General features: G+C 39.5%; 8 protein-coding genes across 25 annotated transcripts; 5 read left to right on the top strand and 3 right to left on the bottom strand.

The window, feature by feature from the left end:
- The first annotated feature begins 677 nt into the window (after positions 1-677).
- Positions 678-40,638, top strand: nup210 (nucleoporin 210). Of its 2 annotated transcripts, none has more exons than XM_088082010.1 (40): positions 678-1,295; positions 3,175-3,314; positions 6,959-7,090; positions 7,754-7,850; positions 8,095-8,245; positions 8,752-8,884; positions 9,089-9,247; positions 9,501-9,569; positions 9,657-9,763; positions 10,576-10,716; positions 10,854-10,991; positions 12,249-12,404; positions 14,131-14,329; positions 15,980-16,125; positions 17,557-17,775; positions 18,006-18,179; positions 18,621-18,813; positions 19,133-19,239; positions 19,648-19,752; positions 21,265-21,366; positions 21,570-21,698; positions 22,525-22,652; positions 22,736-22,871; positions 22,968-23,030; positions 23,514-23,693; positions 23,784-23,864; positions 24,404-24,535; positions 24,822-24,980; positions 25,374-25,465; positions 25,614-25,788; positions 27,094-27,269; positions 28,570-28,790; positions 30,089-30,225; positions 31,004-31,118; positions 32,463-32,609; positions 33,472-33,722; positions 34,415-34,619; positions 35,413-35,532; positions 37,169-37,246; positions 39,341-40,638. In XM_088082010.1, the coding sequence occupies exons 1-40, from the start codon at positions 1,135-1,137 to the stop codon at positions 39,442-39,444; spliced, it is 5,658 nt and encodes a 1,885-aa protein (XP_087938136.1). In that variant the 5' UTR covers positions 678-1,134; the 3' UTR covers positions 39,445-40,638. The 2 variants fall into 2 exon arrangements, with proteins under 2 accessions (XP_087938136.1, XP_042347564.2); XM_042491630.2 differs by having other exon boundaries at positions 35,410-35,532.
- Positions 40,639-46,977: 6,339 nt separating this feature from the next.
- On the top strand, positions 46,978-163,812 carry iqsec1a (IQ motif and Sec7 domain ArfGEF 1a). 8 transcript variants are annotated; one of them, XM_042492362.2, is made up of 16 exons: positions 46,979-47,669; positions 68,870-68,899; positions 80,015-80,122; positions 145,197-145,476; positions 146,377-147,656; positions 148,414-148,575; positions 148,868-148,990; positions 149,376-149,542; positions 150,656-150,795; positions 151,852-151,881; positions 153,961-154,086; positions 155,034-155,133; positions 155,373-155,534; positions 155,897-156,073; positions 158,933-158,982; positions 160,235-163,812. In XM_042492362.2, the coding sequence occupies exons 1-16, from the start codon at positions 47,410-47,412 to the stop codon at positions 160,763-160,765; spliced, it is 3,726 nt and encodes a 1,241-aa protein (XP_042348296.1). In that variant the 5' UTR covers positions 46,979-47,409; the 3' UTR covers positions 160,766-163,812. The 8 variants fall into 8 exon arrangements, with proteins under 8 accessions (XP_042348301.1, XP_042348296.1, XP_087938133.1 ...); XM_042492367.2 differs by lacking the exon at positions 158,933-158,982 and having other exon boundaries at positions 46,978-47,669; positions 160,235-160,393; XM_088082007.1 differs by lacking the exon at positions 80,015-80,122.
- Positions 163,813-164,698: 886 nt separating this feature from the next.
- On the top strand, positions 164,699-169,240 carry gp9 (glycoprotein IX platelet). 4 transcript variants are annotated; one of them, XM_088082009.1, is made up of 4 exons: positions 164,710-164,856; positions 165,294-165,358; positions 167,483-167,585; positions 168,390-169,240. In XM_088082009.1, the coding sequence occupies exons 3-4, from the start codon at positions 167,563-167,565 to the stop codon at positions 169,117-169,119; spliced, it is 753 nt and encodes a 250-aa protein (XP_087938135.1). In that variant the 5' UTR covers positions 164,710-164,856; positions 165,294-165,358; positions 167,483-167,562; the 3' UTR covers positions 169,120-169,240. The 4 variants fall into 4 exon arrangements, with proteins under 4 accessions (XP_042348601.2, XP_087938135.1, XP_042348603.2 ...); XM_042492669.2 differs by having other exon boundaries at positions 165,294-167,296; XM_042492667.2 differs by lacking the exon at positions 167,483-167,585 and having other exon boundaries at positions 164,699-164,856.
- A 25,402-nt stretch (positions 169,241-194,642) lies between these two features.
- LOC121947101 (haloacid dehalogenase-like hydrolase domain-containing 5) lies at positions 194,643-203,016 on the bottom strand. The gene is made up of 8 exons (XM_042492003.2): positions 202,730-203,016; positions 200,970-201,173; positions 200,707-200,819; positions 200,510-200,603; positions 199,563-199,596; positions 199,279-199,453; positions 198,476-198,664; positions 194,643-195,883 (listed from the first exon to the last, which is right to left on the bottom strand). The coding sequence occupies exons 1-8, from the start codon at positions 202,847-202,849 to the stop codon at positions 195,487-195,489; spliced, it is 1,326 nt and encodes a 441-aa protein (XP_042347937.1). The 5' UTR covers positions 202,850-203,016; the 3' UTR covers positions 194,643-195,486.
- A 916-nt stretch (positions 203,017-203,932) lies between these two features.
- Positions 203,933-208,360, bottom strand: cnbpa (CCHC-type zinc finger, nucleic acid binding protein a). 4 transcript variants are annotated; one of them, XM_042492325.2, is made up of 5 exons: positions 208,206-208,360; positions 206,099-206,216; positions 205,808-205,873; positions 205,057-205,255; positions 203,933-204,928 (listed from the first exon to the last, which is right to left on the bottom strand). In XM_042492325.2, exons 2-5 carry the CDS (start codon positions 206,211-206,213, stop codon positions 204,811-204,813), a joined length of 498 nt encoding a protein of 165 aa, XP_042348259.1. In that variant the 5' UTR covers positions 206,214-206,216; positions 208,206-208,360; the 3' UTR covers positions 203,933-204,810. The 4 variants fall into 4 exon arrangements, with proteins under 4 accessions (XP_042348259.1, XP_042348260.1, XP_087938132.1 ...); XM_042492326.2 differs by having other exon boundaries at positions 206,105-206,216; XM_088082006.1 differs by lacking the exon at positions 208,206-208,360 and adding an exon at positions 207,104-207,164 and having other exon boundaries at positions 206,105-206,216.
- raf1a (Raf-1 proto-oncogene, serine/threonine kinase a) lies at positions 207,864-227,513 on the top strand. Of its 3 annotated transcripts, XM_088082004.1 has the most exons (19): positions 207,864-207,881; positions 210,945-211,045; positions 214,595-214,821; positions 214,973-215,085; positions 215,208-215,310; positions 215,401-215,558; positions 216,745-216,834; positions 219,399-219,552; positions 220,004-220,123; positions 220,283-220,307; positions 221,757-221,872; positions 222,168-222,285; positions 222,483-222,567; positions 222,687-222,863; positions 222,952-222,998; positions 223,129-223,247; positions 223,390-223,521; positions 226,120-226,254; positions 226,341-227,513. In XM_088082004.1, the coding sequence occupies exons 3-19, from the start codon at positions 214,621-214,623 to the stop codon at positions 226,479-226,481; spliced, it is 2,034 nt and encodes a 677-aa protein (XP_087938130.1). In that variant the 5' UTR covers positions 207,864-207,881; positions 210,945-211,045; positions 214,595-214,620; the 3' UTR covers positions 226,482-227,513. The 3 variants fall into 3 exon arrangements, with proteins under 3 accessions (XP_087938130.1, XP_042347249.1, XP_042347250.1); XM_042491315.2 differs by lacking the exons at positions 207,864-207,881; positions 210,945-211,045 and adding an exon at positions 211,719-212,192; XM_042491316.2 differs by lacking the exons at positions 207,864-207,881; positions 210,945-211,045; positions 220,004-220,123 and adding an exon at positions 211,720-212,192.
- Positions 227,514-233,476: 5,963 nt separating this feature from the next.
- syn2a (synapsin IIa) lies at positions 233,477-249,329 on the bottom strand. The gene is made up of 12 exons (XM_042491252.2): positions 248,710-249,329; positions 240,489-240,546; positions 240,295-240,386; positions 239,995-240,151; positions 239,766-239,855; positions 239,560-239,622; positions 239,208-239,350; positions 238,797-238,871; positions 238,154-238,256; positions 237,833-237,979; positions 237,046-237,112; positions 233,477-234,000 (listed from the first exon to the last, which is right to left on the bottom strand). Exons 1-12 carry the CDS (start codon positions 249,048-249,050, stop codon positions 233,867-233,869), a joined length of 1,470 nt encoding a protein of 489 aa, XP_042347186.2. The 5' UTR covers positions 249,051-249,329; the 3' UTR covers positions 233,477-233,866.
- Positions 249,330-252,603: 3,274 nt separating this feature from the next.
- On the top strand, positions 252,604-261,411 carry vgll4a (vestigial-like family member 4a). 2 transcript variants are annotated; one of them, XM_042491253.2, is made up of 6 exons: positions 252,604-252,739; positions 253,302-253,454; positions 254,920-255,082; positions 255,858-256,083; positions 257,637-257,751; positions 257,876-261,411. In XM_042491253.2, exons 2-6 carry the CDS (start codon positions 253,373-253,375, stop codon positions 258,073-258,075), a joined length of 786 nt encoding a protein of 261 aa, XP_042347187.1. In that variant the 5' UTR covers positions 252,604-252,739; positions 253,302-253,372; the 3' UTR covers positions 258,076-261,411. The 2 variants fall into 2 exon arrangements, with proteins under 2 accessions (XP_042347187.1, XP_087938129.1); XM_088082003.1 differs by lacking the exon at positions 252,604-252,739 and adding an exon at positions 252,802-252,823.
- The last annotated feature ends 4,312 nt before the right edge of the window (positions 261,412-265,723 follow it).

Raw genomic sequence — 265,723 nt, 5'->3', positions numbered from 1 at the left:
GAAGGTTGGAGAAAGAGAACGAGAGGCAGACAGACAGAGATAAATGTTGTTCTTATATATTTATATATCTATTGTTATTCAATGCATTGTGTTGTTGATTTTAATACATCATTACTGAATTGTACTATACCTGATGCTTTAATAGTAATAGTAATAATAATAGGCAATATTGTTCAAATAACATTAATGCAAAAACAGCAATTTGAAATTGAACTGGGAGAGAGAGAGAGAGAGAGACAGACAGACAGACAGACGACGTGCAGTCCCATTTTGTGCACATACTGTCATCTTTATATAAACAAAAGCAACTTTAACTTAAAGACATAAAAATATTACTTGACCCTATTGCTCAATTAGACGGATTCAAGATTAAAAAAAGTGCAGGAGCCGAGTGATTTTACACTTCAATGGTGCATAAACCTATTTATTAAACATATTTGCAGTTAATTAAATTAAAACAAACCAAACACACGATGACCAAAGGGCTCTCTGCTATTGATCTGGGGTCTGCATTTTTTTTCTATTTAGTTATCCAGGCTCGCAGCCTGGGCTTATGTAATTAAATTAAAACCAATTTAATTAAATCTGAGCCTAATTCAATTAAAATCGACAGTTGGACAAAAACAAACGGTACCTTTAAGAAACAGCGTCATCCTCGCCGTTGCCCACCCCCGTCTATGACGTAGACCCACTCCCGGCATGCACACTAGGGAAGTCCAATTATTGCTAATGGCGGGTATTTGTAGCAAAAATACATTAAGGTTTTGTTGGATCACTGTATACATTAATATAATACTCGGGATTCTGAATTAGCAGTCGCTGTGTGTTTCGTAACATCTTCGAGGACAACCGAAGCGGAGGACGTGAAGTAGAGCACTCGGGGACATTGTAACTGTTGTCATCATGTGTCTGCTGTCTGTTAACTACTGACACAAACTGAAACTGAGTGGGAAGACAGCGTGTGTTTGAAAATAGCTTTCACAAGTGATGCTAGCTTACCTAAACGATCCACGATTCCCAAACTACTGCACAAATAGCTAACCTAATGGGACGAAGGAAGTTTAGTTAGTCCACAAAGTTAGCGTTCATTCATTCAACCGTTAGGATCTCTGCCATAAATCTCATGAAACGGAAATGGTTTCCCTCAAATCGTCAGTATTTGTTTTGCTAATGTCAATCACCGTTATTCATGTGAACGGTTCGTCCAAACTAAATATACCCAAAGTGTTGCTACCGCTTGCCAGAAGCACAAGAATTAACTTCACGTTGGAAACCACTGAAGGTTGCTACAGATGGTGAGTAGTGTGTGTGATCAAACTTGAGGGGAGCTGAGGGCACGAGTGTCGGATTGCATGGGTCAGGCCACATGGCCAAGTACACTGTGTGTGGGCCCAACAACAGCTAAACCGTTTGAAATTAAAATGGATATCTGAATATCCTTTAGTTTTTCTTGAATATCACTTACCTTTAAAGCTATTCAAGTTTACAGCAAAGGCATAACAATTATGAGCATGTTACTCCACCCTAAAGGTCCAGTATGCAGGATTTAGTGGCATATATTAGCACAAAATGTATAAAATATACATAATTATGTTTACTAGGGATGCACAATATTGGGTTTTTAATTTTTAAAAAAAATGTTTTTCCAATATAATAACGGATCAATATATATCTATTTTTTCCCCACCTACTTTTTAAAAAAAAAAAAAAAAAATTTATAATGCACTAAGTGGATTTTAGAGCAGTTTCTGAAGAAACATTTTTTTCATTAATATTTTATTGAGCTTTTTTCATTTTAACAATGTCCCCTATGGTCATCAAATCAAATGATACACACACATAAGGATAAATAATTAAACAAAGTAATAATTCATTTACATAAATGAAAATACATAAGTAATTCTAAGAAGAAATTTTATTTTTATTTTATGAAAAACCACATGCTACACTGAGTGGAACTGTGATAATAGTCACATAAAAATATTAGTAGTTTGTTTACTTTGTTATTTTTGTAAAATTAAAACAAAAATTCTTCAGAAACTGTATTATTTGGGTAAACACAAGTATCAGATGGGTATTAGACTTGGTATTAGCATTTAATATTACATGACCTGGATCAGGATCAGAGGCAAAAAAAGGCTTGATTGGGACATCTCTACATTTCACTTAGTGTAATATTCATTCATTTTGCAAAATCAGACAAATACTTCAACTTAGGGTTGATTGTGCCTTGTCACTTTGTCATTAAAAAAAAATATCACTTTGTCATATCAGCAGAAATCAGCATGTTGGCCAATTCCAATATTTTATTTTACAGCCAATATCTACTATACCGATGATGTGCTGATATTATCGTATATCCCTAATGTCTTCATCGGTGTATAATTCCCTGAAAATAACAATAGTTTTTTTGTTACCATAGAATTTGCTGTTCATAGCTACATACGCAGTGAGTCAGCCAAGTTGTTATACATTAATTCATTTTCACATTGGCCACCATAGTTCTCCTACATGCTTACAGGCCCCCAAGGACGTTCAGAAAAGGAGAGGTCACATTTTCAAATTATTTCACATTATTGAAGTACAACACATATACAGTGAAATCTGGACGCCAGGGTTTGAAGCCAAGTTTTGGCCAAACAGTGGAAGACTTTTTCCTATTGACTTACGTGTGTATAAATCAAATTTTTTGAGCATCACAACCCCCATGAAATGAGTCGTTTCACTATCAGGCTTTAAACTACTCGTTCCAATAACTCCTTAAAAGTCTAGAAGAGATGCATGATTGAATTATTTTATCCCAACTAAGCTAATGGGCTGGCAAAGTCTCAAGTGTGCCTGCTCTATAGGCTGCACAGTGTGGAAGCAGTGCCTTATCATTGGGGTAACTTTATGCACGGCATGTGAACCGTTTTGCTTCATGCACCACTGAGCAGCTTTCATAGGAATGAACAGAGCCCAGTGCTGTATCCACTTCTCTATACATTCATACACGCTTCACACACAGGGGAATCTTTAGTTCCACTAGATGCTGCTAAATCCTGCACACTGGACCTTTAGTTCTCTCTATGGTGTACATTAGGTCAACATTGTTATTGTGACAAGTGAAAAACTACTGTATATGGCTACTCAGTTGATGAACATGACCTGTTTTTTTTGTTCATTTTCTTCCAGGTCTTCCACCAGACCAGAGGTAGCAAGTATCCAGGGTTTGGATGAGGAGAGCAGCAGAGGCTGCTCCCGCAGAGCTGTTCTCCAGGCTCTCTCCACCCAGCCCTCCAGACTGACCAGCATCATTCTGGCTGAAGATGTTGGTAAATACATGGTTATTATAATGATTAATAAATCAGTTAATACAAGTATCTCATTCAATATTTTTTTCCAATGCTTGCGTTAAAATATATGTCAGATAAATTTATGCATAGTTGGTTAAGTTGTATATTTTCTGAATAACTTCAAAAGTGTAGATATGTGTCAGTGGAGAAACAGACTAGAATATAGACATTTTACAGGTATAATAATGCTTAAGATCATAATGTCTGTGGCCTTAGCAAATGTGCCACCATATTGAGGTGCTATGTTACTTGGAGATAGTAACTGAAAAACACCCGGGAATTTATTTTATTTTGTTTTGCAACTCAAAGGGCTGCTTTCAAAAGCAGATGTTGGCCAAGTGATGGTTACTAATAAACTTTTAATAAACTTTACAGGGTTAAAGGGGAACTAAGCTCATACACACATGTTATTTCTATGGTGGAATACCATGCAAAAATAATAGCAAACATAAAAAACTCTCCGAAATCCAGAAACTGGAGTGCTAAAACTCAAAATTGTGATGGCATCACACCATGCCCACTTAACCTAGCTGACTGATATGTTCAGCACCACGACACGAAACAGCGATTTCTCAGTTGAAGTAAAATCAATCCAAGGAGCACCACAAAGGGGACTAATGATTAGCCAATTAGTGCCACGGGTGGGACTAATGCTGTCACCAAGCTGTTGTCAAGTGATGTACAGGAACCAATGAGGAGTAACAACAATAACAATGGCGACCGCTATAGACAAGATAGATGATGTCATCCAGGCTGTTCTAAATAAGCATGTCTTCTCAAAATTGCCTGACATTATAGTTTTCTTTTTACTTCGTCACACTCCACTCCTGATCCATGGCACAACAAGTATGTTGGCATGTGAACTCATCGATGTGGACTTAAAATGACTTTAGGCTTAGGTGGATATGTTGGTCTGTGGTGACTGGTTAGGGAAAATTGATTTCCCCTTCCCCACGGACATTGGTTAGAGTGGCAGCAGTGTCACTGAAGAAACGAAGTGTAATGACTTGACAGCTCTGTCTTGTTTCAGGAAACCATAATGAATCAGGGAAGATGTTTAAGATGAAACTGAGAGCACCCAGGGGAATGTTCTGAGTATATGGTCACATTTCCTGTTTCAGAAATGAGAACACTACGATTGAATAAAGCTCATTTGGGTATTAGAATAAAAAGAAAGCAAACCGTGGCTCCACAAAATCAGTCTTCAGTTCATTGCCTGTGGAGCAGCTCCAGAATTAAGACTTGACTTTCTTGGGTTTCTGGCATCAACAGAGAGTAGCTCATCTTCAGATATCCAAATTTATATCATTAGCACCACGCCAATAAGCTTAGCAGAATTTTGACCATCCAACGGAGAACCGGTTCCTAATTACACAGCAGTTAAACACCTGAGTCACATTAATGCCTTTTGTGCTTCTCCGCGTCTACGCTGTGTTCAGACTTATAAAGAATGAAAACTGTTGTGGTGATGCTGAAAACCTGTCAAGACTCACTGTTTTCACAGAGAAAATTGTTAACTCAATAAGGGAATTTAAAAAAAAAAAAATCGCACTGATAAGCAAAACCAATAATGGCTTTGATATCAATAAACCTTATCACTTCCTAACAGTACAGGTCACATAGATTAGATAAGAGAACATTCTCAAGCAGCTCAGCAGCTCTTGATGGGTAGATGCTGCTAGCTTGGTTTTCAAATCAGCTTTTGTGCAGCACTCACTTGATTTGCTCTGTAAAAAGTGCACATTTTCCGCCATAATCTAGATGGTGCCAAAGCAGAGCATCAAAAGCACATGCTCTTCAGTATCAATAAAGGGTTCTTTATCATATTTTTACAGGCTGAGTGAATGGTCACTGTCACAACTTGTTATGGTTAATAGTGTGCAGAGTACATGTTCATCTTCCAGCTGCCAGCACTTCCTTTTTTTTTTTCATTTTTTCTGCAGTGTTAGATTCACTGAACTGTTTTAAGGTCACAGTTTTTATATTCCATAACCTAAAGAATTCAGAATAGATATCTAATATAATATATATAAAACAAACTTTTCTTGTGGTTTTGTAGTTACATAAGCCAAAAAAGCATGCCTAGCAGCATCACATAACCTGAGTCTGCAAAGTGTTCAAATTCATTCATCATCTTTTTGGTTTTAAATAGATTTATTGCTATGTAGTGATACTGTCATGAAAAAGTATGCCCTGCATATAGTATGTATGGTATAACATGTGAGTATAATAGTATGCATGTTTATCTGAGTTCTGTTTCCTGCAGAGTTGCAAATCTGATAGTCATTCATTCTGTTGCACAACACTTTATTCATCCTTCCGTTTCTGCTGTTGTGTAATGGTGTATGTCATCTGTTGCCTGTGGCACTGTTGGCCAGTCATAGATGACTGGCAGTTGTCAGCATTTGCTTTGGAATCGGGGAAAATCAGACACATTGTCCTTTCCACGTGCATCTCAAATGTCTCTTTTAAATAATACAAAAAAATAAAGTAGGGCTATACGTGCTACCCACAATCACCTTGAATGTGGCTTAACTCGCTGCACCTGTTGTAGTTAACTAAAACATAATCAGATATAATCTATCGCTCGTGCAACAGCCCACTAAGCAGACCAGAAAAGCCACAACATTTGACTTGACTGATAACCGAACAGCATTGCGCATGAAGCAGAGGATGTTTTAGAACTATAGCTCTCCGATGCTGTTTCCATACATGTGATAAAGTATGTGGTTCAGTCAGGAGGTAGATTTCTGTGCTTTGTGCCTTAACAAGATTTATTGCTCTGCCTTAAAAAAACACCCCCCACACATACACACACACACACACACAAAGCCAGTTGTTTTGGGGCTTTTCCTGGTTTGGTTAAGTGCAGTATTGTGGTACTGTACCATATATATTGTGTATATTCAGAGGATTCAGGGGATCCTTATAAAGTCTTAAAAGGCATTGAATTCATTAATCTTAAACTAAGGCCTTGAGTGTTTAGTCTCTCAAAAGACTTAAAAATGCTAATATGTGGAAAATAGGATTTATTTATTTTTATTTTTTAAAAAATTTTTTCTGACATTGCATTGTAAAATCTTAATAATCGGTAACATGTACTTTTTAAAAAATATTTTACTGAATGTGTCTTGCATTAACATCAGGCATATGAGATAGCGTAACCAGCAACACTCATATTTTGTTTCTGACCAGGATGCTCAGGGCAGAGGATCCACTCTTTGCTAGTTGTACCTTGAGCAACATGGAAAGTGCAAATTAATCCAAAACTGCCTGTTTAAGCAAGATTTCGGCAGAGTGAGAAACACAACCTTGCCCTGAAAAATCTCAGCAACAAGAGTCTGGTATTTCCCAGTTCTGTTCTACCCTCAACTCCATCACACCTGGATAGATAAGAAAAAGTCATGTTTTTTGTTTCAAGAAACATTTGGGCAAAATTGTCTCAAAACCTAAGTCATTGCTTTCAGTTCATATTTTTCTCCTTTAGTTTGGCCATTGTAAAAATTGTTTTAAACTTCATTACGACTGGCATCAGAAAAGTCCTAAAAATTCCTCAATCTAACCTGCCTCTATCTGTAAAAACTCTGGTATATGATGATTTGTCCCTTTCCTTCTGTTTGCAGTCACAGGACAGGTGCTGCGTTGTGACGCCATTGTCGATATTATCAGTGAGATCCAGATCGTGTCGACCACCAGAGAGCTTCATCTTGAGGACTCACCACTGGCACTCAAAATTCATGCACTGGACTCTGAAGGTACCATATGCTGCCTCATCACAGGATGAAGTGATTCTCATTGTGTGCTGCTGGTGTTATTATTCAAGACTATTATATTATTATATTAATAATATTTTCTATTGATACTTGTAATATTACTCAATTTTCCTATTGTAACAAGTCCATGCTGCATTGTTTATTCGCTGCTCTAAAGAATTCTCAGAGTAATGACTGAGCTGAGCTCTAGGCAGCATTTTCTTTGCTCTGCGGCTGCTACTGCGAGGTGGCTGTGTTTGTTCTGTTCGACTGGTTCCATTTAAGGCAGACACACTTAGTTTAATGAGCTGTAGCTACAGCCTGATTCTTTCTGATGATGGCTCCAGGGCCTGCTGTTTTGTTTTTGTTTGCTTTGGCCTAGAAGTGCATTTTAGATTCCTCAGATGAAGCAGATTGCAAAAGGACGGCAAGTATCCTGTAATGAAATGCCTATCGGTTTTGTTTTAGCTAATTCGACTGCCAGGAGCTTTCAGACAATCGTGCTCAGCATCCATTATCCATTCAAGTATAGTGTCCTCAGCATTATAAGACAAGTTGAGAGGTTTATGCAAATATGCTCCGTTCCTCACCAAATCTCTCATGTGTTTAGATTTGAAGTTTGGGACTTCACAGCACGTCTGACTCTTTGTTTTTTTTATATTGCAGGAAACACCTTCAGCACTCTAGCAGGTCTGGTGTTTGACTGGACCTTAGTGAAAGATGTAGATGTGAACGGATTCTCTGACTCTTACAATTCATTACGGTAGGCTTCCCTTTGTTAATACTGCACCTGCACTTCACCGAGCAGTCAAACCAAAGTTACCAACCTGGTAACCAAACCATAAATTCTTTGCTACAGTTGTGCTGCTGTTTTATGAAAGGAGTGCGATGTTCCTTTTTTTTTTACTTAGTTGTTCCTCTTCTTCTGAAATTGAATAATGTTTTAGGTCTGATGTAAGGGGCCATGCTGAGTTGAGTCTCTAATATTTGTCTTTTCTCTCCTCAAGGGTACTTAAATTCTCTGAGTCCACATACACACCCCCTGGATATATATCTGACATGGAGCGTGTTGGGAAACAGGGCGATATTATTTTGGTATCGGGGCTGAAAACAGGACATGCTAAATTGAAGGCCAAAATACAAGAGTCATTGTACAAGGTGAGCCGTTAAAGTGGTCCAATAGAAACATTTCTTGGCTGTTGACACCAGCACAAGTTTGAAATAATCCACCTTATTGTTACAGTCATAGAGAGTCTCAGAAGAGTTTGTTCTAGTTAAGTAGTCCCTTCTGTGCGATAGCTTATCTCCTGAGACGCAGACAACTAAAAAGGGCAAAAGAGTGCATGCTAGTAATAAATCCTTTCTGCCTTATGTATGAAGTCACAACAGAAGTGACTTTTCAGCTGAATTTCTGTCTTTTCAAAGATTTCGTAATCTGCATTTGTTGTCATCAAGCTAAACTTTTACCTGATAGATGAGTTATCCATACAAGACATTGTTCATTAGAGAAGAAAGAAAAAGAAATTGTTGAAGAAAAAAAAGAATTAAATGCATTTGTTTGATTTCTATTGTTATTTTCCGAACACTGCAACCAGTTTGTTCTGGTTTGTTAAGGCGGGAAACTGTAGCTGTGTTTTTCTGTAACTATGGTATCTGCGCCACAGGATGTGGGTGCTGCTGAGGTGAGACTGCTGATTTTAGAGAACATCCTGCTGAGTCCTGCACATGACGTCTACTTGCTGGCGGGAACTTCCGTCCGATACAGGGTCCTGAAGATAAGACAAGGCACGATCACAGGTCTGACTCTGCTTTAGTGACTCACAGCTCATAATGCACAAGCATCAATTTCGTTCTAAAAATCTGAATTCAAAAAACGTGGTTTAGTCATTGATGCAGCTTGCTGTGACCAGATGAGTGGAGCAGCTGTGCCTTTTTCCCTAAATCTGTCTAGTAGAGAAATGCCAGCTCTTCAGCTAATTTGTATTTGTGTTGTTTGTCCAGAGCTCTCGATGCCTTGTGATCAGTATGAGCTGCACCTTCAGAACAGTGTGATCAGCACTAATGGAAACCCAGATGTTGCCGTGGCCAGTCTGGATCAAAGCACCTCCACAGTTACAGCAATTCAACTGGGGCACATCAACGTGGTGCTGGATCATAAAAGTATCCTTCTGTCAAGTCGTGCTCTTGCTCTGTAGCAGTTATAATGGTTTAATGTCATGTACTTTGACATCTTCAGCTGATAATTTATAGTCTGGGGATTTGTGTAAACTGCAGCTATTGATGAGTTTTTACGCCAAACCTTGTTTTTTTCTGTGAGCAGAGGGGTAGTATTGGCAAAAATGTTATGTTAAGTTTAGAACTGTGATTTTCAGTGCATGTGCCTGGTTAACTTTCCTTAACAGCATCTTCTCAGGCCTTCGAATGCAAGGAGTGTCTCGCCTACCCAACAGCACTCTGTATGTCGTTGAACCAGGCTACCTAGGTCTGTCAAACATGATAAGAAGTATTTCATAGTCTAATTTTTTTAAAAAGATTTAGCTAACCTCAGTTTTCTCTTTAATTCTTTTAGGTTTTAAAATTCACCCAGGAGACAGCTGGGTGCTCGAAACAGACAGAATATATGATATCGTTATTGAGGTCTTTGATAAATCCGGCAATAAGATTTTCCTGTCTGATGTAAGTATGTTTTGGTAAATTTACTATTAATTTTGTTTGTTTTTTTTAAAGGAATGTATTGTGTATTTGTCTAACTTCTGTATGTATCATAAGTGATGTGATTTTACCAGACTGTTTTAGCTGTTTTGTTATTTGAATTTAATATAATATATATTTGTATTATATATATATACATTTGTGTGTGGGTGTATATATATAGATAGATGGATAGACAGATATATAGATATATAGATAGATAGATAGATAGATAGACAAAGATATATATATAGACAGTAATTTTAAACGTCAGGTAAGAATTAGTAGTTTTGTGGACACAATATTTCACATTTCGTCATTAGCAAATGGCATGAAACAGAACACATTTTCTGCTCTGTTCTCTGTTATTAAGGCAAAACTGTTTTTCTGGGGTTTTTTTTTTTTTTTTTTTTCATTTTTATCAGTGACATAGTTGAAATAACGGACATACATTCCAAAAACTTGAATACGATTTTTCCAGTTCCTGTAAAATGGCAAACTAAAAAAAGATTTGGTCATTTTTAATCAGATGCAGCCTGCAACACATCTGAGAGACATTAGAGAAGAGTGATTTAATGCTCTTTTAGCCTTCCTTAGCTGGCCTTTGAGTTTTATTAGCCAATATTTCAAGCAGTGATGAGAAAACTGTCACTGTTGAAGAATGAACAAATCAAAATCTTGACACAATTTAAAAAAATAACCACAGAGTCTGTAAAAGTTTGAATCCAGGCTTCCATCTTGAGTTATACAGAGACAGTAATTCAAATATCTGCGTGTGGTTGATTTTGATTTTGCAGAATGTCCGTATTGATACTGGTTTCCCTGCGGAGTACTTTGAACTCCTGGAGTCGTCTGTGAATGGATCATATCATCGTGTCAAAGCGCTCAAAGAAGGCCTAACTCTCATTGATGCGACCCTGAGAGCTGTTGTGGATGAAGTGAGTTTAATTGCAACTCTGACCCTTTTCAATCTGTATTTCAGCTGCAGGATCATTATTGCATTTACCTCCTGCGCCTTTCTTCCACTTCAGTAGAGCGAGCTTGATCACTTCCTGTTGCCTCTGTTGTGTTTCAGACTGGAAGGATCCATGCACTCGCCAACCCGGTCCACAATGAGCAGGATGTAGAAATCTATAACCCCATAGTTCTTAGTCCCAGTATCCTGACATTTCCATGGCAGCCAAAGGTTGGAGCTTATCAGTACACAATAAAGGTAATTATTCCTTTCCAGAATACATGGAAAACTTGAATGGGTTTTAATCCGTTGTTGGGCAGAAGTGTCGAGCATGTGACAGCTTATGACCAGAGGTGGAGCGGATTGGTGGCTTCTGGCGCTCCATCCAGCCCTGAATGTTTTCTCAAAAGCCCCAATTCTTAAAAGTTTTTTTTTTAAAGGGCTTTAAATTTGTGTGGTTCAGATAATAATGTATGCCCATGTTTTTGATCCTACCATGCTATTCCTGTTGTCCTAATATTCAATTCAGAGTATTCAAGACCCCGTATACTTGTCATTTTTGGGGATCTGTGATCTGCAATAAGCACCGAGATTTCTGTGGCATGAATTCAAATGAAGCAGATTTTGCAGCAAAACATTTATTCTGTATTTTTTTTTCTTTTTTTTTTGTTTATTTTGTTGTTTGTTTGTTTCTTCAATGATGTACAGATTTTTAGGAATGTAGTGCTGCAGGGATGGCTTTTTGGTTGGTGGATGCAGAAGTTAGTGTTGCTCATGTTCCCCTTATCAAAAGGCCAATGCAATTTTTCCACTATGGTGGAAAAAAAGCTCTGTGGCTAACAAACATTTACAATACTTACAAGTTTTGTTCAGCAAGATAATCTTTCCAAATGGACATCAATATTATGTTTTGAATTGTAAATGAAAGATGAATGAAATTCCTTTTTTTACCACAAAAAAAAGATAACGTTAGGCTATAAACAAACTACACTGTGGTCGCATGATTTCAACATTGTCACCACAACGAGACTGTAAAGCGATGTTCAGCCTGACGACGTAATGTAGTCTCATTTTGTCACTTGTTAACAACTGCTTTTACATTAATAGCTTCAAAATTCATGAGGGGACTATTTACTGACTTATTTTATGCCCTAGAGCATAACTTGAAAGTCTCTAAAGCTTGTGTTAACCACAGACCTCATTTCAGGCATCTAACAAAAAAACCCCATCAAACTCAAGATGGGGAACCGGGAGTGCTTATATGCTCAACTCATTGCTGGGATTTAGAACTTGTTCCTTCACCACTTTATTCCATTATCTCAAATGGCTTGAAAAGTAGTGCACATAGCTGTCGTTAACAGGAAAAAATCTCCCTGATGGAGCGTACCCTCTGTAGATTTGGGCTGAGCCCTGAATGTTTTAACGTCTTGCTCCGCCTGTGCTTATGACATTTTTGTATGTGTTTTGCTATAATTCTAATTTATGCTTTGCTTTGTTTTCTGGTTCTTGTGACAGGCAACAGGTGGGAGTGGAAATTTCAGCTGGTCTTCCTCCAACACAGCTGTGGCAACAGTGACTGTTAAAGGAGTGATGACAACAGTCAGTGACGTCGGCGTCAGTGTAGTTTATGCTCATGACCTACGTAACCCACTGCACTTTGGCCAGATGAGGGTAAGTGCCCTTGGAAAACTGTCACTGTGAAACCACACCTGTTAAATATTAACATGTTATAGCACAAATAATAATCAAATTACTTTGATTACTCACTTTTATCAGTTTTATACTGCATAATGGTTGTATAATTTTCAGGAAATACAATTATTTAATTGCACTTCAGCACCTTAACATACAGTATTTTTCTGTGTCTTTGAGTGAAGTATTTATGTTAAAAAAGCAGCAGGTAATGTCATTCATTCTTTCCTGTTTACACAATTCACTAATAATTCATTAAGATTACACTTGAAGCGTAGACATTCAAACCCTCAAAGTGATTACTACGGAAATAGGTCTGAGGGATTAAAAGAGATTAAGACTTCATTAATTTTTGCGAAAACTATATGCTATTAACTTGCATATTTTGGCAACTTAAGCTTTTATCAGGTGTTATGGATTGTCATTTTAAAACCTATTTTTTACATCAGCTTCTTACTGTAAGCAGTGAGGTGTCACATGAACACACAATTTCCTGCCAAGACACTTTTGGCTATTTCACATGAAATATTTGTCTCTTGTCACTGGGTTGATGCAGACGAGGCTCAGTTGGAAAAAAGATTGTGTCACGTTCTCCTGCACCAATCAGCAACCAGCAACAAAAATTCAATTGAAAATGTGAAAACATTTGTGTGAGACTCATGTTGCATCAAACCAACATTTTTTTCTTCATAACGTTCAACTTCAGTTTTTGCAGAAAATTTGAAACCAAATTTTGAGTTTTTGAAAAGGGTTCGAATGAGGTGCTTGAAGGTGCTTAAATTTGGCATTTATGTACTGGAGTAAACTGAAAATCAGACACTTTTTGACTTGGCTTTGACTTGGTCAAAGTACTTGAATATAAGATTTTTTTTTTATGAAACGCGCAATAAAAATGTTTTAAACTAAAAAGCAAAGAACGGCATGCTTGCAATTATTTTCTAATTCCATATAAGCTCAGAGTGCCAATGGGTTGGTAAAAGCCAGAAAACGGTCGTCGCCAGAATGTTTTCAAGCCTGCAAAACACTTAAACTAGAGCAGCATCAGCGATTAACGCAATTTTTGAGCTGTAATTCGACAATAAATAAGCAGCCGTGTGTGTCTGACTGCGGATGATGACAGAAGTGTTGAATGAATTTGTGGAGTCTTAGTCATAGTTGGGGAGAGGGCCTCCAAAGAGCACTGGGGTAAATATGGACACTCAAAGTGCTCCTCATTATTTTTGCACTCAAAGTAGCTACTTCTGAAGTACTTCAAAGTAAGACTTTGCTCCTGATGCAGATTTTGCACAAAATGTACTGGGTTGGCATCATTGGATTTTAAAGCAAACAATGTTTATATACTTTCTGGGGCTAAAATGATGTAAAAGTTTCAGGAGAGTGTGAACAACTCTCCAGCTTTGCACGTCCATTATATTTCAATTTCTATTGCTCTGCTACTCCCATCGTTAATTTTTATTGAAGACTGTGATTTGTCATATCTAATGGAATTAATCTATAGAAGTCATTCAAGCAAATTGAAAACACAACAGATGACAAATTATTTTCTGACGTACATTATTATTAATCATGAAGACATAAAATTGTGACGTGTAATTATCTAACTTAATTGTTCGGCCATAAAGTACATTCAGTCTTACAGCTTGAATCATCATTCCCGGCCCTCAGTCGAACACTTTCATCCTTCTTTGATCCTGTTGTCCCTCAGGTGTATGTTGTGGAGCCTGTGGCCATGGACTTCGCTCCTTGCCCAGTAGAGGCCAGGGTGGGCTTGGTTCTGGATCTGCCCCTGCGGATTTTCGGCCTCCTAGAGGAGGTGGAAAAGGAGCGGGTCATGTTGAGTGACTGCTCCCACTTTGACCTGCAGGTTGAGGAGGAGAACCATGGCGTCTTCGAACTACTAGATGGTGAGTCCAGGTGATCTGACCGGGTCATACTGTTATTCAACAAATTTAAAAAAGGTCCTTTGTCATCACATATTGTGGGTGAATCCACTCGTGTACTCTCATGGTAGGATAATATTCAGTTCAGGTCACTAACTAAGGCATGCTCATTCATGGGACGCTTTCATTGATCACTCTGTTTAGTGTTAATCAATGTGAGTGATGACTGATCACGACTCTCCAGTGAGTTGCAGATGGAACTAAAGGCAGGCATGAAAGTGTATTGTGGGTATGGTTTATTTAGCAATGCTGGAGTGAAAATGCATTTGTTTTGGACTTATATGAGGAGCTTGACTTAGTTCTTCATTTTGTTTTAATGAAACATCTATTCTACTTACTAAATGCACAGCTGTTTAAGAGCTTTGACTGAACCCAAAAAATCAGGCCCCACCCTACATTAACCTGCAGAGTTTCTGTCCAAGCCCGACCTGAACCTGATCCTCCGCAGCAGTTTGGGGCCCACGTATGATTAAAAAACATGAATCTCTACTGTAAAGAGAAAAAATGTAATAAGGCTGGCCTGCTTCCTCACACCACTTCTCAGTCTTCTCTTCCTTCTGTTATTTAAAAAAATCTGTCATCTTGTGCACGACCGGTTTGTCAGAGCTGGCTGCTCCCGTCGGTGTGTGTCCGTCTTCGAGTTTGAGCGGTGGTCCATGGCGTTGCAGCACGCAGAATATGATCACCGCTCTTCACTGCATGTTACCCACATCTCTCCCCCTGCTTGGGTGGCAGAGGTGAATATGGCAAACCAAGTCGCCTTGCAGCCCCTCTCCCCTTTTGTTTCTCTCATTTTCCGTTCCTCTCTTGTGCGCGCTTTATCTCTCACCTGCAGTTCTCCACTATATTGCTCCGTTGCTCCCTCACTTTCCCTCTTTCTCAGTCGTTGCCCCCTCTTTTTCTTCGTCTCCGACCATATATGCACGAGCACTGCTAGTCTCATTAAAAAAAAGCACTCGGGTAAATGGGTGAGAACCTAACCCTATTCAGGCCCAAGGGAATGTTGGGAAATTACAGCCGGAACCCATCGGGTCAGACCCAGTCGTGCTCGGGCAGAGAGTCAAAGCTGTAAGCTGTGTTCAGTCCAGTGTGTCATGTAGGAGGGCCACCTTTATATTCACTGTGGTTATTGCAGTAATAACTGTAATAAAAAACAGTCTGTACAATTTCCCATGAAAGCAGTGGGGAAGGACACTTTTTAATCAATTCACAACTTCAACTGCAGTTTACAATCATGGAAGGAAGAATTACAGAAATGATGAATACAAACATATGTTCATATTAGTCACCCAAACAAACCCAGACAAACAGTACGGGCACAGTCCTCTCTGAAGCATTTTAAATTTTTTATGGCTTTAAGATTGTCATAGCAACGTTTATCTCTTCGAAAGTTCCTCTGTTAGTAAGATTTACAGTTTTTCATTTTGAAATCTTGTATTATTAATCAGATGACTGGGCTGGGACAAATAACAGGACCTCTCTGTGCTTCAGTGTGGTGTAAGACAGAAAGATAAATGAGTACACCTGAATGAACAATTGTGCTTATTTGTATATTGTCATATTGCATTCTCTCTTACTCTTTGGCTTCCTCCAACCCCCATTGTCCTGATCCAGGGAGACTGGCTCCAGGCCAGCACCACTGCAGTGGGGTTAGAGCCAAGGCCCTGGCTCCTGGATACACCATACTTACTGTGAGCTACACTCATGGCAACGTCCACCTCAGTGCCAAGATCACCATCGCTGCCTATCTTCCTCTCAGAGTGAGTCCAAAGTTTTGTCATCATGAACAGTGAGACGTATCGTTTCGCCCCCCCCCCCAATTTCTCAAGGGCTCCAGAATTCATTTCCTCGTGGGTAGTTTTTAGTTGATTATTTAATAGTTTTCACTTTCTCTTTTTGAATGCTACGAGGCATCTGCAGAGTGTAATTATCTTGAACTTTACCTGAAGTCTTTGTTGTGATTTGCTTTTATTCTTTCAACTCACCTCGTAGCACCAATTAGCTTTTGTCTTCGAAGGAAACACACACACACTCATGCACAAACATGCACATTCACACACACAGTTTCTCCATACAATCAAGGAAGAAATGCAATGATCAGCGAGTGTTAAAATTTTCTCCTCCTGGGTTTTTCTCTGTGCATTTTAATTATGCATGATACACTTGCTACACTGATTTGTTTTCTACGCCTGAGTTCCAGCAAAGAACATGACTTCTACTGTTGTGCTACAGTGCTCAATTTGACAGTTTGACATGTGTTATGATGAGGTGACCACATCTCCCGTCATGAAGTATCTCCTCACTTCTGAACCACAGAAAGCTGTGGTTTTCTTGCATAATACATTCAGGTTATCAGTGCAATAACAGGCTGTTTGATGCACCACTTTTGAGGTCATGTATTTTTCATCGCGGGATTGAGTAGTAATCTTAAAAATATTGCAGGCATTTTTTGTGATGTTTCTTCACTTGTTTTGCCCTGGCAGCTAAAGGTTGACCCAATTTTGTATCTTGGCTGTGAAATACTGTATTTCAGCTGAAAGTTTCCCAAGCTAACCTCCTCTTAACATTAGAATGGCCAAGCTGATATAAATAAATACCTGGTTTTCTTTTTTTAGCTGGGAAAATCATCTCTATAGTTTCCTCTGACGGTGGGTAGGAGGCTGAAATTTGGCATGGAGGTCAGGGGTGTGTGAGTTTGTGTGACCCCTCTCCTTATTGATTGAAAGCAGCCAAGTCCAAAATGGGATGACGGTAATTTGAAACATGCACCTGCAAAGGTAGTGTTGATTAATTTCCCAAACATCTTTCCAAATCGAAAACTTGGCTTCTTAATGGAATTACATAGCATTACCAAACTTTGTAGAAAGACACACATACACACACACATAAAAAAAATGTACACACCCACACACACACACACACACACACACACACACACACTATTTTGCTGCAACCCCTTTCATAACTCATTAAGCAGTTTTCTTAAGGAGGCACCACTGAATTAGTGTAAAGTGTTTGTGAGAATTAGCGCTCATTTAATTGAGATATCTTTGTTTTTCATTATCAAATGTTTCTTGTGGCACTTTACACCCTGAATTTGTTGTTTTTGTGAGAGCATTTCTTTGTGAAAACGTCATAATGTGATGGTTGGAATTTGTCCATTTCATGGTAAAAACAATGTTATTTGGCAGGCGATTGACCCTGTATCTGTGGCCGTGGTGACTCTTGGATCATCTAAAGACATGCTGTTTGAGGGCGGGCCCCGGCCATGGGTTTTAGAGCCCTCAAAGTTCTTCTGCAACTTAACCGCTGAGGATGAGGCCAGTGTGAGCCTAACACTGACCAGTCCCTCATCTCACAGCTACAGCCAGCACTGGGTCAGAGCAACCTGCAGGGCCCTGGGAGAGCAGGTGGGATCCACTGAAGTTATAGTGTTTCTATTTACCATGAAATAGCTATTATATGGTTAGATTTAATAACTTTTTTTTATTGTACCTTGAGAATAATATCTTGGAATCCTAGCTTTATAATCTATCTATAGTTAATCCTTTTTAACCCTCTGTATATGTGAGTGTAGGACAACAATAGTTATAGAAATACAAGCAGCTTCCAACTGAGTGGCCATTATGTTATTCTTCAGGTGCTGGAGGTGACGGTGGGGAACAAGGCCAGTCTGACTAATCCTTATCCTGCTGTGGAGCCGGCAGTGGTCAAGTTTGTATGTGCCCCTCCGTCTCGCCTCACCCTGGTCCCAGTGTACACCAGCCCACAGCTGGACCTGACCTGCCCGCTGCTGCAGCAGAACAAACAAGTGGTGAGTAAGTGGTCGCTTCACAAGAGCCAACAAGGTTTTCCTGGCTGTGTTTAGCAGTGTATATTTACTTTTTTTATACTGGTGCTGGTCCATTGCTGTTAATGCTGAAATCACTGAAGAAATGCCGTTTTGGTGACATGTGCCAGTAGGGCCGTGCATTGTTATTATATTGATATTGTGATATGGGACAAGATATTGCCTTGGACTTTAGATATTAATATACCTCAAGTGTTATCTTTTCCTGTTTTTACAGTAAAGTGATGTAATTTTATGAACTTATCAGACTATTCTAGCTGCTCTATTATTTGCCTTCACCCACTTGCCTTCCTATAAAATTATTAGGAAGCATTTTTATGTCAATGTTGATAAAGACTATTTATATTTTTCCATAATGGGAGCTGAAGTTTAGGAGCTGAATTTATCAACATTATTTTTTTCTAGGTGCCAGTTTCAAATTACCGTAATCCGATTTTGGACTTGGCTGCTTTCGATCAACAAGGGAGGAAGTTTGACAACTTCAGCTCTCTGAGCATGCTGTGGGAGTCGAGCATGGTGTCGCTGGCCAGTATTGAACCCACTATGCCCATGGAGCTGCAGCAGTTTGAGGATGGCAACAAACAGATGAAACTTCACGGTAAGGCACTTTGATTTGCCTCAAACCTTAGCAGCTGGCTTGTGTTTTGTGGTGTTTTTAAGAAAGAGTGGGTTGTCGGCTTAACTTAACTCTTTTGTTTAGACATTTGGAAAGTAATGAGGCAAAAGCAGGAGAGAAAGCTACGGCAGGATTTAATGCTAAGACAGCAGAGGCTGACAGGGAATTATCCATTCACCTATTACTGGGAAGACATTTTTTGTGTGTTTTGCTGTCTGTTTCTATAGATTAGATTTGACAAGTAGTTTGAATTGTTCTTTGTTAAATTGCTGCTGTGTCTTTTGTTTTTTTTCTGTGGCAGGACGACAGACTGTTCTTGTCCATCATCAAACGGGGATCGCTGCCATCACAGTGACAGCTCTGGGTTACCAGGCTTTACATCTCTCAGAAGCCAAAGTTCCCAGTCCAGTAAGTGACGCAACCACCAAGATATGTCAAAAAAAGTTTTCACTTCCTCTAAAAAGCAGAAGCAGGTAACCATTATTCATAACATACCAACCATTATCCATTATATATGAATCAGTTAACGGTTTTTTACTGAATGAAGATCTGACTGTGATGGAAATGTTGTTTATTTTAACACAGATATTAGAGTGTGAAGCTCAGTGTTGTCATTGATGCCGTTTTCCTATAAACCTTCAACCTACATGTGATAATTAAGTTTCTTTTGTTGTTCTTTTGAGCTGTTCCATCTTTAACTTACTTCCTTTTTTCATTTATACACACAGTTTTTCTCTCATAATCAGACATAATCAGCATCTGGATTCTACATGTAAACATTGCATTCATGCTTTTCTCAATTCTTCTCCTGGACAGTATGACCCCTTGACCCCGGTCTCAGCCACTCTGGAGCTCCTGTTGGTTGAAGATGTGAAGGTTTCTCCTGACACAGTTACCATCTACAACCATCCAGATGTGCGGGTAAGAGACAGATTTATCAGTGCTGTGGCGTCACATACATCACAGGGTTATCTCTCTATCTTTGCAAAGGTCAACTGACGGACACATTCCCTTGTCATGGCTTGTATTACTAAAAAGTAACATTGCATTTGATGTCAACTTAAAGTCAGCTTCTTATCTCAAAATCTGCTGAAAATTGTATCTATAGCCCTGTTTTTAAACATGCATATTAACATAAGTCTTGGGTGATTCGATCGCAAGTGAATGCATTTGACCAAATATCTATTGCAAAATAAACGCGAATGCATCCTGATGCATCTTTGACATGTATTGCAACATTAGTGCAGGACATGTTTTTGATGATAGCATGCTAATGCTAACTGTGACTTGCAGATTTTATTAGAAGTTGGAAAAGGTGTGGTCATGCATCATTTTGCCCTATGGAAGGAGACATGTTGAATTCTGCAGACAGCGATATCTCCAGCTGTGCTGACACAACAGCTAATGTGACTACCAGGCAGCTAGTGAGAGTGTCGATGTAATAACTGCATGGGGCTCTTTGACCTCCTGGCATAAATGATGTAGGCAGTAACAGAATGTGAACGCAAGAGACGCATGATAGACACAGGTATGAACAGCAAGTGTCTCAGCTGTCTACTTTCGGAGGTGTTAACACTAGTTATAACCAGGCTTTTTTTGCTCTGATAGATGTTTAGTTTATTAAATTATTTGTGTTTTGGTTTAGTCAAGGGGTTTATTATATTTCTTAATAGAATTTTAGCCTTAACTGGGGCTTCTCTCCTTTTTACCCCATTACCACTCCTATAGGAGGGCAGATTGCCAGAGCTCAGAAAGACCCCAGGGAGGGTGATAACATACAGTTTTTGACTGCACCTAACTGCTGTTTATCATCTTACTGAACTATTTTTTGTTTGTCTGTTTCTAGTTATAGCAAGCTATATCAGGGCAGTTGTGACAAAACACACTTTCCTCTTAAATTCAATGATGTTTATCATTCAAATTATGTCAAATCATTATTACTTTCTTTTGACTCTGCACTGCAAAGCGTGTCTAGCTGCATACATCGTACCTGGAGCCGGAGGCAAGTTTGGTCCATAGGACTGTCCAAACATAGGATGTTATTAAGCCCTCTCAACATGCAGAACAGAAAATAGAAATTAATTGCTTCACACTCGTAACAACTGAATACATTCAAATGTTAATAATCCCTACCGGAGGTTTAGTGGAGTCTTATGTCCCTGCCTCCTCAGTGCGCCTCTCCCTCCTAATCCTATATGATATAGGAGCAGTGTTGGGCAGGTGTTGGGGTTAAATAGCAGCTAGTGACCTGTGTAAGAGGATTTTAGAGAGTAAGTGTGGTCAGAGGTCCTCTTTGGTGTCACGTGCAAACCCAGCTGGCTGTAGGGAAAAAAATGAAAGTGAGCTATTTTTCTGAGTCACCCCACAACATGTAGTCTTTTAGTTGTATAATCACTTTCAACACTGAGACATTAACTGTGTTTTGTTTCGCAGGCGAACTTGGCCCTGCAAGAAGGTTCAGGGCACTTTTTTGTCAACACCAGTGTTAAAGGGATAGCGGATGTGGTATTCCAGGAGGCTCAAGGAACAGCTCAGGTAAGAAGCACTGTGATGGGATTAGTTTAGGGGAATATGCAATTGTGATATTGAACAACATACTGTGGATTTCAGGGGAATCCATAATCCAGGTAATCCATTCTGGATTATGGATTAAAGTACACCAGTGCTCTAAAATTCCCAGTTGAATGCAGATAATTGAGTTTCTGACAGTTAAACTTTTCTTTTCTGTGTGTGTCCAGGTCTCTCCTGTCTACCCAGGCGAGGTGAAGGTGATGGTTCATGACCTTTGTCTGGCATTCCCAGCACCTGCTCAGGCCACAGTGCATGTTTCTGACATCCTGGAGGTTTATGTCAGAGTGGTTGACAAGGTGAGTTTCCAGTCCCATCAGTAAGAGTTGCTAATATTTTGTAGCACTGGCCCCACAGGGTACCAAGTCCCCAAATTTGGTGGCCAAAGTACATTTTTTGTCGGCCTAAATGTAAAATGATTTTAAAAATAATACAGAAAAGGTAATTTAGCACATTTAAGATCAGCCCTCCTTAAGTGTGACACATAAATACATTATTGTTATGTTATTCTGTTTAAATAAAATTGACGGCTTTTTTGAGGACACCGTTTTGTTTATGTTTTCAACTACTACGAACAACCACAGTCGACTGAGTTACCAATTAACACAGTCACTCTTAAAACTGATACATCTGCAATGAATATTGTTTGCTGTTTTTGTAGAATGTTGAATTAAAAGTGAGAATGAGTCTAAGTTTGTAAAGTTGTAAAGATGTGCTGGAGAAGACTTTTGGTATGGAGATTTTTTTTTTTTCAATTTAGACGGGTAATTTCATTTAGAAACATAGTCTCATTCTCGAGAGAAGAGATAAAACTTGGTTTGAGAGGATATTACGTGGCCAGACAGTAGCTTTTTGTGGCTACAGGCCGTCAGGCTCTAGTTAATGTCAAACCCTCTCAAGTCTTCATTTCGGGGGTCAAGACACAGCTTGATAAGATGATCAGCATCACACATTCCTGAAATGCCTCAGTGATGTCCAAGCGCTAAATATGGTCATCTTCTTGCTCTTTCCACCCCAGTTTTCATGAAAGTCAGCCCGTGTTGAATTAGCATCATTAGGTCTGCCCCACCTGGGAATCCCAATGATAATTTCCCCAATAATTGATGTCATTCGTCTGTATTACAGGTGGAGATTGGAAAATCAGTGAGAGCTTATGTCAGAGTCTTGGATGATAATAAGAAGCCCTTCCCAGCCAGCTATTTCCGTTTCATGAATCTAAAACTCAAGGCAGCATCTTCAATCGTCTCTCTGAAGTAAGTAATGTGAATCTTGTTGTTTAGGTTGAGGATGTAGGAACTAAAAAGACTTGTAAAATCCTAATTGTCTTTCTTGTCAGACCATTAGCGGATTCTACAGAATATGATACAGCTGTTTTCCTGGTGAAAGGTGCTTCTATTGGTCAGACCACTCTGTCAGCTGTTGTTGTGGATAAAAATGGGAGAAAAATTGCATCTGCACCTCAGCAAATTGAGGTAAACTTTTGTGTTCATTCCTAAACAAAGTAAGTTCAAATATAGAGTCTTGCATATGTGTTGCACATGTTGTAACCTTTTTTCCCCCACTTTTAGGTATTTCCACCGTTCAAACTCATCCCAAGGAAAATGACTCTGCTAATTGGCGCAATGATGCAGGTATGTGTAATATTGACGCCTGAGCTTTGTCTGGAAACAGCTGGCCTCAGTTTGTCTTGCCAAAAGAGTTCATCTGGTCCTCAGTTTATCTTCCAAAAGATCCCTCTGCCAGGACTCTTCTGGAAGATGACGTTAGCCTAATTGCTCTTGGTTTAAACGTCCAGCTCATCTTTCATTTGCCTCAACTCGTTCTTTAATTAGAAAGAATTTAACATCTATCCCAGAGACCTCCCTAATTGCTGAACATTAAAGTCAGTAATACACATGAACTGCACATTATTTGTGTTGGATATCCTTTTTTTTCTAATCTACTTAATAGACACAGGATAATGTATTTCAGCAAATTATCATCAGGCCTCAGATTGATGAAACTATTGACCAAACTGTCAGTGTTGTCAAGATCACTCATGTTCATTTTTTCTCTCTTTCCTGTGTCGCTCTTCCAAACTCTCCCTCCCTTTTCATTCCTGCTGTCATTCATAGATCACATCTGAGGGAGGCCCTCAGCCGCAGTCCAATATCCTTTTCTCTATTTCCAATGAGGAAATAGCTTCTGTTAATGGCATGGGCCATGTCAGGGGTGCTACCATCGGTAATGTCTCTGTGACAGGACTGGTCCAAGCTGTTGATGCCGAGACTGGGAAGCTAGTTGTTGTGTCTCAGGTAAATTCCAGTGTGGGTATAGATGATGCGGACTAGTAAATCGCTCATTTAGATTTTTACAATGAAAGGCTTCTTCTGTCGTGTCCACAGGATCAAGTTGAAGTTGAAGTTGTGCAGTTAACAGGCATTCGCATCAGAGCACCTATCACAAGAATGAAGACAAAGTCTCAGGTATGATTATGATGATTCTGTTTACTGTAGCAGAATAGCAGAAGCACCAAACGTCAACACCGAGCTGTTAAATTGTCCCAACCTGTGCGTACTGACACCAAAACAATTTGACTCTGTTGTTAAACCTGTAAAGAACTGTTAGGTAATGTTTGTAGTTGGGTGCCCACGGTATCACTGTGTGCGGCAAGGCAGAATCTCACCAACTGTCCCCTGCGCGGAGCTCATATTCACACAGCAGCAGCTACAACCCATGACGTGTGTGGTGTGTCGAAAGCGAGCACAATATATTTGACAGAATTGGCAGTTCAGAATGCCACGGTGCCACCAAGACCTGTAAAAGCATGGCTATATGACACGTCACTCCATTCACATTGCCAGTATTGAATGAAGTTCACCATTGGTATAGGTACCAATACCTAAAGCGTGCAGTGTTGGCACGAGTATCATATTTTCATCATATTTTTTTTATACCAGCCCCCTTTTCCGTGGGCAATGTTGTACTCACTGATCCCCTTTACTCATCTTCTTTCCACTTCTAGATGCCTGTATATGTGATGGGTCTGACAAATACTCAAACTCCCTTCTCCTTTGGCAATGCTATACCCGGCCTCACCTTCACGTGGTCCACCACCAAGAGAGACATTCTGGACGTCCAGCCTAGACACACTGAGGTACCCTGCACTCAGGATTTCTGCTTGTGCATTTGATACCACATGCAGTTTCTGCCACTGAACCATTTCCTATTTTTGGCTCCTGCTGTCCATTCGATCCTTTTATCAGATTGACTTAAGATGTGCTGTCCCTGCATTACAGCGTGATTAAAACTCAAAAGCAGCATCTGTCTTGTCTCTGCTTCCTTGTCAGGCTCTGCCTTGTCCCTGCGTTGCTCATCACTGTTGCCTTTTTATTTAATTTGCTGTTGCTATTTTTTCTCATAATGGTGCCTGTCTCCTTCAGGCTAACATAGAGCTCCAGTCAGAGCACAACTTCGGCATGAGGGTTACGGGGAAAACAAGAGGGCGGACAGGGTTGAAGGTGGTGCTCAGAGTTACTGACCCGCAGGCTGGGCAGCTGGTGGGGAATCTGCAGGAGCTCAAGGATGAGATCCAGATCCAGGTAAAGCACAACTCTCTTTGAGGGGAATACACAATAAAAAAAAAAAACACTGTAAACATTGCATCTGTGTGCACCAGTATTACAAATACTGTATATGCAAATATTTTATAAAGACCCCTTTTATAGACTACTTTGCTTATCATGTCCATGTCCCCCTGCTGCTTCTTCATAATAGAGAAATCTGGCATTAAAGGCAGCAGAGCAGTGAAGTTGCTGAGCTTTGGAATATCTGAAGTTGTTAACTTTGCGAAGTGATAAGACTGCAGATTAGTTTGAGCTGAATGCATCCAGCTTCAAACTGCATTAAACTATGACATGTCACTTGTCCCAAAACATCAAAGAATGATTAAAGCCCTCTAATAATTGGAGTTTCAACGTTTTGCTTTGATCAAGGTCTATGACAAGCTTCACATGCTTAATCCTGAAGTAGAGGCTGGGGAGTTACTGATGGCTCCCAACTCAGCCCTCAAACTCCAAACTAGCAGGTGAGTTACGAGTGCCTGCGGAGGAGTTTCTGTCTTTTCCAAAAGCTTGTGCATAGACAAATGGATTTCTTCAACAACTTTCATTACAAAATTACATAAATGTATATAGAACAGGGACAAAACTGATATGGTTGTGTTTCTCTAATAGGGACGGTGTAGGTGCACTGTCTTACCGGATGCTGGATTGTCCTGACCAGGTTGTTATCGCTCAAGTGGATGATAAGGGCTTTCTCTTCTCTGGCTCTCTTACTGGCATCTCCTCTCTGCTGATCACCTCCCAAGAGACCGTTGGTGTCAATCAAACTCTCATCCTGGCTTTGAAGGTCAGTCTGCCACTGCATGAAAAGTGTTTCACATTTTTGGTTTTAAAAACAGTATCTTCTGGATATTAAAAGAAATCATTTCAGTAACCTCTTCCCTGCAGTCATTATGTAAGATGTGTGTGTCAGCCTGCTGAAATTTTTATATGTTAAATTAGTATGGGTAAAGACACTAAATTATGATACAGCAGTTTGTTATTTTTAAAAAATGGCAATTTGCAAAGATGAGCTAAAAATGTTGCCTCACAAAGAATAGATGTTGGAGAATGTTAGTTCAAGCAACTTGTCTTATTATAGGAAACATTCACATCCAATGTATGTGCAGAATTTTTTAATTTTATTTTGGCTTTATGTAGAAAAAGTATGGCTAACAAGGCTGTACATTTTCTGTTTACGTTTTGCCAAATCGATTAGTGATGGTCCAACCAATTCTTTTCACAGTATCAGTGTAGTATAACCCTAACCATAACCTTTACAATTTAATCCCTTTTGCAAAATATGGTGTCAGTATCTCTGTTACAGTACATACAGCTTTGACGGTTAATGCTGCCCACCCAACAAAACCTCTCTTTAATAAATTGCTCATCATCATGAATTTCATTAAAAAGGATAAAATATTGATTTTAATCCATTGATTAGGAATCCTACTTATATGTAAGCTGTGTAAGTGCATTACGGTGTTACAGAATTGTCACTGTTCAACTATCTTTTGCACTTTGAGTGACAAGTAGCAGATGTCCAAGTTGCCTCGCAGCCTTGTGTTGCATTCATGTGGTTTTGGAATAATCTAAAATGAATTCCAGATCATATTTCAAGGCTCACCTCAGTTTGAAAAGTCTGGCAAAAAGTCAAGGATTCGTGAGCATTCATGAGTCAGGCATTTAATAGACTGACCCAATACATACCAGACACTAAAAAGAGGATATGTTTCTATATTTTTGCAGAAATCACTAAAATATCAATAAAACCAATGGTGCAATGTGATTTTTTTTAACTGAAGAAATGGTTAAATGTGATAGCCCTGTTTTTCCGACTTGTTTGGCCCAAACAGGAAAATAATGAGGGGTATTCTGATGATTCTGATACTCCGATGCTGGTTTTTATGGAGCATCTTCATTAAAAAATGTTGTCATCTGTCTTTGTGAGCCTTGAGCTCCCTGTATTGATACATCTGCTGAGGGCTAATTGTCATTGGGCTGAGTTATATGGCTACTCTGTGATCATTAACAGTACTGACCCTTGAAATGACAGTTGACATTGTCCCTGCAGTTACTGAGTGTGACGCTGGTTCCTACCTTCATTTCTCAGGTGGTGCCTGTGTCCTATGTGCGCTTCAGTACCAGTCCAGTGCTCTACACACACACCAAAGAGGGCCTGAAAGCCTTCCCTCTGGGCATAGTACTCACCTTCACTGTTCATTTTCATGCCAGCACTGGAGAGGCTCTACACAGCTCCAGCTCCCACCTCACGTTTTCCACAAACAGGTCTGTCAACACACAGTCTACGTGTTCTTTAACACCTCTCACTTTGCTGCAATCATTTATTTACATAAACAGTGTGACTCAATGAGTGAAACATGACTTCTAGACAAGCAGAGGAGGATATGTTTTGCAGTTTGCTTAGTGCCTCAAACGCATTGAACAGCTATTATCCTTATGTTCTGGGTTGTGTGTGTGTGTGTGTGTGTGTGTGTGTGTGTGTGTGTGTGTGTGTGTGTGTGTGTGTGTGTGTGTGTGTGTGTGTGTGTGTGTGTATAGAGGGAAAGAGGGAGAGAGAATCAAGGCCTCTCTTTGAGTGTACCATTCGTTCAACATCGCATAGCCTCGTGTGACCTAATATCTCCTTGTACTTCCAATTTTGCTAGACAAGTCACACTACTCACCCTCTACCAGCTGAACAGGAAATGTATTTTTTCTGTAATGTGTTTATCCATCATTCCTCTCTACATTGTTTCAGTGTAAAAATGGAAAACATGGATTCTTGACACAATATTGATTTTTTTTTAATTAGATTTATTTGACACGGTATGTTGTTATGATACTGATACACAAGATATATCCATAACACTAACAATATTTTCGACACTTAGTCAGTGCTGTGATACACCATACCGCGGGTCTTTGTTTCAGACTCAGCTCATTAATATCTATAGACTACAACAAGCAGAGCAGTTGAGGTCATGTCAGGGTGTAGTGGCAGGCTGCGCTACAAGTTCACAACATTAATTTACTGTGCTGTCCCTTCAACCTCATTTCTGATGGAGTTGTTTCCACCTCAGTGAGTGAGCTAAATTAATGGGAGGAGTGTTGGGCTGGGAGGAGCATTGCTACCCTCCCGATGAGGGACTCCCTCATCTGTCTGCACAATAAATTGATTCTATTACCTCGTTCTCCAGGTGCTGACGGACAATTTTAGGGGCAAAGTATAAAAATCAGAGAAGTAAAGGGCGGAAACTCATGGGACTAATGGGGCTGGCCTCTGATAAGATCCTACTCAGTCTCGGAGGAGCCAGTTGGATTTTAGTGGTGTGTGAGGTGGAAGCAGTTTGGCGCCAAGTTTGTTCAGAACAGATCATTTTGAGATGGAGGCAAAAAGCAGAACATTTATTAAGGGGGAAGATATGGATATATTAGGAGGTACAACTACTGTAGCAGTGAGAAGAAAAAAACACACCACTAAACTTTAAAATGGAGTTCTTTCTGGTAGCAGCACTTAGCACATGATTATGATTAGTCATCAGTAGTTAATCCATATTTTAACCCATACCTCTGTTCTGTCCTGCAGAGACGACCTGGTGCAGGTAGGGATCGGGCCTGGTAACCACACTCTGACAGTCAGGACGATCAACGTAGGCCTCACTCTTCTTGCTGTGGTGGACAGTGAAAACGTGGGCGTGGCTGACTACGTTCCTCTGCCTGTTGGACACGCCATCCACCCAGACGAGGCCCACAGACTGGTGGTTGGGGATGTGGTCTGCTTCGCCGCTCAGTTAACCAGCCCTGATGGTAAGACATAAATATGTTGTCTTCTGCAGCAAATGTACTGTGTTGCATCACGTCTAAGTGGTCAGAAGATAATGATTTTAAACAGACGAAACAAAGGAAAAACCTGTTTGTGAAAATCTGAGAATTAGTAAAGCACAAACAGCTGTCTGCTATGTAAAGATATCGTGGGAAAATGCCATTCTGACTAGAGAATAAAACAAAGCTCCCTCTGTGTGTTGCAATGAGAGCTTCTCCGTAGGTTGTTGTAGTATCCGTGACGGCTGCGTGTGCACGTTAGAGCACGTGACTCCCTGTGACAATGTATCCCACTGGCTGACCCATTGCCGCCACTTTGCAGTGCATTCATACGGTTCACAGGATCTGTCATTCCTACACTTGTCTGCAGCTTTGCAGTGCATTCTGGTAGTATGTTGCATTTCAAAAGACATTTGCTCCTATTTTACATAAAGTTGGTTCTAGGCTACTTTATGCAAATGAGGGGCATCCAGCACGATTCGCTGCCTCTGAAAAACTTCCGAAAAACGTTTAAAATAACCGTTGGCAATTTAAAAGGAAGACGTATTAAGCAACTGCATGGCTTTTTTCTCATCTAAAATGTGTTGGGAAATACATTTTGTAATATAAGAGAAAATTTCCACGAGTCACCATGCCAGTCTGGTTTGAAAACTGTGAGCAGACAGCCTACATGCCAAGTGGCACGCACATCAAGTGTCATATGCTGGGAAGTGTCTAAAAAAACGCCCCTGTGGACATGTACTAATACGTGGTTACCACTGTTATTAGGACAGCATCGTCATGGGAGCTTAGCCCCCACCCTTCGGTTTCCCCCCAGGTAACAATGTTAGTTTTGTCAGCTCTGTTGTTGTTGTTAGCGCTGTTATTGTTGTGTATTAAGTTAGCACTGCCAGCTCAGCCACCTTCATGTTAGAAACTGTGTCCAGAATATCCCGCCCCAAATTCTCAGTCATAGATGTGCTCTAAACTTTGCATACAGCCAATGGTTAAGATTTGGCACTCCAGAAATGACAGCCTAGTTATGTGTTATCTGCTTTGTGTTCTTCCACTGGTGTACTGTCTCAAAATTTTATTTCATTTGGTTCTCTGTGACCAAATGGAATAAGAATATTTCTGACACTGCATTTTACTAAATTTCCTTTCAAGATAACGTAGCTATTCATCTTATGACCACTTTCATTTTACTTTTGGCTGAGGAGATCCTCCTTTTTTAACATTATGTAATCTAAGCTGTTTTGTTCTACATGTTTTTAAAAAGCTGGACATTATCCGCTTCTCTGCAGGTGTTCATGGTACTTGGAGCTCCTCAGCTGATGGTGTTCTTCAGGTGGACCCTAAAACCGGTGCAGCAGTGGCCAGAGACTCTGGGACAGTTACTGTGTACTACGAGATACCTGGTGTTTTAAAAACATACAGAGAGGTATGTTATCCGTCTGTATCAACAACCATCTTAGCTGCAATGCTTCACTGACAGACTGTGTTTCACTTTTTGTCGTGACTGTGAGGAACGAGCTTTAAAATGATGCTGTAATTATGCAAACAGCACACCTCTCTGGTTTCTTTATTTTCTCTCAACATCTTCATTCCCCAGAGACTCTTTTCATGTCCACCAGTGCATCATACTGTATCAATCCTTCAGCAATACATCACAAGGAGAATAAAAGTACAACGGATGTATAGTATATCCATCATCACCTTTCAGTAACACATTGTTTCTGCCCAATGTGCGTGCCTGACATTGCCGCTGTTGGTTCTCATACATGATGGAGTGTGGACAGGATTAATTGGCTCTGTCTCAGCGTGTCACCGTACTCCATCCAGTCATGCTCCTCCCTGCTCGTGAGCTGAATGTAACCACACTATTTTATATGAACATTTCCTATCAGCAGAATGAGAATTGATGTGATTTGGCCCCAGGTATTTTATCTTAAACAGAAAGGTGCTCACAAGCATTCTAACACAGTGACTGGAATGAAGTGATGATGAGTTTTTATCAGTGTGAGAGGAGACATTGATAGAGGAAGTGGGAATGTTATATTAAACACTCAGCTGTGTTTTAATTAGTTTTGTTTCACTGTCTGGTCTTATTGATGTAAACAATTAGTCGTGGATGTAAATTATAATGTGATTATTCCAAGCACACACCTGAATCTTCATACGATTTATTGGCCGTTTTCTTTCCCTGTGCGGTTCTGTAGGTTGTAGTGGAAGCTACTACAAGGACAGCTGCTATGACACAGGGCACACCCGTCAGGATCGGCAAGGAAACCAAGGTCCACCTCACTACCAGACAGAGAGGAAGCAACCTGATTGGTATTGAATTGACTTTGTTTTAGTTAAAAAATATTCCAGCACTTTGAAAAATAGACTTAATTGGCTTTCTGGTCAAGAGTTAAATGAGAAGATTGATACCAGTCTTACGTCTTCATGGTAAATATGTAACTCAGCACAAAGACCGGAAAAACATAACCAGCTACCTAGCTCCATCCAACAGTAACAAAATCCTCCCACAAGCCCCTCTAACGTTCAGTATTTATCATATTTTATCTAATTTGTCTGATCTGTTCAAAAAACCAAAATGGAAAATCAACAATTTGCTGATTCAAGTGTTTTAAGTGTCCTCCTGTTGCCTGGCAACTGTATAGAGCCGAGTAATATTCCAGCACATAACTGCCAATAAAACAGCAAGTTTGTTTTTTTTTTCGGTTTGTTGTTGTACAAATTAAGCAAACCAGATAAAAAGTGTTTATTAGTCTGCTGTAGTTGGAGGATTTTGTTACTTTTGGACAGAGCCAGGCATCTGTTTCTACTTGTTACCAGTCTTTGTGCTAAGTCAATCGAACCTTCATGTGTGATGGACAGATATGAGAGGGATGCCAGTATTTTCATCTAACGCTCATACTGTTGAATTTCTTTTGCTTTACAGTGAAAGTTCATCCCCCAATCAAAAATATATATTTTTATCCTTAACCCTGTAGTGCTATTTATCAGTGAGCTGCAGAGTGTTGGAGATATGGCCTGTAGAGATGTTCTCCTGAATGTAATGGAACTAGATGGCACTCAACTTTTGGTGCTCAAAGCACCAAAAAACACATCTGAAAGCCTCAACAGCAACGTCTCTCTCCAGAAATCATGACCAGGTTACTAAAGATATTCCACAGTCCTTGCTGTGGGCAGTTTTATTTAGGAACATTTTTCTTTCCATCAAACTACACCCACCAACCGTATCACGGCACAGAAGGAAACGTGCATCTATTCATGGATGAGAGTCTTGTGCTTTTAACAGTGCGAGATGTAAACATTAATGGCATCCTTCTCAGCTGAGCTGTAGCATCAGCAAAGCTCAGTGTAGTGCTCAGTAAGCTAGCAGTAGATGCTGGCAAGCAGTTGATGCAGACATCTCTACGGCCGGTATCTCCGGCACTCACATCAAAACAATCTCTTGATAAATAGCACTGCAGGTAAGAGGAAAAATACACTGTTTTGATTGTAGGATGAACTCTTTCTTTAAGTCCCTGTTCTTATTCTCCCTGCTGATAAACTAAAAGCTCATAAATAAATCAGTCATTAACATTAATATACATTTTTACATTTGATAACAAGCTATGTTATGATGCACAGGTTTTGTATCTTATGCCAGCGTGCTCTCCCCTGCAGGAACCTGTTCCTCTGCCCAGACTGAAGCAATTTCTCAGCTGCAGCCAGAAACCTCTGTCAGCTGCCATCTGAGCTTTACCAGTGATGCTATTGACTTCCCCACTAATGATGTCTTTAAAACGCACACCAGCTTTGACTCCAGCATTGGTAAGCCTAATCTGAATCCAGACTAAAGATCACATTCATGGTCAAAGAAGCATATATTTGTATATAGACAATTACACAGATTTCCACAGTATTGAATCATTATATTGAGATACAGTACATCAGGCCTCATTAAATCCTGCAGTACTGATATAAGCTTGGTTTAGATGACTAATGTTAGTAGTTTAATTTGGAAGTCATAACAGGATCGGATATTTTTAATTGATTTATAGGGGCTATTCTTCCATTAACACGCAGATCACAAATTGTTTAAAAACCACCTCTTAGCATCTAATTGTCCATACTGAGAGAAATCGTTGAGACATTCACATCTTTTTCTACCTCTTTAGAAGCATTCAGTTTTCCAAAATAAAATTACTTTTAAAGCTAACCTAGACACACTCTTTATGCGTATGCTCTGCACGACTGTCGGGAAAACACTTTTTACAAGGGCATAATCAATATCCATGGAATGAGTTTAGCAGGGACTATAAAAGGTGTCCAGGTGATGTATTGAACTCAGGGGACTCCCTGTTGCTTGGAAGGACTGGTCTAATTGTGTTTGGGGTTTGGGACCTAACCCCAGTTGTTGGCTTATGTCTGAGGGGATCCACAGAGTGTGTACAAGGTTGTAACCACTCAGCTGAATTCCACTGAGGTCCGTACAGAAGCGTGTGATTGCAAAATGACCCTGACAAATCTAGACATTAGAACTGAGTGGATATATATATATATATTGTTTTTATGTATCTTGCACTTTTTGAGACCAGATTGACTCCGCGAGATCCATTTTTTTGTCCCAAATGCACACATCAATAATTTATCTTGAGCCATCATTTTTCCCTCTTGTGAATTCTTGCCCCAGGCCTCTACACATGTTCCATAACCTTGCAGCCAGCAACGGACCAGCAGACCCGTGTGCTCAGCATGTCCATGACCAACCTGCTGGTGAGGGCAGGCCTGGAGGGCAGTGCTTTCTCCGGGGAACAAGTCAGCGCCAGGCTGCCAATAGAGCCAGGCCTCTACTCTGACCAGACTGAGCTGCTGCTCTCAAACCTGCACACATCAGCTGAACTCACCATCTACGGTCCATCCGCTGCCCTGTCCAACATGGAGGTCAGACTAAACTTCTGCAGCACCTTGAATAACATGTGCAACTGTTCATTTTTTGCTTTTATTATGACCTTTTATGGTATAAACTTCCCTTTAAAGCAGGGGTAGGCAGTTTTATTTTTGGCATCATTGGGCTAAAATCCGTTAATAAACTTTGAGCATTTTATAATTCAAGTGATGTCAGAGAAAACTAGACATCTGCACTTCGTCACGGCTCGGTTTTCAGGCTTTGAAAAAATATAGCCCATGACTTTCGCCAATCACAGGTCATTCCCGAGACAGGGCGTTCATATTGGCTGGTTCTACAAATGCAGATGTGCGTGCACATCACTTCAGCGAAAGGCGCAGAATCTTGCAGAGAGGTCTGGCTCTTGGCAACAACTGCTTTCACTGCAAAGCTACCTAAAAAAGGAAAACAGACTAGTCTAAGGATAGTCTGACAAACAAAATAAAGCATCTGTCAATATTGGCAAAGCATTTCAGAGATGGAAAGGAAATGTTGCTAATGTTTTAGCATTCTGCTAACTGGAGCTAAAGGCTCACAGCTGCAGCGTCAAGTTCATGTTTATGTAGCTGTAGTAGGAGGGTTTGATTTCATTTTCTGCCCTTTTTATTCCCTTTTCAGATTTTTGCCTACACCGGCTTTAAGAACAAAGTATATACTGTATGTGTATAACATTTTATTTCACCTGTAGGTGGTGTCAACTTCTCCTAACTTTGCTGTCCAAGAGAGTGATGTACACCATGGCTTCCCCAGTTTTTCAAAGTACACCATCAGCGCTGTGGACCCTCAGGCAGCCGGCTCTGCTTCCATCTCCATAAGCAGCCCCTCCTGCAGCCAGAGTATCGTCATCCCAGTCACTTTGATTCATGTGGCTGATCCCAACGCTGCCAAGCTAGGTCAGATATCCTTTCAGTGCAAAAGACAAAGCGTTGTATCTCAGGCTGCAAGGTCATGTTGTTTTAAATGTATTTTGTTTAAGGTCACAGGAAAGCTAGTAGAGCTGGCACCTTTTTTAAAAAAAACAAAACAAAACAAAGTTTTAATATATTTGATCAAACACGTAATCCCTTCTAATTAATTTCAATGGAATCCATGTAGCCTAATCCTAAAATACTTCGTTGAATTAACAATGGTCCGTTAATTCCCGGTGCCTCTGCCTTGCTGAGTGACAAGTTAACTTTACTGTAAGGCTGCTGCATTTCACAACATCAGCAAAACAGCCTTATAAGACCGTTTAAGCATTCTAGCTTTTTCTCCTATCTCACATTAGCAGAGATAACAACAGTTCATTTCACTGAGGACAATAGGGCATGCACTGGGCCTGTTGGAGTACAACAGCCTGTTGTGTCTATACACAGAACTATAGTGTCAAAAGTAGTCATGGAATATGAAAAAGGGAACCTGTGTATTGTCATTGCTTTAAAACGTAACTGTTTTTCTGTTTTGTTTATTTAACAAATAAAGCTTTGTATTTTTTTATTAATATTCTGTCTGTCATCGACACGAGCACACTGACAAGGCAGATTTTCAGAGACCATAATTTCATTCAGCTTTGAAATTTCACTGCCACTGTTTCGAGGATCATTATCCCTTAGTGCCATAGCTGATATTTGTTAGTGTCGTCATATGTTCTCAGCACTTTGAAGAGGTTTTGACAGCCTGTTATCTCATCCACCGCTCTCTCAGCAGCTGCTCCACCAGTTGTTAACATCGAGGGGGGCCACTCCCTGCACAGCTTCATAAACTGCTACCAGATGATGTTCTTCACCCTGTTCGCTCTACTGGCCGGTACAGCTATCATCATCATCGGTGGGTCACCTCTTGTCTTTAATGAAAGCAGGTTTCCTGTGCAATTTGGAAAAGTATGGAATTTTTATTTTATTTCCAGATCGGGATCAGTATGGAAAAAAGAGTTTAAAAATACGTGTTTCCAGATTATTTCCCCTAATTGATTATACAAGCAGAATATTTTTCAGGGTCTTTGGAGCAGGCAGCCAGTACAGCCAAAATGTTAATACCACTATGGGAGAGTGTGTCGGCCAGATATTGATATTGTAATGTTTTCGAATGCAAAGCAATAAATATAGTGTGTGACTGAGCACCCATTCCTGCACAGAGCTGCCTCTATGCCTGTACTTCACTGCTCTGCCCAAGTGCCTTCAAACTAAACCAAATTCAGACATCAACAACCAAATTAGTGTGAAAGGAAATAGTGTCAACATCTTTGACTTGCTTGTATGTAGAACATCACAAATAATCAAATATTAAGCTTTTTAGAACATTTATAAGTTATACACTGACGCAGTTATCAGAAAAGAAAACAGAATGGGTTTTTTTGCATATAGAAACATTTGTACTCAGTAAATAAACAAGGTGACGCATTTTCAGTTCTGGTTTATAAAAGAGTAAAAAATATGTAGAGAACAATCATTGATTATTTATGCAATATATTGAGAGAATATATATATATTGAGAGAAAATAATCTAAGTGCAGGGAGCACTGGCTAGTTAACTTCATTCTTCAGCATTGAGGAACTTCTCTGGGTTTGTTGGTGATTGATTTGTTTGTGCTACAATCTTCTGGCAGTTATTTGGCAACGCTGGAGAGGATATGATATATTAACGATGAGCGGGGGGAATTATGTGATGCCATCTGGCAATCTTTTATTCAATATTTGGAGAAAACAACAGTGTTATGCCATTTGATGATTTTTGCGATCGACTGAATGTAAGATCCAATGATTTTTTATTGGATGTCTGAGTTGGGTGGGTTGTGGTTTGTTTTTTTTTTTGGTTGCTTTTTTATTAGTTTGTTTGTTTCCCTTTCTTTCTTTTGTCTTATTTTTTTTTATTATTCAAACAATCCTGGAGAAAAGCGGTGTCTGTACTAGTTATGTAAATGCACTAATTATATTTATGCTGTATGTGGATATTTATCAATAATTTCTATGTTGATATATATTTGCTAACAGTTTATGAAAATGTTTGATGCTTCAAACACGGTTATGGCAACATAATAGCATACATAGTTAGACTGCAACATACATGTCAATAATTGGACTTTAAACCATTTATTTAGGTGACAAACATGGAGCTATCTACACTCTAAGACTCTAAGAAGTCTTTCAGAGTTTAATTTTTTCATGAATTTCAGTCTTTTTGTAATAATGGTAACTGAAACAAATGCAGTATTTGAAAACGAACGCCTCCAACATTGTAAGGCACTGCTGGATCAGCTTATCTTTCATACTGTAATAAAAGAAAAGTAACCTTCAAAAACTGAAGTATTATCACAACATGACAAACGTGTGTTCATCAACAGCGGTCACGATTTGAAGCACCTAAAGTTGTGAAGAAATTGTGTGATTCCCAAGAGGTTTTTTTTAAACTGATCTCTTCAAACACCGTGGTGATGTGTTTTAAAATGTGTTTTTATCCCCCGCAGTCCTCCACACCGTGTTCAGCCCAAGGGAACAAGCTTATCACCCTGCTTTCTTCCAGAGGACACCGCCACCCATCTCAGGTAGGACACCGTCACTGTAACACTTCTCCCTGCAGCTATTAAGCAAATAAAGACAAAAGCATGCATTCAAAGGGGTATCCCACTAAATGTCAGTACTTGAGCTCCGTCTCACTTTGCTCTCAAAGCAAAAAAGAGAAGTTTGTTCAACCCCTCACACAGTGTGACACCATGAGGCTGTAAAGCTCCACTGAGAATTAATTAGAAAAGATAGAAGAGGTGTTTGACAGCATCCAGGACAATTTTCTGGCAGTCAGAATAGATTTTTTGATGAAATGCCAACTCACCCATTGTAAATTAAAGCTCATTTGGATGTAAAACCAAGTAAAAAAAGCATTGTGTCGGTCCCCAAGTCTTCAATTTATTGTGAATGACTCTGCCGCAGGCGCTGTTTGATATCACAATTTATAGCCTGTGCTCTGGCTGCTACAGTGTGTTTGAGAGAGATCTATACATGCTACCACTACAGATTAGGCTGTTTATTTATGATTTTTGTACCAAGAGGTATTTCCTTGTAGATTCTGCCATATTTGTCAAACCTTAAAGGTGTACTATGCAGAAATTGTCGGCTTCTATTTGTGAACAGCATCCCCAGCGAAAGTCAGCGCCAACTTCAGATTTTCATTTCGGAATGAGTTTTGTCAGTTAGGCGTTCTCTCTTGCTTTATTTACATTTTGTTTGTTTTTTTTGCGGGTTTTTTTGGCACCATGTGCATAATTTTCGTAGCTTCCTCTTTGACCTATGCTGCTTACAGTCTATATGGTTTACCTGCATGTTGTGCCAAGGAACGTCCAACCATGGCCCTGCTATGATATCTACTATTGTTAGACAATAAATTGTTCCATAAGTAATTGTGATAAAGAAAATGGTCATTTTGAGACCATTTTATGCCATTGATATAATTTTAATATAATAGAATAATGATGCAAGTACTCCCTTTTAAATAGCAAGTGATTTTTAGATTTTTTTAATTTTCAGACATTAGAATATAAAAAAAAATCTAAAAAAGTAATTAACACCCATTGATATATACAAGAATGTATATACAAAATTATAGTACCTTTTATAGGAATAGTCCAAAAAAACTCAGTGTGAGACTTAATACAAAATTTGGCCAACAAAACCAAACCAAGTGATGCCTGTTGCAACTTATAGACAAGCTTAGTGTAGCTTCAGGAGCATCGCAGTAACCGCCATAATTCATCCAGTGCACTGCCGCATTCCTAGATGGATGGACTGGGAGCTGGGCGGTTTGCTGGTGGACTTAAGAATGGAAGATGAATTTTTTGGAGTGTAAAACCACACATGATGGACTTTTAGCTCATTAATAGGGGCTGGCAAGCTAACAATTATCAGCACTGTGTGTCTTCCACTACAAAAGTGCAGCTGCAGGCTACCAGTAAGCTCCACTGTGTCGTCTTTAAAGCATTGTTTTATTTTTATTTAGATTTGTGCAAGTACTCAGGACAGAGAAAAAGGGAGAACTGCTGTGCCACAATCTTATTATGGTTTGGAAAAACCCTGCAGTTTCTCTGGAGTCCTGTTGGCTAAAATGTTGATGACACTTTTACACAAGCAAACACACATCTCAGGGCCACCTATAGCTCACCTTGAGGGTTTGAGCCCCACATAGGCTGAGTCTGTCTCTGCAGCAGTCGGGGTTGTATTCTTACCTGCAGCCCTTTGCTTCACTTCAGCTGTACTTTCATTAAAAGCAAAAACGGCCAAAAATTACTTAAACATACAAACACTCGTATAGCCTAAACACAAAAATGCAAAAACAAGGTCAGCAAACTGATTTAGTTCACTCCCATATATCAGTCGATAACATTGATGGCTTACCAGCGTGTAGCAAAATAAAAAGGAAATAACAAAATACAGGCAAAAATGGATAAAAGGCCACAACTGATTTGCTCCAATAAACTTCTTGTTTTATTATATTTTCTCTCCACAAAGTGACTGGTCTGTTCTGCAATGATTTGATTTGACTCTTTATCTTTGTGTCACAAAGTTGCCCAAACCTCACGGGTTTACAAGGCACCAAAACACAGTTGTTGATTTATTTTACTTAGTGCTCTGTTTGGCTCTATTTTCAGGTTTAGACTCTCCAGTAGTGAATTCTTTCAACCGCACAATACCGAGGACGGACCCAAACAGCAGCCCCAGGTCGCGTCTCTATTCTCCAGACTACAAGTCCTGATAACGCTCTCTGTCTGGTCTCTATTCTTCAGAAGAAGAACACCACAGGCTATGAATGCATATTGAATGGGCCTCTGTCCCTCAGTGCGAATGATGTGGGATGTGACTGCAAAATTTCAGTTTCACTCAGTTTTATTCACACGTTGGTAGAGATGCTTAAAAAAAACGTAATTTTCCGAATAGTAGATCAGTTAAAAGCTGCAGGATGATAACAGGGCTATTTTTCTTTGTGTGTGGAAACAGATTTATATGTGTGTGACTTTTTTTTGTGGTTTGCCATGGAAATAGCTTCTATACAAAATTCACCCTGTTACTAACTGACATCTTTTGAAAAGTGCATAAAAAAACAAACCACTAGTTTGTGCTTAGATAAGGTTTTTGTTTGTTTGTTTGTTTGTTTGTTTGTTTGTTTGTTTGTTTGTTTGTTTGTTTGTTTGCCCATAACTTGTGTGCTACTTAAGATATTTGACATGTGACAATTTAGCAACTCAGGATAACCATCATTCTTGTATGACAGAAAGCAAACATTAACTTGAATTTTATTTTATTTTTTTTCCTTTTGAACAGCAAACGTCCTTTGTTTTGTTGTAGCAAATACATTATGTGAAAATGCTGTCCACTGAAACCGTGATGAACCCTTCAAATGTGCATAATCCCAACCGGGAAAAGGTTCGTTTATTTCTGTTCTGGGCATTTAACTTTCTCGTATTTCAACACCACTGAGTTTTTTTGAGCCACAGTGCATGCAGCTCCTGTAATTCATTAATGTGAAACAGTTTAGGAATATGAATCATCATTCAGTTTTTATCCCGGTGTTGCTTCAGTGCAGAAGCAATCAAATGTGACCTGGTATCATTTCTGAATATGTAATGTTTCTGTTACACTTTGTTTTTACCTGAACACATTTGCGGGAGGAGAGTAATGTAGCACTGTTTGATTGCAAACATAAGAGAGTGACTTTGTTTTAAATGAGGTATTTTTGTATTTGAAACTATAAAAACAAGGAATCGTATTTATGTTAGCTAGTAATTGAGTTTTACTGTAACGGGATGTGTGTGATGATCAAATGGCTTCAGTGCTATTTTTGTGTTAGTCATGCCTTAAAATTATATCTGAACAGCTTTCAGACACAAGTTTGTTTGCGTGAATATGCTCTTACCTTTTTTCTAATTAAAGTTTGTACTTTTCATGTTCAGCATCTGCCTTGTTAGTATTCATCAAATACATTTATAAGTCTATTTTGCTCTGAAAAGTTTGCAAAGTAATATTTAGCGGATGAAATATAAGCATCTTGCCACAGAGAATCCTGATAGATGAAAACAGACAGCAGCATCTTTTTTTTTTTTAATAACTAGAACTACAGACGTAGATCCAGTCTGAACTAAATACTGTAGCGATTCCTCCACTTGCAACACTGATTCTATCACTCAACCCTCAATTTTCTACTCTAACTTTCCAATGAATTAATTTTCTGCATCAGCGGTGCTTCATTTATCTGGTCTTTTATACACTTTGTTTTCCTCCTTGTTGCCTTTTGTTGACGTTTAATCCATCTTATCCTATTGGTGTTTTCACAGTTTAATTGTTTCATTGTTATTCACTATTTCTTTTTCTGGTTTATTGAGTATATGTGGGGAAAAAACAAGCGGCAACCTGCCGGGCTAAAAAATTTTAGCCAACACCAAAATGCCTAAAACTACAGTTCCACAAATTGCCTCTTAAGGCTGACTCAAGAGGCCAGTTTTCACCTTAAACCCTGTGTTAAAATGCCCCACTTGACAACAGAAATGAACTTGTTTACAACCTGGTACCAAAAAAACAGTTTTGGTATCTAAAGCTAATTTCTTCTTTAATGACACTTTTTTAAAAGATTTTATAAAAGTCAGCCATTTAAATTTCATCAAGGCTTAAAGTTGAGCTTAAAGTGAACTAGAGGCGGCCCCCTCCCACAGTTTACATCCTTGCTGGACAAGATATACAATTAGCCATGCAAGCGAAGTGCTGTCTGATAGTTCCTCTTTAAAACTTGTGATTTCGTTTTTTTCAGCCATGGCTGAATTTCCTTTCATCCCAGAACTTGTGCTCTCACCACAGTCTGACGTGGTCCACACAAACAGAGGGGATTAGGAGGGTGTCTGTCTCTCTCGCTCCCTGAGGACGTGTAAAGGTCTGCGACATCTGATCAAATATCTCCCATCTGTCTGACGCTGCTCTGGACTGCTGTGGTGGCTCCCAGTCACCCGGTTCATTTGTATGCCCTCTGCAGCCGCCGGCATGTCAGCAAACGCTACACAACCTCAGGTGAGCGGACTGGGATGTACACCAGAGTTATTTGTCAAGCAACAGAATGTGGCTGTGGCCCATTTCTAACCATCTAGCTGGCTTTTATGGATTTTGTGTGCACTTTTCTAGTAATTAAAGGGCCTCTTTTATTCTTTTTTTTAAATTATCATTAATGTGAGGCATGTTTTTAAAAAATCAATCAGTTTCAGGGGCCAAAGGTGTAAGCGGACCCCCTAGCCCTCACCTGCAAAATGTCACATAAATTAACAAGTACTGACCAGGAGGGGATTCAAAATGACCACAAAGGGATGCAAAGGAACTGCGAGACACAAAATAATTATGGAAAGAGGCAAAAACAGTAACAGAGACACATAATGACCAGAAAAAGACACAAAATTACCTCAAAAATACACAAAACAACTACAAAGAAACACAAAACAATAAATAGATGCATTAGGACAATGACGAGATGCAAAACGACACAAAAAGAAGCTCAACAACTATAAAGTCTGTGTGCTTCTTTAAAGGAGAGGTGGGGGTTGCATATTTGTGCCCAGGGGCCTGTTGTCTGATCAGGGCCTAAGCTGATGGATTCAAAGTGTTTGTTTTGTCTGACTTAAAAGTTTAAATCTGAAATCATTCAATTCACAACGAAATGTAGCAAGCAAAGGCAGAAAAAAATGCAGATTTAAGAAGCTAAAACTAGACAATATTCAGTATTTTTTGCTTGAAAAATTACAGAGATGCTGCATTAATGATCAAAATAGGTGTTGTAACTCAAGGCTAATCACAGGGATCTGTGGATATTATGGTCACAGACGAATAAAACCCACTAACATGCGCTGCTGCATATGAAAAAGTAATCCTGAGTGAGGCATTGAGCACCAGCTACGGTCTTTGCATTATTTCCCACACGCTCCTTATTTCTCTGCGGGTGGTTTAGACAGACAGAGCCTCAGCTCATGCCTGAGAGGTGTTTATGAGGAAGCTCAGGAAGCCCAGCTGTGTAGCTCAGGCTACGGCCTCAACAGGGGCTCCAGGGTATTCTTAAGATGCTGGTTGGCTCAGGGAGGAGAAAGTATGTTAACTGCTGCGTTGTGTTGTGTGAGGAAACACATCAACTGATTGGCTATCTGCCGCAGCAGCTGCTTTTCGGAGACAGCAGCATCACACTAGTTTTGATTCACTGCCCGCTTCAGTTAAAATGTGATGGAATTCAAAACTAGAAATGACCGTTTTGGAATTACTCCCATCAAATGATGGTGGCATGTGGGTTTTAAACGTGACCGTATAGTATATCTATAGCTCATTAAGGCAGTCATCCATGTTAAGCTAAAATGACACTCAATTTATTCTCTCCATTAAGGCACGCGGGTTGCATAAACCCCACCTGTCAGCCTGTCGGGCCCAGAGCCATCTTGCTGCGTCCTGGGTGAAGTGAAGCCGCCACAGTTCCAGATGGCTTACTGTGCTGTCAGTGGAGGGGATCAATAGGGTGGGCATTGAATGAGACCTGATGAGAATGGCAAGGTTGTTCCCTCAGGATGATCAGGACTGTGTGAGAAGGTCTGCCAGGAAAGCAATTTCTTTGTGAGTGAAGTCAGAGGTTTTTGTTTGGGGCCTAATGAAAGCATTAGTATCAACATTTGGTCATTTGTAACTTAACTGGACTTTGTAGTGATGGTTTTATTTTCTTGTCTGGTGATTTACATGATTAATCTCTATGGGGATTACTCAGACACATTAACAACAAACCAAACATTCGCGCATTTTAACTTTCAATACTTAAACGCCAGCCAAACATAAGCATAAGCCTCCCACAAATAGAGTGCCAGGAGATACCCCACAATGGAAAAACAACCAATATACAAACACAGGCCCCTAAGCACAGGACTCAATACACAAATCCAAACAAGACAAAGTATGAATCCATGAGTGCCAAATTTTTTTTTTCCAGTATTATATCCAGTTTATAGACCAATAGTTTGCATTTCTTATAAAACAGTCTGAGGAAATTGTCTATTTTTCTTTTCCTGTCTCAGTTTTCAGAAAGATATTCAGTAACATGCAAAACGTTGATGATATAAAAAAGGTGTTCAAGCTGGATAAGTAAGACTTGGATCAGCCTGCACGAGTTGTGTGAAAGTTTGTAAACTGATGTTTTGATATAGTTTTGCTGTTGTTAAACCAGATCTCCAATCAATAAATTGGTATTTTTTGTCATTTTCTGTGGAGCCATGCAAGAAAAACAAAGTGTTTTTTCACAAATGCAAGGTAACACAGAATGACTAGTTGATTTACAAAAGATAATTTTGAGGGTATTCCTCTGAGAATTTTTCCTCGGATTGTATGTTTCCTCTTGAAAAACAAAAAAGCCAGTACGATGAGAGAAGGTCTGAAGTTTATTTTTCAGAATTCCTAAAAAAAATGACCCAATTTTCAATGCAAACCCAACCTAAATCTCTATTGTTGCTTGTTGCTGTCCATTTGTTGCAGGAGCACCACTGAGGAAATTCCCCATTTGGTTTTGGTATTAATGACTCTAATTATTATCATATGAATATCAGAAAACTCAGTAAACGACTTTTTGGCCTACAGTACAATGTTCCCACTTGTGTCCCAGTTCAGATCCATCACACAAATGCATGTCTATATGAGGTGATTGTCGGTTGCAGTGGAGAGTATTCGGCATTCTCTGAAAAATAAAAAGTTTCCACTCTGCTGGTTAAATGATTGGGCCCCTTCTTCCATCACAGCTGGCAAATGTTTTTTAAGGCTGAAGTAAGAGAGCTTCCGAGTGGGTTTGCCTCAGTGCAAATATATGAGCCATTTCACAAAATAAATCTCTCTGGTTGGCACCCGCACTGGCACCAGCGTATGACTGGTCAGCCAAAGGAAGAAAGGAAAAAGCCCAAGAGCATAATAATGACAAGCACTTTTTTTTTTGTTGAAGTGGTTAATATCCTGTGGTTGCTGGCATTTCTCATCCACAAGTCATGACTTCCAAAAGAGCTATTGTGGTATGTATGACTGATGGAACTGCATGGTTTGATAGTGTAATTGTGGGCTAGGAAATATGAAAATGGCAGATTTAGGTTTAAAGAATGTGATTTTATCATGTGATTTTTTTTTTTTTTTTTTTTGCGTTACTGTTTTTATCCTCTTCTACTGTTTATATTGTCTTTCAAACACAAGGTCAGTTGGAGCACAGCAGCATCAGAGCTGGAGGGAATTCAATAGCTCACTGAAGGACATTTTAATCGCTCCAATAGGTGCTTAGATGCGTGGATGAGGATGTAGGCCTTCCGGTTGACAAATGAGCTTCTTCCCCTCTAACAATGCTTGTAGAATGTGGTAGTTTTGTTGTGTCAAGGGCAAACAACAAAGACATTTATGTAATAATGGTGTGTGTGGTTTTTGAGGCTTATATACAGCTGAAAACGGTATTTGGCAGTGTTGACGTGCACCCCGTGAGTATTGGCTGTTAATGGCTGTGTACTGTATATCTTTCTGGGTGGCATGTCGAGGCTCTTGCCTCCATCCCTGGCCTCCTGCCATGTGGATTAGGGAGCCACAGAGAAAAAACCCTAATGTACTCCATCTGTACTTCATGTCCTTAAACTGCTTTTCCCACTGCCAGTGTTTGTTGCAACTCTGCGTCTACATTAAAACAAGTTATCTCAGATCGTCCGAGTGCAGCCTTCTGTTAGTAAGCCTGCCATAAAGGTAAAGCCCTCAATTTCATGGACAAAGCACCCACCCTCTGTTTTTGCACTGTAACTGCATCCAGGAATACAAAATATCAACTCAGCTTTGAAAAAAAGATCATCAGAGAAAAAGAGGTCTTATGAGATAAGTGAAAATGAAAATGCTGCGAGTTTTTGACTACTCTAAAGTGTGAGTGTGTGTGTTGCTTTGAAAACAAATCCAGTGATGGGGGAGCGATCACAAGACACTGGGAGCAGAGCGAAAAATACAAACTGCCATAGCTCAGTCTCAGTCACTGATTCACCTCTCAGTTCCTATACAGATGTCTGTGTTATCCTCCAGAGGATACTTTTTCACTGGCAAACAGATATTCTTTCTTCTACACAGCAGTAGTACAGTAGAGGGTATACTCAAGTAGACAGGGTATACCCACCTTTTTTTCTGGCCATTCACACTGTACCCACCTATCCGCCAAAAAGCCATCAGAATATATTAGAGTATATGACTTCCTCCTCAGTAATCCAGTGCACCCACCTCGTCTTCACCAGTGTTACACAGGCTTAAAGGGGACCACCACCTAAATTAAGAATTCCAATATCAAGACAAACTAAAATGGATTAATTAAAACTCTGAAAAAAATTAAAACTGATAACACTGATTTTTTTAGGTGACTCCTTTTCAGTAGCCTAAAAACAAAACAATTCAGGTAGCATTTGCTCTGTCGTTTCATTTAATGTATGTGACGTGGGGTGTTTCTATCCGCAAGTTAATGTTGAATGTTGTGTTATTTTTTATGTTTTTTACCCAAATGAGTTACATCTATAACATCTTTAAATCATTGCCTATAGAGCAGCTCCAGACACTTGATGACATCCCAAATGTGAGTTTTGGCACTCTACTCTGGATTCAATTGAGAGTTGTACATTTTTACTAAGATCTTTTAGACCATAGGAGTAACATTTAGGGAATTCGGCCTGATGGCAACATTTTAGGGGCTCAATTTCAGGGCAGATGGGACTGTGATAGCCACCCATGAAACTTAAGCATCAGCCTCAGAGAGCAGTGCAGCAGTTTGCTCTCTTACACCCATGAGACCACTGCTTGTGCAAATCTGCACACTCCTGTCTCACATACACGTGCTTAAAGTCATTATTTGATTCAAACACTAACACACACTGCTCCTATCTATTGTGATCATTTCACTGGAGGGGATACAGCCTGCTGGTTTAAAATGGCAACACGCAGACAGCATAGTAAACAACTCTGCAGGCAAGACGCAGCACCACCACAGCGTTACACACAGGCGGACTACAACGCCACAAAGTTGTTGTGTAATGTTTTGTTTGCACTGTGAGAGAGGAGCAGCTTGTGTGCACATCTCTGGAGCACGCGCACTAAGTATTATTTTATTTTTTTGTTTTTTTTGAATATATGGAGAAAAAAAGTTACTGATGAACAAATTCACCTCCCCTTCTAGTGCAGCTGCAAAGCCATCGTTGCGCTCAATGCGACCTGCAGATTCATAAAACTTGAAAACCCCGCCTACTTGACAACCAGCGTCTGTTTACGAAAAGTCACGGGAACAGCATGGAGCGCGAGGCACCTCACAGAAAATGTCATACCGCGCTGCCAACAGAGGGAACGAGCACACTTCTCAGAGCCACAACTACGATCCACATGATGTAGTCTGTCACATTTGGTTGATATTTTGACGCTTGCTGACAGACGCAGATTGATACGTGATTGGGAGCTTCTAGTTTTGCGAGCAGCGGGACTTCAAATCGCGCATGCCGCCAAACCGGGAGTATATCTGCCTCTGAATTATCACCCACACCGACTTAAAACAATGGCGAGGCGCAAAAGGCGCAACCTACTGAATTGTTGCGCTTAAAAGCCAGCCTGGACTACACAGGAAACCATCTCCCCCCACCCGGCTTCTTTTCTGCGATACAACAGGGAAGCACAGCGGAGCGACATGGAAAGCCCGACCGAGAACCCAACCAGGGCTGTGGAATATTTGAAGGAGCTTAACAAGATCATCGAGACCCAACAGGAGTTGCTGGAGAGGCAGAGGGGAAGGATAGAGGAGCTGGAGCAGCAAGTGTCCGACTTGTGCACGGAGAACGCCTGTCTGAAGGATCAGTACCAGCGGCACCTGGCAACCTGCAGGCTGCTGCAGGGCAGCAACAGCCTGGTCACACTGGGAGCCATCAAGGAGCATATCACACAGGAAAAGTAAGACATAACACCATCTGATAGTGTTTTCATCAAAGTCAGTAATCTCTGTTTCGCTATATTCCATTCACAAGTGTTTAAAGTTAAAAATGTGCTTGATTTAAGTAATTATTGCTAAATCAGCCCCCAACTAGTTCAGGTCCAACACTGCCACACAGTGATCCGCAGTTGCAACTAGGCTACTTTTGCATCAGATGCTCTCTTTTTACTGATGTTTGCTGATGGAAAATGGGTCCGTGTATTACGCACAACACAATTACAGCTTCTCTGACCAAATGTGGAAATATGCAAGGGAGAATTTGATCATAGCAGCCTGCATCTATGTGAGAGATGATGTGCAAACCCACATGATTTCCAGTTCAGTTATTATTTTGCCTTTTAGCGTGTATAACTGTCAGTGTGCATGAGATACTGAGCAGATCAAGCCTGAGATATGCTGCAAATAACACACAGATACAAGCCTTGTTATGGTACAAAACACTTCTGCAAATACCAAACCATTTTTAAATGACTTTTAAATTGTCTCCTATTAATCTGCTTTGTCATCTTTGTATCAATTCCATACCAGCTTCTGTAACTTCAGCTGACGCTTGTGCCATAGCTCTCTGTGGTCTGAACAGAGGGTTTTCTGTACGTGGACAGGCACATTAATTTGTGAAATATGGAATGCAATTGCTACTGTACAACCCCTGGGAAAAAGGGTACATACTTGCGATGGATCCATTATACAATTGTGTTTTAGGGCTGGCCCTATCTGCAGGCGGTGGGTGAAGCCCCAGGCAGAGCAAAGGAGAGTAGGTAGGGCAAATGTAGAGGAGCATCACATCAGGAGTGCTGGTAAAGACCTTGGTAGTCTGTTAGGATTACCCTCCCTGCACCAGCCTCTGGCTGAAGTTCACACCCTCCAAAACGCCTCAGCATGCAGACATTTAACTCAGCTTGGGGGATCATGTGATCATGCTTGACCTTTGTGTCCAGGGGCATGTTGGTGTCATGAAGATCAGTGGCAGCAAATCAATACTGATGACTCGTGGACTGTATGTCTTTGCTGGCTGATAAAACCAGACTCGGTTTGATGAGGACATACTGTAACACTGACCTTTAGTGCGCCCCCTTTGTAAATCTCTGTCGGGCACTAACAGGGTATTCTGTGTGATTTCCCTGGAAATCCAGTCTGTCACTATCTCTTATTTCGCTCGGTCACAGTGTCTGAACACTATTTCAGTTCGGCTCTGCGAGTCTGGCACAGAGGTTAGTGAGGAGCCTGTGATTACCCTGGTGAACCCGATGAAATATGACAGCTGTTAATAATGTAAAGTGTGGTTTATGAACGATACGGGATTTAAAATGTCATTTAAGTGCGGTGAGCAATTTAAAGAACGTGGTGGGCTTAAGCAAGACTGATTCTAAGATCTGTAAAGGTCATTTTAGCATGGAGAAAATGGGATTTAAATAATGTGTGCTTGGAAATTAAACTGTTTAGCCTTTTATTTTCCCTTCGAGGTCAGGGACACAGTAGCAACAGCCAACCAAAGCAACTCAGATGTCTGTTTGGTAGTTTTTAGCTTGACTTCTCTAGATTCCCAGGAATTCCCAGAATGGGGGTCTTCTCCTAATCTGTCTGTGACTGCATACTTCCAGAGAGTGGTCTGAGCAGCTGCTGCAAGGCTAAAGGCCATTTGTAGTCATCATCTTGATCTCTGGTGACTTGTGGTGGACATTTATTAGCAGAATGGCTCTAGGGATAACGATTATCTATCTGTTGGTTGGCTGGTTGATCCGCCACTTTGGTGCACACATATATATTTCAACAAATGACTCGCTGAACTAATGACATTCCGATCAGCCTCATTTATACTGCGTGTTGCTAATCAGCAAATGTTAGCACACTTACCCGCTAAACAAAGATGGCTGAACATGGTAAACATTACCTGCTCAACAGCAGCATTGCCATTTTGAAAATGTTAGCATGCTGACATTTAGCTCAAAGCACCACTGTGACTAAATACAGCCTCACAGGCACGGATGGATTACTGAACAGGCCTACTGGGCACAGGCCTAGGGGTCCAAAGTGTTAAGAGCCCCCCCCCAGCCTTCATTTGCAAAATGTCACCTAAATTGCAAACTAGGAAGAGACTCAAAATGACCATGAAGAGACACAAAAATACCACAAAGCAGTTTTTTCCCCACAGAATTAGAGTTTATTCGTGGTGGTAAATGATGATAGTGGATGCAGGTTTGAGGGACAATAGCAAACTTTAGTTTTTTGTGTGTCCCCATGTGGGAGCTCCCCATGTGTTCTTTTTTTCCTCAGCAGCAGTTTGTGACTCACAGGGTGGATAATTGATCAGATTGGATTGATGGATGAGAGGACGTTTAGACCCAGCACAATCAACGGTTAAATTTCACTTTTAGTGGACTCCATCAGTGCCTATAGTACACGCTGGAGTGTGGTGCAATGAATAACTGAATGGTAAATATATTTTAATGGTCCAAGTGAATGGCCCTGCTCCAAAAATAGAATATGTTGCAGCAGAAATTTTAATTGGGCAGGCCACCACAAAAAAAAGAATGTGTAGGAAACTCTGCAAAGAGATGTAAATGGACAAAAAATGTTTTTACAAATGGGCCAAATGATCAAAAAGAGACTAAAAAATGACCAAAAAAGACACAAAATTACCCCACAAAAAACCCACAGAAAATGCATAGCCTCAGATGCAAAACAACAACAAAAAAAGAGGCAAAACCACCATAAAGTCAATGTGTCTTGCTCCTGTGTAGGAGAGGTGGTGGGGCCTTGTGCATATCTGTGCCCAAAGGCCCAATTTTTCATAATCCACCCATGCTCACAGGGCCACTACAGTGACACAGCACGTGGCTTTTATGATGTTTGATTAAATTATTCATTAAAAAACAAATTTGTAATGCAGTTGGGAATGAAAATATTACCAATATTTGGCAATTTAATGACCTAAAACCAATCCACAATACAGCAAGTTCGGCAAGCAGCAGTTCATGGACAGTGCAAGGTCCAACTGGATTGCTGATTAAGGGAAGATTCACTGTGACAAAAACAGTGACCAACAAAAACCCAATCACAACAAATATTGGCTGATAAATGGAGACTCATTACCCTCCGTCATCCACAATACTTTTGAAAATAATTCTTCACATCCCTTTATCCACTTCCTCTGTCTTTACCTGATTAGGGCTGTGGCCTTAGACATGTAAATGTTGATGCTCACTTCATAACAAAGCTGCAGAAAAATGCAAATCATTCGACCACAAGCCTGAATATCAACATCATCTGCAAACAGCACATGCTAATGTTGTTTAAACAGACACACTTCAGACGTGGGGTTTGTCTAGATATTCTCTGTAAGGAAGACATTGACGGTGGTGGAGACAAGACACATCCTGTTTCCAGTGACATGAGCTTTTTGACAGAAGGCCAAGAATGTAGACACAACTCTCTTTGTGCTGTCAAGCATGTCCTTTTTTGCTTTTTCCATGGTGGTTGTCATTCTTGCGATGTAATCAGGACCTGACTTGTACTTTCTGTAAGGAAGCAGAAACAAGCAATCGCACAAAAAAATGGCCATTAACTGATTATTGGGATGGAACAGCAATAGCAGCCCATTGCTGGTCTTAAACCATCAATAGTGATATTCTGCTGTAACTTTCTTTTCACCATGAAAAACAAGGAGATAGGTTTAACAAAATCCCTGCAGGCCTCAGTTATCTGTAGGATAAAGTTAAACTTGTACTTCAAAGGAACAGTTCAACATTTGGGAAATATGCTAATTGGTTTATTATTCTGTTCACATACATTAACTGTCCTATTGTGTTCAGGTCACATTTGACTCCACTCGAGTTAAAATATTTCATGTACCCATGTATCCATTACCCTGACCCCTTTCCTTATTTTAATCTGTGTGGCGATTGCAATAGTCAACCACTGATTTCCTAACCGCTAAATTAATAATTATTTTCCTTGTTTTCTCATATTTTGTTTTTCCCTCTTTCTTTGGAGTGGTTAAGTAGTTGACTAATTCTTATTATTTAAAAAAAAGAGAGAAATGACTGATTGCTCTGTATAATCACATGTAGGTCCAAAACTTGTTTTGGGTGCTCATGGACAAAAGGATAAACAGGAAGAAAATCCAGGGACTCCAAAAATGTGAAAAACAAGGAGGAAATACATAAAAAAGCCTTTATTATAGACCTTGTGGCTAAATCAAAGCCAGCATGATTCAGCCACCGCAGGTCTTCATCAGGGCTTTAAAACATTGTTTTTAATGATTAAGCCACTATAATAAACACTTTTGAATGTAATTCCTTCTTGTTTTTCACATGTTTGGAGTGCCTGGATTTCTTATTATTTTAAGGTAGAGCCTGTACCATTAAGTCCGAGTCCAGTGCAATTTCCTGACTCTCAGAGTCATGACTGTTGTCCCCTAACCATAGCCAGTGTCAAATTAAACAACTACAGAGCTGCAGAACACGGGAGCATTGGACCCTGGAAACAAAGGACCTGGGAACAGAGGAATGATGCCCAAAGTCCTTATGCTAAGCTAAGCTAACTGTCCTCAGGCTCCAGACTCATATTTACCGTAGAGAGACATGAGACTGGTATCGATCCTCTCATTTAACTTGAGGCAAGAAAGCGAATAAGCAAATTTCACAAAATGTCAAACTATTCCGTCACACCTTGAGGGAGGATTTGACAGCATGGGTGTTAGGAAAAATAAACACGGCGGGGGTGATGGGGAGAGGATGCAGTGAGGCCAAATTCTGTATGTTTTTTTTCTTGGCATATTATTCACAGCCTCAAGTGACCCTGCTTTATGCAAAGTTCTTCGGCTGTCTTTTGCTTATTTTTTTTCACTAGTTTGTGCACTGTAGTTGAATGCATGCTTGTTCTGTGTGATATGTAGGGAATTTGTAGCCCAAATATATCATTTTACTCTTACTATGGACCTTATACAATCCAGACATCTGTGTCAGTTTAAAGCTTTTATTCCTCTTTGTTTGCCTTTTAGCTTTGTTTGTCAGCTGTATGATGTATATGTGTCTGAGGCATCTTCAACGCAGACTGTATCGTTTGTTTAGACATAATGTATGCAAATAGTTACGAGCTGTGCTGTCAGTTCTCAGTTGCCTTAAGTCATTAAGTGATTTCATAATGGAAAGAAAGAAGGGAAGAAGAAGGAAAGAAAATCTTATATCATATAACAGTCATATTCTGTTCCAAAACACGTGGCAGATAAAGACCGTCTGCTACTGAATGATACATAAGACTGTTTGCTTCTATCTTGGGTTGCCTGTAAATGGAAGGCTTTTCCCTGTATGTTGTTTGTACGTTTTTTACCCTCTGCCCTCTTTTAGAAACAAAATGCACAGAGCAGGGAATATGATGCACCACTTATAGTGGAACCTGTGGTGCCAAGTCAACAGATTTCTCTGTGAATTCTGCAGAACAGGCTTCTGGGTAACATTGTTGATCAGGTTCTCAGGACGGCTGCACACAGGTATCGGAAATCATCTCGCCGTGTGCTGACCCAGATGTGGATCTGTAAAGTCGTCCACTTGGTTAATTGTAAGCCCTCAGGAGCTGGTTGAGACGAGCGGCAGAAGAGTTGTCGCCCACGGTGGATCTTTTTCTGCAAATCCAAAGCTAAATCTCTTTTTGAATAGTTAAGTCACAGCTTCTCGAGTTCAAGTTAAAGGTGGTTGGTGTGGCACTGGGGCAAGAATTAGCAGGAACACACACATATCAGTTTACTTGTGTTTGTGACTCCTGAGTTGCCTGCCTTGTCAGCCTTTTAGTCCACCAGTATTTATGCTGACCCTATGCAGTTTCCCTCCTAATGGTGTTTGTTTGTAACTGTGCTCTACAGTTACTTGTATCCCTTGTGCTCACTCAGGAATTAAATGACAAGTAATATGGGATTGGGTTGCAAGTTTTTGCTGCACACCTTAGTGATAAATGACTTTTTAGGAGCAGTAAAGTCTGACTGACTTAAAGACTTTAGCAGATTCCAAGCACACACACACACAGACACACACATACCTGTCTGTCTGGTAAGTGAATATGATATGTTGTTAAGGGAAACAAAGAGTGGAGCGTGTGGCTGTGATAAATGTTTTTCTCGTGCACGATGCAGGAGAGGCTGGTGGTTTAATCAGAGTGAATCCACTGTGATCTGAAGCTGTCCTCTGGGGTTTGGGGTGGAATAGTGTCTGCGAGTGCCTTCACTTCTTATCTCGGTGCTGGTGGATGCATCTGCCAGCCCACATTTAGCATTCAAACTTTGTCCCAGGCCCGGCTAGTCAACCAAGTGTAAACAATATTTGGGACGCTGACGTGATCGCTGGAGAGATAACTTCTTCAGCTGCAGATGACAAAGAGCTGATGTGTCATTTTCTGCACAGCTTTGTTGACAAAGGTCTAGTGTGTAGAATTTAGGGGTATATATTGGCAGAAATGAAATATAATGTGATAAGAATATTTTCTGCAGTGTACAATCACCAGAAAATAAGAATCTTGTGTTTTCATTACCTTAGAGTGACATGTTTATATTAACATAGGATGCAGGTCCTCGTCCTCGGAGTCTGCTGTGTGTTGCACCGCCACGTTTCTACAGTATCTCAGAACAGATAAACCAAACATTAGAGTTAGAATAGGCATTTCGTGTTTTTGCATCGGCCGTTGAAGTTAGTAGCCCTTCCATAACTAGCTGATCAATGTCTAAAAAAGTCAGATTTTTAGAGCGAAACTGCTTTCAGTCAGTGCTTTAACTGGTTTAAATCCCCAAATCGGTTCGTTGTGGAGAAAAGGAGACCTTTGTGGATAATTTGGCTCCCAGGAAAAGGACCTCTAAATGTCTGGAACTTAACTTAATGAGGAAAAAAAGGTGAGCACACATTTGCAGGTGCTGGACTAGTGGCCCGTCTGCAACAAAATCGCACTGGAAAAACATTGATTTGTAACACGAAAAGACCTCTGTGGATAATTCGGCTCCCAGTTAAAAACCTCCTGACATGAACACTGAAGGTCAGGGGAGAAGTTTCAGCTGGTTGCACTCTGCAATCCTCACCACTAGATGGCACTTAATCCTAAACTCCGCTCCTTAAAGTTTTTCTAAATTGTCTAAAATGGCATTCAAACTCCATATATTGTTTGCTGAAACAATGCAGCTATTACCACTGGAAAATGTTTTCAGGGGAAGTGTTAGGCTGTATCTCAAACAAGTACTGTTGTTAGATTTGAGTATAATGGCAGCGGCACCAGTGTTTGTGGAGGTAGATTTTTTTTTCTCAGGCAGTCATTTAAATTCAGTACGAATCACAGCCAGAGAAGAAGCATAAGTCATTTTCAGTGATCAAATATTGATGAATAACGTGACAAATCATGCTAACTACAACTCCCTCTTAATTCCCTAATATGAATGTTTCTATGCTGATGAATGAGCAGCAAAGCTCTCGATTTGTTGATTCGGTGCCAGATCTCAAGCAGGGTGTGTGCCAGAAGGTGAGACAAACAAACAAGAGAAATAAACAAATAAACATGTAAAGATAACCTGGAGGCAATGCATACAGTGTATCCATATTCTGTGAAGTGAAGTTTACATTCATTGCACATATTCAGCTGCGACTGGAGTATAATTGCTTTGATGCTCAACCTGCTCAACCCACAGTTAAATGTGTTTGACAGGTTAAAGCAGCTGCAGGATTATGCAGAAAGGAGTTTTTGATGGAAGATGATTGTTCAAAAACATGTGTTTGGTATTCAGAGCAGTCATTCGATTAAGTATATTAGTGTAATATATGCCTGTTTCACAGCTGTTTCTGGGGTTTGTTTTTACTTATAAATTGGATGGATACTTATTTTGTTTTAAAGTCAGTTAAGTCTCATGGGTTTAATGCATCCTGAATAAATGTTGAATATCACTCAGTATGTTTACATGATGTTAGAAAAAGTTGAGTTATTGTGTTAGTCAGACTAAAACTATACTTAAAATAAATGTAAACCTGTTAGTCTGACTGAAATCATAATAATAATAATAATAATAATAATAATAATACATTTTATTTATTGGCACCTTGTAAAACAACATACAGTTAAAAGCCAAAAAAAAAGTTCAAGTTTAATAACAATGGTCACGTGGAATAAGCAAGTCTACAAAGGTTTGTCTCTGGCAGGATTAAATTAAATTGGACTAGGTGTTCGGCAAGTTCTCCTTGTCGGCCTCCCTTGATGGTAAGGGATGAGGACTGTTTGTTACTTGTTATGTTACAAGAAATTTAGGGATGTCATCTTTGTCTAGGGAAAATTAATGGACTTTTTTTGATATTTAGTAGACCAAAAAAATCTTCAGATTAATCAATAATTGTTAATTGCACTTAACAGTTTTGAAATACTGATGAAATTTGATGTAATCATATGGAGAAACTCCAAAAACAAACAAACGTGAGTTTGAAATCTAAAAAAAAATATATATATATACAGACCTACAATATTTAAATTGGTGACAGCATGTAGACACCTGCAGAATTACAAATTAATATTACGTGGTGTTTTTTGGAATGATTTCAATTTTCTGTACTTGTGTCAAAATGGTATTTCAGTAGATTTAATTTGTTTCGTTACAACATGGATGTGGTCTGTTGCACAGTGCACATATGATGAGTTTGGAATCACGCCAGAGGAGTTAATAGTCATAGGAGCTGATCAATAGATATTGAAGTTTTTGATAAAGGTTCTTTAAGGTTGGTGGTTTTATATCGCCTTCTGTTGTGGTTGCAGTGACGGTGTTTTGGCTTCTTTACTGTAATATGCTGCCAAAGAAAACCTCATCTGCCCTCACTAAGTCCCCTGAATGGAGCCTGTACACTGGAGATTGGCAAGTTCATAAATAGTTCATCCCTAGCCAGCGTAATGCCTTAAGCATGTGTTTTGGGACCCCTCAGCAGAATATAATAGCATGGTGGAGAAAGCTGTTTCTTGTGGCTGCCGGCGTCTACTCATTTACCCTGCGATCTGCTGAACAATCAGTGTGCCAAACCAAATTTACGAGCACATGAGCTCCCTCTCTCCAGCAAAGCCCCCTCTAATGAAATACCCTGCTAGATTAATGTCCACGCAGGGATGATTTGCATTCAGGCCCACCTATAAATCTCAAGCAATGGCCAAAGACAACTTGCAACTTGCACTCAAAATCAAAAGCAGGCTGCCTTCATCTGTAATGGACTGTCCCTCCTTGTATCTCAGTGTGGCAGCAGTCGTGCTGGAGGAAAGCCAGGCACCGCTGACCTCTGGCTCCCTTAATCAGGCCCATTAAGACAGAGTTTAGTTTGGTTTGTGTCCTTTTGATGTAGCTGGTTGTCCCACGAGGAAAGATAATGATGACTTTAACGAGCTCTGTTACCTCCTGATGGTAGAGGCCACACGGGCGGTCGGATGGGACAGCTTCGTGAGAGTCAGGCCACCATGTTATTTTAAATCACCAAACTCAACTCTGCACCACTGCCTCAGTTTGATTTAACTTTTAACAAGCAAGGAAGTTAGACAAAAAAGTCCTGCTAATAATCCCTGCGACACATCATGTTGACAAACTCTACTGTGGTTGTGCACGTGCAGAATAATAAAGCTTTATTTCAGATGTCTTTTTTTAAAAAAAACGAACCTTTAAGATTGCGATTGCTCTCTGATTCCTGATTCTTAGCTCAGAAGGTCAGCATGGTGTGAAAGCATAGCCTTGTGCCTCATTTGCATTTTGCCTGTACGATCTGCAAATAGGAACTTGAGGGATAAACAACCACATACTTGTGTAACTAAGATGTGTTGATAGACGGCTTTAACTAAAGCTCCAGTCTGTGATCACTGTGACGCAATTGTGGATTCAGTTGAATCTACATGGTTTTCATTTTGGTGTCAACCAGTTTAGTTGAGTCTAGAGTTTAGAGATGTTCCTCAGGACTAATGTTCCTGAGATTTCAATAGAAGTTAAAACTTAGACCTGCTGATGTAAAAGTAAGAAAACAATCAAAACAAAGAACAAGTCAATCTAAGTGGTTAAACATTTCTGAAAAAATATTGTGTTTAAGAGACTTTGACATCATTAATCAAATGTTTCAAGAGCCATTTTGTGTTTTAAATGCCACCTAAATGAGTGCCAACCTGCATTATGAACATTGCACAAAAGATGACAAAAACTCTTTGCAGGTTCGGGGAGTAAACGTCGTATCGGTATGCCAGTTTACTCTGACAGTCTCCAAATGTTATCGGACCAAATGAATCGAATTCTGATAGTAAATGACTCATTTTGTGCAGGTTGTGATGCTCAAAAAATATTTTCACTGATTTACAGACATCTCTTGCACAATATAAGTCTATGGAAAAAGGTCTTTTTGGGCCACATGGTCTCACATGATGGACTCAGAGGTTATAATTCCACTGTTTGGCTTCTGTGTCAGATTGACTTCACAGTCAGGCACACTTCCTGGGGGCCTGGCAAAGGCAAGAAAGAAGAAGATTGCTAACAAAGATAGAAACGATGTGCGCACAGCACATTTGGGTGAGTAACACTTTATGTTAACAGAATTAAAATAACAGCATAGTATGTTATAGAAAGCTATGTTCTTTGTTACGTTGCTTTAATGTTTCCAAATGCTACAATTTCCTCATGAAATACAAGGAACACATTGCCTTTAAAAGTATTTACTCAGTTTATTTACATAGTTGGGGTTTTTTCTTAAAAAGAAAGCAAACACAACTGTCTGTGATACACATAACACTTCCTAAAATGTTCTCAGATTTCCCTTTTTTTGGCAGTTTGTGAGAACAATCCAAAAGAGTCTAGCTCTTAAATGTATTCAGAGAAATTTAATGCACACTTTGTTTACTTCACACCCTTTTTACTTCAAGATAACCAGCACTTTAAATCTCTTCCCACCCTCTTTTATCATTACAAACTGTGATCAACACTAAAGCGGCACACTTGGATTGGCCACGAGGCCAAAGTACAGTCGCTTGTTCATTCTTTATTTCTTCACAGTTGAACCAATTATCCGCCTTGCAGCTGTCAAAACCAGCTGATGCAGCAGCTGAATCGAAGGCAATTTGTAGCATAGTACCTGTGGAGAGCTGTTTGAAAGGCTGCCACTAGTTTTCTGCCAAGTGGGAGCGCGGGTGTGTGTGTATGTGTGGATCGCGGACGAGGTGGAGGCTGAGTCAACAGCTAAACACAGATGAGGAGCTGCTGCTCACACATCTTCTTAGTCATCATGGGTAGATGTCAGACACGGACTCCCTCACAGCTGGCTGGGCCTTTGACAGCTAATATTTGTGCTGAAAATTCTGCACAAAGAAGCTTGGAGACAGTTTTCGCTGATTCTTGTGTCTCGTTTGTGTGGTTTCTAACACAGCTGACATGTCTGCCTTCAGCTGGCTGAGTGAGTGACTTGCAGGATTCAAAGTTTCTGTTGCTTCCACTCTTACAGTAGGTGTTGCACTACAACCTGCGTGTTTGCACTCTGGCTGCTGGTGTGTGCACTGCTGTTTGTGTTTTGTGAAACCCTGGAGATTTCGAGGGCTGATCTAAATCCAAGCAATATGTTCAGGAATGCAGCCAGAGTGAAAGTTTTCTGGTATCCAGCTCTCTGTGTAAGGTCAGGTGCTTGCTTGAGTCAAAGCTGGAGGGAAGTACAGTTTTCACAATGAACAAGTGTGTCAAGGATCTGAGATTCAGCTCCTGTTGAAATTGTATTTGCATTTGAAGTACTGAGAATGAATAGAGCTTAGTAAGGCATCGCCACTGGGCTTTTTGGCCTGAAATAACAGAAGATTACATTCACCTTGGCATGCAGAATCTAAATGCAGCTAAGGCAGATGAAATGTCTTCCAAAGGCTCATCAATAAAGGCACCGCTCCCGGCCTGACAACAATACTGATGAGTGACAGAGTCAGTATATCAACTCTAAAAGGTCCAGTTCCTCTGTCGGTGCATTTCATGCTCCCTGGCATTTGTCTAAATAATATATTGACTATTAGGACAACGTCAGATGAATACACAGTGAAAAATGACAGTGGGCAGAGGAAGCAGGTGGAGTGTTTTGTGTTTTGGTGGAGTTTTCAGTAAGGCTGGAATCAACCGAAGAAAATCTTGGTCAACTGAAGTTCTACCTACTCAACCAATCAGTTGGTATTTGGGGAAAAAAAATCTGTACGTTATCTTTAGATTAAATAATTTACCACAGTGCACTGAGTGCATTCTACCTGGTAATGTTGTGTGTCTACCAAAGCATTTTTCCCTGTCACAGAGCTTGACATTATGACTTGCTCAAGGCAAGCAGACTCTGTGTTCAGGCAAGTGGAATTCCCCGACTGAAAAATAAATGCCATCTCCAATGTGATATTATCCAAAAATGAACTGCGCACTGTAACGCTTTTCCACCTGAGCTGCGTGCATGAGTCCTTCACACCACTAAGCACTGAGCAGGACTGACGAGAAAAATGTGAGATATTTGGACACTGTAGAGGTTGACTCTGAGGCTGATGATGTTTGAAACAGTTACTAACGGTAACTATCTCTAACGCTCCATGAGAGAAAGAGACTTAACCTTTTGAAACCTGGCGCGTCATCACTTTTCTTGTGCTGCTTTCAGATATCACAAATATTAAAGTCTTTCAACCCTGAGCAAACTGTGATTTCTTTCAAAAACATGAGAAAAGGACACTGGACGTCTTCTGTGAGTAACAAATTGGAAAATTAGTAGATTAAGACAATTATTTATGAAGAGAAAAGCTATGGTAAAATGTGTAAGAAAAAAGCTAGGGACAAACTACATTTAAAATGATCATAATTACATAGAATTCTTTTTAAAACTTAATTTATCTTTTTTTGTTTGTTTTGTTTTGTCATTTTTAATAATATATTTACATTTTTAAATTATTTTTTCTTACTAATTTCTTGCCGATTTTTGGGTCACTCCTTCTTTCCTTGCTCAGTGCCTTCCTCATATGTTTTGAAAGAAATAATGCTTTTTTTCTTTTTAAGATTATTTTTGGGCTTTCATGCCCTTAATTGATAAGGAAAGCTTAAGCGTGAAAGAGGAGAGAGAGAGAGAGAGAGAGAGAGAGAGGGAAAGAAGGAGAGATGCAGCAAAGGGCCGAGGCTAGAATCAAACCCGTGGCCGCTACGGGAAGGACACAACCTCTGTACAAGGGGCGTCTGCTCTATCCACTGAGCCACTGAGCACCCCAAAATAATGCTAATTTTCTCAGGTTTCCAAATGTTAACCCAGAAGCCAAAATCAGCCATAGTGCCACTCCAGCAAGGGCTCTGGGGTGATCGCGTCCCTTTAGAGGCTTTGTAATCCAGCCTTGAACTGCAGTCTTTTGAGGACTTAGTGAAATAAATCCATAGGGATAAATCTGACACTGGACGTCTTCGGTGTTTATTTATCCAATTTTCCAATTAAAAATGAGAGCTGAAAAATGCTTAGCTTTGGGTAAAATGCTGCACTCATCGCTGTCACCAGCCGTCCAATCACAGTGGAGAAGGGGCGGGAGAAACACAGTAAAGTCTTACCATCGCGTAGGACAAATGCAAGTGCAGAACAACAGCTGTTGTTTTTCAGCAGGGAAAAGAAAGCTTTGGTGGACACATGGCTTCACTGAAGTAACAGCAGCGATCAGCACCAGTGAGAATATGGTCTGTAAGGAGCATAACAACCAATCAACCAGAAGTCTGCAGCCCTAGTTTCCAGCAATATGTAGAAATCTATATGTGTGTGAAAGTGTGTGTGTGTTAAGGACTGCTGGGGCAGACAGCCAGTGGGGTCAAGCACCAGTAGCTCCTTAGAGATACATAATTTGACAGCACCATGTGAAGCAAAGCAGTACAAAGGACTGGACTGACTCATTAGATCTGCTTAGCCAGACATATTTCTGCCTGTAATTAGCTGCAGATTAATACAGTTATATGAATGCTGCATGTATTTGGTGAGCTGAGGAGTCTAACACATGATGAATGTCCTTCATTTATGCACTGGACTGGGAAAAAAGTCCAAGTGAAGCAGACATAATGGCACACACGCGTGCCCTCATCAGACAAGCAAGAGCAAAATTTAAGCGCTTAAACAACGTTTATCTCGACTGCAGCGTTCTTTTGTGATACAAATGAAACTTATCAGGTACTGACAATTACTATGAAATACTACTCAAGAACACCAAGCCTCACAGTGTTCCTCTGTGGAACCTGTCAGTGTGAATGAGCTGTTATAGCAGACCGCAGGTTCAAGTCATTGATCACTCAGTGACATGGTTGTGAATTGAGGCCAGAGCCACAAAATTGCAAGAAGTGCTGTTGTGTTTTTCAGTAGAAAGTTTTGTAAATTCAGCGTTACTTCAGATGTGATTTATTCCTTTTCATGACAGCTCGGAGGGGGTTTGTTCACCAAAGCTCGAAGCGTTTCGCGGCTGTCACGGTTGCCGCCGAATGACACAGTATATTCAGTAAACCCAATAACAGTTTGGGTACGTTTGGAAATAACTCTGGTCTAAGCAGTTCAGTTAAGGACTTCATAAGTTTATAGTGGAATTCCTGCTGTTAGCTTCTTCCAGCAGAGTTAAAGAAGAAGTTCGGGGGGTGGGCAGCGTGTCCTGATGTGAAAATTGAACGATGCAAAATATTTAGCAAAAGGAATGTAAAATAAGAGAAACCTGTAATACAACAATGTTTTGCATGCAGTTGGATCTCGAGTACACACTTAAAAACCCTCCTCACTTGGAAAACATGTCATTAATCACACACCTTGGACAAACCTGTAATTACCTCTGATTTTCTCCTGAATTCAGGAAAGGAAATAGCCACACATTTATTTCCTTTATTGCCTTAGCACTCTGCTTACTTCTTACTGCCATAATAAGGGCGGTAATGTGATGAAGTGCTAGAAGCCATTTCTTCAAGGCTTAACCCTATTCAATATTTTACAGCGAAAAACAAATAATGGGTTTATAATTACATTGGAGCTGGTCTTTTCTGAAAGAGGCGAGGAAAGTAAAACAGCTTAGGGGGAAGTAACCAAGCTTTTCTGACACCTTACTTTGAAAGTACTGAAATGTTTAAACTGAAAATAGGTGACAAACAAAACAGTGACTCATGGGCCGTGAGATGTTGATGTGTGAATTATTGCATCTATGTGGTGTACAGTGTATGATGTTCCGGCTCATTTGAAGCCGGGCAGTGGAGCTATGATTAAAAGAGCAGACTAGTGCGTTTTTTGCAGTCGTGTCCAGTTGCACTTACTCTTGCAGAAAGGCAGATTGATAAACTCTGAGTCAGCATTTTTTTGCACTGGGTGTGCCCTCTGTCCGTTTCCTCCTTCACAACAGGAAACAGACTGTCCTCATTGCAACACAGCCACAGGAAAAAAAGGACACAAATGTACCATGCAAGCGACACACACATGGTTAAACACAGTTAGGGAAAGGGCAGGTTCGAGACACTGACAAGACAGGACATACAACAGTGTAAGATTTGGTTTAAGGAAGCAAACTAGGTTGAAGTCTTAATTCTGCCGCTGGAGATTTGGCTCCTCTTTGGGCCACCGTGGGAGAAACCAATCTCACAGCTTGTGGAGGCCTTCCTGTGGAATGATACCACCAATGGGATTTGGCATTTCATGCATTATTTAAAAGTCTTTGTGGATGCACCTGAAAGAACCTCAGTAGCCAGTGTTTCTGTGCAGTGCAGAGGGAAACGGTTTAACTTGCGTTCTCGCCTCCATTCACTTTTCCATCCTCATCAAGGTGATAGATTCTGCTTAGATAAAGCACTAAAATGTAGAGGTCATTAATTTCATGACTAGACAAATGAGCTTTGTCTACACTGAAAGCAAAATTAATGAATACTTCATCAATATGCCTGTCTCATATGATCATTCATTCTGAATGAGCTGTTTCATTTTGTATCAACCCACCATGTTCCAAGGTTGAACCAAAAGTGTAGCAATTTACCTCAAGTCCTCTGTATTAAACTAGTTCTGAAGGGAGGCAACAGAAAACGACTGATGACAAATATCAACTCTGTCAAATAGAGTTATGATGTCTGTCATAAAAAAAAAGACTCCATAATTTAGCCTGTAATAACAATGTTACATAAGGCTACTGTTTCAAAATCAAATGATACATTTATTAAGCAGGACACTCGCAACTAGGGATGTGAATCTTTCAGTATCTCACAATTCGATTCGATTTCGATTCTTGGGGTCACGGTTCGACTCAGAATTGATTCCCCATTCAAAATATAGGAGGTGCAATTTCAGGATCTACTCCAGTCTGTTTTGCCAGTGGCATATTATGTTATGAAAGCAAAGTGTGTATGAAATTATGGAGGTTTTATTATGCATGAGCTTTTTTGTTATACAAAACCTTTCTCCCAAGTGTTGGGAATCAGAAAGTGAAAAAATGAGCATTGTGATTATTATAGTAAAAAAAAATGGACACACCTTTCAAAAAAAGTCCCATTGTTTTTTTGTAGTTGTTTGTGTATCCCATTATCTGTGCCGTTCTGCAAAGCAGCTCCTGTCTGTGATGATGTAGAGGGCCAGATCACACTCCTGACACTTCAGAGAGGGCCCTGATCCTCCAGCCCGCTCTGCCTGCAGTCAACACAGAGCTTACATCCATGTGAGGCCCTGCTGCTTGTTACACTGTCTCCTGATTTACCCCTGTCTCATTACTATTATTATAGGGGCTACCAGAGTTTATTCTAATGCACGAGGCGCGACCAATAACACAGAGCGATAGATACAGTAGGATTAGACCAATCACAGTGCAGTTTGAGCCAGATGACGTATGTCATACGTTAGTGCACTAGCCCTTTAAATTTGCGTATGTACGCGTTAGCGGATACGAAGCATCGGATCGTCCTCCGATTGGTGGACAAGACCAAAACAAACCTCTGACCTCTCTCTAAAGGAATCATGGGAAACCAATATGGCGTTTAGCATCGATACTAATGTACTTTTATCATCGGAATATGGGTAATATAAGGGCGGAAGACACCCAATATCCGATCTGTCATTGTGGATTTATTGAACAAGGTCCCGTAAAAACACCCGAACTCCCGGGCTGGATACCGAGGCTTCTAAAAGCTGCGATACATCGGAGACCCTCTGAACGGCACAACCGGCAGCTTTCACTGGCGAAAAAAGTAAGACGATCCGACAAACGGTCTCAGGATTATTAAGACTTTTTTAAATGATACATTTTTTTAGAGGGTTAAGAATAGACTATACGCAGTAAATACAGTCTGTTATCGATGTTTAGGATTTTCGAATCGATTCTGAATCATTAAAAACGAGAATCGATTTTTCTCCCACTCCTACTTGCAACACAATTTAGCGAACTTTAGAGCACTTTTCCTTTCCGTTTAAACAAATGATTATCTGTCAAAATCAGGAGAAGGAGAGTAGAGACAGCTACGTCGCCATGTGGAGTAAACATACGCAGAAAGAATATATTTACTGCAACCAGAGAGATATGATAAGTGTTTTCATGGTTACTGTGCAATTTGTAGTCATTTTTTATAGTGCAAGAAATCTGCATAGGTCACTTTCATTTTGGTTGTTGTGTGTTTTGTGTAAACTTTGGCATTGTACGCTGCATATTGTTTCCATAAGTAACCTGGCAGATGTGTTAATGTTGTGTGTTGTGCTGTTGCGTGTGTCTACTGTACTTTGTTGTGTGAGGCATCTGCTCTTCTTGTGTTCTGTATTGTGGAACTACAGATGGAAATTAGCATCTTGCTAAATCTGGTGCAACCATGTTTTAATTTCTTGGAAATGATCATGTCGACGCACATAGTCCTTTAAATAAATTGAATACACTAAACTGAATTCAGTGCTAATATTTTCTTATTGAAAAGGTGTACATAATCAGTTATGATCCGACTGAGATTTCTCTGAGTCAGGCCAGATCGGACCAGTCCATTCTGGTTAATGTGGTTGTATGCAACATTTTTATTGTGATTATTAGTGGAATATTTGGTTCCATGTGGGTCTGTGGTGTCTATTGTCTGAACACTGTGACAATCTTGCAGAATATGCTAACAATCCAGGCATGACCCAGATAAGGATTTGTGTAGATTAGCAGTGGTGGCCTCTCTGCAGGACAGAGGAGCTGTCCAGGGTTCTGACCACTTCTTCATTGCTCTGGTTCGCACTGAGGAAGTACGGTTTCATGGCTGTGTACAAGCGTCGTAAAAGATAGACACATCATTCAGCAAAACATCTTTGAAAAATGGTTTTGGTCTGATCTTTTTTTTTTCAGTGATGCATTGTATACACAGCCAATCAATAGCTTCAGTAATTGCCATTGGATCTGAACTGCAGCATGTGTGTCAATGAATCTCATCCTACCACTGCATTATATTGACCCAGCTCTAGTTTTCACCTCAACCTAATTCCACAGTTGTAATGTGGTTTGCTCTAATGAAAACACCAGCACAGTGTCAAGTTTGTTCAGTGCTTTATGGAACAATTAGAAGATGCTTGGACAATAAAAAGCACATGTTTAAGTAATGCAAGAGATTCTGGAGTGAAGAGAACGGTGCACAGCAAACGCAAAAGAAAAACAGACAAGTAACTGAGAGTGATGAGATGGGAGAAAAAGATCACTCAGCCCAACAGAGAATTAGACGCAGCATTATACAACAGAGAGGATCATTATTTCTTCAAGCCAACCTAACAAAAAGCTGAAAAGTACAGCCCTTCAAAGAAGAACCTTTGCAGCTTCAGTACCTAATGGTATAGCTGGTTACCGTAGTGCCTTTCACTATGAATAGCTCATTGTTTTCTTCATGTGAAAAGTGAAAAAAAGCGACAAGAGTGCTCATAAATTAGCCCTGATGCAGTCGTGCGGGAGCTTTATTGCCCCTTAGTGCTGTGGTTCACAGAATGGGCTGCATTTTATTTCTCTGGTGTAAAGAGTACTTTCCTTGCTGTTTGAATGCCGTTTACTGCAGTCTGTTTCCAATAGTGCCTTTGAAATTTCATGATAGAAATGGAAAACAAAGAATGTATGACATGATAACACATGTGGGACCAAACATGCATCAGACTGATGGTTTGAAGGCTGTTTTATGAGGTCCTTTAACTTTTTTAAATTCTCAGAGCAACTCTGAGCAAGGAGGGGGCATAAACTTTTACCCTAGTCAGTAGGTATGGTTGAGCCCCAGATATGTGGCATTATTTTAAAAAACAATTTGTTAATTAAATTAAAAAAAGAAATCCAGCGGAAGCTAGATAAACTGCATCACATATGAGACTGTGAAATCTCTTAAATTGTTGGTATGATCACTCTACTGATGGAAGGTTGAGACAAACCCAAGTCATTGCTGCTGGACTGTTGCAGTTTTTCCAGTTGCTAAACATCTTAGCATTGTGATTACTGTCTGACATTATAACGTTGTGTTTGGTGGGCGATGTGAGCGCATGTGTAATGAGATCGACCACAAACATTATCCCTGCATGATCTAATGTGTAGCATTTCATTCACTCATTTATCAATGAATGTTTGAAGAATATTTCTTCTACCTCTTTGTCTTTCCACTATTTTCACATTTGCTTGCTCCTCTGCTTGCATGTAAACCTCTTAAATGTCCTTCTCCCTACTCCTAACAGTTTTCCACCTTAGGAGCTCGCTTAAGGGCTAAAATGTCATGTGAATATCCTGAAAATTGCATCACTCGGAGCCACACTTTGTACCTGAAAACTATGTTCCTTGATATCTCAGCTGATTTGGCTGTTATCAGGTCATTAAGGGCCGTTATCAGTGGTGATAAGCGCCATAGATATGGGTAAGTAGGGGCCTGCCACATTAGGTTGAGGCTTATCAGGCCATGAAATGAACATTTCTGCCAGAAAGGACTTTCAGCCAGCCCCGGGTGCAAGAGAGTCTGCATGTAGGGTTATAGGAGGGAGAGTAGAGTCAAACACAGGACTTCTACCCTGAAGACTGGGGTAAGAGCAAGATTTGAAACCAATATTTATGCCTAACCATGATCTTTTTCTAAACATAATCACATTGTTTTTGCACCTAAACCTAAGGAAGGTGAAACCTAGAAAACTGGTTACGACCATTGTGTGGGCTGACATCGGTCTTCTGAACCTACCTGTAAGTGTAGCAGACCCCTATTGGCCCATGTCTATGAGGCTTACAACCACAAAACCACATTACAGCCATTTATAAGGCTGATAACATCCGGATCAGTGGATCTTGTTTACAAGACTAATAAATATACCCAAAATGTCCAAGTCTCTATCTAAGCACTGTTAACTAACAATACAAGCTACAACAATGGGCCAGTCTGCACAACAGAGTTGCAAAGTGTTTTTTAAATGATATTCCTATATTCCACAGAAACACAGGAGTTTCCTGGATAATGTAACACTCCTACACGCTCATGTTATAACTGCAAATCTTATCTACTGATATATACTATTATAGAATCAAAAAGAATTTAAAAAAAGAATCAAATAGCTCCACCCACTTATAAACTCTATACCAGGACCCTGAAACTGAAGCAGCTAAATGGAACTCAGCCATCATTAACTTTGTTATTTACAGCTTTAATTTTCTCTCAAGCTTGACATGAAAAGGCCTATTCAGTAGCAGCAGCAGTGTTTGAGATCACCCTTTTTCCACCCTTATTTTCTTACATTAAGGGGCACAATGATAGAAACTCCACTCAATTCAATACCATACAGCCACTATTTATGTCTCCAGAATGGTGATAGAGTTTAATCAGCACCAAAGCACAAAAAGAAAGCTTTTTGTATCTGCAAAGGCAAAATGCTGCATTTATAATAACCACTGCATTGCCACAGGAGACAGTTACACACCCAGTAGAATATCAATGTATAATTTCCTAAATGTCACTGGGTTATAGCTGGAATTAGAAGTGTGACCATTTCTTAGGATGCCACATTGATCTGCTCAAAATTGTCACACTCCTCAGTCCCAGATAGCTAAACCTGACTGCTGTTATGAAGTTGCTGAATCAAGTGATGGTGGTCAGTGAGGCGTTTCGTTACTGTACATGTCTTTAGCTGCATTACTGACATACTGCAGCGTTCTTCATTCCACCTGCTCAACAAAATCAATGACCCAGTGTTTTTCTGTCTTCCAGGTCTGAATGTGACTCCTCAAGAATGGTCAGGTATGTTAATGGTGCTTATATTCACCTGCTCTGGATTCAACGTCTGCCTGCATTTTTTGTAGATACTCTCTCTTAAAACACAATCTCTCAATCCTGTGCCTCTTGGTTAAAAAAAGGCTTTGGTGAAGACGCGGTGTTATGTAAGTCTTTCGATTTGAGTGTGCAAAGCTGAATATCCTGGCATCATGGTGCGAGCCAGAGTGAGAGGTTTTCCTCAGTCTGAAAGATTGAGGCGGGCCTGATGTGGTGTTATTGGTGTTTGTGGATATTACAGTGTGGAGGAAATGATGAGATTTCATGTCAAGTGCAGTCCAAGGTCGCATTCCTCTGTTGTTAGCTTGTACACTGTTTGAGCCTCAGTGGCTGGAAATTTGTAGGGGTGTCTCTGCTGAGTTAAGATGTGGGCTGATTTAAAACTGTAACGTGAATCCATCATCGCTGTGAACGCGGCTAAGAAATATTGCTTGCGTGTCGAGAGTAGATGGGCTTCTCTCGGTGGTAAACACACTCCTTATCTGCAGCTTCTCTCTTTAGGGATGCCTCTCAGTGGGATCCAAACAGCCTCTGTAGCTGTGTATTAGGAGCCGCCAGTGTCTAGACAAGTTGAACGAAGTGTAGTGGAGCCTGTCCCGTGTTTTAGTGAAAATTTTTCAGGCCATGTCTGTTCTTTCCTTAGGTTCTCGACTGTCTGCGCTCCCCAGGCCACTTTTATTCTGCTCTAAATGTACTATAACAAATCTGAAGCGATTCCACTGGGCCACAGCCTGTAGATGTGTGCCAGTCTTTGTCTTTGTACCATCACAGTAAATGTGTGTGTGTGTGTGTGTCAAATAGAGATGTGCATGTGAAGTTTGTCTGCCACTCAGAAGCATGCCCACCAACAGCAGTGTACAAAAGGAAAGAAAAAAATCCTTGCAGAAAATAGGTTATATGAAATTCTAATATAAATAGTTCGGTTGAAATTCTTGTATCAATATTTAATAGTTTTCTTTGGTTTTAGGGTTAAAGGTAGGTTGGGTTATATTAATCACACTCAAAACACTCTGTAAGCTGTAATGATTTTAAGATTCAGAAGTTAGGAGAGTGTTTTTACTTACAAAACTTTGCCTCAGGTGAAATTGCTTGAGGACAAAAGAGGGATTTTTCTGAAATAACAAACAAGCCAGTGTTTTCAATTATGTAAGTCATGAAGTGTTGTTTCACAATAGACAATTATCAGTCAGCCTTACTACCACATACAGTATTGATAATTCCAAATTGGCAACAAATGTTTAATGAAAATCATTCAAAAAAAGTTTTTGTTTACACTTTATTTTTTCACCTTTGAAATTTGGCATCATGATCTTAGTCTGACATTGCCAGACCAAATTGTAAATGTAAAGTGATCTAGAATCTCCCAGTTCATATTCAGTTTCCAATAGGCATTATCAACGGGTTATTCACGTTAAAGTAGCAGCAAGTATCTATTTGCTATGTGGAGTAATGCTGTCCTGATCAGAGAGTGGAGCCACGCTCCTTCTGCGTGTGTTGTAATAGCTTCTCGGTTGTTGTGGTAGATGGTCCGGTCACATGTACGTGCATTTGAGTCCCTGTGTGTGTAACCCACTGGCTGAGTCATCGATGCCACCCTGCACTGTGCTTTTATGGTGGTCACTGCTGACAAGTCTGTCCTGACCCACAGTGCTGTTGTAAAAGCTCAGCATCCGCACTCTTGTTCACACCTTTAGCTCTGTCAGCTCTGCTGCAGTTGTTTGCAGTGCTAGCACCGTGAGCTGCTAGCTCCAGCTCAGCCACCTCCATGTAAAGATTTGTGCGCAGACAATCTGAATTAGACTCTGAATCATAGATAAGCTATAAATGTTGTATATAGCTCTTTTAAACTTTTGCCAAATCATGTCGAAATACGGCAATCACATAAAATCAAGAAAAGCTTCAATTGCTGTTGATTTTTCTTCTTTTAGCAAAAATTTCATTAAATACTAACTTGATGGCTTCAACAGAAAGTTCCACAGAGGGTCTGGCAATATAAAGATTCTATATCGCATCAAGATATAGATTATATATCATCTTAGATATTGGATTTTGTTATATCGTGATATGGAATGGTTTTGAGATATATTGAGGTGTTTATTGTGCATCGAGATATAGCCCTAAATTATCGCAACATCATTTTCAGCCCATATCACCCAGCCCTAGTTCCACATCAGCTGCAGCCATCTTCGTTGCTTCGTGCTTTCGAAAATGCCTCAGTGATGCTCCTTTATATGATCATTTAAAACGCATCCCATATTGGATAACCTGTTGTGATTGGCCGGCATGTCTCAGGCCACTTTCCATAGTAGATGGGGACCAGGCGCATCTGCAAATGAAACATTAGCTCACAAATGAGTCTGTGGCAATCATGATGTGGCTGACACCAGTGCAGTGTGCTGTATTGTACGGTAATGTACAGTATTTTGATATAATGCTCTCTGTTATCACCCAGTCCACTGTAATGAAAACTGACTGAAAAAATCATTTTCCATACCTAAGCAGGGGTTATAATATTTATATTGACACCAAAGAAAGTTCTCTTTGTTTACATGAAATGTATTTTTTGCAGGTTCTCACGGGTGCTGCTGCTGCTGCTGCTGCTGATGGTAGAATCTAAATCTAAAAGCACAGCAGTAGAAATGGAGCACAAGGCTGCAGAGGCAAACAATCCCATCTCACCAAACTGATGCTTTGATGTGGTTGGAAACCCTCCAAATGGCAGCAGCCCTCTGCATATCGTTCTTGGTTGTGAATTTGGCCATGGTTCCTAGAATCTTCCCCTCATTAATATCAAGCGTGGCGTGCCAAGACAGTCATTGTGCTACTGCATAAGCCGAGGTTCGATCCCCACGTGCGCATCTCTCCACCGGTACATTTTGCATCATGTGACTTGTTTGGCAGCTGCATACATGAGTTGGATGCACAAACCATGATATTTCTGAATTAAAGTGATTGCTGACTTCTGCTCAGCTTTGAGAAAAGACATGATGGCACGGATCCTGCAAATTAGTGAAAAGCCTCAAGAGCAGCTCATCTTCTACCATGTCAGGTGCAGCTGGTGATGCTGCAGTAATGTGAGTCTGCTCAACATTTGACTCATCTCTATCAAGACAGCAAGGCTGAACAACGATGTACACCATGTTTTATGCAAGACAGATTGTAAAACAGTTTATTAAATTGTGTGTAAGTGGACGATAAAGAGGGACAAGACTTTACAAGTGGATGAATGAATCCATCAATAAACAGCAGTTAATAAAAAGATATTACATAATTAGACAATACAAAGAGTGTTGAATTAAAAGATTTTATAAATACATCAGTGCAATAATAATACATTTAAAGGGACATCTACAACAAACAATAAAAAATCAGGTAATACTGAAATAAATAGTGGATTTTAATAATTATCTCACACAAATGTAACACTACAGCCTTTACATGTGAAAATAAATGGTTATTTTTTTATTCTAAACCAGCATTTTAATTAAAAGGTTGTCTCCCCATTTACCTTTTTTTTTAAATTTGCCAAATGATTATTTACATGGCAATCTGGGGCTTTGCCGATTTGCCTGTGATGCAAACAACAGCTCTCAGAGAGCTGCTGTTGTTACGTCTCAATGTAGATCAACAAAGCGGTTCCCCTACAAAGCTGCATTCATTTACAACATGCTATAGAAAACAGGCTCATTAGCATTCAAGAAATACTACATTAATACCCAGATAAGTGCTGTGTGTCCTATATAGATGAATGAGTTTTTCTCTTCCTCCAACGCTGTGTTATGTAGTTAATTATGGAAGCAAAAACAGGTCGCAAGGATTTAAATCTTACGAGTAACTCGACTGAATGCCTGAATGAATGTGAAATGTAATCAAGACTTAGTTCTTAAATCTGGGGTAGGCAGAAATCTGGAAAAGCAAAAAAAGGTCAAATTGATATGCTTGTGCTTCATACAGTAATACCATGTTTCCCATACATTGATTTACTTAATAGTATTTCATTGTAAAGTTCCTTGTGACTAATCCACTCAGCCCATATTTACGCAGCTCTCTCAATGCAACAAGTGCCTGTTGCATAGAGAGAGCAGCTGTGCCTTGTTCCCCGCAGCTCCGGATCTTAATGTGTAACAGCAGCAACAGAAAGCTTGCAGATCTGGTGAGTCGAGGCTGTCTTAGGTTTCCGCTGGCTGGATTCAGGTTGCTGCAGCTGCTGACTGAGGGTGTCTCCGCAGCTGATGCCTGCTCTCCCCCTCGGTGAGGTGGTCTGTAGTTGCAAGGAAGGAGGCACAGGAGACACTGTGATTCCAGGCTCTCGCTAACGTCAAACCTTTGGCAACGGCTAGTAAAAAGCCAAAGTATTTTCAGCATTTACGCTTTGCTGATAATGATACATGTTTTATTGCATTTAATGTCAGAATCTCTTTTAAAGTCTCTTTTTGATGAGTGTGTCTTGCATTTTTGGGTTGCTTTGCAGTGTAGGGAGTTGCCTTTACAGAACAGTCAATAGGAGTTTTTTCTCTCTGAAATGATCAGTGATTGGCCAAAATATCTCGTCAATGGCTAGTTTCTCTAAACCCTGAAAGCAGAGCCAAGAGGAGGTGTAGAAGTCTATTGTTCTGTCAGACTACTTTAATTACAATGCCCAAAGTTTATTATGGGATTTTTGACCAGTGATGCCACAACTAAACTACCTACCCCAGCTTTAGGTTGAAAATGAAACTGAATTTACAGCAGTGAGATACTTGACTTAATTTATGTGGTTTGAATCCCTCTCCTTAAAATCCCAACTAGTTTCAAGTTGTGCAATTTTAAAGATTTATATATTTTTTTTGCCTCCATGATCCTGATGGAGCTCCACTACTTTTCTCCCTACAGACAATGGAGCAGTTAGCCTCAGTGAATTTTCTGTATACCATTGCCTCCCATGCATTCCCCATGAATACAGTATACATATCTCAGTGTAATTATTCAGCAGCATGACTTTAAAATGAAGCAGCAGCCAGTTCCAAATCGCTGTGACCATTGCTGGGAATCTCTATCAGTCACATGATTTATCTTGGTTCCGAGTTCCCTTTTGTATTAGAGCTCAAAGCTGTTTAAAAATCACTACAACTGCCAACACAGCACTCTGTTGACAACACACAGCAGACTTACAGTCACTTACATCTCTCACCCTGTTAATATGCCACACCATGTCACAAGTGAGCCCGGCTGTTTAAAATTTTGTGTGTTACATGGCTTGGTAGGTTTCATTATCATTAATAATGGAAAAGCCACTGAACTTGGCACAGGCGCTATAAATAAATAAGCCCCGCTCCCGAAGGATTGCTTTGCACTGGTTTGATAGAAGTTTGAGTGTGTGTGTGTGTGGAGAGAGATTGGCCCTGTCGGTGATGAGGGGATTATTCTCATACACACTCCGTGGCTAATGAGAGAGGAATAACAACATGGCGGTGTTTAATTGGTCTGCTGTTCTGTAATCAGAATAGATGGCTTCATTCAGATGTGATTAGAACCTGGGTGAGATAGGCAGGCAGGCGCTCAACAGCCTCGGTGACCTGCTTTTATTGGATTGTTCCTCAGTGAACGTCTGATGATAAGATGTTCTCCCGCTCCCTGATGCACTCTTGTGCTGCACTCATTCATAAACACAGACTAGCGCACGACGAAAGCCTACAGCAGCAGAGTGGTCCGACACTTTGTCGCACCATTTGCAATGAGAGTGCAGGATGAAAGTGCTCTTGTCTGCCGGTGAGCAGTTTTTGAAAGTCCATTTGTGCTCTTGTTATTTATACCTGCTTACTTGTGCTTGCTGAGCTCTTACATTGTGATGGATGGCAGCTGTTTAATTGGGAGCCTCTGAGAACAGAGAGGCAAACTGAAATTTGAAATTTTATTGCTTGGAATGATGTATCCATGAATTTGGTACTTCTGAGCATTGCACTCTCTGTTCTCATTGAGCTTGTTTGTTCAGTCTGGATGGGCTATATATCGAATATACTCAATGTATCACGGCTTGTTCCATGTTGGATATATACAACAATAGTATGCAAACATCAAGTATAAATTGCCACATCATTTTTTAAACCACTGGCATGAGATGTTTTGGCTCACACACACTCACACACTCACACACTCACACACTCACACACACACACACACACACACACACACACACACACACACACAAAGCGGGGTATTTGCAGGGCTCAGTCCAGACCGCAACTATTCAGTTGCATTTTGCGACCATAGAGGACCACTGCAATTTGCAAATACTATTAATATATGAATTGGAGAGCTGTTAGTCTTTTCCAGCTCACAGTGAATAATTCATCATGCTTAACAGCGCCCCTGTAATGCCGGGGCCACGCTGCATGTGTGAGCAGCACGTGACAAAAACCTCACCGAACTGTTGTGGCTGCCATGCTTGTGGTGTTCACACTGGCAGTGCTGTCGTGGCGCTGCTGCAGAGTTGCCTGCTGTTATAACTACTGTTAGGCACATTTTTCACTCTTTTATGAAGGCGTGCAAGCTACTGCATTGTCAACAACATGGTCATGCAAATATTTCACAGTAAAATGATTTAGTCAACAACCGAAGGGATTCTTTTAACCGAAATGTTGGTTCTTTATTTTGAAAGAGAAACAGGAAAGGTAGAGTAAAACAGATACATATGATTGATTTTGTCATGTCTGTGACAGATGAAAACATTGACATTGTAGTGAAAAGTGGTATAATGTCAATATAATTATCAAAAGACCATTTTTACTGTCTATTTTTTGCTGAAAAGTGTATGCATCACGCAGAAAAATCGATGAGACTCCTTTTCTTTAGATGTGCCGCTGAGCCCTACCTGGACCACGCTGCTCATGCAAGCAACCCTTCAAGGTACGGCGGTAACAGTTAAACTTTCTGCTAACTGCTAACATTTAATTGTTAATTGGAAGCTTAAAATTCAGGTAAAAAACATCAACACTTCCAGCCTAACACAAGCTGGGTCCTTCATAATAAAAGCATGGGTTCTGCTTTGATTTATGTAATAATAACAGTATTTTATTTATCTTAATATATGGCAGTAGCTACTTTACTTTATTGTAGCTGTTATTCATTTAATAATTTTGCATTTTAGTTTTCTAGTAGTTTAGAGATTTAAAAAATATTGAGATATATATATATATGTTGTGCATTGTGATAAAGGCTTAAAATATTGCAATATTATTTTAAAGCCATATTGCTAAGCCCTAGTTGAGACGTATACGACGGCCAGAGCAGCTTGCAGGAGACCTGCAGAAGAGTGAGTGACTGGAGATATTGTGGAGGAAAGCCTCAGCAGGGTCTGTGGCTTTTATTCCCTGTAATTCTCCACAGAGAGTTGAGGAAACAGAGAGGCAGGGATTATAAAGCCCCCCCATCCCTCCCCATTATTGTAGAGACGACAATGAGCTGAATAAAGCTTTGCTGGGCTGTTGTTGTGGAGGTCAAAAACCTCTCAAAGTGTGTCTCAAAACAACACCGGTAAGCAAAGTGTTTCCAATCAATTCAAACATTAATTCAGGCCGTCTTGTTGTTGTATTTGATGTAGAAGTATTGTGGGATCATTTACAAAGCAGAATGAAATGCCAAAGAAATTAGCATAAATGGGAGCAAGGAGACTGCACTCTGGCAACTTCCCCCGCTTCTAACAGATGAGGCATTCGCCGGAATAACGATAGAGCTGCAGTTTTCTATCTACAGGCAGGACATTACTACAAAACAGAACAATGTGGGGACTGGAGTGTGCTTAATTCACAGTGAAATCTAACCTAAAAAGAGCTGGCTGGTCCTCAGATGCACTGACAGCACGTGTCAGGGCAGCTGAACTGATATTAGTCTGCAGGGAGGAGAGGTGACGGTGCTGTGTTTCAGGGCCGATCTAGTGCAGTCTCTTCACCCTCAGCCAGCGCTCTCCACAGGGATCACACAAACCTATCGTCTTCTCTCGTCTCCTTTGCCATCTCTTGTTGCCATGGAGAGAGATGCTCAACTTCTGCGGGTATAGGACACCGAGCCTGCTTGTCTTTGTCCTTTTGCGAGTCCCCTTTGACTGAGCAAACTGGATTTCAGGCCTTAATCAGGCATTGTTCCGAAAACATTTCCCTCCACAGGAATTAAACAAAACACAGCGTGTGTGTGCAGTGTATGGTGAAAGAAAGCAAAGACAATGAAGGACATGGTTTTTAAGTCGGAGAACATCTCTCCCACGGTGCAAAGAACTGCCAATTTTTTTATGAATTGTGGGTGTTTGTGCATCAGTCATTGCACTGACAGGTCTGAAATGAGGAGTGAGTGTTTGACTCTGCAGCACTGTAACAAATGGAAGACAAGAAGAAAATTCAGACTAATCCAAGGTTCACAGCTCCCAACTCCGCCAGAGCAGAGACATTAGCATTTCTTAAATTAATTATTCATTATGCCGAAACAGCAGCAAATGGCAGCACCCAAGACACAATTAGCCATTGATATTACTCAGGCCCTCAGTGCAGGGTTTTTCATACAGAGCCTGACTACAAGCTGTGTTTGGGAATGAAGCATGCTTCTATATTTGAATGCCTTTACAAAATACATTTTTGTGAATTAAAAAAGTATCAAGTCTCATGGAAAATTATGACGAATATGGTTTTATTTGACTGGAAAATTAGCAATTATTCTTTCAACATATGTACATGCAGCTCTCATAAATCAAACCTGCTATGGCTATCATTACTTATAATGATGGCCTATAGTGATGGGTTTCTGTACCGAGCCAGATGCGGCTTTTGATGAAGACCTCATCCCCCGAGAGCGATGGGTTGGTTTTTTGACTGCAAATTGAATGCCTGAGAAGACGTGCCTGGCCTGTCTGAGACAAGCAGCCCAGCTCAGAGAAAAAAACTTAACAAACAATAGATGAGAGAGAAACGCCTCAGTGGAAATGGTATCCAGTGGAAGGAGATGAGAAATGTCTGAGCAATGATCAGTAGAGGACAAAACCGCTTTAACTGCAGTACACTGAGCACAAACTATAAAGCCTCACAGACACTACAAAGAAACCATTCCCCTTTTATTTTCTTTGATCAACCCTGTTTTGTTTCTTTTCTCCCTAAAATTGTGACATAGTCGCATTTTATGAGCTTATTTTAAAACTGGCCAAATATAGAAATGTTTAAAAAAAGACCAGAGTCAAAAATAGATAAACAGGTATTTTTGGGAACAAAATCTGACAAATTAAAGTGTATGGTACTTAATTACATGTACATGAATAGTTTTCCAAAAGACATGTGGCAAGTTAATTTAAGTATTCACAATGTGTATGGTAAAAATGTCTGTTGTTACTGCAAAAAAATGTGCTCAAGTACAACCTAATCGCACTGCCAGATGCACTGAAATGAAGTCAAGAATACACTATGTTGTACAGATACAATAAGTTGTACTAATTGTGTATTGTAAATACATTAAATTCAATGTTGGTACATCCGCCAACTAGCAGGCTTTGAGTCTATTAATCATGAGCACAAATGGAAATATACTTAGATAACTAAAGTTAAGTTATTGTACTTTTGTACAAGGATTTGTGAATGAGGTCACACAAACCGGATAGCTTCATAGAATAGCTTTATATGTGAATTCATATTTAAAAAAACAATGAAAATATGTCAGGTTAAAGGGATATTTTGCTGATTTTTAACCAGCTTTGTATCATAACAGTGGGGGTAGTATGTGTAAATGAAGTGTGGTAAATCTCCCTGCTCATCTCGGTTTAAATTTTCTGTTTACATTAATGCATTTTTTATAGGCCATGCAATAATTATTGATCAGATGTTTGTTGTTGAATGTAATAAGTCGCCAGTCACCGATCTGATCAGAGGGATTGGTATTTTCCCTGACCAACGCATTTTTTAATAGATTGGGATCAGTTATTTTGCACAAGCACCCTGCCCAATCATTTGTATACGTCCACTGTTACAAAAGTGTCAAGTAGAAAAAGTAGAAACTCTTTTTTCTTTGTATAACTTAGGCAGTTGCACCACTTGAAGTGGAATTGATTTTTTCTTTTTCATTTTTAGTAAACTAGTTTTACTATAAGACTGTAGCAAGCAGAATTGAAACCCAATTTTTATTTGTTGTGACTGGAAATGTTAAAGTTTAGCTATTACTCTACTTTGAAGTGGAATTGTGATAATATTACTAATTTAAAGTGTTCTGTACTTTTGTTACAATGCTGCACATTTGAAGACACATTTTTCATTGTTTAATTTGTTACTTTGTTAAAAAAAAAAAAGCAAATCCTGCACTCCGATGAATTGTGATAGGAGCCATTTAAAATATTTTTAGTTTGTTTAAAAACCCTTAAGGAACTGTTTGGATGCAGCCTTTTTTCTGTTAAACTCTCAGTAATATTCACTGCATTGATTTTAATAACTTTAAAGTACTTGAAGCGCACATTGTGAAGCAGTCAGACTGGACTGAAATATGTAGAAACAAGCAGGGGCCTGTGGGGCAGGAAATGCATATTTGGAGACATTAAAAACTAACAAATAATATATAGTACTGTTTCAAAAGTAGTCATCATTTATATAAACTGTACATTACATGAGCAACAGTCATTAGGCCAAAGCACGCAAACGCTAATCTAGTCTTTAAAGTGTAATTTGTAAGCACTTTACAAGCTCATCTCAGCGTTGCTTTTATGTGACATTAGTGATGTTGTGTGTTATGGTGTGTGCTCAGGTTATACTGTGTAGTTAGTGGTTTGAAACCTCATGTTTCAGACCTTTTGATGTGATTTTTCCTGTAAAGACTCCACTGTTACCTTGAGGGAAGTACAATACAGGATTTCATATTACCAGGTTTGCTACACGACAGAAATATGATGCAGTTCTCTTCACTTCATGTAAAATGAAGTACACAAGTGGTAAAAACATGAAAGTCACACCACCCCTGTGAGAATGTTTTTTAAGGCAAAAATGGTTGATTTAAATGCAGAGAGGTCATATAACCTCAAAAGGTCTTTATCATCTGCCCTTCTGTGTCAGCTGTCTGAGTTGTGTCCTGTTTATTCCTCTGTAGGAGACATGCCTCCCTTCCTGTCGAAGTCACAGAGAACCCTGTGAGGTTGGTGTCTGCAGGCTGCAGAAGAGTCGACCCCTGCCGCAAATGGAAGTCAGCTTCCTTTGGGTACAGTAAGATGTTATTTTTACGACTATGTGCTTAATATTTGTCCCATGACAGCATTTTCAGCACCATGGCACTAAAGTCCTTTTCTTGTCTTACTCTTGCCTTTATAATGTCTAAAAGTCATCGCAGTTCATATTGAATGGCTGATAATTAGCCTTTCTGTGGCAGATATATCGGTTGTGACAGGTTGACGGTCGCAGACTTTGCAGCGTCCTAATGTTTGAGTCTTTGCAGCTGTTCTCCAGTCATCAGCTTTTATGACACAGCAGTTTCAGTGCTGCAATGTTGTTTTCCTGATGTGCACAATGAACTTCAGTGGCCAAATGCGCTGTAGGAGATCATTAGGCTTAGCCCTTAATGAAATATGATCCCTGCGTATAAGAGCCTCCTGCTCACCCATTAGCCTGTGCTGAGCTCGGAGCTACAGAGAGCTGCTCACAAAACAAGGAGAGATGAGTGCAGACAGCCGCATCGGTGGGACAGACTTAGGGGGCTTCAAAAGGCTGGAGAGAGTTTCAAAGACACCTCCTAGTGCTGTGTGCTTCATCATCAAAAAGCAATGTGCGCCTAATCCATAGCCCACTTTTGGCTCATGTGCAGCCCAAAAATAAATCCCAGTGCATAGTGGGAACGTGTTCTATTTTTAAAGAGCAGTGTTCAGAAGTTTCTGATGAGTCGGAACATCTGTGAGTTGTTTTTAGACTTGGGTAACGTTGCAGAAATGAGGAATTTGCTATTTCTTGCTGATTAACACCTCACTCATTTTGTGTTCTCTCTGATTGTCCCCGTGTGATTGTTGCGCTGTAAGTAATTTTCAAGCTCAGCTGAAAGCTAATAGGTTAAATGGATCATGACTGTAAACAAGATGATGGCTGTGATCGGCGGTTGATTGTTTTCCTCTCCAGCTCAGCAGCATTGTTTGCTTCTGTTTAGACTCAAACAGACTCACTATAATCAACCACTAATTACCAGCAATGACAGCCAAATACTTGATCATTTTCATGTGTTTTAGATGGTTTCTTTATTATTGTTCCATTGGCGTAATCATGAAAATGTCAGAGATAGTCTCTGTTGTAATCCAATTGACAGAAAAATGTTGGCATTGTACTTTTCTGCAAACCTCAGATATGTTGCATTTGTATTCTACCTGACTTAGAATTATGCCGGTTGAATCGGATTTGGCTGTTCAACATCAATATTCAGCCATGGAAGTCATGGAATCAGGAAAAATCCTTGAAAAATCACAGGGTTTTGTTGTGTGCCATGACATTTTTAGAGTAATTTTCCATGAATAATCATCCACACGATGTAACATATCAGCAAATGTATTTTCTGTGATGTCAATGCAACCTAGTCCTGATATGCATTGATATGTGACGTTTTTTTTAACATTACATACGTTCTTAATTTTCTCCCTGCTTTCCGTTTTGTATGCCAGCTTGCTGAAATTATGTGTGAGGAGAGTCTGAATCGGAGATGTTTGAAAAACGCTGTGCAAGTGCGGCATGAAAATAGATAGTGTATGATTGGTTTTTGAAAAGTCATGTAAAAGTTTTGAAATTTAGTCCATGACAGTGTGTGGGTACCCTGAAATACACACCCACTCACACTCACAGGAAACGTTAAATGACAGGACTGAGTAAAAGTTGCAGCATCAATCAAACAGAACGCAACATTTATCGCAAAGTCCTTGCACTGTCATGTTTGTTTTTACGCATTATTTCCTTTAGAAAGACAGGAAAATCACTCTACATGAAGTGACAAAGGTCGCTGGCCAGATCCGAATCCAGGATGTAGCAATTCTGTGGTATTTGCTGCAGGGCTGTGAGTCACAACCCCCCCCCCAACATTTTTCACATCATATCTGAAAAGAAATGTGAAAAAAATGTGGGGTAATCATTCTCCATTGAAGCAGGGGAGCTGTGTGAGGCTCTCAGTGAGTGATTGATCATTGTGTATTTTCTGACTGTGTTTATGTGGCATTAGAAGGAAGGGAGGAAGTGAAATATTAATTATTGTGCCATTTGTGAGCTGCTGTGTGCCGTGCCCTCCAGTATGCTGAATCATTCCACTTGTTTTAGATGTTTTCAGAGAGCATATTGGAAAAATTTAAAGGAAACTTTAATTATAGGAAGTGTTTGTAGTTGCAGCATTACGCAGCAGAGTAATGTTGCAAAAAAAGGATGATTTGCCTTTAATTATTTCAGCCCAATTAATTTGACTTTTTTTCTGTTTGATGCTGTCGTTGTCTAAAAGTTTCAGTAATTCCTACAGACTTTAGAAACGGACGTAAAGAAGCTAAGAGGAATTAATGGGGCAACTTTGGTGTTGAAGCAGTGTTCACAGAGGCTGGCTCACACAACATGCTTTATGCCAGTGTTGGTGTGATCTCAGGGGACGACCAATCACATTCAGCGCCGGCAGAGCAGGTTGCTATAGACTATAATAGCAGAACCATACACCAGGGATTCATTTGAATTGTTTCTTCTGCTGTATGCTCTCTTTCCTTGTTTGCACTCCTCTCATATTACCCTGTATCTGTTCTTTCGTACTGTTTACCTCGTTTTTCCTGCCTCCCGCCCCAGCAACAAAGCAATCACATGCAGAAGTAGCATTTGATCAGCTTTATATACGCTGGTAATGTAATAGCTTAAAGTGTGATGGCTTATTTCCAGTACCTGCATGTGCATATTCGAGTCAGTGTAGTTATTATGTAGCAGTTGAACCACTAGGTCTGATGATTCTGCTACGAAGTCTGCTAAGATGATCAGCTAAAGGAGCGTCAAGTGAATTACCTCAGAACTACAACAATCAACCCACAAACTGTTCAAATTGATTGTGTTCACTTCTCTATACGGTGTAATAACCAGCTCTTCCGAATGCTTAGAGCACAGTGCAGAACGTGTATCACCGAGTTTTGTGATTGCAGGATTTGTTCAGTCTAATATCAGCACAAACCACACGTGGTTTCTCTCTCACACAAGCAGTCATTTCAGAAAAAGTGATAGTAAAACATATATTTTTTTATCAAGCAGGCTTTTTACACAGACTACGGATAAGTTTCATGTTCCATTTTAGTGTTTTATCCAACATGCACTTATTTAAAGCAGCTCTTAGTGATTGCAAAAGAAAAATAAGCTTCATGTGGAGCTGCAAGTCATGATTATTTTCATTATCACTTAATCTGTCAATAATTTCTTTCCATTTATCAACTATCCTATGCAAAATTTCAAGAAAATTTATGAAATTGAATGAATGAATTGCATTGAAATTGCATTAAAACAAAATTGGAATGCTGCCAGCTTGTTTTCCCATGTCTGTTTATTCAATTTACACCCGGTATCTCTTCACAGCTGCAGACAGGGCAAGACTAACTCTCCGGGGCTTCAAAAACTGGAGGCTATACAGCAGAAAGTAGATACGTAGCGTTATATGCAGGACGGCCTATTGGGAGTGAGACTTATTTTGGCACAGGCCCAAAGAATGCGCCCGCTGCCATGGATCAACTTCCAGTAAGCCAGTTTAGTAGCCGGGGTTTCATTGCGGTTGATGGTGTTAGTCGTGATGATGCAAAATAGCTGTGATAAAATTAGCTCCAATGCTAAAAACAAGGCGGGCTAGCAGCAAATCCACTTGATTCAGGCCAGCAGAAATCTAACAGCAACATACATTTCATTCATTCGCTACAGCAGGTTGATTTATTAAAAAGAAGATTTACTTAATTAAGTGACTGACTTTAGGAATCAAAATAAGGATTTCTATTTTTTTTAGGGTGATGACATCATAAAATATCACATCATACATTCAAAACTGCATTCAAAAACCTCAAAACACAAAACATTTCATACAGCCCCAGAAAAAAATGCCCATATCAAGTTGTTAGAGCCAAACTTGATGTCTTTAAATGTCGTTTTGTGCAGCCAGCAGTCCAAATCCCAAAGACAGGCATATATATTTTAGAATACACAGAAAAGCAACAAATCTTCATATCAGAGATGTTTAATTGAGAAAATATCATGAAAAAGCTTGATTAGACAATTAACAATTATCAATTATAAAAATTGTTGCTGATAAATTGGTTTCTTTAAAGAACATACTGTGTGTGAGTTTTCCCTACCCTGGTCCAGTTGATACTGGGAAAAAAATAGGAAAAAAATATTGGCCTTGGACAGGGAAATGTTTCTGGTAAAGTGAATCTAAGTATACACATCACCCAGTTAAAATACTAGGATGTAGAAGGTGTGATAAACAGAATATCTGAACCTGAACAGAGGTGGTAGATTATCTCTGCATCAGAATAGCCCAACTCAAATAAGCAAACATGTTCTTCAAGGTGTTTAATGTCTTTCCATTCTGGACTTGCCTGCAGTTCTCGCTGGCACAGTCCATCAAAAGCTGGCAATAAAACCTGGGCCTGTACTCACCAGATCGCAGGGGGAGGGGTTATTGCGTAACGAAATGCAGAGCATAAAAGCGAAATGTTGAAACAGTGGAAAGTGAATTAATCAAATGAAGGAAGGTGATTTTCTTTAAGTGATGAATTATAAATTGGATACTTCCAAGTTTCCATCAGCTGCAAAAATGGCTTAACTGCCAATATAAGTAAAAGAGGTGGAAATGGCTTCTTGATCTGCTACGCTTTATTAAACCTAATTTAAACTTGGCAACTGAAGTACAGCAGCAAAGAACAGCGAGCATAGTTTATGATGATAAATAGGTCAAAAGAAATCAGCCAGACCAAAACATTTAAGTTCACTTACATAGTTTCAGATACATTTTTGACAAGGGAAAGACATAAATCATCTCGTCAGCTCATCATATAAACCACCAGGACAAATTTCGTTCAATACCAATTTGACTGATATGTCAGCCAAAATTAGATTATTGGACGTTCCTAGAAGTAAATACAGTGGGAGGTTGCCCCTAAACTCTAGAACAACTTACCAAATCCAATAAAACTGCTCCGACTACTGAAACCTTTAAGTCACCGTGGAAGACCCGCCTCTTCTTGTTGGCGCATGATTGATTTGAGCTTTTACACCTTCATTGACTTTATCTTTTGTTGTGTCTCATTCTCAGTTGTGCTGTGATTTGTTCTCTATTATGTGTGTTGTTCTCTTCTGTTCTTACTGATGTTTGCCTCTGTGTCCATCTGTTTTGGTATTTAATGCCTGTTTAGCACTTTGGTCAGCTGTGGTTGTTTTCAAATGTGCTCTGCAAATAAAATTTGACTTGACTTGACTGGACGTTTGCAAATATATCAGCATGACTGTATTTTTCGGCCAATACGTAACAAGAAATTGCAGTACAGAAAAAGGGTTACAATGTAACCATTACATAGTTTATTCACCAGTGGGCACTGATACATGTACATTGATTTTTCAACTTTTAAGAACAATTATTGGCAGATCTAAATATCGATATTAGTATCAGCCACAAAATTCTAATTTTGCTCAGGCTATATCATCCCAGTCGCCAAAATAAAATGCTGACATGTCATGTTTTTGCAGACCATAGATATGTTACATTTGTAAATTTCATGTATATGTATCATATCGAAGTTTCTAACGTGGCGTATGAGCTGATTTTGCCATCAGTAAGTGGAGGGGATGGTGGACGGCATAGGATCTTGGTGAGACGACTGTAAAGCAGCTGACCACTGTTGGAGGCCACCAAAAATAAAGCCAGCTGATTTATAGGGGTTGTAGCACCAAGTTGTTTTTGTGTCTTAAGATAACCAAAGTTAACTACGGCCTTCTTCTTCTTCTTCAATGCAAAGAAATGTAAAGTTTACAAATATCTGCTACAAAATAATACAAATATTACATATTCAGGGTGTACCAAAACGTACAATGCCAATATTTATTTTGGCGGTTGGATACCAACCAATCAGGGGAGCAGTAGAGTGTGCCCCCTGTCATGTCGATGGTGAGTTTACTGCTTCTTTATATCCCAACACAGTCCTGGAGAAGATTACTGTTAGTCTCTAACATGTTTTCTATTTCCCCTGGGGCAACCGGATGATGTTAGTCTTGAGCCTTGCTTTTTAGCTTGGGCAAAATTTTTGTGACACAATGGGAAACATTGGCCACTGCAATCAAGGTATGTCATTATGTGCCGAAGGCCGATGGCATTCAACAAGGTGAATATCCGCTGATAGTAATGTTCAGTTGATAAATTGGTATATCCCAACTTACAGTATTTTTATATGTACTGTTATCAGAGCGTCCTTGTAAAAGAGCTGTTCTCAATGGCCTCTCCTATTAGGATATAAATAATGATGATGATAATAATTAGGATAATGATAATAATATTAATAATGAATAATATTGATTAATGGTTTGAATTTAAAAAATCTTTCTATAAAAATCTAAAATTACCAAAATCTTACAACAGAATAGTAAAAACTAAAGTCCACAAAAAGGGGCAGGATGATATTCCTGAACCTGCAGAGGCTCTGGATGGGTTTTGCTTTGAGCTTTAGAGCAACCCTTGTCTTTTTGGGGCCGTATGTCCCACATACCAAAAATAACGTCAACAGTACAATTGATTATGAAGGCTGTGAAGTTCCTTTTGTATTCCGCCCTTTCGGTCTCCATTATTCCCCCATGTCCTCCTCTGTAATGATCTCTCCCACCTATACTCCCCACATATATTCTCCTATACTGCTGCATATAGAGTCCATTATAAATAAATATCTCCTTTTGTGCCCAACATAATGTACTCTCCTGCTCGTATTGTCTTCCCATGACCCCTGTGTGTCGAGTCTGCAGCAGCGAGGTGAAAGAAAGATGTGTGTTTATGTCAGGTTGAGAAAGTTAAAGTGGAGCAGTGAGCCTGGCCAATGGGGATCCAGGATTGCGGCTTATTGTGAGACAGGATAATTGGTCTGAACGGTTTACTGAGAGAGAAGAATCTGAATTCATCTGAATTCATGTGGCTGCAACATGAAAGGAAATGGCACAAAAGCAGCCTGTTGTGTATTATCTGACCAGATCTGACGTAGGAATATAGATTACCTCATGAATTACCATGACGAAAAAGTGTGTTTCAACTCATCGGGGTATTGCCCGTGTGAAGAAGCTGCTGTGTTCATTGCCTGCAGCTGCCCTCTAGTTCAGTCCTGTCCAGAGTTAAGACCTTTCTGCACCCATGAAACCCAGTTTAGGGCTGAATGATCTCCTCTAAATACCCAAGATGCTCCCCTTTTCCTTTCTCCTCACTTCACACCTCTCTTTTGCTTTTTTTCTTTTCAGCTCAATCAAAAGACATCTGCTTCTCCGTATTCTTTCAATGAACAGATGAATAATTTTATTTTGGTTACATGCATCATGAGAAACAAATTTTCTCAGTCAATAACCAAAAAAGGAATCGATTGAAGCCCGTTTTTTTTTTTTTTAATTCAATAGATAGCAACACAATTTCAAATTAGAGTCCATTCCATAACTTGACTTCCAAAACTCAAATATTTTACATTCGTTCTCAATTTGCATGTTTCAAAAATAAACCTCCTAAAATATAATTTCCTTCTATCAATTAAAAAAAATTCATTGTAGAAGACTTTTTTTTTAACAATTTGAACTTTTTTCCAATGTTTTTAAATTAACAATGACTACAAATTTAAGGGTGTAGGATAAAAAGATAGATAGACAGATAGTCGATTCATGATTGTCAGCTTTGTGTTTTTACCTAAGAGCTATTTCCTGAGTTTAAATTTAGGGTCTACATTTGTTTTATATGCATTTCCCCAAATTTCAGCATCATAAGACATTTATGGCATTACAGTTTTTACAGACTTTTCTTACTAAACAGCGCCCTTGATTTATAAAACCAAATAGCGATAGCGATTTATATAATATAATTTAAAATATTTTATGTGCAGCTTCCAACAAAGTTTATGATCTATAATCACTCCCAAAAATTGTGTTCCACATACTCTTTCTTTCATTCTCATTGAGTAGTTGTCAGCCTGAGCCTTTCTCTTTCTGTCTCCTTAATTAAGGAAACACATCTGACTTGATGAAGAGATACATGTAAAGGCTTCACAGGGGTAAATGTAAAGCTGGGGTGATCATCAAGTGTAAATCTCTCCGCGAGCTTTTATATCCCTCTCTTAAAGCTTCCAGGGTACGACCAAAAGGTCGTAAAGCCGCTAATACTGCACTGCTCCGTTTATTTGTGGACGGTGTTCTGATTTGGCGTCTGACCATTAGCACAGATCTGAACCAGGAACTCCATTTCGTGTATAAATAATTCAGATGCTTTATGATATTCATTATGGCGACTGACTATTTCAGAGCAGAACCTGTGATTATCTCCGGGCCCTCTAATAATACCACTGCAGAGCCTATTGATTCCTGGGAACTGCCTTCATGAGATCACAGACCCCCGGCCTGCCCGCTGCAAACAGCCAGCGTGCTATTTGCTGGCGGTTGGAGGCAGAAAGGCAGCTCACGAGGCTGTGATCTAGCCGCAGGGGTGAGTATGGTGGACAAGTAATACATGCGGTAGAAATGGAGAAGTATTGCCATATGTGCTGTAGGTTCATGAACCCTGCATTGTTTCTGCTATAGCGTGTATCCAACTGCTTCAGTCAAGGCTTTGAAAATATCAGAGGTCATTTAAAAAAGAGCTTAACGACACAGTAAACATTTATTGTATGTGGCAGCAAACAGTCCTTGGGAAATGGAGGAGCAGTTGCCGTGTGAGTTAGTGTCGGTTTTTAAAAAAAGCAGCAATGAAAGTGTCTTCCGCCTGCCGTAAAATTCAGCCAGTTGTATGAATTCTTTTCTTTATTGGCTCTATTTTATTTACTGCTATTAGTATTGTAAAGTTTTGATTTCACCAGATGGGAAATCACAACTGCACAATGATTTAATGGGCCTATGAAACAGAGAGCCCCTTCCATAATGTGTTTGAACTCTTGGGAAAACTCACAGTTTGTCTTTGAAGTTCTTGGCTTCTGTTTCCTCATCACATTCTCCAAGAGTTAATTACAGGCTCCGTGCTGCGCTATGAAGCTGGATCACTGGAAACACACAGTTTTGATTCTGGAGTGTATGCGGCCATGTGACTTATGATAAGTTGCTTTGACTCCTAAGTAACAGAGGAGAATTTTGGGCTCTTTGTGCCGTGTGCCTTTCATTTCACTCAGTTCTGTTGTTGATCCTTTTGGAGAAATGCATGAATGTGTGTATTTGCATAAGTGTGTGTATTTGCATGAGTGTGTGTGTGTGTGTGTGTGTGTGTGTGTGTGTGTGTGTGTGTGTGTGTGTGTGTGTGTGCGCGCCTTCACTGTTTTGCATTCAGACAGCCACACCACACACAAACAGTTATGATGGATCATGACACAATTCAAAAAAACACTGGCCAGAAATCTGTTTTGAGAGTGTTTTGAGTCCCTGTGCTTCAGAGCGCTGCAGGAATGAGTCTTAAAACATGGAAATGAGAGAGCATTTTTTCACTTCAGGTTCTCTTTTCTCAGAGTTGGTGGGTTTTTTGGGTTTTGGTTAGATTTCTGAAATAAGGTCTGTGGTTTAGACAAGCCTAAAGGGGACCTATCATGCTTTTTGGGTTTTTTCTTTATTGTTTTGTTTAGCATTTTTGTGTTTGTAAAAGGTGTCCTTAGTAATAAAGCTCAAAGTCCAAACCAAAGATAGCTCTCTGTCCTTCAGAGGACACTGCTCCTAAGCTGCCTGAAACAGCTCGTTTGAGTTTCAGTGTTTACTTCCGTTTATATCCTCAGTGATATCACAACGTAACAAATAGAATAGAATGTGCACTGGAGCCAGCTGACCAATCAGAGCAGACTGGGCTTCTTGGGAGGCGGGACATAAGCCAGACTGTTTCAGGCTTAGTCTACATGTATACGGGTATTTTCACTGGTGGTATTCAAAATAGAATCTCCGTCCACAACAAAACACAAATGTGGGCTGTCAAGCGATGTCAAGCTCATGCCAAAGCAACAGGTGGTGATATAACGTTTACCATAAGGCCACGTTGGCCAATCAGAAGCCTGAAGTCATTACTGGAAAACAACAATAATAATGGCGCATCACAGGGGAGGCTGAAGTGAAGTTACACACATTCTGTGTGTGTGAACAGCTTAGTCCAATGTGCATTTCAAATATTATTCTAGCTTTTAAACAAAATTGATTAATTGAAACAAATGAATTAATAATGGAAATAATTATCTGTTGCAAGCCTTCACACAAAAGTCCAGTCAGTTTCATATTGCCAAGTATCACAAATCCCAAATTTGCCTCATTAAACTTGAGTACACATTAGCTTTGTAAAAGAGACTATACTATACACTGCATTTCATCATTTCATACACCTCTGTGGGGAAAACACACAATAAATTCTGTTCTCATTGTTCAAGGTCTGCTTGTGTGGCGACTTGCGAAGACGTCACCAAACACATTGTTTTCTCTAGATAATGTTCTCTAAAGCACAGTTTGTTCTGTGCTTTTTCGAAGACGAGAGCCACGAATCAATGTGGAAACACAAGATTACCTTGACTCGGCATTAAGCCATAATAACCAAGATGTTCTTTGACACACTATTATCATTGCAGCCAACACACAGCCTGCTGGTGGCTGCGACCTTAAGCCCCCTGAATCATGTTTCAGCCAGCAGACCCTCACAGTAATTGGCCATGACATTATCCGTGATATGGTCATGACTGGAGACATAGTGCACTTGTGAAATATTAATTACTATTTCTTTCAACAGATGGAGAAAAGGCCCTCTTTCAATCTGCAATCTGTATGCATGAAAAAGCATCTTAATTGTAACACACTGTGTATTTTTGTTATAATTCAGAAAGGCAGGTGTTTGTGTTTCAGTCAAGGTTGAATAAGCGCCGTGTGCCTGGAGAAAATGCATCTCTTCAGCAGTAATGAAAAGACACCCGCCTGTCTAGCGACAGAGCACAGGTGGTACATCTCAAGACAAAATCATGTGTGACATCAGTGTGATTTTGAAAGCCTCTAGGTGTTACAAGCGCAACCGATGCACCTCGAGTCCAGTGAAAACATGTCGGAGCATCCTTTTTTCACAGCCAGTGCTTTGCTCTCACTGTATTACCCATTTCCACTGTCCCTGGAAAATTAGATGTAGTGAGAGATTAGTGATACAGTGAGAATCTCGCACATAGCTTATCCTTTCATCAGTTCCACGCCACAGTAATATCAGCCAAAAGGGGTATACGTGTGCTTCAGATCTATCTCGCAGTCTGATAGGAGGCATTTGCAATTCCATAGCTCTGAATCACCGCTCGGATCGAGCAGAGGGAGGGCTCACAGGGAGAAGGTGAGGGAGCAAGGAGTAGCACACTTTTCCCCAGGAAATAAGACTAGAGAACCTGATCACTTGTTCTCAGCTGCTTTTTCAGCTCTGCTACTCAAAGACGAGGGATTTGTCTGTGTATGTGCAACGAGACATTAACAAGATGCTGCCGCTGCTGAATTGTGTGTCGGGTGAAATCTCCTGCAAGTGGGGAGCAGAAAGTGCAGATGGTGACAGAGGGATTAGATTGTGAGAATAGATTTTCTGTTTTCCTTTCATGAGCCACAATAAAACATAAATGAGACATGCAAGAGCAGCATAACCTGATCAAGGAGCTCTGGAATATTTTTTCATTGTGCCTTTGTATGTGTGATATTGAATATTGATGGCATAATAAATACTAAATCTCCTTCTCATAGGCCTTTGACTTAAGATTCACATGCAATATATTGGAAAATACACATTTATCTTTTCTCTCCTTCTTTGTGCTGTATCAGTCAAGACGGACCAATGAGAGAATTGAGATTACATATTATTTTTTTCATTTCATGGCATTTTTTATGCATAATCAGTGCTATTGCTTCATGTCCCAAATGGCCATTTGTGTTTGCACTCTCCAGTGAATGAAGAATCCAAAAACTGAGAAGATTATTGATGACGATGAGTCGTAGGCACATTTATGGCAGCAAAACTATATCAAAACATCCATTTACGAACACAGCTCGGACAGTATAATCCAGTTGTATGCTCGGTGCTTCCCAAATATACAGCCCTTTCCGACGGGGAACTCAATTAAAAGTGAAACTTATCCATTGTCTGCTCCTCTAACAAACACAGTAATTTTACTTCAATAATCACGGACGCTGCTGGTCTACCTGCCTCTATCAGTAGTTAGTGTTATTGTGTGACTCTGGTGTTTTAAATGGATAGTTCCGATTCACACGGTCACACAATAACACAAACAGACTATCCGATTGGGGCAGTGGTAGACCAGCAAGTCCTGTTTTCAACAAGGTGAAACTACTGTTTTTATCAATGGAGTCTGGCTTTAAAGAGAGCATAGATAAGTTTCGCTCTTAGTTCAGATCCTCGTTGGAAAGGGCTGGCTGTTTGGGAAATAGTGATCATACAACTGGATGAATGAAAGATAGATTATACTGCAAGTTATGTGAAAGTTTGTAAATGGATGTTTTGGTATAGTTCGCTGTTGTTAAATGTGGCCCCCTATGACTTCTTGTAAAACTTCATACAAGAATTTTCTTACAAGAATATTTGGATTCTTTGTTCACCTTAGGCATGAAAAACCTTTTCTTCACAAATTCAGTATAACATGGGGTGAATAATTGATATAATCAATTGGTATATGACGTACTCCTCAAATATTGGAGGCTGTGGCGGAGGAGATAGATTGGGTCGTCCTCTAATCGGCTGGTGGTTGATCCCTTCGGTCCACGTGTCATATTATCCTTGGGCAATACACTGAACCCCAAATTGCTCACGGTGGCTGTGCCATCGGTATGTGATTGTATATGAATGTATAAAAACTGATTAGCAGGCAACGCCTTGCACCATCATATATTCATACAAGTGTATAAATGTAACAAGTAGTGTGAGAGCCCTTGGAGTGGTCAGAGAGAAGTGTTATAAAAGTTCAAGCACATTTTGCTGGTGATACCTCTGTGCAGAACTTTTACTTGTAATAGAGTTTTTAGGTTGTAGTATTGATGTCTTTAATTAAGTAAAGGATCATAGTACCTCTTCCATCACTGGAAATATCCGCTGCATGAGGAGAGCTAGTGCTGCCACAGCTCAACATCAGTATTACTGACAACAGCTTATCGGGAAGCATATACTCGTACGGTGGCAGCGAAGAGCCTCAGCAGCGGCCTGAGGGGTCAAGAAACGGCTCTGTCTGTACTTCACAGTTAGAGGCAGAGAGACAGCTCTTTGTTTGGGCTGCTATGAAAAGCTCGTCTGTCTTCTGCCTCTGATGTTCTCAGGCTTGAGGCCAAGTCAGTGACAGAAGGAGCCTTTGCACAGTGCTGTGCCCTCTGCCAGAGAGCCACAGAGAGGCTGAGCTGCGGTGTGACATGGAAAAAAAAACAGCAGGGAAACTGAACCGCTCACCTCTTATCTCCAGTGCAGGGTGGTAGGGGTCACTATCTCTGGGGAGGCCAGTTTTTCCAGCTGATGTCACTAATTGGGGTGGTTAGGGAAATGTTTTTGTGGAACGAAAAGTTCAGGTTTGTATTTTAGTTACTCAAAAAATAAACATGCTGGAATAACAGTGGGTATCATGGGCTCTAATGTTTTTCAGGCATGTCTTTTCTGTCACTTTCTTCTTACTTAAAAACAATTTGAATCTGTGTATGTTTACTTGATGTTGCTAAATGTAGCATACAACACGTGCTTTTCTGTACATGCTCTGTCACATGCGGCCTAACAATATCCCTCCTGAGGGAAATGTTTTCCCAACATCAGTCCTGGCATCGATCTTATCAGGCTGTGGTTGTTCCTGCAGAGGAGGGGATGCACTGCCATCTTGTGGTGTGCTTCTCATAGTGCTCTGCTGATTGTCACTTATCTCCCACTCGTCTTTCTCTGTCACTCCCTCTCCCTCTCTGATGTGTCTGAAGTGGGCTGAAGTCTCTTGAGAGGAGACGAGACCCCTGCAGAGCTGCTCAGCCGGGGACAATGTAATGCTTCCCACTGTTAGGCACAGACAGTTCCACCACTACTGTTGTTACTACATATTGTGCAGACGCACACAAAACGCAGCATGAACATACAGTTTGTCTTGTTAAAGATTTATAAGATCCAAGGAAGCTAGCCACCCGAAAAAGAGTTAAAAAAAAAAAAAAACACAGTATGCACTTTGATGGGAACAAAGTGCTGCATCAGTTTTGAGAAGTTCAAGTGTACAGAACTTGCTGTTTTGTGACCTCCAGCAGTTGTATGTCTCTGTTATCTGTCTTTATATCGGCTAAGGCAACTCAGCACAGACTGACAGCCAATTCAGCGAGAAACGGGCGATGTCAGGAAATTCTGTGATTTTCAATTCCAGCAGAGCAAGTTTTTGTTGTTGTCTCCTCTAGATTTTACAAAGACAAATGTGTGTTACAGCTAAACTAGGTAATCAATACAAAATGTAAGCTAGTGTTGCATCTAATGACCAGTTTCATTATTGATCAATCTAAAAATTCATCATTCTGTGTACTTTTCTGTTACCTTGTCTATAAAATGCCCATCAAAATTATCCAGAGTGTAAGGGTGTCAATCTTTAAATGTTAGTTTTTGCTAGACCAACAATTTAAAACCTAAAGATCATCAACTTGCCCTCATAGAAGACTTAACGGCCAATATTCACTATTAAGAAACTAGAAGTAATGAATTACCAACCTTTTTGCTGAGAAAATGCTTAAACGATTAATCTATTATCACAATCATTGCTTGTTAATCTGTTGTCAGTCGACTAATTGCTTCAGGCCCGCTGTAAGAACATGAGTCAATCTCCAGCTCTTTTCTTTTTTCTTCAACTGTTAAAAACCGAAAAGAAGAGCCCACTCATCCTCTAACAGTGATGTTGGCATCCTCCAGTTTCACAACCCAGAATGACTTTTTAAGATGGTCTTAGATCTTTAATTTAAACCTGTGAAAACTTGGAGTGAGACCAAAAGTGTTGCGTTTAGATTTTTATTCAGTGTATTTGTGGACTGGCATCAGGTTACCGCTCATTCTCTTCTACCTCCCGACCCCTCAGATCTGGTGACCAATCACTGCTCTCCATTCCCCTCACTCAGTTTATGATCAAAAGAGATCAGATGTTTTCAGTTGTTGGCCCTAAACTGTGGAATAATCTGCCACTAATAATTAGATCTCCCTCCTATATTGGTACCTTTAAAACTGTCTTAAGACCTGTCTCTTTTCTTTTAGCCTCTTTATTACCACCATAATGACAAGCCGACCATAACCATGCTCTGTTTTTTATTTGCTTGTATCTTATTTAGTTTTTTTGTGCCATAATGTTTTTGTGTTATTTAACTGCGATGAATCGTGCTTTTATTAATCTACTCATCTCTTATTTATGACTGTTTTTATTGGATCATTTCTCGTTTGTTCTCTTCGTAAAGCACTTTGGTCTATTCTTACTTGACCAACATTTAGCAAATGTCAGCTCACTATTTAGGTTCTCCAGTTGGCTCCTTCAAAAGAGGAGACATGAGGCAATTAGGTTTGAAATCAACAACATGCACTTCCTGTGACACTAAAAGCTTTCCATGGCGTGCATTCACATGCGCCTTTTTGTGCGTACAATGTATGTGTACGTGTAGCTTTGTGTGTGTGTGTTCTGTGTGCTGCCAGGCTGGAAAGCCTTCTGCACACAGTCCTGCACACAATCCTGCAGCTATAGCCCAACAGCCCGCATCACACACTCAGGCCAGCTGGATTAAAAGGGGCCATATGGTGACAGAGGAGAGAGGGGAGGTTGGCACAAGAAGGCCAACGTATGCAATATTTGTACATCTTAAAGGCCTCATATCAACATCTCTTGACGTGTGCAGGGCCAGAAAATAAAAATGGCATTTTAAACATCAACTTCAGCCCTTGTAATTGTATGTGTGTGCTTGTGCTTGTGTTTGTACATGGATGTGTGTGTGCGTGTGGAGGCATTTACGCTTGTGATTTTGTGTTGAAAAGTGAATCGCTGAAACCATGAATTTAAGGTTATTTGTCAGTTTGAAAGAGCATCTCGCTCAGCGCTCTGCTCCTCCTGTGTGTGTGTGTGTGTGTTTGTGTGTGTGCCTGGACTACCAACAGTCTGCTTGCGGACTTGCACATATACACTTGCTGTAAGAGCACCTCCACAACCTTTTGCCATGTGCACACACACACACACACACACACACACACACACACACACACACACACACACACACACACACACACACAGAGTGAACAGCAGAGCACACAAATTGGTCAGCTGTCAACCTGGAGGTTAAATTACACGTCAAGCTTTGGTAGAATTGTGCTTGAGCTGAGTTTTACAGGAACACCTTGCTGATTAACTGTCTCTGTGCTCTATGGGTGACATTACGAGTGCTACCCAGAAGTAGTGAGGAGGTAACTGATCTTAAAGTCTAAAGGCCGCTAATTAGAGGCTGCAATCTTCAACTCAGACTGTTGAACAGAAATGTCAACTGTGTTAACCTCAGAGCCTTGTCTGAACGGGCTGAGAACCTCAAGTTTGTCCTTAGAAAGTAGAGGAGACGACAACGAACATGAACAGGCTCAGTAGATTAAATGGTAATCTCCATGTTATGTGATAGATTGTGTTTAAAGTGAATATCATGACCTATGTTTACATGCACACTAACATTCCACTACAATTTAAATGTGAAAATACCCCAAATGCGTGATGGGATATTCAAACAGCATCTGTTTGAATATTTCAAATTAGGCCTTATACGGTATGTAGCATTTTCTGATGAAGACATGTTGAATATGCCAATATTATTCAGAATTTAGGAGCTTTCTTTGGTAATGTACACAGCACATTTGAAAAATTTATCGCAGTTAGGATTTTTAACAACAGTTTTTCAACACAGCCTTGTGCCTGTTTACGGTCAGCTCGGTGTGTTGTCAAGGTTGCATTGTACACACACCACCTGGCCAACAGTTAGCAGGGCTGGGGGTAGAGATGCACTAGAGAAGCCCACATTTATGGTTGGAAGAAGAAACATTTTTTTTAAACATTATCAAAGACTTGGATATCAACATGTTTTTGGATATGTGCAAATATTACAACGCCGACCTTCTCCAGAATGTGATTGAAGGATTGAAAGAGGAAAGCTATGTTGGCACAGCCGAATAAGTCCGCCAGCGGTGGAAAACTGTGGAAAAAGTCCTATCATGATGCAAAGAAGCAAATTGGCACAAACAGATCCAGCAGTTCCACTTTTCCATATTTTGTCGTGATAAACAACATGAGAGGGCGCATTAGATCGTTTATGCACGGCTGCACGTAAACAGGAGGATTTGTGGAATGTATGTTTTCCTTAGCAATGTTCAACTACTTCCTACTGTGTTTTTGTTAACTTGTTCCACTATGTGGAATATTGTCTTTTTTGTCTTTTTCAGAATATGTGCAAAAAAATGTTCGAAAAGGGTTTGTCCTTACCTTAATACTGAGGAACCTGAGCAAACAGTAAATTTAATGGCAGGTTAGACAATAAATGTTGAAAAATCTTGAAGAGTTGAACAATTTTGGAGGCAAAAAAATTATTTGCACTCTGCACTCACGGGTATACACAAACACACAAACAATCGGCACAAACAAGCACACACACAAATGGCTCAGTGACAGCGGCATGGCAGAGCTTGAGGGAGCCGCACTTGTGCTTGATAATTAGAACTAACAAAGCCAGTGTAATTGCAGTGAGATGACGCACATATACAATTAGCCACTACACAAGTTCATTAAGGAAAAGACAAAGGTCTGACAGCACCAGTCACCTTGGAGTTAACACTTGATACATCGACAGAGATATCTGCCTTTGAGTCTGCCCGGGGTGAAACGCATCCTCCCCTGGAGACTGCTAGCCCACTCTGTGTGTGTGTGTGTGTGTGTGTGTGCGCATTCGTGTGTGTGTGTGTGTGTGTGTGTGTGTGTGTGTGTGTGTGTGTGTGTGTGTGTGTGTGTGCGCATTCGTGTGTGTGCATGTGTGTGTGTGTGTGTGTGTGTGTGTCTCCTGATGAGAGTTTGTCTCCATAGACACTCTTCTGCCTTCCATCTGTCGTGCTATGGATGCTGTTACCTGGTGAAAGAGTCAACACCAGGACCATCTATTTCCTAGTAGGAGCACACTGTAGTACAGTGTTCAGTACCTTGTGTACTGCATTAAAAGTTGGTGCTTATTTTGACTCATTTTGCCGACAATTCAATTTTTACCGCTGTATTAAGATCGAATCTTCAGTGATGTAGCCTTCTGCTTAATATTTCACACTTCTGTTCTGGTTTTGGCATCGCTTCTACATGATGCAATATCTGTGCAAGCCACATAGCTTCGATTTCACTAACTTCTGGCAATACAAAGTCCAGAACTGTAGAAATACCTTTGGTAACTCTTTGACAAAATGAATTGTTATCCTGATTATGTCTAAATTTTTAATTTGCTTCAATTCTGTCTTAGTTCTGTAGTGTTTCTATTTTCTGCAGTCACTATTAAGTATGCTGCATCTTTACCTGTTTGCACCACTCCTCACTGGACCTGAAAGGCTCATCAGTTCTGAAAGACTCTACAGATAAAAGTGCATTGATTTCTGAAGAGCGAACGATGGAGAGGAAGGAGGGGTGAGTATGTGAGAAGAAGAGAAATAGGAAGAGAGCGAGCGAAGGAGAAGAGAGAGGGAGTGAAAACAAAATGGGAGGGAGGGGAGAGAAGGCATGATAATGAGCCCTACCTCTGACACATCCTCCTGTTTCTATGGAGACCAAGGAGCCAATCGTGTGGCCTTGCTGAGGACTGTACTACTGAGAACTGATAAGAGGGTGGAGAGAGGCGTACGCAGATGCGTCTCTGTGTTTATGAGAGAAAGTATAATCTCCCAGTAGTCCTGCAGGTTGGCTTCTCCTGTTTATTATTTAGGAGTGGCAGCCTCCCCAGATACCAGTAAAGAATTACCCATCATCCATCATGCTTCAAAACAGCGGTTTCTCATCAGTGCTCAACAGACAGCTCCTTTAGCTTCTTGGCTTCACGACAGCCCCACCCCCCCTCCTCCTCCTCCTCCTCCTCCTCCTCCTCCACCATCACCATAACCAGCCACCCCCCACCAGCCGCCAGCCTCTTGGACGCTCCTCGTTACATCACACACACCGCTCTGAGGCAGCCTGTGTTTGTGACTGGGAGGGAGAGGGAGAGTGAATGTGAGTGAGCCCGTGTGCGCACGCCGTCTCAGTCACGCAGTCCCATTGACCAGCATACAGGATGGACAAACCAAGTGTGTGGCGTGCCGTTGTGAGCAGCACGGACCCCAGGCGAACGCGAGACCCCGGCTCCCACTCGAGCAGACCGGGCTCCGCCATGGGCTACCGGCTATACGACATGTGAGTAGCATGTTCTGTGTGAATGCTGTCGGCTGAGGACGACAGGCAGGCGAGCCTGCATGGGCGGCACTAGTGTAGTTCCCATTCATGGAGACAGCAGTGGAGTGGGTGGTGGTGGAGGAAAACACGGTGTCTACCTCTCCAGTGTTGATGCTGAGTCACCTATGGCATCCAGACCTTGCTCTGTCCTCTCATGTTCCCTTCCTGTGCGCTTAGTAAACAACGTCTCTCCCCAAGGGAGGGGCGGCAAGGTGGAACATACGTTTGTGTGTGTGAATGAGACGCAAAAAAAAATTCACCAGTATGAATTAATACCATGTGTGCTTCATACACAGTGATGAGCATTGTTTTGTGTATGCCCACCATTATCACAACAGAGTCATGTGAGGGAGCCTCGGGTGGAAAAATGACTCATATCTGGATGATGCTGTGACAGCTCTTGCTGGGCACACGAGTTTCTTGCAGCTTCTGCCGTATATTTGTGGGTGTGAGTGTGTTCTCTTGTGTGATTGGTACAATGTGTATGTGTGTGTGGCATCACCAGTGTGTGTGTGTAAGATGCGGATGGGTCTAAGCTGTTATTTTTATAGTGATGAGTCCTAGAATCAGTGTGGAAAGCTTGTGTCTCTGCTTCAGTACATCATGTGTCAGATCTGCTAGGATGAGAGGAGAACAAAAATAGGTTGTGTTGGTTTTTTTGAGTTATATTAGAGTATGTATTTTTGGTTTGGTGCTGCACAAGAATTTTCTGCACACAATCTACTGCCCAGTGCCTTCGGTATTTAGCTGAATAAGCGTTCTGCTACCTTGTTTCTCTGCAGAGGCACATTCAAGTTCCTCTCTTGTAGTGTATGCATCACTTTAGATCATCTGATTCCTTTACAACCATGTCTGTGAACACTTGAATTTTTCTCACATGTACTTACCAGCTGGTGCATAACGTCTAGCTGAATTACCCTGTCATGTCATGATCTAATACCATACACAGGGATCAGTCACCTTAATGAGTATGAGTCCTTCACAGGCAGTCTTCCCCTGCCATTTGCTGCCTTAAATCTCTTTCTTGTTTCCACAGCGCACATGAACACATGAATACATTCCTCAGATCCTCAAGTTCCTTTAGTGTATCAGTAATTCTAATTTTATTACATGCTTCTTTCTGCTTTTGGTGTTGCATAACAGGCAATTGAGCATCTTGATCTGTCTGTGGTTCTAAGCGAGAGGCTGATTTCTTTCCTCCCTATTTCCTTCTAGCGGAAGTCCAAAGACAGCTTTAACCACAGAGAGTCACATGACCGGGCCGAGAGGCAGAGCTCAGGAGGTTAAAGATGGTAGCAAATCAATGACTTTGTGAAACATTCATTGTTGTTGTTGTTGTGAGGGGACAGAGGACATGTGCTGCAGATTGACACTAATGTGTTGGTTTGACTGTCTGTCAGACTGAGGCTCACAGCGCCTGGCCGATACTCCTTTAATGAGGAGCTGGAGCGGGATGAGTCTGTTCTGTTGTAAATGTCATTTCATCATCGCTGGCAGGCCTCAGTCCCTCTGGAATGCTAATGCTGTGCCTACAACGCTGGAAGGCTGAGAGGGGGATAACCTGCAGTTGGATGAAGGCTCTCTTGGCCTTTAACGATACTACACTTCACTACTCTGGCCTGAAGGGATTCAGAGGTTGCCTTGGGTAGAATATGACAAGATGTGTGAAATGTAGTTTGTTCAGTTAAGCACAGTGGAACAAAATGCCTGCTCTGTGTGCAAAGCAAGCTGAAGAAAGATCAACTGAGGCATTTTTCATAAGTAATCAAAGCAGGTATTAATGTGCTGTCATGTGTTAATCCATCTGACGCAAGGCTTCAGGTAGTCGGTTCTTTTCCTATGACGTCACACAATGGTGCGCTCTCCAGATGGAGGGCAGGCAACTGGAAACTACCAGTTCTGCACAAATGCCTATGATTTGTGTTCTACAGCTGTTTCAATTGATGAAATTGGGGGAAAATAAAGTAAATTAAATGAAAAATGGTTACATACATGAAAACAAGCTATTGGTTTTCATTTAGTTAATTCGTGCAGAATACATAGCTGGATCACTCAGTAGGAAGAGATGCTGTGTGTTCACACTGCACATGTTGTGAAAAAGTACATATAATCAAACTGATGGCTTGGTTAAAGGGGTCGTGACATGGATACTCTGCGCCAGTGTTGCTGCCCAGTTTCATGTGCACAAAAAAAGGAATAATCACCTTTCTAATAATATGCTAATATGTGTAATTCCAGATCATAAGAGATATGCATTAGAGCTGAGATGTTCACGTCTCTTTTCCAAAACCAAATGCTTAGTAATCCTATTGTCCGTGACATTGCCATCCAGGATGTTTGATCTTTGTGCATGGATTATTTTGTGAGATTCATAGTCACTTCCCTGTACTCAGCAAACTGAATATACACCACTGCACGGACAAGGTGGCCAATAAACATCAATGGGCTTTACCCTTCATTGAGATAATGTCATGCATTCTCAGAGGGCTTTCATGCTGTAAAGCCGTTACAGCAGGATTGCCTATTTCCCATTATTGGCTGAGAGATCCTTAATGCGATGCCCCTGTTCAAGTGACGCCAGCGCTGATGAAAAAGAGAGTGCGTCACCAGAGCTGTAAGGCACTGACAGCACATTCCTTCACTGTGAGCCCGAGCCTTTGACAGGACTGTGTGCTGGGTCTGCAGACTTAGAGAGCGCACAAAGACAGCTGCCAGCAGAGCTCTGAATATGCCTCAACTGGAGACAGTAACTGTAGGATGCATGCCGCTATTGCATGAGACAACATCTGCAATACAATGCATCACATTGCCAGCACATGGGCTGGCACAGAGCATGCTGTCAGTTCATGTAGCATCAGTGGATGGGGGCATAATGTTTCAGAGCTGGAAGTGAGTCACTAGTAAAAGCAGGAATACATGCTGTATGTATGTGCAGGCCTGTCTGCATAATAACCCTTTGATTTTCCACTTGTCCGATAGCTACAGTGACTGTCCGCTGCCATAAATGACGACAGTCATTCTGTAGAACATGATTATAGCTGTTAGAGCACAGTCATTACTATCACTTCAGGCATTAAACCAAGAGCTGTATAGCTTATTTATTGATCCTCTGTTTGATCTCTTCTAAATTATTTGACTGATAGCAGTGCAAGATTTCTTCTCCTGCTCCATTAATAATCCTCTGCCAGAGCAAGCTAGAATATAAGAGAATATAGTCTGACATAGTAGAGAATAATGGATCATCAATAGATGAGAATGGATTATAGAAGGGTCAAAAATCATCTCAGTGAGGTGTTTTGAGCTAAAGAGAGCTCCAACACTACATCAGTCTGCCAAGTCAAGCAGCCCACTGTACCATTTTTCCCACTGATGCTACAGTTGCATTTTGGCTTTTGCCAAAATAGCACAAACTTGGCTCCGGCCGAGCTCGGTCAGCTCAAAGGCTGTCATTTGCACACTAAAAACCTCAGCAGCTGGACATCTGTAGGCTGGCGCTGAGTTTTCAGTGGCTGACTTTACAGCTGGAGCTGTGTCAGCCATGTGTAAGGATTATCAAACCAACAGGAGCTGCTGGGCTCTCAGGGGCACATCTCAGCGAGTTAAAGTTTCCTCAGGGGAGTAGCTACAGTAGTGTCTGATGCATCCGTGGTTTGAAGCAGCCCATAATAAGCTCCTGCCTTTGCCAATAGCACCGTCAGAAGCGACAGCACAGAGGAGAGTTGGGTGCATCAGAAAAAAGGATGCATCTCCAGAACATTTTGTTCCTCTGGCAAAAATCAGAATAGATATGAGGATATGTTTATCAGCAACAATGTTGCGTAATAACAACCATACCAAGATATCACTGAGCATGTTTTCTCGCACATTGATTCTTATTTCCATGGTTTTCTGTTTACTGTTTCATAATTGGAAAATGGCTTAAAGCTCTTTTCACAGAGTGCTTACCAGCTGACTCACGCTTGTATTATTTCTATATGTGTTTTTTTCGATTTCATGACTCTGATTTTTCCATGCGTGCTGTATTTTCTTACTTAATGCTATCCAGAATAATCCTATCAGGGATTTTAAACAGTGAGTCATAGTCATGTGTTAACATTGGCTCAGTTATAACACTGTGCACATCATTCAACAAACCATAGCATTTATAGGACTATTAAAGGTGTCACAACCATCTCTTCACTTTAGTAGTTGTGGTTGAGGGGTTTGACAAATGCATCCTTCTGAGTTCGGACATGTGCGCTGAGCTGGTGGTCCTGGGTCTAAGTGTACCCTCTCTGACAAGGTAGACAGCGCTCCTCATCAGTTCTGTTACCTGCCTCGGGTTATGAAAGGCCTTGAAGCGAGCTGGCAGAAGCTGAAGACAGTGGGATCCACCTCCAAGCAGCCACAGAGGATTTTCTCCCTTTTTTTGTTCTGTTTTTCGAGCCGTCTGCCTCTTCTTTCTGCTTTAATACAAAGCCAAAGCTGGAGGATTGCAGTTATTATGGATCTCTCCCCTCCTCCATGTGTCTTTCTCTCCTTCATGCTGCTTTTGTCTCCACACCCTCCTTCTTTTCTCTTCTTCCTTTTTTCACCTCTTCTATCTATCTTCTGTGTGGCTGCTTTCTGGCTGGCGGCTAAACAGCTGTACTGTACAATCTGTGGGACGCAAGCACTTGTGCTCATGCAAACTGCACTGCAACTTTCATGTAAGATTTTTCTCCCCGGAGCACCCCCGAAGCATAACATTAAATTATGTTATCTGCCCTGTAGTGTAAACTAACATGCAAGTCAGATGCTTCTTGTGCCTCCCTCTTTGCCTGTAATGGTATCTCCCCGCTGACTGCAGCAAATGTGTCTTTATCCCAAACAGAAAAGGAAGCACAACTGTGTGACATTTCATCCTCATGTTCAGTATTAAACTGCATTCGCCATGCAGCTGACATGAACTGTGTTTAATGGTGTAAAAATATTTGTGTGTCGAGATGTGATTCCTCCTGATCTGAGGTTTATTGAATGCTTCTCCAGCGCGGTATGAATAAGAAATAAATGAATTTCTATGATGTTTTGTGTTGATGTGCTCTCTGAGTGAATCAGCATGCCTGTCAGACTCCTCGTTCCCCCGATCACATCAGCTCATTGAAAGCATGGAAACTACTCCAATCTGCCACCAGGGGGTGAACTTTTCTAACACATCCTGGCAGACAGGCTGTCCTTCACACCCGACATTTTTAGGAGCTCCTGTTCTCCTGTGCACTTTAATTCATAGTTATAATGATCTCTTTATAATAGATTTCCAGTACAACTTTGCCAGATCTTATTTTGTAATCTATGATGGTTAAAATATCTTATCCTGCCTCCATCTGTCTTCTTTGTGTCCTGTTTGAATGGATCAGTTTGCAGGAAGTCCTTACAATGCAGACAAATGGCCAGAGTTAGGGTTAAGGCTTGTGTGCAGTCAGATTCTCTGTGTGCAGGACAGCCACCATGAAAACAGTTTCATTTTACTCATAGCTGTCCTCTGTTTGGATCTTTATGTAATCTTTTACATCCTTTGTCCAGGTTCTCATCTATACATTATTTCTCATTCAGCTCCCTGCTGTTCCCGTTTTCACATACTGTTGACCAGAGGATTTTCCGCAGCAGGCCTTTTTCCTTTGAAGTGCTTATTGACTGCGCAGCTCCCGCTCAGAGCAGGTCATGGTGAAATCATTAGCTGCAGCTTATCAGTGATTGACTGGGTCAGTCGCAGGGAGAAGCGCACTCCCTGCTCTGTAATACTCGATATCAGCCCGCATCAGTGTACAATATAATGCACCAGCAGCAACGTGGAGACAATAAAAGCTTGTCACATGAAGTCATTTATTCAGATTGATAACGGAGCAGATATGATTGTCTCTTTTATGGCCTTTTGATCTCTGAGGCAGTGGACATTCATATTGATCCAACTGCAGTGCAATGGGGATTTTAGTCAGGAAGGGAGAAAAAAACTGTCATATTTTCACATCCTCAGCATATTAACTCACAAACGTGCTTTTGGTTACTTTATGTGACCTGTTTCATGATTGACCTTGACTCTGACCTCTGTAGAAATGTACTGACATTGGTTTTCAAGGCCTAAACTGACATCACAAAGGTGAAAACGATCACGTAGCTGTAAGGTCCCAAGTTTGAATTCTCCCAAATTTTCAGTTGTTTTGAAGAGGTGAAAAAAATCCTTTGAATAATGAGTTACTTGATACGCCGCGCCCCTGTCAACACTGAAAAATGCTGACGGCCTGCAGATGCTATCTCACAGCTAGCAAAACTTTTGTGTAGGTGGAGGCGAGCATTGTGATACGTGGAAAGAATTCATTTTACACTGCCCTTTAAAAGACACACATCCCAGTTCACCACATTTATGGACATGCCAGTGCATGCCATTTGAGCGTTTTCTTCATCTACTTATGAAATCATGTCCCGTTATGCTTGTTTACACAGAAAAACAAATAATAGCCCATCACATGTGCTTGAATGGGAGCCACCTGTGTTTTGTGCCAGTTAGTGCTGCAATAATTGCTCTTCTTTGCCTTTGACAGACTCCAGTATGTTCTGCTCACTGAAACAGTGGGGTTTCAAACCCACACTCACCACTGAAGGCAACCAGACATGAATTAGAAAAGGGGAACTAAAAGGGTTCTCCATCTGGCATGAACCACATGAGTAAATCATCACGATGAACAACAGACATAATGAGCTTTCGGAAATAGTGAGGAAAATAGTTTTGAGTGCAGTCACTTACCTTTTAACTGTGGCCTTTATTGCATTTAGTGGAATTTTATCTGCAGCATTAGCCTCTATCACTAAATATTATCTGCTAATCTGTTCTAAATGCGTCTTTACTTGTGTAACCTCTGAAAAAGTGCAGACGTTTAAACAGGGAAGATAATCACAATTGTTATGTTGGGAGAATGTGAAATGTTAACTGTCTGAGAGCTATTTTTCCATCAATGACGATGGAGATGAAGAGCACTGATAGAAGAAAACTGTCAGTGTGGTCATTTTCTGTGAAATGTGTGTAAAACGGGAAGCCTGAATTGTGACAAAAGGCTGATGAGTGTAGATTAATGAATTCCTTAGTGTCCCTTCTGCTCACACAGCCTCTCAGTATAGCCTTTGTGCTGCTTCTATATGGCGACTGGCTCGGGAAAACAGAGGAAGCCCATATTGTGCCAGGAGGTGTGTGAAAGGAGTCATGCGGAGATCACTTGTCAAACGAAACAGATCTTAATATCCCAATTAGTGTGTTAGCTTGCAAATATGCACACGCGTTAATGCATGTTTGTTTATTTGTTTGTGCATCGCGCCTCTGCTTGTGTGTGTAAATATGCAGTATTTTTCAGTATTTGTGTGTCTGGACTCTGACAGTGACTGAATATTGATGAGAGGCCCTTCCACACCCCTTTCCCATGACTGCTGGGACTGGGTGGCACTGCAGCGTGGCACTGCACTCTCAGGCAGAGAAAGAACAGCAGTGTGCTTGTGTTCAAGTGTAAAACCCCCTTTAGCGAGAAAAGAGAGCAACGTTGTATGTGTCTGAATGGACTTATAGCTTTACTGAAGCACTGCAGCACATTTGGACCTGCATCTAATGAAAACACTCTTTGACCCAGGTTTAGCATACACTTTTACACAGATTTCACCACATTCTTTCAGCACACCTCCACACTGTTCACATCTTACAGTTTAACTCCATTCATGAATCACTCTATTGACCATAAGTGAGCATTTGCTCAAGCAGTCCATGTGCAATTGTGCTTTCTGTAATGCCTCTGTGACCTTGATAAGTTCCTTCATTTTCCTAGACACTGACAAAACATGAGAGCACTTGAGGCTCATGTTTATTTGAACAAAGCTTGTGTATAAACTCATGTGGTCATACAACATTGCAGCAGCCCCTCCCCACTGCAAAGCCGACCAATTGCGGGCCACTCTGCTAGGCTTCCATTTGAAGCTTCAGTAGTACGGTAGTGTTGCCCAGCAACCAGAATCGGCACATTTCTGGGAGGTCCTGTGTGGATGGCAGCAGCTGTAAGAGGGAGAGGGAGGCAGGGAGAGCAAGAGGCAGAGGATCAGGAGAAGGGGACACAGATAGGAGGTTCAGGGTTGTTGTGGAGGAAGGAGAAAAGGAGGAGAAGAATGGCGTTAAGCTGAAGGAAGAGCCAGAGTGAGAGAAAAGCCTCATTAGAAAGTTTGTTGTTGCAGCAGAGGAGGAGCCAGAGAAGGAGGCCATTGGTGATCCCTGTTGAGTCTGTGCCTGTTCAAACAGGGATGAGCGATTTTTGGAGGATTCCTCATGTCTGCGCTCCCACACATTCCAGTACCTTTGCCTGCTGGAGTAGCGCAGAGCTTCGGTTGTAGCCATGATGTCTCAGAGGATCCTGGGCTGACGCACTGTGTTTAGGGACTGGCACAGAGGACACGCTTACTGACCTGGATTGGAGCTATAATAGAGACGAAGCAGCCAAAATAGAGCTTATTTAAGGAGGTGGATCCTGAGCACTAATACTGGGTCCAAATCAGTCCTGTAGAGGGTTCCTGAAAGGCTTCCTGGTCTGTGATGACTGAGACAGGTCCAGGAGTGATGTGGTTGTTCTGGGCGGGTTAAAACCACTCAGGCTGTCGTCCAGTGGCAGCAGGGAGGCTGTAGCTCCAGAAGAGGACAGATCTGACCGATGCCAGGGATTCACCGGCTGAAGAAACAAGCAGTGTCCTGCACTTATGGTGCCATGTTGCTTTTTGCTGGATCCCACTGCTATTCTGCCCTGTTGATTGACTGAGCTGAGGATGTGGAAGTTTAAGGCGTTTTGCCTGGATTACTGGCATGTGCTGTGTTTGCACCCACACAACAACTTTTATAAGAGGTATGTTTTAAAATGGCTGCGGTCATGTTCGGCTCAGATCATTTCTTGTACTTCTACATGTTTTGGACAACTGGTAATAATCCCAGAGCTGCCAGCGTGTTGATGTTTCTGCCTGTTTTGTAGCTCTCCCAGTGTTCAGCAAAGTAAAATGGTTTTAAACAGACTCATGAATGCATGGCTGATGGATAGAGAAACTGTTGTGGTGCTCCGCTCTGCACGCTGACATACTGGCTGACTGAGAGAGACATTACTCAGGAGTGTGCGAGCTGGATGAGCCATTATCGATTTCATCAGAGAACCAGGTTACGTCTGTTACTTTATAGAAGCGCTTGGTTAAGTAACTTGGCATGTAGAATGATCTTACTTGTGTCAGATCTCCGAAAATGTTTGCACTGCTGAAAAGCTCAAAATGAGCTGAATTCATTCCTCTCTGTGTCCCACTGGGACCTCTCCTCTGTCACCTTTCACCTACTGCATTACCCGCACCTGATTACTGACTCGAGCTTTGCAGCTCACATCAAGGTTGGCAAAGAAATCGTTTTTTTATGAATATATAACGTGTATACTCTTCTCTCACTACAACTGCCAATCATGTCGTCAAATTTGATTTAATGGTGACACTTCAGACTGTAAATCAGCAGTGAATCAGAGGCTGCAAGATGCACAACAGCTTCAGCATCACGTTGTCTTTTTCTTTGAATGTAATCGAGGTTTTACCACTGGCGTATGTTTTTCGCAGGTATGTAAAAAAGGTGCTCTCTCCTCTCTAACACTCTGTGTAAATTACTCACCCCCATCCCCCTGCTGTCGTGTTGACACCATTAAAAAAAATCTCCCCTGTGCTTTACTGCCTATCACGACACAGATATCTGAAGCTCAACACTCCATGCATTCACTCCACCTCCTCAAACTGAGATGCACATTGAAGCGTTTTGCAAAAACAACCACTATCTGTAGAAGATGTAAAAAAAAAAAAAAAAAGACAGGCATGAATGAATTTCCCTCGATGACAAAGATGCTTAAATGTTTGGGTGGTCTTCACTTTCAGCTCATTCTAGATGCTCTGTAATCTCACATGTGTATTTGAAGCTGCAATTTCAGCTTCAAAAGACTGTAGTTTCCTCAGAATTGTTACCTCATTCTTTTTCTACATAATTTAGATCCCTGGTTTTGCAGTTGTACAGACAAAAGCTACAATATGTGGGTCTATTTTGCTCCAGCTACAGCAATAGGATAACTGGGTATATTTGTAGAGATTCCCTTCATGCACGTCCCGTCGTGAAGATGTTTGATGTCTGAATCAGAAGCCAGCTGCGGTGTGTGAAGCCACTGATCCAGTACCTGTGAAATTCGGCAGCACATGCCTGCTGTCACATCTCTATATGCTAATGTGTTCACACATATACATATAAACACACAGTTTGTCATAAGCATTAGTATTCTGAAGGTGAGGATACAGTATGTCCGTGATTCATTAATAATGCATCACCGATTTAGCTGGCAACTCTTCTTTGAACGTAGGCTTCAGGGAACCCCCCCAGCTGTTGGTGCTACCTCAGTGCCGAATGCCTGTGGTATTATCGTCATCTTTTTAGTCAGATTTTTGATTTTGTGCTGTTGTGTGCAGCAGTGAAACATGTTCTCACTCCTAACCCTTCAAACATGGCAGCTTAATCAGTGGCTCTACGCTTCAGACTGTAGGTATCACACCTCCAGCATCAGCTTCCACTCGTTACACGCTATAGTCTATTTTGTAGAAAAGGCAGATTTTGTCACCAAAACTACTTTGGAGTTAGGCAGCAGGGTTTGGTTTTGATTTGGTTAACTATGTTTGGTATAACTTAAAGGTTCAGTGTTTATGATAGGGGGATTGAGTGGTGCACATCCATGTGTTAATGTGCCTTGTGCATCTGCATCAGAAGCCAAAAGCCACTGACCAGGCTACCATGTTTGACATCCTGAGAACGGGTTCGAGTTTCAAATCAAACTTCAGAAAGTGTAGTCTACTCAGTTAATGATCATTTACAAAACCTTTACTAACCGCTGCTAATGGCTGCCCTCAGTCTGTGACTCTTTGGAATGATTTAGGAAGGTTTTTGTTCCACACACTGTGAACAACTCATAATGTGTCTAATCCCGCAGAGTTACTGGAATATCCTGGTCATTGGGCGTAACTCATTACATTTCTCTGGCTCCAGTGAAACATATTCAGATTGCATCCTAGGACTGAGACCATGTGTTGTTGAAGCAAGGTCAGTGTAGTAACTCAAAACAGCCTCTCCCAGCTGCTGAACTGGGGTTCACCCTCCCTCCTGCGTGGCCTTCCCATTGAGAGCAGTGTAATTGTTGGACATGTGCCCAAGTATTACCATACACGCAGGGACCGAAAGCTCGCTCATGCTCGCTCATGCTCTTTCTATCTCGCCATCTATCTCTCTCTCTCTCTCACTTCCACATAAACACAAGCGCACATCAAACACACAACTCAGGCCCTGCCCATCACCATTGGGGAGCAGCAGATGAGAGAAAGATTGGACGACACAAAAAGGAACAAAAAGGAAGGGCTGTCTGCAGAGAGCAGAAAGAGGACTGGTGTGTGGTTCGTTGTGGGTGGAGAGCTTTTGTTAAGAAGAGGGATGATTTTCTTCTGCTATACGTACGAGGCCTTTACCTTACTTGGTCATCAGGCAGCTTGCTAGAGCAGCAACTCTGAGCCCAGCATAAACCGGGGCAGGGAGAACTTTGAAAAAGGCACAGACAGAGTAACTTTAGCAGCGAAAGAATGAATTTCTTTGTGGGTTTTTCTATGGAAAGTGAAGGATGTGGGGTGTAATTTGTGGTCGAGTAGGGAGTGAGTACAGACTGTACTTTTGGTGGCTCTTTTAAGGGGAGTTGCTGCAGTTTTGTGTTTTTGAAACTTTTTTTTTTTTAACTTCCCTTCAGTGCCATGCGCACTTTTTTCGGGCATGTCTGATGCCTCCGGTGATGTCACTGCCATGTGGAATGCGATGTGGAAGTACTGCATAACCAGCCGAACTATAAGGTAGGAGACCATCTGGCACGGACCAGCGTGGATTGCAGTGGCCTGCAGTATAAGTGGTGGTTGTCTTTTAGACTGACCGCAGCAGTCTGTGCAGATATTTCTGACGTTCCACTGATCAAATAACATTCCTGTCTATATGCTCAAGCTCTATGGTTTCCTTTCCAGAACCACGGAAATATATTATCACTGGCACACAGCGGAAAGAGGCAGTTAACAGGAAAGACATTTCCAAGGTCTTTCAGGGAAGTCTACTTTATCAAGGACGTGTCTGCGATAATGAAGACTTAAGAATAATCTGGCCATTCTTTTTCATCTCCTTTAAGCTTTATTTTCACTTGACTTTGTCTTAGCATAGAAGCAGAAATGTCCTCTGATATGCAGGATTCAAATCTCTCTCTCTGAGTGAACACAGAAACCAGAACAAAGATTACTTTTATTCTGTATTACATAGAAGAGATTTCCTCCTTTTATTATTCAGAGTCCACAGTGATGGGATTATGCGATTGATTAACCACTTTTATATCTTTCATTGTACATTTCTCCTACATTCAACCTGTGATTTTAATCATGGAGCCTGCAGAGAAACTCAGAAGTACCCATCTGTTTTCCAGTACTTCTCTAACTCAAACAATATTGACCTCTCTAAACATACAGGCCTGTCATATAATCTGTCTCCTATTTTTTCCTTAAACCATAAACTGCTGTTTTATTGTAGTAACTGCTTGTTTTTCTTGGATCCGATTTTTATGTCTCCTTTCTGTTGGGTAAAGCAAATATACAATGCAGGGAGGTTCTCAGTCATCCATCCAAACATGCAATATATATAACATTAGAAACATGTATGAGGCCAACACCAAAATAGATATTTAAAGACCCAGTCTGTGGGATTTAGAGGACAATACTTGCAGAAATGGAATATAATATTATATGTATGTTTTCTTTACTGTATATATATTTAGTGTATGTTTAAATCTGGGCCCCTGTATGAGATCACCATGTAGCACCGCCATGTTTATTTAGTAGCCCAGAATGAACAAACCAAACACTGGCTCTAGACAGGACCATACGCATCTTGGCTACCATTGTTATTAGTTCCTTTAAGAGGACAGTGTTAAAACAACACTTTTTATTATTATTTTTTTACATGAAAGTGCTTTATGTAGTGTTTTTACTGGTTCATATCACCAGATCCATTTGTTTTGGAGATGAAGTCTCCAAGAGCTTTTAAAATTTCTTCAAATTAATTTGATAAATATTAGGCCATAAAAGTAATTAAACAGTGTTATTTTTAACCCATTGGGACGTGGATCAACATTAGTTTCCTTGTGCTGCATCAACATGCTTTCCATGAGCATTGAAACCTCTGTAACCTGAGAAAATTGGTTTATTTCTTTCAAAAACACAAGAAAAAAATATTTACAATGAGCAGCTTGGCAAGAAGAGCCTGCAAACTGCAAAAAAAAAAAAAAAAAAAATACAAAAAATGTACAAAAGAAAATATGAATTTATAATTCTCTTAATTACATATATAAAATTGTGTTATGTTTTTTTATTTGTTTTTGCATTTTTTCAGGTCTTTTTCCTCGAGTATTAATCTTGTAATCTTGAATAAGAAAAAAAATGATTGTCCAAACATCTGTCTTAAATATGGCTAAACAATGTCTTAAAAAAGCATTAAATTCAAGAGTCTGACACCTGTAGACAACTTGAAATTGTCCATAACCAAATGTCATCTGAGTTTATGGCGACAAAGTTGAAACTTTTTTTTTTTTTTAATTCCAATAATAGGTCATAGCTCTGTGATGAAAGACAGAAAAGGTTTAAATCTGTCCATTGAAAACCTTGAAGGTTTAAGGCATCATTATCTGAAAGACTTTAATTTTGTTTTATGACTTCTATTGTAAATTGCTCTTTGTTGTAACTATGGTTTTGGGTGTACCTTATAGTGATAAAACACAAGGCTGACCTAAAAAGACCTAAAACACCCTTTCCTAAATTAAATTTTTAAATTTGGATACTTTTATGACAGTTGGGCAGGTTTTGGGCTCTGAATGGCTACTTTTTGTTAGTAGGATTAACAACTCAAAATGAACTTCTCCTTCCTGTTCTCTTTATATCCCCCTCCCTGCCCACATTCCTGGATGGCACATTGGGGAAAGAAAACAAAATGAAAAAAAACAATATTTTTGATCCAACAGAGATAAACATCCAGAGTGCATTTTATGCTAACCCATAAATGTCTGAAAGATTAAAGTAATGAGGCGATTCGTGCCTGAGACAGGTATCCAGTAGCAGTGACACAGTAGACGCCAGGGTACATCTGATATGACTCTGGTTGTGTGTCAGAGAGTACGCCGAAAGCATTACTTATTTAATGTGTGCAGATCTGGAGCTTTTCACTCGTGCCTCCTTGTCCCACAGTGGACATCCATGGGACAGAGGAAGCACTGTGGAGTCTCATCTGAGTGAACTGGGATGTTAAACACCTCCTGACAGAACTCCACCGCTTCATAATAGGTAATGGCTCAACTGGAACATTAGCACAGAATCGGTGTTGGCCTGAAGTGGACCTGTAGTGTCAGAGAGCAGGAACGGATCCTTTTGTTGGTCCCCTGCTTTGGTACGCTGGCTTTATGACAAGTGAAGTCTTTTTTTGAGGGGGGGGTTGAGAGGAACTGCTTGTAATGGAAAAATTGCAACCTGCCAAAGCGAGCTTGCAGTTCCACTGTGGTGAGTGAAAAAATACTCTCCCGGGTGGAAAAGCTTAGACGTGTCTAGGATGGAAGCTGTATTCTGGTCAGAGATGTCAGGATGATGGAGATCTCAAGTTGTAGTTCAGAAAAAGTGGACTGGGTTTCCTGCTTTGCAGTTTGGCGCTGAAAAGATTAGATTCATAGTAATGTTCCTTTTGAAATTATAGTGTTCATTTGCAGAGGTAGACCACAGTCACACAGGCTGGTGCCAAGCCCAAATGTTGGTGTGCAAAGTTGATTCAGCATATTTATCCTCACCTGTTTGTAGATTTTTATGCTTGTTTAAATGTGTATCCAGTGGAAAATAAGTTTACACTGCAACTATCTGTGTCCCCAGGCGATTGCCATGGGCTGGCTTCCACAGTGGGGTGCATCATTATGGATGTTTTTTTTGTATCAGTGGCCATAACCAGAAAAAGAGCTTGCTGTGTTTTTGTGCTTTGGTTTACAGTATCTGAGGTTCACATGACAACTAAAGCACTTTATATGCACAGGCTTTTTTTTCTGATCTATGGCTAGGTTGCAGTTGGTGTCCACACCACTGAATAATTTACACTTGTGTCTCTCCCAGAGGGACCTCAGCATTGTGTGGGAAGATCTATTCTTTATGTTACTGTTACCTTTTAAGAACAATACGTTTATGTTATAGCCTGGCTTCCTTGTTTGCTGGAAGGACATGTGATCATAACAGTAATAAATTCGCTAATGTGTTGTGGCCATAAGGGAAAGGCTTGAGAATAGTCTCACTGTCTCTTCACCTCCTATTGCTGCAGGGTTGCAACATTATGGGAGAGTATATTTGGGAACATTGCCTGTGCTGCAGTATCTACACCGCTCATGTTAAGCTGTACAGCTTTTGAAATGCTAATCATCTGAGGAAGCCAGTTTGTTTACTCTAATGCTGAAGAATGCCACCCTCTAGAGAAAGCGCTTTTCATGTTCAGGGTGTTTACTGAGGTGTCTGATGAGGAAAATGCATATGGTACAAATAAAGATGCATATGTTCGTAATAATTGCCATGTTTCTGTAAAGTCTCACAGTCTTGTACATGTTATAAGTATGATTAAAGCATGGCTGAAATATGTGTTGCTCTGCTTCGCTCTACTCTTTGTGATGGCTGAAAGCTCAGGGGGAAAAACAGGCACTGTCTCTTTCTGTGGCTTTTTTTTCAATGTTACTCTACTTTTGATGACATATTCCTTTGCATCTCTTCACAGCGCCTGCCCGGAGAATAATGAGGGTGTGTGCTGCATTAACTTATGTAATGGCGAGCGCGAGGAGGGGTAGGATGGGGGGGCAGTGAGGGAGGAGGGGGGAGAAGAGAAGAGTGATGAGCTCATGCTGCTGCACTGCAGCTCTTATATACACATTCTGCACCTTGTGGTCGTAGTGCCATGTGCACTCTCTTGCACATGCACAAATGCATTTGTACAGTTTGTGTGCAATACTCAGTTTATTGATTGATTTCCATACTAATGTGTGTGCACATGCAGACAGACTTAAAAAAGACTCATGCAAACTCATTATTACAGAATTAGAACCCAATTTGTGCTGCAGAATCTGACGTTTGTATTCGCCGTCTTCACATCTTTAATCTCTCTCAGTGGTTTGCTATGAATGGGAATCAGTGTGTGTGTGTGTGTGTGTGCTGTCCTGTACCTGCACCACTGTAGGGACAGCGATGCTCAGCTGCAAACAAGCTGAGCCTCCAGAGCTCAGGCTGGTAATTGTTGCTAATCCACCAACTCTTTTCGGTGACAAAGCAGACCCTCATTATCCAGAGTGTGTTTTGATTTATGTCAGAAATGAGCGAGGTGGGGTAGGGTCAGAGGGAGTTGATAATAGCACGACAGCGCATTTTCTCTATAAAACAGAGTGGTCCCTTTGGGGGCTTTCAGCTCTGTCTCAGCCTGCAATGAATAGGTGAATAAATGGATAAAATATTGCTCTTGGCAGAAGTCTAAACATTAGAAGATCATTGTCCAAGACTCTCAGTGCTGAGATCATGGATAATTTGAAGCACAGCTAGGAGAGGGGGCATGCATTGTGTATACACTCTGTGGCTCTATTATAAGCAGAATTTTACTTTTTTTTTCACCAATAAATATTTGATCACAAGCTTTTTTCTGCATGCATTGCATGGGCCCATGACTTGTGAAATTAGCACACGTCCCTGCACGAGAGTGAAATAACCGTGCTGTCAGGGAGGCTGGGGCCGCGGCTGGTAAACAGTCATTAAAGTTAAATGTTTATCCTGATTGGACTAATTGCTCTGAGCTGTGTGTAAATGCAGGCCTGTGTTTTTGCACGTACACAGACGTCTATATATCCTAACGAGATGGACAGTGCAGTTTTTTTTTCTGTCAGCCTTAGCTGTTGCCTTGACAACTGGCCTCAGAGATCTGTGCACGTGCATGCAATTGTGATAAATCTTCCTTTCAATCTATGAGGCAGCGTCCACAGAGACACGTCTAATATGTGTATCACTCAGGTTCCCATAGTCACAGGTTTTTTTCTCAGTGACATCATTCACTGGGGTTCATTCATACCGTACAGATATCGTCTGTCTGTATTGATTTCATTTCTTTGGACTGCAGTTAATCTGACCACAGATAATGAATCACCGGTGCACAGGAGGTTAATTGTTGATAATTATCAGTATCATTATTATTACTAGTAATAGAATCACAGTGAGAAAGAAAGCGTGTTTTTAACTCACTGTAGGTCTCCGGGCTTTTTACCCAGACTGGAGACATTTCCTTTCAAAATAAGGGCCACTCAAGGCTGGAATTGAAGAGTCAGCTCTGACAAATGAGACAAAGAGATAAAACCTGTCTCCTCATACAGAGCCGAACATGTCCGCCTACAGCTCAAATGAGCTCCCTCGGGAACCACAGCATGAAGTTCCTCTCCCTCACTATCTGCAGCCATTGCTCTGACTCCTTTTTCCCTGCACATTTTCTCCCGTTTTTAAAACCCTCCCACTGCTGCTCTACTTTACATTAACTTGTTCCTTGCCCCCTCTTGATAAAGACTAGGGGGAGTCTTTTGATCAGTCATATATCCCTAAACCTCAAGTCAGGCACGGCGTTGACTGTGCACTAGCACCATCTGTTGGTAGAGACACTTCAGGACAGTCGCCTAATATGTGACTCTCCCTCTGAGTGTGTTGTTGCTTTGACAGCATTTTTCATGAAGAAGCACACAGAGTTGCCTGCCTGTTAATGGCCACACAGTCAATTGATTAGGGTGTGCTGCTGTGAGTTAGTCAAGGGCATGAGAGCTAAGCTATTAAACAATGGGAGATTTTTTAAGTCAAATAAACAAGCGGTCCTGAATTCCTCTGTGCGCTATCGTGAGTGGAGAGGAGACAAATTAAGGCAGATGGGAGATCTTGCCTCGTCTGGAGTCCCACAGAGGCTGCTGCAGCCTTGTAGCCTGTTTCTCTGGCTTTTCTCCCAGATAGATGCTATTGAGATTGACTGCCAAGGTTTACTAAATAACAGTTCTGATATAATTATGCTTTTACAGGGGAGTAAAAGTATTTCTTAAGTAGAATTACTCAGAAACCGTGTGATTTCTGTCCTGAGTTATTCTTGCAAAACGTGTAAAGCAACAAAGCCACACTGCCAAATGTGTGTTCATCTCTGAGAATCTGTGCTGTTTTTGTCTTATGAGTACTGACATGTTTTCGACTGGTCAGAACTGGCCTGAACAGGATACAAGAGCAGAGGAAAGACAGTGTTACTTTTAGATAGAGTGTCTGCTCTCTCACAACAGCTGTGTCTCCTAGAAGTTAGGTTCATATACAACTATTTTACATTTTGAAGGAAACATAATACAGAGCAATTATAATTTGTATTATCACGAGGAAATGTTGCTAATTAACTTATCTGATAAGTTGCAAAAATGTTGAGACTGAACGTATCAGAAAATTGTTCAGTTGTTCTCCGCCAAAATAGGCGATTCTGCGTCACAGTATCCAGTCGTAGATACTTCAGCATTATTTTTTAGTACATTTAATTAAGATTCAAGTGAAATCACAATCTTTCCCTAACCCTAACCAAAGTGCATTGTTGCCAAAAACTGGGAGTCTGGATGTAAACCTACAGCTCTGGTGTCAAGGTCCTGCACTGAGTTGATGTTTCGAGCGTCACACTCTTCATCAAACCAAATATAATGCAGACGCACCTTCAAATACCTAGGCCAGGTCACCTATAGGTCACCTGGTCCCTGCCATTAATACATAATATATGCATCTTAGACAGAAACATATGAAACAACTTTACACATAGTGTGGAAAAAAACAGTGACCCAATTATGATAATAATGTACTAAGCAAAACACACACACACAAAGTTTTTTTGTCTCATGCGTCTCATGCCAGCACCTAGTTTATTGTCAGGATGTGCACCTGTGCAGTACAAATATGTAGTTTTGTGTTATCTGAAAGAACGTCCCTGAAAATAAATCCAGGTAGCGCTTACGTTGCCAAAACAATGTAACTAAGCCGCTTAAAAACATACAGACATAATTTCTAGGAGACCAGGGTTGCTTAAATGCCTATCCTACACTTTTTCCTAAATAAGAAGGATATATAGTTACTGGAAATGTTTGCTCACCTGTTTCTGATTCTCAAACTCAAACCTTTATGTTTGGTAATCTAAATTATTTTCTGATTTTTCCTCAGACAATAAGAGGTTGTTAAATGACCTGTTATCTAACTACATTTTGACTGTGCTCGGGCTGTCTGAGGATGTGTTCTGGTTGAGAGCTCAGATTTCCCCTTTGGCAACACCATGTGTCCTGAAGAGGGAGGGGAGAAAAAAAGAAAAAACAATCGGTGACCTTGCAGAGCTGCAACACACAGGGTCTGGACGTGTCCCCACTGAACCGTAGACATCGACACAGCAGCTGAATAAATGACCACAGACCAGCAGAGAGGCATGCTGGGGGTGAGAATGAGAGGATAGCTGATGTTGGAAAAACAGAGAGATAGACTAATGAAAGAAAGAGAGAAATTCAAAGAAAGAGTGAGGCTGTGAGGGACACAGCTGATGAGCGAGGCAGGGGGAGGGTGCTCTGTGTGTGTGCTCGTGTGTGTCCGTGTGTGTGTGTGTGTGTGTGTGTGTGAGGAGAACCTCCTCTTTTCATTGACGTTTAGGGGAATGTGCTGATTAGTGGAGAGTAAATCAGTCAGATGGAGGTTCCTAGTCTCCTGTGCCTGACAGAGACAGCCTAGCTTCCCAGAAAGCACGGTCACCTTACCTTTCAGTAGCAATTTGTCACCAGAGCCCCGGATTTTGTTTCATACCGTACGGGCCAACCCGGAGACAGATGTGTGCAGGTAGGTGGGCTCAACTCTGGAGGGGTGTGTGTGATCCGTCTGGCTGTGAAGAGCAGGTTCATATAGGATCTGTAACGGAGACAGCAGCTGTTTACATTGTCAGACACTGCAGGCGGTGAGCTGGTGTGTGTGCATGAGTGTAGGACTGGGCCAATATCGTGATATGAGGCTAGAGATTGTGTTTTATTTTCAATATTGTAATATTGAGACTTTTCCTGTTTTTAAAGGGTGCATTACAGTGATGTATTTGTCTGAAATTAGACTGCTATAGCAGTTCTTTTATTCACCTTTACTCACTCAGTCATTATGTCCACATAACTGATGATTATTTGTCAAAAATCTCACTCTGTAAATATTTTGTGAAACAGTCAACCCTAAATGCTGTTGTAAAATCGGTATTGGGGTATTTGGTAACAATGATAGTGATGTTTGATTTTCTCTGCATATTGGGCAGGAAATGAATAGCCAACAATTTTGATAATTGTTTACATCATTTATCAACAAAAATACATTCAACAACAAAAAAAAACATTCTTTTGTTTCCAGCCTCTCAAGTGTTTCTCTGTTTTAGATCATTGTAAATCGAATACCCTTTTGCTTTTAAGCATTTGGACAGATATAGCAAGTTATGTCATCAGACTTAACAAATTCTCAGTTCATCTGAAAAACAATCAACAGATTTGTCAAGCAAAAAACAATTAGCTGCAGCCCTATGTGAGAGATTTACAATTTTTACTGTACATTTTTCTATTCTATGATTAAGTTCTTGAGTGTTGCAGTCCTTTACCTTAATTTTATTTTTCTTAATCTGCTTATTGTATGTTATGAATGAAAACCTACTTGCCAATAATAATTTTGCAATTCTGATCCTGAAATGAGAATAAAAGGATAGATTTGTATGTAAAGTATGTAACACACAGCCACCAGTGGTCGTACACTGGGGTGCCAACGCCGCTGCTCTCTAGTCTGATGTCACACTCACACTGATGCGCAGTGCCAGGAGGGAGGGCGAGTTGTTTGTGTTTATTTGTGCCTCTTATTTATAGTCAAAGTACATCTTTATCAAGCTGCACTTAAGCAAATATGTGCAAACCTTTTTACACTGTAGCTCTCAGCTCCTCTCTCATTTAAGTGCCTCTGAACTGCCCAGCATCTCTCTGACTCACAGCACATTCCTGCTGATTGTCCTGCTCATGTCAAGCATCCTGTTGACATCTTTTCAATAAAACCTATAGCAGGAACTCTGGTGATCTGTTTTCCCCAATTGTTCATGGAGAGCTTGTGTGCACCGACCTGCTCTCATTAGACATGTTAACAGAATGGCTCTGAGAGGCCATCATTAAAGCCTATTAGATGCACAGAGCGTGAGACGGCTTCCCCTTCATCATTCATGCTGAATGTGAGAATGAGGATGTGAGAATACAGAGCTGCACTGTACTCAATGCATGCTTGCTGGTTTCTCTTTGCTCTCTGCATCGTGTGTAACTCACCCCTTCCCCTCCGTCCTTCCCTCAGTCCACCTCTAACACCTCCCCCGTCTCCTCTTTCTCTGTTCACGCTCCATCATGTCACATGCGTTGTCACCTGGTTGTCCTGGTTGTCCTGGTGCAGGACGTTGCTGAGTTATGTTTTGTGGTACAACAAATAAAAGAAAGATTTCCCCTCTGGGATTATGAGGCACAGTGCAGCAGCTATGGATTTCAAAAAGCTTTTTATTACACAGAATTCCTCTGTGTTTCATCATTAATGCAAAGTAATCGCAAAAAAAGCGTCGAACTGGCTATTCCTGTTATGCTGCTCATTATTCTGTATCGTGTCCACCTCTGCAACAGCTAAAATAAGGTCTCAAAGCTGCTTATACAGGATGCTGAGGGGCAAGCTTCTTAACCTTATGCTGAGCAGATGTTTAGGTGCTCAAACAGGAGTGCAAGCAGACAATAAGGTAAACCTGTCACACTCACACCGGCCCTCCTGTGAACAACTCAAAGCAGTGAGGATGTCTGAGCTTTTAGTGCTCAGATCCAAACATGGACAGATTATACAAGGAAAAGGAGCTCATCCTGTTATCAGGGTTGGTTTCAAAATGTTACTGTGTTGCTGACTCACCACGTCCCTGCTTCTCCTTCCAGCTTTCACTGCAGCGTCTTTGTAGGGTGCTTTACAATTTGCTGGTTAAAGGTTTAAGTGAGGCAATTGACCTTATACACAGTGGAGTACTTTAACAGCTGGGGCAGAAGTGTAACTGGAACGCTGATGTAGGGACAGGGAGGTCCCTGACGAATAGCTACCAGGTAGCATAAGGGTTTTTCATATCGTTTTACAGAATCTTGAACCAATACGCTTATCAAATCTATTTAGGTAATATAGTTGTCGATTCTGTAAGCAATGAAAGACATAAATAACTTCAAGATGCCATAATCGATAATCTTATATTAAAGCTACAGTTGATAACTTATGAAAATAACTTTTTGTTATATTTGCTGCAACTGTCCAGTATTTTGAAAGAAGCGTGAGACAGATAGTCTGTGAAAATATCATGTCCTCCCCTCTGTTGGTGCTACCTCTAATGGCATTTGCTAAAATCAACCACAGCGCACTGAAGACAGCCAATCAGAGCCAAGGAGGCTTAAATGTAGCTCTTAGTCACGTGAATCACCACTCGTGAACTGCAGGCAAAATAGGCAGGTCTGATCAATACACTAAAAAGTGTTTCTGAAAACTTTTCAGGCAAGAAATTGGCAATGCAGTAACAGAATCTGGATTAATATTTGATCAGGCTGAGTAGTCTGACAGTTCATGAGCACTGAGTGACATGATTGACAGCTGCATTAGAGACTCCTCAGCTCTGACTGACAGTTTTCATCCACATGTGGTAAGGTCATTAGAAGTGCTACAAGGCAAAAGAATATATAGAGAAATCTGATTTTTAAAAATTATTTTCCATCTCTTTTTACATTTTTTTTTAAATAAAAGTCACCAACTAAAGCTTTAACAGTGGATCAGATAACTACGACAGTGTGAAAGGAGTCACTTGAAGTGATGAATCCACAGATAATTATCACCAGTTCCCCCCAGCTCTACAGAGCTTTTCAGCATCTTTTAGCTCATGCATTTATGGCCTTTTCTCTCATCAGCACCGTTTCCAGCTGCAGGCAGCAGCTTTTCTCAGTGAAAAAAACTCCCAAAAAACCCATAGCATGCCGTCTCCCCATCATTTAACAACAGACATACAAAGCTGATGACTAACTGATAAACACAGTGGAAAAGATTAAAGATTGGCAAATACCCAGTTAATTGTAAGATAAATGACGTGTTGTGTATGCTATTGAGTCGAATGGCTGAATATTTTGTGACCTGTTTGCTAATTTGAATAAGAGAAACAATTTCACCCGTTGTAATTGGCCTCAAAATAGTACCAGCTATCAGCATCAAGGCCTACCTTACATCCTTGTCTTTCACATAGCTAGTTAGATGCAAGCTTCGGGCAGATTTTGCCATTGATTAATATCCGATAATATCAATATCCTTATAGTGGTATGAGCTTAACCCTTTTCATATATCAGATCACCCTGAGTAAAATGTGAGCTCAAACTCGCAGATGTGGGATGAAGATCAGCAACTCACAATCTGAGGAAGACCAGACTGGTCTTTCTCATAGACGAAATACTCCTTTTTCCACAAAAGATATTCGGCCAAGCCAGTGTATGAAAATGAAAAAATCCGAAGACCAAGCAATTCATATTGTAGCTTTACTGTAAGAGCAGCTTCAGGAAATGGACTCCACCAAAAGAGAAAACATTCTCATATGGCCTGTGTTGATTTTTACGTCAGTCATAGATTACGATGTGGGTGTGAGAATGACTCTCTGGTGATACAGCCTCCTGCTTTCGATTGACACCCGAAGCTGTTAGGAAGATCAGTTGATTAAAAGAAAGTCCTTATTTAACCTGAAGAGCCCCAAACTAATAAGTTAAAATACATCAACCTCCTGGCCACGCCCTTGATTTCTCAGACAAATTTGTGAGATCCCAGAAAATGGGAGGTAGAGAAACATCCTCTCTGCCCTCTGAAATTTCCACATCCGTGTCCAAACCCGTTTATTTTGGAAGTGTGTCTCATGGAAAACCAAGAATAAGTCATGCTTCAGTGGAAAAGTACCAGTGTTTAAAGCTTTGCTTCTTAATCACTTCTGTTAAAACTAACATATCTCCATATGACTACAGTTTGTATCAATGCACAGCTGCAGCAAGGACCAGTTTGTTATCCTGTGGGCTCCGACAGCCGGGACGGGGGCCTCTAATAAGTAATTGAGGGGCTACAGATCGATGTGCCCTGCAGCCTGCAGAGACCTGGACTGTGCTTCCAGTCAATAAAACAGTAAGCTTTATGGAGCGTTCATCAAACCTCCAAGGATAAAGCCAAGGCAACAGATTTACCTTCCGTTTCAGATATTCCTCTGTAATGACATAAATTTGTCCTTTTTTAAAAAAATTCAGACTCGCTTTGTGCTAATGTTGATGTACGTATGATACTGGCTCATCTCTAGCTCGCCCATTGTGTCGTTATTGAGTTCCAATGTGCTTTAGACACCGACCGTCCAATAAGCTTTGCTTGTGTGATATAAGTGGAAGCCAAACGACATTAGCGGCTGTCAGGTAGTTTGTCACAGAGATGGTGGATTAATCCATATGCCTCTGTGTAACCCTTGCTTCTTGTAAATGCCTTGGCACTGTCACAAGCGGGGGTTATGGGAGGCATTGAGAGAAATGAAACAATAAACATGGCGCGGTGTAACCCTTCCTCAAGGGGTTGTTATCATGAATTTCAGTCTGCTTGTTATTCTCCGAATGTCTTTATCGCTCTGCAGAGCCAGTCTTCATGTCCTACCCAACGCGCCTGAATGTTGAAATGTAAGATCTGCTGACTTGCACCCACCAGGTCTTGTGGAAACTTGGTATGAATGGAACTTGCACACTCAGGATATCTTGTTCCACTGGAATATGTCAACATGAATCCATTTCTCAGCAGTCTCGTGACCTGTACAAAAGGTTTCCTCAGCTTCCTTTTTTACATTCCTGAGAAAAGGCAGCGTGGATCTAGGATGACTGTGTTATCTCAGTGCCATTGTTTGCTGATTGATTGCTTCGCGGTTGTCTGTGCAACTCTGAAAAACTGACCATAATGTAATTCTTTTTTTTTTTTTAATTTTGAAACACAGCTTTTGGCTCATTTTCAATCTTGCAGTACTTTGACGTGCATGTCGGGTGAAGACTTCAGCAAGTGAGATGAGACTCATTAATTATTTCTTTTTTAATTCTGCTTTCATTGTTGGGGTGCCTTCAGCTGTGGCTTTCAATTAATATTTAAATACAAATGATCGAGTTTTCAGTGCGGCTCGGGGAAGTTCTCATCACATGTAAACTGATGCAGATTTTTCTCATGTTCGTTCTTTGATGACTTGGTTTGAAGAGGAGGTTGTTTTCTGCTTGGATGTGCAGAGTTTTGAAGGGAAAAAAGGTTCAGGATTTCCTCTGACAAATCCTGATGCAGCAGTTTCATTATTGGTCAGAGCTCTTGTCTCTTAGGGACTAAAAAAATAATGGAAAAAAACGTTCTTACTTGAAACAGCAAATCTTAACAAGATGTGCTTGTTGATGCTGCAAGAAATATTTCAAGTTGTTTAAAGTGACAGTTCGCCCTATATCCCAAAATACATATTTTTCCTCTTGCCTGTAGTTCCATTTATCAATCTAGATTGCTTTAGGTGTGAGTTGATAAGTGTTGGTACTATCAGTTGTAGAGATGTCTGCCTTTCTTCCTTCTCTCCAGTATAATGGAAGTAGATGGCCCTGGGCTTGTAGTGCCCAACACGCCAAAAGAAAAAAGAAAAAACCCTTTGAAAAACTCATCAGTAATGTCTTTTTCCAGAAATCATGACCAGGTTACTCAAGATAATCCACAAACCTTGCTGCGAGCAGGAGGACCTTTTTTCTATTTGCCAAACTTCACTCACCAACCGAATCACTGTGCAGAAGAAAGTGTACATCTACTGCGAGCTCACCTCGCAATACTGAACCAACTAACATTACAGCTCAGCCGAGGAGGACGCCCTTAATGTCTTTATCTCGCCCTCATGAGTCTCTCGTCCATGAGTTGATGCACGCTTTCCTCTGCACTGTGATACGATCGGTGGGTGTAGTCTGGCAGAAAGAAAATAGTTCCTACATGAAACTGCTCACAACAAGGTCTGTGGATAATCTTGACTAACTGGGTCATGATTCATGGAAAGAGACGTTGTTGTTGAGTTTTGGTATTTTTTTGGCGCATTGAGCACCACAAGCCAAATGCCATTTAGTTTCATTATATTGGAGAAAAGTCAGATATCTCTGCGGGTCATATCTCAAACACTCGGCAACTCGCACCAAAACAATCCAAACTGATAAAAAAGCTTTACAAGTAAGAGGAAAAATATGTAATTTTGGTGTTGGGTAAATGTTTCCCTTAAACCTTTGTAGTCTTATTTCTTTTATTTTAACTTTCATGTTTCAGCTGATTACATGACTTGAATCACAGCAGCTTGAAATGAGCTTTATTTTAATAGCTCCTCTGTGGCACCACTTGCATTTCCTTGTTGAAATTTATGATGTGAACATTATATCTTCAGGTGACTTAGCAGTGTTTAATACTCATAAGTGCTTTCACTTCCCCACATCAGTATTCAGTCCTCCAGTTTTGGGGACCTTTCTCCTAAAATAACATTATGTTTCCTTAATGATTCTATCACTGTCAGCCTAATGAGGACCATAAAAATGAAATATCTTTTATACTCTTTCTTCCAAGTGGAGCAGAATCTGAAAGTGTGAAATTCTTTATGAGGCTCTGAATTATTACCAAACAAAAAAAGAGCAAATGCTATTTGTCAGAGTCTGACATGTTGACACGTGTTGTGGCCATCACTACAGGGTAGCCCCTGTGGTTTAGTGACTGTGTTTTCCCTAATCAAAGCCTGGAAAGGCGTGATGGAACAGACATGAGAAAGGCTGCCTTTATACAAAGTGCCAACACAAACAATGGCCAGTGCCAGTGCAAACAGCCGAGCCGGGAGGTGCTCCTCGGGGCTCAATAGCCGTAGTGTTTCTGCCGTGGGCTTCGGATGCCACGGAGGCACAGTTGGCTTTGCCAGGGAAGGGCGGCAGAGCACAGCGGCAAGTGACTGGAGTCCTGGGCTGAAGGAAAACAGAACGAGGCAAACTGTGCTAAAGTGATTAGACAGCTGTGTGAGGAGAGGTGAGTGGTGGAGGAATGTAAGCCATCGCAGTCTGAGTATTGTAGGAATGTAGATGTTGTTGAATCTGTGTTTCCTCCCTTCATCTGTTTTTCTTCCATGTTAATCCCTTATTGGCGTCAGCATATTCTGTAGCAGGATGTGGTGTTATTGTATAGACGTGTGTGCATCCATATAGTTGATGTTGAATCACTAATTTAAGACATCAGTTCAAAACTTTCTGTGCAATTAACATGTCTGTTTGCCTACTCGAAACATATTTATACTACAATCAGCTCTAAACCATAACACCATTTCACGCTTGACTGTTAATGAAATCTTGTGAGTGATTTGAGTGATTGAGCAACACAACATCTTCAGGATCATCAGCTATTTATCTGATCACTGATGCGGGCGGCAATGAATGGAATCAGATTGAAACAGCAATTATTATCGTTGTAAGCCCTCCAGTCAATTTACCCTGTTCAATGATGTCATTTAGCTCACGGCTTCAAATTGATTGCTTTCCCAGGCGCATAAACAGATGCACACGCATGCACGTGCAAACACACACACTCACATGGATAATTATTTTGGGAACACGTCTGGTTTCTATCGAGGGATAGATGTGTTTTTTAATTCTCCAGGATTATTCTGATGGATGGTCCCTGGAAATCAGTTCTGGATTCAGGACAGCAGAGAGACGTGATTTTAAGAGTGTTTGGCTGATGTTTTACAAATCATGAGTCTATCCGATGATTGATTGGCCACCGTGGTGCTGTAAGGCTGTGAGGCAGATACTTTATGACAGTTGTGGTGCTCTAAAACATATGAAAATTAAGGGAGACATCTGATTTTTTTTTTCTATAGTAGATTTCTAGTCTAAAATTTGCGCATTTATTTCATATATTCAATGATTATACAAAAAAGGTTTGCACAAAGTGCACACGTTAATGTACCACTGCTTAAACTGCTAATGTTAGTATTATTAAGTAAAACTAATCTCAAAATGAAAATATTATAATAACACTAAAACTAACAGCTGTTGTGTTTTGTTCGCTTAGAATGAGTTGCTGATATTTCTTTATGTACAGAGCAGGTCCTCCTCAACAGAGTCTACCATGTTGTTTCTACAGTAGCCCAGAAGGTACAAATCGAACAATGGCTCTAGATAGGGGCATTCATGTTTTTGTGGGGTTTTTTAGATTTTGACATTGGCTACCAAAAGGGAAGCTTTTCAGTTGGTTGCAAAGTGTAACCCCTACAGCTAGATGCCACTAGATCCTACAAACAAGATGTTTATCTGAAATAAAAATAAAAGCTAGACTTTAAAAAGGCAAACTAACTGAAAGGATATTGTGTATTTACACAACTGAAATGAAATAAAAATGTCTTCACTTTTAAGCTTTGTCTATTTCCGTCAAATTTGTCAACACAATAAGCATTAGGAGGCCTTAGTGCATATGTTTATTGAGACATGGACATCCACATGACTGTGACTCAATTTCCCCTACAAGGTGTTGTGTTTGCATCATAATACCTTTGAAATTCATTATTAATAATTCTGAACTTATTAAATCTTGCGCCTGACAAATATCCCCCATGGAACTAAATTGAAAACAAAAATTAAAAACAAAATGGCAATAAAAACGAATGAAAAACATAAAATAACTCTGCAGAGCAAGCTACATCTGGATTCTTACTGTACAATATGATATGTATTTCCATTTAAAGTACATACAAGGGATTGCCTTTAATGAAAATTATACAGTATTAGTATAAAAAAGTTTTTTCTGTAGTTTCTAGGTAATTTTTTACAATTTTGAATGATGTAGACATGATGACGATCATCTTTGCTGTGCCACACATAGTGCGTGTTAAATCACGGGACTTTCTGTGTGACTTGAGACAGGTGTGAGTCTGCCGCTGCTTCAAATAGATTATTGCACCTCCCACCTACATATCCCCGCCAACATCTCAACCAGTTAAAGCTGGTCTCTTTACGTCCTGGTGCCTTTGAATAACGCAGCCACCCTCCTGACTTGCAACCATGACAAGCACGTCTGACCTCCAAAATGACATCACAGCCACATTTCTGGCCCCATGCATGGATAAATATGTCTTCAAGGGATCATGTAGTATCATTTTTAACCAGCGGGTGGCACTGTCACTCTGAGAGCCCACAGTGGAATAGGTCTCATCATGTCAGGCCTGTGCTGTCGGTCTTGACTGCGGTATCACGCTCCTGTATCCATCATGACCACCTTGGGTATTTTTACACGCTGCGGCTTTTGTCACATTTACAGTCAGGGCTGCTCTGAGCACTAACCACTGGAGACACCAGTCTAAGTCTTGTTCTGTTTTCCATCTGACCTCAAAATTTCAATGTCATTGAGAAGCGCTGCACATCGATCTGCCACAAAGGAACAGATAATGAGATGAAATCAGGCGGTCATGCTCGTGTTAATGTGTATTTTCCTCTCGTTCTTCGCAGCATTGTTCGTCTCCCTCACAGAGTGTTTACCAGAGTGTGTCACCTCACATGGGTCTATTTTTAGCAGGGGAGAATAGTGCTGTAGTGTGTTTCTGTGCTGGGGTGGGGCTATAGAGGAGAGCGCCAGAGAAATATGGAATCTGGTAATGGAGTGAACTGAAAGGAAAAATATTGTAAATGGACAAACGGGGCCCGCTTCTAATAATGGCCACAGTACACAATGCACAACCTCTATCTGCCATTTATAGAGAGCCAGAGAGAAAGAGAGAGAGAGAGATAGCATATGCATGCAATCAAGAGAAGTATAGCTTTCAGAGTCCTGTATTTGCCATAGCGCCCTGAAATGTATTTATTTATTTTTCTACAGAAACGAGTACACAAAAATGTGGTTGAGTTGTTAAGTAAAGGTTTGCTGGGTTCCCATCGTAAGGGTGTCATTTTATTCACCCACTCAGTCATTTTGAGGATGGCAGAGAAATGCCCAGGACAAGTCCCTGGATGCCCACATTCATATTTTTGGGCAATTTTGAGTCTCCACCCCACCTGACTTGCATATGTCTTTGGTATGTGAGAGGAAACCAGAAGAAACCCACGCAAACACTGAGGGAACAAGCAAAAGCTCCACCCAGAATAAACTGAGGAGAAAACCCTTCTTTCTGTGTGTGAGCTGCCCAGGGGCCATTTTAACACGGCTGTTTGTAGAGCTGGGCATTGTTTACAATATTTAGTTACTAGTGCATTGCCTGTGTTACCCAGGTTTTAACATAGTAACAAAACTGATGTTTTTCAAGAATAAAATCATATTTCTCATGTCGAAGCCCTGTTTTGGACATTGACCTCTTGGCCAGTTCTCCCTGCAAACTGTTCAAAACTGGCGCTTGGTCAGTGGCCCCAAAACTTGTATGATTGTCAATTTATGCTTATAACATGCATTGTGCCTTTGTGCCATGTTTAGGCAGCATAATTAGGTTTGAGAAAATAACCCCTCTGAAAAAGTAAGTAAACATGTAAACTGATGTAAAATCATACGTGACTAGCAAAGTATGCTGAACATAGCCTTACTAGCACAGTAACATTTTCTTAAAATTCACAAGAGACACAAACAGCGGTCTCCTGGTGAAAGTCCGGTGATTGTTTGAACCATCCACCTCCACTTCCACCCACTCAATGCAGATTTTCTCGCTCTTAATACTACGGCAATTGTACAATGCATCTCTTTGCACTGCTAAAGGGTTCCTCGGTGTGTTTCTGAAGTCGCGGGCAACTGACCAAGGGAAGGTATTTGACAAGCTGAAAGTGAGACCAGAAATCCAAATTTTTATTCCAACCTGAGCTAACCATCTCCTGACTGTTGCCTTGTATGTTTTTCTCTACTTTATTTTTCAAAATTGAAAACAGTGACACGCCACGGTTGTACATTGTTAAGTCATTAATAAATAAAGAATAGATCCCTCCCCCTTGTCCCCTCAGGAAAAATCCTTAAACAAGACAAGAAAAAATAAAGGAGCCTTTTTTTTAGAGTACAAATGTGAGACTGATATGTTCTCATCTAATTCTCAGGGAGGAAGCAAATAAGGGTATTTCCCAAAAAATCAAACTATTCCTTTAAAGACCGAGTTCACAAGGCTTCAATCCTGACCTGAGGTTCACCACACAGTCCCAGTTGTGGGGAAAAGATACACAGAGCTGTACGCACTTGTGTAAAGACACATTTTGTTGCCTCGAAATAATGTTTTGATGCCGCAAAACAAATCCCAGAAGTCGTCTCCTGCAGTTCAGCATTGTCTGGACAAACAGAAACAGAAACATGATGTATGAAGAGGAGAAAAGAGAAAAGCCTCTCAGACATCACTTGCCACTGATGATCTTTGATCATTCCCACAGGATCCCACGGGCAACACATCTGCTCCAGCTTTGCTGCCAGGATGTGATGAGTACAGGCAGCATATCCTTTAATTACTCTCGTTTCAGCTCTATTTATACATCTGCTGCCAGATCCGTCTAATACACAAAAATTCTTTGTTCCTGAGAAATCATAGGGAAAATGTGTTTCTATTTTCCTGCAATACAAAGTGCTCTGTGTTCACAAATCTATCCCGAGCCACTACATCTCATTTAGTATGCTGTTGTATCAAACTATGACATCAGCCTGTTCTAATTGTTTCCAGACCAGGCGAGGGCTGAGTTTTCATTTTTATTTTCCGTTTCTCAGCGCAGGTCTCCGTCGCTCAGCATCCAGCAAAAGCAGATAATAAGAAACGGTACATGATGTCATGTAGATGGAGCACGCAGCGCCAAAAGTCTTGTGACCAAGTTTCCAGGAAGCTATCACTTTCCCCTGCCGTTTCCTTTGCTGTCTTTTCCCTCTGCTCTGTCTTTTTTCAGCCTCTTTGCAATAGGAACATTTTTTTTATCCTCCTGATAGTATTCAGGTGCTCCATCTGTGGGAATGCACCTGATAAACAGCGTTTGACCCGCTGGTGCCTCTTTGGCCTCATCCCAAGTGTAATGTATCTAACTTTCCTTACACTGAAACAAGAAGGAAGAGGAAAAGAAGGGAGGGCAGTGGAGCTGAACGGGGGTTGGATGATAGAGTAGGAGCTGAAACGCAGAGAGACCATATGTACTGAGTTGAAGAAATGCCGTTTTATGAGCAGAGAGTGGGCCTCTGCTTGGAATTCTCAATGACATCATGCTGGAGCAGAGCCGTGCAGCCGGGACTCTGGAGATGGAGTGGGCCTTCACCAGACAGGCCGGCTAGACTGCAGCGAAACACTAGAGGAGGAGGAGGAGAGAGACGCAGAGACAGGCAGACAGAGAGAATCACACAGGCTTACCAAGTGTCCCAAAGTTGGTGCAAACTTTTACAGCTTAGCTTTACCTGGAATTTGTCTAATTAGATCATTTCAGCCGAGCTCTCCTGAATGCTTAAACTGATGCTGCCCTTGAGCCTCATGCTGAAACAATCATGACAGGCTTGGGGCTTATAACCATCACATGCCTGGCCGAAATGAGACTGTGATATTACTCCATATCTCATTACCAAACAAATAAACTCTAGTTAGCCTCTCCCTGTGGTCTGCCAGCAAAACAAAGCCTGCACTGGTGCTGATATCTAATATCATGCACGTATTTCAAAATCTAAATGTCTGCCTCCGTCTGCGCCTCTTGGGTGATAACAAAATTATGGAGTAATGAGGGTGCCAGTTTTATTAAAAGGGACGTTCCTAAATGGGTTTTGCTCCTGTGTCTTATTTGTTTTGTTTACCGGCACTCGGGAATAAATCGATTTTTGGAATGAGCGGTGAGATTGCGTGATGGGTGAGATCTGTAAGTTGAGTCAAGTATCTGCAGCTCCTCGAGGCATTAGCAGCTGTAGTCACCAGAGTACAAGGCCAAGGTCTCAAACTGAAATAGATCGGCTGGCCCGTAACTGTCTGTCTGCCTTTCTGCACATAATCATTCTGCCTGAGTCACACATAGCAAGTAAGTCTGCGCATAAATCCCAGCTGTGATCCGTAACACATTTTAAGATGTGCCTACTTTTTCCTTTTTAGCTTTGCTTTGTCTCTCGTTGGGCATCTTTCGTTTGATGTCTCGGATGAAAACAGTCCAGAGAAGGTGATCATTTTCAGGGTGCAGGCTGTAATTAGAGGACATCAACATCTCCCTCCTGAGACTTGTGTGTGTGTGTGTGTGTGTGTGTGTGTGTGTGTGTGTGTATGTAAATGATTGGTGTCCCTGTAAACTGGCTCCATGTGGGAGCCATTCTCCTCTGTTTCCTGTGCCTGCTGTCATTAAGGAAGAAAATACCTTTGACTTGGGGGCAGTTTACCCCAACCCCCTTCTCTCAGAGGGGTGATAAGTCACTGGTCTGTCTCAACAACACTGTGAAGTCCAGAGACGAGACACTGTCAGTTCGGGGTCTGCTGCGAGTGTGAAGCTGGGCGGAAGTCCTGGCCTGATTTGCGACAACATCTGCAGTTACAGAGACAATACTTCTTCAGTTTGATTGAATTAATTCTGATTAGAGAGATTCCAACGTTACTGTTGGATGTGTACGTGTTTACATGCCTGAAAGCATTTAAATATGTTTCGCCGATTTTCAACCAGCTTTGTATCAAAATAATGTGTGTAGCAGATATTCTCTGGTCATGTAGCACCAATTTCAACAGTATTTGCGTCTTTCTATTGCACAGACGGCCATGTTTATGTGAGAGCCTTCTTTATATTGGTGAAATACTTTTTAAATCAGGATATAACTTTTTTGTCTTGTGCAAAGTAGTTCTGCCTGCTGTGAAGCTTGAAATATAAGTTTTTTGTTTGTTTTTTACAACCTTATTGAGAAAATTCTGTTTATTCAATACATAAAGTATAGGAAGGGAAGTGGTTTTGCAATACAATTCATTAGAAAGTGACGTAAATGTAACCCAAGTTAATTTCTGTAGCTACAAATTACAGATGTCCCTTAAATACCTGCAGAATATAACTACGTTACAGTTTACCAATGTTCCCTCAATGTCTCATGTGGGCCATTTGTAATGTTAGCAATAAACAACTGTTATGATCAGTGACTCCAAAATCCAGACTATAGCATCAGCGTTACATAAGGTTTTGTTTAAAAATCAAAGGGTCATTTTATTAGTAAATGGACCTGCATTTATATTGTTCCTTGCTAGTCTTCCGATCACTCAAAGGGCTTTCACACTACATGTCACATTCAACATTCATTCTTTTCCCAGGATACTTCGACCTGAATACTGCAGTAGGCGGGGATCTTACTGTCAATCTTCTGATTAGTAGATGACCTGCTCTACCTCCTGAGCCACAGCAGCTCTCAGAGCAACCTTTAGTCAGAGCATTGACATTAGAACATGTATAAATATTGTGAATTTATGAACAATTCTCTGTCAAAAGCAGCAGAGGGAGGTAAATAGACACAGCTGCTGTGGCTTGTCATGTGTGACACACTATGTCACCTAATGTTGCTCAAACATGGGGCAAACATGCATAGAAAGAATATATTTATTCCAAACTGAGAGAAATAATCAGATTTAGAGTTTACTGCAGGCATGCCTGAAGTCAGGCCTGGGGGCCAAACGTCGCCCGCGGACCAATTTTAAACAGCCCTCGACTTGACTTTCAAAATATACTCTGTGGCCCTCCGCACAATATTGGTTTATCAAGCAAGGTCCCTTTGCACTTTTTCCCTTCACCTCATAATAGCTGCACTATCACATAGTTTATAGACATGCATCGAGTTGGAACTACGCAGGCAGAACTAATGTGTTTTCATGAACAGACGGCAAACAAACAAACAAACTAACAAACAGTTACCTAACAGTAGACATTTCCTGCAAGGTAGCAGACATAGACACAGCAAAGAAGTCGACGATGATGGCTGTTGCTTTCAAGAGTGGTTGAAAGTTTCAGTACATTTTCACTGAAACAATTTGCATTTTTGATTTTTTTTATTTTAATAACCCATTTGATGCAAGAAGCAGCTGGCCTCAGGTATTTTCACATTATCCAATCTGACCCTCATTCAGAAAACTTTGGACACCCCTGGTTTATGCGCCGCTAATATTTTCCAATTGAATGATTTAGTTTTGAACCACCCCTTTTAACCTCAATGGAAAATTCCTTCCGATCAGACCGGTCTCCTCTCTGGTGCAGTGGTTAAGACATGAGAATTTTTTTGGGGATATTGATATCTGGGTCCATATAAATGCACCTTATGGTGCAATATGGGTGGCATTTCAGGAGTTTGACTTATCCGTATTATACAACAGTGCTGATTTAAAGTATGTTGAAAATAGAAAGACTAGAGGTGGACAACTTCTAGTCTACGTTATTTTCTGCAGCGGAAAGACCAAATCCTCCTCGGCTCTTTTCTTAGTGCACATCATAACAGTCACTTCTCCACCCTGAAAGGCTCTATTAATAGAGGTGCTCTTGTATTTGCCATCTCAGCCCACAAAGTCCTCTTCATTCCCTGAAATAAAAGCTAACAAAAGGTACCTGTGACATTCAAACACTCGCAAACCCTCCAACGCTTATCTCCTGTCTTTATGCCACCGTCTCCTCATACTTTGTCCCTTTACCTGTTTTTCCATTCCATCCTGTTGCTACTTATCTACTATTGTGCACCTCACTGCATCAAGCTGTCACTCATTTTCCTCTTCTTACTCTTTCTGCTTTTAGCGCCTTGCTTTATCTCTCATTCCCAACCCTCACTGTCTCTTTTAATATGTTTTCATATTCCCTGATAACATGCCTGGCAAACATGAATTTTCATTCCACGTCTCTTGCTCCAGGGTCATTTGTGTGCCCCTTCAAATATGTGATTAGTGTTGTGCAGGAGGTATTTCATCCCCGTCTCTTTCTTTCTAGCCAGCTACAGAGCTACCACACTCACACACACCCCTTTCCCCTGCACCCCACCCCCTTCCATACTGCTCAGGGCCTGGCAAAAAAAAAAAAAAAAAACCTCCCCTGTCTCCCAGCCTCCGCCCCCCTTATACTCCTACCAGCCCGGCGCACCGAGGACAGAGAGGAAGAAAGAGAAAAAGAAAGAGCTCCGTTTGTCTGTCAGAGATTACAGACTGGCACTTAGCACTGACCATGTACGCCTACCATCCATAGGGAGCTGCTTTCACATGGCAGAGAAATGGGAGCGAGAAGTAGGCAGCTACAAGCTATAGCAGATGGCAGTTCTGAGATGTGTCTGTCTGTGGAGAAACCTTTGAGGCAGTAATGGGGGACTGTTAATGTTTGGATTAAATCGTCTTGTGAGTGCCGGCCAGCATGTGGTGTTTGCAGTGTAATTCAGAGAAGACCCAGTCGCTGCTGGAACTGGAGCTGAATGGCTGGTAAGAGTAATAGGAGAGTGCAAAATGTGTGTTTGTTTTAGTGTGTGTGGGTGGGTGGGGGGGTGTGCATGTGTGTGTGTGTGTGTGTGTGTGTTTTGTCATTGGATGAGGTTACACCAAGCTGCAAGAACCTAAAAGAGCTTTGGTTAATAAACAGCGTGTGAATACAGTGCGTGTGCATTTGTTTAAAAAGAGCTGGGATCACATGCTGAATTTAACCTGCTTCTTTTGTGCTCTCACACAATCCACGCCTGGAGATGACAGGAGTAATGTGAAGCTTCAAGCTCAGTCACGAAGATCATGAATTTTAAAGTGGGGTCTGCCATTTCAATTTTGACTCCCTCACAGTGGAAAACAGATCATGTCCCCTCTCTGAGTCACCTAAGCTATTGTGGAGTGTTTAGTCTTACTGTACAGAATACGTCTGTGAGTCGGATTGAGCCCCCTCCTCCTCCTCTGCTCCTCTGCTCCTCTGCTCCTCTGCTCCTCGGCTGAAGGGCATTCCTGTGGTGTGTCGTGGCCCTTCCGTTCGCTGGCCATGACTGTGTGCTTTCTCATAGCTGGTTCTTCAAGGGCAGGTGCTGAGTGTAGTGTGTGTGGAAGTTTAATTATTCATTACTGAAAGATAATGACAGCAGCTCTGTTGTTGTGTTTGAGTCTTGACAGGAGGGAGGAGGAGGGACGCCTTCATTCAGACAGAATGAAGCCCAGCAGCTAACGGGGGAATAGTATTGATTTCTGATTACTTTAACTGACAAGTACGTTGACGGCATCAACAAATCACCAAGCTGCTCAACACTCTTGCAGTGGAGTGTGTTTTAATTTGCTGCTTCTGTGCTGTGATAATGAAGCTTTTATTTTAGGGCATCTTGAAAAATCACACAATTGAATAATCAGCAAGCTTTATTTTATTAAAATCTGGTGTCCTTCACTTATTGATCAAAATGCAACTGCTAATCATCCTCAATAGACTGTGATCAGAGTTCTCAAGGAAAACTGTTCATTAAAAAGGTGTGCATATTACACTCAACCAGCACCGGGGAATGCAGACTGCAATACATGCAGAGAAAGTGTCAGCATGGGAGGAACTTTTACTTTCAGGGAGCTATTTTTATTAATTTATTTTTTATTTAGATTTTCACTTTACTTAATAAAAAAGTTGCAGGGAACTTCCTGTATTTGATGTTGAAATGTTCAGTTTTGATAAAACATTTGCTAAAGACCTATAAACAAAGTTTTGTGTTGGAGTTTCCTATATACCAAATTCTAAATTTTGACAGAAATATTTTAATTTTAATATGGATAATTATTAGACATGGCTAAAATCACTACATAAAATGATGAACACAAAACAATTTCATATATTTTTCTTCATTCATTGTGAACAATGCAACATTACCACTGCAGTGTGGTGATATTTTGTTTTACGGTCCTGCCGTTCTGTCAGACTGTTTGTTTTTCCCATGCTGTCATAAAGCTCTGTTTTGTCTGCCTGAATCCATATGAAAGCTGCATAATGAAGACATCCGTTTTTTATTTGCTCCTGTATTGAGAGAGATTGCTGCAGCCACTGTGGCAAAACAGGGGGAGTGTAATCCATATAATCCCCACGAGCAATTGTGCTCCTTCAATTTATGTCCACTCAAAGTGCTTGTCTTTGCCACTGACAGGCTCAAAGTGTTACTATAAGTGTCTGACAGTGTTACCAAAAAAGATCCCGACTGAGAAACTAAACATTTTTCTTTACCTTTGGTGATTCAGTCTGTTTGTGAGAGTGTGTAACCTGAGTTTCGCTCAATTAGAAATCTCCTTCTGAAATCTTGCAGATCTTTCCAAATTGTTGTAATCAACTATATATTCACCCATGACATTGAAAATCTTTTAATTAACACTAAGATATGCTTTCTGTACTCCAACAATACAAACTCACTTTTTCCTCCAACTCTCACTAACATTTCCACTGTTGTTTTCCCGGTAACAATTCACTTCTCACGAGACTTCAGAACGAGACTTCTCCTTGAGCGAGACTTGGTCAGAATAACAAACAGAATAATGAAAGAGAAGGAAAAAATGTTTAATTTCTCTGTCAGGTCTTTTTCATAATCTTGTCAGACATTTTTGATAACAATCTGAGCCCGTCAGTGGCAAAAAAACAACAACTTTAAATTGACCTAAATTGATGATGTACTATTGCTATTAGTGGTTACATTGCAGCCTGTTTTACTCGCTAGGCTGCTGCAGTCTCTCTCAATACTGAACCAATTTCAAAAATTGTTGTCTCCATTAGTCACTTGAACACAAAAACATGGGAAAACACTTTTAAAAATACCAAAGTTCCCATGAAATACCTCAGTGCTCACTCATTACTTTCCTATTTAAAGTGTTACATGTTAATAATTAGGGAAAAGCTAGTAAGTTTTTCATGCAGATGGAAGCCGATGAAAGAAGATTAGACGCCAGATGACAGTTTTTTATTTGCAGAGACGCCCAGATCTTAAAACTGTCAAACTGAAGTACACAGCTTACAGTAGCTATGAGCCACGAGTCTTATGAGGCTCCAGTCGACTTTATACCGTCTGCTGCAAACTCTCAAGAGTGATACCGTCAGTCTGCTGGCCAGTGCTGCTCTGCTGTTTGCAGCTGTATCAAACGACAAATCCCTAACCTGCTCCTCATTGTCTAGTTATAGCCGACAAAATCATCCATATTGATGCTGAAATTACTGATATACCTCAATGTTTACTGGCAGGTTTACCTTTTAATGCCGATCTTCATTAACTTGTCACTGTGTGGTCTCCTAAACTTTTACCTGCAGAATCTATTCCCTCACATCTGTGTTGTGAAGGCTGCTGTGTGCATCTGTATTTATGAGCTCTCTGAGCTGCTATGAAAAGAGAGAAGGAAAACATCTGCTTTTGTCGTGTTCAGAGCGCATGTTGTCAGAGCATGTGGAGGACAGAAGTTTGATATGTCATTTGATTGAAAGGCATCAGTTCTCTGACTATGTTTATATTCACACACATAGAAAGAGAATTGTCACTTAAAGGCAGGAGAGACATTTACGTGTTTCTCAAGTGTTATTACACATATTTTATCTTAAGCCCCCTGTGAAGGAATCCGATTTCCATCACCATCTGCCGTTTGTGCATTACCAACAAAAATAAGCCTCAGCAAGCAGATTACACTTCCTTAGCAACCATGTTGGTATTGCAATTGAATACTGCCAATATAAGATGGTGTAATGTGTTCATGCGGCAGCATTGCTTTCTAACATACTCAAGGTAACTTAAAGGGACGGTTTACCTGAAATCAAAAATACCCTTTACCTGTGCTGTTTTTTTTATCAATTTAGGTTGTGGTGCTCAAAGTGCCAAAAAAACATGAAACTGCTCACAACAAGGCCTGTTGATTATCTTGAGTAACCGGGTCATGATTTCTGAAAAGAGACATTGCTGTTGAGTTTTTTAATTTTTAAATTTTTCAGTATTTCGATATTTCAATTTCAATAATTTAAATTTTTGGCACTCTCAGCACCATAAGCTAAGTGCCATCTAGTTCCATTATACTGGAGAGAAGGCAGACATCTCTACAGCTGATATCCCAATCATTTGGCAACTCACACCAAAACAATCAAAACAAAAGAGGAAAAAATGCAAATTTTTCATTCTGTCCCTCTAACCAACTTGAGGTTTTTTCGCCACATGCAAATCCTATTATTGGTATGTGTATAGAGAATCTGTTGTACTTGTTTTTTGGCAAAAAAATGCTGCTGTTTCAACTGTTACTCTTGATCCTTTAACTGGATTTTCACATCAATGTTCCTGAAATTAGAGGTGAGGACTAAGTTTATTCATATAGCACATTTCAAGAGCAGAACTTCATAAGAGCTGCATGATAAAAGTAAAGCCAAAGACATAAAATACAGACTTAAGAAGACTAAAAACACCTTAAAGTAGAATTGATTTTTATTTTTAATAGACAAAAGAAAGTCTAAACAGGTTTATGAGGAGTAGTCAGATTACTGTTGTGCCTGAACACATTGCATGTGGAAAGATTTTTCTATAAATATTTAGTATAATGCTCATTCCTATGACTTTTAAGTCCCATATTTGATGGGGAATTCAATTACGCATTCCTATACAGAAAAGAGCATCTCAAAGCACAAATTAGGAGTTGATTGGAAAAACATGTGAGCGCTGAGCAGTTTGTAGACTTCCCTTTGACTTGGTTTGGGAGTTATGTTAGTTCCACGCTGCAGCTCTCTTCCTTCGTAGCTCCAGCCTGCACTTCATTAGCCATCTTCTATTCCCAGAACTCCTGTAGATGTGACTCCTCTTTTCCGGGATGGAGGAATGTTTCTCCCTCAGGTCCGACTGATGGAGCGGGTTGAGGCCTGGGCAGGGGCCCGGGCCTGTTTGTTCAGGATGTGTTGAGAGGGAAGGAGGGGAGGAAGAGAGATGGTCGACCCCCACCCCCGCCCCTCCCGCCAAGATCCCCCCCCCCCAAATCCCTAAATCCCATGCTTGAAAATCACTGCCAGCTGAGCTGACATGCTTATCCATGCCGACATCAGAACTAACTGGGGCTCCGGGTGGATAAAGAGCCAGACTGAGCGACAGACACTGTTAAGCAGTCGTTGGCTAATGTCGTGAGATCATATTTCAAGAAGGGTACAGTCACTGTCAGGAAGTGGTCCTCTGAGAACCCGCATTGGTTCATCCTTCACCTCTTAACTCTTCTACAATCCCCCTACAACACGTTGTATAAACATGACTCTCAGAGTTCTGTCTGAACCCTGTGAAGTCACTTCTGTCTCTTCTCTGGAATAACATCATGCGACTTCCTGCTCTGCTGTAGGTCACTCCTTTTTTTTCCCCCCTTCAACAGCCATTACAGCTTAAAACATCAGCTCTTAAAACGCTGCTCTTTCTCTTTTCCTTTTTCGCCCCTTTTTCCCGCCATCATGAACAACTGACCTCACTCGGTGGAGTATTCAATGACCTCAGAGCAAAAAGTACTGCAGCACTTATTCCCGCTCTCTTTTTCTCTGCACACCCTCATTCTCACGCACTCTGAATTCTTGGTTGGTTAAAAGAAAGTGAAGCAGAAAGAACAAAATGGAAGGAAAGATGCAGGGTCCCATTGGGGAAGACAAAGCCAGTATTACAGCTTAAGTTTGACTGTTTATGGAGGTGACGGAGTGGGAGAGCAAACCCCAGATGAGCACTGTAGTGGCTATTAAAAGCAGCTTGCAGTTTATTGCATTTTCAGTTGTTCAGAGTCGATTCAATTCTCATTCCCACAGTTGTATTGTCATTTTACATAAATTTAAATTTATTTTGGTGCATTCATAATTACACAATTAGGCAAAACAAGAGAAAGGCAATTGCTCTCAACAAAAATAGTAAAATGGAAAATAATTCAACAAAACTAGATAACATAATGAATCTAAGAGTTTACAGCCGCTCATTGAGGCTGCAGCCAAATGTATCTTTCCTAGGATGGTGAAGGCATGACCCGCCCTACTCTGCCGTACTCTGCCTCTGATTGGCTCCCCAAGATAATCAGTCTTACTCCTCTTGCATAAACCGAACCACCCTAACCAGTGAGGGCAACAAGTATTTAGGCAGTCAGTTTGAGAGTAGAGCAGGTCAAGCCTTCACTATCCCAGACAAAGAAAATGTGTGAGGCCGTGTTTAATCAAAGGCTGACAGCAGCATACTAACGTGCACACAGTGACAATGCTAACATGCTGATGTTAAGCAGGTGTAATGTTTATCATGATCACAATCTTAGTTTACAGGGTTCCCACAGATCCTTAAAAAGCCTTAAAATGTATTAATTTTTTAATCTAGAAACTAAGTCTTAATTGGTATAAAAATGTCTTATGTCAGTCCTTTAAAAGTGTTAAAAATGCTAAGACATTCAGAAGTTTTTTTTCTGATGCCGCATTGTGAAGTTTCACAATAATTGGTAACTTTTTGAAAAAATGACTCTTACTTAATGTCACCAAAAAAGCCTGCTTTGTGTGTCAATAAATATTTGGGCAAAATTCTCCCTCACCCAAAGTAAGTGATGACAGTTTAGTTAAGTCTGTTTTTTTTATTGTTTTATTGGTTATTGTAAACTTTTGAATCTCATTTGCCTTACGTTGTAGGAATCTGTCATTTGCTGGTCACACAGACACAAAGAGGAGCTGAAGCTGATGGGAACTCTATTAGTTTGCAGCTATCATAAACAAAACAACTTGTGCTGCACATTTGCATTTACAATTTACAACTAGTCTCTCATTTCCATAAATTTCCCCTTGAAGCTGAAAAACAATATTTTTTTACATGTCTCCCTCTTCAGCCATATAGACTTTCTTTATATCAATATGAACATACTGCTGCACCCAAAAGTTTCCTTTCATCAACATTTTATCCAGGTCAGTAATCAGACTTCTAATGAAGAAATAATGAAATTGAAAATCACCACCGGCTGTACTCTGGTGCTGTGACAGCTCAAAAGGTGTGACTTTTAACTCCAGGGATGGCGGCGTCACAGTTTGCCACGACAGATGGTTGGGGAGATTTGTCCCAATGCTATTATGCAACAAAGTATGATTTTCACTGCGCTGTGCGAGGTTTTTATGACGGTCCAACAGAATACAGGAGTCCTCTGTTGGCCCTGTTGCTGTGTGCTGGGCCACACTTTAACACCATGTGTATCTGCCCCGAGGGGGTCACTTAGTATTTACGTACCATGAAGTTCTCCACGGTGTCACAGTGGCCTTGGCTGAACCTGAATGGGTCAGAAGGGAATTGATGCACACGAGTTGACTCTGCTGCAGCATTTGGTGGAATTGAACACCTGTGATACTTAAGACATACTGTGCAGGATTTTCCTTTAAAAAATGTATAGACTCATACTGAAGTAATCCCTCTCAGTCGCTGATGACCCACTAGAAATGGGTGGCGGTGTGACGTTCTGCAGAGACTTTGTCCTCTGCCTGTATTTTCTTATTTTCACTTGAGTGAAGTTGGGGCTGTATAAAAAGGTAGCGACCAGGTGCCCTACCCAAAGCAGCAGGCATCCAAGAGACACAGCTCTGAAAAACACAAATATTGCGAGGCAAAACACCACACATGAGTGAATCTGGGGTTGGCTTTTATGTTCACTTTCTCCGGCTGTGTGTTTACAAACATTTATTTTAAATTATAGATAATTCATAGGTGGATGGCTGGTGGTGCAGTGTGGGTTTTTTTCCCGAGTTCCTCCCATAGTCCAACAACATGCAAATTAAGTTAATTGGTGACTTTAAATTGGTCGTAGGTGTGAATGTGAGCGTGAATGGTTTCAATTTCTATGTGTAAGTGGTTACAGTTAATGAATGAATATTTACAGTTAATTTCTGGATTGTGCCTAACAAAAATTGGAGTTAGTTTAGAAGCCAGAGCAGGACAACATTTTTTACCGTGTTAAATGATTGGTTTAAAAGCTAAAGTGCCTCTTTTGGAAAAGAGGTTATTTTCAAAAGCATTTCTATTGGTTTAAAAAATTTAAGTGGCAGTTGTAGAGAAGCAAAGTGGCTCGGTTGTGTGAGTTGTCATCAGGTCCAGTAATCTTCGGATTTATGTTAATTTGCACTTTTTTATGTTGAACAAGATTTAGCAGACAGAAAGGGATAAATTGTAGGTTGTGAATTACAATTTAAGTACAAAGCTGAGACATGCAACATGCCTAAACCTGAAATTTCTACATAGTTTGAAGTAATCGTAGGCTACAATGAACCATTAATGCCCATCTTTTGCAAACACTTTTTGACATGTTGTGCTCAGTTGGGCTACAAATCAGTAAATCTGTATTCAGTTTGGATGAAAACATTACCAATGTAGTCACAAACAGTGTTTATAAATACATCTGCTGTCTGAACTTTTGACCATTTTCAGTTCCACTTCCCTCTCTGCTGTGGTTGCTTTTGTTGCTGAATGTTGATCTGAGGCTGTCTAATAAAGGAAGTGGATTGTGTACACTGTATGGGTGTGCCGAGTCACAGTTCAAACACATTAGGCTGCCAGCGAGCTGTGAACACACTGTGCCATGGAGGAGAAGAAATGTCAGTTAGTGTAATGTTAGCTATTGAGCAGGTGGGCACCACATGCACCCACATCTCGGTGTTTTCTAAGGGACCTCTGGAGCTGTATTTGCTCTGTCACTCCACTCTGAACTGGACTTTGTAACGTGCATTGGAACAGTGTGTCGTCGCTCCGGCAAACATGATGTAACTCCCGTCGGTCACTGATTGGCCCTCGAAGTGGCATAAACTTTAGTTTCCTGGAGAAGCCTGTGTACTCTGGACTTCACTTGACTGAAAGAATGGTGGACAAGATATGGAGGAAGAGTTGGCAGTTTATAGAGAATAGACGGTCTTTTCGTAATAAGCAGTCCCCTTGTAAGACGGCAGAATGTAAGAGTGAGTGAGTAACCTTGTTTGTTTTCTCATTATTCATGTGTGAGGTAATCTCTCAAGGACAGATGTGTTTAATGTCTGGAGAGTGTTTACGTGGCATTTGTTTTTTGAATGTGGCACAGCAAAATCTATGCAGTGTCATATTTTCAAAAGTAATTCTTTCACAAATACATCCCAGCATTAAGCAGGCTAGACAGTTGAATAAATGTGGATTTTTTGCTGGATATATCATAGACTGGTAGAATCAGCACGTCCCAGAAATGGCTGCAGTTCACTTCACTAATGCCATATGTGTTTGTATATTCCATAACAGAGACCAGACTACTGACTATTTTAAGACTTTCTCATATAAAAAGCCATAAATCCCTAAAGTTAAGCCAGTTTCTCTCTGACATTTCATAAGATGGATCAAAAATACAGCTATTAACCTAATAATAATATCACAATCTGCCTCAGTAATGTAATTCTCATTGTCTGATCTTTGTAGTAATAAGATTAAATCTCTAAAGATCCCTTTGCTCTCTCATTGCAGTGTGGAGGGGGATGGACGGCCCAATGAGAGTGGCTCTTCCCTGGATGGTGGAGCTGGCTATGGCCAGGGCCCGGTGACTCACGGCTCAGCCATCAGCCCAGACCGATTCGACAGCCCGCTGTACAGCCACGGGGTCCAACCCGGGCCTCAGAGACCCCGTCGGCCGAAGCTGCAGCACTCGCAGTCCATTCTCCGTAAGCAGGCAGAGGAGGAGGCCATCAAGCGGTCCCGCTCGCTCTCTGAGAGCTATGAGCTCTCCGCTGACCTCCAGGACAAGCAGGTATTCCAGAGTAACCATGTTGAATAGTTTGCTTTGGAGTCAGAGTTTATTCACAATAGAGATTAAAAGTGCCATGTGCAGTTTCTCTTCAAAAATAATGACTTGAGTGAGGGTGACTTATCAAAAACCCAGCTGTGTCAGGAAGGAAAAGCTGTCGTTAGATTGTGACAGAGTCACTGACAATGGGAGTCAAAATATCCGTGATGTCCTGGAGGTTACCTTTATAAACCACATATATCTAAGAAAATTAAATTAAAGGACAGTTTCAGTATTTTCCAACCTGGACCCCTTTTGACATGTTTTTTTGTCTAAATGACCAACGAGTACAACAGTGTTATAAAATAAGTCCATTACTCAGTGAGACCGCTGGAAAATGCAGCAGCGAAATGTAATGTAACCAATTTGGGGCTGTTTCTGGTTAAACAATAAGCATCTTACTCTTTAACATAAAAGTATATCTCTGTAGGTATCGTTTCCATAAGTTGTTAAGACACTTAAGATAACAATCTAAGCCTTTCAGTGGCAAAAACAAACACTTTTAGTGGATGTAAACTGACAGTGAATAATTGCCCCTAGTGGTTACATTGCAAGCTGTTTTCACCATCACACTCTATCTCAATACTGGACCAATTTCAAAATTTTTCTTCCCTTTACCCACAAAAACACGGGAAAACAGCACTTTTTGTGGACATAAATTGACTTTGCAAACACTTCACGAGTGGAGGCAGCCTGTTTTGCCACTGCTAGCTACAGCGGTCTCACTCAATACTGGACTTCCGTCAAAAATTAGTTTGCCTTTAAAAAACATCCAAAATTAATCTCTGAGAAATACGTCACTTAGCCTTAAATAGTCCATGTGTCACAGACATTCACTGCTAATTTACTCCGTCTTTCCTCCAGGTGGAGATGCTGGAGCGTAAATATGGTGGACGATTCATAACCCGGCATGCAGCCCGCACCATCCAGACAGCCTTCCGCCAGTATCAGATGAACAAGAACTTTGAACGTCTCAGGAGCTCCATGTCTGAGAACCGCATGTCCAGACGCATCGTTCTCTCCAACATGAGGATGCAGCTCTCGTTTGAGGGCCCTGAGAAAGTGCACAGCTCCTACTTTGAAGGGAGGCAAGTGTCCATGACGGAGGATGGCACCCCGCTGTCCATGGTGCAGTCTGAATGTGGAGATATAGAGGTCCACCAACAGGCTAACATGGCATCTCACCCACCCCAGCAGGGTGACCTGACAGACGCAATCACGGAGCTGGAGGACGCCTTTTCCAGGCAGGTCAAATCTCTGGCTGAGTCGATAGACGATGCACTGAACTGTCGCAGCCTTCAGGGAGATGAGGGTCCTGAACCAGAGGCTATGGGCTGCTCTAAGGTGGAGAGGGAGGTGCCCTATCAGGTGAAGGCTCATCGCAGGGCAGCTGGACGAATGCACGATGAAACATTGGCGTCCTATAGTGATGTTACTCTGTTCATCGATGAGGAGGACATGTCTCCCTCTATGGCTCTGTCGAGGTCAGGGGACCAGCCCTCCAGCACAGAATCAGACTTGCGGTTGCGGTCAGTCAACTCCTCCCAGGACTACTGGCCTATTGACCCCAAAGATGAGGGTCGTGACACAGACACGAGCTGCCGCAGCACTCCTTCTCTAGAGTGCCAAGAGCAGCGTCTTAGAATGGACCATCTTCCTTTGTTGACCATAGAACCTCCTAGTGACAGCTCTGCGGAGCTCAGCGACCGCTCTGAACGTAGCTCTGTTAAACGGCCGCCTGTGTATGAACCGCACGGCCACATCGTAACATCATCCCAGGCGAGTCCTAAACACATCTCCCACGGACCCCCACCACGAGCTTCCTCCCGTGACGATGATGCACCTCTGCGTCACCGTCACCGCCAGCTGGAAAGCCACTTAGCTATCAACGGCTCAGCCAACAGACAGAGTAAGTCCGAATCCGACTTCTCCGACGGGGACAACGACAGCATCAATAGCACATCCAACTCTAACGACACCATCAACTGCAGCTCCGAGTCGTCGTCGAGAGACAGCTTACGAGAGCAGACGCTCAGCAAGCAGACTTACCACAAAGAGACTCGCAACAGCTGGGACTCGCCCATCTTCAGTAACGATGTTATACGCAAGAGACACTACCGCATCGGCCTGAATCTCTTCAACAAGTAGGTACTCAGCTGCGGTGGAGCAGGTGCTCGACCAGTGTTTGCAGTGATTAAGAGCCTAACAAATGGGGGTTATGTTAGAGAAGCCTCTTTAAGCATCATTCACTCTGTGTGTTGTACTATAAACTGTAATCAGCTGTAATAATACCATACAAAGCTATTTAGAAAGATTTTTGCACAGAAGAAGAAATTAAGAGGACATTTCAGTATTTTATAGTATCTGACTACAGTGTAGCAACATTTCTTTATGAATCTATCATTTAACAACAGCAAAACTATATCAAAACATCAGTTTACAGACACTCACATAGCCAGTGCAGTATAATCCAAGTCACGTTTATCCAGTCTTATGCTGAGTACTACCCAAACATGCATTTTTGCCAAAACTGTAATATTTGAAACATACAAGTAGTGGACCTGGCTAGTGTGTACATTCAAACTCTGATCGTGCATTTTATGAGTTCAAATACACGTGCTTGCCTAGGTATATTTGTTCGCGCATGAGACTGTTTATGCGGAAATGTTTTACATAATTTTTGGATCTTTAATTTTCTGTGGAGGCAAGTTTTCTTTATAAATTCAACAAAAAGCAGGATTAGTAATTTGAACAATCGCTTTAGGGGTGAAGAATTTCTTTAACACAAATTCTAGAGAACATGTTAAGAAGTTTCCTGTTTGTGTTTTCAAGCTTAAAAAGTAGCATAATCTGTCTCTCCAGTTTTTAAATTTACCTGCATACAAATGTTGGATTTATCAGGAAGCCAGAAAAGGGCATCCAGTACCTGACTGAGAGGGGATTCATCCCTGACACACCTGTTGGTGTGGCTCACTTCCTGCTGCAGAGGAAGGGTCTGAGCAGGCAGATGATTGGAGAATTTCTCGGCAATCGACAGAAACAGTTCAACAGAGACGTCTTGGAGTAAGTATGATTCTTCCTTAACCTCATAATGAGATGAAAGTGATCAAAGAAGAGATCAGGGCTGTTGCTATAAATAAAAAAAATAATGAATAAAAGGTGATAAGAATTACTTCTAGCACAAATACAAACAAAAAATCCCTTTAAACAACCACTTTTATTAACATCTCCATGATATGATCCAGGCCAATATAGCCCTGTTAGATATAAAGGAATTGGTGATGATCACAAAAAACGTTTTGTGTTTTATTTTTTATTCATTTTTTTTCTCTATCTGTCATCTGCTCTCTCCCAGCTGTGTGGTAGATGAAATGGATTTCCAGGGCATGGAGCTGGATGAGGCTCTCAGGAAATTTCAGAACCACATCCGCGTTCAGGGTGAGGCCCAGAAGGTGGAGCGACTCATCGAAGCCTTCAGGTTAGATCAAACACTGACACGTAGCATTCAAACATAGCAAAGACAGATCAATAGTTGCACAGCAGAAACACTAAAAACATACTCACACATGCCTAAAAAATACAACATGCAAAACGCAGCACACTTTGTGATTGTAACACTAGAAACATTTAATGCAGACTTTAGTGATTTTTGGAAAGTCACTGCTGCTGCGTTTCCTAACAGCTGTGTTGTTGAGATAATGATTGGTACATAAAGAGAACCAGTTCTTCTGTAACTTCTGTTTTCTTCTTGTGGTGTTGAAAGTATTTCCTCACTATGAGAATGGATTTTGTGTGTGCTTTGTAATCTGAGTTCGGTGGTAAGTTGAGATGGGTGATATTGTTCTCCTGTGTCATGTTTCCAGCCAGCGCTACTGCATCTGTAACCCCACAGTGGTGCGGCAGTTCAGGAACCCTGACACCATCTTCATCCTGGCGTTCGCCATCATCCTCCTCAACACTGACATGTACAGTCCCAACGTCAAACCCGAGAGGAAGATGAAGCTTGAGGACTTTATCAAGAATTTAAGGGGTAACCAATGACTGATACAGTTATGCATGGCTGCAATATTTGTGAGCAAATTACATATTTACTGACACCTTAGGCGAGGCTTATTTGTACAACAGATTTTGGCAACAAGGCAATTCAGAGTGCTTATAAAACATTAAAAGCATTGAGACAAAGTGCAGAAGAAAAATGTCATAAAGGACATTTAAATACCGTTAAATGTGCTGCATGCACGTTTCACCCTTCAACATTCAGTATTTTTGGTATGTAGAAGGACCATGTCATTGTTTTGCAGTCTCAAGTAAGTCTAGTGAACTTAAGTCCCATATTGAGATCGACAAGTCCCAAGTCCTACACTTGGACTTGTAGACAAGTCATAAGTCATGCACTCTTCACAAAATGTAATGCCATTATAACAATAAATAAATAATGATATATTACATTCTAAAAAGAATTATGCATGCTTTTTAAAATGTATATTTATTTGTTAAAACAAGTACAAGTAAACTTAATCATAAAAGTAAGTCGTGCTGATATACACTTTCGTAACATAAGGCACTATTTACAAGTAACGTAACAGTAAGTTTGCATGCTTCTGTCCAGTCGTGTTTTTTTACCACTATTTAGTTATACATGCAAACAGAAGTATTTTTGGTATGAGTTTTTTCCAACTGTCCCTCAATAGCCTTGTTAAAAGTCTATGTAACCTAGAAATGCAACTGCTTTATTTGACCAGGTTCTTCCTGGTTAAATATAGGCTGAATTTTTTTTTTTTTTTTTTTTTTTTTAAATAAGAAAAAAAGTTGCCTCGGAAATGAAGGGTGATGAATTGATTTGTGGAACACTTTTTAAAGATTTTTAAGAACTTTAAAATCTTTGGAGAAAAATTCAACTGTGTTCAAGTCCATGTGAAGTCATGAGTCACTTAATTTTGGCAAGTCTAAAGTAATCTATTTCTGATTCGTGTCTGACTCGAGTCTAAGTTTCGAGTCCACACCCCTGGTATATGTTATGTTTGTGCAACATGAATAGATGAATGATTAGTTTTATTTATTTCTCCTCTTCCTCATCATCTCAAATAAAATTATTTATTTCCGTTTTCTGTATATTGTGTAGTAACTGTGCTCTGTGTGCCAGGTGTGGATGACGGGGAGGACATCCCTCGGGAGACTCTCGTCGGCATCTATGAGAGGATCCGTAAGCGAGAGCTCAAGACCAATGAAGACCATGTCTCACAGGTGCAGAAGGTTGAGAAGCTCATTGTGGGAAAGAAACCAGTAAGTTTTGTTTATTATCTCATCTACAAAGTTCAATAAAAGCTGTTATATTTTTTAAGGCTTGACATCAATCTCTGAGGCAACTTTGGCCTATAAGATGTAGACATTGCTGATTATTCTTTAATCAGAGTTCAGGTCAAAGAGGGAACAGGAAGATTTAGAGATTCTTTTGTACCTTTTGGTACAGTTGTGTGAGGGGACACATGCCTGGGTTTAGACCTTCACGCTGGTGATTTTAACACCAGAGGCCCTCGAGGGATGTCACCCAGTGCTGCAGTCTCATGAAAAATGGGCTCTTTCTGCCACTGAAGCATATTATAGTTCTAGAGGGAGAAGCGGTTGAATCCAGCGATTAATTTGGCGGCATAAGTTACAATAGTCCCTTGATTCACTGATCATTAGTCAGTTTATTTCGGTGTAAGAACACTGAACCAGAGCTATTATCAGATTTAGTTATGAATCTGCTCCAACCCCTCAGGAGCAGCGGGAGCAGCATTTCTGCATTATTCTGCAGGCAATGACGTCTTTCATGTGTGAAGGTTAAAAGTGTGATTAACCTATGCAGCCTCGGGGAGATGCTTGTCTTGCATGGAGGACTTTGTTTCAGTCGCTTTCCGGTGGGATTAAATTCTCTTCTGCTTTGCCAGTAATAATTGCATGTATTGAAAAATGTTCCCTCGTCACCATTTAGTTGCAGAATTAAAAGCTCAGGAGGACACTCTGCAAAACACTTTAACATTGGAATTCCTCTCCATAATAATCAGGTCCACTAGTGCTGCACAGCGGGCTTCTAGGGAAGATCTGTTTTCATTCAGCATCATTACAGAGTCCCTCTAGTCCAGCAGCGGAGAAAGATCACCACTCTGCATATAGAACCCAAGAGGTGCATCTTCATTACCACTTTAATAGGTCAAAGGTGCACTCTGCAAGGGCAAATCCTTATGTTGGCTCATTATTTAGCAGAGGAGATTCCTTTCTCGTGTTATCAGAGGCAATAGTGTTTATAATCCGAACATAACAGCTGCATATAACATCTTCTTTGACCTCTCTTTTCAGATTGGATCACTCCACCACGGCCTGGGATGTGTAAGTAGACCAAATATCCATAAATCATACTATATTCAGTCATTTTTCATTCATTATTTTACTGTGTGCACAGCTTCCTGTCTCTGTCCCTGGGCGTTGCAGTTAACACACATCAAACAGGTAGTTTTAGAGTCAGATTACCCAAAGAGGCAGGAACTTTTTCCCCCCCTGAAGCATCTCGTGTGTCACTGCTGCCCCAGAGACAGAATCGACAGACATAAATTGCTGGGTGGCATTGAGCTGCAGTGTTTACAGATTCTGTGCTCATTAGGGTGCACACCACTGCAGGGTGCATGCTGCGCACATGACTCTCAGTTACAGAATATACTGTGGATCCTCCATTTTTATGGAGATTATAAATTATAGTCTTTATGGGATGAATACATACATGAATACATTAGTGTATTTTGTAACACATTAATGCTGATTTATGCAGTGTCACTGCCAAGGTAAATACTTGTTTTGGACATGTTTTCTCATATGTAAAGACTCCTCAAAGTTCAGGTTAACAGATTAAAATAATACATCAGTGAAAAAGGAAACCTGTTTCAAAATGAAGGTGACCATGGCAACACTACCAATGCTTCACGCCATGTTACCAGTTAATTTCACTGCTGAAACAACATGATATGTGTTAAAATAACAACAGACAAAACATCAACATTGTTATTTTTTGTTTGGCGCTCCATTAGCTGTTACTTTTGCTGCAGCTACTTTTCCTTTGCTTCATTGTAGGATATAGGACAGAGATGGGCAATATGGAGACACTCAAATATCACAATATTTCTGACAAAAGACCTTGATATTGATATTGCGACAATATTATAGGGTTGACACTTGTTGCTTTCACAAATATAAACACTGAATTTTTGATAAATAATCTTTAGTAATGTGGATATAATGACTTAATGGGTTAAGGTAAATAACAGAATAGCTAGAACACTTTACGGTGAATGCAGCCTTTAAAACCAGGAAAAGACAACACAATTACATTATCCTAAATGTAATAAGATATCTAGTCACATATCATGACCTCTATATATTAGATATATGCACAGCCCTTATATACAACATACAGGATAATGACATTAAAAAATATTAATTCTGTTTCTGCAGTAAGTCATCATGATTTTAGTGTGGTTGTACATGTCCAGGTTTTGTCTCATTAAAGAAAAGAAAGTAAATTCATTTGTGGAAACTCCATTCTGCTTTATTGATTGTTTTCATATTTTAGGACACCTAATAATAATAATAATGTGTTCTTTCTTACATAATACATAATATGCAGCAACACATTAGCCCACATGTAGAATTAATCCTGTGTTTTATTAAGCTCTTGCTCTTTATATTGTACTGATTTTTTAGTATAGATGTTCTTAGTCTCAGGATTTGTGTGTTGTGGTTATAAACAGTGTGAACTCTGTAAGGCTAGCAATATTCTTTAAGTTTGTTATTGTCAAGAAATCCCATGAGACTACCACAGGTGACAGTGTTAGTCTGTGTATCAATACCCTTTAACTGTTCACCCTATTGATGGTTCTCACCCAAGCCAGCCCATTTCAACTGTAAACGTATATCATACATTTTCAGTAAATATTACGTAATCAATAAACTGTGTGTATTCAGCTACAGAGTTGGTGCGTTTACAAGTTTGTACAGTAGGATCAAAATGGGATCAAAATAAATTATAGTGTGCATAATTCATAGCTTTCATAGAGTTGTGTCTTTGGGTATTGGCCTTTTTTCTAATTAAAAAAAGCTATTTAAAGACTTGAAGATAGCAGGAATTTTTGTTTTTCTATTTTTTGATATTTTACAAATCAAACAAGGTCAATCATTAAAAATAATAGAGAGATGCAACCCTTAATAAAAGTATCCGAAATCTAATCCCGTACATCAGAGTGAATGCTGTGAAGAATGCGAAACACGTAGCTGGAGTAGATCAGTCACCCTTTGCTTGCAGCCTCTTTAAATTCTGCTCAGAGGAAGAGGTGACTTCTGTTCCTTATTACCTTTTGGACTGAGGCCACAATGACCTCTGAAATGTTTGTATCTGTGCTCTTTTTTTCTGCCCCGTAGGTGCTGTCGCTGCCCCATCGCCGGCTGGTGTGCTACTGCCGTCTGTTTGAAGTGCCAGATCCCAACAAGCTCCAGAAGCTGGGCCTGCATCAGCGGGAGATCTTCCTGTTCAATGACCTCCTAGTGGTAAAAGCCCTCTGCTGTCCTCTCCTTTTTCTCCTCTTCTCTCCTCTTTTCTCTCCTCTCCAGAGGCAGAGCAGGTTGGTGGCTTTCAGGGCTCCAGCCCCAAATGTTTTGTAAAAAGGCTTAAATATTTTTGGCTTTGAAAACAACTTAAAATGTGTGTCATTCAGATAAAAACATCTTACTATGCTATTCCGTTAAGAAATGTCATGTAATTGATTCAATGTGACCACATTTAGTTTGCATTGTTGAAGATCTTGATTAACAGATAGAGGAGCTCAAATATTATGCCATAGATTAGATGTAACAGATTTATCAGCTTAATATTCATGTTGTGAACTCTACTCCAGCAGAGACAAACAAACAAAAAAAAATTGATTCAAAATAAGTAATGCTGTTTATGCCAAATTCCTACCATAGCTATTTTATGTAACTTGAAAATAGTAACATCACACACTTTTTGCCTCTCTTTAGGAGAGTCATCCTCAACATTTGTTGTGTTTGATATCAGAGTGATGAAGACGTGGAGAATAATTAGATACAAAATAGGATATAGGCTCTCCAGGATGATTTTATCCTGGGCTGCTATCAAAATGATGCATTCAAAAAAAGGGCATACAGCCACTGTGAATGGGGAAGAATATCTGCCTGAGGGAGCAGGCCTCTGACTCCGCTCTCCTCTTTTCTCTCCTCTCCTCCTTTCTCTTTTCTCCTCCTTTATCTCCTCTCTTCTTTACTCTCTGCGCCTCCGCTCCTCTCCCGTCTCCTCTTTTTTCTTTCCTCACCTCTCTTCTTTTCTCTCTTCTCCTCTTTTCTGTCCTCTCCTTCATGCTCTCTTCTCCCTGCTCCTCTTTTCTTTTTTCTCCTCTCCTCTTTGCTCTCCTCTCCTGTGCTCTCCTCTCCTCTCTCCTCAGACCAACCCTTACAATAATCTCTCTGCATGCTTTCAGGTAACTAAGATCTTCCAGAAAAAGAAGAACTCGGTGACGTACAGCTTCAGACAGTCCTTCTCTCTGTACGGGATGCAAGTCATGCTGTTTGAAAATCAGTGTGAGTGGCGTTTCCTTTTATCTCGCCTTCATCCCTGTGGTGTATTAGCCAACAGTGTTTACATCCAGGGTTTAAATCAGCACAGTAACACATCCAACAGAAATGGGAGGTCAAACCAATGGGCTGTGACATTGTTTATTCTCTCCAAACTTCAGACAGAATCACCCAATGTGTTTTAACTTAGTTTTGATCGATGGCCCTTGTGTAAATGCCTCTCCCTCTCTTTGCCGCTGCCCCAGATTACCCAAATGGAATCAGACTTACATCAGCGATACCAGGTGCGGACATCAAAGTCCTCATCAACTTTAATGCGCCCAACCCCCAGGACCGCAAGAAGTTCACAGACGACCTGCGAGAGTCCATTGCCGAGGTCCAGGAAATGGAGAAATACAGAATAGAGTGTGAGTTGCCTTTTTTTTTCACCTCCCATCCCCCCTTCTTACTCTGACTACCTCAGGCTGTGTAAAGTAGAAACGGGGCATGGTCCTCATTACTCAAATGTGGCACTTTATGAGGGAGAATGTTTACAGAGTTCACAGGATGGCTAACAGAAGGGAGACTGGTGTTTTTGCCTGACATTCAAAAAAGCAATTCCGTCATCACATACAAAAACAGGATGTTGGAAATAATGTAGAGCGATAGTTTGTGAGTTTCAGACAGAGAAGGTGGCTGAAAACATTACAGAGAAGTTATAAAGTCACTCCTTGGCCTGGAGTAAAACCGCTGCCACTTACCTCAGTCTTTCCTTGGCTCCTTTCCGCAGCTGAGCTGGAGAAGCAGAAGGGGGTGGTGAGGCCCAGCATGTCCCAGAGCTCCGGTCTGAAGAAGGAAGCTGGCAACGGGAACATGAACCGCGCCAGTCTGGATGACACCTACGCCATGGGCGAGGGCCTGAAGAGAAGCGCCCTCAGCAGCTCCCTGCGAGACCTCTCCGAAGCAGGTACAGCCAAAACGCCTTTGTTTTTTTACCAGCCGGTTCTTTAATGGAAAAGTACTCTCCTTTTGTCATCCACCTCTCTGTGATGATATCAAGGGGATAAAAAAATAGCAAAATGTTGTTTCACTGCACCATACATTGATTTTACAGTTGTCCCGTTCAAAGGGCAACTCCAGTGCTTTTCAACCTGGACCCTATCTCTCTGTGCTTTTGTGTCTGAGTGACGCGTGCAAACATTTTTTAAATTGGTCCGGTACTGAGAGAGTGTGTAGCTGGTAGCTAGGAAACAGGCTGCAATGTAATCACTGGGGTATGTGCACACTGTCAATTTGTGTCCATTAAAAGTGCTTGTTTTTGCGACTGATAGGCTCAGATTATTATTGTTGTGAGTCTCTGACAACGTCGAGGAAAGGATCCCTACAGAGAAATTAAACTTTGTTCTTACTTTTCACTTGTTACGATCTGTTTTATGTCCACGTCTTGCTAACAAGAGGTCTAGTTTTAGTTTTTTAAAAAATCAGCAGAGGTGGTTTGCTGCAGATAAAACAATGGTGAAAGGCTAGAGAGCTGCTTTTTTTCACCCAACACTTTTGGTATGGTACCCATGGAACCATACGAAACCTGTTCGAACATGTAACTAAATCGTAGATACAGTTTGTTTCCGATTTCCACTACAGACAGTGCTCTTAATGTAAGCGGGATGTTACCAGATGCCCCATCCAGCTTTTGCAGCATTTCCTTTTCACAAAAAATGCAGAGGAACATCTGCTCCTTGCTGAACATCCACAGAACCGGGTTGCACGACATTGTCAACACAAAAAAGGATAAGCTGGAGTGTTTAGAGCAGAGCACGGATGTAGAGCTACCAAAGGTCCCACAACAGAGGAGTGATGAAAAGACGGTATGTCTAGTAACGGTTCTATTGGTTCCACCCAAAGCTTTTCACATTGAAAACGCCACAGTATTCGTTCTAAATGTAATGAACTGAACTGAACCAGGCTGCTTGGTGGAAATGGAGTTTTAAAAAGAGGAATAGTTTATCATACAGCGAGCGACCTCCTACAAGTCACCTTTTGTAAGATTTTAAAACAAGACTTGGACACAAAACCCAAAAGAACAGGCAAAATGGGAAAAAAAAAGTTCAGTTTCATTGTAGGATCCTCTCTGTTTTCAGACACTCATAATAACAATCTTAGCCTGTAAGTGGCAAAAACAAGCACTTTTGATGGGTGTAAATTACTGGTACGCACATGCCCTGAGTGGTTACAATGTAGCTTGTTTCACAGCTGCTGTCTGTAGCGCTGTCTCTCAATACTGGATATTTTTAAAAAATGTTGTTTCCAGTAGTCACATAGACACAAAAACATAAGAGAATAGGGTCCAGGCTGAAAAATATCAGAGTTGCCCTTTAAATCCACTATATAAATCACTCATGATTGGATAGTTTGGTCTGAGCGGTGTGTCCTTCAAAGTTTAACTTTGTTTTAGAGAGGTGGGCTCCACCTTCTTACTACTCAAAGACTGAATACAGACCTATTTGTGAGGAGGTTCATTGATTAGAAATGCAGTTTTTCTAGATTTGTCTTCTCAGTGATGAATGAAATTGACAGGCAGTTCTCACCCCTGATCATCTGGATGATTTCTGAACATTTCCATTCATGTTTTTAATCGTCACTTCTTCTTTTTGTTAACTAGCACTTTTGCACTCTCAAGTTTGTTTTATCCAAAGACATTTCATGATAATCTTCTGTTCTATTCAAACATCATTTGCCATTTCCTCTCACGTATATTTGTGAAGCGGACAAATCAGTGCTGATGTGTACCATTCTCTAACGAGATCAAGATTTAGCTCCAGTCTTGGCGTTAACAGTCATTTCACATCCATGAATATCAGTGTTTAGCACAGCCGCTCTGATTCCCTCAAGAATACATTTCATTCATTACAGATAACAGCTTATGGGAAGTTATCGGGTGATTAACTTGATAACAAAATGAAATCCAGTCAGGGGTCTGCCTCACTGTTGGTAACACGATATGCTTTGTTCTTATGATCACTACCACAATGGAAAATGATAGGTCAGTCAGCAAAGAAGTTTCTAGAAGTCCCTCCTGTCTCCTGTGTCCTTCGATGCAGGACGTGGCATGTTAGTGGGGTCATTTTTGTTAAGTGTTTTCTTTTTCCTTTCCTACCATACTCCCATTTCATGTGTATTTACTGTGTTATTTCCATACACATCAGGTATTCTCCTGTTTATGTGTGATTATTGGTCATGTATCATTGGCTGAGTGTGCCTAACAACGGCAAAAAGTGCTCTGTTCGCCCTCAGACCTGTATATGCCTGTACATCCCATGTGCAACAACCACTGTATTGCTTTTGATGTGTCTCCTCCTCCGTGACTGTCACTGAGACTGGCTTTTTGCCAACCTTGACCCTTTTGAAAATCTACATCTTGTGACAACGTTAATAACAAGTTGTCATTTAAAAAAAAAATTTAACAAAAAAAATCTGGGAAGAATTTCGGCATCAACCAATGTTTTTGGAAATAGCCTGCAATCTTTTGGTAAAACTTTTTTGAGAAAAGCAGTTAAAAATTTTAAGCAGTTTAAAGTGCGTTTTTAAAAGTGATATTTAAATGCAGCTTTCAGTGAAGATGTGACTTCACTACACAGTTTAGACACAGTACCACCTGTCACCCACCACCCTGAACGCGCTCTCCCCTTCCCGCCTATATTTGGACCTTACTCACAGTCACAATCCACTGCACTGCCCCCCTTTCGGGACTGGTGGGCGGCCTAAACGTCTGTAGTCGATCCAGGAGTGCTGTCGATCTCTAATCTGTGGTATTGCATGTCTCGGGCAGGCAAGCGGGGGCGTCGCAGCAGTGCAGGATCACTAGACAGCAATATGGAAGTAAGTTGGAAGCAGCTGGTATCCAAGCTACTCTCTATGTGATGATGTGCACTGTGAAAACACACCATTTATTTTTGGTCTTACACCTTCTTTGCTTCATAGACTCCAGTCCATTTGTTTGGATCATTTATTTTTCTTCCTGGGATGCCTTATAACCTGCTTGCCTCAGTTAGTGTGCATGCATGGGTTGCCTGCCTTCTGATCTTGCCCCCACCCCCTTATTTTTGGAAGCCAGAGATCTCCCTTGTTTTGGTCATGTTATATGACCAATATACACCTTAACTTCAAACAAGCATGACTCTACTAATCTCTCCCGATCCCCCACCCCCTTGTCGCCTGTCTCTGTCTTTCATTCAATCACATCCAAGCGATTTTTCATTTTCTTCTCTGTGGCAGGGTGGTAGCTCTGTGAGACAGCCCCTCTCCCTGTCCGGGTCTTTCTTTCTCCCCCTCTTATCCACAACTTCTCTTAAATGCTGTAAGGTTCAGGGAGGAACGTAGCCTTCATAGTCAGAGGACGGCCTTCACACGGACTTCTAAAGATGTGGATTTCATTCATTCATCTTTCCCTCATTTCACGTGTCCATGAGTTCATGTGTTGGGTTGAAGTCTGGGAAAATGTCATTCTGCTTTTCAAAGACGTCACACGGTCTTTCTCCAGTCGTAGATGAAGCATGTGCACAAGGTTTGTTTTGCTTTTTTAGAAAAGAAGAACTCATACCTGGATAGTGAGCAGTGTTGGACCCAGAAAAGGGAGGGAAAGTGTCCAGGCCTGTTGTGAAGTCTGCACACGAGAGCTTAGTTCCTCCTGCCTTCTGACTTGTAGTTGAATGTGTGGATGCTGCCTGTCACATCCTCTGCATGTGGAAACTATTATAACAAGTTGCATGTGTGACTCTTAGAGGGTTTGGCACACTGACTGCGATGAAGATGAAATGTTTTTTCGACCCGTGTTAATGTCATTATTTATGCTCCTGATGGTGTTATTGTAATTACTCATGTTACAGATTTACAGTTTCAAGCCAGTTAGCTCCTTTGAAAACAGGCTCCCTTCATCTTGCAGCTGAAATATTCCTCGTGTTGCTGCTGCCTACCATGACAACATTTTTAGTTTCTCATTTGCATGCCCTATAACATTTTGCTACTTGTTTATCTGAAGTAAGAAAACTGTGAATCCATCCTGCTGGTGCCTTGTAGCTGTAGCGGTTGTGCACAGTGTCTCACGGACATGCTGTTACCTTTCTGCCTGCAGGGGTCCATCATTAGCAGTCCGCACACACGCCGGAGAGCCACCACGCCACGTGAGGGCGCATCCCGCGGCCACCCCTCCATCCCTAACTCAGCATCGACTTCCATTCTTGGGTCGCTCTTTGGCAGTAAGCGAGGCAAACCGTCATCCCAAAGCCACGCCCCTTTTCCCCCGCCCGGCCAGCCCACCCTCATATCCCACAAGCCCCACCCGACCAACCTGCACCACACAGCACAGGTGGGGCACACAGCGCAACACCACAGCCACCATTCCCAGTACTGCCAAGTCCCGCAGAACCCGCCACCTTACCACCACCACCACCACTACCACCCGCCGCCTCACACGCAGTACCACCAGCACCCGGGCTACACCTCACACGCACACCAACACCCGCATTCGCAGCACAGCCATTACAGCCAGCATTCCCATCATGCCTCACACTCCCAGCATGCCCCTCACCACCACAGTCAGCAAGCGGGTTCGGCGCCTGGCGGACCCAAACCTAAACACAGTGGCATCAGCACCGTAGTGTGATGCTAGCGAGGAGGAACGGGGAGCGAACTTAATGAAGGAGGGACAATTGCTTACACCAAAGGGACTGACAGCATAACTCTATGGCCTGTCCACTGTGTTTTACTGCTGCTGTGATGGAAACAAGTCACATGCAGTTTTTCACCTCCAGGTCCAACTAATATGCAGGATGGAAATCGGACTCAAATCTTCCACCAGGGGCCTTTACTAGTTTGCCTGATCATGGGCTTGGCCCAGTCAGGGTTTTTGTGGGTTGGGTTCTGTACAGGAAGATGCTCTGTGTTTTCCACACACTCAACGCCGGCCGTGATGGCTGCAGAGAAAATCTTTTCTCAGCGAGCCGCTCCCCAACTGCTTCATCCCCTCAATAAGCCTGTCTTACCTTCACATAATCAGGAGGAAAGACGACCCTGAGATGAGAACATGGCTGACTGTTTTCTCTGTCACAACGATGGCGTAATTCCTTGTGCACAGCCTTTTCGGAAGTTGACTTTCAACTCTTTGGTTTTGCAGCTCCTACCATCATATGAATGCAATTTGTCGTCGCCTCCCGTAGAGCTCATATGTAGTGGAGAAACCTTAGATATAATCATTTCACACTAAATCAAAGGACAGGTAAACAAACTGAGTCGACCATCTCAGTCATTGTAGTTCTAGTGCTGTATTTACTGTAGATGACAGCTATATGTGTTGTCTCCTAGCTCTCATAAATAAATGTGCCAATTATTAATGCATAATCTATTTAGTCAAGACTTCATGTACAGTATATTGTGCGTAAAGTAATTTGTAAGATTATACTTACAATTATTATTATCAGCAAAAATGAATTTTATCAGTATTATACTGACTCTGTGGTAACAGGATGTAGATCTGAAAGGAGTGAACTCCCATTCAGTGCGGCCTATAATCTATTCTGGATATTTTTTTTGCCTTTCGAACGGATCAAATGAAGCCTCTGGATGGCAGCTGTTGCATATGGGCCTCAATATTGAAGCCTCAAAGCAGACTTTTCCTGTAGACAAATGAAAACTGGGTCGGTTGTTTTAATCTCAGTTTACTTCTCAGACTGTGGCTGCTTACACTAAAAGTAATAAATGAAAAGACATTTTTAAATGGCTCGGTTCAAATGTTACAAATGGATCCACAGAGCGTGTCGAACATGTAAAGTCTGTTGCCTTTAAGATATATGCAACAGCTGCTCTCTGAAATCTGAAAATCAATTTTGAAATCTTCTTTTGCCTTGTTTAGTATATTTTTTTCATTCACCAACAAGGTGAGTGACTAAAATCAGTTCCCTACATAGTGAAGTATTTTTTTCATCTTTTTTTTCTATCATATGTGCAATATCTTTGTACTGATTTTGTACATTACGAACAAGCATGGTGTCCCTCCAATTTGTGTTTTTTTTTCTTTCATGTTGCGTCATTATTTATTTATTTTGGACCCCTGTCAGAGTCTTTCTCGGTAAATTAATGTGTGGCTGTCCTCGTGCTCTTATGATGAGAGGTACAGACTTGGAGTTCAGTGGAATGTCTAGTGAGTGATTTTTTGCATGTAATGTTATTAATGTGAGGCTATCCTCTGCACATTGTATAACAAAAATCAGTGTTACCATAGCAAGTTTAAGTGCAATCATGTTCAGAAAACGCAGACTTGTACTGAGAGTGGAAGTCTGTTATCTTGTTGTCCAGGATGAGATTCAGGTGAAAAAAAATCTTTTTTTTTCATTGAAGAATATATAAATACTTACTTACACAGTTCACAGTGGAAAGAGGAATGTGTGTATATATTTTAATAAAAGGAATATGCTTCTCTTTGGGCTGAACAGAAATATTTTGCTGGATAAGCACATATGAAAGAAACACTTTCATTTTTTCAGGAAATGCAGTTATACAAAATGCAAACTGAACAAAGGAACTGGGTATATGTAAAGAATAACTTTCTACATTCTACAAATAAGAGTCTATTCTAGTGTGTAAATTAGTGACAGTAAACTGTTTGTCCCGATATTCAGGTTGTAAATGTATTTTAACATTCACAGAGAAAAGCATTGCCATAAGTCAAGCTTATTATTTCCACACATTTCTCCTCATGTGAAGTAACAAGGAAAAGTTCAAATGACAGACATATCACGTTATGGGACGTTAATGATCAGCTGAATGTGTCTTTCCATTGATTTCGTAATTTTTTTGCGATAATTCTGAAATCTTGGGATAATGTAAAACTGAGGGATCTGTTGATTTCGGTGTGTGTTGTAGTGCTTCAAATGTCTGTTTGTGAGAAAGTACCCCAACGATGCACTGCATGGATCATCATGTGTCCTATTCACTGTGAGCTGATTGGGAAAAAAAATCAGCCTATAAATTTTTATTAATTTGGAATTTCCTGATGTGTTCTTGTTGCTCCATGTTATTGAAGCTCAGCATGCATTTCATTAACAAAGCCATTGTGTAAATTACAAACATGAAGAACATTGCACTTCTGTTGCTGAGGGCTTTCATCGTGTAAATACGGGATTTTTTGGTGTGCAAGCTCGGAAGGAGGGAGTTTATCTTTATGAAACTGTAAAGGGACCAAGACGGGGGTTATTGCAGTTGTACATAATGTGTATAGGATCAGTACTCTATTCTGATATCTGCAGCTAAGATCAGGATGTATATTCATCACCTCACAGATGGATTCAAGGGGGGGGTATATGAACATATCGACTGTCTCTGCCTCTAGCTGTCGTGAAGTGACATTTGCTGTAGAAATCAAAAACAGACTGTTAAGAAAGTTCGCTGCCATTTACATCCAGCTCTCTTTTCATACATGCACCCCCCCCCCGAACACACCCACACAAACAGACAACATACACACATCCTGCAGCAAGCTGTTCAGTCTGGCGTGAGACACATTTGAAAGAAAAAAAAACAATATGAAAAGACAAGAATGGCCTCATTTATATGTGCATTCTGTTTGTACAGTGAGTAGTGAGACCCCAGTTATTGTAAAACTTCAACTGTGACAATGTTGAGAACGCAAAATAAACGAATATATGACTTATGGTACGCATGTGTAGTTCTTGTTCTGCACTGTATGGAGCGCCAAGTCAGCTGTCAGTGTGAATCAAAGGAAATTTAATTATTTCACCCCCCTTTCCTTTTATATAATGCGTTTCACATTAGTGTCTTATCTTAAGGCTCCCATATCGTCCACTTCCAGGCTTCAGCTTTACTTTACTTTACTTAGTGTTGCAGCATTTCCACTAGAGGGCATGCATTAAAGTGCTATAAAATAAAAATGAATATCTGTGCCATTACACCACCTATGGGTGGAAAGTGTTCCTGCTACACAGTTCCTCAGCCAGTGAAAATGGTTGCATACTCCTAACTCTCAGTCTGTGGAGCTGTGTGACTTCCAGGGTGTCTAAACTTGGCCTTATATTCATTAAATAGTCTCAAATTTGTTTTGTATTTTGTGGCCTGCATTTTAAAGCATTTTTATCAAGAGTGGAGTAAATATGCACAAATCATTAGCAAATATATAGAAATGAATGGTAAATGCACAAATGTATATTAAGCCAACTAGAGCATTTACAAAATTATTACAGACATAATTCTCTTTAAGATGTATAGAAAATAACAAGGGACAAAAAGAAACGAAAAGAAAAATACAACAAACAAAACCCATTCCCTCCCACCCATAGACGGACTTTAGGCGAAACAGGTATTTGCCTAGAGCCCCGGGCCCCATAAAATGCCCTTTGGGGCACCATAAAATACCCTTTTTGCTCATTAATAATGTTTTTCAACAAATCTCTTCGCAAAAATGGCATCGGAAAGGCTAATTCATCAATAACTCATGCCGTAGCAGAGTTTGTCTGGGCTCTCCCCCCTTTAGTCGGCGCTACATGGACTATTCCATTATGCGCATCACCGTACTGCGCAACGTTTATGCGGAAATGATTCCAGCGCTGAGAATCAACTCATGTAAACACAACATGGACAGAGAGACAAGAGAGATAAACCATGAAGCGAAGTTACGAGCGCGGTTCGCACAAAAAGAAGAAGAGAGGGAGGAAAAAATAGGATTTCTTAACAAACCTGCCAAAGGTATCTACCTTTTTCGAAGCAGTGCCGGCGGGGCCGCCTGTCTACAGACAAGAGTCTACACAATAACGTTAGAAAAATGAAAGATGTAATAGCAAGATTTACTGAAGCCAAGGCTCGCAAAGTTTTAGATGTCAAAACGGAGAGAGAGAGAGGTAGGAGATATGAAAAGAAACACAGAGGAGAGATGAAGACAAAAGCAGAGAGGCTATGAAAACAAGCACAGAGGAGAGATAAGGACAGAGAGTTTGAGACATGAAGACAATACGGAGAGAAAGGAGAGATTGAGACAAAACAGAGAGAAAGAGAGGAGAGATTGAGACAAAACAGAGAAAGAGAGGAGAGATTGAGACAAAACACATACAGAGAGAGATCAGTCAGTCAGTACATAACATGTCTCCATAATTGTCTCTAATTGTCTTGTGTCTCTCACTTTGTAGTTAACACAAGATACAGTAGGAGACATGACCACGATCAACCTCCTGCCACCCTTTGGAAAACCAAGGTAAATGATGACATGTTTAACAGTGCACTAGACTGATGGATGTGGGGGACTCCCAAATTGACTGCTCGCCTGGACCCCCAAATGGTTAAGTTCGCCACTGCTCCCACCAAATAATTCAGAGCACCAAACAGTCTACACACCCATAACAAAATCAAATGATCCAACATCAAATTGGTAACACATATCTGCAAATGGTATTACACTGACATGTGAATTGTCTTAATTGCCAAACAGTTTTAATTTTGGACATTGCTTTATGTCCCCTTTAATTCTCACCCCACTCACAGATATGCAAAAGGTCTTGTGGGTCGTGCGAATATGACGCATTGCAAAGTTAATATTATTCCTGAGGTTGTAAGCTCCAGCCCGACCACTGAAAAGTTTTCTGGTAAAAGATTATTTCTGGCTTTAAACATTATTTGGGCTGTAGCATACTCTACAATGTCAGTATATTTCAATAATTTTGACTGCAAGAATAATGAATTTGTGTATTATCACAGCTCTTTTTCATTTTGGATTTTAGGACTATTGTGCGTGTTACTGAATAGTACAACCAATTTCCCAATTTAAAAAAGGTAGCCCTAAAATAAAAAAGAACAGAACATTTAAGCCACATTACCTTTTTTTTAACAGATTTTAATATTTGATATTAATAATATTTGTGCTGAATTTTATGCTAGGGAAAAGTGATATAACTGACTGAGACCACTGATAATAACTCTGTGCACAGCATTCGACAGCGCGTCTATACAGCGAGTAGCAGACCTCGCAGACAGGGACCCTGTTTCACAGAGGCAATGGTACCATCCATTGACTTGCTGTTTAGTATTATATTCTTTACACGTAGCGACAGCGTCAGTGCAGATAAGACACACCGGCTTTCCATTCATGAATCCAGGTAGGATGACGCATACTTGTCTCTCCAATCTTCAATTAATGTCCCATTTTGGCTGTCAACTTTCCTTTTTAGACTTTTGGAGAGTGACATTTACAGGTTTAATGTTTAGCTAATTTCACTCTGCACACAAACTAATATTGTACCTTCTGCACACAAACAATTTTTAAAAATTGCTACACTGTATGTGAGGAGTGGAGTCACCAATACCAAGAAATAATTCTGGAGTTAAAGTATATTAAATAATTATTAGAAAAAGTTAGGCTCTGCTACATGATCAGTCGTTTTGTTTTGTGTGTAAAAAAAAAAAAAAAGGAGCAGTCACTTTCAAAATTAAAATCATAGGCTACGTTTTTATTAATCAAATTATCAAAAGGGGAAATAAAACCAAGCTCATTAAGAGCATTTCATGACTCAATTCTGTATATGAAATTTCTGATTTAATTTCATAATGGGTCTATCCATGTCCTCTGTTATTTCTTGAGTTATTTTTATCCACTCTCTGCATATCCCACACACGCGTGTCCTGTAAGGCAGTCTGTTGCAGATTTCAGTTGTTTTTTTATCAATTAATTTATTAAATTAGCCTTTGATTATGTTCTGGCCCGCCATCTAATTGCTGAGAAGAAAATTGGCCCGAGGGCAAACTTACTTGCAGACCCCTGCTGTACATGCTCACAGCTGTTTTCTGTAGTGCAGTGCCCCCTGTGCCCTCGGCGCTGCAGTGGGTGTTAATAGTAAACAGTGTAGGAGAGCTTCAGATAGCCTCCGCCACTGTTTTTACGAGATAAACTCTTATCTCCTTTAAGCAGATGGATTTCCTTCGTGTCAAATGCGACCGTGCAGTGTTATTGGTGCGTTTCTCACACTGACGCTGCTCTGCACTGGGTGTGCGATTACACCTCAGTTACAAAACGGAAGAACTTCTGAAATGCTTTGAAGCTCAAATGCAACATTGGAACTAAAGCAGTGAATATTTAACGAGATTTAAAGGATGATCGGCACCACAAGAGGAAACTCTGAAGCTGGTCTGACACTAAAAGGTTTGTATCCCTTTTTAATTAAAAAAAAAAAAAGGTAGATTTTGAATTCACTCTCTTGTTTGGCTGTATCTCTTACAGTTCAAAGATGTACCGGGATATTTAATAATTCTCACCTCATGATTTACTTTTGGCTTTATCAATTAAATCAGTATTTTGAAGAGTTAATTTTTCTGTTTGTTGCTTAAGGGTCCAGTGTGTAGGACTTGTGCTGCATTCACACGCCATCAGGGAGACAACAGACGGCAAACTGCATATTATTTTAGTGGATGAGAGCAGGAAAAAAACTAAGGTGAGGCTGAAAGAGAATAATGGCAACAATAGATGGTTCTGCTTTTCAAAGTTGAAGTATTTTAACTTTTTGCCTTTCTTGGCCATTAATAACCAGAGGTTATGTAGCTTCTTTACACAATGAGACAACACGGGCGATCTGGGGACTATCTAGACATTTTTTAAATAATTACATGAAATAATAAACAAGAAATTATTGCTATTATATTAAGACATCACCCTGGTAAAATACGATCATGCATGTTCCTGTTTTACTGTCCTGCCATACTGTTGGATTGTTGTTATCTACCGCCTGATTCCATGTGAATGCAGCATTGGGCAGATATATTGGTGGAAATTGGTTATATATTATATATTCATAGCTATATGTACAGTCACCTGAACTTAATAATAATTGTTTTTTGTTGCCCTACTATGTGCTGTTTGTGTCTGAATATGAAGTGGTTCCTCTTCCATGGAGTCTGCTATGTTGTTTCTACAGTAGCCCAGAACAGACAAATCAAACACTGACTCTAAAATGGTCCGTTTGCATTTTTACGTCAGCCACTGCACTTATACCACATGCTGAGCACATGAGAGGAGTTTTAGTTGGTTGCAATCTGCTGCCTCACCACTAGATGCCACTAGACCCTACACACTGTTCCTGTAATCTTGTCCTAATACACAGCTTTAAAGACACTGGTTTTAGAGTACTCCACTTTAACAACTTGCTGAATGTTAAACTGTAAGCACCATGTTCCCATTATTATCCAAACTGGAAATAACCCTGCAAATCGTGAATAACCTTTTTTTCCTGATCCTGCAGGATGCTCTCCGGTTTAAAGGTTGCTGTCTTCCTCATCTGGGCCACATCAAGCACACAAACTACTGCTCAGCCCTGCCTATGTTCAGCCCTCCAACCTGCTGGTCTGCAGGTCAACTGCAGCTCTTTAGAGCTGGTGCAGCTGCCTCATCTGCCCTCAGACACCACAGAGCTCCACGTGCAGAACAACCGGCTCACCTCGGTGCCCCCAGGCCTGTTTGACAAGCTGGTTGGTCTGAAAAAGGTCTCACTATCTAGGAACCCCTTCCACTGTGACTGTAATATCCAGTACCTGAGGAACTGGTTGCTGACGACGAGGACTGTTGTCTCCGAGGAGCCCACCTGTGCCAGCCCGAGCTCTGTTGCTCAGAGAGCCATCACTGAACTCAGCGATGACTACTTTTCTTCCTGTGCGCTCGCTACCTGTACTGATGGAACGTTTGACACCGTAATGGGAGTGATGCTGTGCTGTCTCATTGTTCTGCTTTTGTGGAGCTTGAGGCTTGCCAAAACATCCACTTTTATTCTGTACATCGATGAGAGACATTCGGGATTCCAGGCCGACTCTTTGCGCTCACTGAAGCCCAAGCACAGGAGGAGGCTACACACTGCACAGCCCGATTCTCTCACTTTCGAGGGGGATGAAGAGAAGCCTCCTTTCAACATGGAGTTACTGCCACAAGTACTGGATGTGTTGCAAAAGAAGCACAATATAAAAATAAAGGCTACCTGAGGGACCTACTACAGTGGAATTACAAAAACACTGAAAAAAAACAAAGTGGCAAATAGTGTAGTAGCGCTGCAAAGGATTTCTTGTTTTTTGAAATAAAGTTATTTTTAAGGCTAAACCACAACAGCCATGTCTCCTGAGACTTCTTCTGGCTAACTGGTACTTAAAAAAAAAAAAAAAATCACACTGCAGAAAATGAAAAAAAAAAAACCAGTCACAGAAAATTTTTCCATAAAGATTCATAGTTTAGTATCTCATTTAAAAAATGTAATAATATAGCATGTCAATATATCCTAGCACAGGATGCTATGAAAAATGTCAAAACGTTATAGCATACTGTTGGAAGTATAGTATGCCAAAAAATGTTACAGTCTAGTATGACAAAAAAGTCAAATGCACACTCAAGATAGCAACATTTTTTTGCTGGCACATTTAACCTTTTTATTTAGGTTTTAGTTTTTAAAATTAACCAACAATGAAAAGGATGAACCGCTTCAGAACAGAACAGATCTATGACATTTGTATGATATTTTAGACGACATGCTTAACAATGACGGTTTTTAAAAAATTTTGAACATCATACTTTACTTAACGTTTTTATGATTTTTTTGGACATCATAATGTACGATGACATTTATACGAGTTTTGGGACAACACACTATGACATCTCTATTATATGGTCCCGAAACAGGCGTATTTTGGCTTTTATTTCAACTTTGTATACTATGATGCGTCTCTACAAGCTATAATACGTGTTTTTTAGCCATTTTTTAAAACGTGTTAAAATTTGACATTTTCGACATACTATACTATGGCGTTTTTTGCCATTTTTTCAACATGCTAAATTCTGACGTTTTTGGCCTTTTTTGGGCTTTTATTTCTGCATTGAATACTATGACATGTCTCTAGAAGCTATAACAGGTGGTTTTTAGCCATTTTTATGACATGTCAAAATTTGACATTTTCGACATACTATACTATGGCGTTTTTTGCCATTTTTTCAGCATGCTAAATCATGACGTTTTTGGCCTTTTTTGGGCTTTTATTTCTGCATTGAATACTATGACGTGTCTCTAGAAGCTATAACAGGTGGTTTTTAGCCATTTTTTTGACATGTCAAAATTTGACATTTTCGACATACTATACTATGGTGTCTTTTGCCATTTTTTCACCATGCTAAATTATGACTTTTTTGGCATTTTTTGGCTTTTATTTCAACTTTGTATACTATGATGCATCTCTACAAGCTATAATACGTGTTTTTTAGCCATTTTTAAAACGTGTTAAAATTTGACATTTTCGACATACTATACTATGGCGTTTTTTGCCATTTTTTCAACATGCTAAATTATGACGTTTTTGGCCTTTTTTGGGCTTTTATTTCTGCATTGAATACTATGACGTGTCCCTAGAAGCTATAACAGGTGGTTTTTAGCCATTTTTATGACATGTCAAAATTTGACATTTTCGACATACTATACTATGGCGTTTTTTGCCATTTTTTCAGCATACAAAATTATGACGTTTCTGGCCTTTTGGGCTTTTATTTCTGCATTGAATACTATGACGTGTCTGTAGAAGCTATAATAGGTTGCTTTTAGCCATTTTTTTGACATGTCAAAATTTGACATTTTTGACATACTATACTATGGCGTTTTTTGCCATTTTTTCACCATGCTAAATTATGACTTTTTTGGCGTTTTTTGGCTTTTATTTCAACTTTGTATACTATGATGCGTCTCTACAAGCTATAATACGTGTTTTTTAGCCATTTTTAAAACGTGTTAAAATTTGACATTTTCGACATACTATACTATGGTGTCTTTTGCCATTTTTTCACCATGCTAAATTATGACTTTTTTTGGCTTTTATTTCAACTTTGTATACTATGATGCGTCTCTACAAGCTATAATACGTGTTTTTTAGCCATTTTTTAAAACGTGTTAAAATTTGACATTTTCGACATACTATACTATGGCGTTTTTTGACATTTTTTCAACATGCTAAATTATGAAGTTTTTGGCCTTTTTTGGGCTTTTATTTCTGCATTGAATACTATGACATGTCTCTAGAAGCTATAACAGGTGGTTTTTAGCCATTTTTATGACATGTCAAAATTTGACATTTTCGACATACTATACTATGGCGTTTTCTGCCATTTTTTCACCATGCTAAATTATGACTTTTTTGGCGTTTTTGGCTTTTATTTCAACTTTGTATACTATGATGCGTCTCTACAAGCTATAATACGTGTTTTTTAGCCATTTTTAAAACGTGTTAAAATTTGACATTTTCGACATACTATACTATGGTGTCTTTTGCCATTTTTTCACCATGCTAAATTATGACTTTTTTTGGCGTTTTTTGGCTTTTATTTCAACTTTGTATACTATGATGCGTCTCTACAAGCTATAATACGTGTTTTTTACTATTTTTTAAAACGTGTTAAAATTTGACATTTTCGACATACTATACTATGGCGTTTTTTGACATTTTTTCAACATGCTAAATTATGAAGTTTTTGGCCTTTTTTGGGCTTTTATTTCTGCATTGAATACTATGACGTGTCTCTAGAAGCTATAACAGGTGGTTTTTAGCCATTTTTATGACATGTCAAAATTTGACATTTTCGACATACTATACTATGGTGTCTTTTGCCATTTTTTCACCATGCTAAATTATGACTTTTTTTTGGTGTTTTTGGCTTTTATTTCAACTTTGTATACTATGATGCGTCTCTACAAGCTATAATACATGTTTTTTAGCCATTTTTATGACATGTCAAAATTTGACATTTTCGACATACTATACTATGGCGTTTTTTGCCATTTTTTCAGCATACAAAATTATGACGTTTTGGGCCTTTTTTGGGCTTTTATTTCTGCATTGAATACTATGACGTGTCTCTAGAAGCTATAATAGGTGGCTTTTAGCCATTTTTATGACATGTCAAAATTTGACATTTTCGACATACTATACTATGGCGTTTTTTGCCATTTTTTCACCATGCTAAATTATGACTTTTTTGGCCTCTTTTGGCTTTGATTTCAACTTTGTGTACTATGACGCATCTCTAGAAGCTATAATAGGTGGCTTTTAGCCATTTTTAAAACGTGTTAAAATTTGACATTTTCGACATACTATACTATGGCGTTTTTTGCCATTTTTTCAACATGCTAAATTATGACGTTTTTGGCCTTTTTTGGGCTTTTATTTCTGCATTGAATACTATGACATGTCTCTAGAAGCTATAACAGGTGGTTTTTAGCCATTTTTATGACATGTCAAAATTTGACATTTTCGACATACTATACTATGGCGTTTTCTGCCATTTTTTCACCATGCTAAATTATGACTTTTTTGGCGTTTTTTGGCTTTTATTTCAACTTTGTATACTATGATGCGTCTCTACAAGCTATAATACGTGTTTTTTAGCCATCTTTTTAAACTTGTTAAAATTTGACATTTTCGACATACTATACTATGGTGTCTTTTGCCATTTTTTCACCATGCTAAATTATGACTTTTTTGGCATTTTTTGGCTTTTATTTCAACTTTGTATACTATGATGCGTCTCTACAAGCTATAATACGTGTTTTTTAGCCATTTTTAAAACGTGTTAAAATTTGACATTTTCGACATACTATACTATGGCGTTTTTTGCCATTTTTTCAACATGCTAAATTATGAAGTTTTTGGCCTTTTTTGGGCTTTTATTTCTGCATTGAATACTATGACGTGTCTCTAGAAGCTATAACAGGTGGTTTTTAGCCATTTTTATGACATGTCAAAATTTGACATTTTCGACATACTATACTATGGTGTCTTTTGCCATTTTTTCACCATGCTAAATTATGACGTTTTTGGCCTTTTTGGCTTTTATTTCAACTTTGTATACTATGATGCGTCTCTACAAGCTATAATACATGTTTTTTAGCCATTTTTATGACATGTCAAAATTTGACATTTTCGACATACTATACTATGGCGTTTTTTGCCATTTTTTCAGCATACAAAATTATGACGTTTTTGGCCTTTTTTGGGCTTTTATTTCTGCATTGAATACTATGACGTGTCTCTGGAAGCTATAATAGGTGGCTTTTAGCCATTTTTATGACATGTCAAAATTTCACTTTTTCGACATACTATACTATGGTGTCTTTTGCCATTTTTTCACCATGCTAAATTATGACGTTTTTGGCCTTTTTTGGGCTTTTATTTCAACTTTGTATACTATGATGCGTCTCTACAAGCTATAATACGTGTTTTTTAGCCATTTTTTAAAACGTGTTAAAATTTGACATTTTCGACATACTATACTATGGCGTTTTTTGCCATTTTTTCAACATGCTAAATTATGACGTTTTTGGCCTTTTTTGGGCTTTTATTTCTGCATTGAATACTATGACATGTCTCTAGAAGCTATAACAGGTGGTTTTTAGCCATTTTTATGACATGTCAAAATTTGACATTTTCGACATACTATACTATGGCGTTTTCTGCCATTTTTTCACCATGCTAAATTATGACTTTTTTGGCGTTTTTTGGCTTTTATTTCACCTTTGTATACTATGATGCGTCTCTAGAAGCTATAATACGTGTTTTTTAGCCATTTTTAAAACGTGTTAAAATTTGACATTTTCGACATACTATACTATGGCGTTTTTTGCCATTTTTGCACCATGCTAAATTATGACATTTTTGGCCTTTTTTGGGCTTTTATTTCTGCATTGAATACTATGACGTGTCTCTAGAAGCTATAACAGGTGGTTTTTAGCCATTTTTATGGCATGTCAAAATTTGACATTTTCGACATACTATACTATGGCGTTTTCTGCCATTTTTTCACCATGCTAAATTATGACTTTTTTGGCGTTTTTTGGCTTTTATTTCAACTTTGTATACTATGATGCGTCTCTAGAAGCTATAATACGTGTTTTTTAGCCATTTTTAAAACGTGTTAAAATTTGACATTTTCGACATACTATACTATGGTGTCTTTTGCCATTTTTTCACCATGCTAAATTATGACTTTTTTTGGCGTTTTTTGGCTTTTATTTCAACTTTGTATACTATGATGCATCTCTACAAGCTCTAATACGTGTTTTTTAGCCATTTTTAAAACGTGTTAAAATTTGACATTTTCGACATACTATACTATGGCGTTTTTTGCCATTTTTTCAGCATACAAAATTATGACGTTTTGGGCCTTTTTTGGGCTTTTATTTCTGCATTGAATACTATGACGTGTCTCTAGAAGCTATAATAGGTGTCTTTTAGCCATTTTTTATGACATGTCAAAATTTGACATTTTCGACATACTATACTATGGCGTTTTTGCCATTTTTCACCATGCTAAATTATGACTTTTTTGGCTTTTTTGGCTTTTATTTCAACTTTGTATACTATGATGCGTCTCTACAAGCAATAATACGTGTTTTTTAGCCATTTTTTAAAACGTGTTAAAATTTGACATTTTCGACATACTATACTATGGCGTTTTCTGCCATTTTTTCACCATGCTAAATTATGACTTTTTTGGCGTTTTTTGGCTTTTATTTCAACTTTGTATACTATGATGCGTCTCTACAAGCTATAATACGTGTTTTTTAGCCATTTTTAAAACGTGTTAAAATTTGACATTTTCGACATACTATACTATGGTGTCTTTTGCCATTTTTTCAACATGCTAAATTATGACTTTTTTTGGCGTTTTTTGGCTTTTATTTCAACTTTGTATACTATGATGCGTCTCTACAAGCTATAATACGTGTTTTTTACTATTTTTTAAAACGTGTTAAAATTTGACATTTTCGACATACTATACTATGGCGTTTTTTGCCATTTTTTCAACATGCTAAATTATGAAGTTTTTGGCCTTTTTTGGGCTTTTATTTCTGCATTGAATACTATGACGTGTCTCTAGAAGCTATAACTGTTTGTTTTTAGCCATTTTTATGACATGTCAAAATTTGACATTTTCGACATACTATACTATGGCGTTTTTGCCATTTTTCAGCATGCTAAATTATGACGCTTTTTTGGCCTTTTTTGGGCTTTTATTTCTGCATTGAATACTATGACGTGTCTCTAGAAGCTATAACAGGTGGTTTTTAGCCATTTTTATGACATGTCAAAATTTGACATTTTCGACATACTATACTATGGTGTCTTTTGCCATTTTTTCACCATGCTAAATTATGACTTTTTTGGCGTTTTTTGGCTTTTATTTCAACTTTGTATACTATGATGCGTCTCTACAAGCTATAATACATGTTTTTTAGCCATTTTTATGACATGTCAAAATTTGACATTTTCGACATACTATACTATGGCGTTTTTTGCCATTTTTTCAGCATACAAAATTATGACGTTTTGGGCCTTTTTTGGGCTTTTATTTCTGCATTGAATACTATGACGTGTCTCTAGAAGCTATAATAGGTGGCTTTTAGCCATTTTTATGACATGTCAAAATTTGACATTTTCGACATACTATACTATGGCGTTTTTTGCCATTTTTCACCATGCTAAATTATGACTTTTTGGCGTTTTTGGCTTTTATTTCAACTTTGTATACTATGATGCATCTCTACAAGCTATAATACGTGTTTTTTAGCCATTTTTAAAACGTGTTAAAATTTGACATTTTCGACATACTATACTATGGTGTCTTTTGCCATTTTTTCACCATGCTAAATTCTGACGTTTTTGGCCTTTTTTGGGCTTTTATTTCTGCATTGAATACTATGACGTGTCCCTAGAAGCTATAATAGGTGGCTTTTAGCCATTTTTATGACATGTCAAAATTTGACATTTTCGACATACTATACTATGGCGTTTTTTGCCATTTTTTCAACATGCTAAATTATGACGTTTTTGGCCTTTTTTGGGCTTTTATTTCTGCATTGAATACTATGACGTGTCTCTAGAAGCTATAATAGGTGGCTTTTAGCCATTTTTATGACATGTCAAAATTTGACATTTTCGACATACTATACTATGGCGTTTTTTGCCATTTTTTCAACATGCTAAATTATGACTTTTTTTTGGTGTTTTTGGCTTTTATTTCAACTTTGTATACTATGATGCATCTCTACAAGCTATAATAGGTGGCTTTTAGCCATTTTTATGACATGTCAAAATTTGACATCTTCGACATACTATACTATGGCGTTTTTTGCCATTTTTTCAACATGCTAAATTCTGACGTTTTTGGCCTTTTTTGGGCTTTTATTTCTGCATTGAATACTATGACGTGTCCCTAGAAGCTATAACAGGTGGTTTTTAGCCATTTTTATGACATGTCAAAATTTGACATTTTCGACATACTATACTATGGCGTTTTTTGCCATTTTTTCAGCATACAAAATTATGACGTTTCTGGCCTTTTTTGGGCTTTTATTTCTGCATTGAATACTATGACGTGTCTCTAGAAGCTATAATAGGTGGCTTTTAGCCATTTTTTTTACATGTCAAAATTTGACATTTTCGACATACTATACTATGGCGTTTTTGCCATTTTTCACCATGCTAAATTATGACTTTTTTGGCGTTTTTTGGCTTTTATTTCAACTTTGTATACTATGATGCGTCTCTACAAGCTATAATACGTGTTTTTTAGCCATTTTTAAAACGTGTTAAAATTTGACATTTTCGACATACTATACTATGGCGTTTTTTGCCATTTTTTCAACATGCTAAATTATGACGTTTTTGGCCTTTTTTGGGCTTTTATTTCTGCATTGAATACTATGACGTGTCTCTAGAAGCTATAACAGGTGGTTTTTAGCCATTTTTATGACATGTCAAAATTTGACATTTTCGACATACTATACTATGGCGTTTTTTGCCATTTTTTCAACATGCTAAATTATGACGTTTTTGGCCTTTTTTGGGCTTTTATTTCTGCATTGAATACTATGACGTGTCTCTAGAAGCTATAACAGGTGGCTTTTAGCCATTTTTTTGACATGTCAAAATTTGACATTTTCGACATACTATACTATGGCGTTTTTTGCCATTTTTTCACCATGCTAAATTATGACTTTTTTGCTGTTTTTGGCCTTTATTTCAACTTTGTATACTATGATGCATCTCTACAAACTATAAAATGTTTTTTAGCCATTTTTTAAAACGTGTTAAAATTTGACATTTTCGACATACTATACTATGGCGTTTTTTGCCATTTTTTCAACATGCTAAATTCTGACGTTTTTGGCCTTTTTTGGGCTTTTATTTCTGCATTGAATACTATGACGTGTCCCTAGAAGCTATAACAGGTGGTTTTTAGCCATTTTTATGACATGTCAAAATTTGACATTTTCGACATACTATACTATGGCGTTTTTTGCCATTTTTTCAGCATACAAAATTATGACGTTTTTGGCCTTTTTTGGGCTTTTATTTCTGCATTGAATACTATGACGTGTCTCTAGAAGCTATAATAGGTGGCTTTTAGCCATTTTTTTGACATGTCAAAATTTGACATTTTCGACATACTATACTATGGCGTTTTTTGCCATTTTTTCACCATGCTAAATTATGACTTTTTTGGCGTTTTTTGGCTTTTATTTCAACTTTGTATACTATGATGCGTCTCTACAAGCTATAATACGTGTTTTTTAGCCATTTTTTAAAACGTGTTAAAATTTGACATTTTCGACATACTATACTATGGCGTTTTTTGCCATTTTTTCAACATGCTAAATTATGACGTTTTTGGCCTTTTTTGGGCTTTTATTTCTGCATTGAATACTATGACGTGTCTCTAGAAGCTATAACAGGTGGTTTTTAGCCATTTTTATGACATGTCAAAATTTGACATTTTCGACATACTATACTATGGCGTTTTTTGCCATTTTTTCACCATGCTAAATTATGACTTTTTTGGCGTTTTTTGGCTTTTATTTCAACTTTGTATACTATGATGCGTCTCTACAAGCTATAATACGTGTTTTTTAGCCATTTTTAAAACGTGTTAAAATTTGACATTTTCGACATACTATACTATGGCGTTTTTTGCCATTTTTTCACCATGCTAAATTATGACTTTTTTGGCGTTTTTTGGCTTTTATTTCAACTTTGTATACTATGATGCGTCTCTACAAGCTATAATACGTGTTTTTTAGCCATTTTTTAAAACGTGTTAAAATTTGACATTTTCGACATACTATACTATGGCGTTTTTTGCCATTTTTTCAACATGCTAAATTATGAAGTTTTTGGCCTTTTTTGGGCTTTTATTTCTGCATTGAATACTATGACGTGTCTCTAGAAGCTATAACAGGTGGTTTTTAGCCATTTTTATGACATGTCAAAATTTGACATTTTTGACATACTATACTATGGCGTTTTTTGCCATTTTTTCAGCATGCTAAATTATGACGTTTTTGGCCTTTTTTGGGCTTTTATTTCTGCATTGAATACTATGACGTGTCTCTAGAAGCTATAATAGGTGGCTTTTAGCCATTTTTATGACATGTCAAAATTTGACATTTTCGACATACTATACTATGGCGTTTTTTGCCATTTTTTCACCATGCTAAATTATGACTTTTTTGGCGTTTTTTGGCTTTTATTTCAACTTTGTATACTATGATGCGTCTCTACAAGCTATAATACGTGTTTTTTAGCCATTTTTTAAAACGTGTTAAAATTTGACATTTTCGACATACTATACTATGGTGTCTTTTGCCATTTTTTCACCATGCTAAATTATGACGTTTTTGGCCTTTTTTGGGCTTTTATTTCTGCATTGAATACTATGACGTGTCTCTAGAAGCTATAATAGGTGGCTTTTAGCCATTTTTATGACATGTCAAAATTTGACATTTTCGACATACTATACTATGGCGTTTTTTGCCATTTTTTCAGCATGCTAAATTATGACGTTTTTGGCCTTTTTTGGGCTTTTATTTCTGCATTGAATACTATGACGTGTCTCTAGAAGCTATAATAGGTGGCTTTTAGCCATTTTTATGACATGTCAAAATTTGACATTTTCGACATACTATACTATGGCGTTTTTTGCCATTTTTTCACCATGCTAAATTATGACTTTTTTGGCGTTTTTTGGCTTTTATTTCAACTTTGTATACTATGATGCGTCTCTACAAGCTATAATACGTGTTTTTTAGCCATTTTTTAAAACGTGTTAAAATTTGACATTTTCGACATACTATACTATGGCGTTTTTTGCCATTTTTTCAACATGCTAAATTATGGCGTTCTTGGCCTTTTTTGGCTTTTATTTCTGCATTGAATACTATGACGTGTCTCTAGAAGCTATAATAGGTGGCTTTTAGCCATTTTTTTGACATGTCAAAATTTGACATTTTCGACATACTATACTATGGCGTTTTTTGCCATTTTTTCAACATGCTAAATTCTGACGTTTTTGGCCTTTTTTGGGCTTTTATTTCTGCATTGAATACTATGACGTGTCTCTAGAAGCTATAATAGGTGGCTTTTAGCCATTTTTTTGACATGTCAAAATTTGACATTTTCGACATACTATACTATGGCGTTTTTTGCCATTTTTTCACCATGCTAAATTATGACTTTTTTGGCGTTTTTTGGCTTTTATTTCAACTTTGTATACTATGATGCATCTCTACAAGCTATAATATGTGTTTTTTAGCCATTTTTAAAACGTGTTAAAATTTGACATTTTCGACATACTATACTATGGCGTTTTTTGCCATTTTTTCAACATGCTAAATTATGACGTTTTTGGCCTTTTTTGGGCTTTTATTTCTGCATTGAATACTATGACGTGTCCCTAGAAGCTATAACAGGTGGTTTTTAGCCATTTTTATGACATGTCAAAATTTGACATTTTCGACATACTATACTATGGCGTTTTTTGCCATTTTTCAGCATACAAAATTATGACGTTTTGGCCTTTTTGGGCTTTTATTTCTGCATTGAATACTATGACGTGTCTCTAGAAGCTATAATAGGTGGCTTTTAGCCATTTTTTTGACATGTCAAAATTTGACATTTTCGACATACTATACTATGGCGTTTTTTGCCATTTTTCACCATGCTAAATTATGACTTTTTGGCGTTTTTTTGGCTTTTATTTCAACTTTGTATACTATGATGCGTCTCTACAAGCTATAATACGTGTTTTTAGCCATTTTAAAAGCGTGTTAAAATTTGACATTTTTGACATACTATACTATGGCGTTTTTTGCCATTTTTTCAACATGCTAAATTATGACGTTTTTGGCCTTTTTTGGGCTTTTATTTCTGCATTGAATACTATGACATGTCTCTAGAAGCTATAACAGGTGGTTTTTAGCCATTTTTATGACATGTCAAAATTTGACATTTTCGACATACTATACTATGGCGTTTTTTGCCATTTTTTCAACATGCTAAATTATGACGTTTTTGGCCTTTTTTTGGGCTTTTATTTCTGCATTGAATACAATGACGTGTCTCTAGAAGCTATAATAGGTGGCTTTTAGCCATTTTTTTTGACATGTCAAAATTTGACATTTTCGACATACTATACTATGGCGTTTTTGCCATTTTTCACCATGCTAAATTATGACTTTTTGGCGTTTTTTGGCTTTTATTTCAACTTTGTATACTATGATGCATCTCTACAAGCTATAATATGTGTTTTTAGCCATTTTAAAACATGTTAAAATTTGACATTTTCGACATACTATACTATGGCGTTTTGCCATTTTTTCAACATGCTAAATTCTGACGTTTTTGGCCTTTTTTGGGCTTTTATTTCTGCATTGAATACTATGACGTGTCCCTAGAAGCTATAACAGGTGGTTTTTAGCCATTTTTATGACATGTCAAAATTTGACATTTTCGACATACTATACTATGGCGTTTTTTGCCATTTTTTCAGCATACAAAATTATGACGTTTTTGGCCTTTTTTGGGCTTTTATTTCTGCATTGAATACTATGACGTGTCTCTAGAAGCTATAATAGGTGGCTTTTAGCCATTTTTATGGCATGTCAAAATTTGACATTTTCGACATACTATACTATGGCGTTTTTTGCCATTTTTTCACCATGCTAAATTATGACTTTTTGGAGTTTTTGGCTTTTATTTCAACTTTGTATACTATGATGCGTCTCTACAAGCTATAATACGTGTTTTTAGCCATTTTTAAACATGTCAAAATTTGACATTTTTGACATACTATACTATGGCGTTTTTTGCCATTTTTTCACCATGCTAAATCATGACTTTTTTAGCGTTTTTTGGCTTTTATTTCAACTTTGTATACTATGATGCGTCTCTACAAGCTATAATACGTGTTTTTTAGCCATTTTTTAAAACGTGTTAAAATTTGACATTTTCGACATACTATACTATGGCGTTTTTTGCCATTTTTTCAACATGCTAAATTATGACGTTTTTGGCCTTTTTTGGGCTTTTATTTCTGCATTGAATACTATGACGTGTCTCTAGAAGCTATAACAGGTGGTTTTTAGCCATTTTTATGACATGTCAAAATTTGACATTTTCGACATACTATACTATGGCGTTTTTTGCCATTTTTTCAACATGCTAAATTATGACGTTTTTGGCCTTTTTTGGGCTTTTATTTCTGCATTGAATACTATGACGTGTCTCTAGAAGCTATAACAGGTGGTTTTTAGCCATTTTTATGACATGTCAAAATTTGACATTTTCGACATACTATACTATGGCGTTTTTTGCCATTTTTTCACCATGCTAAATTATGACTTTTTTGGCGTTTTTTGGCTTTTATTTCAACTTTGTATACTATGATGCGTCTCTACAAGCTATAACAGGTGGTTTTTAGCCATTTTTATGGCATGTCAAAATTTGACATTTTCGACATACTATACTATGGTGTCTTTTGCCATTTTTTCACCATGCTAAATTATGACTTTTTTTGGCGTTTTTTGGCTTTTATTTCAACTTTGTATACTATGATGCGTCTCTACAAGCTATAATACGTGTTTTTTAGCCATTTTTTAAAACGTGTTAAAATTTGACATTTTCGACATACTTTACTTTTATCAGTTAAGTTTTTGTCAGACGCCATGGCTGATACTGAGGTAAAGGAAACGTCAAAAACATGCGAACTGCAGGAGGTTTAGGTGTGTACATCAGGTGGTCAGTGTACATAAGGTTGTTGGGTCATGTCTTATCTGGATCAGATGACTTTTGACTTTCATGGCATTTATAAATAATAATAAACGGGAGCAATAAGCAATGGAGATCAGCTGGATAAGAGATACGCGATGTGTTTTCGTATCTATAAAGAATTCCGTCTAATGTCTGAATTTTGAATCGCTAATCCAATCAACGTGCTTTAAAAAGTCACTAAAGTGGAGAATCTCAGTTTTTCACTGGTTGGCCACGTTTAGACGTCGAGAAGCTCAGTAGTGAACGTGGTTACGTCATCATTTTTTGCGTATTGATTCACCAAGGAAACCAAAGTTGTTCAGCCCTCTGAGCCAAACAGCAAGGGTTGAGAAGGCTTTGTCCCGCCTCCTGTGTCCCGATTGGATGAAAATTTCAATGTCCGTGTGTGGTTGGCCATTTGCTCCAGCAATCAACATTGGTTTCTGGTCTGTTTGTTTTCGGAAATTTGAACACGCACGGAGGGATAACGAGACGAAGCGCGTGTATTTGTTTACATGGAGACGTACCAAAAATAAGAGAGCAGCAAGACAGAGCTCAGCAAAAAGCAAGACCAAGATCGCCTTTTTGAACGAGCGGCCTCGCGACGCTGCAGCTGATCCTCGTCACACACAGCTGGTGCAGCAGGAGGAGGACAGGCAGAAGCCAGGAGCTCTCTGAACTATGTGCTGTTGTTCAGGAGAGACGGGAAGCAACACACCACTAAAGGCTGCGTATTGGGACAGACCGACTGCATACGAGCGCGGAGCAGCAAAGATATGTTGCTTTTTTAGTTCTTTTGTTTTTCTAAAATAAAGCTTTACTATTATTAATATGTTTCTGGCAAATGTGACTTTCTTCTCATCTGATATTGTGACAGGTGTAGTCTTCAGTAACCGTATCATTATGATAATAACAGTAACAGTAGGAGTAATAATAATAAATATTATTATTATTGTTTCGTAATTTGTTATTGTTAATTCGTTCTGCAATATCACACTCAGTGTGTAAACTGTGAATCTCCAGCCAAATGATATTTTGTGGCATAAAAGAAATCCCTAAGTGGGTATCGATCTCGCGACCTTTAGATCGACAGTCATATGACTTACCGACTGAGCTAAACGGGGGAATGCACCAAGTGGTGCAAGCACATGTAATTATAGCTACGTCTCAATGCTTGATCAAAATTTTTACAGGGCAAAAATATCGGCAGCGACGTCTGTCGGAAAACGACCGATAAATGAGTCCGGCCGATATTTCCGGACAATTTCACCTCGTTTAACAGCCAAAATCATACCTTATTAATCTTTATTTGTCTGTGATATCACAATCAGTGTTTAAACTGTATAAATCTATCTAAATAAAATATATTAAGATAAAATATTTTCAAGGGGACACAGACACTGACTGTGTTATTGCAGACAAATTAAGGCACGTAAAAGAAGAAACTAAAAAATTTAAAATGAGAATTAAATGTAATTTCTCCTATTCATGCATTGGCCAGATGTAGCTATAATTACATGTGCTTGCACCTAATGATACATTCCCCCGTTTAGCTCAGTTGGCATGTCATATGACTGTCGATCTAAAGGTCGTGAGATCGATACCCACTTAGGGTGTTTAATTTCTTTTATGCCACAAAATATCATTTGGCTGGAGATTCACAGTTTACACACTGAGTGTGATATTGCAGAACGAATTAACAATAACAAATTACGAAACAATAATAATAATATTTATTATTATTACTCCTACTGTTACTGTTATTATCATAATGATACGGTTACTGAAGACTACACCTGTCACAATATCAGATGAGAAGAAAGTCACATTTGCCAGAAACATATTAATAATAGTAAAGCTTTATTTTAGAAAAACAAAAGAACGAAAAAAACAACATATCTTTGCTGCTCCGCGCTCGTATGCAGTCGCTGCCGGTCTGTTGTACAGACACATCATAGTACACAATGTTAAAAAAAAGACCAAAACCATCATAATTAAGTATGTCAGAAAAAAATGGCAGAAAACTCCATAGTATATTACATCGAAAAACGTTTAATTTTGATATGACAAAAAATGGTTGAAAATTACATATTATAGCTTCTACAGACACGTCATAGTATACAATGTTGAGAAAAAGACCAAGATCATCATAATTTAGTATGTCAGAAAAATAGCTTGCTACATCTTTGGAGTTGAAGGATAAGTTGATTAAAATCACAAGCTACTATGAAGATTCCATCAGGTTGCTTGGTGGAGTTGCTGCTGATGGTATCATTGCATTCCTGCAGTGCAATTATTTGAGTTTGCATCAGAGCCTTTTGTCCTTATGAGTCCCAACAAGGACTGCCCATCCAGTGCAACAGCTTTTTCTGGGATGTTTGAGATGTGCACAGAGCAGTCCAAGATTTCCCACTGCTGAGTGATCCTCAATCACATCTCATCCACTCCTGCGACCAGACATTAGACAGAAAAACGCGTGGTAGAAGTATAGCATGACGATAGAAGTCACAGAATACAATGTCGGAAAAACAACCAATAATGTAATAATATAGCATGTCAAAAAAAGGCTTAAAAACACTATATTATAGCTTGTAGTGACACATCATAGTATACCATGTCGGAAAAAAGCCCAAAACATCATAATTTAGCATGTCAAACAAATGGCCGAAAACATCATAGTATAGTATGTCAAAAATCGTCAAATTTTGACATGTGAAAAAACTGGCTGAAAACGACATATTATAGCTTGTAGAGACACGTCATAGTATGCACTGTCAAAAAAATGGCAGAAAACACCATAGTATAGTATGTTGAAAAATGTCACATTTTGACATGTCAAAAAAACAGTGGAAAATGACATATTATAGCTTGTAGAGATTCGTCATAGTATACGAAGTAGAAATAAAGGCTAAAAACAGCCAAAAAGTCATAATTTAGCATGTTGAAAAAATGGCAAAAAACGCCATAGTATAGTATGTCGAAAATGTCACATTTTGACATGTCAAAAAAATGGCTAAAAGTCACGTATTATAGCTTCTAGAGACACGTCATAGTATTCAATGCAGAAATAAAAGCCCAAAAAAGGCCAAAAACGTCAGAATTTAGCATGTTGAAGAAATGGCAAAAAACGCCATAGTATAGTATGTCGAAAATGTCAAATTTTAACACGTTTTAAAAAATGGCTAAAAAACATGTATTATAGCTTGTAGAGACGCATCATAGTATACAAAGTTGAAATAAAAGCCAAAAAACGCCAAAAAAAGTCATAATTTAGCATGGTGAAAAAATGGCAAAAAACGCCATAGTATAGTATGTCGAAAATGTCAAATTTTGACATGTCATAAAAATGGCTAAAAGCCACCTATTATAGCTTCTAGGGACACGTCATAGTATTCAATGCAGAAATAAAAGCCCAAAAAAGGCCAAAAACGTCAGAATTTAGCATGTTGAAAAAATGGCAAAAAACGCCATAGTATAGTATGTCGAAAATGTCAAATTTTGACTTGTCAAAAAAATGGCTAAAAGCCACCTATTATAGCTTCTAGAGACACGTCATTGTATTCAATGCAGAAATAAAAGCCCAAAAAAAGCCAAAAACGTCATAATTTAGCATGGTGAAAAAATGGCAAAAAACGCCATAGTATAGTATGTCGAAAATGTCAAATTTTGACATGTCATAAAAATGGCTAAAAACCACCTGTTATAGCTTCTAGAGACACAGCATAGTATTCAATGCAGAAATAAAAGCCCAAAAAGGCCAAAAAAGTCATAATTTAGCATGGTGAAAAAATGGCAAAAAACGCCATAGTATAGTATGTCGAAAATGTCAAATTTTGACATGTCATAAAAATGGCTAAAAGCCACCTATTATAGCTTCTAGAGACACGTCATAGTATTCAATGCAGAAATAAAAGCCCAAAAAAGGCCAAAAACGTCAGAATTTAGCATGTTGAAAAAATGGCAAAAAACGCCATAGTATAGTATGTCGAAAATGTCAAATTTTGACATGTCAAAAAAATGGCTAAAAGCCACCTATTATAGCTTCTAGAGACACGTCATAGTATTCAATGCAGAAATAAAAGCCCAAAAAGGCCAAAAACGTCATAATTTAGCATGGTGAAAAAATGGCAAAAAACGCCATAGTATAGTATGTCGAAAAGGTCAAATTTTGACATGTCATAAAAATGGCTAAAATCCACCTATTATAGCTTCTAGAGACACATCATAGTATTCAATGCAGAAATAAAAGCCCAAAAAGGCCAAAAAAGTCATAATTTAGCATGGTGAAAAAATGGCAAAAAACGCCATAGTATAGTATGTCGAAAATGTCAAATTTTGACATGTCAAAAAAATGGCTAAAAGCCACCTATTATAGCTTCTAGAGACACGTCATAGTATTCAATGCAGAAATAAAAGCCCAAAAAAGGCCAAAAACGTCAGAATTTAGCATGTTGAAAAAATGGCAAAAAACGCCATAGTATAGTATGTCGAAAATGTCAAATTTTAACACGTTTTAAAAAATGGCTAAAAAACACGTATTATAGCTTGTAGAGATGCATCATAGTATACAAAGTTGAAATAAAAGCCAAAAAACGCCAAAAACGTCAGAATTTAGTATGGTGAAAAAATGGCAAAAAACGCCATAGTATAGTATGTCGAAAATGTCAAATTTTGACATGTCATAAAAATCGCTAAAATCCACCTATTATAGTTTCTAGAGACACGTCATAGTATTCAATGCAGAAATTAAAGCCCAAAAAAGGCCAAAAACGTCAGAATTTAGCATGTTGAAAAAATGGCAAAAAACGCCATAGTATAGTATGTCGAAAATGTCAAATTTTGACATGTCATAAAAATGGCTAAAAGCCACCTATTATAGCTTCTAGGGACACGTCATAGTATTCAATGCAGAAATAAAAGCCCAAAAAAGGCCAAAATGTCAGAATTTAGCATGTTGAAAAAATGGCAAAAAACGCCATAGTATAGTATGTCGAAAATGTCAAATTTTGACATGTCAAAAAAATGGCTAAAAGCCACCTATTATAGCTTCTAGAGACACGTCATAGTATTCAATGCAGAAATAAAAGCCCAAAAAAGGCCAAAAACGTCAGAATTTAGCATGTTGAAAAAATGGCAAAAAACGCCATAGTATAGTATGTCGAAAATGTCAAATTTTGACATGTCATAAAAATGGCTAAAATCCACCTATTATAGCTTCTAGAGACACGTCATAGTATTCAATGCAGAAATAAAAGCCCAAAAAGGCAAAAAACGTCATAATTTAGCATGTTGAAAAAATGGCAAAAAAACGCCATAGTATAGTATGTCGAAAATGTCAAATTTTGACATGTCAAAAAAATGGCTAAAAGCCACCTATTATAGCTTCTAGTGACACGTCATAGTATTCAATGCAGAAATAAAAGCCCAAAAAAGGCCAAAAACGTCAGAATTTAGCATGTTGAAAAAATGGCAAAAAACGCCATAGTATAGTATGTCGAAAATGTCAAATTTTGACATGTCATAAAAATGGCTAAAAACCACCTGTTATAGCTTCTAGAGACACATCATAGTATTCAATGCAGAAATAAAAGCCCAAAAAGGCCAAAAACGTCATAATTTAGCATGGTGAAAAAATGGCAAAAAACGCCATAGTATAGCATGTCGAAAATGTCAAATTTTGACATATCATAGAAATGGCTAAAAACCACCTGTTATAGCTTCTAGAGACACGTCATAGTATTCAATGCAGAAATAAAAGCCCAAAAAAGGCCAAAAACGTCAGAATTTAGCATGTTGAAAAAATGGCAAAAAACGCCATAGTATAGTATGTCGAAAATGTCAAATTTTAACATGTTTTAAAAATGGCTAAAAAACACGTATTATAGCTTGTAGAGATGCATCATAGTATACAAAGTTGAAATAAAAGCCAAAAAAAGTCATGATTTAGCATGGTGAAAAAATGGCAAAAAACGCCATAGTATAGTATGTCGAAAAAGTGAAATTTTGACATGTCATAAAAATGGCTAAAAGCCACCTATTATAGCTTCTAGAGACACGTCATAGTATTCAATGCAGAAATAAAAGCCCAAAAAGGCCAAAACGTCAGAATTTAGCATGTTGAAAAATGGCAAAAACGCCATAGTATAGTATGTCAAAATGTCAAATTTTGACATGTTTTAAAAAATGGCTAAAAACCACCTATTATAGCTTCTAGAGACGCATCATAGTATACAAATCAGAAATTAAAGCCAAAAAAGACCAAAAAGTCATAATTTTGTATATTGAAAAAATGGCAAAAAACACCATAGTATTGTATGTTGAAAATGTCAAATTTTGACGTCAAAAAAATGGCTAAAAACCACCTACTATAGCTTCTAGAGACATGTCATAGTATTCAATGCAGAAATAAAAGCCCAAAAAAGGCCAAAAACGTCATAATTTAGCATGTTGAAAAAATGGCAAAAAACGCCATAGTATAGTATGTCGAAAATGTCAAATTTTAACACGTTTTAAAAATGGCTAAAAAACACGTATTATAGCTTGTAGAGACGCATCATAGTATACAAAGTTGAAATAAAAGCCAAAAAACGCCAAAAAAGTCATAATTTAGCATGTTGAAATAATGGCAAAAAACGCCATAGTATAGTATGTCGAAAATGTCAAATTTTGACATGTCATAAAAATGGCTAAAAGCCACCTATTATAGCTTGTAGAGATGCATCATAGTATACAAAGTTGAAATAAAAGCCAAAAAGGCCAAAACGCGTCATAATTTAGCATGGTGAAAAATGGCAAAAAACGCCATAGTATAGTATGTCGAAAAATGTCAAATTTTGACATGTCATAAAATGGCTAAAAGCCACCTATTATAGCTTCTACAGACACGTAATAGTATTCAATGCAGAAATAAAAGCCAAAAAAGGCCAAAACGTTATAATTTAGCATGTTGAAAAATGGCAAAAACGCCATAGTATAGTATGTCGAAAATGTCAAATTTTGACATGTCATAAAAATGGCTAAAAGCCACCTATTATAGCTTCTAGGGACACGTCATAGTATTCAATGCAGAAATAAAAGCCCAAAAAAGGCCAAAAACGTCAGAATTTAGCATGTTGAAAAAATGGCAAAAAACGCCATAGTATAGTATGGCGAAAATGTCAAATTTTGACATGTCAAAAAAATGGCTAAAAGCCACCTATTATGGCTTCTAGAGACACGTCATGGTATTCAATGCAGAAATAAAAGCCAAAAAAAGGCCAAAAACGTCAGAATTTAGCATGTTGAAAAAATGGCAAAAAACGCCATAGTATAGTATGTCGAAAATGTCAAATTTTGACATGTTTTAAAAAAATGGCTAAAAAACACCTATTATAGCTTCTAGAGACGCATCATTGTATTCAAAGTTGAAATAAAAGCCAAAAAACGCTAAAAAAGTCATGATTTAGCATGGTGAAAAAATGGCAAAAAACGCCATAGTATAGTATGTCAAAAATGTCAAATTTTGACATGTCAAAAAAATGGCTAAAAGCCACCTATTATAGCTTGTAGAGACACGTCATAGTATTCAATGCAGAAATAAAAGCCCAAAAAAGGCCAAAAACGTCAGAATTTAGCATGGTGAAAAAATGGCAAAAAACGCCATAGTATAGTATGTCGAAAATGTCAAATTTTGACATGTCATAAAAATGGCTAAAAACCACCTGTTATAGCTTCTAGAGACACATCATAGTATTCAATGCAGAAATAAAAGCCCAAAAAGGCCAAAAAAGTCATAATTTAGCATGGTGAAAAAATGGCAAAAAACGCCATAGTATAGTATGTCAAAAATGTCAAATTTTGACATGTCATAAAAATGGCTAAAAGCCACCTATTATAGCTTCTAGAGACACGTCATAGTTTTCAATGCAGAAATAAAAGCCCAAAAAAGGCCAAAAACGTCAGAATTTAGCATGTTGAAAAATGGCAAAACGCCATAGTATAGTATGTCGAAAATGTCAAATTTTGACATGTCAAAAAATGGCTAAAAGCCACCTGTTATAGCTTCTAGGGACACGTCATAGTATTCAATGCAGAAATAAAAGCCCAAAAAAGGCCAAAAACGTCATAATTTAGCATGTTGAAAAAATGGCAAAAAACGCCATAGTATAGTATGTCGAAAATGTCAAATTTTAACACGTTTTAAAAAATGGCTAAAAAACACGTATTATAGCTTGTAGAGATGCATCATAGTATACAAAGTTGAAATAAAAGCCAAAAAACGCCAAAAACGTCATAATTTAGTATGGTGAAAAAATGGCAAAAAACGCCATAGTATAGTATGTCGAAAATGTCAAATTTTGACATGTCATAAAAATCGCTAAAATCCACCTATTATAGTTTCTAGAGACACGTCATAGTATTCAATGCAGAAATTAAAGCCCAAAAAAGGCCAAAAACGTCAGAATTTAGCATGTTGAAAAAATGGCAAAAAACGCCATAGTATAGTATGTCGAAAAGGTCAAATTTTGACATGTCAAAAAAATGGCTAAAAGCCACCTATTATAGCTTCTAGAGACACGTCATAGTATTCAATGCAGAAATAAAAGGCCAAAAAAGGCCAAAAACGTCAGAATTTAGCATGTTGAAAAATGGCAAAAGACACCATAGTATAGTATGTCGAAAATGTCAAATTTTGACATGTCATAAAAATGGCTAAAACCACCTATTATAGCTTCTAGAGACACATCATAGTATTCAATCCAGAAATAAAAGCCCAAAAAGGCCAAAACGTTATAATTTAGCATGGTGAAAAATGGCAAAAACGCCATAGTATAGTATGTCGAAAATGTCAAATTTTGACATGTCATAAAAATGGCTAAAAGCCACCTATTATAGCTTCTAGAGACACGTCATAGTATTCAATGCAGAAATAAAAGCCTAAAAAAGGCCAAAAACGTCATAATTAAGCATGTTGAAAAAATGGCAAAAAACGCCATAGTATAGTATGTCAAAAATGTCAAATTTTTACACGTTTTAAAAAATGGCTAAAAAACACATATTTTAGCTTGTAGAGACGCATCATAGTATACAAAGTTGAAATAAAAGTCAAAAAACACCAAAAAAAGTCATAATTTAGCATGTTGAAAAAATGGCAAAAAACGCCATAGTATAGTATGTCGAAAATGTCAAATTTTGACATGTCAAAAAAATGGCTAAAAGCCACCTATTATAGCTTCTAGAGATGCGTCATAGTACACAAAGTTGAAATCAAAGCCAAAAAAGCCAAAGGTCATAATTTAGCATGGTGAAAAAATGGCAAAAGACACCATAGTATAGTATGTCGAAAATGTCAAATTTTGACATGCCATAAAAATGGCTAAAAACCACCTGTTATAGCTTCTAGAGACACGTCATAGTATTCAATGCAGAAATAAAAGCCCAAAAAAGGCCAAAAACGTCAGAATTTAGCATGTTGAAAAAATGGCAAAAAACGCCATAGTATAGTATGTCGAAAATGTCAAATTTTGACATATCATAAAAATGGCTAAAAACCACCTGTTACAGCTTCTAGAGACACATCATAGTATTCAATGCAGAAATAAAAGCCCAAAAAAGGCCAAAACCTTCATAATTTAGCATGTTGAAAAAATGGCAAAAAACGCCATAGTATAGTATGTCGAAAATGTCAAATTTTAACACATTTTAAAAAATGGCTAAAAAACACGTATTATAGCTTGTAGAGACGCATCATAGTATACAAAGTTGAAATAAAAGCCAAAAAATGCCAAAAAAGTCAGAATTTAGCATGGTGAAAAAATGGCAAAAAACGCCATAGTATAGTATGTCGAAAATGTCAAATTTTGACATGCCATAAAAATGGCTAAAAGCCACCTATTATAGCTTCTAGAGACACGTCATAGTATTCAATGCAGAAATAAAAGCCCAAAAAAGGCCAAAAACGTCATAATTTAGCATGGTGAAAAAATGAAAAAAAACGCAATAGTAAAGCATGTCGAAAAATGCCAAACAAGAGAAAAATACTTAAAATGTATTAAAATATAAAAAGTTCAATAAAAATATGAGTTCATAAACGGAATTTTAGACGCAATATTCATTATCAAAACCCTTAAAAAACTGACTCTCCCCAAACCAGGATCGTTTGACGCCAACCTGTCAAATGCCATCAACTGTCAATCAATCACTTGCCGCCGCCAAAACATAAACAATGGGGTCATGATTGAAGCATAGCAGCAATGCGGCTCAAAACACAGTGACAAGTGACAAAGAAGACAAAACCAGAACTGATGAAATACCGTCAGTATGCAGACACTTCATAGTATACCATGCTGAAAAAAAGGCCAAAAACGTCATTACATAGCATGTTGAAAAAATGGCTGTAAACAACATAGTATATCTTGAAAAATGTCAAATTTTGACATGTCAAAAAAAAAAAAAAAAAACGGCTGAAAACGACATAACTTGCAGAGACACGTCATAGTATACCATGTCAAAAATAAGGCCAAAAACATGTCATAATACATACTTTTCTCTACGACACTTTATACAATGACCTACTTTTTTTGTTTGTCGTTTTTGATGACATACTGTTACATTTTTTGATCATTTTTGACCACATACTATACTATGACATTTTTTGGTCATTTTGTGTCATTTTTAACAACATAGTATACTATGACATTTTTGTGTCATTTCTGACAACATATATACATTAGACATATGTACAGTATGTCTTCCCAAAAATCACAAAATCTTTTTGTGAGGTTTTTGTGACTTTTCAGACATCAATATTATACTATGACGTTTTTAATTATTTTTTAGACGACATTGTATACTATGACATTTTTATCAATTCTTGGAAGACAACCTATACAATGGCAATAGTATGATTTTTCTGACAACACACTATGATGGCTTTATCATTTTATAGACAACAAATGTTACTAAAATGTACATACAGACAACCTGAAAACATAATCGCTATAGCCAGTGGCAAACTTAAGCATTTGGGGGTCCAGGCGAGCAGTCAATTTGGGAGTCCCCCACATCCATCAGTCTAGTGCACTGTTAAACATGTCATCATTTACCTTGGTTTTCCAAAGGGTGGCAGGAGGTTGATCGTGGTCATGTCTCCTACTGTATCTTGTGTTAACTACAAAGTGAGAGACACAAGACAATTAGAGACAATTATGGAGACATGTTATGTACTGACTGACTGATCTCTTCTCTCTCTGTATGTGTTTTGTCTCAATCTCTCCTCTCTTTCTCTGTTTTGTCTCAATCTCTCCTCTCTTTCTCTGTTTTGTCTCAATCTCTCTCTGTCTTCATCTCTCCTCTGTGCTTGTTTTCATATCCTCTCTGCTTCTTCTTCTTCTTCTCTCTCTCCGTTTTGACATCTAAAACTTTGCGAGCCTTGGCTTCAGTAAATCTTGCTATTACATCTTTCATTTTTCTAACGTTATTGTGTAGACTCTTGTCTGTAGACAGGCGGCCCCGCCGGCACTGCTTCGAAAAAGGTAGATACCTTTGGCAGGTTTGTTAAAAAATCCTGTTTTTGTTGTTTTTGTTGTGTTTACATGAGTTGATTCTCAGCGCGCTGGAATCATTTCCGCATAAACACTGCGCAGTACGGTGATGCGCATAATGGAATAGTCCATGTGGCGCCGACTAAAGGGGGGAGAGCCCAGACAGACTCTGCTAAGGCATGAGTGAAAATAAAGGGAGAGCATTTTATGGGGCCCCAAAGGGTATTGTATGGGCCCCGGGGCTCCACATGAATGCCTGTTTCGCCTAATGGTAAAGGTGTGCTATTACACAAAATCAGGATAGTAGATTTGTAATTAGTAATAGTAAGTAAAAGTTTAAATCTAAATAGACAAATATCTTATTAATGAGGTCCGAAAAATAACGTAGTTGTCCGCTGCACTGCATTCTACACATTTTTTAACTTACGCATTAAGTAACTCTACTATCTTTTTTAATTTTTTTCTCAGTTTGATTAAAATGTCCATATTTCCCTTTTATAAACATTTCCATAAGAAGCTGATGCTCTCTTGTTATAAACTCTGCTGCATGCATTTTCTCTGCATCTTCATCACGATGATCTGTGATCTACAAATGTGGTCTACTCATGACAGCTGGAACGCACATTTATCCAGAATACTTACACCTGGTTTGACATAGTTGCATCTTCTCATCCTGGTTTAATAAACGTGCAACAGATTGAGCCAGGAGTCACTGATGAGACTGAGATATTTAAGTAGGCCTATTTATGTTTAAAATCATAGAGACGGTGTATACAGAAACTGTTGGTTAAAGATGTCCAGTTAAAGTTATCAGTACCGTGGCTATGTGTCTTTGTTGATCATTTTGATAGAAAAAGCACACACAAACCATTTGCAAAACATGTACCTATTCCTTATATTTTTTTTTACAGTAAGGTATTTACAATGAGAAGAATACAACAAATAATAAACTGTGGAGCAGTAAAAGTTTTTGATCGGCATTATACTCACATCTAAACCAAGGTCTTAATAGCTTTTGCTTCTTGAATTGAAATAGTTAAGCTTAAAAATGAATGTCCACATTGTAATAAACAGGTTATGGCAGGAAGATATGGTAACATTTAACAAAGGTGAAAGTCTGATCTGTGCAAATACTGGTCAAGGCTCACAGCTAGACAAAAGGCAGACAGACAGTTCTATTAGAGGACAATACTGCACATCCAACAGTGTTTTTTTTTTTTTACAGTACAAGTATTACTCTCATATTCATGCATAGATTTTCAAGGATAAATGGGTAAACAAATCACTAAAAATGTAATAATAAAAATTCACCTTGAGAATAAAGGTCCACCGTTATCTGAATATGCTTCTTAAAAACACTGCTAAAATCTTGTAATAAATATAGGATGATTTCAGGATATGCAATTATCTAAAACATTACTATAATCTAAAAAAATACTTAGTAGGGTCAAATAAGGCAGTTCCTTAAAATTTTCCTTAATGAAATCAGGTAATTGAAGACTATCACAAAACAATATAAAAGAGCGGTTGACAGTACGTTACGTGATTATGTTTCGCTAAAGTTTGTCTCAAAGATGACCCATATTTTGTCAATGCCCTATCAGGTGGTTAACAATGCCCACAGTGTTAGGCTCCTACAGGTTTATGCATTAAGTGGTTTAACGCTCCACCTCTCCTCGACTAGGACCTCCACACAAACCTGTTGGCTCAAACTCTACTTAGGCACAAACTTCTCCTGCTCAAAGATGCGGTCAACAGCTTCGGCCACATCCTGCACAATGAAGTCTGGCTCCACCAGCGCAGGGTCAAACCTGAAGTCCCGGTGGCCGTGGAACACAGTCTCTTTGATGCAGTGGCTGGCATCAGACGGCACCTCCACGTTGGGGTTATAGACCCCTGTGCAGACGAGGACAGACTTACAGGAAGTGGCAGAAGGCAGCGCCAGCTCGCTCTCCCACAGATTGTCGCTCTCCTCCTCCTGGGGCACTGCAGTGGTGGACCCTGTGGCGGAGACCATTTTGGCGACGGCTTTGGGGTTCTTTCTAGCAACTCTCTCCTCCAGGTAGCGGTTGTATAGGTTGGCGCCGTAGATGTCAGTCATAAGGTTATCCCTAAGAGAAGAGGGAAGATTACTCAGTGCTGCAGGCAGTATGCATTCAATATAGTTATGTGTCTTCCTCAAGCAAAAAATGAAAACAGCTACGCTTTCCATTCCAGTTCGATTTTTAAATTTTGTTTTACAAATTACCAATAAATCTACCTTCTACCTTCTGGAAGAACTTGTTCTTATTGTCTATACCAAAGGTTCATACAGTGTTTGGCAAACAGTTATAAGACTTTTGTATGTTATCTTTACATAGCAATGACAGGGTGTATCTTAGCTGGTCTTTTTATTTTTCTCGTTTTTATGGCTAACTTATAGCACACATTAACATATTTTTTAGTCTTTCTTTCTGTAGTAACTTCATTTTGTGTTTCATATTGTTTGTTTTAGAGTTTTATATTTTTATTTTATTTTTTGTTTTTATTTCTATTTTTTCTTGAAAACGAGATTTTTGATCTAAAGAGTTTTTTTTCTGGTTAAATAAAACCGGAATAAATTGTAAAAAAAAAAAAATAGTCTAGATACTAATATGTGTAACAATCAGAGGTGGGACCATGTCATTGTTTTGAATGTCTCAAGTCTTTTGCACTCAAGTCTCAAGTCCACTCAAGTTTGACTTTTTTGATTCCTGAATAACATTCTCTTCACCAAATATTATGTCATTGTAACACCAGTGTAATAATATAGCAAATTTAAAAAATAATTATATTTATATTCATTTGTTAAAACAAGTGTGACTGATCATAACAAAGTAGTGCTGACATTACACTTTTTATTTAGCATATATATCTATTAACCAGTGTCACAGCTTAATAAATCTTGTATGTTACTGTGCTATGTTTCTTTTGTGTGTTCTCCTGTGACTTGATTGGATGTTGTCAGATTATTTCAAACAACATGGATCTGAGGAATTATAGCAGAGGTGGCGACAAAGACTTGACTCGAATCAGAATTACGTTTTATGTCATTTAAGTACTTGGAACTTGCTTGACTGGTCATAAGGCTCAAGTTCAAGTGAAGTCACAAGTCAGTGATGTTAAAGTCCAAGTCAAGTTCCGAGCATTTTTATATTTTGTCAAGTCGAGTCTAAACTCACCAAATTTGTGACTCAAATCTGACTCGAGTCCGAGTCATGTGACTTGAGTTCTCAACTCTGGCACAAACCATGATGAAAAGTTGAAGTGAAACATGCAAGTTCTGACAGGAATGTGTGTTTACTGTCACGCTTGCGGGCAGTTGAAAGAGAGGAGTTGTGTATTTTTACATGAGGTTTCCCACCAGATTATTGAGCTACGCCCGAGCCTTTCAGTTTGTTAAAAAGCAAACCTAATTTAAAACTTGAGCGTATGCACTTTTATAACTTGTAACTAAAAGTTGGGTGAGCTTAACTTGATTACGTTTTAGTTTTCACACTGTTGGTGAGTAACTAAGTGTGTTTCCTTATCCGCTGTGAGTGTCCACGGACAGAGGGATGTCATATGCTGTGAAGCCCTCTGAGGCAAATTGTGATTTGTAAAATTTGGCTCTATAAATAAAACTGAATTGAAATTGACTTGAAGGTAACAGTGTTGCGTAATTAAATACAAAAATATAGCACTGTGATCCATTATAGTTACTGAGAAAAAAAAGATGTAAATAAATTGCAGTTACTAATCAAAAACGTTAGTGATTACAGACGGGTTACAACCAAATATATAATTTTGGATAAAAAGCTAATATCTAGAATAAAGAAACATTCATTCGCAGTGCAGGAATGCCATCTTCTGACATATTTTCAGACAACTCACCAAAGCTGTTGAAACAAATTTGAGTGTAACATCATCATGGGTAGGATGGCTTACATCCAGACAGGCTTCATTCATTTGGCAGTATGCGCTCAAATTTTGAGCGCTGCTTTTAATTGATTCTCTATTGTTTAAACTTGCAGCGCCTGTCATGCCTGTGACCACCAAACCACACCTCGGCAGGTAGCCATGTCGTCAGACAAGAACACTTTCACTGCTACTGGAAATTCAACATTTTCCTTCTGACATCAGAAAAGGGCTCTAACGTCACTTTACAGTGTAAAGCTTGTTTACCAGAGATAAAAATGCTGTCAACATTGAATTCTCAAAGCCAAACCTAAAGAAACAGCTACAGGTAAGTTAATGTAACCTCAATCAGTCACATAAAATAATGCCTTCCACCCCACCGTGTTATTTACATGTGCTCAAGAGGTAATTTAGTTTGTTATTTTTGTGTGGTGCCTGTCTAGCAGGCTACATATTTATGTTTAATACCCGTTTTATAGAAAAGTATTCAAAAAGTAATAGAATGTAATAAGTAACATAACTTGAATGAAGTAATTAAAATAGGTACATTACTTCTAACACTTTAACCAGGGTAACTGGTAATCTGTAAGCTATTATGTTTCAAAAGTAACCTTCCCAACACTGAGTTTGCAGAACTAGTTCCTCCTCTCTACCTCTTTTCTTTACCTGCATGTATATCGTCATCCGACTGCATCAAAAGTGAATTCTGATCAGGGTGGTCTCAATCGCTTCCTCAGTTTATTTCATATATTACATGTGCAATACAGAGAAAAAACTTGGTGTCTTACCCTATAGCATAAAGGGAAGTGATGGGTAGTTTCCATTGCCTCTGCATGCCCTGGCTTCTGATGAGGTACTCTGCAAAGTGGTAGGTCAGCTCACTGGGTTTTCCCATGAGCGCCTCGTACTTCAGGTCTTTACCTGTGATCTTCTTATAGATGTTCTCTAGGCACACAAGAAATGTCCCATGGCCAAACCTGAGCAGAATGAGATCATGGAAGAGACAAGGATATATTTACATTTGGCAGCTTCCAAGCTGGTGCGTTAGGCATACTTTGCAAGATTTTTCAGAAAAACAATGTATTGACTCATACAGAAGTAATCGCTCTCAATCACCGGCCCAGTGACGAATAAGGTTTTCAAGTTGACCAAAAATCAAAACAGGTTAAAACTGCAAATGAAAGGAAATTTTCCGCCTTGATCAGGATGCCATTTACTTACTTGAAAAACTACATTTTCAAATAATGTGTTTTAAGTGTTTTAATTGGAAAAAAAATGTCATACTGGATTACATCAATAAATTCTCAAAATATTACAATATTAAAACTTTAAAAATCAATAATACTAATAAACATATAAAGCGAGACAGTAACTTAAATCAGGGATTCAGAAAATAATACCATCAACAGCAGGTATCCAAGAGACAGTGTGAAACAAAAAATAAATATAGAGAGACAAAACACCAAGTGTTAATCTTGTGCTAACTTTTACTCTCACTTTTGCTGGTGAGCATGTTAACCAACATCAGTCGACTATCCTGTATGGTATAGCTTTAAAGATTTTTACAATGCTCTGTGACGGTGGTGGTTACCGTGGAGAATGTGCCTCAGCCATCCACATGAGGTCCATGTTGCAGGCCAGCAGGGGGAGGTGAGGCGTCTTTTGGGTTTGGTGAACACGGCTGAGGTTACCGTTGGTCAACAAAATGTCAATTATCAGCTGCAGGTTGGTCTCCCATCGAATGGGCTCCCCGAACAGAATCACGGCTGTGTGTGGAAATAAAAGACTGACATTAAATCTCTGCAATATCAGTAATATCAAAAAGCTAAGATGCCAGTGAATAACTAACAGCAGATAAGAGGTGCATGTTCTTACCTTCAATTTTAGGGAGGTTGCCAACAGGATTGGACTGTAATGAAAGGAGAAAAGCTAAACATGTGCTATTGTATATGACTAAATACAGGCTTCACACACATTTTAATGGTCAAAATTTGAACACTTTTCCATGACTTTTCAATGACAAATAATAAAATTTCCAAAGCAAAGGCTTCACTTTGTATGCAGCACTTGCTGGTCTGGTTACAGTACTTTTCTACACTCAAAACACAGGAGCCTCGTTTCCAATGACAGTTGCCACCACATTATGTCAAATATACACATAACCTGTCTTAAAGTGGAAGGCTCTGTATTGGAAAACAGGACTGTGTAAGTTTTCCATAAAATTTGCTGTACTTGACATTGTACCTTTTTTGATGCAACTATTGCACATTGCAGTGTTGTTGCTGAAACGCAGGCTGTTCTCAAAACTGTTTTTACGTTTTCCTACAAAAAGTAACGCACCCAAATTCGTACATATCCCATGTATTTTGAAAGGCTGCTATCATGTGATCAATGCCCAGACAGTAGTATCTCGCAAGGAGGTCGGTTAGGTCACAAAAATCCAGACTTTCCCCTTGAACTTTCCCCCTGAAGACACATGTTCAGAACAGCAAACTGTTGTTTGTGCATTTTCATAAGATATTACACGACTCAATCGATGAGAATAGCTTGAGAAACAATGCATTTTGCAGCCCTAAGTCGACACACATTAAAGCTACATTATGTTAATGGTTAATTTACAGAAAATAGATTTGCCTTCATGTTACATTACGTGAGAGGTTATCTTCGGAGGATTACTTTAACAATGAATTTTATTATACACAGAAATTCCATGGCTTTCCCAAAACTTTCAATGATTTTTACTAATCCCATGACTTTTCCATGTTTGTCATGACCATTGAAATATTGACAACCAATCTCTGCACCAGATTTCAATATCTCACCGGCAGTTTGGGTCTCCTGTTGTGATCCACCATGTCCAGCAATGGGAATGATTCCCTCAGCATATCAACACTGACAACATTCTTAAAGCCCACGCTGAAGACAGTGTGTTAAGGACAAATAAAGAGGAGTATGCAAACCAAATTTACATGGATCGCAAACACAAAACAAAACAAAACAAAGCAAGATTCCAGGATACTTTTTTGCGATTTCCAAGACTGGTCCCTGTCCTGACACCAGCACACACTTGTCGTGAAACTTCTTAAACATTCTCAGGGGACTATGGGACATGATGACTTGATCTTGTGTAATCTGGAAATAGAATAAGTGTTCGGAGAGGTTAATAGCAGAGATGACAGGGGACACCAGACTAATCAAAAAAAAAGAAGTGCACGTTATGCATCTGTTATATTTAATCTACACAGAACAGTCATAAAGGCGCTCAGCAGCGCAATGACTCACAGGTACTCCCAAGATGTGAGAGAGCTGGTCGGCTTTTGTTTGTCTGAGGCAATTCCCTGCATTTGTGACAAAAACAACTGGTACCACAAACTGTCCCTGAGAGTCGACCAACTTCTCAAACGCCCTTTTTGCTGCAGGGATTGGCATCCTTCCCCGGACAAGCACGCCATCAATGTCAAACAACAGTCCAAAGCTTGGCTGTGGCTGCAGGAGGGAAGGACAAATACAGGTCAACCAGCCAAACTGCAGCATCTTTTTTTCTTTTACATGTAGAAAAATAAACAACTCAGTGCAGATAAAGTAGGGAGAATGAAAGGTGACATGCTTGGTTAGTGTGATCAAAACTGGGTTGAGAAGGTGAATAATTAAAGGCTCCAGTATGTACGTTTTGGGGGTATCTTATGGATTAAATAATATATATTATTCATATCTATATTTTTATTAATTTATAATCTCCTTAAACTAAGATAATATATAAGATATAAGGTTTGTTCAGCCGCATTCTCAGCTGATGCCATTCAGGGGCATATCACATGGATGCGAAAGGTGGCTTTTGACATTGGGATTGTACGCTAAAAGCACTGTCAAAGAGGTCTGAGGAAGCAACCCATTCTCATTCCGAAGTCATCAAGACTTCAGAATGAGAATGGGTTGCTTCCTCAGACTCTGCCATGTTTTTCTTCAATAGCCTAGAATTGACAAGTCAAACACTAGCTTGAGACAGGGAAATACATCTACACGTCAGCCACAGTAGTTCAGTCCCTCCTGGGTGTTGCTATGTTGCAAGCACAACTCTGTGGATTCTGCACAACCTTGCAATTTTGTCAAATAACACAACTTTACTGCAAATTTGACTACTGTATTTAAATTTGAACATTTATTTAACCTCCACATCCGAGTCAGCATGTGGCCCCTTAATTTCAGTGCAAGATGGCCCCAAAAAAACTGCAGCATGCATCTTAATTAAAAAAAAAAAGTGCCATGAAATCAGCCTGCAAAATCTTGGACAGATAGTTCTGCAGAAGTTTCAGTTTTACCTAGATACCTTTAAATATGTAATACTTTAATGTGGCTGACACTGAAAAATCAACAAACAGGATCATTTTGCAACTCGAGGATTGCTGTTGTCTTGTTTTCTTGAGTAAATGCAATGTTAAATGACTAAGCTAAATTTTAAAATGAACTACTTATTTGCAGTATGAAGAATGTTTGGGAATATTGTTTCCACACATAGGCCTGTGGGGAATACATCATAGTGTATTTCTAAAAACATATAAAGGACGGGGCTGCCTCTAGAGCAGTCTATGACATGATTTAGGGCCTTTATTATTTTGGCAATAATCGGGGCAGCTACAGATAATCTATGGTGGGAATTTTATGGTGACACACAGATACACAGGGGTATTAGGTTACACTATTAGCATATCACATATGATATAAAAACCTATCCAAACATATATGTAAACGGTTCTTTTTCTCATTGTTTTTGCTATTGGGGTTGAAAAAAAACTGGGAACACAGTGTATCCGCGCTTGTTTTTCTCATGAGGGAAAACACAGTAAGCTACATCTGTTATCCCTGATGTCACATCCCCTGTTGTCTCATCCAGCGGGTCCACATCTGAGAAAAGTTGCATGCAACATTGTATGCAACGTCGATTTGACACACTGCAAAAAACCTGCAAACAACTACAAAGTATCGCCTCGTCAACAACGTATTGTTTGCCTGAGCCGAGGCAGCAGCAACAGCTCGAACCGTACCTTGCTGTTAGACTGAGTTCCGCAAAACCCGCACCGAGAACCGACAATCCCAGTTTTGCGTCTGGCTTGACGGTTACTCAGGGTGCACAGGCCCCGGTAAAACGACAGGAGTCCCCTCATCTCCTTTGTTTATCACCGGGTTAAGAGAAAACAAAAATAAAATCAAAATGACCCGGCATAAAGCTTGAGCCGGCTCGGTCCGGCCGCGCTGGCTGATCCAACTTGAGCTTTTTTTTTTCCTCAGATGTTTCTTCGGCGATAATCTGACTGGGCGAGACCCGCTGACGTCAGATGAGGAGTAGGAGGGTCTCGTGCTGCATCTCGGCCGGAAAGAGACGTAGAGCTGCATCTGCATTGCTGCAACCCCCGCTGCCATTTTAGACACTGAGGTGGAGCTTTCCATTTCTTGCACGCACGAGCGGCTCGGTGCATAACGAGACAGCGGGGCTGCAGAATTACACGCGCTTATTGATCGCCGTTATTTACCCTGATTTATATTTATACACATGCGTTTATATTATGTTGATTTGCAGTGTGGGGTATAATAGGGACACTGGTGAACCCTAAGATCTCCATTTTACTCCTCGACTTTATCTTCAGAGCCGCATGCATGATGTCACGCGCAGCAGCCTGTCCTCATATTCACCATGTGCCTCAGGGCGGCTAAATTTACTGCAGAGAATCAGAAGGAATTTGACAGAGAAATCTGATCCACAGTTAGAGGACACTTTTACGTTTTTACCAAATATACTCAGCAAATGAAGTCTCTTTTTTATATTTACAAAAACAGTGGTTGCACAAATGTAATGGACAAATGTGATGTAGTGATCTGATGCTGCAGATACACTGCCAGAGTACTAGTGCTGCAAAAAGTAAGCACTTTTCTTGATCAAACATCAATTAATTGATTTGAGAAAAATACAGAAAAACGTTATTTCAAACAATACCACATCTTGCATATTTTTTGACAGCACTACATAGCCTATGAATTAATCGACCAAGTTAGATTATATTCATTCCTAAGTAAAGTTAAAAAAAAATACAAGAGGACAAAATGTTTGTGGATGGTTTGTGTACCATAATGTGTGTTTTTTTAGCAGCTCATCTTGCATCTAAGCCTGTTTGAAGATGCAGATGATTGTTTTTACACTGACCCGTACGACAAAAACCTGTAAAGGACAAAAGACGTCAGACTGCAGGTCCTCCCCGTGCGCCTCCAACTTTATTGATAGTTTAAAATTACATTTCTATTTTCTAGGACTTCAGTTGCACTTTCCTTCCGACTTAAAAACTGAGTACAAGCAAATGGTATTTATACAGTAGTCTAAGTGATATTGTACAAAAATAACATTTTGATTTCTGTGAAAACTTTTTTCATTCCCAAATAACTCCTAATTCTGCTGTTCTGACAACTGTTCTTGATGTTAAATTTCGCCAAGGTAATAAAAAAAAAGAAAACAAAATCCAAAGCCATTTTGAAAGAAAAGTCTACCTTGGACTACCAAGTGATATTTAAATTGTAAACAGATTTCTATAAAAGAACATGTTTCTTTTAATACCTCCAAAAATTTTTATGTCAGCAATATAACATGTAGTTTGTTATCGCCCACTTTAGCTGCTTGTAGGGCTGAAATGCATCATGTTATGAACTGTTTCCATGTCATACTCTCTTGGCCAACTCATATCCCACTAAAACAAACCAAAATAACCATACATGGAAGTTCGGTTTCCATTTACTCCCTTCTTCTATCTCATTTTACTGAGGCTCACTTCCACAAGTTCAGAGGTCCTATAGTTTCCCATATGTTCAGTCCCATTTATTCATCTCTGATCACCAGTGGCTTGGAAAGGGGGGTTCTTTAACATAGCATTATACATAACACCGCTACCAAACTAAAACATTTTTGTATTGAATGCAGAAAGATATTTTTTTCACCCCTTTCATTGTATTACATGTCGAGAGGCTCACTGGCCTGGGACTAGCCTCTGTTAGCCAACCTTTGGCCAGTGAAGAGGATTCAGAGAAAATAATACAACCAACCATCAATCTGAAAAAAAGGAGGGGCAACAGAGGGCACTGATTATGCGCTGCCTTCAACGGTGCAATCTTTCGCCAAATGGCCTGCCTTTCCACAGTTGTAGCAGTTAGTATCGCTGGCTTTACTGCACTGCACAGCAACGTGACCAATTTCGCCACACCTAGGGGAGACAAAAGTTTCTCAAGTGAGAGACAATGCAGGTAAACTAACATTAAAGTGAACACAAGAACAGAAACAAGCCTGCTGCGGTGTTACAAGATTTAAATTCACATCTAGGTCAGCACTCACCTGTAACATTTCACCTTATCGCACAGTTTCTGGATGTGACCGAACCCACCGCAAGAGTAGCACTTCTGCTCGTTGGCATGGTCGCAGTCACGGGCCATGTGGCCAGCTTTGCCGCAGGTGTAGCACAGCTGCTCCCTCTCCTTTTTGGGCTCCTTGCAGTCCCGGGAAATGTGGCCACTCCTGTGGCAGTTGTAGCACGCTGAACAAGGAAAAAAAAAAAAAACAAAACACTTATTAAAATACAAGGTATGAAAGTATTACCGTTAAAAGATGGACATCAAGGTTTTGTAAATAACTCTGTAACTGTAATAAAAAGTAACACTTAACACCAGCTAACTAGAGTTGAAATAAGGGTTTGACAGAAAAGGCAAAATATAAAGAGCTAGAATACCGGTGTATCAATACTGAGGAAAATATTACAACCGTCCCACATACTCGGTATCCATATGTATCCATTAATTTGATGTTTTTGACACAGTAAGTACAGTATATAGGATAAGACTGGGCGAAATACTGATATTATACCAAACTGTTGCAGCACTTCCATGATTTGCTTTCTTTTTTCATTATACCCACATTATTGATGGTTGTTTATCAAAAATCTCATTGTGTAAATATTTAGTGAAAACACCAATACAACCAGACAATATCAATAATGAGGTATGTGGTCAAAAAATATTGTGGTATCACATTTTCTCCAAATCTCCCAGCCCTAATGTAAATAGAAAAAGTAGAGAATCGCAACGCATACCATCCTCAGTTTGGTCACAGTCCCTGGCCATGTGTCCTTGGTCTCCACACCGATAACAAAACAGCTCTGTAATGACAGCCATATTAGTATGCAAAGATGAAAGGAAGACAAGGTTGTAATTTATGGTTTAGACTTCCCAAATATTTCTCCGGAGACCCATCTGTAACTCAACACAACCGCTTCAAGTGAACACCACACAGTATGTAAAGTTTAATGATAAAGAATAACGTGTTAGCCAAGTTATTGGAATAATTATCCTATATTGGGTGCGGCCTGGATAATAGATAGTACCCTTGCCTCGTCCCCGACCCCTCCCGCGGCCGCGTGAACCGCTGGCAGGGCAATTCTTGATCCAATGCCCCGAGCGGCCACATCCAAAGCACTCATTGTTGCTGCAACCATCCATTACCTAAACAAAAACATGACACATATGAGTTAAAATCAGCTCAAAATCAAATATTAACAAACACTATTCAGCCTGCACACTGTCTACACCGGACACATTTTTAACTGTGTTTTTCAGCCATCCATCTAATCAAGCTTTCACACCAAACACACAACTGTTTTCAGTGGGGGATGAGATTATTTTCTTGACATGCACCATCTTGACTTTCCCCTAAAAAATGTTTAGCCTGTCACAGGCAATAATCAACATTTGATTTTCTACATTCTAGCTCAAATGCAGTTCAGAAAGTGGCCTCTCATTCTCAAATTAAGCTGCTTAGTGTGCCGGTAAAACCTAAAAGCATTAACATGGCACATTACTCTTATTGCTGGAGGTTAAATCTGTTTAGAGTATTTACAAACACACTTACTGAAACAATGCGCTTTAGCTCTACAAAACACACATTGTGCCATTTTTCAAAGGTGGTCTGAAAGCTTGGTTGTCATTCAATCTTACATTTTCACTAATGAAGCGGTTAACAAAGGCTCTGAGCAGTACATGGACAGCTGTTGCTGATGATGGGATGTTTTTGCAGTGCAGCCGGTGCACACAAGGTCACATGAGGACATGTCATCAAGAATGATCTGATCATGATCATAACTAAGCAACCATGCTTGTGCAGGCTTGTCAGAAATCAATGCCAACACTGAAAAACCATTTCAGAAAACTCTGTTTCATGATTTAAACTTTGAGTCAGAAAACAGTACACAACTCACAGACCGGTACTGCAGAAGTCAGTCTAACATAATGACTACCAGGGGGATCTAGTCTACGATCAAACAAAGGGGTGCATTTTTATGATGCTATTATTATTGGCCATCAGACTACAACTAACTACTACGCTAACTTACACGCTTTCATCAATGGGATCATGTTGTGAAGGCCAAACTTCTTTTTGTTGACGGTGCTAAAGACATCAAGTCAGGAAGAACGTGAGTTAATAAGTAATCAATCTCTTCGCCATAAGCACCCAAAAGACGACAAAACGGGGCAACTAGGTTTAAATCACCTCGGTTTAAGATTGCAAATGCTAACTTGTTGCTCCCAATTCTTGTAGCGGCCATCAAAATGTACACTGGGCCTTGAAAATTGGGCTTATATAATACTGTTTGGCAAAATAGCTGCATAAATGTTGTTTCTCAAGTAGCCACAAAAAAGCGAAACTCTCCTGGAGTACAGTTTAGTTGATATCGTCAACAATATAGCCCAACATGGTGCTACACGCCACCGACTGACGTTACTACAGAAATGGCCATGAAAGCATGCCGTGGGTTGTATGCTAAGTTAGACAGCTAGCTCCAGAGGGCAGTCCCACCACATCGTGATGTGATGAATATCTGCCACAACAGCGAGCCCGCCGTCTAACAAAGATTAAAGATAACTCGACTGCGTTTTTAAAAAAAGAACCTACATATCATATTTTCCACGTAAATAAACCACACAACGTGATTCCGGGCTAAAACGGAATCAAATGCCAAAGGTTGGAGCTACGCTAACGTTGGCCTAGTCACGTTGATTTTTCTGCGTACTCGCGAGACACTGCTGCTGCTAGCTAGCACATGTTAGCACACCACCTCACGATCACGACCAAGAAGCACGGTTCAGTCGACGATCGACCCTCTTTCACCAGTAAGAAAGTGCTTTACAGACACTCATGGTGATATATGTTTACCGTAAATTATTTCTGACGGGTATTCGGGTGAATATACCATAAAAACAAAATTTCCCGCGCAGGGCGCACACACTAAAGTCGTTGTGACGAGCTACCATTAGCAGGCCGGACTCTGAACCCGATGCTCCGTTACACCAAACCAACAACAGCGTTGTAATTTCAGGAAACAGACCGAACGTCCGATTTTCCGCTATTATAATTTACACACGGTAGAGTTTCAAAGTTTATACATACACAGTTTGTACTGATTAAATCGATTTTAGTGTTGTTTTATTGCTTACCTCGCTGGCTACCGTTACTTAGCTCTATCAGTGTTTACGCCTCCTTCTTTGCGCTACATGCGGTGTGAACAGGAGTTCCTGAATTGTCATTCACAGTATCCAGTAAAAACCTGCACAGTCATTGGCCACATACTCTACAAGCAGCCAGTCAATCACAGGGATCTCTGGACACCGCCTTTATGATTCAGCCAATCAGAGATACAGAATGGCCCCTTTTCCCTAAATCGACTGCTCTTATTTTTCCCCACATCTTAAAATGAACATCATCAGGGAATGTTGTTGCCATATGGTTATAGCTTTAATAATGGCAATATGGGCTACGTAAACTGCAAATGCCACGAAAAACCCCCTTACCACAGCCACAAATAATAACGATAATAATAATTGCAGCAATAATTATAATTATTTTAAAATGTAATTGATTAACCTTTTGAAACCTGAGCAAATGGGCTTGATTTCTTTCAAAAAACATGGTAAGAAGGCAACAAAGGAAGAAATGACGCCCCCCACCCCCCAAACAACAACAACAATGACCTGAAAATTAGAAAAATAACAAAAATAATAATAATAAATACATATGATGATAACAATGGTGATGATGATGACAATTATTATTATTATTACTACATAAAATAAACCCTAAAGGGGTCAAAGAAACTAAAAAATAAAATAGTAAATAAACAAGGAAATGACTTGGAAATTGTGATGGAATTATGATGATGAATATTGATGAATATTGAAAATAAAAAATAAATAAATAAAATTAAAATATTTTTTGGAACATCTTACAAAGTGGCTTATAACCCTTTCCCCCATATGTTTTTTAAAGACATCGCACCAACTTGTTTTGGGCTCCAAGATTGAAATACTTTTGAAAGGCATCTGAAAGCAGCATAAGAAAAGTGATTTCACTCCAGGTTTCAAACAGTGAAAGATTAGACCAGTTGCCCTGTTAAAAGTAATAAGTAATATAACCATTTTATTATGTCATAAAAGTAATGTGACCTATTACATTTGTTTGCCTTTTTATTACTTGGAATAGGCCACACAAAGACACATTTTTGCATGGCAAAAAGATGCAAAGCAACAGAATTAATTTTATATTCTACAAATAAACTCTTTTTTTTTAACCGAAAAGAGTATTTTTGGGTTTAATGACCACTATTTTGATTAGGGACTCAACTTTATTTATCAAAGTTAGAGGGTGTCTGGGGTGTGACTTTGCACTGTTGTTGTTTTTTGATATTATGACCTGTGTTTATCGCCGAGGTTTTTACACAATGGGTTTTATGATAAAACAATTGTTTGCATTAAAATATATGAAGGAAGAGCTGTAGTTTATATTTTTCTTTTTTTAGCTAGGCTACAACATGTGTTGTGGATGCTTGTCACATTTTCCTTGTAGGTAGGTTGTCACAGGTATCGTCCTGATTTTGTTGCATGCATTCTCTTGATGCATGAACTGGTTAGGTTGTTTCATGTAAATAAAGAAGTTAAATGAAATTTAAAATTTAACTTTTTACAGTCATTTTTAAGATTAATTTTTTAAATTCCCTTTTACAATAACACATGGGGATGGTTGTCACAAATGCACAAAAGTTATTTGACAGTCCATTTCTCTTGGACAGAATAACGTAAAGAGAGTAAGGTCACTCTGTTTCTACCTGATATTGTAGGCTTCTGTTACACATTTAAATGGAATCTATTAAGGATACAGTTTAAGGGTTCAGATGAAGGTAAAAACTGTAACAACCAACCCAATTCTCCCCTACATCAAAAATCTTTGACTCTAAGTAATCAAGCAAAAGCCTTTAAATATATATAAATATATGTATATATTAGGTTGCTATTGTTATGACAGTCTTCTGATACATAAATTATTTAGAGGCATATTTGAAACTAAAACTGAAGTAATTTTTTTTTTTTTTTTCAAGAAATCCATGAAATTACTATTTATAGGCAACTTAGTTTGTTGTATTTTTAACTTTAAGGCATTCACAAAGAATCTGGAGCTTGAATGAGAGTGTAAATGGACCTAAACAATACATAATCACAATAATCTAACAATAGTGTGTATGTGTTTCAGAATGTTATTGTATAATGTGGACCCTTTATGTTTAAGGAGTCTTGACTGCATCACATTTTGAAGACAAGTGGACTGATAGAGACAACAATCCATGGGAGCTGCAAGCATCTCAGCTAACTGGCCTGAGTGCTCAGTCAGATCAATAAGTGGGAAAGATGCATTCATCTCAGTCTTAAGGTGGCTTTGCTCACAGAGCTCTTAGGGAGCAATTATTTTATCCTGTTGTCTTTTTTTATATAATTCCCAACATTTAATACAAAGCAGGGAAAATATCAAAACCTATAATGCATCATTTTGAATGGATTAAAAGATGTTTCACTGTATTATCCCACACTGACTGAAATACAGTGATGGTGCTGCATGTGGGGTGGAGCACCTTAAAACGCTCCTCAATGACAAAGCCCTGCCCTCATCCTCACAGAAACAGTATTTGGCATTTCTGTTATTTGCTAGGTGGAATATCTGTCAGAAAATGAGTGTAAAGTTGAACAGGTAGAATGAAAGTAAAATTGAAATATATTGTGACTTTGAGGTTTAGATTTTTAACTAAAACTGTCTGCTGCTGCTGCTGCTGCTGCTTTATGGAAACAATGTATGCTGAACCCATGAAGACATATTGCCTGGGATGTTGATGAAGCTGTTTTTATTCTCAGATGGTGTCAACTCCAGCTTGCTGAAAGGACCTATGAGCCATCTGTAATTGGGGGACCTCAGGGGACCCAGACCGGGATGCTACAGAGATGGTGAACACATGGTGAGTGTAAGAGGGTACAGTTTCACAATTGTACTGTTTCAGAGCCAGTTTGGAGAGGAACATGCTGTGTTTTTGGCTAACAACAGTTCAAATTCAAGTCTGTTTGATCCCATTTCAAATTCATATAAACTAAAGAATAAAGCATCTGTCAGTTAAAAAAAAAATTTACCCCTGATATATGTGGATTTTTTTTACTAGTGTATATGTCATACCACAGGTTGGCTATTATCTTTGTGGCCAGAAATACAAAATGTAACATGACTTTGACGAAAATCAGAAAAATAATTTGCAATTTTGCAATGCTGCACTGTCCCCAAATATCCAGCTGGTGGCGCACGTGGAGTTTATAATGGTTTACACCTTTACTCCAAACCGGTTGTGAGTGGGCTTTTTTGTTGCTTTTCAAAAGATACTGTTGCAACTAATATTTTAACAAATGTTCATAAAATTATATTATTGCTTCATTTGCGGAAAAAAGTAATAACTGTGAGCTCATTTGCAACGTGGCGATTGCAGAATACGACTTTAAATAAAGTATATATGTAAATTATGGTCATACATTGAGAATCCAACTTTTTTTAAAGGTGCATTTCATTTTTAATGAGCAAAAACAACGGTTTTCCCAAAGTGGGAGGGATTAATGTGTGCTATAGTTGCGCAGTGTGAGTGATGCTTGCAACTCTTGTTATGACTGCAAGGTCCTGTTTCAATCACTGGCGTCAGACGGACGCAAGACACCAACTCAAACCGATTCACCTTCTCCTCAACAACGTAAATATTGATTGAAAAAGCGAGTCAGCACCGAGCAACTTCTGGGAGTTTTAATTTGAAAGTGCTTCACGGGATTTAAAGAATATCCCTCGTCGTGTCACTTTGAGGGTCCGACGGATTTTTTCGTTTTTACCACGACTGGGAGATAAAACTTTTCCTCTTATTATATTTGGGTGGCTCGTAAAATAGACCCGCCTATGACCTTCGCGTCTTAAATTATTACTACATTTACCGGATACATATTTGTTACAACTTCAGGGTCTTTACCAACTTCGACTTTTTCCTTTTTCTTTGAATGCGTTGCAAATATGATGATGTCACCGACGCCACTTTTTCCTGAAGTTATGGCGGAGCACAACTTTTCTAACTTCTCTTGGTAAGCACACACAGGCTACTGGCTCTTAGCATCGCTACTCTTTAAAATAATGTTTGAAATGCTAACGACAGCGAAACGGCTTCTCGGTAAAGCACATAACCAAGACATGCATTGTTTGAAATAGTGGAATTTGAATGGAGGGTGACTAGAGAGAGCTGTGCAGTGAAGTTTGACGGTAGTTCGCCTCTGAGGGCCTACAGGCAAATTCACAGCAATAACTGGATCTACCAGGCCTTATAAAAACACACGTAGGCTACGAATAGCTTCTGTAGTTGTGTAAATGGTGCACGCATATCAGCAGCAGGCTCATTTTATGAGTCTGTTTAGCAGAAGTTGGATTTCATTGGAGCTCCGTTGAAGGCGTTCAAAAGTCAGTTTTGTGTGCGTAACTCTCACAAAATCTGCTGACATTGATCTCACCTACATTTATGACTTTGAACACTTCAGTCAAGTCACAGAAACTCCTCTGTGGATGCAGCAGTCATCGTGGCTTTTGTGAAGTTGGCTGTCTTATGTAGACTGACCTGTTATGTAGCACAGATACAAGCAGACGGGAGTAAAGTCTAATTATTCTGGACTGCACTTTTTTTCCTCTGTTGTTACCCCTTTTCTGGATGGATCACAGCACTTGTTTTGAACAATATGCCTGCAGCATGGTGGGAAAGGTTCAAGACCCACAATCTAACAGGTTTCTGCATTTCTGTGCTATTGACACAGCGGTATGTGTGCTGTGACAGCTAACTACTCACCAACTGCAGTAAATCATCTCCTCAGTGCTAACAGGTCTTTGTAAAGGACACACCAGAGATAATTAGGAGTTCTGCAGAGTGAAAATATACACACTGAAAAGAAAGGACCAAGAATTGGTGAAACTGCAGACTAGGCTACATCGCTTATGTAAATATTTGTGTGTGTGTGTGTGTGTGTGTGGTTTAGAAAGTAAATGTATTTTATTCTGTTTTTTATATTGATGTTTTATTGTTTTTTTCCTTTATTGTTTTTGTTCATATTGTTATTTATTTATTGAAGTTTTGTGTCTTGCATTTTGCATTTTCTTTGAAACAACAGGCTATTTTCAGCTTTGAATTTAACTTCATTTTTTAGATTATTGTAATTGTATAAAAATAATATTTATTATTATTGTTATCGTAAGGCTGCACAATATGCAAAAAATAACATTATTTTAAATGATATTGTAATTGCAATATGAGCCACGAATTTAGTGACGATGCAAATTTTTGTATTTCCATTTCACTGGGAAAAAAAGTATCTAAATGATAATGATAGTGATTTTTGCTGTGGTCTGGACCAAACAAGCATGTTCCCTTACTTCTAAAATATGATTGTGGGCTCGAGCATCTCTTTGGCACCACAGTGCCTCATTTATAATCGTATGTTGTGACTTATTTTAACTTTATCTAAAAAAAAATTGCAGGTCCTGTGGTTTGGATGTTGCACGTAACCATAGTGTGATTTCTATTATGTTTCAATTGATTGCGCAGCCCACCTGATATACCAACTCAAGGTGTTTTTTTTTCTTCATGCCACTGTATAGTTAACAAGTAACACATTTTTTTTTAAAGGAGCACACGTGTTTAGAATTACTATTGTTTTTTTTTAAGTTATTCTTTTCCTTTATGTCTTTATTTAATAAGAACTGATATTGTGATCTTTTACTATCTGTTTCAGGCTCTTAAGTTTAAGTTGCCGGTTTGCCTGACCACACAGAAAAAGAGTGTGTTGAAAGCATATACTGTAAATAACACGTCTGACCTCTGTGCTCGCCTGAGATTCTCCTGGTCGGAGTGGATTAGTTTGTCTACACTGCTCTGCTGCTCGCTCTCACTTGAAAAGAAAAGGACGATTGCTAGTATTATGCCAAAAAAAGCACACATGTAATTCTTAAAACTACTACTATATTGCATAGCTTAGGGTTAAGCTGAGAGTTAAGCATATAGGACCACTAAACAGATCAGAACATACTCTTTACTTTTCCTGTCATACTTCTGAAAGGCTTGCTACGAACAAACTGACATAACACTGAAATGACCCATATCACGCCATCATGTAAGAGGGTTGGTTTCACTCGGGGAGATTATGTTTAGAGATACCCTAATGCAAACCTGTATTTCCATACTTTTTTCCCCAAAACTACAAGGCTATATCCAGAGATATATTTTGGTTAAAGAATATCAACTGAGTCATATATGCTTGTAAAGATTTGAATGGACTTTTTTTTTTCATGATGAAAAACATTTATTCTCTAATTTGCCAGTTAGTCTCTTACACTTTGACACTAAGTCTGCTCGCCACCATATCCTTACATAGAACAAAACGAACTAATGGTATGAACTTTCAAGCATTTGTACTACTAACACTGTGTATGTTTTTCTTTTTTTCAGACCATTGAGTGCACTTAGCTTTACTAATGGAGCACCTCCAGGGAGCGTGGAAGACCCTGAGCAATGGCTTTGGAATGAAGGACTCTGCGTTTGAGGGCCCGTGTCTCTCCCCGACCATGGTCCAGGGCTTCCCCTGCCAGCGTCGCTCCTCCGATGACAGCAAGATGCCCGACTCCAAGACTAGCAGCACTATCCGTGTCTACCTCCCAAACCAGCAGCGCACTGTGGTGAGTTGATTTTTCCTGAAGGTAGAAGATGACATACAGTTTTCCAATAAGGCTGCAGAAATACTGCATCGGTACACAGTTACTTACAGACATATGGGTGACTAACATTCAGGCAAACAAGAGAGGAATTAATACTTTATCTGTCCCTCAGGTAAACGTGCGTCCAGGTATGACTCTGCACAGTTGCCTGATTAAAGCATTAAAGGTGCGAGGTCTGCAGCCTCAGTGCTGCGCTGTATTTCGACTGCATCCAGAACAGAGGAGGTGAGCTCAGGACTGTTGTAGGTTTGAAAGATCAGAGATTGTACAAATCACATTCTTACTTGCTGCAGTTATTTTGCTTACTTATCCCCTCATGCAAAGCCTTTTTTCTGTGTTTGTTACAGTAAAAAATTACGGATGGATTGGAACACCGACTCCACCTCCCTTATCGGAGAAGAGCTTCTGGTTGAGGTTTTAGATCATGTTCCCTTGACGACGCATAATTTTGTGAGTAGAAGAATTTGACAATATCCTCACACTCAAGTCAATGCAAAGTGTCACTGCTGATGAAATACATATTTTTTCTGTCCTTTTCAGGTTCGGAAAACATATCTGAAGCTAGCGTTCTGTGATATTTGCCAGAAGTTTCTTTTGAATGGTTTCCGTTGCCAAACATGCGGCTACAAATTCCATGAGCATTGTAGCACCAAAGTGCCCACGATGTGTGTGGACTGGAGCAATATCAGACAACTCCTGTAAGTGTCTTCACCTTGAAATGGGAGCATGATGTAAACAGGTCATTAGTAACTTGTCAGTATGTTTTGTAAAAATACTTTTTGAACATTATATCACAAATTATTTATTATAGAAATATAACGGACAGACATACCAGCCATGCTACAGCCATTCTCAGTATGGAAGGTAATAGTTTAAGGAATACTTCACCCTCCAAATGACCATTTGTGTATCAGTTATTCACTTCGTGTTACATCAAATCCATTATAACAACTTTTTTTCTGAAAAATTCTTGATGAATTGGAGTCCTAAAGGTCTGTGTTTAACAGCATCAAAACTATATCAAAACATTCATTTACAAACAGTTGTGTGACTTTGGTGAATCTGACCTAATCCTTTAAAACACCAAAGTCACACAATAAAACAAACAACCTACCAATCATGGAAGTGGTAGACCGACAGCTCCTGTGTTCAGCAAGGTAAAATTACTGTTTTGCCACAGGAGTCTGGCTTTGAAGACACCAAAGATAAGTTTCACCTTTAGTTCAGATCCCTGTTGGAAAGGGCCATCTCGCAGCGAGTAAACTGAGTGTTTTTGGGAAGTACTGACTACATGAGTGGATAAATGAGGCTTATAGTACACTGCACAAGTTGTGTTAGAGTTTGAAACTGATGTTTTGATAAAATTTTGCTAATGTTGAACACGGATCCCTATGACTTTTATTTATTAGGATTTTCTATGTTTTTGGATTCTTTGACCACCGTGGAGGTATAAGATAAAAAGTTTTCATCAGTATTCAATGTAACACAAAAGTTGATAGGCAAGTGGTAATCTGGGGGGTCAAGTATCTCTTTAATTAAGATTTCAATCTAATAAAATTTGAGGTTAAATTCATAGTGGATCAGAAATGTTGTTAAAACAGGAAAGGGGATTTCTGCTGATAATACAGGTCTCCTGATTAGGTCTAAGCTTATATCTTTGCATACTGACACAGAGAATGGAACCTTATTAGTGTTGTTTTGCATGCAGGCTGCTGGACAGGCAGCAGTCTTTCAAAGATCCATATCACTGACAGTGATTAGATAAGCCGTAAGCTGACAACTATTGTAGTCTTTAGCAGTCAGCTGTTATTTGACTAAGCGCTCGCACATTCCCATGCGCTGTTTGCTACGAGGGATTCATTCCCTGTCACTCTCTATCTTCAGGTTGTGTCCAACACCTGGTGAGAGCGGTGCCCCTTCACTGCCCCCGCTGACTTCCAGGCGAGTGAGAGAATCTTTAACACGGTTTCCAAGGTGAGGCAAAGGTTTTATGTCTGATGTGCCCATAACCTATCCTCAGAGTGTTTTTTATTATTGTAAGATATATACTATACCTACAGGATTTATTGCCCTCAGAAATTCTTCTCAATATCAGTTGCAAATGATACATTTACAAATAAGGCTGAGTTTTGGAAACAGCATAAACAACATACAAACTATGTAACAGTGTTTCTTCTTCGACTAGAACAAAGAAGAGTGATATACTTCTTTTTTAAACAGGCCCTGTAAACAAACAAAAGTTATGTTTACATTCAGTGTTACTCACTAAAACACATTTTGTGTATCCTTAAGCTCTACAAACATATTGAAAGCATCCCCTTCCTCATAACATATTTTTAAGCATTTTAGAGTTATCACATTTATGTTACCTGGCTTGCAGTTGTCTTCATCCTCTTCTTCCCTGTCTCTGCTGATTTTTGCATATCTTGGCGTGTTATAGTAGAAATGTGTATCGCATCACTTGCATGCGGCTGTGTGCGTCCTAGTGCGTGTGCAAGAGAAACAAAATGTGTATCTCTTCTAGTAAAAAAGCTCCATAGCCACAAGTGGTCAAAAAATAATCAAGTGCCACTTGAACTGCAAAATTCTGGCAAACCAGAGAGAACAAAGAAAAGGTTTTAAAGAAGCATTTCACTGCAGGAAAAAGGGTACTTTCATAAAAACTGGGCTATCTACTCTTGAGATTGGTGCTACAGGACCAGAGAAAAGAAGAGGAAGAAGGCTGTGGCATTTACTTTTGCTTAAAGGGTAGAAAACATACAATACTAGAATGCACTGTGCTGCACTGAACCAACAAAAGTGATTGATGTAATGCTCTCCAGTTTGACACAGGAAACAATATGGTGGCTGGCTGGTAAAAATGTTTTTGATCAACAGTGCACTAAAATATATTTCTGAACTAGGAAACGCAGTAACAGAATCTTGGTTCATATTTAATCAGCTCTGCTTAGTTTTACTGTTTGATCTCAGTTTTTTCAGCCTCCATTTTTACAAAATAGGAAACAGTATGGCACCCACATCCTGTTCACAAACAATTAAGAAGAACACTTAAATATGTTTCAGAAACAGTTTGAGGCAAGTAATAGGCAAAACAGTAACAGAATCTTGGTTTAACTTTTTATCAGTACTGCCTAGTTTTACCATTTGATCTGAGTTGAAGAGAGAGAAAGGGGCAGATCTCTCTCAGTCTGTTTCTACACTCTTTGTCTGTGGTGGGGGCATATAAATAAGAGGAAGTACAGTCTGTTGTTCGAGCAACAGCCTTCGAGTTTTTCGCTGGCAAATGAGCAGGAAGATATGGACGCTGGAAAGATGGAGGGAAGTATAGCATAAACGATTTACAAATACTACCCACATTTTTATGATACAAAGCTGGTTGAAAATCTCTGAATAATAATAAAAAAAAATACATTGTGTGGGTTACAGGACAATAAAATTCAAGTATCAAATGAGGATACTGTAAATAGGGGTGGAGATACATTAGCAGGTTTGGGTAGCCATGACTGATGTCATTTTCTATGATTTATCATGCTTGACTCCAAAACAGCCGTAGTCGTAATGTGTAAAGAACCCTAATCTGAATTGAATTAAATCCTGTTTTTAATGACGTCCTCAGCTTTATGGGGGCTTACTAGTCCAAGTGCTGATGTAACGAGAGGCGTGAAAAGAGCCTGTTGTTTCAGGAGCACTTAAAATGGTTAAAAAGCACTCTGAGCTGCCAAATTAGCGCTCACAAAGTATCAAGTTGTTCCATGCAGAGGCAATCTCAAATACTCTTTTGAAACATAGTTTTGCATTGCCAGGAGAGGGATTGTTCTAGAGGAGTGCACTATGTGGTCATAAGTGTGATTTAATATGATCTCTGTTTATATACGTCAAGTTTCACTGTCCTTATTTTAACCAGCAGCTACAGTTCACTACACTAAGTAACCAAAAGCTTTGTCTATTCAGAGTTCTATTTATGGACATTAGGCATTTTGTTGTTCATGTTTTGGGATAATTTAACCTTTTAAAATTAGATTTTGTGCTGTAAAAGTGCACATCTCATGTCAGACTAACATTTGGATTGTTTGCAGATTAACGTATTTGGCTGGTGAGCTTTGTACTCTTCGGCTGAGCCAATAGTGATCTTGGCAAACATCAAGGGCAAAATACCACTGCAGTGTCAAGTTAGCCAAAAATGGGATAAGAGGAAGGCCACAATAAAATTAACCAACAACTACTTCCTCACAGTGCTATTTTTTCTGTTTTACTTTGTGTTGTTTTTTTGTCATCATATAGCATGCCTCGTAGGGATTTTACATGTGCGATAGCAGTTTGTTAAACATAAACAGATGATGCTTGAATAGGGAGAGTGAGAGAAATGAAACCAGAAAGCTCCAGCATCAACCTCGGCCACACCCACAGCAGGCCAGTTTTCAAGAAGTCGCAGTGTGTGCTTTTCTGTCAAATGTCAGTGGTGTGTGTCACTGTGAAGCAAGATGTAGACGAACAAAAGCTGCTCTGTCGTAACATTCGATGCTTGTTCACCTCTGCAGCTCAGCCCACCGATATTCCACCCCCCATGCCTTCAACTACACCACGCCTTACACGCCCACAAGCGGCGGGCTCTCCCAGAGACAGCGCTCCACTTCCACGCCCAACGTCCACATGGTTAGCACTACCCTGCCTGTAGACAGCAGCATGATTGAGGTAACTACACACCATATGGGCCCCTTGGGTACTCCTGTAGGTTCAAGTCACTATTAAAATATCCCTCTGCCTAGAAGAGCGATCTCGCCCTCCTACGTACATCTCAGGTGTTCAAACTATCTCTGGCTGGCTTTTTTTTCTACCTTTTATCTACCTCTGCGTTAAGTAATCCACCTGAACAGGGTTGAGCCTGTTTTGTGTAATTCCCCTGATGGCATCTTATTTTAAAATGTGCGACACTTGACTTCCCCCTGTTCAGTTCTGCTTTTTCACTGCTCATGTTGTTGCATAATCAGCTCACTAGTTTTGCATGCTTTGTAGAATATTCTCCCTGTGTTCTGCTCAGGTAGTAACCTGGGCATCACCTTTCCTTCCTTACTTTCCTTCACTGTGTCCCTTTTCCTCCTGTCCACTACTGGCCTGTTGTATTGTGTACCCTGCTGGGGAGTAGCTAGACTGCCTGAATACGTCCCCCAGCTCCTGGTGCCATAGATTCTGGCTGAAGAGGAAAGTAGGTATTGTGCACTTCTCCCAGTCTTTTGTTGAAGCCTCCTCCGAGAGTCCAGAAAAGGTTAGAAAGCGCAGCGTCTGTGTGCAGTCTGAGTGGCATGCATTGCAAACAGACTATCTGCATTCACATCTTGAAGTTAAGCCATGAGTGACAGCGCAGCATGTTGTTAACTGTGTGAGCATGCTGACAGAAATTTGTGTTTTTTTCTTGTCTCTGTAGGATGCTATGCGTGATCATGACTCGGGTAAGTGCTCGCTTTGCATTTCGTGAACATCATGTTGTGTACTTTTGTGCTGTATCACGTACTTCCTCCCTTCACAATAACCCAAAATTCCCCTCCTTTTGGTTGTGCATTCATTTGAAACATACAAGTGTTCAAATTCAAACTTTTTGAACAGACTGTTCAGACATTATCTTCTCCCTCCAACATGGAGATTACTCATCACGGCATTGAACGTTGAGGCCCACCCATAATTAGGGATGCCACCGTGAGGAAAATTTCCCACCTGTTAATAAACTCATAACCACATATGTGTTCCGATTGAACTGGACATTTTACAAGAAAAGATATCCATTATTGAAACTCAGTATCTGCAAAGTGCTCCATTAAGTTACTGCTAATGCAAACAGAGTATTTCCTGCTGCTGCAGCTCTACATTAAAAGTGTTTAGCTGGGGAAACACGAGTTGACCATTATTATCAGTAGTGGCAGGAAATGCAATGGGTTTGTCAGAGAGATTAGCATCACTGCTATCGTTCATCCAAAAATGCAATAACAAGACAACTGTGATTTTTGGCATTTAATAGTAGTTTAGTTTAAAGCCATAGTGAGCTGTTAGATGAAGAGCTGCACACCTCCAACTTTTTAGCAATGTAGTCAACTACTGTTCCCTCATTAACAATGCCAAGTTTCCTATTAGAATTGGGTTAAATCGAAAATATTGTCAAATAGGTGATTTTTCTTTTCGCATTGACACCATATCCCCTGCAATCGTCTTATCGGTCAGCTCCTCTTTCAAGTGAAGTCTGACTAATGCAAGTCTGTGCTTTTTTCTGCTGCTGTACAGAGCAGACATTTTCAGTTTATAATTATAGCGTCAGACAAAGTATTGATTAAAAAAAGCAAAGCTGCAATGAGGGCAGTAGGCAGGTAATGTCAATGGTGTATGCCTGAACACTGTGACACCACTACTGAAACAAGCCTACCTATTCAACAGAAAATAAAAGTTAAAAATAGCTAAGCAGTAGAGGTGTTAGGGTGGTAATGCAAGTCTGTTCTGTATGTGATGAAAACTTTTTTTCTATCACACAAGAAAAAAAGTTTTCACACCTTTGTCATTAATCTTCAAACATTTTTTCATTTCCCCTCTGATGTTCATGTGTAAATTAAATTAAATTCTGTTAGTTTGAAAACAAAGGAAGCAAAAAAGGTGGGAAAATTGGGATAAAGGTTGTGTCCCAAATTGCTCAATATTTGCCATACAGTCCGCTGTAAAGTATATTTGCCTTTCCCTAACATTGTCTGAGAGAGAATTTTTGTATCCCATTTTGTTGCATCCTAAAGAGTTTTTTTTTATGTCACATTATATGTTATCTTCTATATAGAATTCCCTCTACAGTGAGTAGTAAATTATTTTGGACACAGTCAAAGTCTTCCATCCTGAACGGCTTCCTTCTCTTTGTATTCCTCAAGCTGGGAGTTCCCCCAATCAGAGTCCTACAGGCTGGACTCAGCCGCAGTCCAAAGCCCCTGCACCTGCCCAGCGAGAGAGGGCCCCGTCCTTCAACACTCAGGAGAAAAATAAAATAGTAAGTTCAGTGTCTTGTTTGCAGCGACGGAAGTAATAAAAGACATTTAATCTCATTGGTCATTTTACTTTGAAATTCTTTATCTCGTGTTGTACTTTGCTGCATTAGTAAGTTATTTTACTTGTACTTAAATAAAATATTGTAGTACTCTTTTCATTCCTGCTTTTATGTAGTAAATAAAGTGCATGCTGTCAGACGAGTTATGTGATCTAACCTACAGTATTCTGGCGATTGATAATAACTGGTTAGTGTGTGTCTTACACAAGTTTCACCTTCTTGACTTCTGTTCATCCAGAGACCTCGGGACAAGCGAGACTCGAGTTACTACTGGGAGATCGAGGCCAGCGAGGTGTATTTGAACTCCCGCATCGGTTCAGGCTCATTTGGAACTGTGTACAAAGGGAAATGGCATGGTAGGAATGCATTTCACACAGGGCAGGGCACATTCAGATGCAACCACTAACACTTTCACGTAACACTTTTAAGTGAGTTACCTGGCACGTGAAATGGTTTGAAAATGTACATGTTGAACTGCTTTTTTTTTTTTTTAAATGAGCTCACAGTGGATCTTATGAGTCAGAGGTAACTGAGCTGAGCATTTTTGTTGTAGGTGATGTAGCAGTGAAGATTTTAAAGGTGACCGACCCCACACCAGAGCAGTTCCAAGCGTTCAGAAATGAAGTGGCGGTCCTGAGGTAAAAATGGATGCACTGTTCTTTTTCATCAGTTTTGACAATTGCAATCATCTTCTTTGCAAACTTTTATCTCATCTTCGCTTTGGTGATTTCCTCTTCCCCTCTGCCTCTGGTTGCAGGAAAACACGACATGTCAACATCCTGTTGTTCATGGGCTACATGACAAAGGACAACCTGGCCATTGTGACCCAGTGGTGTGAAGGCAGCAGCCTCTACAAACACATTCATGTCCTGGAGACAAACTTCAAGATAATCCAGCTCATAGACATTGCTAGGCAGACGGCTCAGGGCATGGAGTAAGTGCAAAAAAAGTGAGCTTTTCCAATAAACTCTGACAAAAATAAAAGAAACCAAGATGTAATCTTTTTTCCCCCTCACTTTTAGCTATTTGCATGCAAAGAACATCATTCATCGTGATATGAAGTCCAACAGTATCCTTTCTATCGGCTGTTTTGGTGTGAGTAATTTGAAAAATGAAACTGTCAATGCACTGTTAACATTCTGGTCAGGATCTGTGCTTCCCTAGTATGCTTTAGCTGTGATTCCTTGACAGCAGTGCAGACATCTTCTTGCATGAAGGACTAACGGTGAAAATTGGGGACTTCGGTCTGGCAACAGTGAAGGCCAGATGGAGTGGCTCACATCAGGTGGAGCAGCCTTCTGGATCCATTCTCTGGATGGTCAGTAACACAGCTCTGGTCTCAATAAAGCGAATGAGAAAGCTATATTGAGAAACTGAGAAACACTATTAACAGATAAAATAGTGACATGAAAACAGAAAATGTCATCCTCGTGTTTACTTTTTTGTCCGTGTGTTCACAGGCTCCTGAGGTTATCCGGATGCAGGATAACAACCCGTACAGCTTCCAGTCTGATGTCTATTCCTATGGAATTGTTCTCTTTGAGCTCATGACGGGAGAGCTCCCGTACTCCCAGATAGCAACAAGAGATCAGGTAGAGCCTCATCATTTATTTGTAACACTGAATGTCAAGTGATGATATTTTGGTGGTACTTCAGTGCATAAAGTAGCCCTTTTACACGCACACATGCTGGCTTGACTTTGTTTGGCTCGGCGCGTCAGCCCAGCATGGAAAGGGTTTGCATCTCCATACAACAGGGCTTCCCGCTTGAAGGCTTGTCCTGATGTGCTTGTGTTAAGTCTGTGATATTTAAAAGCAGTGGCCCTTTTAGTACCGTTTGCTATTGCACTGTGCAATGGTTGTTGCTTACCAGTTCCTTAATCGTTATGGTTTATCAGGCTGTTGCTACAATTTTGCTTTCCATCTAGTCTTAGTGGAAAAAAATGATGAAGTATCTGCTATGTTTGGTAATAGCAGCAGAGGCTATTTAAATGTTGACAATGACAAAGCCCATCTGATACCACCCCAGACTGTTTGGAGGCAGTGGGGTGTGTTTTGACCCTATTCCAGAGATGGTCCGTCTCCCACATGACTTGGCAAAACTTGGTGTATTTAAACTGGTTATGGCAATGCAAATCAGTGCGGCTCAACATGGCCAAAAGTGCCAATGAAAAAGCCCAACATTAAGTCATTGTAATGATACTCACCCATTATTGCCACATTTATACCAACACTTTAGGTATAGTGCCCTTAGGAGCCATTTGTAATACCTACTAATATGTATCTAAACTATATATTTGTTTTTCATTTCCACTGCAGACAGAACAAAGTCTGTTGTAATTAATGGGACAATAAAAATAGCGGGTTTGTGCAGTGGGTCCCTTTCGAACAAGAAATTGAACAGAGCCGGGCTGCTTGGTGGAAACAAGGCTTAGGTGACATCACTACACCGTAAACACACCTGGCTACCTTGTTAGGTTTGGTCATGTAAAGCAGAGCTGTAACCCACAGTCACACAAGTGTCGAAGCTGTCGACCTCTCCTGGGTCCCAGACTGTGTCAGGCTGCGAGCCGAAGCCAGAAGGTGGTGGAAAGACACTGGGTTGCTGTCTGAAGGGGGTTGTGGCGCTGGCCTAAGGCCCACCATGGAACAGAGGCGGGCGTCCTGGAGCCACTGGCCTAATTTTAGAAGCCGTAACACAACCCTGTTCGTGTGTGAGAAAAGGGGTGCAAGGGTTTGCATATGTGTGTCTGTGGTTCTTCGTCCTCCCGCAGGCCACGAGTCTCGGTCTGGATCCTGTCTGGCTCCTTGTTGAGTTCAGTTTACTGTGTCTGTATTCAAAATAAGCTAATGTTGCTGTACAAAGTGTGCCCATAAGTAGTGTTATGAGCTGCTGCTGAACTGGCAAGAACATCTAGTCCTCGTATTATCCATTATCTCTGCAGCATCATGCACTCGTGCCTCTGCAATAGCTCCAGTGTTTTAGATGCTTGTCCTCTGAAACTCACTGGCTGTATTTCTAAAACATCTCTGGACTGCTGATTTAGGACTGATTGGGTTCCTCTTACTAGCACACTGACTTAGGCCCTGTCATACATGCACAGCAAATCTGAAATTATCTAGACATTACCCAGAGGAGCTGCATGTGAGAACAAAAATGTCTCAATCAGTTTGATAGGACTCAACCCTGCCAGCTCCCTAGTCCAAAGTCTGTGTAATGTCCAATTGAGCCCTTGCGTGAATAGAAGAGGTAAATGTCAGTAGATTTAACTTGGGATGTTCCAACCAGATCAGGAGGATTGGTATCAGGCCCAGTCCACGTGTTTTGTATTTGATTGGGATGTTATTTTGAGCATAGGCCCGCCCAGTCCTTTGTTTACATCCGCTGTCACGCAGGTGTCGTAAATGGAGGACACGATTTGCAGCAGATATTCAGCTTGTATTATTTATTTTTTCTAGTTCAATTTAAGCTGCTACACCACTTTAATGGGAATAGAATTTTTTGTTGTTTGAGTGAACTAGTTTTACATTTATGCTGTAATTAGCCATGCAAAACCATTTTCAGTTTGTTAGTTTTGTAAAAAAAACCAAAAAAAAAAACCTAAGGAACTGTTTGGATGCAGATATTTTTCTTGTATTGCATTGCAGAGCTATTAAAGTACTTGAAATGTGTACTGTGCAGCTGGATTATCCAGGTAAATAAAAGTTTCAGATCAGGACTCTGTATCAGCAGATTCTCAATATCAAATGACTGGAATCAGGATCAGGGCAATAAAACTTGATCAGGTTAAGTGACTACAAATGAGTGGGCGTGTTGATGATGTTTTTTTATCACAAGGCTCGCACAAAGCCCAAAGAAAACAAACGTTTGAGGGTTAATAACTCGAAGATGACAGCAAAAATTCCTAAGTAGAGAGATGACAAGATTTGGGGACTTGTGCTGTTAAGGACCGAAGTGAAAATCTGAAGACAAATTAAAAAAAAAAAAGAGCTGTTGCTCATGACAAAATTACAAAATGGCTATGTGGCGGCAGCATAATCCTCGCTGCGGTGATGGGATAATCTCCTGATGTCATTTGAGAAAACAACTTTCAGACCAGTTGTTCAACTCTAGAATACTTTCAAATGTGATCAGTGCTTTACACACTCCCTCAGTCTCATCATCTGCTGTGTGTGACTCTCTTCTCTTAGATCATCTTCATGGTAGGAAGAGGCTATTTGTCCCCAGACCTCAGTAAGCTCTACAAGAACTGCCCCAAAGCCATGAAAAGGTTGGTGGCCGACTGCATCAAGAAGTCGAAGGATGAGAGGCCGCTCTTCCCGCAGGTGAACTGCTCTCTAATAGCAGACTTCAAGCTGAACGAAGAGTGTTTTCTTGACTTATTTGTTCTCCTTCATGCATTTTTTTTCAGATCTTGTCCTCCATTGAGCTTCTCCAGCATGCCCTACCTAAGATAAACCGCAGTGCCTCAGAACCGTCCCTGCACAGAGCCTCTCACACTGAGGATATCAACGCCTGTACTCTGACCTCCACCAGACTGCCTGTTTTCTAGACGCTCAGACAAGCACTGCCCCTCCTCCTCTCCTCACACTTCCCCTCCTCAATCTCCTCTGAAATATCCAAAATAGTCCAAAAGCTCAGTACGCCCAAATTCCTTACATGCAGAAGCAAATGTATATCTGAAATATGTACATGCAATCATACATAAACCCACGGTAATCAGTAGAATATGTAAGGAAGAGAGGAGAGGGACGTGCAGAGAGATGTGGATCTGAGATTTATTATGGAAGAGAACGACGATGGATTGCAGTGCACATGAAATGGATGGCATAAGATACATCCAAGGGGAAGCTCTACGGTGGCAATGCATTTGGTTGAAGTTGTAAATACATGCACGCACACCTACCTAAGATGACGATGATAAATGGACACTGAAGGAAGCTCAAGAGAAAGACACGTGTCTCTCTTGATTTGGATTCTTTGACGTGAAGCACACCCTTCTATCTGGCTGCCTGCGTTTCTGATGAAGAGGACCTTTAAAGCTCAAATGCCTTAAGAGGAATCAAAGCCTGGACTAAGATCCCGCACAATTCATCACAAGCAAAGGCGTTGGATGTAGTCCATTTAGTTGCACAGCAGTAGTTGATTTTGCATTGTCTTAAATGATAATGGCGTAGACATGGGAAATTATCTTTATTTTTTTGTTCTTTCTTCTTTTAATTGTCTTTATTTTTTGGGTAATTTTTGGAGGAATTCTAGCCAGTCAGACAGCGAGCGTGAGTGATGACGGAAAATTTGCACATTCTAGCAAAAGCAATGGTTGTGTTTCAACAGTCTACACATTGGCTTCATTGCCACGAGTAAACTGATCTGTAGATAGCCACATGTCCTTATCAGTCCTCACCAGGTTATCATGAGCTGGACATTTACCGGTTGTCTTAAATGTTTAAAATGATTTGGAAACTAATTTGTATTTGTTGTCTTTTGATGTCTCTGTCAGGAGGTTAAACGTTTTATTGTGTACTTGGTGAGAAAGTTGTCTATTCAATATTTTAATAAAATTAAGTTAAATTCCTTTGCCAAAGATGTAGAATTTGTTTTCTCCCTATTGTTAAATTCAATAATTGTATGTTGTTTTGGTTTTGTCGATGGCTTTAGTGTCATTTTAAGTGCAGCAGTGGAAGCAGATGAGATGTTGACAAGAGATTATACTGCCCCTCTTCTTGTTCACTACAGTAAAATCCCACACATGTGCAAGACTTTGTGGCAGGGTGAAATGTTTGCTGTAGCAGTGGCAACGTGGTGTAACCTCACAGGGGATCCAGTCCAGACACGCCACCAGGGGATTCCACCATTGGCTGATGCGACCGTGCGCTGCATAGCCACTGGCAAGCTTGGTGGAACAACAATCATTCAGCAAGGGAGCGACATGTGGTGGAAAGAGAGGACAGTTATATTTTGTTTTAGTGTAAACATCCAACGTGTAGGTCCTGCCTGGCGAAACCACTTGACTTGGTTCAGTCCCATGTGCAAATTTACAGTAAATATGGGAATAAGTGTTTATTTTGTAATGTTTCATTGCTCTTTGAATTGAAGCCCACGAAATAGAACATGAGGGAGGCTTTTTAAGTTTATCTTATTTGAATAACGTCTCAAAAAGTGCCATTGCGGGGGGAAATAGATCTGATGTCATCAAAAGTGGAGCAATGCAATAAGAGCAGGACCTTCGGCTGACTGCTCGTGGTCTATTTTTACATCAGTTTTGCTATATGTGTTTATCTGTTCTATTTCTGCATTCTGACAAGTCACACAGGCTGGCTGAAGTGAAACCAACAAACGTCCTACAGCCCCAGCCTGCAGGAGCTCCATCTTGTGGGTGTTCCTCCATAATGTCTGTCAGCCTTCTTTATTTAAGACCTAACAAACAAAAGCGGACTGTACCAATGCAGTCATGTAAAAATACTCAAGTCCTGCCTAGTTACATAAATGTACAGAGGTAATTTAAAGAAATTTTAAGTATCAAGAGTACTCCTTCTGTAGAAGAATGGGCCCATAGATGATATATTATAAACTGAATTGTTGTAGTTGCTGTTTATTTTATGTACAGTTCAGTAGTTAGAGGTCAAGCCCCTTTAAAGGATCAGAAAATAAATCTGGGGGATCGTGACATGATTAATGGGGTAGGAAGTTGTTGTATTAATATTGCAATGGTTCTCTTTTTTTTCTAAATTGTAACCCCTTTGAGATTTGTTTTCAGCCAAGTACCTCCTGATCAGCACAAAACATATTTGGTAGAAACACACACTGAATAATAGTAAATGTAAAGGTGATTGTGTTTGTTGCAGCAGTTTATGGCAGTGAACAGCAGCATTGAAAATAGACATATTGAATATAATGTATGGTAAATTGAAGTGACATTTACAATTTTTTATTGAACTTTTGACAGTATTAATATTTACAGAAGTATGCATGACTGATTTTTTTCAATTAACATTAAAAAATAAAAAACACCCTACAGTACTATAAGTACCTGGTCTAAGGGTACATGTGCCCTCATTTGAGAAATACTGTAGTAGAAGGTAACTTCCTTAACTCAATGACACTGCCTGAGAAGGGGAAATAGGTTGAACTGCTAACAACTCATAGACAACTGAAACTTGAAGAAGGCCCAACTCTTATTTCTTGTTAAGGGTTCACTGGTTTGATCTTTAATGATGCAGTTTATTTCATAAGCTTATTATATTTTTTTAAATGTGACAATTTAAATCTTAAAAGTAATTGGTAACTGTAGTTGTCAAATAAATGTGGAATAAAAAGTACAGAATTTGTCTCTGAAATGTATTACAGTAGAAAAATAAAGTAACAGTGAATGGAAATACTTACTTTATACTTTTAATACCTTAAAACAGTACCTAGGTACAGTATTCGAGTACTTTTACTTTTCACCAACAAATATTATGAATTGAATGAATGCTATTCTTTCCCCAATAAGCGTTGGACTAAATGGCTCATTTTTGGCAAAGACAACTCTGCTCTTTTACTTTTGTCTTACCACACTGGACTGTACCACATAAATCCCTCCAGACAGTGCAGACTCAAAGGAAAGACAGAAAGACATTTCCCTTACTAATGCTATTTGACAGCGATAACCTCCAGACATGGTGCACCAGTCTATAATTATAGGAGCCCAGTGATCAATTTTCATAATGTCTGCCAAGATGGCTATTTGAATCTGGCAATAAAAACCCATCAGTCTGATATCCATATGAATGTTATTTCTTTAATGGGCCTTCGATAAGGGTCTTTATTTACAGTGCTGTAACAGCAACATACACTTATTTTTGAGAGAAATCCACTGCTTAAAAAGTATGTGTTGTGATTCTCATTTCTATATTTGCATCAGTCCTGTAGCAAAGTGAAGGCTGCACTGCTGTAGCTCAATTAGCTAATTATGTAACCATAGTAACACTGATACTGTATATGGAGCTCTTGTGCTTCAACTCCACCACCAGATGGCAACAAAAATCTCTGTATATCTACAGGGCTGGCTACAGTATTTATAAATGCAGCAGTGTTGATTTGTTGTTCCATTTAAAACCAGTGAAAGCAGTGAGAATTAAAAATACGCCATGTCATATAGTGCTGTGTTAGAAATAGGCCTAATCAGGGGCATGGCATGATATTCAATTAAGCAATATCACACAAGAGGGAATGCTGTTGTATTATATACCATCAGAGCTGATTTGGTCATGGATAATCACAGCTGTGATGGTAAAGCCTACAGTAGCCTACAACAGCATAACCTCAAGTCGTAATATTACAAAAATAAAGTAAAAATTTTATGCGAGTCATAAAATTACAAGAAAAAAGCTGTAATTTTATGAGCCAACTATAAAACACACGAGCAAAGGCAGCCTCCTGGACAGCCATTGTCCCCGGTTGCCGAGGAGGCTGGAGGTAATGTAATTACCCTTGAATAAATAGGACTTTGTTCTAGTAAAATCCTTACTTTTTTCTCGTAATATTACGACTCTCTTCTCAAAATTATGACTTTATTCTCGTAATCTTATCCTAAACTTTTTTTTTTCTATAATATGGAGTCATCCCATGAGTGCTGATACAGTAGACCTACAACAGCATTTGGACTTTTTACCTTCATGTATCACTCCGAGTAGCAGGTGTGCTAGACTGCTCTGGAGTCCTACTGCGTGTCCCTCTTAAGTTGTCCTATATCAAAACAGGGGGTCTTAAACTCTTTTCGGAGCTCATATGGTAAGTTTTATTAGTTATCCAGTTATTAGTAGTATCCAGGACGCTCGGTTGTTCTTCAACAAACGGTTGTAAGGACTTTTCTGTGTCGGTATGGAGCTGTTATCCGTGTTGTTGTTTTTAGCTTAGCTGCCTCAGTTTGGCTAACCCCAGCATGATGGAGACAAGGACCCTTTTAAAACCGGCGCTCGCGGGCAGGGACTCTTTAAAGTTGACCCGTCCTCTCCCTTCACTGGCGCCGGTAGCCTGCAGCTCTGAGCTGGTGAGTAGGGCCACTCTTATTTCTTGGGAAACACACTGATAATTGTACATGATAGCACGGAGCTGCCCCTCGCATAACATGTAGACCTAACTGACACTAAGTAGCCTAGCAAGCTAGTTTGCAGCAGAGCCCTTTAAGAGTTTCTTATATTCTAGTGCACTAGTTTGCAGGATTAACTTTTGTGTTGCTAGACAACAGTTTTCACTTCCAGAGGTTGCGGAATTACCGTAATTGTGTTTGTGGGGTCAAAAACTCATTAAATAAACAAACAAATCATAGTTTGTTGTTGCGTGTTACTGTTAATTAATAAATAACGCCTGCTGAACAGTTGTATATAAAACGGAGGATTAGGGCCATGTTAAAGAAAAAAAAAGATAGATTTCGAGAATAAGGACATATTAACATAATTAAGTCGTAATTTAGAGAAAAAAGTTGTAAAATTACGAGAAAAATTCATAATATTTTGAGAATGGAGTTATAGTTTTACAAGAGAGGAGGTTGCTTGTGTTCTCGTTTGCTTTATAGTTTGCTGGAAATATGTTAATTTCCGTAATATGACATCCCCTTTCTCACAGAATTACGATTTTATTGTCGTAATATTATGACTTTTTTTGCTCGTAAAATGATGACTTTATTCTTGTAATATTTTGAGGTTATTCTCAGAAAATTATGACTTTTTTCTCGTAAAACTGCAACTTTCTCATAATATTAATAGTTTTTTTCTCATAATATTACGACTTTTTTCTCAAGACTCAAAAAAAAGGTTTTTCCTTAAATGTGGCCCTAAAACTCTCTTGTATGGAATAATGCACATATGTTACAACAATAGTTTGCTGAGCAGCAAGAAAGAAATACAATTGTGGGACAAAGGAGCTTTGAACTGGTTGTGTCTGCTTAGGGGGGACTCTGTACCATTTGCCTGAGGAGAGGAGTTGATATTTGGAGTAAAGTACATGGGTTGGATGTGGGATTATTTTTTGTGCCTGTCTGATCATGGTTTATGAACCTTGAGTTTATCACTCTGCACCTTTACATTCTCTTCATCATGGGTTGGGATGTTTTCCAGCAGATGGTCAGTGCCGCGTGCAGCCACAGGGCACGGGTTGTGCCTGTTGTGCAGCAGCTTGGCAGGCAGCTGGGAGGAGTCTAGACAGAAGCACCTCAGCTGGAGCTTCAGGGCCTGCAGTGTCATTCCTCTGAGTTCTTCGGTGCCTCCTGCTACCACCAGGCCAGGTCAGTGTGCTTGTTATGAGGAAACAAACATCAGCACCATCTGGAAGCCTCACAAATTAGATTAGGGTGAGCATATTTAATCTGTGGGAGATGTTTGCTGATAATTGTTGGGGCAAACACAAAACCTGCTGTTCTAAGATAAATAACAGATGTGAGGGTTTGATATGTCATCTGGCTCTGGTATCTCGGACTTTTCAGCAAACTTACGCTCCCCTCAGGACATAAAAAGGTCTCTGCAGCCATTGCAATAACTCATGAGTCATCTGTAGGCAGAAAGTGTAGCAGTGCTGATGGCTGGTCAGTCTAGGTTGTGTGGTGTTTTGTGTGTATATGAGGATATCATTCAAGATGATAGATTAGTACAGGTCATATAGGAATATGTTGCATATCAACAATTTTAGTGCAAAAATGTCCAAAGAATGTCTTATTAAAATAAAATGTAACAGTTTTAAAACAGCACGTATTAACAGTAAGGGTGTACCACCATCAAACCGGTAAACTAGCGTAAAATAAGAAAACATAAATGCGTACTTTTCCACATAGCTCATAAGTGTATACAAATTTAAAAGAGAAAATATGTCTGCTCTTGCCAACGTTAAGTTTTCTCTCAGGTAATGTTTCCTATGACCAACCCATCGAGCTTTTTGCTATTTATGTAGAAATAACAGGAACTGAGCCGAGGACCTGTGCCTTCAGCGTGATACATGTGAAATTATAATTCCTTCCTTACTGTGAATCATTGTGCTCTCAGACAAAATAACTCAAGTGTAGAAGAACATGTTTGGTTGCTACACAATGTCTCCGAGGTGTAGAAATGGAGATCTGGTGGGAAATTGTAACTCTGTCACCAGTTGGCTGAAACACTAAAACTACAAAGATAAAAAATCTAAAGCAATAAAACTGAACCAATAATGTCACAAGGAGTCTTTGAGCACCTATTCACATTTTCTGAGATATGTTCAGTGTGGTAGAAGGGTTATCAAGAGACTAACAAACCTGAATGATTAATAAACTTTGGTTAGAAATGAATGTGTTCAGTAAAGTAAACTTGTCTATTCTGTCAGGAATTACAATATACAACAGAGAATGTCTCTGTCATACAGTCAGCATTTGAATGATAAATATATCAGATTTTATTTTTTGAACTTTATGAGCCAGAACATAATTTTCTGCTTCATCTCACTTAATAAATTGATTCCTAATTCACCAGAGCAATAATTCAAATCTCAACTTGTTATAGTAATCTGCAGCCTTTTTATTATAATAAGGATTAAATAAACATGTAATCTAGCTCCTGGAAGTTCCCCTATGGGTCTAAAGTAAAAGTTATTAGAAACAGATTTAAAAATAACCACTACAGCCAACCTCTTTTGTGCACAGTATTTACTAAAGATAATTACTGGAACCACAACTTAGGGTTAACTGTTGGGAGGGTGAGTGTCAGACACTATACAATTAAAAATATACATTTTTAGTAAGGCAATCACAAGTCATAAATACTCATTATATTTGGAGTGGGTTACATTTCATTTGTAAAGGCCTTAAAGCTTACAGCTTGTCATTACACTGACAGAGCACCTAAAATACACCATGATATGATAGTCACTGTTTTCTGTATAGCTAAGCAAACATGCAGGGCAGCAGGAGCCATATAAGCTGAATATAAAGTTTATTCATTCAGAGAACAGACTTCCAAAGGACTTCCTCAAATTATGGATGGTGTCAGCGTTCACTGTGTCTTCAGTGGCAGTGTGGAGAAGGGACGTGTCTCTCAGACCAAACGCACCGATCTTTGGGCTGGGGTTTGCTGGAAGACAAGAGAATCATGACTTTGTATGTGCAAAGGGTGTCAGCATATTATCGAGTCCCTAAAGTCTTGAAAAACACTTTTTAAAATATTGTGTGTAAAGTTTATAGTCTTGTGGGAACAAGTTATTATATTATGCACATAAGTCAATTATCATTTGGGATATGGAGTTTTTTTTTAATGGTTTTATAGTGGGAACAAGTTAGAATCACGTGTCCAGAGGTTAATTATCTTGGGGGAACATGTAATTATCTTATGGGAACAAATTGTTATCTTGTCTGAACACGGTTTTATCTTTTGGGAAAATATATCATCTTGTGGGAACAAGTTAGTTGTATTATTAATAATTAACTTGTTTGCACAAAATTTAGGAAAAAAATGTCACCTTTCTGTTTTTTAGGGCCTCTGTAATATATAAATTCAGTGACCACTGTGCTGACTTTTGGGTTTATATCCTTAGCAGGAGGTTTAAGGGTCTACTCTAGAGCACGTCTTTATTTAAGAAATCCTTTATGGTTCCACTTAGCCCCCTAATTTCTGCACAGGAAATAATTAGAATATTCAGAATTTTTTTTTTTGAAAAGGAATGATGTATTGAAGTTTATAATGTGATGTGTGTTCTTATGTGGTTTTACTGATTAAAACCCCACTCTGTTAACATGTAAGACAGACACCATAAATAAAGGCACACATAAAGCAGAGGGGATACATTATCACAGTATAGAAATCGCTTCATGCATTGGAAGCAATGTGGTGTGTGCAGTGCAGTGTGCATAACTGTGTGAGTGGTATGGCCTCCTTACTTTTTGCATTTTTGATAAAGCCTGTAACATTGTAGAGCATACGGATTTCTGTAAGTATTACTCACGACATCACGCATATGAGGACACACACCAAACACATATTGCAAAGGAAGCTTTATTGCCAGTGACAGACGAGGAAATATCCAGAATGGAAACTTTTCCACAATATATTGTACTCTGACCTTGATTTAAACAGTCCAACACCGGTTTTTAAAGTACATATTTACTATCAGGTTACCATGTCCCTTAATAGTTACAGTCCTGCAGGTCTGAAGATATAAGTTTCACCTCAACACAATGGCCAAATAAACACGTCCAGTTATAATTAATCAAATATTCAATCACAATCACTGAACCAAGGTCTAACCATGCAGCGGGGGTACAGTACCTCTGCACGTTCCTCCCTTGGAAATCAACGCCATGGCATAATTCCTATTCAACAGAACAACACACCCATAAAGCCTCAGGCATGGCTTTTACAAGGATACGCTCACAGATACAATGGCACTTTATACAACTCGGAAAAGAAATTGCACACAGAGCTTGCTGAACATATTTTATACTATAGTAACAAAGATTGGAAAACGGCACAGATTTCTTTTTACAGTTGATTTGGTTGCTTTTTAGCTGTTTCACCATTAAGGGTATTAGATATATGAAATGGCCTCCACAAAAGCCGCCTGACACCACCCATGTGATTGTGACTATTGTGTGAAAACTTTTTAAAACAATTGATATGTGGGTGACTATAGCTTTTTGAATCAATTCGATGGAAGATCTGATTTTGAAATAAAAACATTATTAAGTTAAAAAAAAAAAAGCAAAGATCTATATTGCACTTTCTATCAGCTCTTAGGAAGAGTGTTGAATCTTTGAATGGCAGTAACACAAGTCCACACTAAACCTCAGATTGTTGTCATGGCAACAACACCATGCTAGCCAATATCCAGAGTGAGGGGGGTGGGGCATTACATGGCAGATCAGACATTATACACCTCTTCATTATCAGCCGTAATGTCTGCCTCCACACAAACCAAAAAGACAACAATAATTAGAATACAGCATCAGTTCACTGGTATGTGATTTACAACACGCTGCTTGAAAAACATAGGTGTCTCAGAGCGCTGTTCTCTGGTGAAATTACACACTCCATGTGACACACTGCGGTATTAACAGTCCCTTCGCTGATATTTACATTGTGGGTTACTGGAGTGCAAAGACTATTTGAAAGTAAATAATTTATTCTTTGGTTCAAAATTATATAAATATATTAAAGATGTGTGTGCAGACACAACATCCTACATAATAAAATCTGTAATAAATCTAATTTTAATATTCATTATGTGTCCATCTATCCTTAAATCACTCTAATCTCTTGACATTGTAACAATATAGATGAAAGGATGAACTCTAAGAAAGGCCACATACTGTTTGTCTCTATTGTATGTGTCTCTGTGTTAATGCATGTTTGGTTATGAATACATGTATCCTGTAGTAAATGAGATAATATGCATTTCTTATGACACATTCACAATGCATGAATCACAGGGAACACAGCTTAGGGCAAAACAGTGATGTTACATGAACATCCCACTTGATCAGACAATTATAACTGACTTGCATCTTCCTTTGTATCAGTCATGCAAAACAAAAATAAATATCTATTAGTGTAAGTATGAAAATAATCACCACTACAGCCATACACACTCACGTACTGTATACATATTGAGATATACACAAACTTCAAACTGCACGATAGTCCACAGTTTGAACAATATCTAAAGGTGCACACCAAAATAGGAAACAGAAAAAGGAGGGGGAAGGGGGCAAATAAAAGAGTCATAGCTGGGTCAAACAGGTAGCACAGAGCAGCACTGAACTCAGTGTAGGCACAATCTGCTTTTTTCATCATCAACAACAGCCCCAAAGGAAAAAACCACAGCTACTGAAACACAGGTGACCTATACAAGCACACACAAGTAGACAGTACATTTTGACACTGCATAGAGTTAAAAACACAGTCCAGGCCAGCACACTGCTGGACCAAGCTCCCGTCATCAAGATCTGATTCTACCTATCAGATGCCACACACACATACACGTCTGCGCTTGTGTTCAACTAACGCCATTGTTGTTATCTAGACTCTGAGACTTCCCTGCCTTCCACTGGGTGATTCAGTTGGCCTGGACTGGTTTTGGACCCACTGCAACGCCATTACAATCGAGAATGTACTGCAGACAACCTTGAGGCGGGCGCCCGGAGCCGTTTTTAGTGGGTTCAACAACAAGCTCTCCCTTCTGGCCAGTGCCCTAAAAAAGACAGAGAAATAGCTTACTCATCCAGCAACAACTGTGATTTTTTTTTTTTTGTAGTGAGACAAAAAATAGCTAGATAATTTGATAAATTCAAGGGGAAGTCCTATAACCTGGAGCCTATTTTTCCATGTTTTGGGGTCCAAGGGACTCATAAGAACATCAGTTTTTCAATTTTTTAAATTGGTCCTGTATTGAAAGAAAGTGCTGCAGCTGGCTGTGAAACAGTCTACGGTATAACCAGTAGATGCAGGTGTGCTTTGTTATTTACATCCATTAAAAGTGCTTTTTCCACTGAACCGTTTTCTTCCCCCCCAACAAGTCAACTCTTGTGAGATTTTAGAATGAAACTTCTTGTTAGGGAGACTTTGACAACAAAATACCCCAGAGCAAGAGAAAGGTACAGAAACACATTTTATTTCTCTGTCCGTATTCTTTCCATAAGGTTGCAGGACACTCATAATAACAAAATGAGCCTGTTCGTGGTAAAACAAGCACTTTTAATGGACATAATTTGTAGGGGTGCATCTGAAACGACTGGTTACATTGTAGCCCTTACACTCAATACTGGACCAATTTCAAAAGTTGTTGTTCCCCTATGTAACTTAGACACAAAAAAATGGGAAAAGGGGTCCGGGTTGAAAAATACTGGAGTTACCCTCTAATGCTATTATGCTAACAAAAGGCTTCTTGTAATGAGCCTGTGTGTTACTGTACCTGGGATGGCTGTATGGTGGTGGGTCTCTGCAGAGCATTTGCTTCGTTCTGTGCTGCCTGGTTCATTTTTTCCAGCACCATGTCAGCAATAAGCTGCCTGTCCTCAGCCTGGTGCTCCCCCACCAGGGGCATGGAAGAGCCCACCACCTGCACAACATGGAGGATGGTTACAGCAGAGAGAGAGAGAGAGAGAGAGAGGGTTTCAACACTTATGTCACAGCAGTTTTGGCAGATGTACTAAAATGCTTGACTTAAAGGAACAGGTTTCAGTATGTTCCAGAAATATCATTGTAAGCCTGACAGGATTATCGAGACTCCTACCTCGGTGATGAAATCCCTGCCATCTTTCCCATGGATAGCTTTGACCGCACATATATCCAGACCTCCGAAAATCTCAGAGCAGGTGTCAACCCAAAGCTTGTACCTAAACAAAACAATCAGCACATGACTAAAAACCAGTGGCAGCATAATGAGACACCACGGTGTCATCGTAGAGATGCGTCGGTACCAGCTGAAATTTACCTTGTTGAATGCCTTCAGCCTATTGTCAAATAAGATGAGATTCACTGAGACCTTTCAGTTCAGTGTTCGATGCCACTAAATCCTAGAAACTGGACCTTTAAAGGTTGTTTCATAAATGCGTATGACTGAATTTATAATGACTTCTTTATTTCCCTAGCACAAAGGGAGGCTTAATTAACCAAAAAAAACCATAAAACAAAAACATCAGCATCAGCTTTTGACCAAACTGTAATTTTTAACTGGTATCGGCCCAAAATTTCACAATCGATGCATCTTTATCTAATTATCATAAAACAAAAAACAAGTTAACACACCCATAGTTGCCTCCTAATAATCCACATGTAACAGAATCAGTTAACCTTTTTTTTATAAATGAGAATTTCTACATCAAAATAAAATGTTTGCTTTGCATTGGAGCGTAGAATTCTTCGTTAACACTCACCTGTCAGTCATGGCCACCTGCTCGAGCATAGCTGAGCCAGTATTGGTCTTCCAGTTACCAGATATAGATGTTCTCCTGCAGGGTGTAAAGCGCACAAATTAAAAGTAAATGGGCTTGCATTTGTTTAGCGCCTTTTTATTCTGATAACATTTCAGTGAAGCTTTTACACTACATGCCACACTCTGCCTTTCACACATAGATTCATACATTAGTGGATAAGGCTACAAGGTGCCACCAGCTCATCAGTGAAACACGCACAGCAATTTGGGGTTCAGTATCTCGCCCAAAGAATCCAAACTCTGCTGTTCTGATAAGTGTGCCACATGCTCTAACTCCTCAGCCACAAATTACAACAGTTTAAATCCTCATCCACTTGTAAAGTTGAAGTTAGAAAAGAGTAATTGTACATACATGTATGCTTTGTAGTCGGTGCCGATCTTCTGGATTCTGATGTCGTACTTGGAGTCGATGAGAGGTTCTGTGGTGGTGTACGTCTGGGTGAGAGCCACAACACTGGCTATGTCCTGGAATTTAGTGTGATTGTCCACCTTCACCTGTACACAGACACAAACATGACAGAACGGAGCAAGATATCCAAGATTTAAAAGGGCATTTGGCAACTTATTGACTCTTGAAGAAAACAAGATTCATTCACAGCACATGTATTTAACATGTCTGAGGTTACAAAAAATAAAAGCCAGAAATATAGCAAAACAAAATTATGCATTCTTTCATACTATTGCAAGAAGAGAGATCTATGTACCTTTCCAATACCAGAGTGGGCATGCCCAATCTTCACAACAACAGGGAAGGACGGCATGCTTACCTAAAGGAAGAAAGTTCAGAGTTATTGCCTTACATACTGCTTTCTCCTTCCATCTGACATTTGCAACATGCAAAAAATGTTTTTATAATGTCAAACACAAGCTATGAAATAACCTTTTGATGCAGTAGAAAGTGCATTCTTACCATCTCCTTGTAGTTTGGGTAAAAGGTCTGCTCAATCAGAGGAAACTTCTCAGCACCCAGCTTCCTGTGGGTGTTGATAAGTTGGGCAAACTGGACACACAAAACAGTAAAGCAAACTAGGGTTATTAAAAAGATTAAATGCAATGCAGGCCAAGAATAAATCATTAGTATTGCCCTTTTATGCTGCCTGCTTTACAGTAAAGCTCTCCCTGGCTGCCTGAGTGCCTACCGCCCATGGCTTGTCACACAGGTTGTAGATGGATTCCAGTGAGTTGATGCATGGGACACCTCCATACTGCAGACCGATGATCAGGTTGCGAAAATCTTCATTCTGGGTCATACTGAAGGCGTGTTGACGAATGAGGACAAAGTCAGGCTTGAATGACCTGGAAAATCAAATCGCAGCAGAGATGTGAGAAAAATCTGACCAGCAAAATGACAAACTGTGATGAAGCGTTGATCACAACTTAGATGAATCAGGCATTCAGCTGTTGTGGAGGCACAACATTCGTGTGTGTGTTTGTCTCACCTGATAACCTTGGTACCATTTCGGAGGACCTGCATGTTCACGTTGCAGGTGCCATTAGCATGAGCCACAACGTTGATCTCATTGAATTCAGCCTGAGGAGTCAGTGATTAGAGAAGCACATGAGGACAGAGTGCTTAAACTCCTCTATTCTGCTTTACCTAAGTACCTACTTAAAATGACTCGGTGAAATGTACCTGCTCCACTTTGATGTCATAATCCCCGTGTAGTTTCTTCCCCCGGAATAATTTTGCCCTGGTAAAAACAGAAACAAAGACAATGCATTAACTTTTAATGCACTAACAGAATGAGGATTCATAAAATACGTATTTCTAATTAATTACTCATCCAAATGTAAATCTAGCTTTCTATAATAATAACTTTACAACAACTTGGAATTAATTATTGAAATTAATAATGAATATATTCCACTTTGTTGAGTAAATGGGCAGCACAGAGTAGTAAAATCTTCCCTTTCCCGCTCTTCATACACAGCCTTTCTAACACTTCCATCCTTCAATCTGGCAACAAGGGTAACGATAAAATATTACAACACTTCTCCAGGCTGCATAACAGCATGCACACAGATGTAATTACACATTTCCTACTGCCTGCTTCACAAGCCGAACCATCTAGCAGGGTTGTTGAAGGACAATGCAAGAACATAACATTCCTGTGTCTGAACATTCAGACACTGAATCCACAGTTTCAGAAAATGGCTGCACCTTATATGACTTGTGATTCAGCACTTTTCAAAACAGAGAGTCTCTGGTCTTTCTGACTTGAATAGAAATGTCACCTGCTGGTCCTTTAATTCCTTTTTTCCCCCAGATCGCCGGTGAAGTGGAAATCTTTTGCCATGGGATTTAAGATTAAGATGGATCAGTGTCTTATACACCTGACACCACACAGAGATGATAAACCGCAAAAGCCAGACAACGATTGCCCGTGTTAACAGTGTGTTTGATTTCTCTGGCTTTTTCCTATACGGATGTGCAGTTGCTGGGCCTGACAACATAAGCTCTGGCACGAGAAACTACTAGGGTGATCTACTGTAAATCAATACTAATGAGCTCCCAAAAAAGAACTGTTCCCGTCAATTTCCAAAAACTGCCATGGAGGAGGTTTCATTCTGGTTTCCATTTGCACTGCTTCAATTTTTTACTCAAAGATATAGCTGGTGAGTTTTATAAAAGTAAGTTTAAGTAATATTTGCTGAAACTTCATCCATGCAGCAGTACATAATACAGGCAGTCTTCTACTCCCACTAATTGTGCTTTTAATGGTATTTGCTCGAATCTACTGCAGTTTGCTAAAAACAACCAATCAGAGCCAAGGAGTCTCTAATGTAGCTGTCAATCATATCAATCAGTGCTTGAGAACTGTGGTCAAACTGTTAATCTCGGCCAACTTTTCCCAAACCTCCCCTCAAGTACCACTTGCCCTGCTGCAACACAGATGAATTAGATGATCAGTCTGTAATCAAGCAGCTTCAGGAGTTCATAACGAGTCGATCATTTGAATCAGCTGTGTTGGAGCAGGGAGAGACCTAAATCATGCAGGACTAGTGGTGCTCGAGGAAAGGGTTTGGGAAACGCTGATCTCATCTCATATGAATCAAGATTCTGTTACTGTATTGTCAATTTTGTTTATCTCCAAATGTTTTCAGAAATTTTGGCATAGGTGGATTATATGCCGATGGGCTCATATGCCCATAGACCCCTGCACCTCTGCCACATAGGAGACACAGAACACTCGGAAGACTTTGTGGGGGATTTGCATCACTTTTTAGTCGTTATGCATCGTTTTATGAGTTTTGTGTTTCTCTGTGGTTGTTTTGAGTCTCTTTGTCCTAATGTGTTGTCTTTATGTGGCTATATGCAGGGTTATATAGATTTGTGTCAGCCTTTGCAGCTCTTTTGCATCCCTTTGTGGTCTTTTTGTTACTCTTCATGTTAATTTTGAGTCTCTTTCTGGTCAGTATGTATTAGTTTTGAGTGACAGGGGGCCATCGACACTTCCACATATTAATCCATACATGTTTTTTAGTGCACTGTTTTGCTGTAAAATGAGAAAGTTTGCTCTGACTGGTTGGGGGTGGTGCTTGTTTTGGCTTGACTGTATCCAACATAGCAGCCGGATCATAAACTTTCTCATATGACAGCTAAACAGTGCACTAAAATATGATTCTGAAAACATTTGAGGTGAGAAAAAGGCAATGCAGTAACAGAATCTTGAGTCATATTTGATCAGTGCTGCCTAGTTTGACAGTTTAAGAGCAGTCATCGACATGATTGGCAGCTGCGTTAGAGACTCCTCAGCTCTGGTTGCTTTCATTCACGTGCGGTAATGAAGCAAGGACTGTGAGGAAGCAGAGGAACATAATTTCTCTGCTCTGATTATTGGTCTCATGTACCACAGTGTAAATATAGAGGCAGTTTAAGCAAACATGACAGTTATTTTTATAAAAGTTACCAACTAGAACTTTAAACTAACAACCATCTACTGCAGTGTAAACATTATGAAACCAGTTATCCATATACGATATGTACAACGAATGTGTTTCAGTTTTGCTGAGTTGATATGTCTTGACGACCTGCTGTGGTTGTGCTCCCTCTTCCCCTTAGTTTGTATCACCCTGCTGTCACGTACCCTGCACTCCGTGCCAATTTAGCGCGGAGGTAAAGCTGAATAATTCATTTTGAATCTAATTGGGGTACGGGGATCTATTTGGCTGTGGAGGAAAACAAGCATTAAAATATGAATCACTGCTCCTATATCTGAGAAAATGAAAAGTCTACTCTGCACTGTGATGAATGTGCTTTGCCAGTACATACTATAGACTGAGGCGGTGTTTCCAAAACACACTCCTAGAAACAAACACAGAGACGAGGCATGAACAAGCCTCTGATTTCATTTTAACCTTCACATTTTCATCTTTGTCAGCATGGCTGTGAGGAGGGAGCATAGCGTTATGTTTGATGTCTGCTATATTACTCAATACAGCCCAGCTCTGCATACTGAGCATTTAAGCCAAATGTTCAAAGCGGACACCGCCCTATAACATGTTTAACATGATCTTATAGTACGGTGCATTAATATACATCACTAACTGGTTAGATCTGAGACCCTTTCTGTTGAAAGTTTGACTGTTCTCCCTGTGTAAGCTTTCATCCAAAAACAAAGGACATTATTGCTTTTTATAAGCAATAATTCTGGCATTGCCCTTGACTAACGCACTGTCCTTAAAAGTGGAGTTAGTCTCTGGGCACTGTGCCTAACTGCTCACTGAGATGTTCACTTGGAACATTTATTTGTAAGAATCAATATGGGCATTCTTGACTTGAATAAAAGATGAGATAAGAAACCAAATAAGACAAAAAATTATGTTCCTCTTTTGTGATTTCCAGAGAAAGTAAGACAAAATAGTTAATGAAAAATTAAGCGACTTCATTAATGGTTGCAGGTTGTCAAATTGCCAAATTACACATTGCCGCAAAATAATTTTTCATTCAGATGATTCACCCAAGAGCTCGGTTAGCGGGAGCCCATGCTGAATTTTAATGCCTCATCATTTGGCCTGCTTAACATTCACTCTCACATGTGGGTAATGTTTGAATAAGGTCAAGCTCATGGTACAAAGCAATCCTGTCGTGAGTCGAGTTAAATACAGTCCCTTATGTGTTTTTGTAAATTTGATCATTAAGTTGCTGCATAAAAGGAATCTAAGATAAAGAAGAGAATAAGAAGGCTGAACATGGCGGCCATTAGACTGATAAGTTAGACAGTGGAACATCTGCTCCTCCTGTCACAAGAGCAATTTATAGCACAGTATTCCTGGCACTAAACAAACCTCTCAGAGAGACTGGCATCTAATAAGTAACAATGCTGGCAGAATGACGGAGGACTTCTGTCTCAGTATGTGCTGTGACCCTGACAATCAGCACGATTTTATCAGCGCACATTTTATCCTACAGTTAATTATTCTGCTTAACACAAACTGTGACACAACAGAATCCTTATTCAAATACTCATCCATGCTCATACTTGACATTTACACTCGGGACATGTCCGACCACTTTTTGAAATGGCTGATTTTATCCCTAGTACTTTTTAAAAGCACAATTAATTACAAATGTTAGCTCTTGGTGTTGTCTATTAACTAAGATGTTAATGTTGACTATTAACTAAGAAGTCTTTAAGAAAGGTTAATTTACACAATAAGAAAAATCAATGCAATAAAAACAGACAAACAAATGTGCCTTGTCTACAAAAAGTAATGCAAGCTCAACAAAAATACACCCTTAAAATTACATAAAAAGGTGCATGAGGCAATCAGTAACCAGGTGTCACATGCGTATCCAAAGATAAAGTATGCAAAATTTTCCTAAAATCTCAATCATCACTTAGAGTATGACCCCCTAGAAATGTGTGGTTTTCTCAGCCCGCTGTCTGTATTTTTTTTAATTTCTTCTTATATTCCGTGTATGCCCACAGCACTTAGGTTGAAGTCTGGGTTTTATAAAAACGTTGCATCCAGGTGTGAGACCTTAAGCAACGCGCATTTAAGAGACACAGCGCAAAAAACCCACAAAGATAGCAAGGCGAAACACCAAACGAGAGTAAATCTGGGGTTGGCTTATACCTTGAAAGAGGTTACATCCCTAAACAAAAGAAAACAGAAGGGTAAATTATGCTTACATGTGTGCTGAATCAGCAGGAATAACATTAAGTGAGATAATTCGATGTACGGGAGAATCCTTTACGTAATTAAAGACATTTACACCATGTGCCGACACTAGTGCATAAAAAGTCACCAAAAAGCAGGAAATGCAGTGTTTGATGGTCAGATCCTTCATGTGTCCCCACCAATGTTGAAAAAACAACTACCCCCTTGGTACAAGCCTAACCTATGCCCCCTTGATGCATTGTTTTTTCTGACCTCTGACGTAATGTTCAAATGCATATGTTGAAGACCATTTCAAAAATTAGTTTTTATCTGAGCCCTTATGTCCCCCCCATTTTCGTACCAATGTCCTCTGTTTTCTTTATACGGCTGATTCTAAAAGTAAAGGAATGCTTTTGCATTAGTAGGTCTGAAATGTTACATTTTGCCAAGCTCTCAGTTAACTAAATAACTAAATGGCAGGAATAAAATGTGTAATCTACAAAAAACATCCTGCACTATAATAATCCTTATTTGTTGCTGGATCAGTATACATTTGCACTTTGCATGACAAAACTGTCATAATTTTACAGAATCTAAGTAATGGTCAACATTTTTCCTCTACAACACCTGGAATTCATAGTAATTTCCTTGTGCGTGTGTATGTATGTGTATATTTGGATCACCTGGGATTTGACTCGTTTGATCTGAAAAATAGATGTTGATGGCTGAGCCTTCTGCCAGATGCAATTAGTCTGAAGGACTCTTTCCTGATTTCATTCTGTGTGTCTTGGAGCCACCGCGCTCATCACTCTAGCTTTCATACGCACAGCAGACAGAAAAAAGTCTTAAAAACGGCCCGTCAGACAATGAGATACATACACAAGCCATATACATATACAAGCCGTCAGACACAAGGTGTGCCAACATTACCGAGAATATTAGGTACTCAGCGAAACCTGCATGAAAATGAAGACACATTACATCTTCTTATGGCTTGCCAACAGCTATATATTTTATGGTTTGTCCTGCGTCTGTGAGAGCAGAATACAAAGCATGTAGCCTTTAAAACACGTTTTCTCAAGCTTTCTGCTCCAAATCATTTGGGATATGCATTTCTTTATGTCGAAAAAGTGCCATTACTACTACTACATCATCTATGAAGTCTGAATGAAGCAGACCTCTACTACACTGAGTAAACCATGACAGATTTGTGCTGCCATAACTTACTACCACTGGGTGAAAGGTTGCATAAACCAACCACAACACACCAAACCTAGTGAAAAAAACATGTCAAGCTCCCCTCTCAGTGATATTGAGTAGCCATGAAAAATAGATGCAGCACTCTGACAGAGGAAGCTGTTTGAATGAAGTGTTTTTGCTGATTTTCCCAAGTGCACGTGTACAAGATATATGATGCAAGGACACACTAAGAGCGATACTAATCTACCGAGCTCATCAACACAACTGACAACTAATAAACTGCACAGAAAACATTTCAGAGCAGGAAATCACCGAACATTTGTATCAAATACAGAATAACTACTTCATACCAGATAGTGCTAAATTGCGACAGCGAGGATGATGGAGTGTGAAACATTATCTCAGCCCAGCCCACTCAATATTCTCAATTACAATGACCTTTGATGAACGACATGGTTTTAGTTTAATGCATTATATTGTGCTCCACTGCCAAAACTGAGTATTGGCACATCCCTATTTTTGCACAAGCAGCTTCCTTTCCCCTTACAACAAATGTGGAACAAGTGAATGCATAAGGCTGGCATCCATCCTGCAGATGGGGGGCTGATCTTATTAAAATTGATCAACGTTTCTGTTATATAAATGGCGAGTCCTGCGTACACAAACAGGATAAGTGGATACTGCAAGGCCAAGCTGATGAATTAGCCTAGCTGATATCCTAGTATTTCTGTGATTTGGTTAGTTTTAAGGACAATATCCTCAGAAGATTTGATTAAATTCAGCCATATATGTATCTTAATAAGCGTAAAATGAAATCCTGCCACCGTGGCCATCAGATACAGACAGCATATTAACCTTGATGTGACACACATGTATACAAGTCACCCTACATGGATGTTTTCAAAATATGAAGGCAATCTAATCTAACCTGTGTCCTTCCTCTGTGGAAAAATAGCTTTACCACAGGAAATTTTCAGAAATTAATTAGTTAATTTGACTTAGTCAAAATCAGATCTGCCATATAGTGTGATGGTGGCCTGTGCTTATTAAAGAGGGGTAATGCAGACTGAATTCTGATTTTATTTCCATGCCTCAGGAAAACCCACACTTAGACAAAGTCAGTATCCAGTGTCAAAGTAATGTCTTTTTTGTATATTGGGAAATCACTTAGATAGAACTGTGCAAATTTGGGCTGCACAATTAATCGAAATATAAATGCAATGAGGCCAAGTGTAATATCCTAATCTCATAAGTTTTGATGTCACATGTCATTATAAACAAAACATTGAGGTGCTACAGAGACGCCTCAAAATCACATTCAAATGAGAGAACATGCTTGTTTGGTACACACCCCAGCAAAAATCATACTGTCATTCTTCTTTCATTTTGTTTTCAGTGAAAATATAATGCAAAAATTACCCTTTCCACTGAAATCACGACTTAAATCTGTCAAAATAATTGCAATGTGGGGTTTTTTTTTACAAGTCGTGCAGCTCTAGTGCAAATGCGTGGGGTATCCACTGAATCCAGCTACTCAGCTCTAACACACACATTGCTGTGGAAAATATGTCAGCTGTGTAAACAAGTGTTCATTATGTGGTAGCAGAATTACCATATTCTTTATTTGTCGACAAGATATCAATCTCCACGCAGAATAAGTTTCCTCTAAATCTGTGTGCATACAACACTTTCATTCCTTAGCACAGTTGACTAGCACAGACGCTTGTTTTAAGCTACCTCTGAGTAAGAACCCCCAGGACACTGACTGTCAGTGCAACGGCTTAAGTGCCTTAACCTAAGCCCACTCTTAACATTCATGACACAATGGTTCTTTGTCCCAGCAGGCTGAGAAATATCACCGTGCAGATGATGTTATATCATTTTTTTGCTTACCTTTTTACTGCACACAAATTGTATGAATGGAAGCCGATGCACCATGCGCTGCGGTTAGTAACATGAATTGTTCCCCATGTTAGTGCAGGGCATGTCATGTGATCATGATCAGTAGGCAGGGGGAAACCCCATTGATGGAGGGAAAGCACTGCAGTATTTAGACTACTTCCAGAGAAATAATCTTCACAACCTGTGGAACATCTATTTTTTGAAACTGGCAAAATGCCATGTTTTAGGGCTATATTATCAATGATTGTAGTTAATGGATCAATTTTATGGTTAAAAATCTTACTTTCTATTGCTCCAGTATGTGAAACAAAAGCAATTGCCACAGAAAAACAAATCTTACAACAGACAGAATAGAGGACAATAAAAAGCATCTATCTCGGTGTAATGTGGTACTGCTGAGAATCAATGGACCGTATTTGCTTAAGTATCGGTTGCCTCTTTGTGTTATCGTAACACTGTCATGTTGTACCATCAAACCACAGCAGCAGTGCCCATTCACATCTGCAGGGTGCACGATGCACATGTTGTCTCCGTGTTTTTTTAACCCTTATCTCACTATTATATGAGGAGAAAACAGGTATTAGAGAAAACAAACAATAAAGAGCCCATAAATGATTCAGGATGAACTGAGTGGAGCATTGTCTTACCACTCCTGCTGTGGTTCGTCAATCACCAGGAGAATCTTGAACTTCTTGGGTGTCGTGACTTGGGTCTGCTCCACTAGCCCTGCTGAGGCAGCTGTCTGTTTAACAACGTTGGTGATGGAGCTGAAGAAGCCCGCTCCGGTGGACTGAGACGACTGGGGTTTCCTCTCTGGAGCTGGGGAAGTAGCTGGAGGTGTAGGCCCGGTTGTGGGAGACTTGGCAGGGGTGGTGGAGGCAGGTGGAGGAGCCTGAGCATTGTCAGGCCTCTGGAGGTCTGTCATGTAGCCATTGGGCAGGTTGGAGATGAACGTGCTGTCCGAGAGGCGCCGGCGCAAATAATTCATGGCTGCAGCTGAGACAGGAGAAGAGTCAACAAGCACCGGGTGTGGAGAATGATTCTGCAAAGGAGTAGCTGTTGCCAGTGCACAGCTGATAATGGCTGAGCTCTCAATGCAAACTCACAGCGAATGTATTCCCTCCCAGTTCAGCGGAGCATCCTCAGAACTCCCCCTCACTGGCAGTGACGCTACACTCTCCCTCAACCAATCCCATTACTCTGTGCTTTCCTCAACCATTGCAAATGATGCTCCGGCTGTGCCTCTCCTTCCTCCTCTCGTCCTCTCCTCTCTCCCATGCCTGCCTTCCCTACCCCTCCCCCATTTTCTACTGCCTCACAGGCGTCATGCTTTTCTGAACCACAGCATTTAAATAGAGGGGTTTCCAGTGTAGGTGTAAGGAGGGATACAACATCTTAATCGTCTTCCTCTGGCTCCCTCTATTCCCCGTGTTTTTTTGTGCCCTCTGTCCATGCACGGCACGTTTGTGTGTGTGAAATACAGCCGTGAAATCTAAAATGGCTGTTTGGACTAGCGGGCTAGGTTGAATGAGAAGAGTAGCGTCAGCAACAGTCCCCTGAGACACAAATGCATGCTGTAATCCTCTGTCTTAATTGATTTATCCTCACAAACCTACTGATTTTACTCATTACAATTTTGACATGCTTTACCTCACTGTTTTATTTGACTTAAAACCCACAGCATTTGTCCACTTCAGCACAATGTTTATCATTATGTGCTATTACATTTTCACATGCACTTTTGTGCACACATAAAGTCTATATTTTTATGATAGTACAAAAACAAAAGAAATATCTGTAATTAACATAAATTGTACCGATAAGCATATATATTTGCAAAGCACATATGAACAACCTCATTAGTAATTTTGACACACACACACACACACACACACACACACACACACAATAAAGAAAACTGCCATTGGTACTCCTCCTTATATATTAACATACAGCTACATCATATTTTAGCTGGTCAATATACAAGGAATGCAGAAGGAACTAAAGCTGTGTGTTGAAGCAATCGCAGACACATCACAAAATGCATCTCAGAACAAATCCATAAATCAATAACTCACCAATAACTCGCTCATCTAATCAAGGGGCTGCACAATATGAATCTGTAACACACAAACCTGGGCTGTTGGGTGAAAAACAATCTAAGGATTTATACATTTTATTATTATAGGCAATCAAATCCTTGTGTGAATATTTTCTATCAAACAAACATACAGCTCAAATTACTCGTTGGCTGGTGCCATCATCCTATTGACATCTGCTCAGCTGGTTAACCGCTGATCTTTGAGCACACTCCCTTGGCCATCAAACAGGTCACTGTCCAACACTGCACTTGGATAATAGGTGACTGGATAAAATATGGTAAAGATAACATCAGGCTACTTGCACAAAAAGATTCAAACCTGCAGTAGATTAACTGTATTATGTTATACAAAATAATACATTTTGATGGATACTTTAAATAACTGACAGCACTGTTTTTGGTCCACAGCTAGGATGCATGAAATGTCTAAAAAATACAGCCTTAAATTTGTTTTATTGTTTTAAATTTGAAGCAATTTGGGTCTAAGTTAATTTTGGTCCAGATGTCAAAATTAGCCTTGCATTACTTTACTGCTATTACTTTTAAACCTAATGTTACACAAATATGTCTGTAAAGTTGTGTAACATTGCATAGGGGTGGGGATGGGGCAAACTCATCTGTTTCTAGAAAATGGAACAGAAGGGAAACTTGGTAATAACACACTAAATAATCATTTTAAAAATAGCTGAGCTTCATGAATAGTGGAGTTTTGTTGAATCCATGCCAGTGACAAACTCCAGCTCTAATTATAACTTGTATGTCTGCACATTAATATCATTCTGTTCCTCCATATTGTAATTTTACTGTCACTCTGACTGTTTATTCTTTATATACAACTATTGCACAACTGTTGTTTTATTTTTCCTGTTAAAGGACAATGAGTTTTTCCATAATTAAATCTATGATCTAATGACAGTTTGCGTTGTATATTGTGTACAGATTGTAAAGCCTTTTGAGGCAAATTTGTGATTTGTGATGTATAAATAAAGGCTATGCATGGTGTGTGTTGTACTCATTATAATATACAATATGAAGAGCAACATGATGAAGATGGGATGCATGCTTTTTTGATTGAATATCCATGGAAACAAGATCTGGGTGTCTCATTTCTTTTTTGAATATTGGTCATGAGAGACAGTCATACGAGGACAGTCTAAAATTATACTTGCATATTGGAAGAAAGCTGCACCATGCACTAAAGCTCACGCATAGATATTAGGGTGACATCAGCTGGTAGTAGTGGTGTAGTGAACATCTAAACCAACCTCTACTTTGCTGAAATGTTAACGGAAAGGCCGATGGGCAGATTCAGTGATGATAGTGCCCCCCCATGGCATCTGTGCTGCAGTCAGGATCTTGACCGGCTCTTCTCACTGTGCTCTTTGCAAGTGATCAACGGACATTTTTCACAGCTGACATTATGGTTTGTCATGGAGGGAAAAGCACAGGTGAAATTGTTAACATTAATGTTGACTTAGGACCATTATTAAGGGACTTTTTGCAATTTATGAGATAGAAGGGTGTGGTGCAAAAAGGGGGAGGCATGTCAATTTCTTTAAAGCACTGGGGAGGGACTTATTGTTTTTATTTTGGCTTTGGGAGGGGCATACAACGTTAACTGGCTGTATTTTTCATTCTTTTTAAAGAAAATAAAACTCTTCAAAAATCATCAAATTTATACCATTTATCATAGCCAAAAACTGTAAATGAAAAAGGAAAGTCATTTTTTAAACTCAGTAAATACGTCAGCAGTAAGCAGGACAGTGTGTGGGAGTTTCTGTCTAAGTTTTTTTAGAATCGACTTTACGGTGGAGGTAAGGTCGTGCATTTTGCCCAAGTCACATTTGTCGCTTTGGGTAGGATATTTAAAAAACACACTCACACACACACACACACACACACACAACACACACAAACACATTAATTCACACAAAGTCACACCCCCAGCCAACCACCCACCTCTGATAAATAAATAACAGTCCCTAGGTGTACCAGCAAGCTTCTCCAGTAAGCCAGCATGGACAATACCAGAGCCTCCCCAGTGTGGAGCGCAGCTGTCATTAATGTTATTGATTACACCTATACTGTATTTTTCCTGCTATGGCATGTCAAATGTGAAAAAGGTCTGTAGTCCAGTTAAACATTTGTGTAATTTACAGCTGCCAAGATAAGAGTATTTTTATTTCCTAACATATCATTTTATAGTAAAAACAAAACATGCTTTGTGTTGTCGATATTGGGGTCAAACTTTTGTGATGGCCAAAGCACTTGATGACTTTTGCAATGCTGTGTAGCTAACTGCAAATATTATCACTAAGCAGACGTTCATACAGTGATTCACAGCAAACACGTTATTTTGATAATAAATACAGCTTTTACATGAACGTCATCCAAAGTTTGGTGTCGAGCAGATCCCCAAACTAGGTAACTTCACCCTCTTTCGCCTCTTCTCCGCTAGGGCCGCTCACCACTCTTTTGTCTGAGGACTGGAGCGGTGGGAAAGTGCGTGAAGGCAGCGTAAAGGCAAGCTGGGCTAGCCGTGGTGATGTTGTGGCTCTAAAGCTAATTTTGTTGAAGTGAGTAACATTAACTTTTAATGTTACGGCAATGTTATTTAGCAATTTTGTTCTTGGGCATACATTTACTAATCGTAACGTAAAGTAAGTTGTCGCTGACTTGTTAGCTTTAATGTTAATTTAACGTTTATTCGGTTTTACTAGTTGCTACCAAAGTTAGGGAGCAGCTTAGCTTAGCTGCTAATGGCTAACGTTAGTTTGTAGCTAAAGTTAGCTGGCTAGCGTGTTAGCTTCCGCTACTAAAACAACAGTTAGCTAAACTACTGTAACTATGTGTACAATCATTTCAGTATCAACTATCTTTATTAACCATTGTAATTGTCTTATTTAACTAACTCAAGAAGCAGTAAAGTCAGCTGGCTAACGTTATCCTAAAAGTTAGCTCAGCCTACGTGTTTAGCTAACTGCTAGCCTTGGTATCGTCAACGTCAGAATACCCAACGCTAGCCAGCCAACCGCTAACGTCAAGGCAAAACAGCAATTATCACCAAATTTCTTTAGGTGTGAGCTACGTTAACGTTCCCGTTTAGTTTCTGATTTTTCCCAACTTTCTCTTCTTCAGGATATAACTTTAGTTGCCTTCGCTGGTGTATCTTGCTAACATCGATGTTAGCAATTAGCCTGTTCGTGTAAATGCTGTTCACTAGAATGGACCTGTTGAACTCTCAGTTCCTGGACAAGATGAACAATAACATCGGGAGACTGCACTACGACGGTTAGTAACATTATTTGTGTATTGTAATATGTGCCTTTTCTGTGTATACAACTTATCTGTAGAACTAACAAGATGTGCTTTCCCTAATTACCAACATCAGTCGCTCAACATGTTTTGGTTTCCGTGTGACGTCTGCTTTTACCTACACAATCACTGCAGTCAAGCACACAACTTTACTAAATTTTGATGCAAGATATGTACGCGAGGTCAACTTTTAATACTGGATATATTACAATAACAAACATTATCTGGCCTTTTCTTAAATCCTCATATTTAGCGTGTTAGAGACTTTACACAGACCTAAGAAGTACCCACAAACATTTGTACATGGCCCAGAATAACAGCATACAGTCCAAATGTTATTTGCAGTGGTGGATGAAGTACCTGAAAGCCATACTTGAGTAAAAGTACAGATATCTTACCAGAAAATGATTTTTCTTGAAGTTGAAGTAACCTTGAGTAAACATCTTTAAGCATCTGATAATTACTGTACTTAAGTATCAATAATAATTTTATTGTATTAAATATAATTAAGTATTGAAATTAAAAGTACAAGTGAATGCCGTTATTTTTTTAAAGCATGCAGTTAACTTATTCATAGTATACACCACCTTAACAATAAAACCTACATTATGCTCGAAGAAAAACAAGGTTTCTTTTACTACCTAAAAAGGATTTTAGAGCCAATACTAAGCTTTAACTTCCCTCCCATTCCTTCATTTATAAATCCATCACTTCTGTCTGCCCTTCCTTCCCTGTTTTGGTGTATGTAACTGAAATGCTTGACAGAAATGTACTGAAGTAAAAGTTAAGAGGACAGTAATAAAAGAACTCCATTAAAGTGCAGATACTCCAAAAATGCTTAAGTGCTGTAACAAAGTATTATTACATTGGTACATTACACCACTGCATTATCAATGCAGCCGGCTTAAAATGTTTACACATTTTGTGTTTGTGGTGACGCGAAAGCCCCTAGAGATATTTTGAATAAAGCAGAACAGTTTTATAAGGAAAATGACTTAACAGTAACAGTAGTTGTTTTTCTACACATACTTACCTCAGTTTTTAGGATGTGATTTTATTTCAGAAGTAAATGAGTTGTTTGTTCATTGCACAGTTGACCTTTCGAATCAAAGTTGCCTTCAGAAATCAATTCCATCTCAGTAGACTGAACAAAGTCCTTAAATATTTCCAAATTTGGGAAGTCATTGAAGTAATTTAGATCACAGTTTAGTAGTGTTCTCCTAATTTTTAGGATGGTGTGACTTAATTAAAATATGCTCAGTTTTGTGCACAGGCCAACACACTGGTTCACTGGGACTATAGATATGGTTAACCAGTAATTTCTTGAATGTTACAGTTCATGTTCAATGTGGAATTATGTACTTGTTGCTAGAATCTAAATATTATTAGATTACTGGTACTGCTGATTAATTTGATCATTTGTACTTTCCGATTTCCACAGATGAGTCCAGGACGGCCTCCCTGCCCACTGCTATGTCCAACATGACAGGGCCTCCTACACACTGCCCGAGCAAAAGGAAGTATGGGGAAGAACAAATGGACGACCGCATCAACTGTGATGATGACCACATGACCAAAATGAGCAGAATGTTTGCCACGCAGCTGTAAGTGTCTTTCAAAAATGAAAGCATAAATAATCATACTGTATCAACCATGGCACTGTAAGCGCATTTGCTTTTTAAATTTTGTTACATGCAGTTCATCATATACCTTTCTCATCATCATACTATAAAAAGAAAAAATTAGTATGAAACCCGAACTGTTGTCTATGCAGATGTTTTGTATGGTACATCATGTGAATCCTTTTCCATTTTGTATTTATGTAGTTAGCCGCCCTTTTTTCTCTTTTTACTCTTTACTGAGAAGAAACCAAGACTCCCTCACTCAGTCTTTAAATTGCTCTGACTTAATCAGCGATGTTTCAGTCCTCAGACTTCATTGAGTAAAGTTCATTTAGAAAAATGGCACCAGAGCAATGTTTTTATTTAAATACATATGTGGGGAAAAATTATTAAAATCTCCAAAATTTCTTATTGATTGAACAGGCTAAGAACAGTCAAACCATTGTTCCTTAAATAGCCCAGTTAGAGATTATGAAATAAAATTCTGTACACGACCCTACAAAGACCACTTCTAGGCTGTAAAGTGTTAACATTTTAAGAGACAATTTAGATTACCAGCACAATAAAGTCAGAGGGAAGTCAGGCTTGTGATCTTTAATTCTAAAAAATTACCTAACACACACACAAAAAAACCTCACAACCCAAGTCTACACTATGTCATCTTTTAGACAGGAGATGCGGCAGCTGGTGTATGAATTGTCTATGAAGAGGTGAAATTGTTTGTGGGTTATGTTTAATTAATACTGTCTTCATCAAGGGCCCGTCCCTCTGCTGGAGACAATCGTAATGAGCACTGGAGCCTCGGCCACACTCCTGTGGAGCACATTACTTCCTCCTCCAACGGTCTCCACGGGAATCACCTGTATGCTTCCATTTCCAGCTATGCTGTAGACCAGCCTCTAGCTCTGACCAAAAGCAGCCACGACATTGGAGTGGGGGCCAGAGAGAGGTCCGTCATGAGTGGGACAGTGGAGCGGCAGCAGGTATGTCCACCTGTAACACTTATAGAGGGTACATCTGATGTTCACAGTAACAGTGCCAAACTTTAAAAGACGTATTAACAATAAGAGTGTGATAAAATAAATGCATGGGTAAAGCATAATTCATGCTTGCCCACACACACAAAGGTTCATGAGGACCCCTGTGTGGATGTTTACTTGTCGCCCGAAATTTGTGAATGTGCTTATTACACTATGTGCTCATGTGTTAGAAAAGCACAGTGGTTCACCTTGTGGATGCCTCTCATCTTGCATCAATGTACCATATTTCCCATCCTTGATCATACTTTTGTTCAGTAGTCTCATTCATTTTCACTTTTTGACTTTCTCCTCAAATACTCTCTGGTTGTTGGTGGTCGGCATCTTGTTTGTCAGTGTGCATGTGTGGAAAGCGTTTGTAGTATGTATAGAAGGGCATCTATGTGCAAGTCTGCAACAAGAAATGTTTAAATAATAGATTATTCTAATTGTACCTCATATAAGTCTATCTGTTGGATGTACCACTGTTCTAGCAATTCTTGATATATCTTCAGTGCACAGTTAAAGTTATGTTTGTTGAGACAATTAAATTGTTTAACAGCTAGATTTTATTACAAGCAAAAATATTTATAACAGGATTACACTGACTGTAAAGATAACCCACTTTCCTTTACATACTCTTTGCAAGGTTAAGGTGTTCACAATGAAAATATATTTCAGAAAAAATTCCAAACATTATAACAAGGTCAGATTTAATTAACTTCAGATGATATGGGTGTATTCAGATGTTCACATATTTCATTTTCATTTGTGTTTCAAATGTATTTTTTATTTCACAAATGTTATTTACTCCATAAAAAGGAACAAAAAAACGAGTAAGACAGAATAACTGCAAAGGTCTTACTCTTGGCACAACAAATTGTGCAGGTACCGAAAGACTACCTTCGCTAAAAGAAAAGGTCTCTCTTAAACCTTTTCCTGACATACAGCGAGCAAGTAACCTTTGGCTGTTAGAGTGCAAAAAAATGGCGAGATTTTACGACGAGGGACAACAACATTCAGCAAGCTTATCGAGCCTAAGCAACGGCTTGTTTTGCAAAAATAAAAGCCAGGGAAAGCGTCAGTTTTTCAAATGAGCTACGCATCGCTTAGCTTGTTTGCTGACACACAGCAGGTAAGGACATCTTCATTGAGATAAACTAAAACAATCTGACCTTTGCTTGTTCACATCATGTTCAGTTAGGGTTTCTTTTCTTGGATGTTTGTCTTTTACAATACAGATTAATGTAGATGTAAGGTTAAAGTTTTCTGTATTTACCTTAAATGTGTTAGAGGCGTACATCTCTGTATTTAAAATTCAGAAAGTGTAGGATTTTTGTGTAAGTGAAACAGTAGTTGAGTTTTAGCATTTGTTAAACATTTTTGGACAAATATAAATGAGTATATTAATTAGTGCAGAATATTTTTACACATCAGGTTTATCTGGATTTAGAAGGGATGTGCTGACTTCTACATAGCACTATGCCTGTGTTAGCTGATTGTACTTTTTCCACCTATAGAATCGTCCCTCCGTTATAACCTGTGCCCCTGCGAGCAACCGCAATTGTAATCTCTCGCACTGCCACATGAATGGCTGTTCACCCAGCCCTCCTACTGATCAGATGAAGACCAACGGTAAGCCTAAGTCACTACAATACAAAGTGTGCAATCTGCTTCTTATATATAGTAGTATATTTTTATACATCACATATTTGGTAATAACTATTTTCTCCTTCCTCCACACATAATCTTGATCTAGCTAACACAGTCTGCGATCCTGTGATTGAGGAGCACTTCCGTCGCAGCCTTGGAAAAAACTACAGAGAAGCAGAGCCTGTGTCCAACTCAGTGTCCATCACAGGTTCAGTGGATGACCACTTTGCCAAGGCGCTGGGAGACGCCTGGCTCCAAATCAAAGCCAAGGATGGGGGTCATCAAACCCCAGAGGCAGATCCCTGAAGCAGACCTGGGTAAAAACTACAATCACTTCCTTAGTGTTTGCATATGAGAGTGGAGCTCGCCCACTGTCTTTTTTTGCCAAGCATCAACTTCCCGTAGCCAAGAACAATGTAGGACATATGGTGCTCACAAAGGCTGTTCCCTTGTGGACCTCGAGGTCGACCTTTTATTAGAACACTCACATTTGTACTCTTAAAATTGACTGTCTCACTTTTGAAGAAGAGAAAATAGATTAGTTACTTGTATAGTTGGGTTGACAATGTTAGTAGTGGGAACTGTACAATCAGATTTTTATCTTGCATTGATAATGAGATTCACAAAGTACCTGCCTTGATAGCCAAAGAAATTCCCTGCCTTTCCCATCAACATATAAGCCATAGATCTGGACCTTCATCGTTTTTCACCCTAAAATCACACTGCATTTTAATCTTAATTACTTGAAAAAAAGACAGCCAGGTCACATTTGCTCTTTATGTTTCTGACAGTTTAGGTAGCAGGTTACCTGTTTCAGTTAGAGCTAATGTGTTCAAGAACACGTCGTGTGTTTTGAAATTGTTATAATGCAACCCCGCGCCCTGCTTTTTTAAGACACTAGACCAATGTGTCTTCCTTATGATCCTGAACTGGACTTATCCACTGTTAACTGAATAATTTTAGTTTCCTATCTATATGCTCACTGTGGCTGATTACTTAGTAAACTAATATCAATCATAGTAGATGTGTCTAACTAGAAAGCATGTTTCAAATAGCTGGTTTCTATTACAAACCTTATTCTATACTATATATTTACTCAGAATTTATTTTTTATCTGTAACATTTTAGAAATACTCACTGCTGGTACAGTTGTACTCAATATATTTTTTGTATCGGGTTTTCATTACTATATGTAGGTGTATATCTTAGCATCCATCTACAAATCACAGCCTCTGGAAAGGTTGTCTGAATGCAGTTTAAAAGGCGATATTGCTTTGTTATTCTGTGGACCTGGATGCTGTAGCTTTATACATGACTGAATACAGCTAAATCTGACCTTCGGTTGCGGTCTACGAGCAGTGGCTTTATTTATTCTGAATATGTCAATAGTTTCATGTTGACATTTGGCAAAACATGGTAACAACAGATCAATTGTTTCTTTCTAATGACAACAACAGAAGATCTCTCCACTGCTTCAGCGACAAAGCAGTTAATTTCCCTTAAAACTAAGGGCCCTATTTAAAAAAATCTGGATAAAGTGCGTGACAGGAGTAAATCTGGTGTGTGTCAAATTCCACTTTGCAAGTTTAAGGTCCGGTGTGTAGGATTAAGGAGCGTCCATCTGTGGAAATGGTGTTTAATCACAACTATGTTTTTGTGAATTTATAATCACCTGAAAATAAGAATAGTTATTTTAGTTACCTTAGATTGAACTGTTTATATGAACATACAAAGCAGGTCCTCTTCCACAGAGTCCGCTACGTTGTTCTACAGTAGCCCAGAATGGACAAACCAAACATTGGTTCTAGATAGGGCTATTCCCGTCAGCCACCATAGTTCCTGCACAGGCCTGGCACACAGGAAAAGTTTCAGTACTGCAACCTCATCACTAGATGTCACTAAATCCTACACACTAGATGGTGCACTTAGGCACATTATTGGGGTGCAAAGTAAAGCCTAAGGGTCAAAGGTGTTGTATTTATTTCCTTAAATCATATATGTTTTGGGTGTAACATCAATTCAACCAATCAGTGTCCACTCCCATTCCCTTTACTGTTATTTAAAGGGCAGATTTGGCAAATTAGAAAAGACGGCAGAGAGTATTAGGTGCAGTCATGTCACTGCAGCAAATATAGTGGGAAATTTAAGCAGCAAAACTAAAAAAATTTGTCAAAAACTTGACAGAAGAAACAATTTAACCTTTAGCTTCAAAAATATTTAGCAAAGTTATGTTGCCCCTCGTGCGTAAATGTACACTCCAACTCTTTGAATTCAGAGTCGGACAGCAGCTCATCTCTATGTTCACATCTTAGAGAATAATATGTTTTTGTCACTAATGATGTAATATTTCACTCACCTGCAACCCAGAGTGTGTCCATTGTGAACCAGTCTATGTCGGCACATCTTAGTATCTTAATCATGCACTCTTTAAATAGCAGGAAAATACTCCGCTGTTGACTTTATACCAGGTTTTGATTGGACAATGGCACAATTGCTTGCTGATGCCTAAAGTAGCCATGTGCTATCAGTGTGCTCGACCACACCTCGACCCATGCTTATGGGTGCACAGATGGGTGCAGGTACATTTACTACCTACAAAACGTGGTCGCTGACCATGAAAATGTCAACTGTATCAGCTAGAAACTAGCACCGACTGTTGTGCTGCGCTGTGCACCGCTTTGTGCCGGATGTAGGATAGGGCCCCAAGATTTTAATGCACCTGCAATTCACATGTAAACACTAATATTCCACCATGACTGCCTGACAGTTATCAGTCACCTCAGTTGTGTTAAGCAAGCACAACTGACAAGTACGTTTTTCTTTTTTAATCAAGGTGATGTCGTGGTCAGAGCTGCAAAAAATCGAATGTGTAAGTGAGTTACAAAGGTTTTTTGCGCAGTTGAGTTTTGTTTAAATTAATTTCTCAGCCTTCGGAAATTCTCTACTTATGGTAGCCTAACGTATTTGTCAACACTGATTAAGTATGGTATTGTAAAATTAGATTTTTTTTGGTATGTCAATTAACTGTCTGTGAAAACGTACATTGTATTAATATTCTACAGTTTTAAAATTGTTACATACACTATCCTGTCTCTATTTTATTTTACTCATATAAGACTGTCATTGCGCCGCGCGGGATGATCATAGATATTTTGTTTCTATTCAGAGTACTGAACTCGTGTAGCATGGATGCTCATTATCTTCTAACCATGCATTTTTTTAATCTTCCTAAAAATTGGTTTATTTTCCCACAATTGTCAGGTGACGTATAAGTGCAGGAACACAACAGTCTTTGATCAAAGACTTTCTTGGTGCAGTGTCAGAGAGACTTCTGTACTAACCGTTTAAAGAGTTTGTTTAGCATTCTGTGTGTACCATTGTGGATTTTAGGGATTATCGTTGAATCTGCTTGTTTGACACAAGTGGGTTTATCAGTAATATGTTTGGGGTATTAGTAAGTTGTTATTTAATTGCTATATTTAGAGTACCTGTATCTCAAAAGACTGTTTGCAGAAAGGACCTGCTCCAGGCGTCATCCACATAGAAAAAAAGTAACATTTGTTCACTTTTGTCTTTATTTCTCTGGAAGAAAATGCCACTGTTTTGTACCTAACTTCTTCCAAATAAACATACAAATGCCTACCTTTGCATATTTCACGCTATGTCCTTTTTACGAAATAGAATGTGACATACTGCACTCATAATACCAGATGGGATACTATATTGTACTATTAAGATGTCCTCCTTACAGCAGCAAAAGGTTTCTGTAGGTGGTTAAAATGTTTTGATGTCTTAAATTCAGTTTAATAGATATTAGGCATTGAATTGTCTTAAATTTGAATATATGTGGTATTCAATGCCAAAAACATTTTGTCTCATTTTATTTGTCCACCTTAGAATTTATTTTTGTCAAAATAAGTCAAGCTCTTTTGCTCGATGGTCCACATTTCTGATGGAAAAAATCTTTCAAACCTGCCCGAATTAAATACTTTGTTTTCATTTTTATTAGCACCTACCACTCGCAAAATATAAATTAACCTAACTCACTAATAGCCACATTCCTGCATTAAACCTATCTCTGCACAGGACCACATACTGCTTACCTTTACACTTACCTGCAATACTTAAAATAAGTTTTAACTTTGGTTTAAAATATCTTGAAAAAGTATTAAAAATCATTAAATGTTTGTTAGTTAGAAGTTAAAAGTTATATATATATATATATATATATATATATATATATATATTTTTGTGACCGAAAGTTACCAAAAATCACATGGACTGGTGAACAGCTAGATAGAAAACAGTAAAACAATACTGTTTTTATCCCTCAAATCACATGGTAGTACTGCTATAATGGTAAATTATAAAACTCCAAATACTTTGTTTCAACTTCAGACCCTTGAATCAATAATAAGGTAACACTGATAAGAGCAATCCTTTGTGAACCAACCAATAAGTCATAGCTCATTCCCTATTTTTGACGCATCCACAGCTACAAAATAAAGTGATATATTAATGTATTAGCCAGACCTCTTTGGCTCTAAGAGACCACCATTTGACATGTCCTTTTATAGTAGACCTCACATGTTAAGTGTCGTTGTAGTGTATCCATGAACACATGTTTGTGTTTGTTTCTGGAGTAGCGTTGTTATGTAGTGTTTTCAGTGTCATCAGCTCTCTGTTACCATTCGGTTAAGGTGTTTTTTTCAGTCTGATAAAAATAAAGGAAGGGAAACTGGAAAACAGATGTTAGGAAAGTGTCAGATTTTAAGGAGGAGGAACAGTTGCTTTTTTTTAGAGTTAAATACTGGAATACTTGTAGTATTGCAAGGCTCATTGCAATGTTGCCATTGGTGATCATTTTGAAAAATTTGCAACTGATTCTTGGCTATCAGTGACAACCATTTTTTGACATGAAAAATGGGGAAAGGAAACAGCTAAACTTATAACTTGCAAACTTGCTAAACCAGACAAGGCTGCGTGTGCGTTAGTTTACTTGCATACACATAGGCATCTGTTTTATAGACAATGGGAAAGCAAATTAAGTTGTTCAATTTTGGGGTAAAAAGTTAAACTTAGCCTGTCAAACAAATGTGTAAATTCATTCAACTGACAAAAATACTATGGCAAGCCCTTTTATCATTTATTTAGCAGCCTTGATATCAGACGCCAGTTTCCGCAACTGAGTGCTGAAGCAAAAATGCGCCTTGCCTTAAAGAACCAGATAAGCTTGAATGAAAAACAAAAACGTAAGTAGCAATAATAACATACTGACTACAAAGCATTTTGTGTGGTTACAGTAAAAAAAAGTTTTTCCATTATTAAGTAGACATAAATTGCTCAGTATCTTGATTACTAAAAATATAAAGTTACTGAAAGGGGCAGTATATCTTTGGTTCTGGCAGCCAATAGCGGATGCCTGGTTGCTAGCCTGGCAAACACGTTTAAAAGTTAGTGTTGAGCCCTGTATTAGTATTGTGAGTCACCCTCCCTTGCCCCAGTGTCTCTATCATTAGGTCTTGCACATGCAGTTATTTGGTTCTTGTGGTTCACACATTTGTGTTACACGTGCCTGTTGACGGTAGTCTCAAAACAGCTGTATGTTTAATGTCTTTCTATTTCTACCTAATGGCTGTGTGTGTGTGTGTGTGTGTGCGTGTGTGCGTACGTGTGTGCGTGCATGTGTGTAATAAATTCTATGGCCAAGTCATCCTGTTCTCGACAAGCAGCTGATGTCTTCCCCCTGACATTACATTTGAAGCCTCTTTGGACTCAGTTGGCCATAGATTTTGTTTGGTTGATTTGGTGTCATGGTAGCAAAAGACTGGAAAATTGCTGCTGGAAAAATCCATCACTTTTAAAGGGAGAAGAGGGGAGATTGTCAGTGATGAGGACTGTTTGTTTCAGACTTCAGGTGTTGACCTAGAAAGCATTTAGTCTCCACATTATTATGTTATAATGGAAATAACATGAACTATCATAACATAATTCTTATGAGACGAGGCTGTAGTTGAATCTGATTAGCCCACTTCTCTTTCCTGACCAGCAGATGGCAGTGTTTAACCACTCTTTAGGTGCCCCCAAAATCTCCTAGTCCCTTGAGATCAAACAAAGACATGAGCGTCATCATTCTGGGAAGATTGATATGGATGCAGCATTTCATAAATGTGTCTGTTATTAATGTGAACATGTACTTTGCATGCAAAAGGGGTCTAAAAGGTAACAAGACGTCACGTTCATGCTGAGAGCAGAAGGCATTGTAGATGTTACCCAACATGGCTCCAGATCCCAGACTCTTGCCTTAAATGATCTTTTTTTTTTAATGTTATTGTGGATGTATTTGTGTATTGGAAACATTTTGTGGGATTAGCATATCCATAGTTAAATTTTAAGTTATAAATAGAATTCTTAAAGACTGAATGAAAATGTAAATGAGTATACCTCCACTTTAGCTAATTTGAATATGCCGAGCACCATTCATAACGCAAATCTTTCAACTAGAAAAGAAAGATCTTTTTTTTTCTTTTTCTTTTTCCTTTTTGGTTGTTGTTGCTCTCACCCCTCAGGCTCAAATCTGCTCAAAAGCCCCTCCAACAGACCACTGCCTCCACGAGATTAGACCCAGCCATTCACCAACCACAATGCCCATGCTTCTGCTGCACCATGCCTTCCAAGGAAGCCCGCTCTTGTGGGATTATAGAGAGGAGATCCACATATTTTTTTCTCTTTTCCCGGCTTGCGCAAAACCAGATCCACGCACAGCCACAAGAATGCACGCACATAAATATCAGGCTGAATCGGTGGCCGACATGAAACTAGTGTCTAAATCAAGATGACACATCAGGGTCATGCCAAATTCGACTTGGCCCCTTCAGTGTGTGAAGGCCACAAGGAGCATGACATCTGTGCTTGCGATAGAGGACTGGTCTCTCAGTCGCTGCCTCCTGTTATCGCTGTAACAGGATGGACTCGGCTGCTTTCAGACGCGGTCAAGACACACATATGTTGAACACTGTCCTCTTCATTTTACTCTCGGTTGCGTAAAAGGACTGTACCAATGATTTAACATTAAGCTCAGGACACGGTGTGGAGTTATAATTAATCCAGTTGGATAATTGCATGATTTTTATGACAAACTAGAAAAAACATGGCCCTTGCAGTGTCACACATTTTGGCCCTCTACGCTAGCCCATACAAATGCCTGATAGAGATCTCATTCTTTCGTTTGCATAATTCCAAATTTGTTGTGCCTGAATAGAACGTGAAGCTGCACCCCTATCTACAGCATCCCCGAGTGCACAACGTCTGGGGAATTTGCATGATTGCCTGTAGATTATTTGAACATTATCTATTCCCCCTCCTCTTTTTTCCTTATTTCTTTGGCTCTCTTCTGTGAGGATGCACACACATCCTTGGGCAAAAGAATCTAAAATAGATCTTACAAGCAACTGGAGTAGATGCACAGGCACAGGAAGCAGCTCACGGGCAGACTTGAGTCATGCTGGCAAGATCATGCACCCTGAGCTGACAGCCCAACACACCCGATTACCAAGCACGTCATTTCTAAAACGCAGCCGTAGCCTCACTATAGGTCGTAAACAAGGGGGAAACATTGCGATCTGGCTCTGATTTACCCATAAATGACTCTTGAATGTGGTATAGATTGAGTGCAGGGTCGGTGTGTACTTTAAGACTGACCTGATGAGCGTCTCTGGCTCTGGCAATTGTGGCTCATTCATTGTGTCATGTGGACTGCTGGCAATGGCATAACCTTTGTGGAGGGAAGGGAAGACAACACGGTCACTCTGGATAACAGTCTTGCAATGAACAGAAACAGACCCTGTCAGGCCATCTCAGCATCAGCTTTCAGCCGCGCACCACCACCAACACACTCTACCAATCGCTCTTTGCCTTTTCCTCACTTCCTCCTTCCATCAGTTAAGACAGCTCC

This window comes from Plectropomus leopardus, chromosome 9, assembly GCF_026936395.1.
Source record: "Plectropomus leopardus strain MGB_pleo_1.0 chromosome 9, ASM2693639v1, whole genome shotgun sequence".
Taxonomy (NCBI): domain Eukaryota; kingdom Metazoa; phylum Chordata; class Actinopteri; order Perciformes; family Serranidae; genus Plectropomus; species Plectropomus leopardus.
The sequence above is the reverse complement of the archived record's forward strand: the minus strand, read 5'-3'. Positions and strand labels throughout refer to the sequence as shown.

Bases quoted from the DNA above. Each gene is read 5' to 3' on its own strand.
- nup210 (XM_042491630.2), top strand. From the start codon at position 1,135: ATGGTTTCCCTCAAATCGTCAGTATTTGTTTTGCTAATGTCAATCACC. The intron at 10,717-10,853 runs GTGAGTTTAATT...GTTGTGTTTCAG, and splicing joins TGAGAGCTGTTGTGGATGAA to ACTGGAAGGATCCATGCACT. The intron at 19,753-21,264 runs GTAAGAGACAGA...TTTGTTTCGCAG, and splicing joins ACAACCATCCAGATGTGCGG to GCGAACTTGGCCCTGCAAGA.
- iqsec1a (XM_042492362.2), top strand. From the start codon at position 47,410: ATGGAAAGCCCGACCGAGAACCCAACCAGGGCTGTGGAATATTTGAAG. The intron at 148,991-149,375 runs GTTAGATCAAAC...TCATGTTTCCAG, and splicing joins CGACTCATCGAAGCCTTCAG to CCAGCGCTACTGCATCTGTA. The intron at 154,087-155,033 runs GTAAAAGCCCTC...GCATGCTTTCAG, and splicing joins TGTTCAATGACCTCCTAGTG to GTAACTAAGATCTTCCAGAA.
- gp9 (XM_042492667.2), top strand. From the start codon at position 165,318: ATGACCACGATCAACCTCCTGCCACCCTTTGGAAAACCAAG. The intron at 165,359-168,389 runs GTAAATGATGAC...CTGATCCTGCAG, and splicing joins CCACCCTTTGGAAAACCAAG to GATGCTCTCCGGTTTAAAGG.
- LOC121947101 (XM_042492003.2), bottom strand. From the start codon at position 202,849: ATGAGGGGACTCCTGTCGTTTTACCGGGGCCTGTGCACCCTGAGTAAC. The intron at 200,820-200,969 runs GTGAGTCATTGC...TTCTATTTCCAG, and splicing joins CTCACATCTTGGGAGTACCT to ATTACACAAGATCAAGTCAT. The intron at 199,597-200,509 runs GTGAGATATTGA...CTTTCATTACAG, and splicing joins ACAGGAGACCCAAACTGCCG to TCCAATCCTGTTGGCAACCT.
- cnbpa (XM_042492325.2), bottom strand. From the start codon at position 206,213: ATGGATGGTTGCAGCAACAATGAGTGCTTTGGATGTGGCCGCTCGGGG. The intron at 205,874-206,098 runs GTACTATCTATT...CTGTCATTACAG, and splicing joins GGGTCGGGGACGAGGCAAGG to AGCTGTTTTGTTATCGGTGT. The intron at 204,929-205,056 runs GTGAGTGCTGAC...TGTCTCCCCTAG, and splicing joins GATAAGGTGAAATGTTACAG to GTGTGGCGAAATTGGTCACG.
- raf1a (XM_088082004.1), top strand. From the start codon at position 214,621: ATGGAGCACCTCCAGGGAGCGTGGAAGACCCTGAGCAATGGCTTTGGA. The intron at 220,308-221,756 runs GTAAGTGCTCGC...GTATTCCTCAAG, and splicing joins TATGCGTGATCATGACTCGG to CTGGGAGTTCCCCCAATCAG. The intron at 222,286-222,482 runs GTAGGAATGCAT...TTTTTGTTGTAG, and splicing joins GTACAAAGGGAAATGGCATG to GTGATGTAGCAGTGAAGATT.
- syn2a (XM_042491252.2), bottom strand. From the start codon at position 249,050: ATGAATTATTTGCGCCGGCGCCTCTCGGACAGCACGTTCATCTCCAAC. The intron at 239,623-239,765 runs GTAAGAATGCAC...TTCTTCCTTTAG, and splicing joins ACCCAAACTACAAGGAGATG to GTAAGCATGCCGTCCTTCCC. The intron at 239,351-239,559 runs GTACATAGATCT...GTCTGTGTACAG, and splicing joins CCCACTCTGGTATTGGAAAG to GTGAAGGTGGACAATCACAC.
- vgll4a (XM_042491253.2), top strand. From the start codon at position 253,373: ATGCTGTTCACTAGAATGGACCTGTTGAACTCTCAGTTCCTGGACAAG. The intron at 253,455-254,919 runs GTTAGTAACATT...CGATTTCCACAG, and splicing joins CGGGAGACTGCACTACGACG to ATGAGTCCAGGACGGCCTCC. The intron at 257,752-257,875 runs GTAAGCCTAAGT...ATCTTGATCTAG, and splicing joins TGATCAGATGAAGACCAACG to CTAACACAGTCTGCGATCCT.